The sequence below is a fragment of the Pezoporus flaviventris genome, unplaced genomic scaffold (assembly GCF_033815535.1).
Source record: "Pezoporus flaviventris isolate CSIRO_AGI_PZ_B2104156 unplaced genomic scaffold, CSIRO_AGI_Pfla_v1 ptg000023l, whole genome shotgun sequence".
Classification (NCBI taxonomy): domain Eukaryota; kingdom Metazoa; phylum Chordata; class Aves; order Psittaciformes; family Psittacidae; genus Pezoporus; species Pezoporus flaviventris.
In genome coordinates this window covers 15,567,644-15,854,676 of record NW_026892571.1, presented here as the reverse complement: position 1 = coordinate 15,854,676, position 287,033 = coordinate 15,567,644, and the positions used below count along the sequence as shown (strand labels likewise).

General features: G+C 45.1%; 7 protein-coding genes and 1 long non-coding RNA gene across 19 annotated transcripts; 3 read left to right on the top strand and 5 right to left on the bottom strand.

Annotated features, from left to right (window-relative positions):
• Nucleotides 1–1,076: 1,076 nt before the first annotated feature.
• On the bottom strand, nucleotides 1,077–4,621 carry LOC133271145 (uncharacterized). The gene is made up of 2 exons (XR_009744014.1): nucleotides 1,960–4,621; nucleotides 1,077–1,739 (listed from the first exon to the last, which is right to left on the bottom strand). It is a non-coding gene; the product is annotated as an uncharacterized LOC133271145 (long non-coding RNA).
• Nucleotides 4,622–9,770: 5,149 nt separating this feature from the next.
• LOC133271141 (thymosin beta-12-like) lies at nucleotides 9,771–12,301 on the top strand. 3 transcript variants are annotated; one of them, XM_061457016.1, is made up of 4 exons: nucleotides 9,818–9,969; nucleotides 10,270–10,391; nucleotides 10,873–10,980; nucleotides 11,960–12,301. In XM_061457016.1, the coding sequence occupies exons 3-4, from the start codon at nucleotides 10,881–10,883 to the stop codon at nucleotides 11,995–11,997; spliced, it is 138 nt and encodes a 45-aa protein (XP_061313000.1). In that variant the 5' UTR covers nucleotides 9,818–9,969; nucleotides 10,270–10,391; nucleotides 10,873–10,880; the 3' UTR covers nucleotides 11,998–12,301. The 3 variants fall into 3 exon arrangements, with proteins under 3 accessions (XP_061312998.1, XP_061312999.1, XP_061313000.1); XM_061457014.1 differs by lacking the exon at nucleotides 10,270–10,391 and having other exon boundaries at nucleotides 9,771–9,979; XM_061457015.1 differs by lacking the exon at nucleotides 10,270–10,391 and having other exon boundaries at nucleotides 9,805–9,969.
• An 11,632-nt stretch (nucleotides 12,302–23,933) lies between these two features.
• On the top strand, nucleotides 23,934–28,533 carry WNT8A (Wnt family member 8A). Its single transcript, XM_061457243.1, has 6 exons — nucleotides 23,934–24,580; nucleotides 24,673–24,706; nucleotides 24,905–25,043; nucleotides 25,955–26,080; nucleotides 26,188–26,330; nucleotides 27,501–28,533. Exons 1-6 carry the CDS (start codon nucleotides 24,510–24,512, stop codon nucleotides 28,059–28,061), a joined length of 1,074 nt encoding a protein of 357 aa, XP_061313227.1. The 5' UTR covers nucleotides 23,934–24,509; the 3' UTR covers nucleotides 28,062–28,533.
• A 19,747-nt stretch (nucleotides 28,534–48,280) lies between these two features.
• On the bottom strand, nucleotides 48,281–54,930 carry NME5 (NME/NM23 family member 5). The gene is made up of 6 exons (XM_061456998.1): nucleotides 54,908–54,930; nucleotides 54,038–54,204; nucleotides 52,169–52,374; nucleotides 51,741–51,841; nucleotides 50,618–50,736; nucleotides 48,281–48,519 (listed from the first exon to the last, which is right to left on the bottom strand). The coding sequence occupies exons 2-6, from the start codon at nucleotides 54,188–54,190 to the stop codon at nucleotides 48,433–48,435; spliced, it is 666 nt and encodes a 221-aa protein (XP_061312982.1). The 5' UTR covers nucleotides 54,191–54,204; nucleotides 54,908–54,930; the 3' UTR covers nucleotides 48,281–48,432.
• Nucleotides 54,931–63,360: 8,430 nt separating this feature from the next.
• Nucleotides 63,361–93,890, top strand: HNRNPAB (heterogeneous nuclear ribonucleoprotein A/B). 5 transcript variants are annotated; one of them, XM_061456993.1, is made up of 9 exons: nucleotides 63,361–63,552; nucleotides 63,666–63,957; nucleotides 66,963–67,131; nucleotides 67,646–67,804; nucleotides 68,193–68,324; nucleotides 70,216–70,324; nucleotides 70,417–70,569; nucleotides 70,648–70,732; nucleotides 70,988–71,312. In XM_061456993.1, exons 2-8 carry the CDS (start codon nucleotides 63,704–63,706, stop codon nucleotides 70,716–70,718), a joined length of 1,047 nt encoding a protein of 348 aa, XP_061312977.1. In that variant the 5' UTR covers nucleotides 63,361–63,552; nucleotides 63,666–63,703; the 3' UTR covers nucleotides 70,719–70,732; nucleotides 70,988–71,312. The 5 variants fall into 5 exon arrangements, with proteins under 5 accessions (XP_061312977.1, XP_061312976.1, XP_061312981.1 ...); XM_061456992.1 differs by lacking the exon at nucleotides 70,988–71,312 and adding an exon at nucleotides 89,066–93,890 and having other exon boundaries at nucleotides 63,362–63,552; XM_061456997.1 differs by lacking the exon at nucleotides 70,417–70,569 and having other exon boundaries at nucleotides 63,366–63,552.
• On the bottom strand, nucleotides 73,342–82,119 carry PHYKPL (5-phosphohydroxy-L-lysine phospho-lyase). Of its 2 annotated transcripts, XM_061456991.1 has the most exons (13): nucleotides 81,961–82,119; nucleotides 80,294–80,412; nucleotides 79,329–79,488; nucleotides 78,625–78,699; nucleotides 77,702–77,789; nucleotides 77,489–77,605; nucleotides 77,197–77,279; nucleotides 76,678–76,903; nucleotides 76,277–76,431; nucleotides 75,693–75,782; nucleotides 75,351–75,481; nucleotides 74,942–74,998; nucleotides 73,342–73,526 (listed from the first exon to the last, which is right to left on the bottom strand). In XM_061456991.1, exons 1-12 carry the CDS (start codon nucleotides 82,017–82,019, stop codon nucleotides 74,946–74,948), a joined length of 1,356 nt encoding a protein of 451 aa, XP_061312975.1. In that variant the 5' UTR covers nucleotides 82,020–82,119; the 3' UTR covers nucleotides 73,342–73,526; nucleotides 74,942–74,945. The 2 variants fall into 2 exon arrangements, with proteins under 2 accessions (XP_061312975.1, XP_061312974.1); XM_061456990.1 differs by lacking the exon at nucleotides 73,342–73,526 and having other exon boundaries at nucleotides 74,945–75,481.
• A 405-nt stretch (nucleotides 93,891–94,295) lies between the features above and the next one.
• On the bottom strand, nucleotides 94,296–265,813 carry LOC133271267 (collagen alpha-1(XXIII) chain-like; the record flags this gene model as incomplete). Its single annotated transcript, XM_061457214.1, has 28 exons — nucleotides 94,296–94,322; nucleotides 95,216–95,293; nucleotides 96,779–96,865; nucleotides 97,483–97,536; nucleotides 98,030–98,056; nucleotides 98,303–98,356; nucleotides 98,446–98,517; nucleotides 98,934–98,960; nucleotides 99,695–99,736; nucleotides 100,474–100,545; nucleotides 100,890–100,979; nucleotides 101,784–101,828; nucleotides 102,080–102,133; nucleotides 103,100–103,177; nucleotides 103,655–103,699; nucleotides 104,864–104,926; nucleotides 105,489–105,533; nucleotides 106,657–106,683; nucleotides 107,087–107,113; nucleotides 107,583–107,618; nucleotides 108,070–108,186; nucleotides 109,372–109,443; nucleotides 113,066–113,092; nucleotides 113,773–113,799; nucleotides 115,548–115,574; nucleotides 141,374–141,418; nucleotides 261,756–261,825; nucleotides 265,617–265,813. Coding segments are annotated over 28 exons (1,632 nt in total), but the record flags the coding sequence as incomplete, so codon positions are not given.
• Nucleotides 265,814–268,916: 3,103 nt separating this feature from the next.
• CLK4 (CDC like kinase 4) lies at nucleotides 268,917–279,795 on the bottom strand. 5 transcript variants are annotated; one of them, XM_061456984.1, is made up of 14 exons: nucleotides 279,661–279,795; nucleotides 277,542–277,601; nucleotides 276,728–276,885; nucleotides 275,514–275,739; nucleotides 274,258–274,348; nucleotides 273,796–273,862; nucleotides 272,404–272,520; nucleotides 272,145–272,311; nucleotides 271,938–272,032; nucleotides 270,859–270,988; nucleotides 270,451–270,533; nucleotides 269,879–269,958; nucleotides 269,346–269,433; nucleotides 268,917–269,262 (listed from the first exon to the last, which is right to left on the bottom strand). In XM_061456984.1, the coding sequence occupies exons 2-14, from the start codon at nucleotides 277,593–277,595 to the stop codon at nucleotides 269,125–269,127; spliced, it is 1,494 nt and encodes a 497-aa protein (XP_061312968.1). In that variant the 5' UTR covers nucleotides 277,596–277,601; nucleotides 279,661–279,795; the 3' UTR covers nucleotides 268,917–269,124. The 5 variants fall into 5 exon arrangements, with proteins under 5 accessions (XP_061312968.1, XP_061312970.1, XP_061312971.1 ...); XM_061456986.1 differs by having other exon boundaries at nucleotides 279,648–279,789; XM_061456987.1 differs by lacking the exon at nucleotides 277,542–277,601.
• Nucleotides 279,796–287,033: the final 7,238 nt, after the last annotated feature.

Genomic DNA, 287,033 nt, shown 5'->3' with positions numbered 1-287,033 from the left:
CTCCGCCTCGGGCGGTCGGCGGGGCCCCGGGCGGGAATGGCGCCTCAATAAGGGGAAACCGGCGGCCCCCAGGGTGGGGGGTGCTGTCCGTTACGGGCGGGAGCTGCCCGGCGCCTCAGGCACTGCAGCGCGGCACCCGGGAACCGCGCCCCGGGGATTGCCGTTTTTCTGTCGTTCATCGAGCTTGCAATGACTCAGGCATCCGCCTGCCGCGGGCTGTGAGGTGCCCAGAGAGCGACCGCAGTTGGTGTCACCACTACTTAGAATCACAGGATGGTCTGGGTTGAAAATGACCATAAGATCATACAGTTCTAACCCCTCCGCCACGGGCAGGGACACCTCGCACTAAGCCATGGCACCAAGGCTCTGTCCAACCCGGCCTTGAACAGTGCCAGAGATGGAGCATTGGCCTCTCTTTGGGTAACCTGTTCCAGTGCCTCACCACCCTCACGGTAAAGAACTTCTTTCTTATATCCAATCTAAGGTTTTTATTGGGAACAATTTCTTCACTGAGGAGTAGTCCGGCATTGGAACAGGCTGCACAGGGACGTGGTGGCATCACCATCCCTGGAAGTGTTCAAAGCCACGTAGACAAGGCCCTTAGAGACATGGGTTGGTGGTGGCCTTGGCAGTGCTGGGGAGCAGTTGGACCTGATGATCTTAAAAGTCTTTTCCAACCCAGCTTATTCTCTGATTCTCCATTTCTCATAACCATATTTAAGTATTTCCTGAATCAAAGCATCAAAAGTAATCGCTCCCAAACATTTCCAACGTGTAAGCACACCAGAAGTAATGAAGTGCCCTTTGACAAAGAGCTAATGTGTCTCAAAATACACAATTTAGCACCCTTAAACTAAGTCAGCATAAGTTAGTGAGGAGATAGGAGCTTGCAGTAGAAGTGTTAAAAGCCATGCCTTGCAGTCTGTGGTTCCCACATGCCATGTTGTAACTACAGCAGCTTTCTCTGTCATGTGGTGCCAGCAGCCATAGGAGCTGGGTTTAATAAAGCATTTAAGGGAGTTCAGATTTTAGTTCCTAAAAAATCCTTGCAGGAAAAGCTTCCCCCACCCCCCCACCCCCCCGTGGAAAACTGACAATATGTGACAGGAAAAAAAAACCAACAAGACGTAGGATGGGATTAATGGAAATGCAAGTAGTGCCAATAGCTGCAAGGGGTTCGCTTCAGGTTTCCCAGCATGGATTCTAAAATTTATCTAGACATACTTAACACTCATTAAGAGGTTTTACATTTAGAATCCAAAGAAGGGAGAATCAGAATCCCACAGTAGATTAGGTTTTAATCAGATCTAAACCTATATTTCCCTATTAGAAGATGTGGTATCATTAGGAGGTGCTGTACAAAGACAATAAAACGGGGAGGGTCAGGGGATACAGAGCTCTCGGGAGGTCTGTACTTGCAGCCAGTCTGCTCCCACAGCAGATTTCTCCACTTGAAGAGCTAATGACATTTCCTCGCATCAAGCTGAGGTTTCCGAATTTGTATTTTGTATACATAGCTGTGTTCTTTCTGATTCGTTTAGCCTCATCAACAGCAATAAAGATACTGAATCAGAACAAGCTGACAATCCTGTTGATGAAACACGGGAGAGCGCGGACTCCAGCTGGCTCTTCAGCAGATACGTTGGCCGGTTGACAGGAGTAAAACGGCAAGAAACCTGACATACAAAACACATGCAGCGGGAGGAGACAGACAGCAGAGGCAGGCAGGTAGGCAGGCACTGCACAGCACCTGCTCACTGGTTTGGAGTCCAAGGCAGCGTCTTCCCTCCTCTGAACTGGCTCCGAGTGCCCCGTTTCGTGCCAGCTTACCCTACCTCCCTTTCAAACGCTTCCAATGTTCCTTGCAGGGGGCAGACATACGCAGTCCCAGGCTGCCATTTTAGTCTTTTCTGCTCACTTTGTGTTCTCGCTGCCTGTTTCTGAAAGGTTGAGGAGAACCTGGGAGTCCTGATGCTTTAGACACCTTTTCTAAGACAGTAAATACAGAGAGAAGGGAGGCAATGACTTAATGAGTGGCTGTGTGGTTACACTCCCAAAATACAGCTAATCAAAGGTGTCTGCTTTTCAGATCACTGAGCAATGTGGGATCTGTCCTCTTGTGTTTATCAGGGCACAGGTCAAATTTTATGGTAGCATTTTGTAACTTCCTGCTTACACGACATGCAGGCAGACACCCAGCCCAGTTTCAGCAGGCTAGCCAAGACAGCATGGAGCTCACACAGGCTCATTTCCCCCTCTGAACACACAGGCACATGCAGAGCATCCACAGTACATGCAGTGCATGGCTGCAGTCCCACCACATGACATAGGACTGTCATCCACATGTCAGGACATATGGCAATGCACTGCCCTGCACAGTGACAAGGCCCCAGTGTGAGGCTGCTCACAAGTAGAGGGAACCATTCCCCAGCTGCTGCACAGCTGCAGGAGCTTGGCAGATGCCCCTGGCTCCTAGGACCAAGGAGCCAGAGTGCCATGGCCTCCCTGTCTCATCAGTAAATCCATATCCAGAGCCACACCATGAAGGGTGAGCCATTTCTATAGCTCTGTTTGTAATCTTACAAAGCCAAGTTGCTTAGCCTAAAAGTTTTACAGAGATTCTACAAAGCAACTTGGTAGATCTGAGATGATTACTAATAAAAAAATCCCTTGTTTTCAGGAAGAGCTATTCATGACCACAAGTGATGATTACCAGTATTTGTTGCAGAAGAACTGAAGACATATTTCCATCATGGATCCCCAGTATAAGTCCTGACTTAGTACAACCTTAGAATAAATATTCTCTGAACATTTGCATCTCCACTTAAGTCTAATTCCAGCAACAGCCCTCATCAGAAAATGAAGCCAATTAAAGTAAAATATCCCTATCCCAACTGTGCTCACTGCTGTACAAGGCTTAGTAGAAACTAAGCTAGAATACTCCAGAATTTGAATCAATTTTGCAATGCCTCCTGATCCTTTGAAAGCTGGTATCCTGCCATGCAATTCTTTGCCTTCATGCTGGGTCATTATCTTACTAGAAGGAAATGGAAATCAAAGCAAGACACCGTCTGCTGTAATACCTGTATATTGTGTGCCAGCAGCTTTTATTTTGTGGGAAAATTATCCCTATGTCAGCAAAGTATTTACTTTTGGGTTTAATTTTTCATTTACAAGCAAATTATTTGACATACTATCCTGGACTTGGAAGTGCTCAATTTGTGTCTTAAATGGATCCTATTGATACCTTGGAAAAGTATTGACAAGCATGAGTCCTTTCAATACCAAAGAACTAACAAAACAGTAACAATTTCCAGCTAGCTGCTCTGTAAAATGCTTTTCCTTCCTGCATATTTCATCCAGAAACAGGGATGAGCCCCAAACTGAGTCTTTTCCAGCATTATAAAGTTTTCTAACAAATACTTTATTTCAGGATGCCCAGCACAAGACCGTTGGCCACGTTGGACATCCATAACTCTTCATGGAGGCTCCTGAATCAGCAGGTATCTAATTCTTCTGACTCACAAAGTCCAGCAGAGCACTTAAGAATCAAAGTCCTTTCTAAAGCTTTGCCCTGCATTAACAAATGAAGCTTCACAATGCTCAAGCAGATACCTGAAAAAATCCATTTCATGGAAACAGAAACCAACACAGAGAAAACCATTCACCTTCTTGAGGATTGTCTGCCATTACTAAACACATACATAAGGATGTTTTGAAACTTCAATATCAAAGGCACATGTTCCATGTAAATGTCAGACATTTATACTCATTTTTCTACCAGAGTTCTGTGATTAAAATAGATGTTCAAAGGATAATAATTTTTTTCCCTGCCTCCTGTATCTGAACCTTTGTTTTGTAAGATCTGTCTTTAAACTAGAGATCTAGGAATATGGGGCAAATGTGGCTTTTAAGGCTTGTTCACATTTTAATTGCATGCTTGCAGACTTAAGAGGAGATAATTCTTCCTTTCTTGAAATTCAAGACATTGAAAGGTTAATTCAATCTTCTCAGTTCCATTTCCTTCCTTCTGTTCTTCTTCCCACACTCCCTCCCCCCATCTGTAGACAGCTGAGTTATTTGAATTTTATGCAAGCTAGTATTCATCCAAAGGAAAAAATCATTCAATGTATGCATCAGACAAGCAAAAATGACAGCATGGCACACTTTCGGTTTTTACTTCCTCTTTGCTTTTCTCTGCATTCACCAGTTTGGGCTGTGGATGTGAACTCATGCCCTAAAGCTAGTCTCTACTTAAAAGTTAACTTGAAATAAAGCGTGAATATCCCCACCCCTTCTGAATTCCCTTTCCTTGCACTCACAAGGATCTTAAGCTGCTGTAGTGCTTTAACCTTAGATAGGGAAAGCTCGAGTTCAAGTTAGTACAATTTGTCTGTTGCCAACACAATCACTCTCTGCTGCTCCCATATTATTTCATGGTGTGGTCACTCACACGCAGAGTATACTGACTCCAAAGGAGTCAGTTTGAGTGTACAGAGCTCCAGTTAACCCTCCTATGAAGACATAACCTTAAAAAGACTGCAACCCATTTCTGCACATTATATACATTTGTAAGGAAAAAGCTGTAAAAGTACTCACTGAAAACATTCTAGTTTGGTCAGGTTGTAACTGTTCATTTTGAATGCCCTGAGAAGAAAATAATCTCATCTTTCCTGTTTTGTTCTCTGTGTGTGTGTGTGGTTTCTTTTCACATTTTAGAAAAGAAAATTAGCGTTTAACATAGCATACTTGCAGCTTTCATTTGAACAAGCAGAAGGTAACCGATGTGGAACTTACTGATTACCCCTTCCTTACATAATTGTTGATGTTGTATGCAGTATGTAATACCTGTGTGTTTGGTTTACTCTGCATCATAAGATTATAAAATTGGAAAATTATTTGGGGGACAGGTAAAGTATGAATCCCTTCAAGTAGAAATACAGGTTTTGATTCTGGAAATTGCTCACAGAGATCAGCTAGAAAAGACACTCAGCTGCTTAGTCTTGTTCCTCTGCTTCAGCAGCCCTGTTTCCTAAAGCAGCTGAAAAACTTCAGGGTTTATCTTCTTTTCCCAAGAAGACAAAACCTACTTAAGCTGCCAGGAGGTGCCAGGGTGCTGAAACTGGAATGATTTGGCAATAAAAGAGAAGTGCTGGTTAGGCACCCATCAAAACTATATCTACAACCCTGTAGCCCAGAGGCTGAGGATACCTCCATATCTACCCCAGCAAAATGTGGTGTGTAATCAGACCCACTGTCTTTTTCCCCCAGACAAAATGATAATCTGAAGTTAATATAAAGTTATCAGATCTATGGATTGTATTATCTTATCTTGGATTAGGTTGTTTATCTATTTGTTGCACACTGGGTGCCACAATTTAATCTCCATAAGGAATGGTGATTTTCCTTTTGTTTAAAGCAAAAGGATTGAGAAATGCAACAGTGGATTCTTTAGTTCCAGAGCAGCTGCACTGAGAACCGTGATTGAGCACACTCCCCACACTCACCCAAGACTTCTCTGTCTTACCCTTTCACTAAGAGCTGCTGTTTGCAAGAGAGGCTTCTGTCCAGAGACAGAGAGACAAAAAAGACTGTTAGTAAAGACTGGAATTCACGCTGAACTAGCATTTCTAGACCATATTCATCACAAACTGTCATGTGCTCCACAGCATAGTAACTAATGTGACTAACACATCACATGCTTCTTTCCCCACCCTGTCTTTGGAAGAGAAGCATGTGCATGGACATTTTGTGTTCATTTTTCTCCCTTTAATAATGCACACATGGATCACCACATTTTGCTAGAAAAGGCCAGGCTGAAGCCAAGTACTTTCTGCTGAAGACACACTTTGGGTCAGCTCTCAAGAAAGTTCTGTTGCAAGAATCTCCATCTGTTTAAGCTTGTAAAAATTCACCCCCACGCTGAGTTTTATAAGACCATAAAAGAGGGGGAGAGGAAATTTCCACTCTCACTAGCTTATGTTTTCTCTTTCTGCTCTTTGCTGCAAGGGGACTCCTAGTAGAGACTGTCTAAACTCCAGAGCTATTTGAAAACATGGGGTTGGAAAAAATAACCCAAGCAGAAGGACTATCTACAACCATCCTCTCCCCTCATCCTTTATATGCACCTACCCTTAAGGTTCAGCAGTCTCGATAAGGAAAATGATGCACCTCATGATAAAGCATACAGTAGAAGACAGGAGTCGAGCATTTACCCAGCAGCAGCACAGCATTACGGCTGCCAAAGAGAGATCATTCCTTCCTTACACCCCCAGGATTCATTGTCTCTTAGCCTGGGAACCTGTCTCTGTTCCCAAACATGGATATTTTTTTTGGCAGCAAGACGGAACAAAAGGCACAAAGAGAACTAAGAAAACCCTTTCAGTGAAGCTGTAGCCTTTTTTTTCCCCTCCTGTTCCCCTAAGGACGGGAAACCTAAGGATAGTTTAGAACACGTGCAATCCTGCTACCTTTCTGGAAGGTGCTCAGTGCTCATAGGGACCTAAAGGAATGAGGGTGCTTGTAGATTCTAGCCCAGCCTTTGACCCTGAATAATTAATCCCCTACCTTTAGCACCAAAAATACCACCAGGTTTTGAAAATGAAATCACTGTTATATTTGAGTGGGTGTGGTATTTCGAGACAGCACTAATGTGATTATAAAATCAGTTGTGTCAGCTTATTGGCTCAGCTACAGACACTGATCTGCTTGAGCGTCTGTTCCTCGAACAGGCTGCTCGCGGTAGGGTGCTTTGTCCCTCCTTAGCTCCACATAGAAAGAGATGTGATCTGATTCCCACTGGTGCACCAAAGAGAATAAATCCCCTTCTTCTTGCAGTTGCCCACCTAATCTCCATGAAACTTGGCATTTTCAGGAGCACAGCATCCTCCCAGCCCATTGAAAGGCCATAGCCCTCATATATAGGTCCCTGCAGCCCCAGCCCTGCACAGGCTGGCCTCCCTGTTTCCAAATGACGGCAGCCAAGTGGCAAAGCCAAGTGGCAAAGCCAAGTGGCAGCAGGCTCCAAACCTCCCAGCTACACTCTTCAGACTCTCCTCTGAATATTCCTTTGCACTTGAGCTGCCTTTAAACATTTCCTCTCACCTATTACTGCATCCTGGTAGCAAATATTTGTTTTCCCCTGTTTCTCTGTGGGTGTCTGACAGACACTCAGTGGCTTGTGCTGCCAGGCACGCTTTAGTGCTGTCGGTGGCAGGTGACTCACTGGAATCAGAGGTGTCAGTCCTGGAAGGTTTGACTCAGCTCTCCATCCTTCGGCAGCAAATTGTAATTAAATGCAATTGCCATTGTATCCGAGGCAGCTTTTCAGACACAGCCACACCAGTGTGGCTTTACATGCAGTATGCGATGGGATCTGTAAAGTTCGTTGCTGAGGTTCATTGCTATCACAGTTGTCCCAAGGCCAGGTAAATGCCATGTTCCCCTTACAGAAGGTGGAGACTCTGAACTCCTGCCATTAAAAACCTTCCAAATAACTGCTCTGCTGCTCATACAGCAAGAATATTTCATTCTGCAGTGAAAGTAAAAGGCAGCTGAGTAAAATCTTATCTACCCATCTTCTGTGACCAGCCTTAATGCAGTACACAATGCCCTCAGGCCAAACTCCAGACCTACCTTATGAAAACCACGTAAGGCTCTCTGTCCAGCACAGTGTGTAAACATGAGGTTTAAACCCAGCATGAGCTGTGTTTGACCACAGTACTGAACTTGAAAGCTACAGAAACTTGACAGGACTTTATGCAATGGTCAAGATGTTTGTTATGGAGATGAGTATCTATTAATTTCCACTGAGGATGGGAACATGTAATTTCTCATCATTATGTCACATGGACTAACACTGTTGCACCTTCCTGAGAAACCCAACCTAATATCAATTAAAAACCTGCTCATCTGCAGCCTAAAAGCCCAAACAATAGATCTCAAACTGTTTTTAATACTAGGTCTGCTGATAAATCAGGCAATGAAAATGGTGGTGGTGGAAGAGCAAGCATGGCCACCTGGTCTTTGTGTGTTTAGAAAAGCCTGAGCTCTGCTGTGGATGTGAGGGGCCCAGCCTGTGACTGTCCATAGAAAGCCAGAAGTGAGTTTGTTCTGCTTCGCTGTCCTGAACACTTCATTTCTACATCTAAGAAAATTTGTGCCAGTCTAAAAGTTTAAGAGGTTTTGCCCTTGTAATCTCTTCATAATAAGAATTCTAATTGTTACTTGTAAAAATGGACAAATGTTTAGAAAACTGAAACTCATGAACTGCCTGAATTCATGAATCATTCAGATTGTGTTTTATAGTCTTTTCTGATCTCCTAAGTCTGGTGTCTACCCTAACAAGAAAAGGTTAATGCTCTCTTTTTAAACAGACACTAAGACTATTCAGTGCCAAATCTCAGCCATGGCTTACACTGAATATTCACCCAGTGGCTGCCTTCCTGCTTATTCCCAGGGGGTTTTGGTCAAGAACACAGCTTTCTATTTTTGGCAATTGGTTGGACTAATGGGATGGAAGCAGAGGAACCGAGTCCTGACCCTAAGTATGACTGGTACTCACACATTGATTTGCTGTGGACAGTCAGTGCAAGTGCAGAGGTAACTGAGCCAGCCTGCACAAGTCACCGGAGCTTTTAGGCTAGCAGAAATGTAGGTACGTTGCTGCCAGGACAATCTTAGGTCCAGAAGCAGCACAGCCAGCTTTGCAGAGGGCTGAGTTCAGTGGCAAGCTGTGCCAGTGCTTCACCACCCTCACAGGGAAGAGCTTCTTCCTAATGTCTAACCTAAATCTCCCCACTTTCAACTTAAAGCCATTACCCTTTTAAGAGACCTTTTAAAGAGACCTCTAAGTTCATCCAATCCAACCACAAACCTGTTAATTTTTTTAATGTAATCAAACACTGGAAGAAGAGGTCCTTAAAACCATGTTTAAACACATTAAAACCATTTTCTCCACACACACAAAGCAGTCTCAAACCCACTCCACCTAAGCATATTATGTCAACAGAAAGATCCACAGCACCTTTCTGGCACTCTCAGTCAGCCATGAGACATCTCTGTCTCCCCGAGTTCATTGTCCACACCCCCTTTATAGTCAGTAGAAAAACCTGGATACTCATAGGGCAAAATTAACGTCATCCTAAGTTAGTTGCCTCCCCACTGATTAGGGTCTAGGCACGTAATTCAGGTGGAGACATCTAAAGTTACACAAGGGGAAACCCCTGCTGGCATCTTCCAAACCCCAAAAACGATTCCCCAAGTTTTGTGCTGCATAGCTGGAGCAATGTCATGGTCACAGGGATATCCTCAGCCCTCAACAGCAGCAGCTCTAGCAGGTGGCTATTTGTGCATCTAATATAAAATGTGCCTTGCAAATACAAAGGCTGATAGCCATTTTAAAGGTTTATGTGGGTTATACCATACGGCACCACAGTGCATTCTCCCTTTGCTGCAACTGAAGACATTCCTACAAGCAATTCCAGTGTGGTCAATGCCACCAGTATGGGTGTAGAACAGGGAGCAAGCAGGTTGGGGATGATCCCCAGATATGATGCTGAATGCACTCAGAATCTCCCTACAAACTAATCCAGAAGCAGCAGCCCCTTAAATGATCTCACACCTCCCTTTAACTCCAAACCTCAGCACTGTAAAAGAAGAGCAGGAAGGGAAACTTCAATATGATCATCTTGGTAAAGGAGGAGAAAGGCAAAAAGAAAAACCAAGCTGTACTTTGGCAGTTTTCCACGTCCATTTTCCCATTTCCCTCCCTTGTGCACTTTCTGCAGCAGCAATCTGTCCTTTCCCTGAACACTGAGCAATCCCAGCACTAAACTAATCAATATTAATAGCGATGGGCTCGGGCGGGGGGAGGAGAGGAAAGGAGAGGAGAGGAGGGATTACCCTGACCTTTTTCAACTCACACTGCCTCAGACGGCCACCAAGCAGCTGAGGAGAGAGCAGCAGACGGTAATGCCATGTGGGTTTGGTAGCTTGTAATTGCTTTTATTTCCCTGTGAATATTTGCTTCTGTTGTCTCAGTGCAGATAGCAATGAAATCTGATTGTCTTCAGGAAGCTAAAAATACAATTAGATCAGCCATCTCTGGGCCGAACCTCGCCTTGATGGGAAACTCCATGGAAATAAGGGGAATAATGGCCAGGCTGGATTTTAACTTGAATTTCTGTTAAACCCAAGGATTGGATTAGGGAAGTTTTGACAGGTGAACTGCTGAATGCCGTTGTGCTTTGTGGATTTCTCTTCTGATAGAGCGTAATCAAACCCATTGAGCCTGCAACTGGGATATTGAGTGCGAGAGCAAACAAAGGGCTGGGTGAACCGGTCCTCTATTGTTAAGCACAAGTGTCCACAGCAGCTCATCCAGATACAGGGTATGTATGCACACAGGAGAGGGTGCTTGGACTAAAGACAAATCCTATGAATTAAAACCAAATCAGAATTGAAGCTCTTTGTTCAGATTGGATTTGAGGTTTATTGTAGACTTTCTGGTTAGCAGCATTGCTTAAAATAGAGGTTTACGTCAGGAGGCACCATGGGTTATTGGCAGTTAATGCATTGTCTTGTCTTTACTGAGATATGCTTGCTTCCATGTGTAAAATACATTTTTTCTTCGAAATTGCAGCTGAGAAATGTAGATAAAATCCTATTTATGCCTTTCTTCTTTAACTCTGTGAGAGCCAAGCCTCAGGGAGAGGTCCCAGACTGAGGTGTTAGACTTGGGGAGGGTTATTTGAATAAGCATTTTGATGGTATTCTCGTAGTCTTGCTTCCGAGCAGCAAATGCTTTGCAGATGGCTGAAAGCACAGCACTAGTTAATGAAGCCCCGGGTGTGTTTTTCCTTTCTTTGTCAGCACCCACCATGTCCGACAAACCTGATTTTGCAGAAATTGAAACATTTGACAAGACCAAGCTGAAGAAGACAGAAACCAGAGAGAAAAATCCACTGCCCACTAAAGAAAGTAAGTGCTTACGAGGCTCTTTGAACTACGAGCGGCAAGGACACAATCTGTAATGCAGTTCATATGCAAAATGAATACTAATCACAGGATTACAGGCTCAAACTCATCCCTGACTTTAACTGGGGATAATACTAAGACTTGTACTCTGTGTTGGGCTGCCAAGGATATGAGTAGTTGTAACCAATGGTGAATTTTGCCTGAAAAAGCCTTTCTGATGGGATTGCTCTTGCTTATGCTAAAAGCAAGACCAGTATTTCTGCTACTTGCATGTAACAGGATCAAACTGCTTGTAATTGCCATGTTACCAGCTTCTTTGGAGGCACAAACACACAGGGGAACCCTTCTGCATCCCTGGCAGCATCCCCAGAAGTGCCTGGGCTCTGGGTTTGATGCTACCAGGCAGATGAGCTGCTGCCCCCCACTGGTACCTGCTGTCAGCCCTGGCCATGAATGATCCAGGCACCTTCTCTGGGAGTAAGGCTGCAAGAGAAGCCCATCATAATCCTCATCTACCAGGCAATCTTCCTTAAGAAGGAAGCTTTCCTCATGCAGGATCGTCTGCCATACATGCACTGTGCACAGGCAGCCAGATGATGGTTGTAATTCCCATTCAACCTGCCATTTTACTGCATTTGGACCAGACTTTGTGAGCGGTTTCCTTCATAACACTATCACTAACCACTTAGGATGTGTTAACATTGATAGCCATGGAGACACACTGTCCCTCAACAACATAAGATACCTGCTTTTTCCTGGTTTATTATCCCTACCAATGCTCAAGCTGTAAATACAAGATGAGGTTTGCACATCATGAACTACGCCCTACATGGGAATGAGTTGGCATTTCCAGGGTGGCCAAAGAGAGCAAGTGGGGATTTACCATCCTCTGGCTTTAAAAATGGCCGCAGAAATATGTATCCTACAGAATCATTACAATGTTTATTGAATGATGGGTTTGTTTCCTCTGTTTTTCTGGCAGCTATTGAACAGGAAAAGCAAAGTGAAAGTACAGCCTGAGAGTAAAGCTGAAGATGTGACTGCTGCTTCTTCAGTGGGGTTTTGGCTTCCAAGTCGGGTTGTTTGTTTTGTCCCTCCCAACCCCCAAAATGGGTTTGTTGCCCATTTATTTTAGCAAGCATTTGCTCATTTAATGCTCCCTGGGGAATAAGTTTGTTTTGTGTTTGTTGAGCAAGAGACTGTGTATTTGTACTCTTAAAACTGTAATCCCAAGTTCTGTATCAACCCCATTACTTGCCAAAAAAAAGAGCAATTTGCATAAAAATTGTTGTCCTAAACCTCACAATAAACAGGTTTCTTCTGATCTTGAGCTGTCTTTGAGCCTTGTAGAAATAGGGTTTACACTGCAACTCCTACTAGCATCCTTCTTGCTCTGTTTGCACTGCCACGGCATCTAAAGAGCACACCCAGGTCAACCCAGCCTGGCAGCAGGTATGAATACGATGGGAAGTTGCTGGCTTGCTTCAGTCCTATCCAGCAGCAGGTTAGAGGTCTCAGAAACAAGAACCTGCTTATAAATTCCATGAAAAAATGATGGTTGGGCTGAGGAAATGCTCAGATTAACCTCCCAAATGGGAGCAGGGCTGCAGCACCCTCTCCACAACATCTTTTCTCTCTTCAGCCTGTCAAGATCCAGTCAACTTTGGGACAAGAGCAGCACATATAGCCTTTGGCCTATCTAATATCAAGCAATGCAGGAAGGTGGGAGAAGGAAAGAAAAGTTATTACTGCAATGATTTCTGGGATAAGAGGAAGATCTTCAGCAGCACAGGGGCATAAGACACACAACTTCAAAGGAAGCAGGGATGCCCTAAATCTCCATTACCGGTGGTGCTGTAACATCCCCACCTCACTACATCCTCACTATTGGCAAAACCAGACCCTGGTACCAGCTCAGGGGACTCTCAATTACAGGGTATCACATTATGCCTGGAATTAATTTGCAGTCATATTAGAAAAGCAAGTGCTTACCCTGGGAAGGTGAACTGCTGTGCCTGGAGCTTCAGTGTGGTACTACTTGTGCTGCGAAACGGGAATGATTCTGTGTACTTCCACAGGGTTCCTCTGGGTTTATACCTGCACAAAGGAGGCAGAAGCCAGAAGCAAATGGTCATGGTGATCTTTAGAAAGGTCTTGTTTACTTCAGGGTGGTTTGACACTTGACATTTAATGTGAAGAGTCACAGCTGCAATTAAACAATGGCAGCGTAGCCACAGAATGGGTGACTTCTGGTGCCAACAGAAAGCAAACAGAGGTGGCCAAGAGACCGCAGGGAGCACAGAGCACACAGGACTAGGGACTGGAGCTAGGGCTTTGTTAATGGCAGGGGAATTCAAAGGAGCAAAACGTCTGCTGCCTTGATCCCCACTCATCAGTTCAATGGTGCTGCTGCTTTCTTTTCATGACCAAGGTTTTCTGCACATGTCCTTTGAGGACCTAACTCCCCTTGGTGCCCGATTCTAAAGGTTGGGGTATTTTTAGGGTCTGCTGGGTTTACTCATACTCATTTTTATGTAGAAGGTGAATAATGTGAGCAACAAGGAACACGGTGCTATTTTCTTTGTGACTCACACCCTCCCCTCATGCTTATGGGTCAAAGAGCCTTTGACATTGTTTAAATATCTGCCTTGATGATGGCTCATTCTTGGAGAAGGAGCTCAGAGATGGCACTTGGAGCAACACCACCAGCTGGAAACCCGTGCAGGTAACACCATCCATCCAGGTTACTCACTGCTGTGCCACAGGGTGGTTTTTAAGCACCACATTGCGCTCAATGGGTACCCAAGCCCGCAGACCAGACTCCCTCCTTGGTTTTGCCAGGAGACAGAGCTTTGTTCCACACGACGACCTCCCTCCTTCTCTGCCAGCTCAGGCACCTGCCAACTCGCTCAGCACAAAGCGCTGTAAAGCCCTGAACCCCTCTTTGGCAGGGCTGAATCAGTGGCCAGTGTCTGTGCTCCCAGGTTCTCCCAGAGAATCAAGGTCCGGGCTGTGTCCTCAAGCCTGCAGTCTGTGGACAGAAGGGAAGGAAGGTGTAGGCAGAGCAAGGAAACAACAGAGATTGTCCTCTCATGTTTGCACAGGTACAAAAGGTCAGCAGTGTGGCTGTAAGGGGTGATACAGGAGACCAGAGCACTGCCAACAGCTCTGGAGATACCAGATTTATCCCAGCACTTGGCTCAGGGCTGCTCCTGGTGCCACTCATTCTGCCCCATGAAACCTCCTCCTGATTTAAGTGTTTGCATTTAAAGCCTGAATCATAAATCCAAAGTCTCAGTGCTTGTATTCACGTCTCACCTCATTGGGAAGGTGATGGAGATGAGACTCCAGCCAGGTTCCCCAGCCCTGGATCTGACTGTGGAAGCTGTAGGGCTCAGCAGAGAACACAGCAGCTGCACACCAGGATAAAGGCCACATCTTCCCACCTCTCACCCTCCTGCTCCAGGTGGAGCTCAGCTTTATGGAAGGATCTGGGGGCTTTCTTTCACCTTTAACAGATTAAGAGAGGCTTAAGGACACCCAGTTACAATACCCTGATTTGAGAAGCATCCCCCTTTGCTGCTCTGTGAAACCACTTCAGCCCAGAAACAGGAGCATTAAGATTAAGATCTGCCAGGAGCAGGGGCAGGCCTGTCTCCCTGTTATCTCAACCAAAGAGCAGCGCAGCCCTTATCTGCGGGGCAAGCTGGGGACACAGACCAGGAACCTGCTCATGTTTAAGGCTGAGACAGTGAATTTTCATCATTCCAGTCATTATAGTGAGGAAATGTTTGTTCCCACCGTTGGCAGGGAGCTACAAACCAAACCCAAGCCCTTATCCACACCTAGGGAACACGTTCTGGTGTTAACCTGCTCCTGACCTTCACTCCCTGGAAAAGCATCCTCCAGTGCTGAGGCTCTCCAATAATCCCACTCTCCAGCAGCTGTGATCCCTTCTCATACACCATGCTGGGGGCAGCCGAGCTGCAGACAGCTTCATCAGGAAGCTCAACCTGCTTCAGGTGGGAAGCTTAAATACTTTAGCCAATTAGCAGCAGCCCTTTGCTCTTTGGGTCCTTCACATAAGGAGACATCACCTTGCAACCCCTCTAAATGGAGAACCTTCCATGCTCCTCCAGTTACAACAAAGAAATCATTGTATGCTGATAAACACCTGCTTCCTTGGCACCACCATGAAGCCAGCCTTACCCCTGCATCCCAGGGACAGGGCCAGCCCTCTTGGGATCATGGCTGGGTCCACCTGCCCTGTGAGTCACCTCTAATTGCTCTGCACTGTCTCAGTGAGCAGAGGAAATCCACATTCCTGTCATTATTACACAGGAGCTGGTTGATTTAATAAATCCCATTAGGCAGGCATTGGATAACAGTGAAACCCTGGACCTAGCTCTCTTGAGAAGAGGGCACACATTTGTGTGTCTTGGAGCCCAGCTAAAACCCCTGGGGATCCTGCCAGCCCCAGCTCAAATACCACACACTGAGCCCAAAGCATCTGTGATGTTGTTTCCCAAATACATTTGGGTGTTCTCTCCTGTTTGGGTCATTGGCTCTGTGGCTGCTGAGGTATCCCACAGTACATCTTTAGGTCCTGCTCTGCAGTGATGAAGGCAATCCATCAGCTTTAAACTGAAAGAGGGTAGATTTAGGTTAGGTGTTACAAAGAAGCTCTTCCCTGTGAGGGTGCTGAGGCACTGGCACAGAGAAGCTGTGGCTGCCCCATCCCTGGCAGTGTTCAAGCCCAGGCTGGACACAGGGCTTGGAGCAAGCTGCTCTAGTGGAAGGTGTCCCTGTCCGTGGCAGGGGTTGGAGCTGGATGAGCTTTAAGGTCCCTTCCAACCCAGGCCATTCCGTGAAGATGTAGACTTCAATTTGCCGGTGAAGACAATCACCTCTGTGTCTGCTGTGCTGTCAGTGGTGCTCCTGACGCAGCACAGACCTTTTCTGCAAGGAGAACGGGGAGAGAAATGAGGGGAACGAGGACCCTGACCCAAGCTCAGTGGGATTGGGGCCTGAGCTGCAGCCACACAGGAAGGAGGATGCCATGGGAGCACAGCCAGGGAGGCACCCATGGCAGCAGGAACTGGAGCAGAAGCAGCCAGGGTGTCTCTGGTGCCTCTACCCAGCTCGCCCCTTGTTTTCCCCAAAACACAGAGTGGAAACTATCGTCCTATTGAAAGCAGCAACCTGGTGCCAAGCAGGGGCAGGCTCCCACACCGCACACAGCAGACAAAGCCGCTGTGTCCTGCTCCCACCCCACAGGCCCACGGGTGCCCGATGAGCTCCATCCATCCCAACCCGATCCTGGGCACCCAGATGTATCCCAGCACCAAAACCTGCTGAGCCTTGAGCATGAAACGCAGCATTGGGATGGTTGGGGTATGTAGGAGCCGGGGTGTGCGTGTGTGCGGGTGCTCCTGCAGCTCAAACCCACTGAGAGCAGGGTAAGCTCCGCTTCCATCTTCTGCAGCAGGAATCTGTGCTGGGAAAGGCTCCGTGTGCTTTCTGTCTTGTCAGAGGGGCTGGCTTGGGAAGGAACAGTTGCTGGGGGTGGCTCACACACATCTCGCACGCTGTGCTGACAACAGCTCTTGACAACTCCTACTATCGGCTGTGAATCTCCAGATACCTCTGTTTGCTTCAAGGCCTGGCTCCAGAATTCATTGGATGGATGGGGAAATCAGAGAAACAAGAGGTTGATAGGAGAGCAAAAGGGGGTTTCTAACTTCTGTGGTCAGACACACATGGAAACAGGGCCTTTTAGGGCTCCAACAACAGGCACTGAATGAAAAGACTGAGATTTTCCAGAATAAACCAACAATCTCGGGAGTTTTTGTGAATTTAGAGGCCAATTCAGTATCAATTTTTGGGCAATGTTGTAACAAGCAGGGAGGAAAAAACCTGATGTGTGACTCCGAGTGGGTGTTTTCAAACAGCATCTTGTGTGGGGAAAACAATCCCTCTTGGTCTGCTTTGTTTCCTTGTGGGGCTGGAAATAATCCTCCTCCTCAGAGAGGAGAATTGGGGGTTTCTTTTCCGTCTCATCATGGAAGCTACCCCAGGTCACGCCTGACCATGACTGGTTCCCCCATCCCTACCAGCACCAGGTCAGCACCTCACAGTGTTAAAGAAACACGTGTGGGTCCTACAGCATTCATTTAGCAACGGAGAAATCAGCTGTGAGGTGCTTTGGCTGAAGGCAGACCCTGTGGAGCGGAGCGCAAGGGCAGGGGATGGAGGCAGCAGTGATGCCCTGAGGCAGCAGCATCACACTTGGAACCCTTCCCTCCATGGAGCAGGAGCAGCAAGAGCTGACAGTGCTGTAACAGCTCCATAACGGCTTCAGAATAGCTCCAGCCTCCCCATCACTCCTCATGACTCCATTTCTGTCCTGTTTCAGTGGGAGCTGGGTAGCCCAAGCCCATGGCGATGCTTCACACCCGCTCCAGCATGGCCCTCACCTAATAACACCTTGCTTGGGTCTACACCGGCATCACCTCCTTTAACACACCCCAAACCACCACATCTCTGCTTTAACCTACTTCTGGCTCCATTTTATTACCAGGCTGCTTTAACATCCCAAGCACAATGTGCACGGCCAGGGCTCCAATTTAGTTTTACTTCCCTCTTAACGTGTTTCAGGAATACCCCGGGAATTAGAAGTGTCAGGACACCGGCATGGCCGTATCAGCTCCAGGAATCAGCCTCCCTGTTCACAAGAGATAATAGAAGCCCATTTCAAACAAGACCTGCCTGGACGGTGCTGGCTGCAGCTTCCTTTATTTTCTGGCTGCCCAGAGGACTAATGAAGCTTTACCTTAGCTGCTTTCATAAGCTTTCTGTCTGAAGCATTCAGTGGTGCATGGCCAAGGTGGAAATAAAAGGGCTTCACCTAAAATAGCACTCATTGCTCAGAATGGGCTGAAAAACATAACCCCCAGAGCAGTGCCCAAACGCCTCTCTGTGACACTGAAGTAAATGTGCCAACCACCAACACCCATGGGTGACCTTGGTCTCTGCATCAGTGCGCACCGAGGCCCTGCGGAGGGATTCTGCTTTGGGTCCCTTGCAAAGGCCACTTATCGGACCTTAAGATTACTCCCTGGGGCACTACTAACCCCTGCATAAGCCAAGGAGGAGCCAAAACACTGATGGGAGCAGGGCTGGGGTTCCCTGCAGGCACTGGGTGCCACCAGCAGCATCCAGCTTGCCCTGTGGTTAATGAATTGTGCCACTGGCACAAGGGGGATTTAAGTGAGGTGGGATGCCAGGGAGCTGAACCTGGCAGGGTTTAGGAAACCTGTGCTCCGGGGCTCTCCCCTCAAGCAAGCCTCATCATCTCGTTGCACTTTGGTTTCACCAACCTCCTTCACGCCTTCCTCCTGTTCACACCATCTCCGTTATTGCCCAACAGTTACATGCATACAAGTGTTCCTGTCTGGAAGAACACTTTGCTATGACACAGCTCCTCGTTGCTCTGAGCATGGCCAGGTGAACCACAGAGCCACAATACAGGCATTTCTTTTCCTCAGTATCACCTGAAAACCCAGGGATGGGATGGGATGGGATGGGATGGGATGGGATGGGATGGGATGGGGTGGGGTGGGATGGGATAGGATGGGATGGGTTGGCATTGAAACATCACTGGTGGTTGTTCCAGCAGGTGGGATCACTGGGTGTCTTAATCCCTGCTCCTGCTGGAGGTACTCAAGCCTGTCCCATCCATACATCCCCACCGGCCACCCGAGCCATACATGTCCCAGCCTGCTGCTGGACACGGACACGGGTGGGTGCTGGATGGGCTGGGATGCGTGTGTGGTGCAGGCACATCCCACAGGGGGGAGCCTTGTCACCAGCCTGCAGGGGACACTGCCCTGGGACATCATCCCTGTGGACATCATCCCGGGCATCCCCACCAACCACTGTGCCCTCTGCTCACACGGCTGTGCTTGATCCCAGCACTGGGAGTTTTGCTCCATTTCCTTCCCTCAATAACAGATGCAGAATGTGCTGTCAGCTTCCATCCTCAGTGGGGCTGGGCAAAGCTCCCTCCAAAACCACCAGGGTTCTGGTTTTCAGGTGCAGCATTTAAAGAGGGGATATGGGCAAAGAGATCTGTTTTCAAAGGGTGCCACTGGGAAAACTTCATCCCTCTTTGCTTTTCCTAGCACGACTCAAAGGGCTTCTAAAGTTCCTCTTCAGCACAGGATCCTCCAGAGGAATTGCCTTGGTCCAAAGAGATAAAGATGAGTTATAAGAAAATATCCATATCTCAAATCACTGCAAGTCTCAAATCCTCCCACACTCGTTGTGCCAGACACAGCCAGCACCAACACACACAGCCTCCAGCTCAGAAATCAGGACCTTTGGGCTTAATCTGATCCCTGTGGCACAGAGTGGATGGGGACAGGAGGGGAGACAGAGCCACAGCCACAAAGGGATAACACAGGGAACCACGCTGGGAAAGGCTGGGGAGCACCACATGAGCCAGGCTGCAATCAGTTAATTCAACTTGACTTCGGCAAGGAATGGTTAAGAAGGAGGTGATAACTCCCCTCTGTATCAGGTGCCCCATCTCTTCCTGCGCAGGCTTTTACCTGCTGAGGTGACACATCGCAGGACAGAGATCTGCTCCCCCATGCAGATGCCCAGGCTGTAACCTATCTGCTGCACTAACACCGTTTTGCATGACACTTCCTTTAAAGAAGGGGAGAAAACCAAAATACTTGTCCCTGCTTTATAGCGCTGCTGTGTCAACGGCCCTGTAGGCTTTGAAGGACACAGCTTGGGTGAGGTGATGCTGATCAGGTCGTGCCTTTTGGGGGCTGACCAGGCGGTTGAGTCCTCTTCAGAATCACTGAAGGTTGATCTAAACTCGGGTGGTTTACTCTGTCCTGCTTTTCAGGGTGGTTCAGGATGCAGCAGGACCAAGTTCAGGCATGTCTTTGTCCGAAAGCTTTGCATCGTTTGTGGAAACAGAGGCATGGAGTAGCCAATGGGATTTAGAAAGCCATCAGTCAGGGTGGACCAAAAGCCCCCCAACAGCCCTGGTTCAGGGATAATTGCTCAGCAAGGAAAAGCTTTGCTCCGGTGGAAGGCCTGGGATTGCTTGGGGTGGGAGATGTGACCTCGCTCCGCAGCACAGAGGGATGCTGCTGCCTGTACCTCTGCAGAGGGACGTGCCAGAGCGTTTAACCCTGCAGGCTCCTCTGCTCGTTGCCCCATGCTGGGAGAGCAAGGGAAGAGGTGAGGATGGGAGACAGAGGCTTAGGAGGGGAGTGGGGAAGTCACTGGAGTGAGAAGATAGCACAAAACTACAGCTTTAAAGCACACAATGCAAAACCAGGGGGAAAGAAATGCCCTTCATCTGCTTGCAAGTGAAACAGATGCTCAGCTCCGTGCCCTGGTGCCAGGAACAGCTTCCAAACCCTAAGTTTTTGCTTCCTGAAACCAAAAGGTATAAAACCCAAACTGTGCATCCTGATGGTTCTGTGTCCTATTCCAGATGTGCTTCCTTCAGTAGCAGAGCCTCTCACCTTGGACTTGCTTGCTCTTGGCCTCTCTGATGAAGTTCAGTGCTCACCCCATCAGTCTGCGCATGAGGCTGTGTTGGGAAGCAGACACAGTAAGACAGTAAAACTGGTTGCATTGGTACAAGGGAGGGGGGACAAAGTGCTGTGGGGAGGCAGGAGATAGCAACTCCTCAGGGTAAGTTCATCACTAGGAACCTAAGCTGGCCCTGTTGGATGCTTTAACCTTGCTTTCAGTGAGCATCGGACCACTTCTCTGTGCCAAAATAGGAATGAATTGAAGTAAGCCCGTGGCGTAGGTGTGGCGTAAAACCCACATTCAGTTTCACCTCCATCCTCAATTATCATTCATTAATTAAAACACATTCATTATACAGGCAAAACTCCCACCGTGGATCCAGGGATCAGATCCTGCAGGGGTTTGCTCCCACTGCAGCAGCCCACAGGGGGCTCTGCATTAGGCAGAGCAATGGGGACACATTTTCCTCAATACAGGAAAGTGGGGAATACTGAAATAACCCCAAAGCAATCCCTGCATGGAGCTGAGCATGCAGCAGGATTGCCCCATGGCTGCAGCTCTCTCTGATGCAGTACTCTGAAGGAAAGGATCACATCCCCTTTGCAGCTGCTGTGCACAGCGCAAGGACATGGCATCACTCCTGGGGGGCTTCCCATGGTGGGAGAGCACCATAAAACCTCCTCCACCTCACCATCAGGAGGGGGTTTCTAACGACCCAGGTGGGTTTTATTGTAACAGAGCAGGATTTGACGCTCGGGCTCTGAATGTGTCACCTGCAGAGGGCTATTTAGCAAGTGGGCTGTGCTTTATCTTCCTGCTGTCTGCAGCCATGGACAAGCCAAGAGCCCATCCCTGCAGGACCCGCCACCCAGCAGAGCTTGGGGCACCTATAAACTGATTTATCTCATGTCTGCCTTCCCTTAACACCCATAGTCTGATGGGAAGGGGGGTTTGTGGGTGCATGGGGCTGTTTATACCGTGGTTATCTCTTGGCTTGGGGCATAAAGTAAATCCTTAAGATGTTGATTGTCCTGTGGAAAGCACAGGCTGTTTGGTCACATGCAAGAAAATAAGAAACAAAGCATCAGTGTTTTATCTGTAAAGCCAAGGAGTTCCAGCTGACACTCAGGACACCCCTTTCCATTCAGCCTACCCTGTGGTGCCATCACACTAAATGACTGATGGTCACTTTGAGGTCCAAGGCTGCCCAGAACAACCGACACTTCATTTTCTGCATAACCAGGTCAATTCAACAGAATTTCCCTTTTAGATATTTCCCTCTCCATCCAAACCCAAACCAAAAGCCAGTTTCTTGTTGGGAAAACCCTATCTAAACTCCTTCGGCATCATTTTACACTGGACCTGCAGCTCAGGCAACCCAGGCAGGGCCCATGGGCTTTGCTTATGGGTGATGGGGGAGTCCCCATCCTGCAGCCCTCCAGAGCCCAGCCAGGCTTCACACACACACACACACACACACACAGTGATGGTCAGAGCAAAGCACTGAAATCAGCTCCCAAACAGCTACACCCAGCCCAGCTCCACCACTGAGTTACCCTGAGGCCACCCATCTCCGTGCCTCAGTTTACCCAACTGCAGCCACAGCTCTATTTAACCCTTTTTACTGCACGGGCATTGCACGTAGCACTCTGTAAGTGCAAAACACATTAACGCAGCAAGATCAAAGTCAGCTTTTGCCTAAGGTGGGAAAGTCCAGCAGCGAAAGGACCGGGACCATTGCATTCCCAGCGCACTGCTCTGTTTGCAGCCAGCCAGCCTAAGTGATAACGTTAGGAGGGACTTTCAAGATCCCCGTGACTTTAATAGGAAAGGGCACTTTTAAGGGCCCAGTAAAGAGCTGTGTGGTGCTGCCAGCTGCAGCCACTGTTCCCAGCAGAGCTTCATGCCTGGAATTGCTATTATTCCCCTGGTGTGTGATAGGGATATCATGTGTGAACTGACAGAGCAGACACGCCAATGGGTTTCAGCTGCACAAGCTCTCAGAGACAAGAAATAGCCCCTAAACATCAATACGCCCTCGGGGACGGCCAGACACAAACCCCAACATGACCTGCGTGCCTATAGGAAGGTTTCCAAACCCTCTGCATGTGCTTTAATCAGTGAACTTCACTGATACGTGGGAAAGGCTTTATTCCCAGTAATTGCCCTTTGACAGCTCTAACAAGTAGGATCCGTTGGGGATGGTAATGATTAAAATGCTGACTCACAGGGGTTTTGCCGTGCTGGCTTTGTGCTCACTTGGAAGGTATTTTGCATCCTTGCTTCCAACCAACCTGCAATTTCAGTCCTCCGGCTGCAAACAGTCTGTGGCTTTGCACAACTGACTCCAGGTTTCCCTTTGCTGGGTCTGGAGGGAGAGGGTTCCCCTCCCAGTGATACAGGACAGCGAGAGTCCCTGTCCTGCAGCCAGGAATGGCAAGGAGCTCCTGGGCAGCGACAGCTACCCCAGGGTGGGAGCTGAGCCCATAGACATACAGTGCTGAGATGTTAAAACCCCAGGGCAGGTGCTGGCTTTGCAATGCTCCTGTTCATTTCATGGCAAGGCAGCAAAGTACTTCACAAAGGTGTTTAAGGTGCAGCCTCCTGCCTGCCCATAGTGCTGCTGGCTGCTCATCCGGGTGCAAAGAAGGGGTTTATCCCCATGTGCCCCCTTTTGCTCATGGTGCAGTCCCATTCCCTTCAGCCTCCCATCTGCAGCCCCTTCAGGGTTGCAGCAGCAGTGATTTGTCACCAGGAGATGGGTGTCCCAGGGCTCAGGGTGGGGAGCTGAGAGGAAGAAGAGGGCAGCACCTTTGCCCTGACAGGGAGCCAGTACCAACAGATGCTGTGTGCCATGGGGCAGTGCCCGGCAGAGCAGCATGGCACTGCTTTAGGATAGCACCCAACAGGCAGGATCCCTGCCCAGGGTGAGAGACCGTTCGTCCACAGGATGGATGAAGCAGGATGGAGCAGTTTCCATGAGCACCAGCTCCGCACTGCTGCTCCTCACAGCCCTAAGTGACATGGGCTGTAACAACTAAGAGGCTTTTTGGGGTTTCCTCTGATAAGGATTTTCCTTCCCTGGTGGCTCAGCAGTGGTGGAGGCCCCTGGCCCCGCTCAGGGATGCGGGCAGCGCTCCTGCCTGCGGAGCCAGCGCGCAGCCTCCACCGTAGGGAAATTGCTAACCCCAGAAAACTGCTCCCCTAATTACAGCGTTGGAGCATGGAGCAAACCACATAAATGATTCACACAGCGTTCCCAAGCTGAAAATGAGAGAGATTCCCAAACACTGCCGAGCCCTGCACGCTGTTATCAGGATGGAAATGCAGCAACTTTCATCATAAAGAGGCGAGAAGGGTGGAGGTGCGGGGGGGGGGGGGGGGAGGCCCCGCCGTTAAATGCATCTCTTCCCATCCAGAAGACCTGGGAGGTCTATTCCCTATAGCTCTTTACAGAAGGGTTGTTAAAGCTCCTCGGGGAGTTCTCGGGCACTATAGAAATGCATCAGCTTGTTATTTCAGAGGGACAGGGATGAGCCTTGCCTGGCAAGCAGGGGATGAAAAGGAGAAGGGGAGCAGACCCGGGGCCAGCAGAAAGGGGTGGCTGGTGATGGGGAAAGAGGGTTAAAAGTGTCCCATTGTTAGGGAAGTTTGCTCTGCTTCAGACCATCCCGCTCCCAGGGCCACTGCGCTGCCTTTTGAAGTGCAACCTTAGGCGGTTCCTTGTCACCCATTGGAGAGGGAGCTTTTTTACCACATTAAGTCATTGGGTAGCAAATGAATGGGGGGGTTTTGACTATTCACAACTTCACCTTATAAATATCAGGGTTGGTGGCTCCTGCAGCTTCCCTCCACCCCGAAGCTCACCTTGGGAAGGAGCAGAGGGAGGCGGCCCTGCTCACTCGGGACCTGTGGTGCAGAGAGCTACAGACCAGCACAAGGGATCCAACCTTCTCCTTGTGACAGCCATGAAGAGAAGCACCTTCCTCATCCTCTCCATCGCAGGGCTCTTCGGTGCCATCCTCCACGCAGCAGCATGGTAGGGTTCAGTTCAGTGCAAAGGGCATTTCGTAGGGATGCTCTTCAGGCTGTGGCAAGCTCAGTGATTCATTTTCTTCTCTTATCTTTCAGGTCTGTGAATAACTTTCTGATGACAGGACCTAAGGTAATTAACACACGGACTAACCGGGATTTAAAGTACAGTGATTTTGGTTTGCAAATGGGAAATGGTGCTTTTCCAAGGAGCTGGAATTCCCAGAGTGTACCAGCTCCAGGTCCTGCCGAGGATGAGGGAAAGGACCACGACCCCTTTGTGTCTGTTATCCCTGCTGATGACGGTAACGTGTGGTATCTCCCGTGCCAGGCTTACCTGACGTACTCCAGCAGCGTGGCGGCCGGCGCGCACAGCGGGATGGAGGAGTGCAAGTTCCAGTTCGGATGGGAGCGCTGGAACTGCCCCGAGAGCGCCCTGCAGCTCTCCACACACAACCGGCTCCGCAGCGGTGAGTGTGCCTTTACCTGCATCCCGGGATGCCCTTGGGTACGGGCTGGGACGGTGCTGCCAGTTAAACTGATGGAGAAGGGCTTTGGTGTCCCAAGTGTGGCGGTGGTTTTCCCTCTGTCTGTATTAACGGGTATAATAAGTAGTGCTAACATTTTCTATGACTCCCAGGCTCTCTTTGGGTCACTATCCATGCTGGGTTAGAGATTAATCCTTCCTGCAGTGCTGCTCCATGGCCTTGCTCCTGCCACTCAGTGCATGGCATCCCAGGAGTGCAATGCTAGAGGCACCTGAGCTTGCAATGGGGAAAAGCACAGGAGAGAAACCAGGGACGTGCACTGCTAAAGTGTCTTCATAAGAAACTCGTGGATATATCTCAATGCTTTCTACTTCAACAAGCAGAAATCTCTTTTTTTTTCCCCAAAGCAGCATCTCTGAATGAGTTAGGAAAGCCAAAAAAGAAGCTAGATTGATTAGAAGTGTGGGTGCAGAGGGCCGTTAGCAGAGCTTCAACCACCCGGTGAAACAAGATCAGTGATGATTTTCCCCAGCAGGCAAGATCAAAGCACAAACGTGCCCCCTCTGAGCAGGAAAGGGCAGAGGAGAGCTGAGTGAGGGGAAGGCAGTGATAACTAACCTTGGCCAGAGAGGGGCTGGTGCATTGCCTTAGGGTCCTTCTCCATCCCATGCATGGACACCTGCATAATACTGTGCCAGATTACTGCAACCCTCGATGCTGAAGCCTGAAGACTCCACAAGTATTTAATTTCTGTAGCACTTTCATTACCTTTTGCTCAAACTTGTGGGTATTTTCCTTCCTGCACCTCTGCAGCGCAGATCCTCATCCCCAGTGCACCGGGACCGATGTCTCTGTGCGTGCATGGGGCAGCTTTTTGTTCCTCTCTCCTTCAGCCACCCGGGAAACGTCCTTCGTGCACGCCATCAGCTCTGCTGGTGTCATGTACACCCTCACCAGGAACTGCAGCATGGGGGACTTTGAGAGCTGCGGCTGCGATGACTCCAGGAACGGCCGCGTCGGTGAGCTGCGGCCTGAGGATGGGCTGACACCTCCTCTCCATCCCGATACCAGGGCAGGATTGGGTCCGGTGGGATGGTTCTGTGCTCAGTGTGCCTCTGTCCCGCAGGTGGCCGAGGCTGGGTCTGGGGAGGATGCAGCGACAACGTGGAGTTTGGGGAGAGGATTTCCAAGCTCTTTGTGGATGCTCTGGAAACAGGACACGATACCCGGGCACTGATCAACCTGCACAACAATGAAGTCGGGAGGCTTGTAAGTCAAATGCATTGTTGTACTAATATAGACATTATGAAATACTATTAAATACTCATATAGACATTATGAAATACTATTTATCAAATGCTAATATAGATATTATGAAATACTATTTATTAAATACTAATATAGACATTATGAAATACTATTTATTAAATACGAATACAGACATTAAATACTATTTATTAAATACTAATATAGACATTATGAAATACCATTAAATACTAATATAGACATTATAAAATGTCTATATTGAAAACAAAACCTGAGGCTCTGTGGCTGTTCAGGTCCCTGTCTGCAGCCCTCTGTGACAATTTAGGCCCTGTAGCATTTAATGGCTTAAAAAACACAGCCAGAATCTGGCCCTAAACCTGAATAAAGGAACTGCAGAGAGTTCTTCTCTCTTGCAGCTCTGCAGCTTTGTGTAATGCAGTTAACTATCAGCACACACCACTTATTCAGAAGTGCATGGGGTTTGTACTTGTCTGCTCTGTAAAACAAAGGAGGAACCACCTTGCCCCCTTGCAATATGCATTTCCAAGCTATTTGGTCGGGAAAGCCAGGTGGGAGCTGGCCCTGCTCACTGCCAGATTCACCCCCACACCCTGGGCCAGGCTCTCAGCATCTTGCCAAACCTCCTTGTCTGTAAAAACAAGGCCGGCAACACTTAACATACCTATCTGATAGGGTGTGTCGAGGCTTAATCTCACATAGATACCAGCGATTGGGACCTTATAAATACCAGAGGGAGATAGGTAGATAATATCTGTGAAGTGCTTGGCCTGGAGGAGATGCAGAGAGGTTGGGTATGATTATTCCAAAGCAGTTTCACACGTTTTGAATGAAACCACCGCTGTAAGGGCTGATGCTGCAATGAGCGAGGTGAGCCGCGTGAGAAGGGCATGACCTGGCCTCTTTCTTGGCCAGGAGAAACAGCTCCTGCCAGGGCTGGAGACAAAAGTTTGTGCCCATTTATCTCTGTCCTTTAAATCAGTGAAGAGGGACAGATGTTCTCCAGGAGCATCAGCTCACGTCTTGGAAGGAGCTGAAGTGATGCTGAGCACAAGCCCCTTTTGTCCCATTGCCACCTGAATTAGAAGTGCTGTGATTTTGGGATTGAAACGATGATGCTCTGCTGCTCCTAACTCCTCCACCTTTCCCATTAAGGCCGTGAAAGCCACGATGAAGCGAACGTGCAAGTGCCACGGCGTGTCCGGGAGCTGCAGCATCCAGACCTGCTGGCTCCAGCTCGCCGAGTTCCGCGAGATCGGGAACTACCTGAAGATAAAATACGACCAAGCCCACAAGCTGGAGATGGACAAGAGGCGGATGAGAGCCGGCAACAGCGCCGACAGCCGCGGGGCCACGGCAGAGACGTTCCACCACGTCCACGCCACGGAGCTGGTCTTCCTGGAGGACTCTCCCGACTACTGCACCAGGAACGCCAGCCTGGGCCACCACGGCACCGAGGGCCGCGAGTGCCTGCAGACGGGCAAGAACCTCTCGCAATGGGAGCGGAGGAGCTGCCGGCGGCTGTGCACTGAGTGCGGACTGAGGGTCGAGGAGAGGAGGACCGAGGTGGTGGCCAGTTGCAACTGCAAGTTCCACTGGTGCTGCACGGTGCGGTGCGAGCAGTGCCGGCAGCTGGTGGCCAAGCACTTCTGCACCCGGCGCGACACCGCGGCGCCCAACCACGTCAAGCAGAGGAACAAGGGTCATAAGAGATAAAGGGGCAGATGTGGTGCCCAAGGAGGACACCTTGGTGGTGTCCCTGTTGCTTGGCAGCCACTGGTGGAGCTGGGGTGGGAGGGAGCATCCCCAGGGTCCAGAGGGACCTGCTGAGGATGGATGCTGTGAGATTAGGAAGCACAAAGCGCAGGCGCTGAGGGACCACGGTCCTCCTTGCTTCCATGGTGGGTCTTCAGTGTTTACTAGTAGTAAATGTTTACTAATGGTACTTCTCTCTTGTTGGGAGTCACTTTATCTGTGTATTGGACAGAGGGAAGAGTTCACTTTTTAGATAGGATCAACCGCTTGTGCCACTGACAGTGGTTCCACCACGGCCAGTGGTGGGGCTCCAGCTGTGGCCAGAAGTGGGTCTCAGCAGCCCCGGGTACCACAGCTGGGGCAGCCCCAGCCCTTGATGCACAGCGGCTGCTCAGCAGCGTTCCCAGTGGGAAACTCATGCACTTTCTGATGTGAGGAGATGACTGCAGCCTGCGGAGGGCTTTGCTAAGTTTACAGTCAGTGTTTACAGATTCCTTCCCCCTCCTTTCCCTCTTATGTTTTGTATTTGGGTACCAGAACCCTGCCTCAACAGACAGTAGCTTCATGTGTTTATACTGGATGAAACTGAGCAGTTTGCAATTCCCATACTGTTGGTTTGGGTTTGGTTTTAACTATAAGAATTCAGAATTCTTTATGCCTGATGTTGTTATTAATAAGTTGTATTATTGCTTAGCACAATCTCTTTTCTCTATGTATTTTGAAGGTGTCCCTCAAGAGTTAGGTTTTTGGACTGTATTTTGCAATAAACACCACAATGGAAAGGACTGGCTTTTTCCTGTCTGCTTCCTGAGAGTAGGAATTTAGGTGCCAAATCGCCCCTTTCTGTATGAAACCCAGCACTTCCAAGCTTTCTCATCATTAACCCAAAAGCCACCGGGGTTGATCTCTTAGAGCTCAATAAACGTTGGCTCCAGCCCCCGGAGGGTTTGCTTTAACAGCTATCACCGCACATCCAACAAGCACCAAGCACGCAGGCACTGCCCTGCTCCAGCCCGGTTTGAAGCTTCCAATTCCTCCTTAATTTGCCTGGGCCCGACAACCCCCAGACAATGCCCGGCTTTGATGTGGAAACCATCGGCACCCAGGGCTGAATCCTCGGAGGCACGAGAGGAGCCTTTGAACTGGGGCAGGAGAGAAAGCTCGGGGCCAGCTGTGAATGTGCCTGCAGGGTCCCTGCTGCTCCGGGGGCAGCGGAGGGCAGGGCACAAAGCGGCCGCTGCCGTCCTGAGCGGGTCCTGCTCCTCTCCAGGTCTCCCCAGGGCTGTCCATCAGCACGGATCGCTCCTGGGAAGCACAGCACTGCCCTAGAGCTGTGCCATCGCCTGCACCCGCAACGCAGGGACAAAGGATGCTCTGCGGGGTTTGCGGTCCAGCCAGGCGAGGAGGACGAGACACAAGTGAGAAACCACACCACAGCTTTGCCATTCTGTTGTGCCCCCACTACAAATGCTTTGATGCTATTTTATCCAGGTATCTCTACGGCTCCTAGTGTAAACACAGCCTTGACACGCACTCGAGCCACAGCAGGGAGCTCAAGGTGTAAAACACACGCGCTGCGAAGCACAAACTGACTTCCATGCATTTACTTCTGCAAAGAGTGGTTCCATTAAAGCTGGAAGAGCTGCACCAGTGCCCATCCCACTGGAGGGCTTTTTCTGCTGCCTATCAACAGCTGTTGAGACAGTTTAAATAACAAGCAGAAAACCCAAGGGTTTTGCAGTGTCACCACGTTTGCAACCCATCAAAACTCAGGCTGAACTGGAACCGATCAAACCAGACAAAAGCCCTTCCCTGCGTCCTGTGCCCTGGCTGGTTTGTCTGCACGGAACTAAACCAGGCTCTACTTTTGCAGTGCCTGCTGTGGCTGCCCAGAGTGCTGCTGCCCCATCCGGTGCTCAGCAGCACCAGCACCGTGCCTGGAAGTGCCATAGAGCCACAGAATGAGGATACACACAGCACGGGGCAGTGGCTGCGTGCAGAGGAGGGATAGCTCCCAAACACACAAACCCCATCTTGCTGCATGCCAGCAGCAGGGTTAATAGAGCTGCAGGGGTAAATCCCGGGAGATGAGGGTCCCCATGAGCAGGGATGCTCAGGACATGCTGTGTGTCATCTCCCACCGCTCTCTGCAGCATCTCTCTAAAGTAACATTGCCACAGAAAGCAAGGGACAGGTTTGCACCATAGCATCAAACCGGGCCTGTCTCACACAGGCTCCATCCCAGGGAGCAGAGCTGCAAATACCACATCTGGGATGGATCCTTCTCCCACTGAACCCTCCCATTCCCACCGACCTGCAGCCAGGGGCTTGCCGAGTCAGCACTCATCCCCACTGCGTTGATTTAAATGTTGGATATGAGCTGTTCTTCCTTCTAATTGCTTTCTTAAATCCATTTACATTTCTGGCCCCCAGACTAAGGCAATGAGCGCATCTTATGCAAAAACCAGAGACCAAATGCAAATGGAAGCAAACTCAAGAGAAAATGATGTACCATCCCATGATACAGATCTCTGTTCCCTTTATACAGCACGCAGAGATAATACCAAGTCTGAACAAATACAAAGAACAACTCTAATGGCTTAGAGCTGCACCTTGCCAGAGATATCACAGTCCTGGAGAAGCTGAAGCTCTCTCATCCCCCCCCCCCCCCCCCCCCCTTGTTGCTTGGATACAACAGTCATCAATTCTCACTACATTCACTACAAAACAATAGAGATTGGGGATCATCTTAATCCATCACAGCACTGGCAGGAGCAGCCCTGCCCGCTGGTACCCAGCGCTTGTAATAACACACGCAGAGATGCCACTTGCCCGTGGTGACAAACCCAAGGCTGATGCAGGACACTCCATCAGGCTGATCTCCTCATTGCAGCAGTGATTTTACCTGGGCAACAAACTCCTGCAGAGCACTGCTCAGACTAAACACCATCACAGCAGGGCAAAGCCCTGTCACCTACAGGTTGTAAAGGTCCATTCTCTAACCACAGCCAAGGAGCATCTGAAGGGACTGATGATGTCTTCAAACCTGAACGTATTTACTCCTGATTACCCAAAGTCAACTCCACTTTGGGACACTGATCCCAACCACCTGTAGCTCACTGCATGCTTGGAGGAAGGGGGTAGATTGGCCCCAGAAAGCCTCGAGGAGGAGCCTGACCCGAATGACAATGAAACAGTCAAAATCTGAGCCAAATGCTGCATGAACTCAACCCAAAATCCTGCTGCCCACCCCCGAAGAGTTGTCAGCTCTGGTTCTTCCTTTGGGGATGGAGGCTGTTCACAGCACTGAGTCAGTGGAAGGGGTGCTGGGGATGCCCGGGAGCAGGGACACCCCACCAGGCACCCAAAAAGGGCACCCATGGAGCTTCTTGGACAGTCCTGGAGCAGCACCTTCATGTCAGAGCAGGCTTTGCAGAGCTGCTGTTTGGGGGCAGAGCTATTGCCATGGCCAGAGTAACCTGTGTGATAAGAAACCTGCAGGACAGCAGTTGAACTGGCCTGAAATCACTGTGCCAGCAGCATTTTTATATTATATAGAATATATAATATATACAATATATTATATATTATATATTATATAGCATATTTATGCTTTATTGTGGGAAAGGACTGATTTATATCGCATTTTCAATGAGAAAGGGAAACATGTTGTGAATGAAGAAATAGTATCATCCAGCTAGAGCATTGCCACAGACCGGGGCAGGTTTATGTCGGGCATCTATGCTCAGCTAATAGGGCTTTAGAAAATCAGTCCTGGGATATCTGTACCATGGTAACAGCCCAGGAAGCTTTCCCAGTGCTTCCCATCTAACCCAGGATCGTCGCTGTCACCACTTCACCTGGTGCCTCTTGGCTCTGCCATGCTGCCATCCAGGCAGCATCCCAGCACCCTCACCGGGAGCAACAGCCACCAGCTTCCCTTCTTGTTCCTTCTGCCCCATAGATGGGAATGCCCCCACAGCCTAAATCCCCATCGGGCGGGAACATGGCACGACTCCACACATGGTGTTGGCCAAAGGCACCTCCATCACTGTGTGGAGGACAGGTTCAGCTGTGTCCCATGCCAACCTACCAGTGCTGCTGATAGGGATGGATTGTGGGTCCTCGGAAGCCAGGCTGGTGCTGGCCTCAGGCTGTGCGTCAGCAGTGCAGACCCGCAGTGCACCCGTATGGGATGAGGATGTCAGGGATGGATCCATGCTGATGCGCCTCTCCCAAAACAGAGTGCCAAGGTGGCTCCAAAGGAGAATTCACACCGTCATGGCCATCCTCTCCCATAAGCTGGCAGGGATGCCTGTGCTGGAGGCAGGGTACCACAGTGAGCAATACCTGCCCTGGTCCCGCTTCCCCCTCAGGTCACATCGCTGCAGAGTCACCATCAGCAAGCTGAGAAAGGGGTTTACTTAGTTCACGCAGGGCAGGATCTGCAGATGGGCTCTGCAAAGCGGTTTGGGGGTGGCTGGGTTTTGACTGAGCCCATCTCCTTCCCACCCTGCTGCACCCCACCACCAGCCTTCCTTCGCCCCAGCAGTTAACTCCTTGCCTGGTGGGTTTATGCCTCCAGTGCCCTTTCGTGGATGATAATCCTGCATGAGATGCTCGTGCTGTATCCTCCCCCCGTATTAAAGTGTCAGGAGCACATCCCAGGGCCATCCATCTTCAACGCTTCCGCATGGGCTTGGCAATTCTCTGACATGAATATTATGGCTCTCAATGCAGAGTCTCCATCACTCAAGCTGACAAGTGTTAGCATCTCCTCTCTTGAACGGGATAAGTGACCTTTTCATATGCAGCGTAGATTCCCGGTCACGCTGCATCTGGTGCAGTGAAACCAGTGAGTGCCAGCAATTCCCTAAAGCCTTAAAAAACAACTCACAGGTCCTTTTCCACTTGCAAAACCGGCCCTTAGCATGACAAAGTTAAAGGGCTTTAATCAGCCCCTGTTTAGCCCCTGCTAGCACCAGCGCCATAGAGGAGGATGAGAAAACATCTGTGCGGGATTTATGGATGGGGATTTTCAGGGGCAGGTGGGAACTGGGGTTTCTGGTTTGCTGGGGTTTATAGGAAATGTTTCTGTGACCAGGCAGTGACTTTGAAACCTTAACTCAAACCCTAAACACTATTTAAGTGAGGTGCTTAAAGATAGACTCTAAACCCTACCAGCCTGGTGCCAAAGCTGCTAAAAGCACTGTGCAAACAGGAGCTCCCCTTTATCCATGCCTTCAGAGGAGCAGAGGGACAAAACCCTCCAAAGCTCAGACCTTCACCACCGCATCCTTGGGGACATTGTGAATCCCATGGAATCGAACTGTGCAGTGGGTCAGGTAAAACCCCTCCTGCAGAAGTGACACGTTAGCCCCAAGTCTTTGGCTGAATCAGTGCCTAATTCCTTTTCCCTTCCCTATAGAGCAAAGGGATTTCTATAGCAGCGTTGCCACCTTCCCCCTATGGAGCTCCTCGGTGGCTCATGGCCAGCGCTGAGCAACAGAAACTTGTTAACACCTTTTTGGCTCCCCCTTAATGAAGTCAAGGCAATTAACGCTATTTACAAACCAAATCCTCTTTGCAGCACCTGAGAAAAAGAGTTCCAGGCGTTTCCCAAACATCTCTCAGCTGGGGAGAACACCTACAATAACTGTCTATGGGGATGCCTTGCATCTGCTCTCCCTTTGGGACACTGGAGGCTGGAGAGGACATGTCCATACCCACCACAGAACACTGAATATGCATAAGCCGTATGAATTCACACAGTGCTTCTATCCCTGATCCACAAGCACAGGTCTACTGGGAAAGTGTCTTACCCATGGGTTACTCCAAGGAGGAAGAGGTGTGCAGGGAGCCACTGTATTGCCCATCCGCTGGTCCTTACTTCTGCTGCAGCCACGTGTGAGGGTGCATGGGGAATGTGGGGAGCAGGGAAAATCTTTACTAAAAATATTAGATATCAGGGAAAAACTCTTCCCTGTGAGGGTGCTGAGGCGCTGGCACAGGGTGCCCAGAGAAGCTGTGGCTGCCTCATCCCTGGCAGTGCTCAAGGCCAGGTTGGACACAGGGGCTTGGAGCAAGCTGCTCTAGTGGAAGGTGCCCTGCCCGTGGCAGGGGTTGGGACTGGATGAGCTTTGAGGTCCCTTGAACCCAAAGGTAGGTTGCTCCCCTCCAAAGATGCCCTCATGGGTGGCTTGGGGGGGTAATGGGCAACGTATGGCAGCTTTAAACCTCAGCATGGGGATTCACAAGCTCCCCCACCTCTTTTTCTGGTTCCCTGCTCTCTCCTAGGATACATTCCATGCCCCCCCCCACCTTTGCACATCACTGCCCTGGCTTACAGTGCAGTAAATCCTCCCTTTCCAGACAAGCCCCATGGAGATGAGCAATAGAACACAAGATTGATGGATCAGAGAAAATCAAATCAACGTGACTCACAATGTACTTCCCAAATTAATTCCTTCCTCTCCCAACCTCACTCCCCCTTCCTCCAGACACACAAGGAACACAAGGAAGATGATGTGTTCCTTAACTAAACTGTTACTTAGGCACAGAGGTGACTGCTGGAGCAACACCACAAGAGCACTCCCAGCCATCCTGTCCAAATGTTTCTGGAGTGTAGAAAAGCCCCTGTTTAGAGCCTGAATCGGGTCTTGGGCCCAGACTCATCCCTGAAGGAAATGAGAGGGAGTTGGTGGTATGGAGCAGAGATTGATGACCACAGATGGGAAACGTTCACCAAATGCAGTTGGGATGCAGAGAAGAGTAGCAATCATGTGGGACAGGGCCAGAAAATGAGAGAGAATAAGTCTAAATGGGTTGTAGAAAGGCAGGGTGGAGGTTTACAAGGAGAAGGATGTGATGGGAAATAGGGAGACCTTGAGCAGTGTTTAACTTTCCTTCTCTTTGTCTCTCTACTCTTTCTTCAGTATCCCACACAACGTTCATCGAAGGCACTTATGGGCACGGCCAGGAGAGAATAGCTCGTCAGGGGACATAGCACCACAGAGCCCGGACAGTATACGGCCCTTCATTTCCTCCTCTGATGCTTTCAGTAGCTCACAGGATGCCATAAAAGATGATAATGACGGGGTCAGTGGGATGACTGTAAAACAGTGGGGAGAGGGGCAAGCCTCATCTCTCGGGCTCAAACTCGGGCCATGCGTGGACTGAGACTGCTGGTTGCGAGCTGTGTGTGGGGCTGCACTGCGCGTCCCAGCACACAGCCTGGCTGCCAGGGCTCAGCTCTGCTGGGATGAGGGCTGTGGTCTGAAACGGGCTGAGAAGTAGGACTCTTGTTGTGGATTCAGATTGGATATAAGGAGGAAATTCTTTCCTGTTAGGGTGCTCAGGCACTGGAATGGGTTGCCCAGGGAGGTTGTGAATCCTCCATCCAACACCTGCAGTGTTCAAGGCCAGGTTGGACGAAGCCTTGGGTGAGATGGTTTAGTGTGAGGTGTCCCTGCCCATGGCAGGGGGGTTGGAACTGGATGATCTTAAGGTCCTTTCCAACCCTAACTATTCTATGATTCAGATCAAGCCTGACTGTTCAATTGGACACAGGCAAAGGCGAGATGGTTCCCATGTTTCTTCCCAATCCCAGTCTTTCCTCCCTCACAAGACCATGGCTCCTGGCCTGACACTTCCAGGGGATCACCCATCAAGACTACAGCTGGCAGCTTTAAACACAGGAATTCCTGTTTCCCTTATACCCAGTACCTGGAAGCTAAACCCACTCTGACCCAGCTCCCCATCCCCACTCCTGCCAGGCAGGACTTCTGTTTCACTGCCATCACCTACGACAGGGAGCAGGCACCTCCTCCCTATCACTGAGTGGATTTTGAAGGCAATAAGCAGGAGAATAAAGACATTAACCGAGCCCTGAACCCCTCCCGAGGTGCTGAGCATCCCAGCACCGCAGCAGCACTGCAGGTGCTTGAGAACAGGTAATTCTGGTCCATGGCAGGCTGCAAACGTGACTCCAGGGGACATCTCTGCTGGCAATGGAGCACCGGCATCAGCAGCACATCCTGGATGGGAGCACTGGGAAGAGACTCTCGGGATGGCTTTGCTCGAGCCAGCCTGGGTCCAGGAGAGCATCACTTTGATGTGCTAAAGTGAATAAGAGTCATACCTGGGCAAACAACAGTTGTAGCTCCCAGCTTGGACTGCTTCATCCTCCTTGTTCTTTCTTGTGCTATGGCCTTTCCCACTGTGCGCTGCCATCATCTCAGGTACCAGTCTCAGCATCTTCTTTACTGCTATTTAAATTCCCCATGAAACATCCATATGCTTTTGACAGCAGCAAATTTGTTCCCTCCCCCCCTTCCCTCAATTACTGCAGGCTGCAAGACTTGAATCTGGATTTGAGACATTCCAGGATTTGGGAGTGATCAGGCCACAACCTCCATGCAGCTCCAAGGTGTGCATGGGAGCCTGGGCTGGCTCTGACCAGCATCAGTGGCAGGGCAGAGGACATCCCCACTGCAGAGCTTTATCTCACTGATCACCAGAGAGGTCACAAATCACTGCCCCATCCCTTTCAAGCAGCTGGAAGCACTAAATTGTACCTCTTGTATCCAGACACCATCCAATCTCCCCAGGCCAGGCCAGGTACATTGATAAGGAGATAGTGTAAATGATCAAACAGATGGAGCCCAAACTTCACCGTTTCCTGCGCTTTAACCTAGCAAAGTGCCATAGCACTGGGGGAGTGTTATTTGGGTTATTTTAGATTATTTCCCTTTCCAAAGGGAGCTTTGGTGGCCATGGATTTGCCACCGTTCTGCTTCAGTGAAGAGGGCCTCAGGTTTCATGTGAAGCCAAGCACAGGGGCTTTGTGTGTTTTCAGCACAAATTCAGTTACAACTGTGATCAAACAAATGCTTGGGAAGAGTAACAGACACTGCTATGAGAGTGGCACTCAGCTCCTGCCCACTCCTTTGAGCTTTAAACCACAGCTGGTCTTGGGGTACTTCCACTCTCTCTGTCCTGTGAAGAAGGTGTAATTAATTTCCACATCACTGTGATTTGCTTGGTATCGTATGAACCACCCTGCCTGTAACCACTGATGAAATCCCTTCATCCCATTCCGGCTGTAAGCAGGCTCTGACCTCACCCCAGGGACTATTTTCCTGGAGGCTTTTTCTAGCACTAACCCCGTGGTTACATCTCAGTAAGCTATTAAATCCACATGTGAAAATAAACTCATCTGCCATCTCATGCCTGCAGTTCGGCTTCCTTTTAAGGAGCTATAAATGCAATGAAGCTTCCTATTAAAGCAATCTGAAGGGGGTCCCAGTATCTGAAGGGGGCCTATAGGGATGCTGGGGAGGGACTCTTCATTAGGGACTCTAGTGATAGGATAAGGGGTAACGGGTTCAAACTTAAACAGGGGAAGTTTAGATTGGATATAAGGAGGAAATTCTTTCCTGTTAGGGTGGTGAGGGTTGCCCAGGGAGGTTGTGAATGCTCCATCCCTGGCAGCGTTCAAGACCAGGTTGGATGAGGCCTTGGTGCCGTGGTTTAGTGTGAGGTGTCCCTGCCCATGGCAGGGGGGTTGGAACTTAATGATCTTAAGGTCCTTTCCAACCCTAACTATTCCATGATTCTATGAATTTACATGTCTTGCTTTATTTTCCCAGACAGGCCGTTTCTTCCTTGGAGATTACCGGCTTTTGGGAGTTATGGAATAAAAGCCTTGTCCTTCAGGTGCTACTCACCGGAACGGATGCCACCACGACCTATGTTTTGAATGATGGACAGCTCTTCACACAGACCTCTTCACCCCAAGACACTTATTTCACAGCTACATGGTGATGGAGAGAAAGAAATTAAGGCCAAAGGCTGAAAAAAATGGAAACAGAAAGTGGTGAAGCACTGCTGAGACAAGTGGGTCAGTGCTTATGTGGTACAAGGACAGATGTACCCCACGGGAGCAACGCTCAGCAGCAGTTTGTCACTAGGGATGGAGGAGGAAGAGCCGCAGCGGCAGGTCTGCATTATCCTCTGCTCTGTTGACTATAGGTTCATCCATCATCATTTGGCAGCTGTCTGATCACTGAGGGGCTTCTCCACAAGTACTGCACACGGCAGACAGTGAGCAATGGCACAGGAAGTCTCCAGCTCGCCCATCTCACCGGTGTGTTTCTGCGATGGGCCAAAAATATACCCTTATTTTCTGAGGTTCCAGGGCAGACACACACACACACTTCTCTGCTTGCTTGGAGACAGGGATTCTCAAGACAGCCAAATAAATGAAACCCGAAAAGGTCTAATGGTAAAAGACAACAAAAATGCTAATAAAAGGGTTTGGACGTGGTGGTTTTCCTTCTTAATTCCCACTATGTCCCTAACACACATTGGCTTTTGGCCTGTTCTGCAGAGGTTTGAGTGCTAATCCACGCACCAGTCCTTGAGGAAGAAACACAGGTGAGGTGCCCCTGCCTATGGCAGAGGGTGTGGAACTGGCTGATCTTAAGGTCCTTTCCAACCCTAATTATTCTATGATTTCACCTGGGTTGGAAACAGTCCTCACTTCCTAAGGACAGCCCAGCCAATGAGACAACACGTATTGTCCCGACTGCTGCTGCTATGGGCTTTCCATTGCAAGTCACTGTGACACCTTACAGTGTTCTTTCACTGGAATGCCCTCAGCGGTACCTATACATAAGAACAGCTCCAGGCTGCACGGATCAGGCAGCTGGTGATGCACAGCTTCTACATTTCATTTATTTTAATGTATTTTCCCCTAAATATCCAGAAGCTCCTGACACCTGTTCATATTTCCTTTAACTTTTTCTTATTGCAAAAGAAGTAACTGTCTCCAGCGAAAACCCATTCCTGACTCACTTCCCCACAGGCCTGCAGGGCACGACATGCAAATAACAGCACTGCAAACAGCTGGGGAAAGGGTGAGTAATGCAGTTGGCTTGGCAAAGCAGCACAGCAGCCCGTGTGCTCACTTATGCATTTCAGAACACACTCGCTGCAATGCAAGAAGAGATCACAGTGGGCTGAACGCCTGGAGCAACCCAACTGGCTTCTCACCCACTGCCCACCAGCTGTAGGCACTTGTTCAGGATCCTACACATACCCCATATACTTAAACCCGTTCCTTCCACTTCAGTCATGTAAGAGGAACAAAGTATTTTGTGCCAACACACTGATGCTTGCTCCAGAGAGCCTTTTCTTTCCTTAGAGGGCTGCATTCCACGACACAGGATGCCTGGACCAAGCCCATTGGTGTGCCAGATAATCAAGATCATTACAGCAGACTTGGACATCTTAGGGAATCATGGACCGGTTTGGGTTGGAAGGGACCTTAAAGCTTGTCCATTTCCAACCCCCTGCCACAGGCAGGGACACCTTCCACTAGAGCAGGTTGCTCCAAGCCCTGTCCAACCCGGCCTTGAGCACTGCCAGGGATGGGGAAGGGAGGGATGGATTAGAGAAGGTTGTAAGAAAGGGAGCAAAACTGTGCTTCTTGCAATGACAAATATAGGTGTATTGATGGAGCCTGAAGGGATGTAAGAAAAGAAAATACCTCTTTTCTGCAGGTTGAGTAGCAGAGCCTGTGAGTAACTGATGGCTCTGTGTAGTTCATAAACCAAGTTTAACTACTTGAGCAGGGAAAAAAAACAACACCACCAAAACAACCCTCCACCAAATAAAACCAGCCCAGGCTTGGAATCAGTTTACAAAGGGTTTCACCCAAGGAAAAATGCCCTATCCACTGCAGTGGAGTCAAGTAAACTTACAGTGTGGCTGGCGAGTGAGATAGCTGGTACAGGAGTCAGGAAGAGTCCAGCCTGGAATAAAATCTGCCACCAGCTATTCCCGTGGGCACAGTCCCCATCATGTGTGGTCTAGATACCTTCCCAGGATGTTGTCTCTGTACCTACAGTCATTCAAAAAAGCAACAGCTTCTTGAAACCAGAGAGTGAGGCCAAAGAGGTCTTGATTTCCACAAAGGAAAGCCAGGCAAAACAGCACTGATGGCAAGGACAGGACTGCCCAGTCTGTGTAGAGACTTAGGCTACCCCAGGGCAGCCTCTATCCACTGCAACCTCACTTAACAGACTCCCCATCTCTTCTCTCACCCACAGAGCCTTACTGATTTAGCTGAATGGGTTAATTGTGACTCATCTTAGTATTTCTTCAAAAGAAAAGATTCAGAAAGTTACTGCATTCCCCTTAGGTGTCTGCACCCCCTGCTGTGGCCTGAACTTAAGACACCAGAGGAGCTGCAATATTAGCTGCACTGGAATGTTTTGGTTTTCCCTTGCAAAACAGGCTCATCCCTCCAAGTGTGAATGTGATTCAGTTACCTAAACATACTTGAGAGGAGGGGAAGAAAGGGCATTCCCATGTTTTTGTATTTAAATAAAGAATTGCCATTTTATTGAAAGCAAACCCAAAAGGACATGCCCCAACATGTTCCCCTTGCAGGCTATAGCAGGGTGAGAAGAAACCTTAAGAAGACAACTTTTCCCTCTAAATATTAAACAAATTCCCATCAGCAACCTGTCAGCTCTTGACCAGTGTGCAAACCATACAACCTCTATAAGCAGAACTGACTTAATGTTACACATGTGTGCACGTAACAGGCACATTCTGCTGGGAAACCCAGGTACTGCCACTCCACACACACGTAACAGTGACTTGTGAAAGTTCTTCTGTGTGATGCTTTCTGACCTATAAGGAAGAAAACCTGCAGCAGAACTGCAGTTTAACGTTAGTGATAATGAAACAATTGATTTTCATTGGAACTGGGTAGATAAATAAAGATCCAATTTCTTGTCAGGACAAGGGAGTGAAAAAGTCAAAGCTGCCAGTTTATACTGTCAGGACATTATGTTCTCAGGTCATACCCAAACAGCATTCATCTTGGTAGAATTACACCAGATTATAGTATCTAAGGGCATGGCCCAACATCATCTTGTGAAGTAAATCTATAAAAGCACACATAAATCTGTTAATTTCAATTAAAAAATATCCTTTACCTTACATCTTTCCCCTCACAGCAGCTGGTGAAGGTCACATCAACAGTTTGTACACCCCAAAAAAGCAGCTAGAGGGGAAAATAGCTAGAAAATATAATTGTCCATCAGTCTTTGCTCTCTCTGTCCAGGTCAATCCATCCCACATACACCTGCAATCATCGCCGAGCTGAGCAGAGGACAGTAAGAATATGTGCAAGGTGGGGGCACAGGGAGATGTGTTATTTCAGTGTTATAGGAGCAGAGGAAGCCGAAAGGCAGCCAAAGCTGAGCATGCAGAGAAGATGCCTGTCCTCATTTGGCCTTTTCTCTAACTGTTCTCTTTGTTTCACAGCTCCAAAAGACGGTGTAAGTGAACACACTGTGTGGTTTCCTCTTGGATCATTGCCTTCAATGGCTGTGGATAGCAACACAGAACAGAAATCAGAACAGTGGGAGAGGCTGCTAGAGCAGAGACACGGATCCTCCTGGTCACAGACTCACCTGTGTGGCTGGAACTGAACTGCTGCCAGTTCCATACATAGAGACCCTCAGCAGAACTGTGCTGGCTGGGCTCGTTCTCACTTCCACAGATGAAGAACAACTTCTCACTCTCACTCTCCATTATAACTCCTCAGCTTCCTTCCCTCACAGCTGCATTACACAGAAGTTTCCTTATGGCTATATGCAGTTCAAGTGTTGTCTTGGCTTCATTTTATTGTCATTAAACTGAATTTACATGTAATTGTTACTGTGATACCTTAGCAGGAGGCATGCTAAAATATCACCTTTTCCTTTACTATAAGGCATTATTATAAGATGTTAAACAACCGAGTCTTCCAGGTTATTCTGCAATATATGCTATTTTTAAAAATAAGCCTCATCTGGAGTGAAAGAAAACTGTCCATGAATGTTACACATGTGTGCACATAACAGACACATTCTGCTGGGAAACCCAGGTACTTCATGAATTCGTTATCACTGACTTAGGAAGTCCAGAACTCATTCCCAGACCTGTAACAGGCACTACTGCAGCTTTCTTCATTAAAACATCATCCCACACAGACATTCTCTATACATACTCAGGTAACAGTCGCTATCTCCAAAGAACCATATCAAATATATATATATTTGATCTATAGCATATACATATATTTGGATATAGCAAATGATCCAAGCACCAAAGGACTGGCAAACCTGGAGAACACAAGTGTTCAACTCCCCATTCTTACCTATGAGTAGGTACTTCAATGTGCAGGTCCCAGCAGTGCACATGCAGTAATCATCTGCTTATGTAATCACCCATGTCTAGTGCAGGCAATAGGTGCACAAGCACTAATGCTTCGAGAAGAGGGCTGTTCAACCTTAGCAGTCTGTGAGGTGTTGGATGAAAGCTTGCCCATGTTCAGATGGGAAGTTGAGATGTCAGGCACACAGAATACTGGTGGACAAGCCTGAATTAAAGTCCAGGAACCTTAATTTGTGTCCTGCTCCAGAAAAGACAGAGAAGAGGCACACTGACTCAGAGGACATTAGATGAGGCTACAGACCCAGTACATGGTGCCAAATCTCCTTAACTACAAGCAGGCGCTTTTTTAATTGAAGAGATATACTGATATCCTGCTCAGCTGACATGACACAAAGCTGAAACTAAAGAGAGATGCATTTTATTCTTGACCCTCCTGCTGCTTCAAAGGATGACCCCAAGGGGAGTCATTTCATTCCTCTATCCCTGACCTTCACACTTGCCCCATTTGTGCACTGCCAGTTCCTTTGTACCACATTGCGTGATCTGCTGAGGAAAGATGTTCTAAAGGAACTTGGTATCCTTATTAAAACTATGTTTATGGATTACTTAACATTGCTCATTCCAGGAACCCCATGTACTCTTAAAAAGAAACACGCTGCAGAGAGAATGAGCAAATGGTAGAGATACATCAAGGCTGCTTTGTAGTATGGTGACATTCCTTGCTATAGGTAATGATGAATTAGTAGCAATTATAGCACTAAGTTTGGAGAATGCCTCGACACTGAGACAGCACTCAGGTGAGGCAAAGTTTTATTGCAGTTCATTAAAAATAGGCAATAAAAGGCTTCAGAGCAGTCACAGATCCTGACTACATGAAGCTAATAATCAGCACGATAAACTATCATTTAAATGAATAGGAAACCGAATGGACATTTCATTTCCTATGCCTTTGTTGCTCCCATTCAGTTGCACCGATGGTGCTATTCAGGGGAGCCAGTGTGGTGCCTGGTTACAAGAGAACTTTGCAAAACAAAGACAGTCACGGTCAAAACTTTGCTGGTCAATGCAGTATATTTACATGGAAGACCTCTGAAGAAATAGCAGGATTCTAAAACAGCCTCCCGGGATAGTTTAGTTGGAAGTAGAAAGCAGGAGGGAATGATCCCAGGGCTATCTGGATGGGTGGTGGCCACAGAATAAAACATCTGGTTTTCAAACAGAGGCTTGATCAAACTTTCCTTATCCAGGCAAAAAATACCATGGCAACTGCCTTAGCAAATGGCAAGTAACAAAGTGCCCTGCATGCAGAACACAGGACTGGCCCAGAGAAATCCGACACAAACTCTTTGCTTTCAACAGGAGCAGAGAATGTGCCATGCCAACATCCAACAATACCTATCAGACTATCTGTAACAGACCATGCGCGCAGCTCCCAGAAATGGTCTGGTTTTCCTCCTTTCTTTTAACCAGAGAATGAAATTGCTCTGAATTTACAATGAAGCAAACTGAAGGCCCAGTTGGAAGCACTGTTTCCAAGAAGACGCTGCTATGCCATAGCTCTCCATGGTTCAGCTGCTAAATTACACATTATAAAAACAAGTAAGTGCAATTGAGAGACTGTGTTAATCTCAGAAGTTTAAACATCGCCCTGTAATGACTGCTTTATACTGCCCATAGTAAAGTACTTTATGGGGCATGCAGGAGGTTTATCCGCACGCGTGCGTTAAATGCTGCTGGGAATTTTCTCACATGGAGGGATGTGGCCTGACACAAAACTAACTGGTAAAGACATTGCTGTCATTCACACTGCAGCAGGAATGCCACCCAGTAAGGAAAGACTTTACAACCCCTAAAACAGATAAGAACCGACAGCCAGCACGGCAATAAGATGTTGCGTTTGGAAGGGCAGAATTCCCTACCCTGACAATCAGCATGCATTCTGGGAGCGTAACAGAAAACCAGCTGTCCCATTGCAAGGAAATGAGAGCTTAGGTGTCAACTATAAATAGATGATAAAGAAGCATGGGTGGTTTCAGAGTAGTTTACTAACGCCAAGAGTATTTAGAGCCAAATTAGGCTCTTGCATATAAAAATTCCCTGGGATTTAGGGTGATTTCATGTGATTTCTGCACCCAACTGCCTCCTGCCACTCTGTCTAACAACACAGAAGATCCATCCAGGCTGGCTCAGAGATGCCAGGTGAGAAGACTTAAATAAAGTCTTAAATAAAGATGGCAAAGAAGTTACAGAGGTGGTACCAGTGTCTTACTTTTTAAACAATGATGCCTCAGAAGAATGAATCAGGTGTCTCAGGGGAAATATGATGCCACACAAGACAAATGCAAGCACCCAGCAAGGCACTACACGAAGTACTTTGTGTGAAAGCGTCGCCTCCCTTGGCTGTAAAACACATGCAGTAAACTGAAGAGAATTCTTAATCCTTCAGTGTTATCATTATTACAGTATCATTCACTCACTTGTCTGGGAGCTGCCTTCTCCCACCAACTGTTTTGCCTCACAACAACGCCTGGCTTCTGACTCAGAGGACCAACAATAGGCTCTCCCCTGAGTTTATGGCATCTCCTCCATGATGCCCTGGCAGGAGGCAGCATAACAATAATTTGACAGGCATCCTCCCATGGGGACTCAACACATCAGTCATGCTGCTGACACACTCCACACCCAGAGGAGCTCATCCAGACTGTGTGTGATTTCTAGGTACAGGCAGCTGCTCTTGATTTACCATCCAAAAGATACCAAGCTTTTCTATTTCACTAAAAGCAGAACAAGAAAGTACCTGTTTTCTGTGAAAGCCCTTGTGACATTGCCACGCTGGTCTGAGCTCACTCTCCTAGAGTAAAGCAAAGCAGAAGGTAATCAGCAGAGGACTGAAGTCCTATTTCTAATCCAGGAACAAATCCACTCACTGGCACCTATAAGGAAAGGGTAATGTAAAAGCAATTGCAAGTTACCTTTTTATGGTGTGTAAAGAGTCCCTTTCCAACACAGTAATTACTCTTCAGACTGTTTTTAGAAAGAAAATTGGAAAACCACAGCAGTTTCACAGGATCCCCTGCTGTTGGGTAGCACCAACACCAAGCAACATTCTGTTCAGAACAACACAAGTTATCTTAATCTGACTGCTCTGACTTGAATTCAAATTAATGATGACCCTTGTGTCTCTGTAGAATCTGTCACTACAATGCAGGACTGAAAAAGAAGAGTTTGAGTTACTCCTTCCCCTCACGTAGTGCCATGAGACAAACATCCATCAGTTTATCACCAATGGACCAATTTGGTTAGGTAACTGTTGTTTAAAGGATGGTCAAGATTAATAGCTTGAAGGAAGACAGACAAATCCTCTCTTTTCTTACATGAGAAAGATGAGGATTTGCAAATCCTCATGGAACACTTTTTCTACTTAAAGTTGCTGAATGGAAGTCCTAAGCTCTGAACAGCCACTCATTCCTGAAGCTTGGCAGGCTTGAATGCTCTGACTTATGTTAGCAATGGGGAAACTGGCTTTGTTTGAGCTTTCTGCCATCTTTATGTTCAAAGTTCCTGTCGGTTTAACCTCTCTTAAAGATAATAAATCCCTTATGAGACAGAAAGGCTGGACAATCATACTTCAGGCTAGCTCCGTCTGTGTAGCTCCAAGAGTTAACTCCCAGTGCAGGTGATAGCAAGCATACAACAAGCAAAGTTCCAGGAGAAAAACAGTATTATGGGAAACAGACCGAACCGCTGGTTTTATGGACATAGCTCTATCCCAGCACTCAGGCAGTAAAATCAAAATGAACTGCCTCCAAGTTAAAAATACCCAATAAAACTCAACAGCAAGGGAATTATTTTGACTCGACAGAGGGAGAAGACAGGTCACTCGTTCCCACAGGGAGCAGCTTACCTTGCTGACACACAATAGTAAGATGGCTCCGGGAAAACAGATGAACTGAAAGCTGTGTTTTCTGTGATACGGATTTATAACACCAGCAAAGTTCATACCACTCTGGGCCAAATAAAAACCTAAAGACCAAAAGGAGTGTAAGCAGCACATCCCTCACCAGCCTCTCCAGTGGTGCTACAGCTCCCCCAGGGGACCAGGCTGGTGTCCACTCCACATTCCCAGCACTGACCTGCCACATCCTACTTATTAATGCAGGTTCCTCAGATCTCAGTTGTGAGATTTGCTGGATCAATACTTGTCCAGTGTACAGAGACAGGGAGTCTGGATGGCACCCGAGGGATGAAGGGATCTTCTCTCTTTCTACCTTTCCCTTGGAAAAATGGAAGCGAACACCAGTCAGCAACTGAAGGCGTCACCTCTAATATTGATCAAATTGATGACAGACATACACTTGAATGACTGAAACTTTATATTGTGAGCATTATAAAGCTGCAACATCAGCTGCTTTTCCCTTTCTCCTACCCCTCCTGGTAAGGACACATACTCTCTGTGAAAGTTATGATCTTCTACCAATACAATACACCACAGAACTGTCACAAAAGCAAAACTGAAAACTCCAGCAGTAGCATGAAGGAGGTATTTACTGTTAAGCATTTATTGTTATTTATTGTTACCAGAATAAGAAAGCAAATGCCATAGTAACTACCAAGGTACAGGAGAGTGTCTTGTGAATTCAACAGATTTTAGTTTCTGGCATCTTCAAAAAAGAAATAAATGTCTGAATTCTGTTTGGCTGAAGAAAACCACAAAGTGCAACTGCCCTGGAACTGGGGCAATCAGATACATATAGAGGCAATAATTACAGGCAAATTACTTCTAAACAGATCTGTTCACTGTATTTCTAACCACCTCATATTTTTCTTTGTATCTGAGGGCTTGGGCTTCCTTTCTCCTTGTTAGGTCTCAGTACTGTAGGGACCAGTTTTCTGAGGTTCATTCTCTGGGCTGGCAATAGTGGTTTATTCCACTGAGAAGATAAGCAATTAAACACAGTTTAATATTACAAATGATTCATGTTTCTGGTAATTCCTTAAGCTGAGGGAGGAAGTTTTTGATGAAACAAATTATGGAAGTGCCTGTTTGTTTGGTATTAACCAAGCACACTGACGTTTCATGTTTCAGAGCTGTGAAAATGACATTCCCTCCCAGCCAAACCATAAGATATGAAGCTTGAAGTTAACAGTGAACAATAAAGCCCCACAAACCTTCCCCCAAAACACAGTCCGGTTACTTCAGAAAAGGTAATAGTGTGGGATTAACCCATTGCTGTTCAACAGCATGGCCCCTAACCCATTCCCTTGAAATTCTTAACACATTCAAGTTCAAGTGTGTGAAGAACACAAGGAACACAACAGGAATCAGCATACCTTTAAAGAGTGAAAAGCACCCTTCAGGTAAGATGTTCCAATTAAGCACCTTTCTTTCAAACAAATACTGGAAGACAGCATTAGTCCTTGACTAAAATACACCTTCTTGTGGCTTCAAATGGAAATCAAAGACTGATTTATAATCACCGTGCCTTTTGCCACCAAGATGGGAAAGGTACATTCACTGGACCTTCAAATTATATTCTGATAAAATACATGAGGCTCAGGTGAATCCCCTTCAAGAGCAACTTTAGCTGGGTGATGCAACCAGCAATTAAGATACTAAAGCTGCTAATACACCTCCAGTAATTGTTTTCCAAGTCACACCCAAGCACCTCACTTCATCATGGAATTGGTGTCTGCTAAAACAATGCCCAAACACAACTCCCAGTTTCCCAAAGCATGGGCCAGCTCTATGTAATTTGGGAATCTGCACTGGGGCAAGTGATTTTGCTCTCCCCAAACAGCCAAACCAGGATAAGTGGGGAGAACAGCAGCTAAATCACACCTATTGAGATACTTGTCTTGTTCTAATCACCTCACACCATAAATTTATCCTGTGATTCCACATTCACTTTGTCAATAGAAAAGAAACTACAACTGTTACACCCTGGTTAAGTGTAAGGTTATTTATTCCATGAAGACAGGAGTAGTTATGACAGTAACATTAACTTCAGATAATATTGATTACATAGCCAAGGGATACACTGAAAATTATAATGTAGATCTGGAACTTGGAATGCTTAAGGTGGTTTCCACTGAGCTCTCACCCCTGATGCTTCTTCTCAGTGCCATGATGCTGTACCCTGGGTTTGTTAGGATTGTGTTCAATCAGCCAGTCAGCAAGCCAGATCTGTGGAACAAACCCACAAACACTTTCAGTGTTCTGTTGTCTTCTGTTAAGTGTATGGGAGAATATTAAAAGCATTATTTGAAACTTGATCCAGAAACTCTCCTGCCATGCTGTGAAACAGATTTTTCAGGAAAAAATAACCTGTTTTCTCAAAGTGTTCTTTTAAATCCTCAATGCTTATATTGCTTTCAAACTATTCACACTGACCTTTAGAAAACTTCCCCTGGCAATGTCTAGCTTTGTGTATGTATGAAAACATGTGATCCATACTTCAAATAACCTGGTCAACTCTATTTTGGACTGAGGCTGTACAATATGCATGAAACTGCTAAATGAAATACTACTCATGACAACAGAGATACTTTAGCTAAGAATTAATTAATTAAAAGTGACAGTCTTTTGCACTGAAATCACCTTATAGTACCTAAAACATTAACCCCAAACATGGTTACTTCTCTAAATTCATCTTTTAAGTGTTCCAGCCCATTGTACTTACATAAGAATGTGCAAGGGAGGAATGGCGTAATTTCATCTGCCACTCCTGGCCTGGCCTTAGGCAAAATAACCCTTTACCTCCATTTCTCCACTTGTAAAGAGACTTTTTAACACATCCTTATTTACTTCACAAGGCTCTTGATGATTAGTTTCTGGAATGCTACTTCATAGCTTACTGTGAAGTGGAAGAACTGACAGGATAGTAGACCAGTAAGGTAAGCAACGCTCTCCTTTTATTACCAGGTACAAACACAAAAGCCCAAAGCCCTTAGAAAGACTATTTGGTGGTAAAAACAAAAAAAATCACCCCAAATTCAGCTACAATTGGTGTGGCCTTTGGGCAAAGGGATGGATGAAAAGACTTCTTCATCTCTGCTTTCTAGATTTCTATGGTAACAGTGCCAGACATCCAGATCAAGTGCACAGGTTATAAAGCTGGAACAATCAAAGCACATTTAATCTGACCTCGTGTATATCACATAGAGACACCCCTGAATTATTTTTCAGGCTTTTCTTCTGAAATGTATCTTGTAAAAAATGTGATGTTGATTAAAAACCTGATAATGAACTAGAATCCACCACAGCTGCCAGTAAGTTGTCACACTGATACGTTATCCACATTCTTAAAGAAGCATGAGTGTGAACGACTTGAACTTTAAGAATACAAAGAAACATTTACCGTATTTTTTCAGAGGAAAGTAAGCTAATTTTGTTTAGGGACTGAGGAAGACACCAAACACCACCAAAACAACAGGAAATTAACCTTAGGCTTTCCACTAAGAACTGTAATTTGAATGACATCCATGGTTAAAAGGAATAATATGTGAGAGAAGGGCAAGATGCATCAGCTTGATAACTGGAAAGGGGTCACAAGAAGTTTGTGCACATCAGGTGGGGTCACAAGAAGTTTGTGCACATCTGGAAAGGGGTCACAAGAAGTTTGTGCACATCAGTTTTCTGCACATCAGGTTAACTACATGAGATGGGTTTCACTTCAAAGAATCATAACATTTTCATGTGGAACTGTGGAGCAACTCAAGTGAATGCTAACCAATGCTGCATATAATAGTTATATATAAATAGTCAAAATAATAGGTTATTCAAATGAAGGATTAATATTAAATAAGCACAATGACACAATATAGACAGCCTTGCTAAGAACTCTATAGATTTTTACTCAAGTGTGTAACTACCACCAGTGTGACTAACATCTAATCTCACTTAGCATCTACTGTATGAGTTATTTCATCTCAAACTCATCTCAGAAACAGTAAATTAACTAAAAACTTCTACATGACATCATACACATGCTTACCTTTCCAGCCATCTGTAACAACCGCATGTTAGAAAGAGTTTTACAGAAACCACCCAAACCCCCTCTCCCCATCACTTCATAAGGCTGATTTCTTTTAGTGCTGGCCCTCATTTCATCTGTTAACAAACCAATCGGTGTCTTGAAAGGCAAATGTTATCTGATTAGCTCATTAGCAGGTAGCTAAAACAGCACAAAAGAGTAGCTTTCCTATATACAGGGACTTCCCTAACACAAAGTAGGTGTATCAAAAAGCATACAGCACAACACTGATTTACTGTACGTACGTACCATTGGGTCTGCTGGCTTCTCTTTACACAGTGCAGTGAGCCCAGCTAGTAATGTGGGCTTTACATAGAAGTTCAAGTAATCCCTGGCTCTCTGTCCAGTTGGAACCGGCTCCACAATCACTGTAAGGAGCAACCACAGGTGTTGGGAAGCAGCTTGTAGGGTGATTAAAAAAGGCATTCTTTCAAAGGTTGTTTCTATGCATGCTTCTATTTTCCTTAATAAGTTAATAATACATAATGGTTTTTATATGTTGTCTCCCACAACAAACTGCAAAGAAACTACCCAAACTCCTTTACGATGTCCCTGAGGTAATCTTACTAACTATAGCAAATTATGAAGGAGAAGGAAATCAGATCATCTTGAGAAAACCTATATCCTTGAAGATGCACTGGGGGCAGGAGAGAAACAGTACATCCCATGTTTAGTACAGTACATCCTTCTTGCAGCGTAAAGCTGGTTTCTGAAGACTCCTAAAAATCTCACCTGAAGTCCTGCTTTGTTATTAGGGTGAGGAGAAGAAACATGGTTTATAATGGGTAAGGTTTGCAGGGAAGTGCAACATCTTTTACTAAACTGATACACTTGACAAAACCACAAGTTTTTTCTGTCAAAGAGAAAAGGCATCATTCAACTCCTACATTACAAACAAGAGATCCTCTCCCAGCCCTTTAAGATTTCATGACACATTTCTCTGGCAATTCCACATTAACTTTGGAATTGTACTATGAGGGCATCCAGCTGCTGTTGAAGAGGAATTACTCAGCCTGAGCCCAAGAAGAGTCAGTCTTCTCAAGCCAACAGACATCCCTGGGGGCTGACAGTGCCAGAAGCACGTGCTGGAAAGAGCTTCCCCCTTTCTCTCATTTACCAGGTTTGCTCCACTTCCCAGACCACAGTTTAAAAAGTAGAAGCAATCCCTGTAACTATAATGGCTCTTCAGGTATGTTTTGGTATGCCTTTCCTTAGTAGAAAAGCTTGTGCATAAAGACTCACATTCTCATAAAGCAAACAAGCTCAACCTCTTCTAAATCCAATTGTATCTAGAGTCTGGGCAGAGACAAGTTTTAACAGGGAAGGACACTATCCTCCAAAGACTGGCAGTGTATTATTTGTACCATTTTACCTTCTGGAAACATGAATCTGATTTCTCTTTCTGCTGTGGAAATGCTGCGACTGCCATGAAGCCCATTCCTCAGGTCATCAGTCCCATAGATTGCTCTTAAGCTAAGAACAGGAAAAGTAACTGCTTGGTAAGCAACTGAAAACCCCTGCCAGGAGCATATAAAATCAATGTATATGGACTAATTAACAAGGCATTGGCTTGATCTTGGCTTTAAACAAAATAAGAAGCTATCTAAAATATATGTTTATGCACTCAGCATCCCCCATTAAATGAATTTTGCATACTAAAGAACAAAGGTGGAAAGTTTTGAGTCTAAAGTGACTCCAAATCTGTATCTCTAACATAAAACCAAAAAGGAGAGGAATTCTAGCCTCAATTGAGAGAATTACAAGACCCTGCTGGCTTCCCAAGGCCAATCCATGAGTTACCTGTAAGGGTGCGTTATCTTAGCTCTTATGCTGTTTGATGGTCCAAGCAGTTCTTTCCAGTATGAGACTGCACAATATCTGGCAAGAACCATAGCAACTATTGGTCCAGAACTCATATAGGCTGTTAAATTAGGAAAAAACATTTTTCCATATTGGTCTGCATAAAAGTTGCTACATTGCTCTGGGCTTAACTGCAGCTTTCGCTTCTAGAAAGTGGAAAAGAGAAACAAAGAATTAACAAAGGCTTGCTAAACGAAGAGAGTTTGCTACCTCAGATACAGTCCTGTACTGTGTCCCATCTTCAAATGCAGGAGAACAGACACAGAGCCATTCCCAGCCTAATTTGATTCTCCAAGATCTGATCCTCTTCAAGACACAGAGTAACAAAGAGCAAGAGTTTTCCAAGTTAATTAAGCGGACAAATAGGCTGTTTGAATAAGGTGCGCTTTTGGCCTACGCAAACTACAGCATTTTGTAACTGTTGGATGACTTAAAGCACAGTCAGAGCACCGCACAGAGAAAGTGAAGAGCATTACAAGGGCAGGATTTAATTATTCGCCTGCTCCAGCGTAATGTTCTACTTTTAAACCATTTTCTCCTCTGCCCACACTGGTACTTATGCAATTGTTCTATTTTTCAGGCTTTCTGAGTCTCACAATAGCTACCTACCCACATGTGGCCAGGATTAGGACCAGGACTAGGTTTGGGAGGTTATCAGTAGGCACAGGGCAGTCAAGAAGAGAGAATTTAGAGAATTACTGTGAAGTTCATTCTTTGAGCCTGAACTGGTGCAGCACAAGAGCACCATGAATTCTGATTCCTAATGACTTTGGTGCCAAAAGTCACTGCAGACGTCAGAAGATGCTATAAACACCTTGTCATTAAAAATAATAATAAAAAAAAATTTAAAAAATATTTTTTTTTCTTATATTTTGTATAAATAAAAAAGGGAAGAAATTAAAAAAGAAGAAATATGGAAAAAGCGGAATTTGAAGAATAAGAAAAAATACTGCATTTCCAGGGAAAAGAAAGAAAGGTGGAAAAGGAGGGGGGAAAAGGAAGGGGGGGGGGGGAGAGGGAGGGAAAAGGAGGGTGAAAAGGAAGGATAGGGAGGGGGAAAAAAGAAGAAAAATGGGAAAAAATGAAAGAAAAGGAAGTAATAGAAAAAATGGGGGAAAAATGGGGAAAAGGGGGACAAGAAAAGGAAAAAGAAAGGAAAAGGGAAGGGAAAAGGGAAGGGGAAAGGGAAGGGAAAGGGAAGGGGAAAAAGAAGGGGAAAAAGAAGGGGAAAAAAAAGAAGAGAAAAAAAGAAGGGGAAAAAAGAAGGGGAAAAAAGAAGGGGAAAAAAGGGGGAAAAAAAAGAAGGGGAAAAAAGAAGGGAAAAAAGAAGGGAAATGGGAAGGGAAAAAGACGGCGCTGCTTTGCGCAGTCACGGGCGAGGCCGGCGGCAGGAGCGGGGGCACAGCGCCCTCCAGCGGCCCGCCCGGCTGGGCAGTACCCGAGCTCGGCACTGGCGAGCCCCGCCGAGCGGCGGGGAGCGCGTCCTGGCTGGCACCGGGCAGCGCAGGCGGGGCTTGGCCGTACAGGCCATGACCACCGGCACAGTGACACAGCGGTGTACGCTCTACTTGGAAGAGTCTGCATCTCTGCGGCGTGTGTTTGCTAAAGCCGAGTCTGTTGACAAAGCCTGTGTTTTCTGTGTCAGCAAAAACATCGGTGCGGTCGGTCCGGTCCATGCGGCAGTAAAATGGAATCTGGCAGCAGTGGTTGATGATGTGAAAAATGTAAGTTCATTTTTAATCACTTGCTTAACTGCTGAAGTCTTGCTCTGACTTACAAAGTGCAGTTATTTCCTCTAGAGCCTGTTACCTGAAGGATCATGAATCCCGACCTGAGGATGACATCCTCTATTTCTTCTTCTTTACGAACAACATCTGGTTTGATGACGGCCAGAGTTCTTTCCACAAAAACCTGAGGTTCGGGCGTTAACATCTGCATCCTGGCTTCTAAACTGGACGTCATGTGCCCCTTTCCCACTGCAAGGACACCAGGGCAGGAGTTTCACTGTGTAAGAGCAGAGAGGGTCACCCCCATGCCACAAAAGCCATGTGAGGTTTACTCTGGGTTAGTTAGCTCTGTAGTTCCCACTCCCATTTTTCAGTGCAGAAGCACTTTGTGGAAAAGAAGCCAAAAGTCCAGTGTTATTATAGTTATATATTCAGCGTAAATAAGATGTAAACTGCTCTAACATTTCACTAGGACAATACATGAGATAGATAGTGTTACCACACACCTTGCTGCGCACATCCCCATCCTCCAACTGTGTGTTCCCACCCCAAATCTGTGTTCTCTTGCCTGCAGGTTGTGGTGTGGGATGTACTACCCAGAGCTAGTCCATCTGTAAGCCCCAGGGGACTTCTTGTTACTTAATTCCTGTATTTATGGACTCAAAATCCAGTTTTCTGAGGCCATTAGGAAGCTATCAGAACACAGAATTGTTCTGTGATCAGCAGAACTAGTGCAGATAGGCTCCCCATGGACCTGTGAGCGCTTGTGACCTCCTCTTCCCCCTCGCCCCTTCACCTCCGTGCTCCCAGCCCCACATCTCTCCCCACCTGCACCCCACAAGACACGGTACACAGCCAGCCGCCGGCTCCCTTCTGCAGAAACCGATGCAATTACTCAGCTAACCCTCTCTTTTAGATCTTTTAGAAAGATCTAAAGCGATCTTTCCTGTACCTGTACTTTGGAGGTTCCCCGTTCTCTTTCAAATCTGGTTGAACAGACTGCAGCCGCCATCAGGGAGGAAGGCGCACAGGACCGCGGGGCTGCCTTTACCTGCGCACCGGGCTGAAGGCACCCACGGCCCCCGGCGGCACAGACTGCACCAGAGACCCGAAGGAGCGGCTCTCCCTTCCCCTCAGACCCCTCCCCGCCTGCCCTGAGGGAGCTCCACCCGCCCGGTCCCCCCGCCGGGCCTAACCCGGGCCCACGCCACGCACCCTCTCGCTCCACCGCCGTTGCTAGGCGACGGCGAGGCCGGCGCCAGAGCGGCCACAAGATGGCCTCCGCGCCCCTCGGCTGTGCGCTGGGCAGGGGGAGGACCCAAGATGGCGGCTGGGGAGCTGACAGCAGGAGGCTGACAACCCCAGGGCGGATAACTGAGGGTCACATCTACGTGTTCATGAGCACCTTGTGGGACACGGAAATAAGGAAGGGAGCAGCGGGAGCGCTATAAAAGCCGTATTTCTCTATTTTTACAAAGGTTTATGTTGGTTTTACCTCACACACAGGGCTGCTGAGGGAGTCTCACAGCAAACGTTCATAAACTGAGGTAGCGCTTTGTGTTGAAGAAGATGCACAAAAGGCCTTCTTCGGGGTATTTAAATATTAATATTTATCGCAGGAGCGTGCCTGAGGTTTCCTGTTTACATGCCTGATTGACACCAGCGGGATCAGCGTACAGCACGCAGCCTTCTGGCACAGCAGACACACTAACCTGAATGTGTAGCTCTCCAATGTTGCAGTGTTTTTTGTTGATTTCTCTGTGCGGGTGTCTACTCAGAGCTACTTACCACAAAAACAAACACATAATAAGTAAGAAACAGTTGCTGTTTTCCAGGTTAAACCATAATGAGGTGAACCACGGAGCTGGGGAAGCTTGGTTCCTGTGGATCTCTACCAGCTCCACCACCACTGTGCCAGTGTTTGCTCCCAGAACACTCCCTATTTCCCCAGCTCTCCAGGGCTGCTCCTACTTGGAGCAATTACAGTGCAGTCCCTGCACACCCGATGTGCTCATCCATGCCATAGCTGAGCCCGTGGCCTGGAATCCCAAGGGCTGGGTGCTCAGGTATCTGCAGCCCTGCTGCCGTCCGCTCTGTTTGCTGGGGCTGAACGCAGGCCAGCTGGCCCTGCGCTATCGGGTGTGCAGCGGCACCGATAACTGCGCCACGCTCCTCCTCATCCCCTCTTAGTGCCCATTTATCACAAGTCGAAGGATCCGAGGTGCTCCCGACACCTCTGGCCTGCTCCTGAACTCAAGTTCACCAATGAACACAAGTATATCGGCTTCAATTTTTACTGAACTCAGACTGAAAGTAAAGGAGAAATCCCCCAAACCCCCTCACTTTAAGAGCCACAGATGCTGACATTGTACCCTGGTTAGCAGAGGAAAGAGCAAATGCTGTTTATAGTGTAAGAAGAATCCACTTTGCCTTTATCTTCTTCATGAGTAATGTAAATAATGTGAAAGTAGAAATGAGAAACAAAACTATTTCCTTGCAGCCACTTTGGAAAAAAATGGAAAAAACTATTTCCTTGCATATTCCAGTTTGGAATATGTTCGAAATGCAAAGGCTGAAGTCTTTATTCGCATACCTTAAAAACCAAATAAAGGTCCTGAGTGTACAAGATGGAGTAATTCAGATGCAGACTTTGTTCACTGATACAGGCACTTGGTATTTCTTCCATAGGGATACCTTGTACAGTATGGAATCTGAAGACATTATGAACACTGCAAGGACACAGAGATAATGGATAACATTTAAAAGTATTAAACAGAAAGGCTGATGGAAAGAGTTCACCGTTTTGTTTTAGTTCAGTTCAGAGTTCATTTAGGAAGATGATTTCATTTCAAAGTCAATGAGCACCAGTCTGACAGCTTGGATTTTAATTCAAAGGCTTCCTCAGCCTGGATGAACGCTTCAGAATTGTGATTACATAAGAAATGCTGAATTTAATATCTGTGTAAAACACTGCTTCATCTCCTGCAGTTTCTTTATTGTGGGCATGCTTTATTCAGCTAACCAAGCTAAGAAATCAATCTCTGTGTGCCTTTGGATGCTGCAGCTTAACCGGGACTAGGGTTCTGTGCGCTCTGCCCGCACCAAAGGCCCTCGCTCTGTGTCGGGGTTTGGGCTCCTCGCTGTTTCCAGAACCATTTCTGGAGGGCGGAGATTGTCTAATTTTAGTACCTCGGAGAATCCTCTGCTCTCCAATGAGCGGGCGGCTGCATCTGGAGCTGCAGCCAATGACACCGGGCTTCCTGCGGCTTCGCTTCCCACGATGGTTTAATAATGCAGCCTTGCGAATTTAAAGTGGCCCCGCATGTGAAGAGAAAATACCCTCGTGTGTTCCCTAACGACGACACTGTCTTTTTACAGTAGTAGGGTTCTTCTAAAGCCTCGGATTCCATAAACTTGACTTTGCAACCCTGTGTTAGCATCGTTATCTTGTTTTTATTATCTTTATAGTGCTTGAAAAAATGTCTGTGTAACTAAAATGCTGGCCTGAGGCACCTTCCCTAACATCTGCAGGCCAGAGGTGTGCTTTTAAGAAAGGAAACAATAAAAAAAAGGGTAAAATTACACTGACAATGAAATAAACCATGGCGGTTCTGAATACTTCTTAGGGCATAGCTTTGCTGCTGTATCTTATCTGTTAAGCTGTTTAATCAGCCTTGGTTCTCTCGCTTATTTTTAGCTGGCGTGGAATATAACAACACTGAAAGGCTGTGGCTGCAGGTGCATTTGCACAGTCAAGTAACAACAGAAAAATAACTTTTGAAGGAGAAATATTACTCCAGAGCTTTGTACTCCAACACTGCAACAAGGAGGATAAACTAATGGCTGGAAGACTGGTGAAAAAAGGACAGAAAAACAGAATGATGAAAATAACAGAGTGAAGAAAAGCTAAAGAAGCAATACAAACTAGTTGCATTGATTAAAAATGCAGCTTGCACATCCTTTAGCTTTACTTGCATTTTGACATTAAGCACAGAAGAACGTATGTGCTTTAGCAGCAATTTATTAGCTATACATTTACTACACACAATTTTAATCCACCACTGACTTCTTTGCTTCTGTCTCTCATGATAAACTGTCACACCCACAGCACCAGCTTACGTTCAGCTTGCTTCATCCATCCTTACTTTTGCAGTGTGAAGTGTCTCTGGCGGAAACCCTGTCATCAAGCAAACTTCCTCTCCTGCAAGCCAGCTCACTCTTCCATTTCTGCCTTCTTACAGCTAAGCATTTCTACTGCAGCTTATCTGCCCTCCTGTATTCCTAGCTAGCTTTGCATTGCTGCTGACTAACCCTTGGCAAGCCTCTCTTTCTGCTCTCCTCTGCTTGCTATTGCACCATTTTCTTTAAAGTTAAATTTAAAGTACTCTCCTGATGCTTTCCCTTTCTACAAATCTCTAAGCAGCAATAACAGTAATATTATCTACATATCTTCCGTAACTCCATCACTTGCCTTATTAACCTCACTCTGTTTCATTTCCTGATTTTCCTCACACCCACTCTTCCATTTGTTCGCAGCTTTAGTCATTGGGTCTGCTGTGACCCCCCAGCACCCACACAGATATGCTGGTCTCTTTTAAATACTAAGGAGAAAAAGCCAACATTTCTGTTGCAAGTCTTCGGTAAAAGTGCCTCCTGTCAGCTTACTTTTACAAGTCTTCCAATGGCATCTCGTCTGGTTCTACCCTAAATCCTCTTAAACTTGGTGTTCCTTCCTCCTGTCATCGGGAAGTTTCTCAACCCATCTTAAACCAATCTCTTCTTTGGCCTTCAGCCACGTGTAGCATAGCCAGCTCATCTCTGATCTTCGCTTGTACAGTTATTCTCACCTATTGCTTCTCCAGTGACAGTTTCAGCTTGGCTTGTCAGTACCTTCCCCTATATTTTCTCCTGTCTTCTGCAAGAGCAGTGGTGAGCGCTGACCCTGACTCTCCTCCCTTCCCTTCTAGCTCACAGCTCAACATCCTGATGCACAAATACAGGTGTTACTGCCTCCATTCAAACTTCAGGTGTCTCCATCGTAATTTAAAGTTCTGGCAGTGAGCATGTATAAAGCAAACCCTCTGTCTGTAAACCAACCACTATTCTACTGAGCTATTTTATGGCCCACTGGCAAAGGAGCAGGTAGAAACTGACAGCCAGGAACGTGGTGTTTGAGCTCAGATTGCTCTGAACTGCTGTGGGAATCTCAACCAGGGCACGATCTTTGTTATTTATTGACGTGACTGGGAATCTCACTCAAGCTCTCGTCTCAGTTATTGTTGACATCCTTTTCTCTGGCCTCAACAGATAGAGCATTTGCTTCTGCTCAGAAAGCTCTGCAACACCATTTTCTTATTTTTCCAATGTTAGTTCTCCACCCCTTTCCAGAGCCAGTCTTCTCTATCACACACAAAACTGTTGCTCTTCAATTGCAAGCCCTTTCACACGCTGTTCTGGTCCCAGGTACCTTTTGTTTCACACTGAAAGGCTATTTCCTGCCAGCCTGTACAACTGAATCCCACTACTGCACTTTCAAATAGGGTCTCCTGCTTTATCCCACCTCTTTGCACAGGCTCAGGTCCTGCTGAACACCTATAGAAGTTAGCATTTCCAACTGATTTTCTATAAAATTCCTCCTCATCTGTATATAGACATTCTGTATAGATACTGCATGTAGATATTAGAGGTTTACCTAACCTTTTGGAACAGCAACAATTGCATGCTTTGGCTCTTTCATTGTTCCACATAATGTTTAACATAATACTAGCTTGGATTATCCCTGAGGCCACTAAGCTCAGAGATAAGTATTCAGTGTGATACTACCCACAATGAATAAATGAGTGAATAAACCAATAACACCCTTTTATGTGGCAAATTGCAAGAGGCAATCAGTTAAATAAGGTTATTTGTTTTGTAAGTTATATTGTCAATGCTTCCTTAAATGCATCTTCTCACCATCTTAATTCCATGTAGCAAAAAGCATCCTTTTGCCATTCTTATTTTCTTACTTTCAACTGTACCATTAAAATCAATGGGCTTACTTGCATAGTTATCAATAACATTTATTTATACTGTGCATAAAGACTATCTCAGGCAGAAGCTTCCTATAGCATGGCATTTTGTATATGGTCAGCAGCCTGTGACCTGACCATACACAAGTAAAATTCAATTGAATTTCAGTCAACACCATGAATAATCATAGTAATTACAGGATTAAAAAAAAATGGCAGACAGAATGATAGCTTTTTTCTCAGCAGTAAATGTGTCATGTAAGGAGAATTACCACCCAAGCAGGTATGTGTGTATTTTGCTTTGATTAACCACAGGCTTTTAGTGGGGAGTGAAATGCAAGGCCAGAACCCAAGTCACAACCCAGAGGAATTCTTTAAAGTTACCAGTGGCATGATGGGGCCTGGAGAGACAAATACTAATCCTAACAACACATGTTCTCGAGTTTCTCAGTCTTCTGTGTCTACCTTGTCACTCACACCAGTCACAGTTTTCGAACCAGGGTGTTTAGCCAGTGTACAACTACTCTAATATACTGCTGTTGGCTATGGGACATAGAAGGCATCAAACAGCTATTATAATGGGGCTGCTGGGAATCACAGAGAACCCTAGGAACTGCTGTTTGGAATTGCCAAGATGAGAGATTGAGATGGACCTGACCAGGAGAAGTGGGCAGTTGGAAAGGAGTACATCGTTAAAGAAAGCAGGAAAAGATGTGCTGAAGTACCAGTGCAAGGGCTCTGAAAAGGGAGACAGGTTGAAGAAATACAAAGGAGCTGTTTGGGGCTGTGAATCTTGCAGGGGAATTAAGTAATAAAGAGATCATCAAAAGCACTCAGGTTACACCCATCAGCAGAGCCTAGTCTTACATGACAGACTCATACCAACTACCGCCAAGTTTACTCTCAGGTGCTGGTCTATAAGCTTGTAACTTCATTACAGATGTGTTTTGCAGCCAGGTGACTCTGCTGCATACATAAAAACCTGCAGAAAGAGGGTGGACAGAGCATAAGAGCAGTAGTAGCATTTACTGCTTCAGCCAGTCCAGTTAGAGCAACCTGCAAATATCAGTTTGACCTTAGATTCCCTGTGGCGACTTAAGCAAAAGCGTGGCATTTTCCAACTGAAGCAGCTAGCAGCACTGTGTAAATGAACACAGCCAGCTGACAGACAGTAGCTTAGTTGTTTTTCATCATAAACTTTACCTTTTTGGTACAGACCTGATAGGTTTACAGTTTCAGCAAAAGCTGCCTAAAATACCACAAGTTCTCTCACTGGATGTCAGGCAAGTTCCTCTGAGATGGTATAATTAGGCTAAAGACTACCTTAGAAAAATTTCTTTGCCTTTAATGTTTTATTTAAAGTTCAATGCAAGAAAAACGATTTAAAATACATCCTCATAAAGATGAGTATCTTTATCAGTAACATGTATACCTCATCCTGCAGGCATTACAATTATCAGGTGTACTGGTTAGGTATTCTTTGTACTCTCTTTACTAGACCTGAGCTCATATATTAGCCTGAAGAGCTGGTTGTAGAGCTTGTCCATAGCATACCCTGTCCCTGTCAGCAGATCTGGCTGAGATTAGCATCTCTGAAGATAAAATTCTGCACTATTGTAGCTTGGGCTGAAAATGTGCAGGATTATTTTCAAATGAATATCCATTATGCATAGAGCATCTGGTTGATACATCATATGTGTCACACCAGGCTTAGGTATTGTTGGACACTTAAACTGCTATAATAGTCTTTCACTTGTGAGCAGTAAACAGGTGCTGTGTGTGGGGGGAAGATTTACAGAAGCAAATAACTTTTATGGATGAGGATTTAAAATCCAGGTATTGTAAGAGAATCAGTTGTAATTCCAGTAACAAATACAATGCAAGTCTTGGTGCTCATGTGCACAGGTATCAAAGCAGAAAGCTCAGCTTGGACCAGAGATAAAGTGATGCTTGTGGCAAGCACTAAGTGAGAGTGGTTTGAAATTGGCTATTGTATTGAAGGCCTATTTTTTTATACTACCTCCCAATACTAAGAGCAATTTCTGGTTTTCTCCCCACTTCCCCTTCTGAGCTCTGGCTTAGGGTCTGAAGCAATTGAATGTTTTATTAAAGAAAGAAGGGAGGTTCAGACCCTTATCCTGTTGCTTTTAATGCTCATCTTTACTGCTCTGCTTATTGTAGTGCTACAAAGCTTACAAAACCAAACCTCATTTCCCCTGTTTGACCAAGTTCCTACTTCAGCAAATGAATCCTGGAGAGGATAGAGCGCTCTAAAGGCGGTTCACTGAAGGACAGCCTGGATCCTAGGCCTAGACTTACCAACAAAATGTATTGCCAGTTTATTTTTATTCACAAGTAGCTACGTGCCCCCTTTCTGACTTGTAATAGCAGATGAAATAGGGAAGTTGAGACAGAGGAGATATGTAACAGAAGGTGGAGCAAGAAAGTAATGATGCATAATGAAAGAATCAATGATGCATATACGCATCATTATCACATATATTCATTACCAGACAAAATCAGGTAATAATGGTTACTTTCTGCCCAAAAGCAAAGGGCTTAACTTTTTTTTAAGGCTGTGTCAGTGAGCTTTGGCTGTCTGTCTGTCCAAAAGCCAAACTCTGTGCCTTTGACATGGACAAATAGGGTATTAGGAACACATCTTGTATGAGAATTCAAAGTATGATTGCAAGCAGTCGCTTTCTGCACTCTTCACGGGCAACTTCGCCAACAAGGCTGATATATCTGTGGGCAAAAGGAATTTAAGGCCTCAGCACGCTCAGGGCACGAGCTCCGGAGTTATGTAATATCCAAACCCAAGTTTCCATTAAAAAAATAACAAAAATCTGGCCCTCTCGGTTGCAAAACCAGCAGAGCTGGAAACATGAGGTAAACCTCTCACACTGGGGTAACTGACTCAGTGTACACACCACACCTTGAGCTGAACCACTGTAAGTAAACACCGCGCTCAGCTCACAGCCGTCTTTCCACAGCTTCACCGCGCGGGACCCGGCGGGACTGAACCGCGGTAGCGCGGCAGCCTCCGGCTATAGCCCAGCCTCTGCACCTCACCGGTTGTGCTTCCCCCCTGCCACGGGTGTGGTGTTCGTGAAGCGCCTCATGGGGACGGTAACGTTCAGCACGGCGGTGCGACGCCCGCCACACAGGGACAAGGCACGGCGGTTGAGGCGCGGGGCTGCCCGGCTTCCCCAGAACGGCCGGTACCGCCGGTGAACGGTCTCCGAACTCCTCCCCTTCCCTCAGCCCAGTCCTGCGGGCCGCCATTCGCCTCACCCCGCCCGCCTCACCGCGGCACAACCAGTAGGAACCGCCGAACGACGTGACAGATAGGAGACGGTCACCAACGAGGAAGCGGCTTATTGCTGTGTGGCTGAGGCTCCGGCGGTATAAAGGCGGCCACGCGTTAAGGCTCCGGGCTGGAGAGTACGTGTCTGAGGGGAGGAGGCGGTGGCGCGGCCGGTGCGGAGCAGCCGAGCGCCGCGGGGGACGGGTGTCAGCCCCAGTGTGAGAAGGGGTTTTAAACCGATCCCGGCCGGACCGGATTTTACCGCGAGCGGGTTTTAAAGTGAGTACGGACGGGATGGCGGCGGAAAGGGGAGGGGCGGGACCCGACCGGATCAGACCGGCGCGGTGGGGGGAGCTCTTGGCTGACCCGCGGGCCGCGCTCGTCTCTTGCAGGCGCCTGTCGTCCCTCTCGCCTCTGCGGACGGGGCAGCATGTCCGAAGCGGAGCAGCAGTTGGCGGCCGGTGCCACCCAGAACGGGCACGAAGCGGCCGAGAACGCCGGAGAGCAGCAGGCCGAAACCGGCGGGGCTCCGGCGGCGGCGGCGGGCGCGACGGTGGCGGCAGCGACGGCAGGAACGGCGGCAGCGGGAGCCGGACCGGCAGCGGGAACAGCGGGGACGGCCGCCAGCCAGAACGGCGCGGAAGGCGACCAGATCAACGCCAGCAAGAACGAGGAGGATGCGGGGTAAGCGCCGCGCCGCCCTCGGCGCGCTGAGGCGGGAGCAGGCCGCGCCTCCCCGCTTCCCCCCCCGGGCGCCATGTGTGGCTGCGGAGCGCGGCCGCTAGGCCCCGGCGGGGCCCTTGGTTGGGAGCGGAAGCGAAGCGGGCGGCTCGCAGGGCCCCGCAGCCCTGGGCCCCGCTCCGCCCGGCGGGGGAGGGCGGCGGGCGGCCCCGCTGCGGAGGGATCGGCGGGCGGTGAGCCGGCGGCCCTGCAGCACCAGCGCTTCCTTTGTTCTGGAGCTGCCTTTTGTTGGCGCCATGTGGTGGCTGGGGGAGGGGCGGGGAGCGGGTTTGTTGCCGTCTCACGCTGTAAAATGGAAGAGGATTTACCTCCGTTCCAGTCACCTCCCGCGTTTTCCTCCGCCTTTCCCTTTTTAACGAAGCGAGCGGATGGAAGGAGTTGCTTTCTGTCCGGGGAGGGTGGTTCAAACTTTGTGGGGATTGCATGGCCGATCGCTACCGGCGTCGGTGTGAATGTTGTGTGTAATACGTATAAAACCCCCAATCCTGGCTTTGGAAGCCGGTCGGGATAAGCTGAGTATTTTTTGAGGAGCAAAGGGGAAAATTACAAGATTGAGACGACGCGCGGTGTATTTAAACCAGCAAGAGCTATTTTGGTGTACTTCTTTGCAGCGTTGTCAGAAAACGGCTTATCTCTTGCAAGCAATTCCTGGAGGAGTCAGTGTAGCTTTGCAGTGTTTTGGTAGAGGCATCTTTGTGTATTCTTTCCTGCTCTAGTTGGTTTGTTTGTGAGCGTATGTGCTTGGCTTGAAAATCACCTGCCTGTTTGTCAAGGGGGTCTTTGTTATTCAAGCTACCCCACTTATTTAGTTGGAACTGCCTTTGTTATCCCAGGGCTATGAACGAGCGGGTCAGATCCCTCAGGCTCAACAGAGCTGAAGCCACACTAGTGTAATAGATTTTGTCTGTAAGGGAAGGAATAAAACTTGCACAAGTTTCCTATAAGCTAGGGCCGGATGTACCTTTTGTAGACACTAGAAGGATTGAGAAACAAATCTTTAAACTCTGTGCCAATTTTGTTTACTTTTCGTGTTCTGCCCTGAAAAGTGAGCAGTACCGTTTCTTGCATAGGAGGCGACTATTTCAACCGCAGGTCTATGTGTTGAAACAAGAGCTGTCCAAGGCTAATGTCAGCACCCTGAACTCTGAGTATTTCGTTAAGAGCTGAAACGTGCGTTGATTTAGCTGCACTAATATGCTCTGGAAGAAGAGAAACTACACGTTAAGAGTGCAAATGCGTTTATGTGGCCCCTGAAGGCCAAACCAAATGCTAGGAATTTGGCCTTAATTTCTAAAGGTCTGTGTTGTGTTATTTAAGTATATGTAGGTGTCAGTCATTCCAATTACAAAACAAAGGACTGCAAATTATGAAGTGTAATATTTATCGCTGTGGTAAGAGGTGAATTTTGTATGTGGCAGTATCTGTGTGTGTACCACAAGCCCAACCTGATGGTGTAAAGTTGCTAAAGCTGCTTCCAGACAAATTCGTGTCACCCCACAACCATTGTATTTCTGTTGATAGTTCTGTAAGTGTAGTCAATAATGACAGGGGATGGAAAACCACTGTTGGGCTGTACAGATTATAGCAGCAGTGCTTGGTCAGAAAGCAAGCTGGTGTGATGAGATGGAATCTGTCAAGTTACCTTTCTTTCACCTGTTACGGAAAGGCTTAGTACACTTTGTATGGCCTTTCTCTGTTGTAACAGCTCATGAAGCACACAGACTTAACTTGCGCCTTGTGTTTCATGCTGCACTTGACAGTTAAGCGTGCCCAGTTTGATTAGCCTACAAAGTATGTGGTTATATGGTTTCATTCAGTTTGAGGGGGGGGGGGAAAGGCAAAGAAACCCCAAGCAACCATGTAGATGCTTTTCTGATGCTGCCTTTTGAACATAAATGGATACTGGTTCTAGGAAATCAGTTACACACAAACCCCAACGCCCCCCTCCCCCCCCCCCCCCTTTTAAACAGACTAGTTGCTAAAATGCTGCTGGCTTCTAATGCCAAATCTAGGTTGCTTCTAAGAGTAATGACAAACTGCTTTAATCTGTAAGTCTATAGTTAGGTAAAAAGGCTGGAATGCTTTTAAAAGCTTAGTTTGTTACCTTGGAAACTCTGAAAATAGAAAATACAGCTATGTTATTAATGTTTTAATTTGAAGTGAAGTGCCTTGCTGACTAAGTTTTGTTAACTTCACTTCTATATTGCACTTCACTAGTGTTCAGTTCGAGCTGCTTTAGAGGATATTTTGGGGGGAGGAAGTGGGCAGGGAAGTACTGTATTGTCTCCTCATGAGAGTAAAGACTAGTAATTGAGATACTTCTGTAGTACTGATGATGATAGAACTAGATTCATAACTAAGCAGGAAGAAGTGCACAGCATACTAGTTAAGGCAGGTCCAAAGTCCCATCTGTTGTGACTGTTCTTGGAGGCCATAGATACCTGGTTTAAATCTTGCAGGTGGTTGTTAGGACTAAAACGTTTACTTTGTCCAGACCTTTTGTCCAAATCCTAGAAGAGCTCAAGTATTTTGATGCCTTATTGTATCCTGAATGCTTTCAAAATAGTAGGAATGATCCTAGGTCTTTTCAGGCAGTTGGCAGTACTTGGTAATCAATACTGCTTTGATGCAAGTAACAGAATACTGGTGAAAGAATGTAGGTTATTGGCAAGGAATATTTTGAGCAAATTTTACTGTTCCTTGTAGCCTGCAACAAACCTCAGGGTGCATTGTGTTATTTTCTCCTAAAGGAGGACACCCACCCACCTACCTTTGTGTGCTCTCATAATATCACTAGTTTTTTGCAAGATGCAGAAGTATTTAACTTTCAACAGTTGGTCCTTTTCTGACAAGGCTGCTGAGGTGTGTACCGCTATGAGTGCCTTGCTGCGTGTGCTTTTTTGTAGTACTTCTGAATCTAAACAGCTTTTCTCTCTTTGAAATTTCAGGAAGATGTTTGTTGGTGGCCTCAGCTGGGATACAAGCAAAAAAGACTTGAAAGATTACTTCACCAAATTTGGTGAGGTGACTGACTGTACAATAAAGATGGACCCTAACACAGGAAGATCCAGAGGCTTTGGATTTATTCTCTTCAAAGAACCTGGGAGTGTCGAAAAGGTGAATTAAAGCTTCATATAGAATCATAGAATCGTTAGGGTTGGAAAGGACCTTAAGATCATCCAGTTCCAACCCCCCTGCCATGGGCAGGGACACCTTACACTAAATCATATCACCCAAGGCCTTGTCCAACCTGGCCTTGAACACTGCCAGGGATGGAGCATTCACAACCTCCCTGGGCAACCCATTCCAGTGCCTCATCACCCTCACAGGAAAGAATTTCCTCCTTATATCCAACCTAAACTTCCTCTGTTTAAGTTTTAACCCATTACGCCTTGTCCTGTCACTACAGTCTCTAATGAAGAGTCCCTCTCCAGCATCCCTGCAGGCCCCCTTCAGATACTGGAAGGCTGCTCTGAGGTCCCCACACAGCCTTCTCTTCTCCAGGCTGAACAGCCCCAACTTTCTCAGCCTGTCTTCATACAGGAGGTGCTCCAGTCCCCTGATGTTTCAGATTCTTAACTTTTAGAGGAAGCTTTTCAACTTGAGTTAATCATACCAAACTATTTTTCAGGTTCTGGAACAGAAAGAACACAGGCTAGATGGACGACTAATTGACCCCAAGAAGGCCATGGCAATGAAAAAGGATCCAGTGAAGAAAATATTTGTTGGTGGACTGAACCCAGAAGCCACAGAAGAAAAAATCAGGGAATACTTTGGAGAGTTTGGAGAGGTGTGTAAGATCACCTTACTAACACTGAAACATCCAGTCTCCAGTTGCTGTTTAGTTTACTAGTAATTTGCAAGTGGCAGATTAACTTCAACTGTATTAAGGCTTCTGTAAGTGATCCAGAGGTTTCCGATCTTGAGAGCAAGGAATCTGGATGCTTCCATTGCTCATTAGACACCCTTGTCTTAAAACATTGTATCAGAAGTTAAAATTGGTTTTAAGAGCTGCAAAATTGAAACCTCTGATCTGAAAACAAATGTTAGTATAGACTGAACATTGCAGCTTCGGTGTTGCATCATATGCATAGATACGAAGTTTTACTGTCCCAAATGCCATGTATGTAACTGTTGTGCTAAAATACAAGCCTGAAAACAGTATTTCATGTCTTCAGATTGAAGCGATTGAACTTCCAATGGATCCAAAGACCAACAAGAGGAGGGGGTTTGTCTTCATCACTTTCAAGGAAGAAGATCCAGTGAAGAAGGTTTTGGAGAAGAAATTCCATAACGTCAGTGGAAGCAAGGTAGAAACCTTGACTTGTACATTTTTGCCCAAGTATGAAGTGTAAATACCACTGCATCTGTAATCTGAAAAGGATTTTGTAGACCCCTGATCTCAAGGTACCAAAGTTATGATAAGGACCGTTTACCACAAACAGGAGTGTTTTGCCCTAAATTCAGTCACAGAGGCTATCAAGGTTCTTTGCCAATACTTGTGGCTTTAATACTTGCTATGTTCTAGGGGCTTTTGTATGTAAAGTATCTAATTGCATTCATTAAGTACATGTGGAAAAAGTGGCTTATTTATATGTCAGTGTAGCAATGTAAGCCATTTGAACAGATGTGTATCTGTGCATAAAGCACTTGCTTAAATTCAAGGCTTACAGACACTAACTTTGTAAGTAGCTGTCTGAAACTGGCTCTGTCTGACATGGGGGCATAGTCTGGTGTCTTTCAGAAGCCCCCCACTGCAACCAAAACCATGTCATGTAAACCAGGTACAAGGATGCAGAGTAAACATGTTTATGGCACTTTGTACCTGGTCAGCTGGTTATGTGAACTACAGTAAATGTGGTGTGAGATGCTCTGAACAGCTGACTTCTGTGGGACTAGCTAATAGAGACTCACGTGTCAAGCTAATAAGAGGACTAGAGGCAGATGATGCGTGCTGGCTGGAGGTGTCCCTTTTCCCTTGCTGCATGGTCAGTGACCATACATGAACTTGAAAGCCCTACTGGATCTGGTCATACTGAGGCAGTGACTTAGACTGCACTTAATGGTCTTGACACAGCACAGAATAAACTTTGGCAAACATAATGCGCTGGTAGCTGTCAAGACACACAAAAAAACCAGCTCGTTTTCAGGACAGAAGAATGCTCATGTGCCAAGAGAGGGGAAAACACATCTGTATCTCGTAACTGTGGCTTGTTTGTGTTGTAGTGATAATAGAAAGAGCAGGTTACCTTAAACTGGGGTGAAGAATTCCAAGCCAGGCATACTAGGGTGCTGCTATCACAGGGAGTTGTTTGTTTCACAGTGGCAGTAGCTTTCATCTCAGCTGGGGCAGATTCAGGAACTAGGAAGCTGGCTGACAGTTTGAACTGCAGCTTGGGAACCTGTCTTGGAAATGTCATCATAAATCACAGAATGAGTTGGGTTGGAAAGGACCTTAAAGCTTATGCAGTTCCAACCCCCTGTCACAGGCAGGGACGCCTTCCACTAGAGCAGTTTGCTCCAAGCCCTGTCCAACCTGGCCTTGAGCATTGCCAGGCATGGGGCAGCCACAGCTTCTCTGGGCAACCATTCTGTGTCAGTTCTGTTCTTAGTATTTGATAAGTAATGATTTCAAGTGTTTGGTAGATGTACTGTAGTCCAGCACAGATGCTCAGTACATATAAAGGCTGCCAGGAAAACTGTTCTTGTGCATTTCTCAGAGCCTGGTTTATTCAGTACAGCTCGGGTAGAGTGATCCAACAGTCTTAGATGCTGTGCCAGGATAGTGGGCTTCTACAGGAGCAGTAGTAATGCTGAGGTGGCCTTGGCACCTCTTCCATGGGGGACTTGATAGAAGAGAATAGGCAGTATTAAAATACTTCGAAAGCAATGGCCTGCTTTGTATGGCCAGTAGTGACTTACCTTTCTCTTCCATGGAGAAGTTGATGGTAGGAAATAGGTGGTATGAAATACTCTGAAAGTAGTGGCCTGCTTTGACTGGCTGACAGTGACTTACTTTTGCCCAGGTGGCACAATACATCAGATGCTTCTGGGTTTGTGTTAGTCCTGCTCATGTGATGAGAAGCACAGCAAGCATACCTCCTTTGCCTCCAGGGTAATCTCTACCTTTCCTAGCTTGTTAGGCTGGATGCTGCTGCTATAAGAACAGCATACACACTCATCCCTGTTTCTTCTTTTCAGTGCGAGATTAAGGTAGCACAGCCAAAAGAAGTTTACCAGCAGCAACAATTCAGTAGTGGTGGAGGAAGAGGTAGCTATGGAGGAAGAGGCAGAGGCGGAAGAGGCGGCGGTAAGTACCACACGCACTACTTTAGTATGGACACATTCTAATAAGTTGTGTGTACTAAAATGGGATTTTGTGGATGGTTTTCCCTTCTATAGCTCAAAGTCAAAATTGGAATCAAGGTTATGGCAATTACTGGAACCAGGGTTATGGGAATCAAGGATACGGCTATCAGCAAGGTTATGGTGGCTATGGAGGCTATGATTATTCAGGATATGGGTATTATGGATATGGACCAGGCTATGATTACAGTAAGTAAAGAGAACTGTATTGGGTATAAGCAAGCATAACTAATTAGCAGTTTAATGCATTTGTTCTCTTGTTCATAGGTCAAGGCAGTGCAAATTATGGGAAGACACCAAGACGTGGTGGTCATCAGAATAACTACAAGCCATATTGATCAAACTTATTCAGGTATGCAGTGGCATGGTCTCTTTTGGAAAATGACTGCATAGGTTTTGTATACAATGCTGTAGATGGATACTTCAGTTCTGTACCAAATTTAACTTTACAATAAATTTCTATGGCCTGTTAAATGTGCATCTTACTTGGAAGAGCTCCCTGGAAATGTTTTACATGTTTAATACTTAAAGATAACTAGTTGTCTAGACAGTGTGGTGTGTAAATTTCAGCCTTGCTGAAGATATTAATTAATGATTTTATTAATAGGTTAAACTGAAACTGATTTTGAGGGTCTGCTTAAAGCTGCAGCTCTGCATCTAGGGACTGCCTCTTGGAGTTAACTATGGACTCTGCATTACTCCAGTTGTACAGAATGAGATGCATCTTAGGGAACCAGTGTCACTTTCCACCTTTTTATTTTGTATTGTTTTTGTGTCATACATTTCCTGTAATGGAAGTGTTAATTTTACTGTACTTTTTGGTACCTTTTTGGAATCTAATGTATTGTAAGGTATTTTACATGTGTTCTGATTCACCATGACATGGATATTGAAGCTATCCTAGCTTTTGAAATAAAAAAGGCGTAATCTAGTGTCTTGTGCCATTCTTCAGCTTATGTATCAGTAAAATGCCAGCATCCTGTCCCCAGAACTTAGTTCATGGCAGTACCTTGATAGATGAAGAGTTGTGCCTAAATGCTTTTAATCTTAAAACTAGAAGGCTGTATTGGTAGTTGTGCTCACTTGCAGTTAAGTGGCAGCTAAAAACTGCAGTCCCTTCTGCCTGGAGGTTATAGAAGAGAGCTGAGGTGGAAAGCCCCAGCTTTTGTGGAGGCTGTGCTGGCAGTTCATGCTCTAGACAAGCACAGAGGCTCAGCATAACTGTGTTTACTGTCTGCATTGTAGGCCTCTATTCCAGAAGTGTAGGTTTCAGGTAGGGCTTGAGAGTCCAGACAGCACTGCAGGAGGAAGTTGAGCTGTGCCAGCAGCTGGCTGCACTTCCTTCGTGTTCACTGCCTTGAGTCTGAGACTCCTACAAGTTCTTAATTGTATGTTATACAATAACCTGCCTTGAAAGACGGGTTAGACATTAAATTACCAATGCAAAGTCTGAGTAGCTGCAGCCTTTTTCTGTATCATAAAATGCTAAAAGAACTTCCACTAAAGTTGTGGGTAGAAAAACAACAACACATCTCTTTCAGAAAGAGATGAGTGACCAGCTCTAAATACGCTCTCCTTTTTTGACTAGTTACCACTATTTTAAGGCAATAACTATGATATGATTTGCCTCTCTGGCTGCAGAATACTCCTAATCTCAGATTTATAAGTAAGTAGCAAGTGCTGCTGCACAAAGTAAACTGCTAATAGTTAAGTAATCAATTTGATCTTTCTTTTTAAAGCTAAAACTGACAACTTTTTTTTTCCGTATTTTCTATTTGAATAAATGGGAACCAGAAGTGGAATCAAACCAAGACACTAAGACAAGGCACAAACAGATGTTACCAGTGACTTTTTCAGGGTTTTTTTTTTTTTTTTTTAAACAGGGATGCAGCTATTCCTGCAGAGACTATAATATGCTGCTCCCTGCTGGCTGTCCTTAGTAAGAAAAACTTGCTGTATAATTAAAAGGTCCTTAAGACTCTTACAAGTCTGTAAGAGTTTCCTGGTGTTAAGTGGAAATCTGGAATATGAAACAGATGAATCAGATGTTAAATCTGATGGTATGACACCTTTACAGCTGGAGTATGCAACCTAATGCCCAACTAGCAAATAAAATTGCATACAACTGAGAAATGAGTACAGTATTTAAAAGTATTACTGTCTTAGGATGTAAAATTGAAATGCTTTACTGCATACTTCAACTTGTTTTCTTATGAAATAAGGGGTAGCAGAGTATTTTTCTAGCAAACAGTTTGCCCTCCAATGGGGAATGTGCATAGTATCAGGCCCATACTGCTGCAGTGTATTAGCAATAGTCTGTCAGCTGACTGTTACTGTGGTGTTGTTGGAAGTATGTATATTCTCAGGTGATGCTTCCTTGGCAGGTGATGTGGCCTTAAGCAGAAATTGAGGATACTGGTACTTAAATGCAGAGCTGGCTTTTCCTATATCCTTTGCCTGAAAAGTTTGTGACACAACATGTTAATTGCCCGGTGAAAGCAAGGGCTTGTACACAAGGTTGTTGCTTATGGCTGTAATGAGCTCTTAATTTACTAGTCTTGGAGATTTCTTGAGGACAGAGTATTTTGTAAGAACTGGTTTGGGAGCCATGGCCCTCACAGTCTGTTCCTCATGCATTTGATGTTGTGGATTTGAGTCTGAAGTTTGTGACTTAATCTGGTCACTGAGACTGTTGAATATAGTGTTGTTAGGGACCTTGTTCTGAAACTGGTTAGAGAAGCCTGGGCAGGACTGGGTGTACTGGGAGCAAGAATGGTGTTTGCGTAGGTAGCAGCAGATTTAAAGAGAGAACCCATTGGCTCATCTTCATTTGCAAAAGTCATAACCTGAAAGAGCATGAATTTAGAATATATAGTTTATAGCAGCTACTAGAAATACGTTCCTTTAGCATCACTTTTAGATACGCTGTTTTAAATAAAAGTCAATTCCACACTTCTGCCGGAGTTGAAACAAGCTCTTGCAAAATTTATTTCTCCTAAAGCTTTTACTAATAACAAGATAACTGAAAATAACAAAGTTAAAGGTAACTTATCTGGTTTAAGACATGCTAGGATGAAGGCTAAATGTGCATATAATTACAGTAGAACAGTGTTTCTTAGTAGATGATCTTGAACGTTGTTTGAAACCTATGGAAAGAAAATAAAGTTATGGGGTTTTGTTTTGGTAAAAGCATTAAATAACTTGGTCATTGCCTCATCTTGCTTACATTATATGTAAGTGTCCTGCTAGTACTGTACTTAAGAGGCTTTTTGTTTTCTTGACTTCCTGTAGAAAATAAAGGCATTTTTTTTGTGCTTAGTTTAGACTGCAGACAAGTACATAAAGTCACAGGTTTCTTAAGTTAAAACTGGCACTGTTAAGTAATCTTTCTGTTTTCGAGAATAAGTAGTACCATCAGCTGTATGTCTTTCCATTAACTTGCTAAATAAAATATTAACACATTTTTCTTGTGCCTGCTATACTAATGTTATATTGAACTAAAACCACGTTTCTCCATAGCTCAGGGTCATGGCACTGAGAATCTAGTGTGGTGGTTGAGGCCACCAATGATAACATTGATTACAATCATTACATGAGGGTACATTCTCATCTAGATACATAGAGTTTTGCTGGGCACTTGGTTTAAACACTGTTGGTTGCCTTTTAGTCAGAGTAGGTTGAAGTATTTCTACTACAATATGTTGCTATTGAGGTGTTAACTGTGCAAATGTGTACGCTGTGCTCATGAGTGCGTGGCAGAATGAATTGCAGATAGGTGTTCTCTGTAAGCAAGCTATAGAGGGACCTCAACAGATACTAAGACCTATGAGGCTTGGAAGATTTAACAGGACTCTTGTCTTGCTGATACCCACGGTATAGGTATATTGAATATAGGGGTAAATTGATGCTTAAGCATGAGGTAACAGCCATGTATGTGAAATGATCCTATGAAGTAGTCAGAAATGCTCAAGAAAACAGAAGGCAATACTATTTCAAGTCACAAGTAAAACAGGAGCTGTAGTATTAAAAGTACTGTTTATATTGCTCTTCATAAAGCTGTTAGCATAAGTGGAGGTTCCCAAATTGTGGCATGCAGAATGTACAGTGCTCCTGATGTCAAGGGCAGTTAAGGGGAGACTTGCTGAGAAGTAATTATGCAGCTGGAACAACTTCTGTCTAGAGACCTGAGGCACTGAGCAGCATAAAAGCTGTTTTTCATCTTGATGTGCGTGTCATTTGCATGCCAGGGGTTAAACCCAGTCACTCTTAAAGCTCCCCAGACAAGTACAGCATGCTCTGGTTGTAGGCTTTTCTGGGACATGGTGGACCTAGCTTACAAACAAGTGAGTATGAACTATGTGTGTAGAAGTGTCAGGCTGAGTTCCAGATGTGCGCAAGTCTGCTCTGTGCTTCTGGATTGCCAGAAGTACCTGCAAACTAACTTCAAGTAAAAGCATCTCCAAGGATGCTTGTTCTTGCTCTACTGCCAGTGACAATGCTTGTGAAGTTATATGTAGGAACCTTGGCCTTTAAATAGTGAAAGATGAATATAGGTAAATACCTGCTCAGGTAGCACCAGTGGATGTTTTCTGTTGGTTCAGATCTTCTTTTTCCATAGCTGGAGAGAGAAGAAGCAACAATTTAGCAAACTCGTGACAGTGCAAAAACTTGTTTCTAACTTAGTTAATACTGAGTGTGCAGAAGTTGTATAAAACCGCAAGTGTCAAATGCACAGAGGCAAAGCTATTTTAAAAGGCATGTGCATCTGTAGAGTGAATAATTTTGAATGAGAACTTTAAAACAGAATAATTCAGAAGTGAAGGCTACACTTGGATTGACCAAGATTAATTTTCCTGTGTGCTCGGTATCTACCATCTTGGCTATTTTAGCACCTCTGAAAAGCAGCCTCAGCATTGACTTCAAGGCAGTCCAACAGCAACACTCTGTAAGGCAGTTTTGATCTGTACTACCTGTTAGTAGCTTGTCAATTGTGTCCACAACAAATCTTGCATCCTCCTTATTGAAGCACATTGGGGGCTTGAATTTTAACACGTTTTTTCCTGGTCCATCTGTACTCAATAGAATATATTCTTCCTTAAGTCTGGAAAGAAAATAGCAAGGAATTATGTTTGCCTTTGCATGTAGTTCAGAAAAACTCAGCATCAGCATGTGGCTGTCCAAACAATGCCCTTCTGCACTGACTGGTTTCTTTTTCAGCCAGTTGGCTATATTTTAACTATTGAGTGGCAAGATTACTTTGTTATTGTGTGCTTGCCTTGCACATGGCAGAACTACACCATTGTCCTTTGTACCTTGTTATTAGATACTCTGCTTCAGCTGTGGCCGGGGTCCTTTCTGCTTGATCCTTGATTAAGTCCACTCCAATGAATAAGCCAGAACCCCTTTAAAGGAAATAAAAATAGTCAAATCTGTGCCAAAGGAAGGGAAGTGTATGTGAACTTAAAAAGGTTCTTGTGAGCCCAGACCTTTACTGCATGAGAATTACCTGATGTTTGGGCTAGTGATAGAAAGGATATTGCTGTTTTGAAGAAATGTAGTGATACAGCACAGACTTTTATCTGCTCAGAATGGCAGTGCAGGACTTGATGTGGAGCATATTTTCCATCCAGCTCATTAATTCTGTTCTTGGTGCACTTGGAGTTCAAACAGGAAAGTGAGTTCCTTTAGCACCTAATACATCAATAAAGCAGTACTGGCCCGGAGTGGCAAAGCAGACCAGGCTTTTGATAAGCTTCAAGCTGGTTTTAATCTGATGTACAGCAGGCTGTTGGATTTTTTCTGAAAACACTGATTTAATGAATATCTTAAAACCACATCAGTTTGAGTGTGAACCAAAGAAAAAAGCAGCTAAAAACTGTAAATAAGGTGCTGATACCTGACATCACCAATGATGGGATGCTTCATTTTCTGCTCCTTGAGTAGCTCTGTTAGGAAGTTGCCTACTTCTGTGGCATGAGCCTGAAGGTGTTCCTTCTCAATCACATCTAACACAGCTAATCCAATAGCACATGAAACAGGGTTTCCTCCAAACTGAGCTCAGGAAAGGATTGCACATAGCATGGAAAGGGAAAAAAGATGCAAGTGTCACTGAGAGTGTGGCCTCAGTGATGTATGAGCATACTGCCATTTTTAGCAGATGGAGCTAGTAAACAGAAGGCTATGTACTAGAAAGATGCAAATGATAGAAACTGAGTGATAAAGATTAATAAAAACTGCATGATTATCCCATTTTAATACTTAAGACTGCTTTAGCAAAGGAGAGTTTGGGCAACTTACTGTATTAAAATACTCAACTCCTGTGGCTGCAAATGCTTCTGCAATTTCTGTTGTTGTTGCTACGCAGGCAATAGGGTGCCCATTTCCTATTGGTTTCCCCATAGTGACAATATCAGGCACAAAGTCTTCTCCCTGCAGCTGGAATGCCCAAAAGTGCTTGCCAACCCTGCCAAAGCCAACTTGAATTTCGTCAGCAATAAATATACCTCCTGCCTTGCGTACATGCCTGTAACATAAGAGATTTTATTGTCTCTTACAGCAAACAGAACATAGTATTTGCTGTTTAAAAACATGCAGACAGCATTACTTTGCAAACTTATAAGGAAACAAACTTGTACAGGCCTGTAATCTGTATTATGTATTTAAAAGCAGATCGTTGCCATACAAAGTTTACTTTCTAACGTGAAGGCACAGACCATTTCCTGCCTATCAAGCTGTATGCTACAGCAGGCAGAGAAATTCTCTTATCTATAGTTCACAAGTACGTTAAATTTAAAAAGATAATGAATGACCACTTACTCTGCAGCCTTCTGAAAATACCCTGCTGGTGGAATGATTTGACCACCCACACTTGGCAGAGACTCGGCAAAAAATGCAGCAATCTGAAATGAGAAGTAGCATGGCTGCAATACAGAAAGTTGTGGAAACTGTTAACAGCAAGCTCTTTGGCATTCGATGGTTCTTGCATTATTACGTGATCTTTCCTCTTTGACAAGTCTGTGCCACTTGGCTCAATAATCCTGAATGGCATTGGCAGGCAGCTGTGCTCAGTTCTAAGGCAAGACAAATGGTTATGGAAATCACTTCTTACCTTTCTGCCTCTCTTCTGAGCTTGCTCAATAATATTTTTCACTTCATTAGCATAGGCTGTTACTGAATCTTCATGGTCTTCTCTGTAAAGTCCTCTATATGTGTCTGGAACAGGAGCCTGTGCAAAGGAACAGTATCCTATATTCAATATATTGTAAATAAGACTTCATTAAATTGACAAGTAGTTGGTAATTATATAGCGTGAAGTACATACCACGTGGACCCATTCCTTCTGTCCTTCTAGATTTCTGAATTTATATGGGCTTATGTCAATCAGGGATGTCAGATGTCCATGGTAAGCACTTAAAAAACAATTAGCAGAACTAAAGAGTAATTTCCTCAATATCAAAATGATTTTTAGGACTAGCATTCCTGATAGCTCAAGAGTAGCTAGGCCCTCAGCTGGTGGGAGTACAATCACTTAAGATCAGAACAGCTCTGCAGTTTCTATCAGTAAGCTTTAGTACGAGTTGGATTTCTTTGTGTACTGAATACAAGGGATGCAGAGGCACAGTACCCCTTAGCAGTGGTCTGCCTGGACCAGTGACTAGAATCACAGCAGTGTTATGTCATAAGCACGATTGCAGGACTGGAAGGGACATGTCTGTCCTACTTCTGAGTATCCTCCAAGGGTAGAGTTTCCAGTGTCCCTTTGCATTCTGTTCTCATGTTTGACTACCTTCATGGTAAAGGATTTTGTTCCACTGTCTCATCAGAGTGCCTTCAGATATCGACTTATATCAGTTGTTTGTTGTTTTTTTTTCCTGTCACCATGTGTCTTCAGGTCTGGCTCCATTTTTCCGCTCCTTCTCACTAGGGAGTTGTAGCAGCAGTAAGATTTCTCTCTAAACATCTCCTGCAGCTGCACAAACCCTATTTTCTTAACCTCTCAAGCCTATGGCTCCCTATCCATTGTGGCTGGCCACTGCTAGCCACCTTCCAGTATGTCAGTGTCTGTTGTGGACTGGAGAACCCAACCCCAGGGCTCGTCTTGCAGATACTGAACAGAGAGGAAAATTACATCCCTTAACTTCCTGGTGACAGTCTCCCTACTACAGGAGGTTTCAGAAATGCTGTGACCACAGAACAAAACCGAGCCTTGTACCCCGCAGTAGATAAAACTGTCAATATACTTACTGGTCTAAAACTATAACATCCTCATGTTTTGTGTACTGTCGTGCCAGTCTTAGGGCAAGATCATTGGCTTCAGATCTATAATTGAAAAAGTCAGTAAGTGTCTTACTGTGGATGTCTGAGTTTGGAAATTCTGCCCCCCCCCCCCCAGTGCTGTTTGTGTCTGCAAAGAACAGAACTCTATGCATGTTGCTCACAAATCCCCTAGTAGTCAGCACTAATTAGACAGGACTGTTCACCTGAACAGAATCCATCTTAAAAAGCTAGAGTACAGAAACTATGGAAAAAGAGTTGTTTTAGCTGTAGGTTGCTTGGGAATATCTGCCCCCCAGCAGAAATATGCATTGCTACTAGAAGTAATTTCCAGTTCAGAAGACAAGTCAGACCAGAAGGTAACATAGTAAACATTTACATTATAAGGCATTGGGATTATAAAACACTAAATAGAATAAAACCCTTCTGAAATGAAGCCCTAGTTTAGTTTCCTGATTGATAGAGAGCTTACTAAATGTAATCTTTAGAGTGACCAACATTCTAAAAAGGACCAACCACAGTTTTCTGCAGACACAAAACCCCCCAAAAATGGCTTTTGTCAGCATCTAGTCATCCATACCAGATAGTGCAATTGGCTGTTGATAAGTGAGTGTTGTACTTGTCTATATACACCTGGGGAGAACAAGGGACCAATTCTAACATAGCCAACTTACCCAGAATTCAGAAAATAGAAGGTGCATAACTTCCCAGGCAGTGTTTTTGAAAGCCTCTCTGCATAATTGACCAAGTTGTCATGAAGGTAACGGGAATTGGTATTTAACAGTTGACTTTGTTCATGGGCTGCTTTCACTACAGCAGGGTGACAATGTCCAACTGCAAGAGAGCGTGTTAGAATGGCTTGAGACTTATTCTGTGTCACCCATGATGTTCAGTCCCATGTTAACTTAATGCTTGTATTTCTCTAATAGTACAGAGGTATCAGTGAGGCATTAATAATGCTGTCAGCAGAAGCCAGTGTTAGCACACCTTGTAAGCTTCCTCTAAAAGGCTTTTTCCACCCCCTCGAAACGTTTGAAGTTGCTGGATACTGTACTTTAAGGGTTGTAGTTGATACTGGAAATTGATACACTGGAACAAATAGTGTCTAATTTTGATACTTGGATCTAGGCAGTTACATGATGTGTAGGGGTTTGGGAATGTGTAGTAGGTGAGCTTTACCATCAAAGGATTATTAGCCCTGCTATGGCAGTGACAACACTGACCCATTGGCTATTTCAAATACAATAGTGAAGTAGCAGCTACTTCCTAATGCATGGTTAAGGTACCGCACTGAGCAGTGGTCCTGTGACTGTTTGCTTAGCAGTAACTTAACCCAACAGAATGTCAAGCTGTTAGCTTTACTTTTGCTTTGCTTGCGCTTTCATGGAAAAACGCTGTAACTTTTGGCCAAGCACGTCTCTAGGAAGACAGAACAGGAAGTGAGTCTGGAAAGCACATTCACACACTCAGAAAGTCAAATGTGAGCTGTGATTTCCCAGACTATAGGCTCTGGAAAGGTTTCTCCCACGTTTCCTATTTAAACAAACCTTCCCCCAACACAGTGCTTGGTAAAAAGTACTGATTGTTCCTTGTTGTGCTTAGAAAAACGTGGCATTAAATAACATGACTTTGAACCTACCATGAGCAACGTTGTTGATGCAGTCAAGGTATTGTCTTCCATTCTCATCATACATATACTGGCCTTTTGCCTTGATGATCTTCACAGGATCGTTAGAGAAGAACAGCTTGCAGGAAGAGCTGTGGCATCAGAAAGGAAAATAAATCTTAGTGAAGTCCAGAAGTTGCATAGTTTATTCCACTGGTAATATCTGCAGTTCAGTCAGTTAATGAAGGGAGAGACGTTGCCCCAGTTTGCCATCCTGATTCTGGCTCCTGAAGTTACATTGTGTTAGAATCACAGGGAAAAACATGCTCCGGAACTGAAAAACCTTCACTAGGAATTTAGCTACAGCATTTGGCACCTACCTCTGTAGTTCTATCCAGTCTTAACTGTGGTTCCTTGTGGTCTGTGCTGTTTGCCCTTCATGTCTTGAAACCTTTGTTGGTGTCTCTTACCTTGTGATTGTTTATTATGTACTTGCCCAGGTCCTGATTTCTGGGTAGTGTGCTGCTGAGATTGTTGCATCTGTATAAAGCTTCACTAACCTTAGCTGAAACCTTGGGTGATTTTATAAGGTTGGGTCTGTTCAGTGTGTGTTTTGTTTCACTTAAATAAGTTGCCAAGCAAAATTGAACCAGGTATCTGCCTGAGTTGGAGAGATTTGACTCTTAAGGAGCAATGTCAAATGTTCGTGCTTTGTTTAGTAAAAGATTGCTTATACAAAAATACAATAATTTGACCATAAATACAAAATCATGTTCAAATGAACACCAAAAGACAAGAATAAAATGAGAAGCTGCTTTCCTGTCCCTCCTGTACAGGAATTCCTGTGCTTTCTGTGTGAGCTGGCAGTGGAATGGTGAAACAGTTGGGTTTCTGTGAGCTTGTCCTGACTGTTGAGCAGACACTAAGGAAGCACGTAGAGAGGCTGGGGCTTTGTTCCTGGTGTCGGGGCAAATCGGTGAGAAGATGAAATACACGGAGCAGTCTTCTTCAGGTTTGTGCAACTGGCACAATTCTAATTTAAGCATTAACTTGCAGCCCAACTCTTGGATTCATAAAATACATAGAGATTAAAATAGCCTCGGTTTGGAATGCGTAAAGCGCAATGTGAATGCATTCTCAGTTACATACAACAGTTTTACAGCCGCTCCTAGTAGCAACAACTAAATTCTTGAGGTCAGCTGAAGCAATATAAGCAATTAGAAGCTTGGAATAGAGTCTTAGTGCTTCATTCCATCACACTGGGCAGACACGTTGTTAATGTGTCACGGTTCTGGGGTAATAGAAAGTTTTCTGGAGTCCAGGGTGTAGCGCTGGGGAGGTTCAGCCCCATGTCTGCTCCCAGGAGCTGCTTTCTCAGCAGGTTAACGTTTAACCGGGCACGTTAGATACCCCACCAGTGCTCCCTTTCAGTTCTTAACCCCTCCTCCCTAAGAAGCGCTAATCGCTGTTAATCACACCAGTACCATCAGTCTTTGCACGCTAACAGCGCCGGCTGCCCCCGCCATGCTGCTGGGTTAACCCTAACCGGAGCTCGGTCGCTTCACCCGGGGCTCAGCCCCGGTGGGCTCGGAGCAGCCGTGCTCAGGGCCGGGAGCAGCGGACCGCGCCGAGCCCTGCAGCCCCGTCAGGCGGCGGAGCCGCGCACCCAGCGGTGCCGCGCTGCCCCCGGCAGCACTTACCCGATGAGCCGCCGCCGTAGGGCCAGGGTCTCGTCCCGGGAGCGCGGCTCCGGCCTCATGACCGCGATTGGGGCCTCGGCGGGGCCCGGCCCGGAGCGGAGCCGCCTTCCCCGGCGGGGTCCGGGCTGGGGCGGAGCTCGACCCGCCCCGCGGCGCCCCCTGCGGGCCGCGCCAAGCGCTGCCGCGGCAGGGCGTCAGTGCGGTGCCCTTATCGCAGCGGCCAGCCCAGCCGCGCCCCGGGGCAGGCTGATTGCACAGGGAGGAGAGCAGGGGCTCGGGAACTCACCAGGCGCTGAGGCTCCGCCGGCTGCACTGCTGTACGCTTATAGCATCCGGAGCGGTGACTTCGCCTCCGAGGTGCCGCAGCACAAACGGGAGAAGCTGCAACGGCTGCAGTCCTGCAAGGCGGCTTGTGTAGAAACTGGACCCACAGGGTGTTTGTTGCACCACCGGGTGGTGATTGTGCAGCCCCAGCTTCCAAGCACCTCAGAGGAAATAACATTTCTCTGGGCTCTTAAGGATCAGGATTACAGCTATATCATTATCATTCTGTATTTCTAGGTAGAGAATGTTAAGTTTCTTTTGAAGTTGAAAATAATTTGAGGCAGTAGCTGAGGTGTTACAGCTGTAGTACTTTTTCAACACCTACTTGTGTTGAAGTAAACTCGGTAAAAGTGAAACCAAATCATTGGCAGTGTTGTAGAATCATAGAATAGTTTGGGTTGGAAATGACCTTAAGATTATCGAGTTCCAACCCCTCTGCCATGGATAGGGACACCTTTACACACTAAACCATGCCACCCATGTACCCTGTGACATGCAGGTAAGACTTGACTGACTAAGAGCCAATCCTAGGACAGGCAGTAGTTAGGATTAAAAGAGGAAACGCTATCATAAGATTAATCATTTCCCTGATCCTGTTTGTTTGGGAAATAGGAATAAAGATAAAGAACCAGAAATGACATTCTGGGATGGGTTGAGTCCTCTGCCACTGAGGGTCTTGTATCCCATAACTGAGTTTATAAACTTAACAAGCTCCATTTTAAAAGATGCCGGATTTCTTTTTTCCTGCCAAGTACATGTTCACATTCTTTTGTTTTAAACTGACAACATCTGTTAACAAGAGTCCAGAAAATGGAGCAAACCCTTTAAAACTACACACTTGGCAGACTGTGTTGCTGACTAAGCATAGCCACCAGTAATTATCTCTAGTTGCAGCTATTTGATAAACACAGGAGCAATTTAGACTTAGTGTCATATGGAGAACCCAGACCCAAATTGCTGGGCATTTAAAGTTAGACTGAATTTAGGAAGTCAGACAGTCTGTGCTTAAAAGTCAGGTTGCAAGTCACAAAAGACAGTGGAGCAAGAGTTAAGAATGACTGTTAATCTTTATTTGAACTCTTGTCTGGTTAAGATATTTAGTAGCTATTTATAATAACAACCTGAACATTTACAGTTTGGGAAGTGTACTCTTGGTTACAAATGCAGAGTTCATTGTACATATTCACACAACTGGAAAAGCAATCTGTACAGAGAGACCATTCTTTAAAACCTAGTCTTTGCTTTTATTACAGAAAGCACAAGGAAAACATTTTTGGAGGTCTCAAGCTAATTCATGTACTGTCCATTACAGCTTTAAACTAGAAATACACAATGCAGTACTAATTAATACCATTTTAACATGTTAAAACAATGGCTAAGAAATACTGTTGCTAATGCCTTCATTTTTAAAGTAGTTGTTCCCCAAAGAAATGAGTAAATAGAATACTTCTCATGGCACATAACATGATAAAAGAATCACAGGAGAGTTTGCAAATAGAGATGTTAAGTACATTTTCTGTATTCTTAATATCTATATATATTTCTTCTTTTAAAGGTGATACGTTTTACAGAGATTTAGTCAGCTTTGTGTAAAATACCATGTAAATAACATTCAAAACAAAACCACACAAGGTGTCCAAACTGCACACACACAAATAGCCCTTTCTCCTCTGAACAGCCTTACTGGAGTGATGCAACCACTCCTATAAATAAGGGACACTTGCATAACATGGTAGAGGATTAAGCCCTATCAGCATCATTTCAAAACAAATATAGATAAAAGCACACATTGCATGTATTTCTCTAAGCTGTATACAAACAAGTAAGATTTTCATTTAGATTTTAGATACCAGCAGGTACAGTTTCATTATGTTGATACAGAAATGCTAGTTTTAAAACATCCAAAGGAATTTAATGCAGCAGAACAAATGATTGTCAGGTTTGACTGCAGTGTTTTGTGCTGACCATTCATCATACTGGGTGTTTTTTATAAGATACAAGAAAAGAACCCCAAACAGTAACACAAAAAGTTGCTAGGTTATTAAATGGTCCATAAAGCTTCACTCTCTCTATGGAACTAACCAGCAAGCACAAGAGGACTACAACCCTCATTCTAGCTGATGGCAGCTTACTACTGCTCCTGCCTAATTTGGCAGTTCAGTGGTAATGTGGGTGCTTTGCAAAAGCAGGTCCTAGTTAACGTAGATGCAGAAATGCAAGTTTGATGTGCCCTCCTCACCGATATGTAATGAATTCATGTAAAATGCACTTTCCGAAGTGAAGCATACAACACAGTGCTTAACAGCATATAAAAATCCAGCAAGTGGTATTAGTATCATTTACAGATACTTGGGACATCTCCATTGTAACTTTCTGTTCATTACTCTCTACATTCCATAAGGAATCCCACACTGACACACAAGTCAACTGCCTGTTCCACAAAGCCACACAACTATGAAGCAACTTCTACAGAATTCAGTGAACAGGGACAGATTGTTGTCCCGAGATGTAGGAAAACCACAAATGTTCATAATGCATTTCTTACTCCACTCTGTTGTCAGTAACACCACTTCTTATGCATTGAAAACTCATGTTTCCCAGCTTTCCTGTGGTTTTTCCCCCAGGCTCTCTATAGCACTATAGAGTCACACAATCTATTAAAGTCCTTCTTCCATTCTTTTCTAAGTGACAGGTTTTCAGCACTTACTTTAGCTGCAGATTACACAACAGACATGTCTTTTTGTTGTGTCTTCTAATGATAACGCAGCCATATGGAAAAGTTGCAGCAGTTCACCTGGGGACGTGACAGTAGTAGAAAGTAATTTTTAGCTGAAAAGGTGAGTATTAATAAAGGAAAATGAAGTTTAGGAAATGGATTTTTTGCTGATTTGCTTCAGCCTGCAATAGGTTCCTCAGAGTGAAGCTGTGAGGTATTTCAAACTGTGTTAATTACAGGATTACAGTGAGGGACACAGGTAAAAGGCAGGTAGATGACAGTGAGACTGGACTGTCCTGTAAGGTCAGTCAGTATAGAGATTGCCTTGGCAGGTTAAAGTGTCTCAGGCCTCTTGACATATATCCAGATACTTCACCCCTTGCTTGAAAAGCTTCCTGGTTCAACAACTGAAGGGTTGGCTGTGCTACTGAGTATGTCAGCAGATACTTAACAGGTGAAACTTTGGAGCTTCAAATGAACTGAAGCAGTACTGAGGTTTTTATGCCACCTTTGGACACCTATTGAGGATGCTCCTTGGTGCGTTAGTGCGAGCTGGAACCAAATTCACTGATTTGAATTCAGCCAGATGCCTACAGTGTTTGTTCAGGATAAGTGGTTTGGGGACACATCAATGTTTATGTTTTTATCATTTGTTATTATATTTTTGCATATCTTAAATATAAATCTGTTTTCTTTAAAGAACATAATTCAGAGCTTCCGTACTCTGAAATGTAAAAGTGGAAACTTGACAGGTAACCTACTACAGACAGCTTTTATTTGTATAACGCTTGTTACTGCAACAGTGGCGCTAAGAAAACCCCAAAGACACAAGAGTATGATGGTATTTCCCAAGAAAGAAATACCAGATTTAGAAAAATAGATTAAAGTTTCTATCTGTGCACTCCTGTTTTACAGATACCTTTTCAAACCATGTAGTTCTGCAAAAGGTGTGCCCACCCTTGTGTGTGCTTTCCATTAAGGGACAGTGTCTCAATATTAAATCTGCATTAAATTTGTCCTGTAGTGTAAAATGTGTTTGTCTCTTAAAAGAAGATCTCCTGCAGAGGGCAGCATTAAATCAGTATTCAGTGGCCAGGAAACCTAAGCTCTATAACACTCCTTTATAATTCATATTAAACGTACAGGCTAATAAGGCACAGTTACATTGGCCAAGGATGGTTATTTACCCTATGATAAAGCTGGAAATTTCTTACTATTATAATTAATATTATAATTATATCTTACTATTTTAATTAAGCTATGCATTACGGATGGGTGAGTTCCTTATTGTGGCCCAAGAGTCTGCTCTGTTTTGCTGACTGCAGAGCCGTATGCTACATATAAAAATTCATGGGTTCACTCTGAGCTGTGGGCTGGTGCGATAGTAAACACTGCAGACTGAAATCTCTGCTGGTGTAAATCTAGTTCACTGCTGCAGCCAACACATTTGTGCTTGGTTACAGCAGCTGAAACGGGACACTGAGCTTTGCACATGGGAGGAGGGAAGAAAGGAGGCAAACTAGAACACAGGCTTTCTGGTGTGAAAGCCTTGGTCATCACAAACAGGCTTCCTGGGTTGTGGGTTGTTCTGACAACCTCCAAACCACGGGTAATGAATGACCTGTGTCATTCTCCATGGATTGTTTTTTTGTCATGGGTTGATAGCATGTCTTCAACTGCTGAAACCTCAGATGTGTTTTCACTGCTTTGCTCAAGGATTTTATATGCTGAGTTACATAAAAATTGAAATTCTGTAATGATGAAATTACAGAAGACAAAAGCCCCCCATAATATTGGCTTCCTAAAAAGAAAACACATCAGGAAGTCTCTTATCATTAGAAGAAACAGTCTTATTTTTAAAAACACGAGAAAAATCCATTTGGAAATAAATTCATCACCATCATATATACAGCAGGTGTAGAAGCAGTGTGTGCAAAACAGGCAGCACCCCCAGAGAATAAAACAAAGCATATGCCAATGTCTTGTTTTTTAACTAAAATCCCTATACATTAAGGCTTGGAAACAGGTTCAGCTTGGAGTCAAGACTGTATTTTCTCTACCACCTGTTTCATAGCCCAGAGAAATATTCCTGAACTCCCTGGCCAAGTGCACCATTCAACTGCTGATCTCCCCAGGCCAGATCAAGCTGCCAGCACATTTTCAGCACTGAAGTTACAGACATGGGGGTTATTTTCCCATGTTCCCTTTCCCACAAAAGCTTTCGGGAGCATTCCCAAAGCTGACACTTGGGAGCAGCATCACCTCTCCCGCAGCACCTGGACCAGCCAGTAGCAGCTCTGGTGTTAAGTCACGTAATGCATTTGCCATGTACACAGAGCTTTGTAGATGAAAACCTTTTTGGAGGTTTCAAGTGAGTTCTTGTGCCCTCAGGATTCAGTTTGGGAACTCTGCTTCCAAAATTGATTAGACTACAGGATGTTAGAGAGAGAATGATGGTAGTAACTGGAATGATGGTTACAGTTTTAAATAGGACAAGGCTTAGAGAAAGCTGCTTGCCCTCTGTCCCTGGGCACAGGCAGACATGGTTATCCTTAACATAATAGCAACCACTGTGCTTTCATGGTCAGTTAAATTAGACTGAGGAATTTGGGTTTGTAAACTAGAAAACAAAGATAAAACATCGATTTGACTGGTCTTTAGATTCCCCCAGGATCATCAGGTGTGTTACCTAAAACGTCTGTTGTTATGAAGGTAACATATACTTTATCTTTGTCACTAAGTCAATTGCTCAGTCTCAGACTGACCTATATTTCACAAGCATTATTAGCAGCCTCCCTATCATCTTTACTGCTGCTGACATCTAGTGGCAACACTCAGCTCTATTTCTGAATTCCTGTAAAACAAGCTATTCTTTCAAACCAGAGCAGGGGAATAAAGGTTTCCTGGGGGGAAAAAAACACTTTTAAGAGGCTGAGATAATCACTGAGTGTGACTGAGCCTGCCAGTACTACCTACAAGTAAAATTTATCTTTGTGAGCTATTTGCAAACTCAAAAGTATTCAACAAGACCCACATAAACATTTTCATATGGAAGGAAAAAAAGCAATCAACTGATCTGGCGTGGATTTGCTGAGCAAAGCACATCTTTTTTTAACTCTTCCCAATAAGATCATGACTGAACAAACTGCTCTTCTAAATATGCGTGTGCAGAAGGCACATAAAGTCTACACAGATTTCGTCTTAGACTGTGCAATCCATACAGAAGGCAGCAGTGCCTCTAATGCAGTCTGTTGATGCACACGGTACAATTAGTAAGGAACACTCAGAAGAGTCAGAATATAAAGGCCGAACACACTGATCTTAGCTGAGAGATGGGAAGGACTTTGAGTGCAGATCACAGCAAAACCCCTTGTACCTTGTTCTGTTCCCAGGAGCTCTGCTTTCCACAGGTCTCACCTGCATTAGCAATGGAAGGGCTTGCTGGAGTAGAAATATCATCAGCAGATCCTCAGAGATCTTCTGGTTAGTCCCTCGTAGCTGGAGTGGCAATGGGTGCTGTGTACAGCAGGATCCATACCTGCCAGCATTTATGATGGAAATGACAGTGGCAGAAGTCCAGAGAAGCTACTGCATGCAGGCTGCAATGTGTATGCATGCAGTCAGACATCTTGAACACCAGAGTTGCTGCAGGTGTATAGGTGGGTCTCCTCTGTGCTGGACTCACCATGTTTGGGATGCAGAACAAACCAATGCAGAGAGGACATTTTCCTGGGAATTTTCTAGGATGATCACTAAAAGGTTTGGCAGCTGAGGTGATAGCACTGATGGGTATGGGCACCAGAAGCAGTCCTGTACTAGGAAGAGAATTCCAGCCTTCCTCCTTGACTGGCATGGAAACGCTGTGAGTGGTCAGGCTGCAACCCCTTAAACCCCCAGTTAGGTTCAGTTGATGAAAAACGTGTTCTCTTCCTCCATCACAAACAAATGTCTTGGGTTCTGTGGCTGCAGAGGAGGCTCTGTACTGGGAGGGGGACGGCTGCCACGCAGAGCAGTGACAGCAATAGGTAAAGCACTATTCTGGTATTCTGTATCAATGTTTTGCAGGCCTGGCAGTGGTCACAGTTGATGCCTACAAGCACTGGATATTCCACAAGTTGAAGACGGAATACTGACTTGTTTACCTGAAGATAATAGGACTTCGGGGTATTTCCTCAGAGAAAATATAAATTTTAATATAATTTCATAAGCTTTGGAGGTTAGCTTGTCTCGTAGCTTCAGTGATATCAAACTTCTTCAAGTAGGAGCTAGATAGAAAGCTGTTTAGTTTTTGCCAGCGTATGTAAAACAAGACTTTTCTATCTGCATTGTAGATTGTTTGTGGACACTTCCAGATTCTTGTGCTTTCTGCAGTCATTCTGGGGACTGAACTCTCATTGATACCTGTAGAGGTTCCATCAACAGGACACGTGCAGGAATTTGAGTATAGAAGCCCACAGCGTGGTTTGGAATAGTGAATTGCTTTTAGTTTGGAGATGACTGGGGAAAATGGGAAGAACAACTGTACATTAAGGGAAAAGTTACAGATCTTCTTCCCCATGACATCAATGAGAGATTTGCCTTCAACCTTCCAGAGACGAAGATTTTTAGCTTTAATTTGGGACAGTAAAGGGGTTTTTCAAAAGCACTAAAAGACAGTGGGAGCTCATTCAGCTGCTCCCAATGCCTTTAAAAACCCCGCCACCAAAAGTGATAGCTGACAACATGAAATGGAAGTAAATAAAATGCATTTTCATTGCTGTTTTGAGTTACATAATTCTTGTTTCTTGATTTGTTAGTTGATCTGAATTTACATGGATTTTTCATCTGTATGGTGGCCAAGAAAATGGTCAGTAACTGGTAAAGATGCAGAGTACAGCCGCAAAGCAAGCAATGTGTAGGTGTAGACCCTAAGAGGGTAACAAAACCAGGTAACAGAAGTTCACTGCCTACAGCCATAAGTCTTTTGTGTCCACATCTACCAATCTAGATGGCCTTTCCGGTACCGGCAGATAACAGATGTTCCCAGATGACTTAAAGGCATTCAAGGACACATAGGACCCAGGCACGGATAAGAACTCACAGACATCAGTCAAACGTCACTGCATGGAGCACTGACCATGTTCCTGCTGCTCTTCAGAACACAGAGCAAGAACTCCCTTAGCGCTAGGTCAGCTTGTGCAGACAGATTGCCCCTGGACGGGTGCATCCTTCAAGTCTTCTCTGGCAGCAGCTCCATAAGAGATGCAGCAGAACAAGGATCTAACAGAGGGTTCGGCTCTACTCAATGCACCAGAAATTGCTCCCTTCTGTATTCTCTAAAACCCAGGCCACAAAGAGCCCTGATATTGTGACTGAGCCCTTAATTTCACCCCAAAACGCCCACACAGAGCCTAGCAACTTGTATTGGGCTAAAGTATTTCCTCCAGAAATGAGCTATTAAATCAAAAAGGCATTAAAGTGATGGGGATTACATCACTGGTCTGGTGAGGATTAACCAGTCTCACCATTAAAAAGCCATGTCTGTCTGTATTTGATTTTTGTGTAGCTTTAGCTTCTATCCATTGGATGGATATTTGTACATCTTTCCCTGTTAAGTTTAAAACCTCATTAATAGAATGTGTCTCCTCCCTTTAAAGGAATCTGATTGCTTCTTGATCTTCACTGGAAGCTGAAAAGGGTCTGCTGTAAGCGATTTTCCTCCCTGAAATAACTTTTTATGGCTCTTCACTGCACAATCTCTATTTTTTACAACATCTTTAAAAATGAACAGTGGAATAGTTGGCACATTTTTAATTGGATCTCGTTTATGCCATATGCAGATACCAAAATCATAATCCTCTTTTCGTTCATTACCCTGCTCTGCATGGGATGTGCCCGAGACAAGGTAACCTAAAGAAAGAGACTGAAAAAGGGGAGAAGAAAGAGGACAAGGGGGATGTGCAGAGTTACTGAGTTTACAATTAAAACCATGTGAACCAAGAAAAATCCAATGCAGATGAACCCTACAAACCAAACCAGTTAAATACTCCAAATTCCCATGTTCTGGGAGCCCCAAAAGCAACATTATGTGCTCTGTTGTCTAAGAACAGAATAAAACAGAGCCCTCCCTGTCCTGCAGCTCCCTATGCTGAAAGTACCACTGGGGTTTTGTGGTTTGGAATCCTGCAGTGAAGGGTTCTTGAGGAATTCGGGTTCTGCAGTAACCAAGTGCTGGCACATCTTCAGCCACAGACCCAGGACAGGACTCAGAGGTGCTTCCTCTTCATAAAAGCAAGCTTTTCTTGATAGTAGTGGAAATAACCACAAGTAGTCGAGGTGGTTCCGTTTAGCCAAAGAATTGCTATTTCCATCCCACCAACAGCAGGTAGCAATGACTGGCTTTGTTTCCTCTGCAAGTTGCAAGTCCTTTTGGTTGACCAGATGATACACACAGCAGCTTCTCCTGCATTTTTAGGGCTGCAGCCTTTTCTTCTTTGTTTTCAGCCAGGTTTTTTCACCCTTTTAATGTGCATGTGCAATGCAAGTACAGAATTGAGAGGCGAAAGAGGACAGGGATCTCTCCCTCTTTCCATGCGATAAGGCACACGGGGCAACACACTGTCCAGTAGTATTAGTTCACACAGCAACACAGCAGTGAACACTGTTCATTCCCAGCTACTGTCAGTGGTACCTGTATCAAATCCTGATGTTATCATGTGTTATCTTATGGGCTTGGGAACTTTATAATATTTTCAGAGTCCAGCAATGACAGAATCCAGTATAAAAAAAGGTCAATATATTACTGTTGAAAGTTTTTTTTTTCCTTTTTTTATACAAAAATTAAAAAGATCCAAATATATCACATTATTTACATACTGTGCTTCATGCTTAGAGATCACTGAAAAAGAACACACAGATAAACATTGTAGTCAGAGGAACGCTCCATTCGTTACTCTTAGGGATCTCATCGTTAGTATTATGAGGATTGGCATTCAGATTTCTTTTCATATTAACTTTACATCCACATGGCTTACCACAGAATTAAAAACCTTTACATGCTAAGGGTGTGCGCAGTTCTAACCAAGGGTTTGCATCCAGTTAGTAACATGCTTGCTGTTATCTCAAACTCTGTCCATATACCGCACGTTTGAAACTGGGTTAGTGGTTCCACTCAGCTTCACTGCCTACTTTTCCTGGAGAATGAGGTTACAGCCTCCTACAAGTCTGGATCAAGCCCCAATCTTACAGGGGGACATGTCTCCTCATTCTGCCTTTATACTTGCAACCTCTGGCTGTTGTGGCTATGTGAAATGGTAGGAACTCCCTGACCATCCACACCCAGATTCACTGAAGCCATGTAGTGATGGTGGATTATAATTACAATGGCAGAAAAGTCTTTGTTTGGAAATAAATGTTTTGTAACTCTGCAACAAAGAGTGAATCCACTGTAAAAGTCTCAGCTAGAGGGTATGGGCTAAGTCACACCAGCACATTTTGCAGAGTGATGCAGTCTTTGTATAAGTGGTTCCTAAACTGGCTGGCCCATAATAAAAGCTTAGCCTGAGCAAGCCTGGAAAAAAGGCATTGCTACCCACAGTATCAACAAGAATGATACGTCATTTTTGGTTCCCTAACACCAGCCTATAGCTGTGGGGAACAAGACATGAAGCTAGATGGAACCTTGCCTCTTCTAATGCATGACATATGTCTGCCAAGCATGCAACATGGTGCTTAAAGGATGTACAACAGTGCAAACAATCGCCATGCAGCAAACAGAACTACTCAGGACCTGCTCAAGGCTTTACAATTATTAGTACTGTACCTTATGCCAACATCCTGCTACTGGCAGTCCATCTGGTCCCTGCAAAATTGAGAGCATAGACTGAGTTTCCATTGACACTGACTCAGGTGTCAGGACCCCAAAACCTGAAGCTCGGTCTTCACCACAAAAGGTTTAGCAGCACTATTAATTACCATGCAAAACCCCATTTACTTGTATGCACAGAAATAACTATGCAGGCAATGTAACCCGTATTTCACCACACAAAACTGAATACACCCCAGGGTAAGAAAAAAACCCAGCCTACACTTGCTTTTTCCTTCAAACAGAAAGGAATATGTGAACAAATACAGAACTTTGGAAGCACAGTAAATTACCTTCATAATCTGCTTTATAAAACAGTGGGTTTTGCAATCAGACATATATGGAAAGCATGATGTGGAAATGTGTTTTTTTTGTTAATATGAGCTTTTTAGTTTGGGGCAGTGATGTAATTTCTGTTCTGGATGATAGCCTTATTGTGTTAAATTCGATCCTGCAGTACTTAGTTTCTTTAAGAAATCTTGCTGAACTGATGGAAATGCCTATGGAAATGGTCATGACTATGACCATTGACTATGGAAGCTATTGAAATAAGTGGACTATGCAAAAGCAGCGAAACTATTCGTCTTGTTCTGATGGAGATAACAAGAAACAGAAATCAAAGCCAGAAGAGCTTACTTACCAGGAGGGAAACACTGAAAAGGAAGGAGCCCCTTAGAAGAGGAACAGGCTATGTGTGACCAACTCTTTCAAGATACTTTAGCTGACTTGCGCTGCCTTTTCTGATGCTGGATTTGTTTTAAGGCTCTTGGATCTCTGGTTGCATGAATTTCTGCATGTAGAGCTACAGAGAGCACACATGCACTGACCCTGCCCTCAGAGCCACCTCCACGTTACCCGGGGGTGGAAGCCACGAGGATGCGTGCGCAGCGGAGAGAACTGCCAGTGCAAACACAGGTCAAAACTGCATTTTTACATTTTTTACTGTAAATGTCAGTCATCACATTTTTTGTATTCTGTATTGATTTTATATGTAAAATAGCCTATGCCCAATAAAACAGATGCAGTGAGTAAGGTTACCCTCTCGATGCTCGGAGTGTAACAGGTTGAGTTATTTGCATGTGCTTTCCTGTAACATTAGTTAGAGCACACACACACATTTTTCTGCTGATACCAGTCATATTTTGGGTCGTAAGTAGTGCAATTTGTACATTTGCCACAGGTGTATGGGGTGAAGGGGACAAGGTACAGAGCAGTAATTTGACCTAGAAAGGTCCTGATCTGTTAAAGCACATCCTGATGCCAGTGGGCGCAGGGTTGATTTCTGCCCTGGGCTTTTTCTGCCTCCCTTGCACTCAAAATACTTGTGGCCATCACAGAAGTCCACACGTTTCTACCACGCTGCACTTGAGTGATCCCAGAATGACTTGTCAACTTCAAAAGAGCTTTGCAACCTGTGTGAGGCTCATGGTCATGCTCCTGGACTGAAAGCCATCACTGAGAACGCAGCAAGCCTCCACCCTACAGTGGGGTGGAGAATGAAGATGACACTCCCAGAGCCAACATGCAACTAACCCTCATGTGCGTAAGCAGGAAGACATGCAAGTGCTTTACTGACTAATCATATAGTAGGTTACATATTGGAGAAATCACCTCCTGCAGTTTACAGTGCCTTCAGTACAGATAGTTTTCTATATAGTGTTTTCTATATAGTTAAGATGGGAGATACTTGGTAAACAGAAGATCTCTGGGGTTGAAGCGGGCCTGCTGCTAGTAATTGGTTTCTTTGACACATATGAAAGTAATTTAACTTCTTGAAAGAGAGACAGCTTACTGCCCTTTTGTTTCTCTGAAGACAACTGCAAATCATCGAACATGCAGCATTTTCCATGGTCAATAAAATGAAACTAAAACAATGACCTCTTCTAACCCGTTGTGCAGAGCTCTCTTGGGGAGTAGAGCACGAACTTCACTGCGTAACCACTGCCCTTCAACCTGAGGTGCATGCTGACACCACAGATGCAGTGACCTGTTCTCTGCAGAGTTAGCCATTCATTTCAGGAAGGCTTTCCAAAACCTAGCTAGGAATCAGACTTCCAGCAGCACAGGCACAAGGCAACCAAACTGGGCCATAGGTGCTGAGGGAAAGCAGAACTAACTTATCATAAAGGGCGAACATCCCCTAACGTGATCTCCCATTGCTTATATTCCTTATCTAAAGCAATTTTAACTAGGAGGGAAAAGGCACAGCACATCGGCATCCTTCCCTGTGAATGCCTGAGTGAAACATCTTGTTCCAGCCCTGCTGCCTGATGTCCCTTCCTCTCCCTGGAGGGGTTCACTGGAACAGGGCTTGGCCACAGCAGAAACACACACAAGCCATGCAAGAAGAGGAAAGAGAGCAGATACTGTACCAAAGGGCAGGGCACGCTCACCCCGTCCAGGCCTGGTAAACCTGGGTCCCTTGTGCAGCCTGCAGTGCTGCGATCTGCCTGTTTGGAAACACAACTGCTTGTTGAGAGGGAGAAAGGGCATGGGAGTTACTCAGACTCCAGGACTTTGCACCTTTATTTCTGATGACACAGCAAGTCAGCAGAGGGGTTTATGGCAGGGAATTCACAGGCACACAGAGCCTGTCATCTGGGAAAGATCTTCTATACACTAACCAGAGATTCACATTTGTAACAGCGCAGTGAAAAGGATGAGGGTTAAATCATCCAACATGTTGAGGGAGGAAGGGTGATCCGTCAGGAGCAATCAGATTAATTGTAGTTCACATTCAATCTCAGAGCAAAATAAAGCGTAGTGGCTGGAAGAGCTTTTTGCAGGGATAGTGGAGCTGTACAACAGCTTTGATGGACAAAACTGTGCTGACAGGGGGAGAAAAAGTCACTTTTAGACAAGAAATGGGGGTTTGGAGCCTGTTGGAGCAGGTACCTGGCACTACAAATTACATGCCTCTGGACTAAGGTCCAACAGCCACATTTAAGGCCAGTTCGGATGAGGCTTGCAGCAACCTGCTCTAGTGGAAGGTGTCCCTGCCTGTGGCAGGGAGTTGGAACTGGATGAGCTTTAAGGTCCCTTCCAATCCAAACCATATGATTCTATGCTTTAAGAAGTTTCCAACTGATAAAAATGCCTCAAAGCATTTAAGGGAAAGGATCTCTCTGGTTTTAGTCATCATATGAAAAGCAGTGATGGAGGAGGTAGATTTTACCAGGCCAAGTAACTTATTATAAACCAGGACAGGTTTTTTTTTCTGGGCCCTGTCAAAGGAATGATTGGTTCTGGAAGTGGACGTGGGAGATCCACCTTCCTTAGGCTCAAACACACAGGAGTTACCTGGAAAGCCTCTCTGCGCACACACTGCTTGGTGATGGACCAGGCTGTGTTCAGGAAGGAACAGGTCTGAGCCAGTCTCTTCTCCCAGAGGTGCTTTTTGGCATCCTGAGGAGCTCCAGCTCCTCCATCACTTACCTTTGGCAGCACCAAGATGCCACCAGCTCTGAACCACATCCCCACACAGAGCAGCGAGAGCCAGGCTCACCCCTCGCTTGGTTTGCGGAGATGAAGGGATGGAGCTGACCTTGCTTTCTAACTCCATCCACTGCACTGAGTTATTCCCCGATTTCCAATGTACTCAAAAGCCAGGCCAGCAGCGTCACCAGGGCGCACTATCTCCCGAAGAGCGTTACTGAAGCCCATTGTTCCCGACTACAATAAGAAGGTCTTTATACAAAGATTCTTTCTTTTTACTGCTGTGGCTTGCTCCCATCTGGCCAGTGAGGAGCCCTTAGAGCGAGCAGGGAGCTTCCAGCAGTGCAGATAAACCATTAGGAAAAGTGAGAAAACAATAACCATCTGCTCTGATTTACTGCAGAATAAAGAACGAACCGAGCCCTCCCTCCCTTTGCCTGGCTGCAAACCCGCGTCTCCTTTCCCATCCCGGCTTAGGATGAGTGAAATAAAGGACGTACCACGGGGCAAGGCTGATCCAGTCCGGGGGGGCCTGGTTCCCCCTTCTGCCCTTTGGCTCCTTTTCTGCCCGGTATTCCTCGCTCACCCTGTTGGCACAGAAGGAAGGCATCAGAAACACCTTGGCTGCGAGTCACACAGCGCTTGCAGAACCCCACCCCTCACCCAGAGCAGGGGTGTTTGTACCAGTGTAACCACACCTGGGCAGTTAAAGCACTGTGAACACCTGCAGTTAAAGCTGTGTGGAGACATTTTAATAGATAATTTGGTAACAGAATGATTAAATGACTGGTTTCTACTGTGTGACAGTGGGAGCATCAGCTTCCAGCACTGCCCTGTGCTCAGATGAGTTCCTGTCTCTGGCTGGGCATCTCTTTATTTGAGGATCCCTGAACAAAGCCTTTGACTCTGGTCCATTTTCAAGGTCTATAAACCCAAACTAGCAATTCTTTATAACCTGGAGCTGTCAGGGTGCTCCATTTCCCCACAATGATTGTGCTGGAGGGGGGCAGGATTGCAGAAAGCATTTCCCAACGGGTGGGAATTAACTGGATGTCCTGCCCTATGCTGGGACCAAGCAAATACTTGTGCACAGAGAAGGCCTTACAGGGATGACCAAACACAGCCAGGCTGGATGGGGAACCAGCACCCAGGGCAAGAGCATCATCCTACCCCATGAGCATCTCTACAGCCAGAACCCACTCACCTTCTCGCCTCTTTCACTTCGCTCTCCTTTCTCTCCTCTGAGACCTGGGAAACCCTGTCACAACCAGTTTTAGGTGGAGAAGGGGAAGAAAAGAGGTTGGCGTGTTTAGTGTGTGAAACTAAACTTCCTCAGCTCAACGTAAGCAATCTCCAGCAACCAACCCATCCTCCCATGGTGAAGAATATGATACTTTCTTCCCGATGACTTGATATGCCATCAGTTTCTAATGAAAGCTGGTGCTTTACCGTACCCCAGTAACATTGCAGCTATTAGAGTCTTATTTCACTGAATCCAAGTATTCTCAATTGGAAAGGGAAACCCCCACAGCATCTTTAGCTGAGCAGTTTCTGCTGTGCAATGGAATAATCCATCAACTGGCCTCAATTAAGCCCTTTCCTACAGACATTGTTCCATAGGCATCATATTTAAGGGACAGCAGTCTATAAAGGGTTAGATACATACTTCTCTAATAATCTCAAGCAGTTTGATGGCCTTTACCCATGCGTTCATGTTTCTACATATCACAATGAATGTTTTCCATACTCACATCCAATCCTGGCTCCCCCGGCTTTCCCTGCAGTGGTAAAAATACAAGTTAAGACATGCTGTATCCAGTTTGTTTTTGCAGCAAGCTTATACCCAGTTAGTGAAATACAGTGCGCGCTCAACAGCCCTTGGGCTTGAAGGGGAGCCCCTCACCACACATTGGGGTAGTGCTGGTAATCCCAGCTCTGCTGGGACCCACTATGGAAGGAGTTTACAGCCCCTCTTTTAGGATTCCACCACAGCATCACTATTGCTTTCCCACACTGATAGTTACCTTCTCTCCTTTGGTACCGGGTAAACCGATGAGCCCTGGAGCGCCCGGGAGACCCTTGGAGAAAGGAGATAACACAGCATTGGGATAACTGCTTTACAGGGTTCTCTTGATGGCCAGAAATGAGACACAGGAAAACAACTCACAGCGGGTCCAGTGTGGCCGTGGTCGCCCTTCTCCCCACTGTCACCTTTTTCTCCCTTTGCACCGTCCAAGCCCTGCAGAAATGAATTGGCATCAGGCAAGATGACCTGGCAGCTCTGCCTCCTCATGCATCCACCACCTGCTGCCGCATCTCTGGGGGTGCTTATACCCCTGCTGCTGTTAATGCCTTCCTCTTGACTGCATCATATAAGGAAGCAGTTGTAAATACAGGTTTATGCTGTGGGTTTGGAAGCCCTGACTTGCATGTGCCAGTGGCTCCCAGGACTGTGCTGGAAGGAGATTTAGGATCGTAAATGTGTTTGGAAGGAGAAATAGCCTGTTTGCCGCAACGCCAAACTGCTCAACAGCATCACCAAGGGATGTGTTGTCACAGAAACATCAGTCCCCAGAGCTGACAGCCCTTTGTGAGCCTGTAAATAATGCACTGGCAGCTGGGGAGCAGTGGGTGACATTTCATTTATTGACTTACTTTAGGCCCCTGGATTCCTGGAGGACCCTGCAGGAAAGACAATGGTGCATTTGAGCTAAAGACAATTTCAGAACCGAGCCCCAAAGGTTGCTTCCCAAACCATTTCTTGCTCAAATCATGGGCTGACAATGGCCAAATATTTCTTTTCAAGACAGGTGGCAAAAGATTCTGACGTCAAATCAGGAGGGAAAAGGAACTGGAAAAGAGCACTTTGTGACAATAAAGCTCTGCAACACGAGCTGTGCTGAATGAAGTGACAGCAAGCTCTGGAGGGTGGCATCCTGCCACCGTGGCCCTCCAAGCCTGGCACATCCTGGCCTTTCTGATGCCCCTGACAGCTCCTCAGCCTTTTAGAGCATCGTAGGTACCAAACACCTTAGAGCTCTGCACCAAAACTGCTCATCACCACCCGCATCCTCGCCCACTGCAGTCGATGCCACAAAACTTAATGACTTGGGTAAATTGATGGAAATACAGACACTACTGTGGTAGGGAACAGGCTTTCCCATCACAACGTTTTCTCTTGTCCCCATTCCAAGGAACAACTTGGTTATTTGCAAAACGTGCCATAAACACGGATGTACTCTCCTAAATCAGGTGCTTCCAAAGACAGCTCATAATGCTGCAGCTGATTTTGATCCCAGATCCACAGCAGCCCACACGGATTAAACAGAGCAAAACGCCCTCCTCCTTAACTAATCACTTGTGATAACACCTCTGCAGCGATGCTCAATTGCACAAGCTGCTTCCCAGAGTCCTACCATAGGGCCAGGTAATCCAGGCGGTCCAGGCTCAGGTATGATCTGCAGAAGGGAATTAAACAGCATGTGAATGGGACACAGAGACAAGATAGTTTGGGAATGGAAACCTCACGTGGCCCAGCATCATGATTTAGTGCCCTCTGATTTAATAGCTTTAATCCAAAGTATCTGCTAATCGCGGTTGCTTGTAGCATGAATAAATAAAGGAATCTTAATAAGCACATGGATCAAGCTGGGCTCTGGAACGAGAAGTGTGAGCCATGATACTCCGTGTATCTGCCAGCCACAGAATGGATGCAATGGAAAATGATGCCACTTTGTGCACAGACCAGAGGGAAGCAGCCTTTTTGATTAAAACTCCCCGCAAAAGCAGAACAAAACTGGAGCTCTTATGTCACTAAGATCTATCAAACCCCACCACTTTGGCTTAAAAGAAGAAGGCATAAGGGAAAAAGGATGCTGAAATGCTATAAAACTGCAAGGAGCCCTGTTTGTTTTCAGAACAAAACACAGTTCCAACAGCAGCATCCAATATCTCAACCACTGATTCAAAACCTAAAGCATCTTTGCAGTGCCAAGCGTGCAGAGCGTTCTTCCCACACAGATAAACCCCATTTAGACACATCTGGAAGTTCTTGTAGCAAAGTACAAGCTCTTGCAGTTGGGTTTTGCTCCCCTTCGCTCTGGGGATGGATGTGGGACTGGCATCTCCAGCCTGCACCCCCCAACCTCCCCTCACCCCTCATTACGGAATAGGCTTTAAGTTGCCCAGATCTTACGTGGTTGTTCTGCAAACACGGTGACCCTGTGTCCCCTTTGTCTCCTTTGTCTCCTTTTGGTCCTTCTGCTCCCTAAAGGATAGAAATGGAACACTGATGTGGTGCATCCCCCAGGAGCACAAAAACAGGAGAGAAAAACACATTTGTCTTCCTCTAAACTCGAGCAAAGCTCATGTTCATCCCCAGGGGGCTTTAAGAAAGCATTTTCTTCTTACTACTGGCTTAGATCCCATTCTGAATAAGCTGTTATCATCATTAGCAAAGGAAATGCAAAGCTCCTGCATCCTCCAGTGCAGCTGTAACGTATGGACAGGCCACTGCTTAACCCAGCAACCCCTGCCTTACCCTGAGCACTTGCAGACATCAATACATAGAAGAACCAAGCAGCGGATGTAGAGAGACAGAGAGGGACGTACCGGTGGACCTGCTAAGCCCATTTCTCCTGTCTCTCCTTTCTGTCCCGTGATGCCCACGCTGCCCTGGTCACCCTTCGCTCCTTTGGGACCCTGGAAGTTTACAGAGAACAACTCACTTAAAGGAAAACCACTTAGAAACCGTTCAGAAACGGCCTTTCTGCTGCTTCTCCCCATACTGCAGCACCAGCTCACGAAAACATATTTCCACGTTAAAACTTACATATGCCATTTTTGCAGGCGCAGCAGAATTTGGCTGGGCCATAGCAGGGACTGCAGCTGCTTAGGGTTGGGAGGGTTTACAACAGAGTTTGATGTGTTTGATGAGCCACTCGTAACAGGAGCCCCTCTAGCTTGGCAGATGTGGTCACGAGCAGCATCTGCATGCCCATAGCTGAGCATGGGGCCATAGGCAAAAGGTGGTTAATGTAAGAAGATGCAGCTGAACACTGGAGCCCGTAGGGATGCTGGGGAGGGACTCTTCATTAGGGACTATAGTGACAGGACAAGGGGTAACGGGTTCAAACTTAAACAGGGGAAGTTTAGATTGGATCTAAGGAGGAAATTCTTTCCTGTGAGGGTGGTGAGGCACTGGAATGGGTTGCCCAGGGAGGTTGTGAATGCTCCATCCCTGGCAGTGCTCAAGGCCAGGTTGGACGAGGCCGCGGGTGAGATGGTTTAGTGTGAGGTGTCCCTGCCCTTGGCAGGGGGGTTGGAACTGGATGATCTTAAGGTCCTTTCCAACCCTAACGATTCTATGATTCTATGATTACGGGGCAGAGCTTGCTCTTGGCAGGCTGAGATTTGCTTTTCACAGCGACAGCTCTCACAGACACACAATAAACCCCTAGCTCGGGTCCTGCAAGGTCTCACTTGATGCAGCCATGCCCCACGCACCTTCTCACCATCCAGCCCAGGTGGACCCGGCAAGCCCAGCTCTCCCTGCAGAGACACAAAGAAAGGGGGGCCCATGGTAAATGGAATGAGGGAATCATCCCAGAGAAACATTCTGGAAGGAAACGAGCTGTTCACTTGTATCAGCAGTTGTGGGTTTGCCATTAGCAGGCTGCGGAGCAGAGGTAAGAATGCTTCCTAGAATGGTTTGGCTTGGGAGACACTCGCTACACGGAGAACCACTGATGACCACATCACCCTGTAGGAAACACTGTGTGCATGGCAGAGATTGGGCTCACCTTTGGACCCGGAGCGCCTTGGGGGCCCGGTGGCCCTGGGGGACCTGGCGAACCCTGAAATACAGCAAACAAAACGGGGATGAGCATGATGAACATGGCACATTATCCTTGGGTGAGCTGGGAGCATAACTCGGAACTTGTGAATTATCTCAAGCAGCAAAACCTCATGTTGTCGCTCAGCTGAAAACCAAACCAGCATCACCTCCTCAAGCACCTTTCCCATGACTGCACACTCCGATGCTGTGACATTCAATCACAGCAGAAGCCTTTGCAAAGCTCTGCCCATGAGACAGGTCAGTGCACAAACACTGCAAACAGCAGGGAAACGGGAACGTTAGTGAGGTTCAGTGGTGTGCCCTTTGGCAATCTCCGCATGCAGAACACGGGAGAGGGGCTGGGCCCAGCACATGAAGTCTCTCCCGACATTTGATGGAGCCTTTCCAACCACTGCAATTCACAAACCCCACTCGCAAAGCTGCATACAGACACCTGGCAAACGGTAGTTACCATCACTTTGTGTATCCCTGCAGCCTGTGGTGAAACAATGAGAACGGGTCTCTAACATATCTGCATTGATTCTATTCAGCTTCTTCCATCATAATGAAAATAGCAGGGTGCTGCTGGGTCGGGCAGGTTAGGGCTCAGGCATCATTTCCCTTCCTCCGGCATCCCAACCACTGCTCGCAAACAAAACCACTCCAGAGGATGCAGAGGGAAAACCACAGCTCCACAACGTGCCATGAGAATAACAGCCCAGGACCTGCAGCCTTTGAGCTGTAATCACTGCATCACTTGCTCTATGTCACAGGCTGTGTCAGGGGTTGCTTTGACCTGTAGAATATTAACTCACATCCCACAGATGGATCCCACCATCCTGGTACCCAGCCTGAGCTCCCAGCCTTGAGTTCCGCCACCGTTTTTCCTGGTACATCCTAAATATCCTCAGCCCCCAGATGAAACAAACTCCTGTCATTCCCCATTAACTCACAGGAATCAGCACAGCCTTGGAGCAGGGCTTACCTTAAGAGCATCCAGGATTCGGCCGTCATAGTCAATCACTACAGTGTCACCCTGCTCCCCTTTCAGACCGGGGGGACCCTGCAACCAGGACGAACCCAATTTAGTTTTGCAGCATCTGAGGAGCGGGTGGAATGAAAGCAGAGACCTGACCCCCCAGGGTTTGGGGATCACCTTAAAACACCATTGATTTAATCCATTCCCAGTCTGACAGCTCTAACTGGCATCCAACCAAACCTCACAAGGGCTTAATTCACTTAATGAAGACTTACACTTGAGCACTGCCAGGGATGGGGCAGCCACAGCCTCTCTGGGCACCCTGTGCCAGCGCCTCAGCACCCTCACAGGGAAAAACTACTTCCTAATGTCTCCCATGGCAGTGTTCAGTACCCACATACGGGTTGGTTTAAATAAGCACCATCTCTGTTTTCTAGCACTGAACTGATCCTGAAGCGATTCAGCCACAGACTAAGCAGAAAGTGGTGGTGGGGAACACAGCTCAGGTCGAGGGAAATACACAATTCCAGACTGAAAAAGCAAAACCCTGAACATCCATACCCGTGGTCCGATGGAGCCAACTCCTCCCTTCTCACCAGGCTCACCCTGGAAAGCAAAATCACATTTTCGGGTCAAAGAGACCAAGGAAAACAGAGGCTATTTATGTTTAAGACACTGCGGCCACACGAGATGCCAAGGTATGGTTTAGATTAGGAAACAGAATGGCACCAACAGGGAACTGCTTCTAGCAGCAAAACCTAGATCTGAATTCAGAGCAATTATATTTTTGCATAAAATAAAGGTTTGAGCTAGTTGACAGCAAGAAAACATCTCACTGCAGATGAGATGGAGAAGAGTGGCCTGCTCGGGGCTGAGCGCCCTGTATCCCCATAAGGGTGATGTGCGGTGCTGCTCCCTGGCTCCACTGTTTGCTCCGAGCGTGCCAAGCTCCAGCTCTTCGTGCTGAAGCTTCACACGGCTCCACCTTTGCTTCAGGCTGAATTCTGCACGTGTGGAAAGTTTTAGCTGACACATTTAAACCATTTCTGAGGGTGGGTTTAAGGAAAAGGCTCTGCCAGATTCCCTCCCCCCATTTGCTGATCAAATTAAAGCCCTCTTAAAAGTAGAAAATGGTATAAACAGAAAGAGTCTCCATAGGAAAACTCCATTCAGCAAGTACCATGGGGAACAAGCACTGCTAATGTGGTTATAGTGAAAACTCAATGGCTAAGGGTCACCTGAGCCCACGTTTCCTCCTCATACACAGTTTTTTTCCCAACAAGGAGCCTTGACTGATATGGAAACACATCCTGCTAAACAAGAAGCAGCTGAGGAGGGAATTAACAGCCCACAAATGCTGTCTAGGTCTCATCATCCCCACTTAACATACCAACATCTCCTATTGCATTGCTTGGCAGTAATGAAGATCAATAGAACAGGATGGCACGTAAGCGCGCTGGGCTTTGAAGTGATGCCGCAGCCCTCAATGCATCCCATCCACATGCGAGCAGAGATTTAGTTCCTTGGGGAAACCCAGGCAACTCAATGAAAAACAACTTAAAACCCCTGACACTGATCTCTGCTTGAACGCAGCTTTCATTGATTTGCCAGAAAAAGCTAAAATACTTCTTGACATCCTCCCAATTTGCTTCAGTTTGGGCACTTTATGAGCCTTTCAGAGGCAAAGGCCTAAAATACCCCCCCCTCATCTGAAACCCTGGGCCTCATCAGTGCTGTGCCCAGCTTCCCAGCTCATGGGCTTTTATTTACCTTGGGACCTGGCAAGCCATCTGTGCCATTCTCTCCCTTGGGACCCACGCTTCCTTTTTCTCCCTGAAAACAAGACAGTTTGGACAAATGTTATAATGGGTAGGATGGAGAACAGATTTATTCAGGCTACAATTGTCTTGCTTTACCTTTACTTTTACATACACGAGTGAGCAAAGCTCTCCTTTTAGCCTGAAATACATCACATTGCCTAAGTGCAAAAGGGGAGGTTTTGAGATATACATGAAGCTTTCAGCCTTAATGGCTATAGGTGGGATGTTCAGCCATAAAGTTAGCCCCAAAACCACACCCCCCTGCACACACATCCCAAACCCCAGCTCCGGGCCAGCCCCAGCAACAGTCCCCCATTTACTTCTGCAAGAGGAGCATCTAAATGGCAATTCTCTGCCATAGCCAACAAGTTGCATTTACAAACTCCTGCAGCGGCAGAGGGTGCGTTATGCTTCTCTTTCTCACTTTCTTTTGTTCTTTCTTCACGTTACAGAATGGGTTGGATTGGGAGAAATGTGCTCCTCAACCTGCCCCAGCTGTGATACTGTGCCAAGAAAACACACAGCAAAAGATGCTGTTGAGCACATACATTAGATGGGCACAGCGCAGAACATACCTTAGGGCCCGTAAGTCCTGGCTCCCCAGGGACCCCATCATCACCCTGATGAAACAAAAAGTGAAACACAAAGAGCTCGTACGCACTCGTCATAGGATCCAGCATCACTTGACCCCTCTCAGTGTTGCATGGACCTGAGACCCACTCAGGTTTGCAGGAGAAAGCTACAGGAAGGAGCCCAGGAAGCTCCAAGTGTGGTCCCCTGCTCCCGCCCATCTCTGCCTCCCCTGCTTCCATGGAGATGGGTGGGATCTCCCAGAATTTCCTTACAGCAGGCCCTGGGGAAGGTGCAATCCCATTTTTAAAAGAAATTGGATATTTAATCCATTTAGGCTTTTTTTTTTTTTTTTTTAGCTCAAAGACCTCCTGCAAGCTGCCACCCATCCTCATGGCCTTCATCAGCACGCCCATCTGCAGGTTTCCTTGTTCCACTCATCAATGCTCCATTGTTCTCTTGGAGTAAAACCACTCCATAGGTGCTGAAGAGGTTAATTTTACTGGCCAGTTATGAACTTTTTTAGGCCAAATTTTAGCCTGGAAATCACCCATGGCCATGTCTGTTTTGGGGCAAAGCAGTAAGAGGGAAAGGCTGGGCCCTGTCAGCGCTTTGCTTCAGTTAAAAGCAGTGATTTATCCATTGCTTGGTGGCACCACCAGAAGGAAACATGGAGAACTGGGGCATGCAAACCTCCTGCAGTCTTCAACACCCTACCCGAGCAGTGTGCCTGTCCTTAAGAGAGTGGCAATCCTCATAAGGCTGAGGTGCTGTGTGATGATGTCTGCCTCAGGAAGCTCAAACCCATCCAGGGAGCCCTGAGCAGAAAACAGTCCCCAGGCGCTTCTTGGTTCGGCTTGAGTTATTGGAGAGAAAGGGCTCAAGACCTACTGCTTTGTTTGGCATTTGTTGCTTCATTCTTTGTCTATTGGGCAGATGGGATTGCAGCTTCTGGCTGGCTTGGGGTAATGAAAACCAGGCTGCAGGCACAGCCATGCCCATGCTTTGGGGTTGCTCGGGAGAGAAATGTCAGGGAACGCAAGGAAAGGTTTGGTATGGACAGCTACAACCATGGACCCATTGGTCTCTGGCAGTGGTTTCCTTAGTTGAGCACAGAGCAGAGCAAAAGGAAATAACTATATGTATATATGTATAAATAAGTCACTATTTTACCTTTTTCCCTTGGACACCAGGCTCACCCTTCAACAGCAACACGCACAGAGGAGACAAGTTTAGGGACATAGCAGAAAATAAGCCCAATTGTATGGATAGTCAAAGTCAATTGTAACATTAAAATACTTGGCTTGTGTTGCTCATCTTGATCCCCCCCCAAAAAAATGCATTTCCCAGATTCCCGCAGCACACCAGGTTCCAGCCCCCTTGCCTCCCTCCACTCAAGGTTTTAGCACAGGCAATGGTTGTGACACTGGGTAGGTGACACATTAAGGCATTGGCAGCTCAAAGACAATGGCTGATGCAATACCTTAGAAGTGTTTGTGTCTGATATGAACTGATGAGTACAAGTCCAGTGCAAAATAGGTATGTTCAAGATGTCAAGAATTCCTGTTAAAATCAGGCAGATGAGAAATTACCCATCACCCACCTTTGGTCCTGGAGGTCCCCTGGCACCCTGTTGAAAAGAAGAGCAGTAGTTTGACAACACAGTATACAGGATAAAAACACTCCCACCAGATGCCAACTTCTCATCTTCCCTTACAAATCCAGCCATAAGGTCTCTGTCCTCCCAATAAATAACATATATTCTTTGTGCCTTGTGTATTTTATGTATAACGAGCACCTCTTTATCCAACCTGGACTGTAGTGGAGTCACAATGCCAAGATGCTGCAGAGGGGCAGAAGTGGGGATAGAGGAGCAGTACATCCCTCCAGAGGAACCAAGGGGTCAAAGACTGGTCTCTCTTTTCCCCAGGGCACAGGTACCCCTGGGCAAGCATCCATTTTAGCGCACCTATAATTCCCCATGGGGTTTTCTTTGCCCTCCATAAGCAATGACACAAACCCAGCACTGAGCTGAAGAGGGATGTAAAGTGAAGGGGACAAGGGACATGCACACGTGGATGCTCTTGGGCAATACTAACCACAAGGCCTTCCTCTCCTGGCTCGCCTTTGAGACCCTGCAAAATAGAAAGGCCGACATTGAAGTTATTGCCCCAGTTCTCCAGAATGCTCATCCACAATCTGAATGTTCAACAACCTTATGTTTCAGTCTATTTTCTTTGATTCAATTGATTGCCAGTGATCTGGAGACTGGAAACAGGTCATCCAATGGCTACAGATTGGGGAAAGAGATCTCTGGGCTCTCCCAGTTACAACCAGCACCTGCAAATACGTGCTCCAGGTCCAGCTCTTTGCTCCAAAACCAAAGATGGAATGATGGAATATCACCGCCTGCTCCCTTGGCCCCATGCCCCGAGGCTTTGCAGTATGAGCAGCATCATCATGGCTCAGACTGGGGACCCAGTGGCTGGGGGGCATCACTGGGATAGGGGACACCCTTCACCCTCCTCTTCCTCACTGGGGCGGGCGCTGCCTGGCGTGTGTTCACTGCGCATCTCCCATCCTTACAGGGGGGCCTGGAGGTCCTCTTGGGCCATCTTTTCCCGTGTCACCAGGAGGACCCCGGGCCCCTGGGGGTCCTGGTGGACCAGGGGGACCAGTGGCTCCATCTCGACCTTGATCACCCTGGAAGAAGTTCACACAGACACGGTGAGGTGAAGCTGTGCTGGGAAGCGATGGTGGCGACACATGCACAGCATCCCTGGGCCATCAGCACCCTGACTAACGCTGTCATGGAGTTACAGCTTCCAATTGGGAAGGCTGGAAGTGAGCTCACGGCCAATTCGCACCCTTTGGGTCTGGCTTCTTAACCAGGATTTTGCTCAGTGCCTTCCAATGAGGTTTTAGCTCGTTAAGTGCTTGCCCAGGGACTGTCTGCATGGGAACTACTAGAAATAACCAGACTCAACAACATGCTGGCATGGGGCATGCACACACTGCCATGGCTCAGTGCACCACACCAGAACACCCAACAAAACCAAGCAGCACTTCAGTTGCATCCTTTAAATACAGCCAAGGTCATTTACAAACACCCAGCGTAGGTCACACTCTGCATTGCCTGGGTGCAAAGGAAACAGCAGCGCATGTATCTACGTGTGATTGTGAAGGTTTAGTGGGTCTGGAGGGGTGCTCCCCATGGGGCTTCACCACCCAGTTATCAGTTCCCAACCCACCCAGAGCTCTGGCCGGTCACATCCCTGCGGATGCACAATGGAAAGCCTCATGGAAAGGCCACCTCATAAATCTTCTAGCAACATCTGGAAGAGTCACCGCTGAGGCAGTGAGAGGACTGGGTTTAATATGTGGTCTGCCCTCAAACCGGGGACAAGTGTGGGACTTTTCACAAGTCCTTAAGTGACTTAGCAGCACAGATCCCATGGCCTTTCAACAAGATCCATGCTCCTAAATCACTTGCATGCTAGGGGAAAAAAAGCCCATTGCAAATGCTGAACACTGCATCCAATTATGTCAAGAGTCACTGATTTTTGCCCGATTATAACGTCACATTTGGAGTAGGGAGATTCAGAGAACTCTAGTTTTAAGGCATTTTATTTTACCAGCACTGTTCATATCAACACCTACAGGACATCGCCGCTTGATTCCCAGTTCTCAAAGCACCGATACATCACTTTCATGTCTCCCTGCTTTGACAAAACTCCCCTTAAACTCCAATGGGGTTTCACTCGGGCACACTCCCAACAAGCGCTTCTGAACATCCTCGTAACAATAGTGCATTATCAGCCAGAAAGAAGTGACAAAAGCAACTCAAAGAATCACAGCAAACCAGAGGAGCACATTTGATAGGTCTACCTTGAGCACTCGCCGGCTAAAGACAAGTTGATCATTAGCCAGAAATCCATGATTGAGGTGAGGAAAAACCATCTAACCGGGTAAAGTGGGAGGCAGAGGAGGAAAGAGCAAGAGTTGAAGATGAAATCACAGCAGAAAAGTGAGTTTCAAAGGCTGTAATAATAATATCACATCTTTTCTCTGATAATTAATTGCTGCATGAGGAAAAATAGTGTAGGTAGCCAACAGTGGTTGTTTTAATGTTCTGGATACACTGAAGCTTAGTAGTTAGTAAACAGAGGGAAACAAGTATCTTTTCATTAGTTTACTGCACAATAGGACATTCAAAGCAGCTGGGGTACAGAGGATTCCCCTACTGCAGGGCTTTCTGCAGAATAAAGAGCATTATTCCAGTAGACCCCATAGGGATATATCCCAGCATTTCTCCTGACGCCAAATACTATCTCTTTTTCAGAGGCTAAAATGAATACTAATGTATTCCCCAGCCTGTAAAATGCAGATAAATCTCTCAGACTTAGACGATGCAAAAACCCAATGTATTCAGACCATGTCAGTAGTCATTGCTATTGTCTTTTAGCCTTTCCACTGATCTATCTAGGGAGGAGAGACATTTCCTTTCTCAGGACACTGCTTGCGCCTCCCTTTCCCCCCATCCATCCCTGCACACATCCACAGGAGGACCAAAGGGATGGTGCAAAGCCACAGGCAGCTCTGTGGGAACACAGAGCACACCCCCCATGAAGGTTTTGGAAGGTTTCTAAGGAACAAACCTCTTATCCATTCATCCAGGGACCTTTTGAAGCTTTTAAATACATTCCCCTAAACCTGAGTTTTGGGTCAATATTGCACAGGCAAACCCACCTCCTGCCCAGCTCCCAGGACAAGCTCAGCAGCAGGCGTGCGTAGCTGTATTGAGCATGGGTGTTCTAACACAGTCATCTCAGAAAGGGAGGGCAAAGGCAGTGGCATGTTAAAAACTGATGAGCCCTGGCAAATAAACCCCTCCCAGTGATTTCTTTCAAGCCATTCTGGGGAGGAACAATGCTGAAAAGCCCAAGTTGATGGCACGATAAATGAATGGGGACACAGAGTCCTGGTGCTCGGCCAGACCTTCCAGATACTACAGAAACCAAAAAGGCTCTACTGGGAGCAAAGGGTTTTGTGGTAGACTCAAAGCACCGAGTTTTATGGCTTCTTATGTGCACAAAGATACACAAGAGCATTAAGTGGGATTTGCAGAAAAGACCAAGAAGTAAGACGTGAGCTGAAGCCTTTTTCTTACCCCTCAGATTGCTGAGCACCATCCAAGTAAACACTTTCCAAGCTCAGGGAGCGAGTCTGGTTTATAAACCGGTCCTTTTCATTAGCATAGCAATGTATTTGATTTCAGGAGAGGAGTACAAGCACAAGTGTCAGGGCACAGGCCCAGCCTTGGCCGCATCCTGCTTCAACTCCCTCGTTCCAACCTGGAGCAGAGGGAATCTGTTCTTGCTGCCTCCTTTTGAATACACTCATATGCACTTTGTCTGGTTGTGTTTATTGCCCATCCTGCTGAGGTGAGGCTGCACAACAGCCCTGCTGATGCCATTTGCAAGAGCTAGCGCTTAGCGCCTAAGACAACCCAATGTGAACTCTTCATTCAGCTCCCCAAAACCACCCTCCGACAAGTGCCATCAGGCCCACTCAACACGTGCAATGACCTCTTTTTTGCCCACGCTGGTGGCAGGTCTTTATTAGAGACAGAAAGAGAAGCAGCGCAGACGTGAGCACGTTCAGTAGCCAGTCCCTGATTGCCTTCATCTTACTTCCACCATGAGAAATCTGCCTCAGGCATCATTCTCTTTTAATCTATCATTCCTAATGATAATATTTTTGTGCTCACTGACACACATCATCCCCACTCCACTGCCCATAGACACACATTTATGAGGGAGAGGGCGCTGGGTAAATCCCTGGTTATTTATCCTCCCATTGATGCGATGACTTGCTGCAACACATCTTTCAAAATCAGCTGAACAAAGCCAGCACTGAAACTGGAGGAGGAAGATAGATTACATTAAGAAATAAACCCCAATCTGTGCCAGATGGTATTAAGAAGTTTTGTATCCAACCCACAACCCTGTCTGCAGACATAAAGGGTGCTATTTTCAGAGCCAGGCAGCAGTTTTCACACCTACTTGTGCATGGCCCTGCCAGGCTTGTGTCTTTGCCTTTCCTCCCGGATTGGAAGCTTTTGTACTGCTCTTGTGCAAAATGACACAAATAAATCTAAAAGTAATAAAGATCAGGAGGAAAAAAATCCCCATACATTTTTGCTGGTAGGTTAACACATAGGGCGAGTGTTACCTTGGGAGCTGGCACTTGCCCCTGCGTGTCCAGATGGAACCTGTCCCCTGAGCATCTCCTCCATCAGGAGGTGGGTTCCCACATCATCCAGCAGCACAGAGCACAGCAGCCTTGAGCAGCATCTCCTTTGGCATCACCCCAGCCACCAGCCCCAAAGACATCCACAGCCCCAGCCAGGGAGTGAAAGCTCACACTCCTGTGCTGCTGAATCACCTCTTAAAGCCTCTTCTGAGTATGGGGTGGGCACTTGGGCGAGGTGGGGACCTTACACCAAGCCCCTCCTTAGCCATGCAGGGAATAAATCTATCGAGTTTTAGGGGCTCTCAGAGCCCAAGGGTGATGTTTCCAATTGTACCCAAGGCAGTTGGGAGCTGCTTCAGAAATGACACCAACTTCAAACACTGACTTAGGGGCCCCTAAGGGAGAAAAGGAAAAGGACTCCAAGGCATCTCTGCCCACATTAACCCCTGAGGTCCTGGCTGTGCTTCCAGCAAACGCATCCAAACCTTCCAACCGACCCTTGGCTGCCAGCTCCAAACCTGGGCTCTCCATGGGGACCACAGACCAGCATCTCAGCACATCCCCAGCAGGAGCCCACAACTCACCTCCGTTACTGTGACAGAGCCCACCTTGGAAATACCATATACCTCATAGCGAGCCTTCTGTTTCATCCCCAGCACGGGAGACTTTGTGCTACTGCTGCCATCACCAGCACCACAGTGGGACCACGGGATAGCCATGTTTCTGCTGAGCCCCATGGGGACCTATCCTGACACACTGCAGTAAATCTCAACTTCATGTAGCCCCAAGAGAGCCATTTCCACAAAACTCCATTAATTTCCATAGCCAAAACAGTTTTCCCTCATCGTATAGTTACTTTAAACCCTTTATTTTCCAAGGCAGCCTCTGGAGTGCCACCACACTTCCAGGTGGGTAACTCAGCAAGAGAGAAGGAGCTTTCCATCGTACACAACACCATGCCAGGCCTTTCCTTGGGACACCAGGTCTTACCACCACGTGCTGGTGCTCTAACACCAACAAATGAGGAGCACAGATTCAAGAGAAACATGGGGCTTGTCTCTGACACTGGAAGGGGTAATTGGGGATATAGGAAAGTCCAGTAAAAGCAAAAAACATCATGAAGCACCCAAAGGTCTTCAACTCTTGTTTCCCCCATGGTCAAAGATAGGAAAACCACCAGAAAGAGCTCCAATGGCAAAATTAAATGCTTCCAGAACTCTCACCCTACTTCATTTTGCAGTGACAAAGCTGCACAGAGCCTTGTTTTGTGCAGTGACCAAACCCAACCAGATCTTGGTACAAATCAATGTGCTGTGTCACTACTTACCCTCGGGCCGATGTCCCCTGCTTCACCCTGTGCATCAGGCAAAACAGCAAGGGTCAGCTATTAGAGTTCAGATTGCAACCACAAAGGACCAAGCTCAGGGTCAGCTGGATGCGGGAACAGCACGGAAAGGAAGTGGCAAGAGCCCTGTTGCTTAATGTATTCAAAACCAGGGAGGAGAAGGGCTCGAGACAACACAATAGGAACGATTCTGCCCTGGCAGGCGATGAAACAGATAATAAATCAGAAATAGCAGATTGTTTCCAACTCTAAGGCTCCCCTAGCAACTGCTTATGTCCTACACATGCGAGGACTAACTGCACTTGCAGTACAGAAACGACCTTCTTTGGCTGGTCTAATTTCATGGGAGGATGACATGCAAACACAGAGCGATGGAGCCCGCAGCCTTGCTCCTGGAGGAAGCTGTTTGCCACTCTCCTAACCCTTAAGGGGTTACCAGGAGCCCTACAGCATGGATGAGCTTTAAGGAGATATTGATTCCTCCCACGTTTTTGCAGTTCTTTCTGCCCTCCCCTTCCTGGGGTTTTTCCAAGAGCAACCTGAGAACCCACTGTTGTGGTTCCACATCCCAACAAACCCCAGGGGTAATGTCATGCTGGTTTATGGGGTAACCTGAACTGAAGGAATTAGAGCAGGAGGAGGATTATAGAGCTGCTTCCCCAAAAGCCACACGTTAATGCAGTCTTTACCTTTTCCCCTTTTGGTCCTGGAGGTCCCTGGAAATACATGAGAAGGATCCAAGTTAAGCAATGGCAGAATAATCAATGCACATAGCATCGCTGCACTTACCAATTCACAAACCTGAGCCATGTTCACTATCATTAGGTTATACACACTATGATTTTAAGCTACACAATGCTTCACATGAGTACCACACCACCAAAAAGCACCAATGTGGTCCTGCCTGCTTTTGCCAGGACAGGGGACCGGAGAAGGACCGGGGCAGGGCAGGCAGCGTGGCAGCCGCTCACAAACACATGACCCTAAATAGATGCAAGGGGTTTCTTGAAGTATTAAATCACTTCTAGAAAAACACATGCTCAGCATATCATTACAACGATTATACATCTGTTTGAAATAAACAAGGAGGATGGGCTGCTTTCCTTGGCCTGTTTGTTGAAGACATAAGTCATCTTCCCCCCAAGCAGCTTTCTGTAAGGCAGGCAGGCAGAGACACGCTGCAGCCCCAAAGAGAAGCCACAGAGCAACGCTTTGATGTGCCTGCTCTGCATCCTCCTTCCAGCACAGAAAAGCACTGAACCTTGGGGGTCAGCCTGATTCATGGTGTTTGCTGAAGCTGGACCTGGTGGGATGCAGTGGGGGGAAAGTCAGCAGAGAGGCCAGCAGTGGCAGCATCCGCAACCCTGTGTGGCATCCACAGCCCTGCGCAGCATCCCTCCTGCTGTTTGTTTGGCTCAGAGGCAAGGCTCCTGGCCCCTTACTGTCATGGAAGGGATCACAAACAGTCTCCTTTGAGTTTGCTTTCTCTATGAGATGTTCCCTGCCTCTCACTCAGAGTCCCAGTGTGCACACACAACTCACAGCAGTCCTCATCTATGTGCCTGCCATAGGGCAGTAGTGCAGGAGCCTGCTGCTGCTGTTGGGGTTTGTGCTGCTCTCCCATCATGGGGCTTTGTTAATTCAAAGCCAAACCCTGAGCACAGCAGTCTGAGCTGGTCTTTTTGCTTTTCTAATGCTTTATTCCCAGGGTTCTTCTCATTCACATTTGTCACCTTCCGAGACAGGATATAAAACCACCACTGCAGCGTACAGCTATAGCAAAACACTCAGGAACTGGCTAGAAATAAGCATCTGCAGTAACTTTTTGATGGCAAAGTCTGAATAGCTCCTGCCCCTTTGAAAATCACATTTGGTTTAGGACCAGAGCTTGAAAAGATTTCACGTGGGGCCCTCTAGTGAACGCGGTGGCACGGAGTGGGATTTTGGCACATGGGTAGCAGCCATCCAAGTAACTGAAGGGCTTCCAAGCAAAAACGAAGTCAAGAAAACAGCTCATAAAGCAAAGTCCAGGCTGTTCCGCAAAGGGTTGGATGGACACCGAGCATTCCCAAGCATTTCCCACCTGGGCTTCTCTGGGGGGAAATGGACCCAACTTGGGAAGGATTACCTTTATGATAGCCCTTTTTAGTGCCAATGCATGCAACCACAATCACTGCCTGCTTCTTCCAAGGTGCTACTGGAGGTGATTTCCCCAATTTGGCCTGCCTCCAAGCCTCCACTAGCCAAGATGAGCTGACAGGTAAAGCAAAGCTCACCTCGAGCTGTGCCAGCCCTGGCTCATGATACGAACTTGCATGTGTTACAGACCATAGAATAATCTTCCTAAACACAATCTAAACAGTTACATGTGTAGTAATGAACAAGCAATAGCTGAGATTCTGCCTATGAATTGCACAGCAGTGTGAATAAGGACATGTTACATTTGGCACTCGGTGCTACTTACTGGTTTGCCATCCAAACCAAGAGGCCCCTGGAAAAGGAAGCAAAAGACAGTGTTATTAAAAACCAGAAATAGCTAAAAACCCCACTATATTACAGACATAGCAATCAGTCATGCTCTGAAAGAGGCTCTACTTGCTTATAGCGCTATCTTTGGCTATGTTACTTGTTACCTAATCCTTCATCCATGCAATCCAGCAGGAAGGTTTCACAGAAGTACAGTAAGAGGCATCAATTTGCAGAGGATGAAGGAGCGTGAAAGGAAGCAACAGGATTAGTGACAGGGGCAAGGTGACACTGCTCTAGCAATGAAACACGCCTGATTTGGTTAAACTGAGCAGATCCTGGGACTGACTCACATCAACCTCACACCTGAACTGATCTGTTTTTTGCTAAAGGACCTGCCAAAACACTACCCTTTTACCCAAGATATAGGGATCAGCCATCTCCATCAGTCCATAAAGGTAAATCTCATCGATGGGTGTCCTGCTACAGAGGAAGGAAGGGTGCATCTGCCCCTTGGGATGATACCCGTGTGCTTGGCTCACCTGCAGGGATACAAAGCTAGAAGCACACTTGTATCTGCAGGACTAAGCACTTAGTTACTCAAGTTCTTACCCAGGGCTCCCTTCCTAGGGCTGCTGCAGGAGCGCATGGCAAATCAACATGAAAAATGGGTATTTCCCTACTATTTCTAGTAGGTAAGCCCTTACCTAACATAAAGTCACTGAACCTGTTTGGCCATAGGAAACTTTGCTTTTGAGAAAGGATGCATGTGAGGAGAGGAAGCACAAGTGCTCTAAGGCCCACGGATGAACCCAAAGCTACAGCTGACACACTTGGGGATGAAGAGGAGCACAAAACAGTGTAAATCCCAGAACTGCACTTCCACCAATCCAAAACTGCCACCAGGGAGCTTAAAACATTTCCTCATTTAAACCCGAAGGCTCAGCCCTGCAAGCTGCTCCTGAAGAGACACGGCACGAAGGTTGTGAGTCAGCAAAGCCCTCGGACAACTGCTTCCACCTCCACGTTTCCAACATATGCTCATGTACAGATGTGCTGGGCTGAGACATCTTCCAACGTTACAGTGCCATAAACCATGAGGACCCACCAAAACAAACGTAGTTTGGACCACGGGATAACACAATGATAAAGCATCAGTGTTCTGTATTTCTTAGGGAACTGACGAGGGTCAATCTTTTATAGTTTAGCTTAAATCTGCAATGGTAAAATTGATCAAAAAGAGAAAGATGAGTAAGAGAAGCCCAATGGCAGCATTAAAAATAGCATCCTTCCAGCTTACAGTTCTGCCCATTGATAAGGAATAAATCAGTCTGCAGGGACTGTGGGGACCAGGCTTAGGGTACAAAAACCTTGAGACACAGGGTTAGGAAAAACAGGTAAATCCAGGTGGCTGAATCCTGAGCAGGGCATCGGTACCGGTGTTACAGGGACTGGGGGACCTGCATAAGAGATGTTCACCTGAAAATAAACAGGGATTTCTTCACACAGCCCAGGTCTCTGAAGTGACAGACATCAGTTATGCTGTTCACATGGTGCACGTTGTTTCTCATAAGGGACTAGCAATACACAACTGCTACGGAGCAGTAATGAATAAATGAATGCAGGCACATCCGTTAATGAGAAGTGTTGCAGGTTGTAACCAACTACTTCTTCCCCTAACACCCCTCTGTGCTTTATCTCACCTGAATTCCTTATGCTGCAACACCTGGGAAATGCATCAGGCCCATAGAGCTTCTTCCTGAAACTACAATGGTTTGAGGCAATTCACCTGATGCAAGACTCTGACCTCCAGAGGACAAGATGTGGGCCCTGAGCACAGAAATGGAGCACATTGGGCTTCTCAAAGGAGTAGAATCCAGACTTTTTTTCCAATCTACAATGCCAGTTCATCAGCTTTTAGCTATTCTTGTATCGGTCCACAAAGGCGCATCCAGAAGGAAAAACAATGGCCTATTCAAAGGATGTTTATTTGAGGGAAAGCATTTAATGCTTGAGAGAAACAATACCCATTGGGCTTTCAAAGAGGCCCTTGGCTAGCTGTGCTGCTGAATGGACAAGACTAACTCAGACTTTTAAATGTCCTGTTAGTTTGGGCTGGAGATTTAATTGACTGAGCTCTACCTCCCCAGCCAAACATCTACATGAGCAAAGGGAGGGTTTCCAGGCAGAGGACTGCATGTGTAACATAGGAGAGAGCATCTGAAATCTGGGCTTCTGACTGCCTCCAACTTTCAGGAGCATGCATGTGTTGAGACTGTTATTGTCTTTTATGCGACTTCTGCTCCATGTCATTGTAATTAAAGATGAAGCAATCTTTAGTTTATTTGATAACTAAGAAACAGGAAAACAACGAGTAACCCCCTATTCCCCGAGTCAAAAACCTCCTCTAGAGAAGTTTGCATTTTGGGGGTGATTTGGAGACAAGGGGAGGACACAAAAATCACTAGCACAGAGTGTAAGATAAGGGTGATTTTTCTGGCCACCCCATTCCAGCATCACAGTGGCTTTACTCTGTGCTTTTTTTGGCCAGGGATGAACTTCACTCATGCCTTAACCCCGTCTCAGTTACAATCCTTTCACTCCAAATCACACACAGGGACCACACTTGACGTTATTAAATGCTCACTACCTTGAGAGGGGATAAACTTTCCATTTAGGACAAACTTGATGCTTGAAAGCAAGGCAGAGAGAAAATTCAATCAACTTCCCCCCAAACATGGCTCTGACTAAAGCCATCAGTGCACCCCAAGCAGGACAGAAACCCATCGATCCTGGGTGCTTTGAGGAAGGTGACACTGATGTGGTCCCAGCTGACATCCTTCAGTGGTCATCAGAGCCCATTCCTAACTGGTAATCAACTCGGATCTCATTTTCTGACCGTGTCAGAGCAGGAGGAACTGAGATGAGTGATAACTGCAATTGCTCGCCTTGGCTTTACCTCTCACAAGCTGTAACACAGGTAACATGGTGTTCCTGCAGGCAAAATGACCCAAACCATGGTGCGTCCCCACTGCCATCGCCTGGGTGAGGACGTTATTTATATAATGGTACATGTTTTGATATACATTAATGGCATATTATTTAACTTGATAGTTATATAATGTTGCTGAGAATACAGATGCATGTTGGATAAGGCACTGGGGCTACGTGATGCGCTCTTGCTGCACACCTTGGTTTGGCCATGCAACATTTCAGCTTCAGAGGAAGGGGGCACATTCAGGTATGTTTTAAAACAGATTCTGGTTTTCTTTCACAGTAGAAGCGCAGAAATCTTGGATCTAGCACCCAAACGTCACCTCTCATTCACCCACCACCAAGATCAGCTGAAGGCTTGCCAACAGTTCCGAGTTCACCAAGATGGGAAGGCAAGAAACTTGCAAGCTCCAATTCACGTGCAAAAGCTCTTCTAATAAGTAATAAGCATTTTCACCATACATCCCTCAGAGCAAGCCAGGGGCAAGCCCAGCTAACTGGCCCTCTGTCTTCCTCCTCCAGTGCCATTACTGCTGCTGGCAGGGAGGTTCTTGCTTTAGCAGCATTGCAGGAGTTTAAAGGGAGGAGAACAGGCATCATTAGGACAATCCCGAGTTGGGAAATCTTCCCTCATGGTTATTTTTAATGTTTCCTGCTCTGCTAAAAATTAGCGCAGGCGTCAGAAGGAGCCCTGCAGTCAAACTTGAACAGATTCAAAGGGCTGCCTTCAATCTCTGCCTCTGTGGTTTCAAGGGATGGTAAAATCTTACACTGGAGAAAGAGGAAAGTGTCAGAACAAAAGAGCACGGCAATATTCTATCATCATTGAGCGGCGTGGGTTGGAGGCAGGGAGCAGGGACCACTCTTTCCTATAGGCTATGCTGTAAATCATCGCCAGCAGAGCAGTGCCTGCTGGCCATGAGGCTCCTCAGCGCATTGTTATAGGAGAGAAAAGCTCTGGTGAAAGCTGTGGCCAAGCACGCGCTGCCAGAGCCGTCACAAGGGAAGTGCAGAGAGGCAGCCAGGTTGCTGTGGCTCCTCTGAGCTTCCAAGGGAAAGGAAAAGGAGAGAAGAGGGATTGAGAAATGAAATGTGAGTCCTCTGAACAGTAGCTGAGAGCCACTGGTGTGAACTGCAAGTGAATTGAGTTCAAGAGATGCTCTGGATGTCACCTTGTCCCCAGCTACTGCTATCCCTTCCTCAAGTCCTCGATGGAAAAGGACCAGAAACCCTCGTAAGTTTCCACTCCATCCAATAACACCTCTGCTACAGTCATCATCCACCCTCCCAAATAACAGCATTTAACTATCTGTGAAGAGACAGACTCCATGTATGAAATCAGTCACAGGAGGTATTATCCCGCACGCACACTGACTGCAATGGCTCGGAGCCTGGGCCAAGTCCTTCGTGCGAGGTTCCACCAGCATCTGCCCAGACCTCTGGGGTGCCCAAAGCGAGACCCCAAAATCATGCCAGCCTGTGGCACAACACAGCATTGGAAACATTCCTACCAGAATCTGTCTTATTTAAGCATTAAGATCACTATAATCATGATAGCTTCATGCTTAACTTTATATTGCGTGGATGGTTTCACTGGACTGGGATTGCTGCACAGGAGAACAGCCATGCACTTAAAAGTACACATTTGTTTTCCAGCATGAACATGATTAATAACAATTTTTGTTCAGCGTTTTCCTTTTCTTTGCTTGAAAAAAGCAATTCCAGTATTGTCCAACACAAATCCCCCTTCGGTCCATGACTGCATCCAAACCTGAAACCTCTTTCTCATTAATGGGTGATGGGCTTTCCTTCAGTAAAAAAAAAAATCAGATAGCTCTCCAGTCCTATTATAGGCACAAAGCAGCCATGACTTTTTTTTTTAATGTTTGTAAGACTAATGGTTTTAATTTCAAAAATAATTTACTTTTGCCATCAGTGTGTTCTGCTTCCATATGGAATTACAGAATATTTGATGAGGGAAGCTTGGCTAGCCTGGCTGTCGCACAAGGGATACAAGTCTTTTAAACCTATTTTCTGGGTAAATCAGTAAAATGCCTTTTATTCCTCTTATTATTTTTCTTCTTTTCAAAACCAATAAAGAGCATAGAGCTCCAAAGCAAGCCCTGGTAAATACCCCATGGCCAGATTTAACAAGAAACCATTGACACAACATTCACCAGTTTTCCATGAATTAAATACATCCAACCTTCGTGATTTCGCTCATACCAAGTCGCAATCACAAGCACCTCTGGCAGGTCAGGTCCCCCCCAGCCATGGTGGGAGGTAGCTCAGGGACTGCTGTCACCCTGCATCCTAACAGAGGCTGACAGCAATGCATTGAGGCAGCATCATTCTGCACACAAGGACCAACTGATCTATAGTCTTCTCTGAGACAGCAGCAAGACGTCATAGAAGTGAAGATAAGCCAGACATAGGTATTTATTTAGCCACTAAGTTGTATTCCTGGATCAAAAGCTACTTTAAATGCCAGTCATCACTAGCACATTTAGCATAAGGTAAGAGAAATGAGTACTACCAGTGGCAGCTCCTGCTCGGGACAGTTCTGGATTCACAGCACAGCAGGAGGCACTTGTGTGACAGAAGATGTTGCACATTGTTTTCATTCAGCTTCCTTCCATACACCAAACCCTACACATGGTATAGGCACAAGATGCAGGAGGGCTCTGAAACCCAGGCACAACCACTTCTGCCTCTACATGTGCATTACCCCATGGGCTGGCTGTACAACATGTTGGGGCACAGCTCACAGCCACTGAGTTTTGGGAGTTTAATGGGAAACCATCATCTGGTTTGGTTCTCTATCCCCTCTAATCCATTTGCTGCCTCCATCCTGCACAGCCTCAGAGCCAGGATCTCCTTGCTGGGGTAGAAAACCCCATTTCATTTTACAGGGGAGAACAGTTATGTGTTCCCCCAAATCCATCTCCCTGTAAATCATAGCTCCATGAGTAATATCCAACCCCAGCCTTGGGGGGCATCCTGATGGGGCTGCTCTGGGCAGTGGGGTGAGCTGAGCTCCCCTTGCCCATGGCTGTGGAAGCTCTAAGCCCTCTCCCATATTTCTTTCCAAAAAGGCCACCTAAGCACCCCCAAGGCATTGCCCACAGCATCCTGTGGGGCTCAGCATCATCAAACCCCTATAGGTTCCTCTGAAACATTTCCCTGGAGGAACCACGTCCCCCAGCCTAAGCTGACAGCACTAAACCCCCAAACAGAGGTGCCAGGTGAACAGCAGCAGCCTGATAAGAGCCAAGTGTTAATAAACCAACCCAAACCCACAAATCTGTGCTCTATTCAGGACAAAGAGCTGTGCTCATCCTGCTGGGCGGCCCTTGCCCATTCTCTGATGGAAACGGAGCAGAAAGGAGCGGTAGTTAGCTAAAAGCATCACCCATAATGCAAACCAGACTGTGGGGCTCTGCAAGGGAACAGCCACCTCAGAGGCTGGGCTGGTCCATGCCAGGCATCCGGTGGCCAAGCAGAGCCCATCTCCTTTCCACAGGGCACAAAAACTTGCAAGAATATCCAAAATCCTTGGGAAATAGAAACAAATAAAGGAAAAGAACCCCAAACCTTATCCTCAGGGAAGAGCACTGGGCCCTGCCTGCAGTTCATCCCCGCCTTTGCATCACCAGCATGGGCTTACCAAAGTGCTTCAGTTCTGAACCACCTTCCTAGCTGTATATATCCATCAGGGTTTCATTGTGGAGATAAGGGAGCTTTTCCACTGCAGGAGCTGCTCCTTAACCAGAAGATGTGCCTTCCTCCATCTGTTCGCAGAGCTCCCTCCTTGCTTTGCTGGATGACTTCCCAAAGATGCTCAAGGAAAGCACCTGGAAGCAAATCCAGCACCGACTGGTCCAAAGAAAACACTGGGCTGGAGCTGCACGGATGCTGCTCGAGTTTGCAAGCAGGTTGACTTGGATATGCCATAACAGAGATGATTTGTTCCCTCCTCCCGATGGAAACTGCTGAGATTCCTGGTCAGGCATGCCCAACCAGCTTATCTGCTGCTGAGCATCATTTCAGTAGCAACAGCCCGCTCATCTGTGCATCACACTGCTCCAGTTTTCTTCCAAAACAACAAACTGCTTTTATGGCAGAAAGAGTCCCCTGACTTGCCCCAAATTTCTGAGGTTTAAATGAGTTCCATGTGTTCTGAGCAATGACTTGTTTCAAGCATTTGGTGCCCAATTGGGTTTTGGACTCTTATTTTTGATGTCCATCTATGTGAGAGGAGATGGGCTCTGTGGTGGGGATGCAAGTTTGAAGTCAGTAAGCAATTGTTTTGGAAGAATATTGACATTTCAAGGAAAGACTTCAACCTTTTACTGCCTTTATATTCACTCCCCACCAGTGCCATCCGTGGCTGACGGCCGCTGTTCTGATTACCTCTCTTTTGTGGTCAATGAGCAAACTCCTTGGTTTTTCTCAGTTTTCCTCTGCCTACAAGCCAAGCCTCAGCACCACGTGGCTGTGCCCAAATGCACTGGAAAGACAGATGCAGATCCACCGGCACTTGCACTCCAAGTGGGGAACTAGAAGGAAAGCAGCCAAGAAGCCAGAAACTAAATCTCTGCTTCAGCCAGGCATTGGATGGTCAAGGAGTTTTCCCATATTCCGTCCTCATCACCAAGCCTCCCTCTGCATGAACCAGCTTGGGACAAGGTGGTAACCGAGTCCAAATCACCCCCTGAAAAGCCATACACAGCCCATAGCATAAATCTGACTGTGCAATATAGGCAGAGAAGTTCTCCTTGCTGGTGTCATCAGCACCTTCACCAGACCCCTCTGCTCTCCCTGGCCAGAGACGTTGGCACCGCAGCAGACACACGCATGCATCTGCAATTCCTCTACTGGGTGGGATAAAAGACAACTTTTTATTTTCCCTGTGGAAGAATTACCTCTGAATCAAGAGGAAAAAGTCAACTGCTGCCATGGAGAGCTGGTCTTTACAAAATCATTGTTGTCTCCACATCAGAGAGCCAGTAAAACGGATGCAGCAGGAAAAGATGCTGGATCTGCTTTCCCTGATTAAAAGAGGTTTTCCCCTCTAGGCAAATAATTACGTGGATTGGCCACAAAACTGATATTAAAATAAAAGGAAAAAAGACTGGAACTACAAAGTTGGCCTTGTAAAATGGATGTTTTACTTCTGCCTTTTGGGCTCTTACTGGGAGAAGTATGTGTGCAAATGACTTCATTCACAGGAGATGCTCCTTGAAGTCTGAGTGTTTATGAGTAAAGATACTCACAAGAACAAAGGACTGAGCCCTAAAGTACAGTTATGACCCTGATGAACACACCTAAGAAAGCTCAATAGCCAGCTTACAAACAGAAGCCTTCATTTTGAGGATGGATACCAATCACACGGCACAGCATCTGAAAAGATCCAAGTCTAGTGATGCCAGATGTTAAATACGAGATATTCTAATTCTGTGCATGCACAACCAGCCAAAACACCCATACAGCACACAAGCACTCCGTGTCCATGCATGAGCTACCACCCAGGGTCTGGAAAGCATCTGCCTGCTGTGAGAAAACAGGAGAAGTTTGAGACCCACACGCTCTTCTCTACAGCCCATGGGATCTGACTCCATAGCATGGTTTCCCATATCTCACATGGGATTTCTGGCAGCTATCCTGAAGAGCTAAACCACTGTCTGTTGCTCTGGTTTGGGCATGGAATGATCTTGAACTACCCATGGCTCCCTTCTGCATCCTTCCCAAGCTGCACTCAGTGTGCCCAAGCAGGACTCGGAGGTTATTGCATAGATGGAGGCATCATCAAGGCCAATTCCAAGCTACTTCTACAGTTCTCCTGTAAAAGCTGTTTATCATTAACATCACATCTGTTTTTCTGGTGCTGCTGTTTCTCAAATGCCCAAGTGCACTTCTTGGAGCTTTTTGGTAAACTCTGAAAGACTACAATGGGACGGAGAAACTGCCACCAGGAACAGCCCTGGACACGTGTTCCTTATTTCCCATACATCAGCCTGACTGCATTCAGAATACATTTATGGGTCACGCACAAAAAGCTTGCACAGGCTTTTCCTTGCTAAGTTACCTGCACTCACTGAGATTCTGAACTGCAGAGGGGAGAAAACCCCAAACTCTGTTAGTTATGGCCAAGCTCTGGTGCTCCAACCAAAGTCACTGTTACAGCACGACTGTGTTACAGCACAGGACTGTGAGTCGGGGAACCAACTTCCCTTCTGCATGTGGTCCTCCATCCCATCTCCAGACACCAGCTCAGAAAGAGACATTTGGCTTCACTTTACATCTTGAAAACTAATTAAAAGCAGAGTTTATGATCCTTACGAGTCAATTCCCAGCTATATGTATTACAGTGGATAACTCTGGATTTACAACACTGCAGCCAAAGGAAGATAGAAGTTCACTGTGCAGGGCTGCTAGAATAAAGCTTCTGAAGATGCTGAGGTGCTTCGATCCGACAGCTCCTTAGCGTGAGATGGACTCCATAACATAAGAACAGGCTGCACAAGAGTATTTCAATTTTGACTGAGCAATTATTCCCCCAAAGGCATGCCAGCATGAAGCAAAACCCGTGTTGTGCTTCTCCTTGACCATAATTCCATCAATTAAATTGGTGTAGCTACCTATCATTAGAAAAGGATGCTATTACTCACTATTGAAATGTCTCAGGTAACAAGCTGTATTACTTCTAAGCAGGCAGAACTTAGAGCCTTATATCCCCACCTTCCCTAAAGGTTCCCATCATTGCAAGCGACTGCCAGGACCATGCCTGGGCTCCTTCAGGCAACACACGAGTGATTTGCAGAATTCAGGAGGCAAACATTATACACCAGAGGAACAAAATGAACACCACTCTGCTCAGCTAAAAATAGATGCTAATATTCAAAGGAAAATGTATAAAATAGGAAACAACTCTGTTTCATATCATACTTCTTTTGCCTGCAAAGCCTCTTCCCTGCTCTGCTTTTTATTAATGAAGACATGCACATGAAGTAATTCTTCTCATTAATCAACTTCATTCCTTAGGTTTCTTCCCACTTGAAGTGACAGCCCTAGCATCCAGGATGTCACGTAGCGGAGTAGCAGAGTTTTAGGGAAGGATGAGTGGCAGAGGCAGATGAAACTCTCAAGAAACAGAGACTTTGGCTTCAAAAGACCTCTCCAAGTAGATGGGAAGAGGGAAGAGAATGGGTTCTGGTGAACCACAAATGCAGCATCTCAATGGGAAAGAGAAGAAATACGATGTAGGACAGCTGAGGAGTTGGAAGGCAAGGATAAACCATCCCCACATGGGGCAGAGGAAGGGACAGGGGCAAGGCTGCTACAAGCACCATCCAACCTTTGCTTCTGCTCTCCATGGAACAGCCACATAATGTGAAGATCCTCCTGCACTCAAAGGTCAGCTGCAAAGCTTGGCTCTTCCATCTGCTCCTCATTTGCTCTTTTCCCCTCCAGTCCTGCTAACGTAAGCAGCCGAAAGCCGCGCTGCATCAGCCCTGTGCACAGCCAATGCCTCTGCTTCCCTCCTGGCTTTACAGGACAAATGCCCCCCGACACGCTGACGCACTGACAGCACATCAAGTCGATGTGCTGCTGGTGCTGCCTGCCTCAGAAAGCACGGCTCGGGATCAGTCCCAGGGGATCCTGGCCCCAGCGCGTGGCTCTGCCCAATGACAAACACATTTCCATTATTGCAGCGGCCACACATCTGCTTCTCCTCTGCTCCAAAGCAGAGCTCAAGCTTTAGGGCTTTGGTTTAGGGATGGGTCGGGTGGTCTTTTGGCACAGGTTAAAGGTGTCGTCCGGATTTTCCTCGTCAATCCCATCTAAAGGCTGCTGTCATCTCTTTGGGAAAGCTGGTGATGGGAAGCCACCAGCAGGTCACCGAGCAGGGCACTGCAGACACAGCAGCACCGCCAGGCAGAGTGAGCCAAAGGCAGATCAATTGCTCAGGACCTTGTCTAGAAACTGTCATTTTCTCTCCTGAACTGCTCATTTTGCAGCATTTTTAACCACCGTTTTTTCCTTAGAGACCACTGCATCTCTAAAGGATCAGTAGAACCCTGTAATCAACCTGCAATTACCAATTATTCTGGGGTGTCTGTATAAAGGAATCACACTGTGTTTTTCACTCACCAATGCTGCTGGTTCATCCCAGAACCCTACACACCTATGTGTTACTCCAGCCCATCACTGCCAGCACAAAGAGCCAGAGGAGCATCTGATATGGCAAAGGCTTGTATATGGCAGCATGAGCTTAGGACTCATCATGGACATGAAAAAGCTTTTTCCCTTAAGCTGCCCTTGCTATCAAAGAGGTCACACTAAACTGTGTATCTGCAGTCTTTCTCCATCTATCAAATCTGCCTGAAACGGGCCAGGTTCAAAAGTTACTGGAAAGGAGGAGAGAAGACAGACCCACGCAGCCCTTAGCCCATAGCAACCTAAACTGAAACTCCAGAAGAGGTATACGCTATGATCTGTGCTCAATGGGATGTCAAAACCAAGTCAAACAAGGCTGGAAAAGCAACAAACCCCAATATTCTTTATAGCTGTTATGATAATGTTCATAGGATATGCCATAGGCCTAAAAATAGAAACTAAATCCTCTCTGGGGTTTAAAAGATAGTAATAAACCTGCAGAACTTCATAAAGAAGAAACTGTTTCTGCTGTAAAGTTTTATTGTAGGGCACAACCCCCTCCTCTTAAGAAAGAGGTATCAAAGTATTGAAAGCATCTTATAAAAGCCCTTTTCTCTTTGGGCCCCATCTCCATAACTCTGGTTCACTTCATCCCTTTAAAGCTCCCACTGCTTGCAGCTCGGTTATACACCAGCAGCTCACAAATAAACTCAAAGCACTGTTACCCAAGGGATGTCCATCTATCCCTGACACCAAACACCACTTAATATCCCCTTGCTGCTTCTGCGTTTGCACCGCATCCACCTTCTGAAACAGCTCAGAGCTTATCTGATCACCCTGAAGGGATCTAAGTAATTAAATTGAATACAGAACTGGATGTAATAAAGCCTGTCCATATATATATATGTATGCGTCTATATATATAAATTAAAGCCTGTCCACATACTCCTGTTCAGTAGGACTCTCAAGCCTGCTTTATGTTCAGTTTCCTCCTTCTTCAGGTACACATATTGCTTAGGAACGCAATTATCACCCTCTTGATTAGATAAAGCTAATTACAGTAGCCACAGCCATGTAGATGCAGTAACTCAGTGTTTGCTGCATTTGGCTTAGCCAGTTTTGCTCAGTCAGTAGTAGACCACAGGTCCTGGGGGAAGGAGAGAGGAGGTGACATTAAAGTCATCATCCCAGTGCGGATGCGGCAGCATCACTGCGAGTCCCTGACAGCATCCAGAAGAGCTGGAGCAGCACCAGAATCCTTCACCAGGAGCTGGGCACGGTGCTGGTGGGTGATGCTCCATCCTAAGGGAAGAGTCACCGTTTCCTCCCAGCCGAGCTCCGACAGCCAGAAATGCAGCTAAACCACATGCACAAGCTTTGCCAGAGACCCAGAAAAGAAGGGGACAAACCTGCCACGGGCACTGCTAACCCAGCAGTGGTTAGCCACATCCTGCAGAAGTGGAAAGCTGCCCTAAAACTGCTATTAAAGAGCCCAATTGGAGCAAAGCCTTCCGTCTTAATTCCCAATAAATCAAGCTCCTAATCTCCAACAGACCACTCGAGCAGGTACCGCCTGAGGGAGACAAACCCCCTGGAAACCAGCAGCCCTGCTCCCTCTCAGGCTGAATCTATTCGCATCAACTGATGGAGATCCAAGTACTTTTGTGTTACAGATGCAGCAGCAGCAGCAGCTTGTTGTGCAAAACTAACCCCCTTCTGGGACTAGGGAAATGCTGCTGTCCTCCCCAGGGAGGCTCACAGGGATCCAGGGGAAAGGAAAACCAAGAACAGCTCTATTTCCCTTCCAATCCTCATCCCTTGACCTCTATCACACACAAAACCTCAAGTGATGATTCTCTGGTTTATGGGTATTCAGGGGGACCCGGAGCAGGGCATGAGGTGGCAGAGACAAGGAGCGAGTTTTCCTAACACCTCCTTTGGGGAAAAAGAAGAAAAAAAAAAGGGGGGGGGGGGGGGGAAGGCCTTAACCACAAGAAGGAGGTGGCTTACCACTTCACCTTATAAATGGAACAAATACCCAAGCAGCCCCTTCCAGAGCATCAGGCAGCACAGGACTCACTGCACCCATCCAAAAAAAAAACAGGAGGAGAGCTCAAAATGTCCTGTGAACACGGAGAATCTGCACAGTGATTTTTTACCAACTCATTACACCAAGTTCATGCACAGGAGTTGCTCCTTGACAAGCCACTGAGCCCCTCAGAGCTGGAGCATCACGGCCATCCAAGGGCGTTCATGGGGACTATGGGAGTTGCCCATAGTTGCCCAATTGGAATATGGCCAGAACAAGGTCTCCCTCCTCCTCAGAGCCTTTAACAGCCCCAGGTTACCAGCTTTATTTGCCTCCCTCTAACACAGTAACATCCCAGTGGTGCCCATGGGCATGGGAAGGGCAGCGACTCCTGAATTACCCTTCCTCCTAGCCTCTGCAAAACTTCTCCTTGCCAAAGGGCTCAGCAGGACACCTCTGCTCCCAGGGAAACATCTTTGGAGATGGGCAAAACAGCAGCTCTCTCAACACCTGAAGCCCTTTCACCAGTGTCCCCAAATCTGACCACCTACAGCTATGAGTGCGACAAACACCAAAGCCTTCGCTAACCTTGCAGTCAAGTGAACTCTTAGGCAAGAGTGTGAATAGCACCATGAAAAGGCTCACGTATTTCATCCCATAAACATTAATGGAGAATATCGCACAGGCTCCTATGTTTAAGGCCAAATCGCTCAAAGGCTATCACTAACGAAGAGGCAGGGGAAAAAAAGAATCAAGAAAGGCAAAGAAAATCAAGTGTCATGGAAAAGATGGAGAGGACTGCAGAGTGCAGAGTGGGAGAGCATTAACATAAAAGGAATGGCAGAGTTACCGGGTAACCATCACGTCCTGACTGCCCCTGTGGTGGGGGAACAAGGGAGATAACAAGTCAGTCAATGCACCCATAGCAGCATGACAACACATAGCAGGCAGGAGATGGGGCCATTGGCCATCTCTCCAGGGAGACCTCTTGGGGCAAATTTCCTACCAGGAAGGTCATGCCTATGGCACATTCCCCTCAGATTTCCATCAGTTACTTACCGAGGCTTCTGCCAGCTCACCCCATCCCTGCTGCCTGTGCTCAGCCCCTGAAGCCATGGATGTGCACGGTATGCACTAGATCCCGGTCACAAACCTGCCCTGGGATGCGGTACCAAGAGGTATGGGAACATCCAGGAGCTGGGAAGAGGCCGGGGAGGTGATGGTGCTGCTGAGCCAGCAGCCAGGGCAGCCCTTCTGCCCAGGAGCAATCACTGAGCTTCAAACTCCTATCCCAGCACTTGACTCGGTGAAGGCTTCCCCCACTCAGATCCATTAATTTCCTCACGGATGCAGTTCTCCCAGCTCACCTCTAAGCTTCGCTTTACTTTGCAATGAAAAGCTGATGCTACGGGGAAAGACCCGACTTAAGCTGCTACTAACGCCTGCAAGACCAATGGAATAAAACACGACCCATTCGGGATATTTCACCTTTTCTGCTCTCCTCGGGGGGGGGTCCCAAAGGCGTTTACAGCTCGAGCTGCCATTAAACATTCCGTGAGCTACAGCAGAGGAGCCTGCTGCAAGCCAGATTCCCGGGAAGGAGCTGTTAAGTATTAGCTGGTACACAAGTAGGCAGTAAGGCATGTATCTGGTACAGCAATGTCATCTGCTACCATAAACATAGGTTATGTCAGCATGCTGTGGATATACAGTCAGATTCATGCATCTCTTACGGCATGAAATAGCTCTGGCAACCCCCTTCCTACCACGCACAGGGGTTCTCCCTCTTACTAAGCGCCCCTGCAGCTTTTAATGCCTCCTGCAGCACTACTGATTCAGCCAGAAACAACATTGCCTTCAACAACCACCTATTTAACAAATTACAGTCTCGGGATAAAGTGTACAGTGAGGTTTTTATGGAGACGTATGGCACTGGAGCACACACAGATAAATAGGAAACACTTGTAACTCCCAGCCCTCGCTCGCTGGTGAGCTCCCCAGCCAGCATGCTAATACATAAAGTGTTTGTTAATATCTGGGACTGCAAATGTTTAATTACAGTCTGTGGCAAGTCTATCCTCCAATTGTAGAAATTTCCTACCCAGCATGTGATTTTAATACCCTCCAAAACAGAGGGTTTATAGCACATCTGAGCAGAATACCCCTTCCTCACAGACAGGACCATCAATCATCCAACAGCCACAAATCCTGTCCCACAAATTCCAATAATTTCATACACACAACCAGCTTATGACAGCCAAAAAACAAAATACCAGAACAACTGCTACTAGGGAACAAGGGAACGGAGGATAGAGTTTTAGCAGTGTGCAATGCTATACATGTAAGATGTAATCGATTCCTTATGGCCAAAAATCAAGGCACAGAAGAAACTAATAGAGTCCTGTTGAAATAAAATAATATTGTGGTTCTGTGGGCTCTAGGACTTGTATTAATATATATTATGTTAAAAGAGGTCTCTGGCAAACGCTGCTTGTGCTAAAAATGCAGGGCTTAAATTAGGCTAAACCAGGAGTTGTCTTTTAAAGATGGGCAAAGGGGGAGGAGGCAAATCAGAAAGGTCTTGGTTGTGTTAAACCTCCCCTGTGCTCCTGTTGCAGTGCAACAGTGCCGTGGGAACCAGGAAATGAAACCAACCGGCGACAAAGAAAAACGAACAGTGTGCCATATGCTGCCGATGTCAAATCGCATCCAATAAAAGTGAGCAGGGAGCACACGTGAGGAAGCAGAACCCAGCCGGCTGCGGGTGGGCTGGAAACAGCCTCTGAGCATGAGCAGAACCGCAACGGTGAAATAAAGCCATTTTAAATAAGCCAAAGGGCTGCAATCAAGAGGAAAACATCCCTTAAATGATGCATATTTGGGGTTTCAAATAGGCAGTGTTGTCTTCACTTGTAACGTGCCACGGGCAATGGGAAGTCACCTCCCAGTGGTGCTCCCGCGGTAATTCCCAAGTCGATCACTGTTTGAAACCCCATGGAGTCACTTTTTCTCTGGGCTGGAGAGGCTGCGCTGCAGTTTTTAATTACAGAATATTTACAGGAAAAAGAATTTTTTGACGGGCACCGTTTCTGAACAGTGACGAACAAGAAAAATCCATTTGTCTGCATTTCTTGAGCCAGGGTCTTGGATTTATTGCTAACGCTGGGCACAACTTTTAGAGCAAATTCATTCAAATCTCCTCAAAGGATGGTTGAGCCAAAGCTGTTAAATCTCAAATTTTCCCCATTTGCTCCTTCAAAACCTGGCAAAATAATTATTCTGCTTAAAACTCCTCTTAGGTCTTTACATTAAAAAATGAACTTGCAATAGAAGCAAAAATTCAAAGGGCTGAAAGCCATTGACTAAACCCACAGGCAGAGCTACCAACCCAAAAGAATCAAAGCCACAGCACTGCGAGAGCCCCTGTGCTTCACGTGCCTTTCCTTGTCCCCCTTTGGATTTTAAGGTGATTTCAGAACTGGAAATGAATTAGCCCAGGCATAGTTAAGAAATTTATGTTTCCTGAAACGATCCCTTTTCAACCCAGGAAGAGAATGACATGAAGAAACATCTTAGTGCAATGATGGAGAAGGACGCATGTGGCTGCAAACAGCCTGCACCTCTCCTCGTCCTCTGTGGGAAGGAAGGTAGAAAACCAGAAGCACATAATGCCCATAACTTCATCTTTAACAACCTCTCAGCAGCTCAGAGGGCACAAATGAATCTCTGCATTCTCGCTCCAAAACCAGCAGGAGAACATCAGGCTGGGATGTGGTGATGGCACAGCCAAAGGCACGGCTGAACATTTGGAAGGAGGAGTTGACACATTTTCAACTGTTACCCTTTCAAACAACAAATTCCCCATAAACTGTCTCATTGCATTGGTTGGAATGCTCGTTATTCTCCCCAAGACTTCAAAGAGAAGTAAGCAAGCTATGACTTTCCCTCTAGCCCCCTTTGTGAGCCTACTGAATCCGAACTGAGTGATGGAAACACAACAGACAAGAAAAGCAAGAGAGAGCTTTAGAACCAATAAACCCACTAACATGTTAAAGTATTAGTACAGCACTTTCTGCTAACTGGAAGCAAGCTAAAGAACTCTTTAAAGGGAAAAATCTTTTAACTGAGTATTTTCTGGGTTTAAGATTACTGGAAGTCCCTCGGGGCAGCAAGTGAAACATTTTAAACCTTTTTTTTACCCCCTTTATTTGTCTACAAACATGAAAAGACAGCAACAAAAAGCCCAGCAGCATCTGGTACCAATTTTGCTTCCTGACACACCTCTACCAAATTATGCTGTGCTTTTGCAACGACACCGAAAGGCTGGGAAGGGGTGGAAGGGGAAGCCTTAACTTTGTTGATCCAACAGTAAAATCCACGATACTTACTGCAGGTCCTGGAAAACAAAAGAAGAAACAAAGAAAACAAAAGTCACTTCATTACAAAGAAAAAGTATAACTAGATAACACAGCGCAAAGCAGGAACCAAAATCAGAACAATTCAATACGTTTCAGTTCAATTCCAATGGGATGACTTCCCAGATAGACTTAACACCATCTGCACCCACCCATTATGGGACCATCCCATCCGTGCTGCTAGCACAGCAGTACATACAAGGGGTATAAAACACTCTTTTCCCTTTCCCTACATGAAACCCTGGGCATGTCACAAGGCATCACCCATGTTCAGGGCCCGAGGCTTCATGCACAGCCACAGAGCAGTGCCAGCAAGAAGCAGACACAGCTGGAATTTTACAAGCAAAAAGTGCATTTTCACCATGGAACTTCTTCAGTCTATGCAAGGGAAGCTGGAAACACACTTGCAAAAGCCAAAGGAGCGGAGCAGTGCAGTGCCAGGGGCACCCAGCAAGGATGTTGCTACAGCTGCCACAGATCCCAGATATCACTGTCATTTGGTCCCCATCCCTCCCTGACCTCAGAAGAAGTCACACAACCCCACAGTCCTGCTTCACCTCCATGTGGCCCCTGCTCAAGTGCTCTGCTGTGCTCAGAGAAGCACGTTGCCAGGGGGAAAAACCCATCACATCTACAATAGGCTTTGGGTACTGCTGCCACAGCCTGAAACCATGATTAATAGTAATAGTAAAAATAATAAATCCCCCTGTATTCCCCTGTGGTGCAGGGATCTTCATTGCCTGCCACACTGATTTCTGTAATGTTCCCACCACTCACCCAGGCTGGTGCTACACAGAGGTGAACACTGAGCCCCTAATCTAATGCAATCCACATTTCACTCCCGTTTGCAAGGCAGCCTATAGCCCTCTGTTTAGGGCTTCTTCATGCTCCATTTCCTGCCTGATCAAAACCAGAAACTAATCACAATTAGAAAAGAAAAAATGTGGGAAAAATTAAAATGGGGAAGGGGGAATAAATATCAGCTTGGTTCATCTTGTATTATTCAAGAATATAAACCAAGAAGCATATTTCAAGCTAATGTCTTTTTGAGGTTTTCAAGATTTGTTTAAAAATTAAGACATTGAAAAATTGAATAACAAAACCCAAGAAAAGCCTAAGAATAAGGACTGAAAGCAAGAAGCAAGTAACAACAGGCTGCGCCTGCAGCCAAGAATTAGCCCATTAACCTGCCTCCATCAGCTTAATGTGGTCAGCTCTGCACACAACCATGGCCAAGCACCCAGCCAGCGTGCAGGGGAGGAGACAACCTCCAAATCTCCCTCCATGCCCAGAAGCCTGTTTTCTTTAGCACTAGAATTCACAGGGGCTCTTAGCTCGCTTTCCTTGGTTTAATTTCTTACGAATACAGAAGTCGGTGGCTCTACGCCAATTTATTAACTGAGAATCATAAACCTGATTTATTAACTCACTTATGCCAAGCCACCAACAAAACCCCTTTCGTACAAAAGTCAGAACTAAGTCTTAAATAAGAAGTGGTCAGGAAATTATTTTCTTATGGGATTTCAATCATATACCAATAATAATCTCCTTGGAATTCGATGCCTTTTCTTTTTCTCAGCTACTGCTGTCTCCCAGCACGTGCAGGCAAGCGCTCTTTTAAAACGCTTTCCTCTCAAATACAGGAATCAAAGTTGGATGAAGGGGTTCTATGTATATGCAACATAGGATGTTCTCCATTCACATCAGTGGAGTTATGCTCATCTTTAGCTGCGCTGCTGGCCAAATGGGGCTAAAGATGTCTTCATCAAGACAAAGTTAAACCTATTGAACTGATGTTTTCTCCTCCTGAGCACAACATGACTTTCTGGCTTGCTGAACATGTTTTTTTCACAAGCCAAGCCAGAGACACTTGTTTCCTGTGGAAGAAAGTCGAAGATTTTGCAAGCCAATGATAAATCCCAAAGTTAACCACATATCAGAGGCTGCCCCTACGTGGCCATCTCCTTGATGTGGGCACATTGCACAAAGAGACGTGCTCTTCATAGAGAAATCTGCCAGAATTTATTGCTAATAATTCTGACCAGTGACAATCAGTTTGAGAGCTTGAAAAGAACAATGAAACCCCTTGGAAATTCTTATGGCAATGAGTAAAAGTTGGAAACAGCCTGTGTGCATTTAAATCTCCATCACGAATTAACTTGGGGGCTTACTTCAGAAGGGAGAGGACAAAGGCAAAATAAACTGCAAATACAGAGGTTTTGGTCTATTACTGATTTGCTCTAAACAAGGGAAACGTGCTGTGCTTTTCCATGACCTGCAGCCCAAGTCACTGCTCTACTGCTATGAGTGAACCTCGCACCTGAACCGTCAAGGGCATAGAGGTATTTGAAACACCAAGAGATTCCTTAAGAACATGAACAGTTGTGCTAGCAGGAGATGAAAACCAAAGCTCATTAAAAACAAATGACCCATGTTTCCTCATTGACTAGCTGATGTTATTTCATACATCCAAAGACCTAGCAGGTCACAGCAGCATCATCCCCAGCAGCACACAAACATATGGGAAATGACAGGTCACAGTCATCTATTTCCAGTACTTTTGCAGCTTGGGAATTTTGGAATAAGCTACCATTCCTCTTTAACCTGCAAATCGTTTATCATGCAAGCTTGCTGTGACAGGAGAGATCATGGCCAGGCAGGAGAAACAAAATCAGCCTTTCCAACAGCTCAGGAGGAGTCAAAGGGGACTTGGCTGCTGTCCTTAATGGGCAAAGGATCCATCCCTAAGGTAGCTACACACATATGTGGCCAGCTGAAGACTTCAGAAAATGATGATTTAAAAGCCATATGTATATATACACATATACAATACGTACATATATACAGAGTTGTTAATCCAGGATGCTATAAGGGGAATAACATGGGCAATAAGGAAGGAGGACAACTGTTACCATCATAAGAAGTCACAGAGATCAGTTCCGTGTTGGTCTGAGTATTTGTCACTGGGGGCTGACCTTAATAATTCCTATCTGTGCCTCACCCCTGGTGTGCACAGGGAACCCTCTCTCCTAGCAGAGAGGCTCATTATTGAGAGCAAATATGGGACAGATTAGCTCTTTCCCCCCCCTAAAGTTCAGTAGAGGCCAAAGCAGTTTTGGGTACAAGGGTATAGATGTACAATTAGCCATGAGAAATACAGGAAACAATGAAAATCCCCAAATAAATACAAAGTTCTGCCTGATTTACCCACATATACACACACTTACTGAATAACTACAACTGTATATTTACACAGTCTCATGGCTAAGGGGTTTGAAAGGGTCTTCATGTGTAAAATACAGGGTTTAAGTACATGCAGGGCTGGAAGAGAAATAACATTTCTCTGCATAGAAATTGCTTTGCTTTTTTTTTCCTTAAAAAGAGTTTTAAGCTCTTCCCTGTTCCAAACTGGGGCATTTCTATAAACAGAATAGCTATATGAAAAAACAAAAATCCCACAAACAAACAAAGCAAACCCAAACCCAACCAAACCCCAAACACACCCCCAACAAAGCCTTCTTTGAATCCAAACTCTTAGAAGTTCAAACTAAAGGAACAGTTGTAGCTTAATGTAAGTTTGGAAACCAGTATCAGGGGTACGGAGCAGATGACTTTAATCCCATTTCTACCACCTCAAAACCTTTCCTGTCCAAGCATTTTTGAGATGGAAAAGATTTGTAAACAATTTTTTTTCTGCCAGAAAGAGTAATTTTGCCAAGTCAACATTTCCCAGTGAAAATGTCATCAAAATAAGCCCTTCTGGGACCAGCTGTAAGGGTCGTTTTGCGCTTATTCCCTTCTGCTGATGCAGACAAGTGCTACCCAACACTGCAGCGATCTGCTGTGGGTGTCTGTGTCTAGAACCAGCTCTGGTTTCACGTGAGGGGAGCAGGGACATACTCAGAGACTTCCCAGATTTAACATTTCAGGTGTATTTACTCCTGGTTGTTCTTTTTCCTTGAGGGATTTTGAAGTTCAGATCATTTTTTGAATCAATCTTCACGCCAGGAGAAGAAAGCAGCACGCCCTTCTAAGAGACATGAGCATCATCTCCCACCGCCTAGTTGTGCAGAGACTTTAAACCAATACTTTAACTAAACACCCAAATCCTGGATCCCATTCATCCAGCCTTCAGGAACACCCCGGTATGAATGGATCTTGGAAAACAAACAAATAGAAAGCCCTGGGCGGGCTGCATGGCCATACCCTATCCTGCTCACCCAGCACCAGCTGGCAGCAAGAAGGGAAGCAAAACCTCCCAGGTTCCTTGCTAAAATCAGTGTTATTTCACAGACGCTCACTCCAGCAGTTGAACTATGTCCTCACTGGGACACATCACGTTGAATAAATAAGCTAACATGACATCACACATGATTTTGCCTTTGGCATGGGGCGAGAACTGTATCTGAGATGTGCAGGCTGGCTGTCGGGACCAACCACAACTGCTAGTGTTGCAAAACCTCCCAACTTCACGCTCAGAGAAGGCTGCAAACCCCACATAAGCTTGTATTAATATGTAGTTTTCATATCCCAGCTGCTTACATAGGTGAGTCTGAGTGGGTCTTCAAGACTGTGCTTGCTTTCCAGCTGTGCAAGAAACCACTGCTCTTGTGAGACCTCACCTGGAACATTGTGTGCAGTTCTGGTGTCCTCAACATAAAAGGACATGGAACTGTTGGAACAAGTCCAGAAGAGACCACGAGGATGCTCAGGGGACTGGAGCACCTCCTGTATGAAGACAGGCTGAGAAAGTTGGGGCTGTTCAGCCTGGAGAAGAGAAGGCTGCGTGGAGACCTCATAGCAGCCTTCCAGTATCTGAAGGGGGCCTATAGGGATGCTGGGGAGGGACTCTTCATTAGGGACTGTAGTGACAGGACAAGGGGTAACGGGTTCAAACTTAAACAGGGGAAGTTTAGATTGGATATAAGGAGGAAATTCTTTCCTGTGAGGGTGGTGAGGCACTGGAATGGGTTGCCCAGGGAGGTTGTGAATGCTCCATCCCTGGCAGTGTTCAAGGCCAGGTTGGACAAGGCCTTGGGTGATATGGTTTAGTGTGAGGTGTCCCTGCCCGTGGCAGGGGGGTTGGAACTGGATGATCTTAAGGTCCTTTCCAACCCTAACTATTCTATGATTCTATGATGCTCAAGCAGGAATAAGAATGATGCGACTTGTGCATTGGTCCTGGCAGGAAGGGGTGGAGCTTGGACTGAACTGAAGCGAGTCCAGTGAGTGACAGCTCTCCAAGGATGCTGCTGGTGTGAGTTCCCTCACCTCATGGTAGCAACAGCAGAATAAATCAGTTCTTAAAAGCAATTTCTTCCACACTGGCAGCACTCACCGACTGAATCCCTGTGACCAGCTCTAGGACACATGTGCTGTTGTTTCCCTGACAGAGGAGACAATTTCCATGGGACCAGATGATGACAAGAGCAAATAAAATGGGTCAGACGGAGCCTTTTGACTCAAATGACTCCCTGGTTTGTTTAGCTGGGCTGACAGCAGCAGAAATGCTCTCAGGGTACCTGACCTAAGATCAAGGAAGAGATGATGGTGACATCCATGCCACCATATTAAGCTTGAGCTGCTACCAGAGCTATGAAGCCCAAGCAAAGACTGGGGTTTGAGCCAGCCCCCCTCTGCCCACAGGCTCCCTGGGGAGGGTGAAAAGTTGCTGTATTTATCCTCTACAACAACATAAACCAAGCCAAACCCAGAGGCAGGGCCTCAATGGGACTCGCTGCTTGCCTTGGGGGGAATCAGGAGGCAGCAATGGTGGTTCACCCCCATGTTTTAGCAAGTGCTTTTTGAAGCACATAGAGCCAGGCTTTCCCCATTTCCAAACAGCCCGAATAGCTGTTTTTTCCCTAAGAAAAAGTATAAAAACAAATCTTTTTTGGTATGGTGTCTTTCTACAGTAAAGAGCTGTTGTCTCAGCAGGCTTTCAGGATGATGAATTCTTAGTTTAGAGAAACAGAGCTGTTGGATTCATCTTTTCTTTATCCGAATCCATCACAGCAAAAGAAAAAACAGTAAAATTCAGCCTTGCTTTCAATCAAGAGGAGGGTGTGATTTAAAAGGATCTCTTAAAAGCTTCTCTGCTTGTTTCCAAGAGCTCGCTATTGGAAGTCCCAATCTGAATCAGAACAAAAGTTTTTCAACATGACCATTTCAACCACTGCCAGAGAAAACGCTCCCTTTGGCAGGGCTGAGAGCAGCCCTGAGCCTCTGGCTCTACAACAGCACTTGTCTGGAGGCTGTAAAGCAATAACCACGCAGAGTCCCTGGGGATGGCCACTATGGTGCTATGCAAGCAAGGTTTTATTCACGTTTATCAGCTGTAGCGAAGGAACAAGGACCTGGTTTATGTGTGGTCAGGTTCTCAAACAGATACAGGAATACATATTCAAGCTATCTGAGAAAACAAACATCTGGCAGCTTGGCCAAAACCAATATACAGAGGGACGCCTGCTCTCCCCATTCCTATCTGCAGTGCAGCAGAGGAATCCATAGGGCTGCATTGCACTAGATGGATTTAACTGATGTGCCCCACTGAGAGTGCCTGTGTGTGCTCTTTGTATCTGCTGCAGTGTCCTTGATTTTCCTCTCCACAATCACAGGAGAGTTCAAAAAGATCATCAGTTGTTATTAATGATTGAGTTTTTTCTTCTTATTTTATAATGCTTGTTTTCCTGCTGGGCCTGCATTGATTCCCTGGCAGCTTCCCTCTTTGTCAGAGGGATGCTCAGCTCAAGTGGTACTTGGTCACAGAAAACACTGCTTTGCAGAAGCTCTTGTGTGAAATAGGGAGAAGGGAACAAAGGGCAAGGGCATACCCAAGCTCAGTGCTACCTCCCAAAGTTTTGTATGGACCAGAGGCACATCTTGGACAATGTTTACATAAATGCCTGCATATAAACCCCAAATTCCTTGGCTGACCTCACCAGCTGCCCTTGATTGAATGCTGATCTTCACTGTGCTCCTTAAAGCCCTCAGACACTTGAAAGACAACAAACAAAAGAGAATCAAAGCTACCTGAGGGCTATTCCTACAGCCCAGCTGCCAGGGAAAGGGGTTTAATGAAGCTGGCTGGGAAGCCATTAGCATCCCAAGTGCAATACTCATCCCTTGGCCATGAGTAATCCCTGATGCTTCAGGAGAGAAAGTATCTCAGAGAACGCATAATGCACTGTGAAATACCATCAGTGGAAGAGAGGAGGGAAAGGCCTCCCTTGTACAGGAAGCAGCCTGTGGTCCACAGCACAAACCCCCTGATGTCCCCAGAGCTAAAAGGAGTGTTTAAAATCCTGGGGATGAGAAAGTTATGGAGTTCTTTCGGAAAACCCAGCCCTGTATTTGCTATAGTGACAGGCGGCAGAGAACAGCCTCCTCGCTAAATAAAGATCCACACGGTCCCCATTCATTCTTCCAACATTCAAGAACCAAAGATCCAAGAGTGTAAAATCCCATCTGCTGCTTTGCAACATGCAAGAGGCAATTGCAAAATCCATGTGGCTTTCTAGGTACATTCCTGCCTGTTTTCCTTAGAAAGAGCAATGCCGACCGCATCTCTCCCCTCTCCAACAGCACTTCAGCCCTAACAGCAGAACGTAAACAGCACTTCTGCCCAGCTGAAATGGGATCGGTGCTTTCCCATTTCACAAGGCAGGGAAAACAACAAAACCACCAGATACCAAAATGAGAGAGGCATGAAATTAAACAGCTCAAATAAAGATTCCCAGTGAGGTCTGCCCGTGGTTTCACCCAGTTTGAAGGCACACTGAGCGCTCATGGGATGTGCCCAGGCCTGGTGATCCCCAGCTCTTAAACACCATCCATCACACGCATGGGACTATCAGGAAATACATGGGCGCATCCCACATGCAGACCTAGCATGGCTGGGGGTTTTCTATGTTTGTGTGCTAATTCATAGTCGTACTTCACTGTTGGATGGATAACATGGGTCTGAATGCTAAGAGGGAGCAATAGCATGGATAAAATACGAAGCATCAGTGAATGCCTTGAGTTGGATTCAATTTGTTTTTTTTTTGCTATAAAAACTTCTGCATGCATATTTTATATATAAAATATAAAAATCCAGCATGCAGGGCTATGGGAGGCCCCCATCCCATGACCCGTCAGATGAAGGTGACCAGCATCATTACCAAAAGGTTCCCACTGACACCCATGCGGTACCCAGTGCCATCGTTGGTGCATGGTGATGCTTACCTGGTTCTCCGCGCCGGCCGGGCTTCCCTCGCCTCCCCGGAGGGCCTGTGGAAAGCAGAGAGAAGAGGGTCAGTGATGCTCCACGGCAAGGGACCTGCCACGTGTCCTTCCCTTAGGATTCAGGCTGCTTCCTGTCTTCCAGCCTTTCCCAACTCTCCCAAAATAGTAGCCTGTGCATTTAAATACCACTGCTTTTTCCCCACAAAATAGATCATTTTGGTGAGAAAGCTGAGGCCAAGCTCCGAAACAGGTTTTGAAGTTATTGGTGTTGCCCACATAGTAAAGGAAACCAGGTCTTAAATCCTCCAAAAGTCCAGGAAAACCTATGCAGAGTGGCTGGCAGTGCATGTATGCTGCAAACAGCAGTTACAGTCTTGCAAACCACAATATTTAAAGTATTAAAATGAGGAACAGAATCATTTTGCTACCACTCATTGGGTCAAGAAAAGTTTCTGTGCAGACTGCTAACACAGCAGAGATCTGATCATACAGTTTTAGACCTGGATTTTGGATATAAAACCTACTTGTATTCCTACCTTTCTGGATAGCAATGGCTAAGCCTGGAGTTCTCCTCTGTCCAGTTACTGTACAGCACTGCCTCTCACTAGCACACCCATAGATCTCAAGCTCCAAGTCTCACTTGCTGCTCTTGCTATGGGGTTAGCAGCATTTACTCCCTCCAATCTCAGTTCAAGCTACTCGGGATAGAAACCACAGCACTGATGAAGCACCTTGGAAACCAGACTGAGCAATTAAAGCTAATCTACGTGTGCCACCCTCTTGGCTAATTGTAGTGGTCTGACCCCCAGGCAGAGCCTGAGCCTCAGCAGTTTTCAGGCTCAGAGTGCAGGGGGCTGATTTAAACACCAGCCTTGCCTAATCCTCTGGTGTCTCCTGATGGACTCCTCCTGGATGTATTTAAGATAGAGTGATGGTTTTGCTTTACCTCTCCTGCTAGCAGCAGTGAGAAAGCAAAGGGTTTCTTAGGGAGGAGGAAATGTCCTAATGAAGGCGTAGGAGAGGGAGGCCAAGTTTTTAACTGAGTGACTAATGAGTTGGTAGCGATGCTTTTAGGCAGTCTAGAGGAGGGCTGATATTGAAGGGCAAATGCACAGAGCTCCCACATAAAGCTCAGGTTGGAGCCTTTCAAGTAAGAACGTGAGAAAGTAAAGATTCTGTATAAAAAGGAATTAGAAACTGATTTATTATTTTTTAATATTTAAGGGATTTCTTCATATTTCATACCAGAAAGGAAAAAAATGACTATTGCCTACACTGGAACAAGCTGCCCGGAGCAATTGTGTATGTTTCATCCCTGGAAACATTCAAGATCAGGTTGGATGGGGCTTTGAGCAACGTGATCTAATTGAAGACGTCCCTGCTCATGGGAGGGGGTCTGGACTAGATGAGCTTTAGAGGTCCCTTCCAACACATTCTATGATTCTATTTTAATTCTTTCCCTACAGTTTTCAAGGAAATTTGCAAGATCGATGCAGCACATGGTTTACAAGCATAGCACTCCTGTGGCAAGTGTGAGATAAACCTAAGTTGAGAGAGGGAAATAACTAAAATCCCTTTCTCATCTGTTTTATTTGTTGTTTTTCTCTGAAAGCAACAGTATTTTGGGAACAGCATCTCAAATCCTGCTGCCATTCAGCAGCTGAAAATGGAAATGTCTCCGAGGAGAGAAAATTCCAGTGGGTGGGGATTCAAAGGAAGAACGTCACACCCAGTATCCACTTCGGGCAGGACTTGCACATCACAGTCCTGTGATGAATATGCGAGTGAGTAGGACAGAGACCTCCTGGCTCCTCACAGCAAGAGGACAGCATGCAGGAGTAACCTAGGAGCTGTTAACACCATCTGCAACCTTGTCCTGTGCAGATGTGGTGAAGTCCATCGTCTGCACAATAGGAAATTGTTATTGCAGCAATTTCTAGCCCATGTTAACTTTGGATACTGCTAAAAGAGCCAGGCATAAAGTGAATCCATATTACACCTCTTGTTTCCAACCCCTTTCCAACTACAAAGGAAATTAAGGAGGGCTGAGAATTCGTTTGAAGATAAATGTTCACTGTACTCTGTTATCTAATGACTCCATCTCCTAAAAACCTTGCAGTTTGATGCTTGTTCAATATAATTAAGATTTATGTTGCATTAATGTCAATTGAGTAATAGCTGAGCCTTTCCTTCTAACCATGCCAGCTCTGCTGTATCAGTTCTGGGAGTTCTTTATTTACATTGTTATGGAAGACAGTTTTGGAGGGGGGAATTAATACAAAGCATAAACCAGTCTGTCTTTAAACAACTTGTCACGTTCAAGCTAAACAGCCTTAATCCAGGGCATAATGTGCAATCTGTGACAGCACCGTAAACTTTCCAGTAAGATGATAGATTTACTAACCTGAAGACAAAGGAAGAGAATGAAATATATTGCTGTTTGGAAACATTATGAGGAAGAGCTGATGGGTGCATCTAAAGAATAGCTACTTAGAAACAAGGTAAAAAGTTCACAGTAAATAGACTCATTTGACTTCAGTGGCTGCTACCCAGAACAGCTATGTCACCTACTGTGGGCAAATAAATGAAACACTAAAAATCAGCATCACTTTATAGTTCACATTAAATATTGTCAAAACCCAACCCATGTACTTGTCTACAGTACAGTAAGTTGCCCTTGTTTCAATTAATTTACCCCTTGCAAATTGAGTCACTGCAAAGCAGGTTGCTTAGTGAGCACCATAATCCATCAATACCAAGAAAATACGTCTATAGCACTATGTGTTATGTGCTTAGCATCTTCCTACCCCTTGTAATTAGATCAAATCTGGTCCTTGACTCATGGTCCGCAGCCCTGGGAGGCTATATTGCTGCCTCCTGTCCCTTCAGCTTGATGGGCATATTGCTGCCTGCCTTACTATTGGGCATAAGAATCAATGATCACCAAGGTTAAAATGAGTTTAAAATGCCAATAAGAAGGAGTTCCTGGTACCACAGCCCAGCAAAACCTCACTGAAGTCAGCCAATGCTTTTTAAATGTTGAGCTAGTGAAGCACATTTTTAACCCAAGAACTCATGGTACCAGGCTTGTGTTATCTTTTCACTTGCACTTCTCCTACACATCACCCTTTCCCACCAAGAGCACATATCCAGACATACTAACCATAAACCTCTTTCTTCACGCCATGTGCTGCCGAGGTTCTCAAGGACTCTTTTTTAGGTACATTGATACAAAAAAGTAGTTGGGAACACCATTCCAGTAAAAGCCCTCTGCAAAGCGAGATGAAGACCTATCTTACCAGATATCTTTAAGGATTTCTTTCCCTTGCAAGCACGGCACATTGAGCTGATCACGTTGTGACCTCAGTCATAACTGTTGAGCTTAATTTTAGGGCCTTGTTTTCTGGATGAACTCATATCTAACTCATCGTGGGATTAAGTGTTACACCATTATGGAGGGTCTCTCTGCTCGCATGCTTGCACTCTTTTTTTTGGTGAGCTTGAAATGGTTTAGATACTGTTTCCCCTTCTTCCCTTTTGGTGTTTTTCAAGTTGCCTTCAACGCATCGGTGTTCCTTCAGTTAAAAGCGAACCAACCAGAAGAATAGCTTGAACAAATTGGTTAGTTCAGGCACTCTCAGAAAAGGGGAATTGTTTTGTTTCATATGGCTTCACTTAGAAGGCAGAGAACTTTGCAGCAGTGTACCACAGGGTCTGGTATTGAGCACGAAGAAACCACGGCCCCGGTCTAGCCGGCTGTTCCTGCACAAAGGCCAATTTACTTTCTTGTTCCCTAGGGAAAAGGTTTATGGTTCACGGGCAGAAGTCAGTTTCTGCGATGCTTGCTCAGCTGATACTCATCAGGTATTCAAGTTGGGCTGCAGGCTCCGAGACCACAGATCCAAGATTAAACAGTTTTGGGTCACAACACTTTGCGTGAACCTTTTTGGCTTTGGATTCCAACGGACCCAAAGATTCAAAGCAAATACCAGATGCAGATTGGAAACACGCAGCACCTACAGCCTACAGAAGTTTTCCAAATAAAACAAAGAAAACCCCCACCATTATCTAGATTCATTTCAAATTTGGCCCAAGTGCCCCAACAGCTCTCTGAAATCCTGGGCTATGTTTTATGTTAGTAAAAAAGCCACCCAGAATGCAACCCTCTGGTTGTTAGCTGGGAAAAGCTCTTTGCAGTTCAATACGTGATCCAGTTGCTTTCAAGTTACAGAACAAGCAATAAACTGTTTTCCTTATACCACACAGCCTTTCCAAGCAGGGATGCACACAAGCATCCTCCTCGCCATGTGTTGGGGAGATGTGCTCAACTGTGGGGAAGAAAACTCCTGCTGCAGGAACCAAACTGGTATATTATTATTGGAATAATGAAGGGTGGTATTCAAGTTATCTTTTGCTTAAAGAGCCTCAGGACCTCAGCACTAAAGGTCTACAGCCTCAAACTCTCCTTTACCTACAGCTGAGCTAAAATGAGGGGATCCAGTGAGAGGATGGGTTGGAGTGCACAGTCTTAAACTGTCCTAACAGGATGCAGCAGAGCAAATCAGGTCCCATATCTTAACATCCACCAGCAACAATGAAGCCTGCACACAAAGTCTATTGGCTTGAGATGACACAACATTTCAAGACCAGAGACAAATTTTGGGTGTTTTAAGTGATTTTTTTAGCAGTAATAAACCAAGGCCCCTTTTCCCTAGGGTGGATGCTTGTTGCAAAGGAAAAACTAAATATTCAAGCTCATTCAGAGGGTGAAATGATACATACACACATGCTGAACCCAAAGCGCAGATTACCTCCCATTTAAAACAACTGAGATGGTGCTGCTCACTCGATGCTCTGGATTTCCCTCCCACATCCCTAAATCATTTTTCCTCTCGTTTCCCACACCCAGAGACAGTTTGTTCAAACAGTCAAGTGCATACAGCTCTTTTGTTTAGTCACCAGGGCACAAAGATAAACTGAATTTGAGATATAAATTAAGAAGTGACTGGAATAAAGCCACAATTGCACTTACATCAAACATAGGATTCCCCCCCCCCCCGTTATGGCTGGTCTTAGTCAAGCCATTTCCAGATAATACACTGGCACAGCTGCAGCACAGTGCAGGGCAGGAGCAGATGGATGCAGTATACCCCCCTTTGTGTTTAAAACAAGAGGATGCATATTTTGGCTGCTGTGGGGCTGCTATATGCAAGGTAGAAAGGCTTTCACGGCAGATTTCAGTTTCCCACATCTGCATTGAAGCAGCTGCTTCAGTTTGAGCCCTAGATAGAGATAGTGAAGTGCCTGTGCACAGACACGCATGTGTATTTGGCTCTGTGTTTCTTTATGAGAACAGTGACCATAGCTCTGCGTTCTACCCATATGTTCCTACACACTTAAAACACCCAGGAAGGTTAAAAACACAGAAGCAAGTCACAGTCTCTTCCTTTCGGACTTACTGCTTAGGTAAATCAGGCGCAGTTTCATCAGTGTGAATCTGGAAGATGAACAGAGACTCCTTTTTCTGCTATGGATACAAGGCAGAAAACAAGGTAGTGCTAGAGCTGAGGAACAGAAGTGATGCCAAACTCACACCAGAGACCTCTGATAGCAACTGACTGCAAATTCATCACCATTATAGTACCTTCAGCACTAGATAACTTAAAGCATCACTGCCTGGACCAGACAAGTAAAAGGATACCCTCAAGGTCAAAGCATTTGCAAATGAGGCTTTTCCTGCTTAAATAATTGTTAACACAAAACCAGCTCCAGGAAGAAGTCACCAGTGATCAAGTTGCACAGTTATTCAGCAGAGGGAGAGGAGCATTGCTCTACTTGAGTCACTACATTTGCCCCTATGAAACACCAGCCTTTTTATAAGCACATGGAGCGCATGCACGCATTGGGAGTGCCTCTACAGCAGGAGATAGTTCTGCATTCCTTGCAGAAGTAAGACAATTTTCATTATTCCAAGAACTGCAGGACACTTCCATAAGGTAAGCAAGATAATGAAGCACTTACTGCTTCCTTTAGCTTTCATTTACAGTCTCGCATTTAAACAAGTTTGACATGCTGGATTACAAAATCTCTCGTGAAGCATTCAGATCTGACACAAAGCACTTGGGTTTTGATGAACTGCAATTCTGGAGCACGGAAGTACTCAAAGCTAATGGGTATTATCTACTATTAGAATTAGCCATTCCCGAGCCAGGATCCCACAGCAAAACCATAAACTGTTCCTTGTCATTTTCAATATTTAATATGCATAAAAAGAGAGGAGAAACCAGCAAGTCAAGGCACTGAGAGCAGCTAAATAGCATGGTTTCTTGTATAACCAGAGATGATCTCGGTAACTGTAGAGATGCGTATACATTAGAGACTTGAAGCAAAGAACCACAGACTTTGTATTTATACGTTATTCTTACACACAAAAGACATTTGTGGACATAGTCTACAGTTAATGCCCATTTCGGCAGGATTTTCCACGCTCATTGTTTCTCAGCTTCCTAAAAAGGCGCACGCAAGCATGTGCAAACCATAAAGCATAAGAGGGACGGGGCCAAGCCCATCCTAAGAGCAAGCCCACAGCCATCACGCTAATATCACCAACAGATTTCGCTTCCATGTTACAAATGCAGTTTAAACACAGAAATCAAAGTTTTCCTGTTTCAAAACTCATCCAACACGGCACTATTACATGTCACAATTTCAGCAGCTTAAAAGCTGTTGAATTCTTCCTCCTGTGGTCTTCAAAAGAAACATTTTTCTCCTGTTTCATCCTCTCTCCTCCCCAAGTTTTCTGCATACAACAGGCATTTCCTCCATCTCTTTTAGAGCTACCTTGCTTTCCATACATTGCCCCAGAAGCAATATCATCGATATAAAGACAGAAGACCAGGAATAGTCTGTCAAATAAATACAAGCTTCTAGAGCTCTTCTTATTTCCATTACCTGCCTTAAAGCTCAGAGCCATAGGCTTCAAAGCACAGCAAAAGCACATCATAGTGACAAAACTCAAGCAAAACCCAAAATGCAAAATCCCTTCCATATGGGTTGTATATGGGGACAAAGTGCCATATCTAGGGATATTCTGTTCTACACAATGGTACCAGCAAACTATCAGCAACACACATACGTCCCAGCAGATGCTGGTGATGGAAGGGAAACTGGAGAATACAGCATCAGGGATTTCAGTTTTGCTCCAAACCAAGCACAGCACCATTTGGTGTCTGTGTGCTCCTGGCCAAGTTCCACATAAACAAACAACAACTGATTTTGAAAACCTAGTGGTATTATGTCAGTTTAGCTTCCAAAAAGCTGCAGCCTCCAGTAATCCAGTTGGTGAGTGACAAACGAGCACTGATGAAGCCTTGCAAAACAGAAGTAAAAGCTGTATAAATGAAGGAAGAATAAATCATATTTTATCACAATGACAGCAGTGCCATGCAAATAAACTGAAAGGGTAGATTTAGATTAGGTATAAGGAAGAAGCTCTTCCCTGTGAGGGTGCTGAGGCGCTGGCACGGGGTGCCCAGAGAAGCTGTGGCTGCCCCATCCCTGGCAGTGCTCAAGGCCAGGTTGGACACAGGGGCTTGGAGCACCCTGCTCTAGTGGAAGCACCATCTGCAAGCCTCCAGTTACTGACACAAGAGAAAATAAAGTCCTTTCTTGCACATGGAGTGTCCCTCCTCTTGTCATAGCTGTTTAATGAGCTCCTTGAGCAGGGATGGGGCATATGGCTTCAGGACACCACATCTTACCTAATCACTCAGCCCCACATAGGACCTGGGAGCATGAACACACACAGTTATCTCTGAAGTCAAGCAAGCCCAGCTGGTGGCTTTGGGAGAAGACTTTGCAAGATGAGCTATGCTACAGCACACACTAGTGCATGAGGTGATTACTGATTATGCGTTATCCAACGTAATGTTTGTGCCATTCACAACACCAGATACATGATCTTTCCGACAACATATTTTAAAGGGGACACAATTCAGCCATCAGGAGCTTCATCCATTCTCCCACTAAATATGTCAGTGGAACAACACCAAGAGAGGGGCTCTGAGCAGTGCTGTTAAAATGCCGCTCAGCACATGGGAAAGGGCTATTATTAACGTCACTGTGACCTTGCAGAGATTGGGATTTGTCCCAGGATGGTGGCAACAGCTGCAAGATGATGCTTTTCGCTGCCGGGAATATATCTTCCAACTGGCCATCAGTGGGATGTACGAGCAACCAGCAGAAACACAGGTAAAAGCACTTTGTGAATTGAGTGGATGACTAAAGAGATTCAGGAGACAGACCAGGTAACTGCAGGGGCGTTCCAGTTTTCTTTGCACACAGATTTTCATGCTGCGCTTATCCCACCAGTGCACCACCAACACTCAGCTCTGGAGGAGGGTCTCCTGTTCAGGCCATGGTGGTCTCACAGTCAGCCCTTGGGAAGGAGGTTTCACACGGCAGGAGGATATCCAAGGGAAAGCCTAGAGATCAGCTGGGGAAGAGTGCAGTAGGAGGAGGAGAAAAAGAATGAGAATGGAAGATTTAAGGAAAAAAAGCAAGATCAATGAAAAGCCAATTGCACTAATGGCAAAGAAGAGTTTTCAGGTATAACAGAATACACAAATATAGCCATATATCATGCTAGACTAGCCTTGGAAGGGGGTATTTTCCTGCTTGAGATATAACCTGGAGGACTGGAGGTGAGAAACAGAGTCACAACCTCATGGAGGCTTCCCATATCAGGATTGAAATTATAATGGAAAAAAAAAAGTCAAATAAAATGATTTCACTCCCAGAGCAGCAGAAACAATGTACTTTGTTCTCACAAATTGGGACCAGGTAGGTTGGCACAAGGTCTTTGGCAAAGGAACAATTTAGCCTCAAATTTGAGACCAAAGCAATAGCATTAGATCACTTACTCAGACTTAAGTTGTGAGCAGCTGTTTGGCTTTTATTTCACACAAAAGCTTATACAGTAAAAGGAATTCCTGGCCCACATTCAAATGCTATATTTGCTCGTAGGCAGTGTTTCTCATTTTAGCCCTGATAATGCAATGAAATCAGTGATGAAAAATTTTTTGCAGGAGAGATGCAGAGGAGAATAAAAAGTATTCCTTTTTTGAAGACTGAGGCTTTGTTGTTTCTCGAAATGTAATATTTAGACCTCGACTTTTCACCATGCTGAAGATTTAATCGCTGAGCTTCACCTCATTTTAACTGAGCATATAATTATAGGTACAATCATCCTCTTTCCCTGACGACCTGGGGCAAACACCAGATTTGCTGTGTGTAACACCAGTCTGTTTTCCCACCCATCAAGATCCTTCCAACAAAGGAACATACGAACCTTTATGAAAAATACAGTTTCCATTATATAGACAGAACCAGTATGTGCTACGCTCATATTCACTCCTTAGAAAGAATATGGTTTTTCCTGTACCAAGTGTGAATGATCAGAACAATCCTTTTTTACTGCCGTGCATCTGAGCTACATCACACAGCTTCCAGCAGGAATACGCTGAGGCAGGCGCAGTTATAATTGCTAGCTGAGGTTTAAATGGTCACACTTAAGAGGTCTGATAAATAAAAGCAATTAAATGACTAACTTAAGAGCAGCAATTGTGGGTCTAGTTAAAGAATTAGGCTCCCAAGCATAATGTTAATCCATGTCAGGTCTGAATCCAATTAAGAAGCAGAAACACAACAGCTAATGCGAAGCCTTGATAAAAAAGAAATTAAAAACAAAATAAAATCAAAGAATACCAGCACTTTCTGCCTGAACCCCATGAAACATAAAAGGCTGCCCCAAAGATTAATTACAACTGCCATCAGAAGGCAAGACAAATCTAAGATACCCAGTCAAAACATCCCTTTGGTCATGCCCACAGCCCTAGGTGACCAGACTGCAGAGATCACTGTCAGGGTAAAGGAGAGTTTGCTCTAGGCTTGGAATGTGGATGCGAAGTATATGGTTAGCAATGAGACTCACTGTAAAACAGCTGTAGGAAAACCAGGGGGGAAAAAAGCCCTGAACAGGTATATTGGCATATATAGAAACACAGTTGAGATACCAGAAAGCATGCTGACATTTCTTTGGCATGCCATGCCTCAGGGGTGGTTGGCACAAGGTAGGGAACAAGTGCAATTAATGCAATAGCACAAGCCAATACTCAGAAAAGTTGCAAAGAAAACCCTTTGTACCATGTTTTGGGCCTGTTCTGGCCCAGAATTCAGTGGCAATGGTTGATTTTTATTCAAGTGAGAAGAGGGGATGATATACTGCTCACACATCTGGAGAACGCTTCGGTAACAACTTCATTTTAGACCAAAGTCTCCTCCTAGGCCAACGTGTTGCACCAAGCTGCTTACAAGCACATGGCTTTCCAAGATGTGAGGTATACTGCAGAGCTCTGCAAGTGGACATTCAACTCGCCAATTACCAAAATGACACCAAAATTTGTTTAACAGTGTTCATTTGCTTACTCGATGCATCTTATTTGATGAATAGTTTGTTTTATTTGGCTGCCTCAGGATCACCAGTCTTGCAAACAACTCAAAGCTGTAATAACGCGAGTGACTTTGCTCAGCTGCTTCTTCCAGATGCTCAATTAGTTACCAAACAGCCAAATGCATCTTTCAGAGGTACTTAGAGCCTTTTCAGCTCTGAAGTTTCAGTCGTGTATAAAGCAGTAGGTCTATAAATCTTCAGATGTGACAGCTAAACACATTCATTCCCATTTTAAAGTAGAAAAAGGCAGGATAGCTAGGACAGCAGTCAGAGATGCACAGTGGTTGATCTTCTCTAATTAGTGAAAAGCATCTCAAAGATCAAACAGGAAATTGAAATTATTTCTGACAATCCTAAAGGTGCAACTTTTTACCTCCAGATTTGTGAATTCCCATCATCTGTGCATCGCAGAGACCAGGTACACAACTGCTGCATTGCCAGTTTAACTTACCAAACAATATCCAGGAAAGGTTCAAAGGTTTAGCGGAGATGAGATATTGTTGGTCTTTAAACATTGAGATGAGATGAAAAGAAGGAGGCAATTACTCTGAGCAAAGCTATCCAATATGTTCCCAAGTTTGGATACTCGCATAGGTTTCCACTTGTATTTTAAAGTGTTCAAGTTTGAGAAAAACAATGCAAAAGATGGTGGAAGGAAGGAACAGGCCAGAGAAATACAAAAGGGAAACACAAAGAGCATCCAGCTTTCTTCTTGTTTGGTGTTAAGGGCAAGAACAATGGTGGGATTGCATGGACTGAAGCTGCAGGTATGCGGGCATGGGAAAGACGGTGCATCTTTTTGTCACAGTGAGGGACGAAACGTTTGCAGGACAGAATTAACACACAAGATTTCACTTCACAAATACATCAGTTTGGGACTTTATTGAACCATTTTATGAGCTATTTTGTCCACGCACCACTATTTTCCCAATTGTATGCTCCAGGTACTGCATGAAGACTTTTTGCTAACTCTCCAAGTCTACCTTGGTCTTGAAAGAGTAAAAAAAGACAGGTCTCTCCCCAGAGCAGGGCAGCAGGGTTGGCCTTCATCTTTCATTGATTAATATACGATGCCTATTGCTGTATCTTGCCAAGTTTCTAACTAAAATCAGACCTGGATTTAAGATGCAACACAATGAGATGAATTCTGCTTTCAATTTTGCTTTCTGGATTCCAGGATACACTTTTAAACTATTGATATACTGGATGTAATTTCACCTGAAGATCTAAGAGTACTTCAAGTAGAAACCTTGAGAGTCCTGTGTGATTACAGATAGATTGCCACTGATTTCTGAAATGGAGATAAATGAAGCCTTTGGAAGGGCACTTAGCCACATACCGAAGTGTAATGGATAGAAATTAACACTGAAAGCAGAGGAGGAATTTGATTATTAATTAATATCCATAATCAGCGTTTTATCATTTAATGCATCCACAGCTAAATAATGCACAGGCAGGTTGCGTTACAGGGTGGGACTCTGAGGGATTTGGCGAGTACCAAGCAATGAAGCCCTGTCTGAAAGCAAACCCAGATCCCAACATTTCTACTCATTGTATGTTTTAGAACACATTTAAAGATTTCCCATTCTTGGAGCACAAACACTTATAGCTCAAATAGGGTTTTATAGACACTAAATATGAGTCCATAGAACTAAACTAAGAACTTGGACAAAGTAACATAAAAGGGTATTTTTTCCGCCCCCCTCCGAATTTTTCAGCAGCCTCAGAATTCAGGAAGATCAGTTCTAGGTATAGATTCTCCAGATAATTGATGAGACCACAAAGCCAATGTAAATCCCAAACTAGATTTTGCTTTGCAATCACCTTGTCTCTACAATCCAGGGATACTACTGCCCACTGCGGAGGCCTGTGAAATATCTCCTCCCATAGGAGATCCTCACAGGAGCCTTCAGGCATGTTTATACATCACTGCTGCATGCTCACGAGTGGTTGTACAGACCCATAACACCAGGGAACCCACTACAGCCATGGCTAAAATTTGTCCTAAAACCAGGCTTCTGGCCAGGAGGGAGATGTTCCCTTGCCCTGAGGCACAGAAGGGCAATAACCCACGTTACCCAGGTGAAAGCAAGCTATGAAGAATGACATCTGGTTTCTGCACAACTTGGCTGTTAAACCTCTCTCTTGCTGATGTTTCTGTTTCTTATCTTTTTTGCTTGCATTTGGAGCTAAAACAAGTTCCAGCTGAGTGAAGGAGCTGGCTGCTGCAGGGGTCAGCCCCAATGGGCCCCCTGTGCCCCAGGTCCCAAGCAGGGAGAGGAACCCACCAAGCACCTTCCCCATGGGCCAGCCTGGTGCCGGTACCCGTTTCATGTCATATGAGATTCCACTAACACTTTACATCGCTTCATCTCCGTTTTCCTCAAAAGTGACCCATAGTTTTCCTCTTGGAGATGAAAATGTCTGATTATCGATCACGACTCTGTCTCTTCTCTGCTTCCCACAGCTCCATCAACCCCTTCTGCTGCTGACAAAGGCCATTTCCCACCTTCATTTTCTTCTGGGCCTGTTGAATTATACATGTTTATGTTTGCTGCAAATTCCATGGGGTAAATTTTGCAAGCACTCTGCCTGAATCCACATAATAATAATTCAGATCCTCCAAGAAACTATGTGTCACTTGTATAAAATTGGAAAGGCTAAAAAGCCCTCAAATTATTACAGCTGCTCCCCCGCCCAGCAACTCTTCAGGCACCTTGGAAAGCTGCTATTGCTCTGATTGACAGGGATACATTAACAGCCCAATGCAAGCCAGCTGATTGACAAGCCCCTTTCCTTTTGTGTCCGATTGTGCTTGGTAAACCATTTAAAACATGTCAAACAAATACCGCAGTTCAACAGTTCCTTATGAAACTCCTGCCAGCTCCGATCCCTCCGGAGGAGGCAATTACCTTATTCATAGGGGCTGGGGAACAAATGCCAAATTTCTTCTCCATAATCATTTATTAATTGTTCTCATATTGAAAAATTGACTTTGGTAAAAGAAATAAGATCCAGCCCTTGCTTGGATGGCTGCAAGAAAAAGTCATTTTGCAAAAGCAGGGCATCCCAGCCCAGGCGTGAGCCAGCTTTTACTGAGCCTGTGCCCACTTGCCCAGGATCTGATGGGGAAACATTGAGGAAGAGAACCTTTACATTGGAGAAAAAAAAGGAAAATGAAGTTCTGGGTCATGGCTATTCAGCATGATTTGACTCTGAGCATTTATTGTGCTATTACTGTTATAGCAACCAGGAGACTTATATGCTTTGCGAAGCGCATGCATAGAAGACTCGCATTCCAAAGGCACTACTATTCCATATACATACAACAAAAATGAGCTTGAATAGGAAACGGATGGGATAAAGAAGAGGATAAACACAAATGAGGGTATGACCATAAATTCCACTCAACTCCAGCAGCAGTGACTCACTGGGGTTTAATTGTACCATTTTACAGCTATGGAGGAGAACTCATTCCAGTCGTGCATATGCCACCTCTTCAGTTTTCAAATCACAAAAAGCACCTTAAACATTTCAGAGGTGGGAGTTTTGCCTGAAAAAGCCCATTTTGATGCTTACAGGAATGGTGATTTTCTGCCTTTTTTAATTATTTTTTTTTTTAAACTACAGCAGGAAATAGTAAGTAAACTGGACACTTGACAATCCCTAGAAAATATTTACACTAATAAAACTGCCCAAAGCAAACAAACAGTTGCCAGAAACACAACTTAAGTTGATGGAATAAGAAATAAACACAAGCATAATGGATGGGTTCAGCCTAGAACCTTTGTGCACATAGATCAAGCAGTCCCTTCCCCTCCAGCATCACTCCCTGGTCCTGCCTGATGGGCTCCACTGCAGATATGGCCCAGGACCTGTGTCAGTGCCTTCATTTAAAACCTCAATGTCTTAAAGCATTTACTTCTTCTTCCGCTGGTTAGAGAAAGCAGTGATGGAGCACAGGAGAGCGAAGCTGCTCATGGGGACACCGTAGGAGATTTGGTGCCCTGGGCAACATTATGGAAGTTATAAGCATTTCTAACTCCACAAAACTTTTTAATGGTTGGACTTGATGATCTTAAAGGTCTTTCAAACCTAGCTGATCCTATGGAAAATCTCAATTTTGAGCAGCTGCAAAACCTTTGTTAAGTCATTTCCATGCAGCTGCACCAATGGCACTGGGAAAGTTGCATCTTTTATAGCGCCATGATGACCTGCAGCACATGCCACCACTGAAGTGACCTGCACAAAATCCAATAGCACACAAACCCGAACCCATTTTAATGGATGCAGAACCACCGTGACAACCTGATAAATGGCCGAGACACACTTTAGTCATGAAGAAGCACCACTGGCAGCAGCTCTTGCCCAGCAGCTAGAGGGCAATTAACACCCACACTGAGTGTGGCACAGACCAGCATCATCTCCGGTTTTAGCTCTTGTTGACAGTGGATGAGATCCAAATTTGTAGCTATGCATCCAGAACTTGAAGTTTGCATTTAGAGCCTGGGTGACTGCTCCCTGCATTTAGGTTTAAACCCTACGATTGGCACGTAGAGCAGCATGGCAAGAAGGACAAGACCACCGAGCCACCACTCCGGATCCATCCCACATCCCAGCACTGAGCCTCCTGGCACAGTACATCCAACAAACCAGAGAAACCCAAACACGAGACCAAGGCCAGCTTTGTTTTGCTTGTGGTAGCTTCGTACCACAAACTGTTTAATTCCACTTTCTGGTTTTGGTTTGCTGTCTTGTTCTGGAAGCTTTGCAGAAGCGGTGACGTCTCAGATACGTGCTCTGCAAAACAGAGGAATTTCCACCTTGCTCAGGGTAAAAGCAGAGCCTTTTCAGCAAATCACCGATTCTGTTGCCATGTGGAAGGAGCAAGAGCCGGCAGAAGAAATTAATTCAGCACATAAGGAACAAAGGATATCAGAACTGCCAAGAGAAACATAAACTTTGCTCAAATGTAAGCCTGTTTGACATTGGCTTAACCATACTCATTTGCATACAATGCACATATTGCACAAAACCAGGCAAATTCATGACACACGGGATAATTTGACAACGCAAACAACATCAGGGCACGAAAGTCAAGATTTTCATCGTTGGACTTCAGGTATTTGGGTACCCCCTCAAGCAAACACAACAGGATCAGGCAAGCCTGGAGCACTCTTGCCTTCCCACCCAGCCTCAGTCAGAACCCCGTGCTGAGCACAGACAGTAGCTTTGCCATTTATCTCTCCCCAGCTCCACAGGCTCCAAGCTCCTGAAAAATACCACAGCCCATTTGGGAGTGCCTAGGATGAAAGATACTTGACATATTTCCACTTGCATCCTTGTTTACAACAGCTCCAGACTCTCCATTGTGCCGCATGAACCCCTGGTTCAGCCATCCCCAACCTCTGCCTTTGTGGACTACCCCAACCCTGACCTGCTGAGCAGAGAGGTTTAATCCTCCTCTGAAACACTTCCAAGCCAGATTGGAGCTGCCAAGAAAGCATCCACATTCCTTAGTTTCTATCACCCTTGGCTATACACTTTGTTGGCTGAATTACCTTCATAGAAACGTGGAAGTGTTCAAATACAACTGCATGTTCATCCCCACCTCCAGAGAGAAACCTGCTTTACCCTACAGCCATCACCCCGGGGAGCCCTTTTCTCACCATGCATCAGAGATTTGCATGTTAATCACACTAAACCAGCTCTTTTTAACCAGACTAGAAGCAGACCACCCAAAACAAGTTTTCCTGCATAAAAACAAAGACCTGTTTCTGTGCATGGTCTACCACTTCCATACAGCTCACTCCACATTTGCTCTAGATTTTTCTAGAGGGGAGGAAAGCTTTTTTCAGCCCAATTGGAATTTGAACACATTGCGCATCCCATTTCATGCCCAGAAAAGAATTTTTGGTAGCTCAAGGCCAAATGAGTCCCCATTTTGACCAAACGTTGGCAATAGTCCTCTATCCCTCTTCTTTTAAACTCCTTAGACAAAGATGCTGAAGGAAAAGAGCCTGAATCTTCAAGGGTTGCACAGGAGCCCTCCGTGCCTCCAAACAAGGATGGCTTCCAAGAAAGTCATGTACAAACAGCATCTGCAAAACTACCATGAGATTTAGACTTCCACAGCATCCTAAACAGCTCTCTGCAGCAGAGTAAACAACTATTCTGCTTGTTTGATGTCTAGCAACACATTTTATCCAAGAGATCCACAGTGGTGCCCTGTGAGAGGGAGGAGTAGTAGTGGGGAAGATGGGGAGAGGGCTGGGACCATGTTCTGCTAGAAAAAGCAGGACCCCCTCTGTGTCCCAAATTGTGTATTTGGGTCTAAATGAAACTTAGCTTTTAAAAGGTGGAAAAAGCTGGTTATTATTTGATACAAAAAAAAGGCCGGTGATCATCACAGAGGTTTAAAATAACTTGGGAGTCTTAGGGCTGCCTAGGGAAGAATGATGCCATTTCCAAAGATCTCGCTCCAAAAGAAAATACCTATTTCTTTCCCTCAAACATCCAAGCTCTCCACATAAGGATCCCAATTTCACTAACTTGAGGGAGCACAGGTTGCTGCAGCTGTGGGGTGCTGAGCACAACAGGAATTTCTTCATGGCTCCAACAAGGGGTTCATCCCAACTGAACTGTCAGCGTCTCCACTCACCATTAAAATGAAATGTGCTCCTTCCTTTCTTGTGCCACACGCAACCTCTCCCACTAAGTTTCAAATTGCTTTTTAATCTAGTTATTAAATGAAGTGTCTTTTTTTTATCTTCGAAGTTTTATTTGTTTATTTGTTTATGATTTCTTTTAGAGCCAATGTAAGAGGTCAAATACGTTCCAGATGACATCCAGACTGTTCTGTATTTGAATTCCTGAAGTCTTTTCTTTAGGAATTAACTGAAAGGAGCACAGGATCATGGGAAAAAAAAGATTTTAAAGCCCTGGAAGAAGTGGCATTAGTTTCAGCTTCCACTTCCAGCAGCAGCACTGTCATGGCAGGATCTGGGCTGCACAATACCAATTTCTGTTGCTCAGCTTCATAAGCATCTTAAGTACAAGATTTAACGTTGGCTTTACCTTTATTTTTCAACATGTTTCATAATACTCCCTTGTTCTTACAATGCCACAGACTAGAAATCATATGGGAACAATAATTATATCCATCGCATCCAAAGGTATTTCCTGTTCAGCAGTGTGGACACGAGGCTGAGCACTCAAACACTAACAAGCTACACCACCACAAATAGCAACCACAAATAGTACACATTTTATTGCTTAGCTTTAATGCTTACAATTCCTAATTTTTAAACTCCAACTTAGTCCCTGGAAGTGATGCTTATGCTAATCAAGGCTAGATTTCCTGCTATTAGTCCTAATTAACCAATGTAACTGCCCAGAAGAGGCAAGATGCTGCATCTTGAAGCCAGTCAAGTTTCAGCCCATGACTTGCTACCCTTAACCTAAACCATTTGGCAATACAGGAGCATGGAGAGAAACACTCTCACCATCAGGTCTCCTTGACCAGGAAGCTCAGTGGCCAACTGACCTTTAAGATTGCACCATGCATTTCAATACAACCAGGCTGAAGCTGAGGGCCAAATGCTGGAGGCTTGGAAATAAACTATTAATTAAGAAAATGCCTTTTGCCTGCTCTGCCTGTGAACAGAGTACAAAGGTTTTTCCTTGCTCAGAACTGCTGGTTTCCCAGCATTCACAAATCCTGGCCTCAGCTGTAGCTACTTCAAAGGCAATAGATATGGCTCAGAGAGAAAACAAACTTGGAACGAAAGAAGATGCTGGCATTTCAGCAAAACACTGGTCACTGAGTGGGTTCTCTGAATTAATTGTAATGGCTTCAAATTTATCTCCTTGCATCTTTTTGATGCATCCCATTATCTGCCGTGAATCTCTCCACATGATAGCTGTCTCCACAGTCCTTGAAAATACAAAAACCAAATCAAACTGCTTTTTCCCTAGTCATGCAAATTATAAGACAAACAACTTAGATTTACAAGCTTTCGTTTTAAGCAAAGAGTCATCATAAAATTAACACTGGCCCAAATTGGGTCTCAGAGATTCAAGGTGAACTCTTTCCAGTACAAGGACACAGGTTGATACTGGAAAACTGCAATGAGAGTCCCAGTGAGGCTTTGGCAGCGCAGCGCTTCCTGACCCCACCAGGCTGCACAAATGCTTGAGCTTACCTTTATGGTGAAAATGTGGTTTTTTTTTTTTACCTAAACAGAGCTTGGGCTCATGCCTGGGTTTGTATTAGTGAACTCTTTATTAAAGGCAATTTGTACTGAATTTCCTTTCCAGCTCCTATTTGCTTTTTGATCCCTCAGGAGTGACAATTGTAATAGTAGAGCACAGTCACCACATGAGCTTTGGACTTGTCTTTTTGTAAAGCATCCGCATGAACACATGGGTAAAAGTAGATGTTTTGGGTAATGCCTCCTCCTCTCTTGACTCTGCTGAAGTTTCAGCCTAATTGCATCAGTATTGTATTAGGGACATAACCAAGCAGCTCAGCTGGTACCCTCCAAGTCTTTCATATCTCCAATAGGCCTACGTTACTAAAGCCAACATTACAAGATTTAAGATAAGTCTTCAGATCACCCCAGCCAAGTATTTACAGTCTACTCATGAGTTCCAGCAATCTCAAATACTCCCTCCTGGGTTGTACAAATGACACAGCCAAACCCTCCCTCCTGGGCTTTGGGTGGTCTGGTTCCATCCATCTGGGTGGGAGAAGAGATGATGCCCTGCAGGCCATGGTTCAGGAAAGGAAGAGGAGGATTACTGAGTGCTATAACACCATCTGAGGATGTAGCTCTCACAGAAACTTTGCCAAATTGCTCCGCAATTGCATGTGGCAGATAGGAAAGCTGATGGAGTCAAATATCTGCAAAGATTCATTTCCTGCTCTGTGGCACAGACGGTGCTGACTGGCCAGGTTCAGTGAAACAATGAGCACGTCAGCTAGATCATAAATTGCTTTAAATGCAAGAAAAATCATCTGTTGGCTGGCAGGGCTTAATGCACGATGAGCTGTCTGGTGTGGAAACAGATTAATCACACACAGAAACAGATAGAGAGCTCAGAGCTTCGCGACGTGCCTGTATACACGCAGGCGCGAGGCGAACGGGATGAATAGCCTGGAGCACGAGGCATCATTCTTGAGCATTTCCCTGCTGAGCATTTATATAGGTAAATGGTATTCTCATTGCTGTCATGATGGAAGCCATTAACTTCAGCTTGCAGTTCCTAAGACTAAGACTGATGGTGGGGAATCAAGATGCTATTACACATAAGTTGAAGCGAGACGATTTAGGGGTCAAAGCCTCAATTGCAGTATCCTCCTTGACTCATTTTATTCCTGTCAAACCAGCAATAACCACTCAATTCCCCGTTTGACTTGGAGAAGTGCTATTTCAACTCATTTCACGTCATGACAACTACCTCTCTTCAAGCACTATGCAGTCACAGCCACAACTCTTGCCTCAGTTACCTCGATAATTCACAAAGCCCATATTAGTGCATTATTCATTGCTTTGTGGCACTTTTAATCTGCCTCTGAACATACCTTAGGTGCAGATATTAAACTGTTGCTTAATCACTGCTATTAAAAACTTATAGCTGTCAGCCAACTATAGAATAGTTGTAATAATATATAGAATAATATGCAATATAATATAGAATAAGTTTAAGCTGACTTATTCTATGGTTGTCAGTCACTTGTATTTGACTGCAGTAAAAAGCATTACCTGTGCCAAATGAATATTTTACTTTAAAAATAAATATTTATAAATAACAGTCTAAATTTTCTAGAAAGATTAAATCCAGCAGTTAATGTTGAATTCTTGGAATTTCCATAGAGGTTTTCATGGAAAGAGATCAAAGAACATTTATGCAATATTGTTATTCTTATTTTACAGGTGGGGAACGCAACTCCTCAACATTTAAAATGCCAACCCAATAATAGCAGTTATGGCCAGAAATAAAGTTTTCTGGTTTCCAGGTCAAAAGGCAACGCTCACCCTGGGTCCAGCTGGAGTCTGAATACAGCTGGAGTGCTTGTACTGCTGTGTTCACACATGTATTGTGTGCTCTACTGCTGGTTAACTTTAAGAATCACTTGGATATTCCCTAACAATTAAATTCCAGATACAACACATCTTTAAAGCAAGCAGATTACTCCTGTGGGTCCTATTTTCTGCAACTACCTTTGCTTTTTATACTCTGATTGCTGAAAGCTAAGAGCAATAGTTTACAGGGTGAAAAAAGGTGTAATCTTCTTATATTTCATTCCCATCTATGTGAATGAACTCCCTATCATTCTGCTGATTTGCCAGTGTCATGATGCCACTTCTGAAATTCAGAGCATCTATAAAAGGCCAGTGTTGGTTTAGGTTGCACTTCTGCCATAAGAAGCTGAGACCAGATAACCATAGTCTTGTCCAAAATACCAAGACCCAGATTCTGGAGGAGAAAAGTGAGGATGTTTTCCAGTGAATATTTTGACTTAAGAAGTAAAAAGCCAGGAATTCAACACAACTATTTACTTTATGATTGAAAACAATACTAAACCAGTATTATTATGATAAAAACAGCTGAAAATATTCTGAATTAAGAAATTAGTTTTCCCTTTTTTTTCCTTTCAAAATACAAAGTGTCCAAGGCAGAGAACATTTTTATGCAGACATCCTGCCCTAGTGGCTTCACTAGGTGGATATTAAAGATTACAGCAATTACCAACAACATTCCAGGTGTCCTAGAGAGGTGAGAGTCAAAAGGAGCCACTGTTCAACGTCCTATCAGCAGAGACCCAGCCAGGTCCTTGCACTTGACCATGCATCATGACAGACAGCACAGATCCCTGTTCCTACCATCATACGTCTTCCTTCCTCCAGCAAATCTAAGTTACTTTACCGAGCCATTTCCCAGGCCCACTGAACACCCCTAAAAGAAGCAGTCTTCAGTTAGAAAACTGAATTTGCTCTATCTCATCTTTGAGTACTACTTATGAAGGAAATTCATCCTTTCAACTAAAAACCAGAGCAGCACATGGGCTCTTTAGAGCTTTTTCATAAGATGACCACATTGAATTGATTTCAAGTATTAAGGCCCCAAATGCTTGAGCAGCAATATGCTTCCACATTTTTTCCTCCCTGGTAACAAAGATGGACGGTGACAAACATCCATTCTGCATGAGGTGCACGTTAAAAGAAAGAATATATCTGGAGTTAATCGAAACTTGTCTTCATACCAACGTGAAGCGATGCCTTGAGAACAGGACTCTTTACTAAGAACAGTCTTTTTACTTTCAACCGATTATGGGTCCTTTGCTTTTTAAACACTAGCTTCAAGCCATATGTCTCCACATCAGCTTATCTGCTGCTTTCAACTTCTATCAGCCCCTGTTTTTACTCAAATGGGAAAGAACACAGAATGTTCTAGTTAAAGTCTATGTTTGACTATAATAAAGCTATGCAAGCTCATTTCCATTTTCTGGTGTCTCCAACAAAAAGACCATCCGAGTTCATTAGAATGACAGTTTCTTGGCAATCAAGTCATTTTTCATTGTGTCTATAGAAACTTATTTCATCAATCCTTTGGCTCACTTACAGAGCCCTGCACTTAGCACCAAACAAAAGGACACACGTTCTGTCATCAGGTCCACACCTTGGGCATCTTATTTTTACTTGTGTTGCTAGGGATGGTGGAGGAAGGGGACAAAAGCAAGGGAAGATCTAGAAGCCAGCCTAAACAGGTCTTCAGCCTCACCTTCCCCTCTGCTTTCAAACTGTTGACCCTACAAGGGCTGGATTTCCCCTCTGCTTTGGGTTTGGGTATTTTGGGGGGATTTGGGAATTACACATATTTTCACATTTACTCCTTTCTACAATCATCCATCTTAGGCTTATTTCAGAAAATGAAGTTGTAATCTTCTGGTAAGTAATAAGGAAAATTTTCTGGAGCCATCTCAAACAATTTACTTGATGAGCAGCTCTGTGATTGCACAACTGCACATTTTGCTGCTACTGTACATCCCTACCTATGTGATGGGTCTATCTTGGTGCAGTTTGGGAAAGGCTCAGTGCAGATATTAATGCATACATGTGCTCACCATACAACCAAGCCTTGCGGAAGGGAGCACTCCCTTCCCAGCACCTAATTTGGACACTGAGGTAGCTCAAGGGCTCACACCGCCTCCAGCATCCTCATCCAGAGATTTCCACTCAGCAGGATTTTGTAAACAGCACCCCTCTGCTTTTCCTGAGGCTCTAAACTGACGTTAACTTATACTTAAAACTGGAAAATCAAACACTCTGGATCCCTCCATCCTTTGGAAGCACACCCTGTCCTTGCCTTCGCATCCTGGCCAGCAGCACAGCTCTGCCCCCCAGCAAGACTCACCACCCCAGCCCACCCTGCTCGCCTTGCTGGAGTCACCTCTATTATTGTTCAGAGCTAATTAATTCATTTCCAGCCACAAAGAGGATAAAACCCAATAAATGTGTTCAACTTCTGGTTTCTTTGGGTACCCTTTGAGAACCCCCCTGGCCGTTTTGCCAGCCCTGAGGACAGATCTGAACAGAGCAGGTCTGGGCTGCGGGCTTGGTGACTCTGTTTTGCTGTGGCCCCTGGCTCAACCTCATTACTCCTTACCACCAAGTAAGCACTAAACCAGTAGGATGCCTTTGGAAACACATTTCAGCAGAACATCTAACTTTAGCATGAGATCTAAATAACTTCACAGCCTAACCTCCAGACTCTTCTTATATATGTGGAAATTCCTCCTTTCAGAAGAAAGGAAGAAAATAATGGCTAAAACATTAAAAACTGGTCATGCTTTCACATCGGTGCCCATTCCCATCTGAACAGGGAATGCTACACATAGGAAAACCTGGTCTTAATGGCAACTGTCAACCCCCTGTCTCTGACACACCAAGCCAGGAATGAACTAATCCAACACAGAAGGACAGCAACAAAACAAGGTCCTGCTACACGTTTGCTCAACAGAACATATGCCAGGAGCAACTTCAAAGTAAAACTCTCCTTGCACAACACAGGCAGAGCCCAACCAACATTGTGATGACACAAAACCCCAAGTGGCACCATCTGAGTGCTCTCCCCAGGCTGGGAGGCTGGAAAGCCCTGCCCAGGACATGGTGCCAGGCACACATCATACAAGACAGGCACAGCAAGGCTGGCCATGGCAATACAAGACTGTGTGTATGACCCCATCATCAATACAGAGCAGCAAAGCTCAGTGATTTTTCCATCAGCTGGTATAAATTCATCTCTAATTTATAATTTCATAAGCCAGAGAATCTCCTGGAAAAATGGAACTGATTTTTTGCATTATGAACACATTACCTGCTGCTCCTTGCTAGAGGGTACATCAGCACAGAACCAGGCAGCACAAGCCTCCTAAGATTTATTGGAAGAAAGCCTTTATATTGATAACTAATCTTGCACATTGAGAAAAATATACTCATAAAACTGCTCTTTGCAAAGGATATCTGCTGAGACAGACATGTCCTGCCTGCTTCCTGACCACTAGACATACGGGCACGGGCAAGGAACCCTCTTCGGATGAGGTCTGAGCACATCACTTTTAGTCCCATGGCCATGAGACAACAGAAAGGGGATTCAATTTTCATCCCTTGAGCTGGGAGGGAAACATCCCTTTCAAATTGTTATTGAAATAATAAAACATTTCAATAACGGTGCAGCTGCAGAGCAGCGCTGCTACAAGTACGCGCCACGTTAAAAACCCCGGTAGAATTTTATGAGTCTGCTAAGAAACAGAACCCCAAATCCTCTGCAATTCCAAAACACGCAGACACGCACGCAGAGCGACCCCCCCCAGCAGCTGGCTTTAAAGAAGGAAAATCATGTGGGTGGAAAAACTCCAGTCAATACCACCAGGACAGCTGAACACCCCTTTGCGCTGACGTGCAACAGGCAGCAGTGAACAGGGATGCCCGCAGCCGCTTTCAGTGTAAGAGGCACAAAAATCTCTCAATTCCAGGTGCAGAGGGATGGCTTTTTTGGTTTTCTATAGGTGCATCCTAAAAGCAACAGCCCCAGCTTTGAGCATCAGGATATCCGGTGCTGCAGGAACCCAGCAGTTCCAGACAGTCTTTGCCCCGAAGCCTTATAGCTCCTTGTTTCATGAGACCTGTACAAAGACGGCGGGGGAAGCAGCCCTTCCTCCTCTATTTTAAAGCCACACAAAATGAAATTCTCATTAGGACCAAGTGAGAATGGATTATTTATGCAGGGAACTGCCAGTGCCTCGGGACTCCTGCTGCAGGGAAGAGCTTTTCCAGCAGCTTTGCTTGGCCGTGATTTTGGATGCAGTTACTGTGGCAGGTCCCGACATCTGCTGTGCCTCCCTAGGGGAGCCTGCCCAGGAGGCGAGGAGCTGCAGATGCCACAGCATCCATCTACCAACTGGAAGATTTGAAACAAAAGAGAAAGGGTGGTCTCACCCTAGGGATTAACTGCAGCAGGGAGGTTTCCCCTGCCCTGGCGTCAGAGGAGGGTGAAAGCAGAGGAGGGTAGATAACATTAACTCAATTGCTGTGATTTCTCAAATCATTACAGCCAATTGCAAAATAAGAGTTGAATCACCCTGGGGGAAAGCAGGAAGGTGGCCAGGGCCAAACACTAAGTTTTTGCACTGTACCTATGTGGAGAAATCCCTCTCCTTATATACAGTTAGCAGAGAAGTTCTGTCTGTAACTTCATTACTTTAGGGAGCAAAGAGAAACTGAGCAGACAAGAGAAGAAGTGGGCCACAGGCCAGCACCAGGAGTTAATGAAGTTGTTTTCATCACTTCCAGCCTAGAATCAGGAATTCTGCTTTTTGTAAGTACATGGAGATGCCCCGACGGAGGAGGTGGTGTGGGAGCAGGCTCGGGAATTGCTGGTACCTCCTGAACAAGGACATCCACACCGCCCTGTTTGATCTGGAAATCCTCTGGCTTTGCAGTTGCCACATGTATTTTAGCAAAGCAACAGGAGTCTGTTTCCAGTTGCACTGCAAAGAGAGCCCTTCAGTGCTGGTTTCATAGAAACATGCCTGATACCTCCTCCACCATGTCTTGTACTGATCCAGCACAGCTGAGGTGCAGGCAGGACTGCAGAGACCTGGTGTGCTGGGAAGGAAATGAAAGAAACCCAGAAAAAACAGATTGTGCTTTTATTTAAAAAGAAAAAAGTTCTGTACACAAACACACCACACACACACATTTTGCTGCAAGAAGTTATACCCTTGATCCAGTCAGAGTCTGTAGCTGCAACAGTTTGGTCCACGGGACTAAGACTTTCATCTCACTGTTTTAAACAGGGTTTTCAATCTGTTAGGCACACAGTGATTACTGAACAGCATTGCCTAGATGATGAGCAGAATCTCACCATACACTAAAATTCTCACAGGTTTGGGTAGTGCAGATCTGCTGCACAGACGCACACAGAAGTGGTACCCACTCACCTGCATGCACACAGCTTTACACATCGCACCTAGAAAACACAGTCATAGCCTAAGTAAATGTGCCAGTCTCTGCCTTTTCCTATAGTCATCCATGTCATCAAACCCCATAGAGCAATAGATGAGCCACAGCATCTTTCCTGCTTTGCCTAAAGGAACAAAGGCCAATGTGAGACCTGAAGGCAGAGATGAGGACCACGGCACTCTTTTGGACTTGGAGTCCTACTTCCAAACTCCAAGCAACTCCCAGGGACTCATATTCCCTACCTGGAGCCACGTGCAGGATGATATTGAGAATACTGAGAACTTTCAATGAGATCTCTGACTACCTCTTCCAAGATGAAACCAAATCACAGCAAATTCATTTCCTGGCACTACTTTGTGGGAAAATAATAGCATTTCCTTTCCAGTTTTATTGAAAAGTTCAAATTCAATAGCTACAAATAAACTAAAAACATTCATGGCTCTGGAAGAACCTGCATCTCCTCTGTCTTTATTAACCTTGAAGCTGTTTGTCTGCTTTGACAGTGATATGTATTTATAAAAACAAAAACACAACAAAAGAAGAAGAAACCCAGTGAAATGCAGTGATTTATGGTCCAAGTGAAGGTTCCACTTCAAATCCGTAAAACCTTTGCAGAAAGGTTCCTGCTCTGTCTCGTTATTAAAACCCCACCAATGATCTGCAGTTTATGTGAAATTATTGTTTCAGGTGCTTTTCTCAGCAATCCATTCAGCATTAAATGCAATTTTAGTTAGTTCTTTAGAAAGTCAACATAATTTTCTTGTTCATCCCAATCTTCTCCCATTTTGCATGTCAATCATCTATGTCTAATTCTTTTCAGCTGGAATATAAAAATGTAATCTATTCTAGCATAATGACTGTAAGAAAACAGAACACAGCTCTGTTTTCTATTAGCTGACATTATAATTTATAATAGGGTGATAGAGTTCACTCCCCTACAGACACATCTGAACAACTGTATGGGTTGAAGGAGGTACCACTTTTAAAATGTGCAGGGCAAATAAATGAGGCAGAGCAACAGGCTCTTTTGGCATCCAAAGGTGCCTCTCCCTTGTTTCTGAAAGCTTTAGAAACCTCTGGGACACTCATTTCCACCCCAAGCAACTCACCCTCTCCTGCTCTTGGGGCTGGGGCTGTGGGTGCAGACACAGCACCTTCCCCCACCCCAGCTTTGCAGCATGTTTTGATGGTCACATTGTTCCACCACATAATTTCCCCATGCCACCAGCTTACCCATCACAGAACTACCCTGTGCTGCTCACTGCAGTGTATTGTTCTGTGTTGCCTCCTCATAGCAAGAACCAGCATTTGTTCATTGCTGTACTTAAGCAGACTTCAAGGGAAATGGCCAAATACATCCCACCTCTAATCCGACAAGCACTTCTGCAAAGCCAGCTTTGACCGTCACTGCTATCTTTCAAAGGCTTGCTTACTTTGTGGTTAAGACTTTGATAACCAGCTTCAAAGAGTTTAGAGCCTGAACCAATAGCAGCATCTGTGGCCACACTATCCAAACCATACTTAAAAAAACAACCCCAAACACCACCAAAACACACAAGCTGCTGTTTCTGAAGTCTCAAACTGGCTCTTGGGACATGCCCCAGGAGTATTTCACTGCCCCTGAGCTTGGCCAATCCTGCACCTCATGAGCTTTTCCAAGAGGGTTGGAGAAGCCACCAGTGGAAGCAAAGCTTACAGTCACAAAAGCACCAAAAGAGCTTGCCGATTTTACTAGCAGCGGGGAATAACTTCCCTCCCTCCCCCTTTTAAACCCTTTACTCATCACTGGCTATGTGCAGGTGAAGGTAGTTCTAGTTTTTTCCACTTCAGAAGACATTGTTTCTGATTTCCTGCATTAGCCTTCATGCCAGCAGCTTAAAAAATGTAAGAAACAGACCGCATGTGTGTATATATATAGCATCCGGGGAGCAACATCTTGGACAAAGTCATTGAAATAACATTAACATGCCTCCATTTTTATAGCCTTTGAAGATGTTTAGACACTAACAGCAATCCAAGAAAGAAAGCTGCCAAGAAATAAAGTAATTCTTATCTGGAAGAGATGATCCTTTGCGTTTGACTTGCCCAGGAAACCACTCTCGTGGTATTCAACCTACTTCACAGAACCACCCTAGAGTACAGAGAAAGAGTAAACCAAGAACACTTGGAAAAGTTTCTGGTTTTAAAACAGAAGTAGAGTACTTCAATCAGAGCTTATCACAAGACAAAGTCATGTTCCACTAACGCTGCATGGGGTTGCAGCCCATCGTCACTGCATAGACTGGGTTATGCTCCCAGGACCACCCTCCACTGTGGGTGGTGAGACAACAGCCCTCACTGCACAAGCAGAAAAAGCATGCTGTTGGAAAGGCCATCAGCAAAACTGCAAATAGGGTGTGTATCAACCAATACAACTTGATACAGGAAAAAGGTGTTCTATCAACAGCAGGGTTTGGGGACAAGGCTTCGGACTGAGAAGCATCAGACATTCACACCAGGGTGGCTGAATGGGAGGTGAATGGAAGCGACAGAAGCAGCACTGTGATAATCTGATAAAACCTTGCCAGGAACCTCTGTGTTCACTGGTTTTAGGTAACACCAGCCCCAAGAGAGACCAGCTCTGAAAGCCAACCCTCTGGCTGGAGCTAGCCTTTATAAAGGTCCCTGTATTGCTGTCAATCCAGAGATATCACGGAATGGTTTGGGTTGGAAGGGGCCTTAAAGCTCATCTAGTTCCAACCCCCTGCCACAGGCACCCTCCACTAGATGAGGCTGCTCAAAGCTCCATCCAACCTGCCCTTTTTACTAGGTAAAAACATTAAAGCCAAGAAGCCACCCTGGGGGAGTGAAGGTGAGGAGCAGAGCCACTGGACGGGGTGCGATCCCACGCTGCCGCATCGCTTTCAAAGGGAATTCTATGGTTTTTATTGGGACATTCCAGTGGGGAAGGAGGCTGCTGCGAGAGCTGGGGCTGGCTCCTCGCCAGCCACATCAGCTGTAATCAGATTATACAGTAGTGGCTTCACAAAGCAGAAGCATGTTTATTATCAAGCCACTAACCAGACTGACATTAATTTGGGTGAAGCTAAGCTAAAACAGTCTTTCGGAATCATTTTCTGATTCAGATCACATTTACTTAGTCGATGTAAGTATTTTTTGCAAATTACACTTAGGGAAATGATGGTGGTTACAGCCTATTTTTCATGTGTGATTATACAAGTCAGTGCCTTTCTGACAAAGTTTCCACTTACTTAAGTTCCACTCTATTCAATTACGACTAAGAAAAATAAATCCAAGGGAATACTGTCCCTCAATGGGGGCACAGCACTGAGTTCCAATTTAAATGCAGGCTTGAAATCTCTGTAAACCAGAGCAGCTTTTGGTTCTTATCAAGTGTGAATGTGTCCGGCCCTTATTTGTAGGCAGAACCTGAACAATATGTGAGCATTTCTGGCACCATCTGCTTAGTTTTAACCTCCTGAAGAAAAGCTCCTAAACCCCAACAATCACTAAAATACAGATGCAAGTATAAATGTCCCAGACCACTATTGATGAAAGAATACCAGCCTTGTTCCCAAATGATACCCCGGATTTACCATCCATAGCAATTTGTGCCATGCAGGTGAGCGTATGCGCAGTAGCTCAGATCCTGCAAATCCATAAGCACGAGGAATGGGCAATAAAGAGCATAAAAACATCTAAATCTCCCCCAGAGCAGTGTGCAGAGCACACAGATCCTATGTTTGGACACAGGCCTGAAGGCTCATTTCCCTCCTGTCTTCGTGATGGATATGAAAAGCTAGTGGAAAAGACAGAAAAAGCCAAATTTGAAACATGGGGAGTCCAAACCCTCTACTATTATACCTCCAATGATCCCGCTGGATACGATTTGCCTCACTTCAGCTCCACGCATCTCTAGCCAATGCCATGCAATGGGTCTTCAACCCATTCCCCACCATGGTAACTTGATTTTTTTCATTTAAAAAAGGTATTTTATTGGCTATCTTGTGTAGAATAATGAATGTGCAAGTGATACATGGGAGCAGCAGATGGGAAACCCCGCAGGTGTGGCTGGGAATAGCTGCACTAAACTCCAGCCAGAGGAATTTCCTTCAGCTCTGTTAAAGAGTCCCCTGCAACCTCAGCTGGACACCCTTATGCTTTTATTTTCTATTCCAAGTTAACACAGACTTAAAGGAGTCCCGAGCTGCATTTCAGTAGCAAACCAATGACTCTCATACTGCTCATTCACAGGCTGTGAAGTGTGTTAGGGTGGAGAACAATGCTGCAGGCAAGCATGTTACCGGCTCTAATGTTTCCAGGCTTTCCCAACTCCACAGATCTCATTTCTCAAGCTCACACACACACACTGAGGTTTAGAAAAAGCACACGTTGAACAAGAACATCTACAACTCACGTTAGACTCGCACTTTATCCTCACGTCCAGGTGGTTTCTATGCAGTAGCTCCCCACAAATACCCTGATCCAGATGCAAACAGCTGGCATTTGCCCAGCCTGGCACTGGGGTTTCCCACTAAAGGTTCTGCTTTTGAGATCTGACATGTAAATTGAGTGGATGGTGCTTTCAGGGAGACATGAATGTAATGCTTTTGTCCATCTCCTGCAATAGGTTCTGTTTAATTTCAGAACACTAAGCCATATATTAGAGACACTACACATTCTTTAGGGCACTGCATACGAAGAGGCTGTTTGGGTATGGATTTATCCATTTAGGATATAGTTACATGAAACCATTTTGTTACAAGGCTATCAGTGTCCAGTTCTTGCAGGCTTTGCAATTCCCAGTTTAATAGAGAGCAAAACACGTAGTCCACAGGGTTCATCATTAACGGAGCTCTGATGACATCCTAGAAATTGGAATATTGCAACAGGAAACTACAAGCCCCAAAAACACCCCCAAAACCCCTCATTGGCATATATCAGGTGTCAATGAAGGGAAAACAGGAGCTGGAGTTTGTAACAAGAAGGAGAATGGAGATCCCAGTGCTAGCAAGGGAGGAGGGCTGCTTACTACCTGACAGCTCCATCACCCCTGTCACCCACCCCAGTATCCTCAAAGTAGATGTGAGCAAGCACTGCTCCAGCTGCAAGTGAGGTGAAGGAGCAGGGTGGCAGAAACCTCAGGTACTACATGCAGTAGTACTATTTCAGGCTCACCAAGCACCTGAAGCATTGCTCCGTGCACCACAAGAACCTGTGCTGGGCTGCAGGAGTCCCACAGCAAAGTGGGAATCAAAGTACCCTGGTGAGCAGCACATCCTCCAGCTCTGAAGATTACACATGAATCAGCCAACCCACACTGGTCCATGCTAAGAAACAAAACCAAACCAACAAAACCACCAATACATCTTTCATCCTTTTGAAGGATGTAAGTAAACCATCTGCAATGGACCAGACTTATCTCCAGAGCAGCTCCTCAGGAGCATCATCAGCCACAGGCTACGGTTCCATTAATAATCAAACTCTGCCTGGGTAATTTGGTCTGTTTTGGAAGAACAGCTCCATGTCTGGAGCATGCTTTGACATGGACCCTTCTCTCTTTGCCCATTAAGATAGTAACTGAAGTGGAATGAATATTTACAGACTAGAGTTAATTACAAGCTTAAAAAAACCCAACTGGATGTTTCAGCCTGCAGAACTAAAGTCCTTGGGAAAGCAGAAAAGCAAATTCTTTCTGCTTATCTTGGTTTAAAGAAAGTCACACTGATTTCCTGCAAATTATTCCAGCAGATCAAAAAACAGATAACAAAGCAGCTAATAACAAAATAGATTTAGATAATAAACCAGTTTAGACTAAAACAAAACCCTAAGTCCGCACAATTTGCAATACCTACAGTAAAAGTCCCATGTTCATTACTGAAAATGGGAATGATAGAGTCAGAGATTAGGGCAGTCAGGTGCCGGACCTGCCCCTAACATCCTTGTTGCTGGGTGTGACATCTGGTCATCCAGCGAGGAAATACCAGGGACCATTTAGTTTTAATTCTGACCAACAGGACAGTGAGGGCTTGACAAGCTGCTGCAAAGGAGAGTGAAGTTCCCCCCAGGAGTTTGATGCCAGGAAACTTCAAACTGCAAGGATCCCTTTTTGGAGGGAGAGTGAATAATCTGCTATCGCAAAGGGGGCTGGGGGTAGGGGAAGAATAACAAATCAGGAGGGAAAAATGTACTGAGATATTTACACAGCTGGTTTTGCAGGACACAGCTTTTAAGACTGGCTGTTTTTCAACCACCCAGTTCACAAAACAGCCCTAATCCGTAAGCGGCATTTCCACTGCTGTGACAGAAATCAGCACAGTAAATCTGCACGGGCCGTACGTGACTTTGCTTTGTAATTCCCATTTCCAACCCAGGTGTGTCTTCAGAAGGATGTGACATTACCATCATCAAGCTAATGTTCGTAGATGCTTTCTGGAAATAGAGTGTTTACAGCTCACTCCAAATTATTTTTGCACATCCTCCTCCCCAAAAAAACCCAAATTTCAAATTAATTATTCCTCTTCAAAAGCTCAGTGGGATTTCCCGAGTGTTCATTTGCTAAATGGCTCATTTAGAACGTTCTAAAAGGATTTAAAAGTTACCGAGTTATTCAAACACCAGATTACACTGAAAATGCAGAACTAAAGCAATAAACTCGCATCTGAACTTACTTTTGTTCCCTGCAAATTAACACCAGCACAATCACTGCCTTAGGGACATGGAAGCACAACAGCACTGCAGCGCTTTTCACCCATGCCTGAACTTGGTGAATGCACACCAGCTTCATTTCAAAGGAGAGCTCTTTGGATCCACAACAGTGTTCCCTAACCTGTCACACACCTTTCCTCAGTTGCCACAGGGAAATACAACAAAACCAAAGCAATTAAGGTCCAGAGAGAAGCCTGGCTCGGTGCTGCTTTACAAAGGTGGCTTTTAGCCTAAACACATTCTTAACCAGTGGGAGCGAAAGAGGAGCCAGACACTGGAGGTCCAGCTTTGGCCATGGGGCCAAAGGAGCCTGCCACGCTTAGCCTAGGAAACCGAAGACAGATGGGACAGATCGCTGTCTACAGACACGACAAGAGGGAGGTACACCCAGGTTTGTTCTCAAGAAGCCGTATAAAGCAAGGACAGTGAACTGTGAATAAACTGATGTTAACAATTAGAAGTTTTGTGACCATAGAAGATCTGAAATAGGTTTTGGACAGATGAGTACAGACAGAAAAAAAAATGGTTTCAAGACAGAGCTTCACCAATATATAACCAGGATTAAACAAATATGATTACCCTGGGAAGTGCACTCAGGAGATTGATAATCCCCATGCTGTTTCCACCTTCCTGTAGCATCCTCTGAATGACACAAAGGGATTTGAATCAAGACATTCCCTGCATGAAGTCTGTTGGGACAAACTTGATAGCCCACAGTCACCAGAGCTGAGCTGCATCAGCAGCTATAAAACCCCCAACTCCTCTTGGTAATTACACTCCGCATGTGTTACCGCTTCAGCGCAGGAACTGCCTGTCTGATCAATGACAGCTTTTGCTGGATATCTTATTTAAACGACAGGCAGCGTCAGCTATTTGAGTACTCTCCAAATCTACTTGCAATCAGACTGCTGAAGGCAACCAGAACACATCAACACATTGCTATTGCACCAGGAGAAGGATGCTGGCAGCATCGTCAGAGCACAAGGCAGGTAAAGCAGGAGCTCTATGGGAGAGATACTACCCAATGGATGTTCTCTTACTATAGAGATACCTCTCTGAGAGCTTCTCGTTCTCTTTCCTGCACATCAAGCCAAACAGGGCTTTTTGTACCAACAGCCCTTTCCATTTAGTGCGTGCACGCATAAAGAGTTTCTTATGCGGTCAGTGCTCCTCTCTCTGCATTATAATTTAACATCAGAGATGCATACCAAACCAGAAGACCAGCCACCATTTGAAAGAGGTGCTTACAATAACACGACTGATTTCTTTCCAAGATATTACGGTTGCATGTCTCAAAAAGAAACCGCAAGGGGAAGCAAATGAAGTGTAACACAGAAGGATTACTCAGGCATTCCATATCCTAGGTCTCCTCACTAAATTCAGTTGTCATTTCATAAAATATTATGTTTAAAATAAACTTGCTAAAGATAAAACCAGCAATCTGTTCCAATTTCTTTATCGTATTTCATGACTTCAACTGCTTTAGGGTAATAGAATGGGAAACACTCTGCTTTTAAAGCAAGTTTCCTTCTCCCCAGGCCTCTTCACATACTTTCAGGCTTGGATCACAAACACAATATAAATCAGCTGAAAAAAAGTCACAGACATTTTAAACCAACATGAAACATTAATGTATTTGTGTTTTTAAACACGCGTTATCATCTGGAGCTGAAGTACCTGACAGTAGCGATTTAAACAACGTATGAGGAACAGACACTTCCATTTCATGCATGTCTGTTCAAACTCATTAGTATAAGATGAATAGATTTTTAACGTATGGCGTAATGGGATCGTTTATTAGGGGTTTTGGAACCCTGCTGAAAAGTTTATCGAAGCAGCTATGGAAAGTTCAAGTTCTTGTAAATGGAAGGCACAGTCCTCCGAAGTGCAAGATAATGTATCAGAGCTTCAATATGCTTTCCTCCTAAAACGTTGATTAGAGCAGACCATAATTTCTCTCACAGTTTAAAACCGTCACATTGCTACATAAACGTTGATACAGTGCCAAGAGCAGAATGGAAAGTCATTTTTGCTATATTCATTGGAAAAGATCACATTTAGCTTCCACAGACCAAATCCAATAAGTAAAATAATTGTCTACATTGTCCTAAATTCAGCTTAAAACCAGTATGAGAGGAAGAAGGCTTGGGTTTTAAGCTTGACTTAGATTTGCCTACGTTTCCTTGTCATACACAGGGGAAAAGTCATCCCCATCACCTTCCCAGAGCCACAAGCTTTACTCAAACAAGTACTTTACAAAGCCAGCAAAGGCAGACGCATACTGGGAAAGCTGGGACTTCATGGAAAAACATGCAGAACTGGATCTATCTCCCCAGTTGGAAGGTTTTGGTGGGGAAAGAGAGCATTTGTGGGCAAGGCTTACTAAGTAACTTCAAGGCCTCAGAAAGGCCATTAGAGTTAAGTACAGAATGGAATGTTTATCTTTTGGACACGTACAAGTTTAAATGCCCTAAATATACAGCTGAAAGTAAAGAACTCTCCACAGATAGATTTCAGAGGTACAAGTCAAGTCCTACAGCTGGGATGGTTATATCAATATATGCATTTTCTTTTGTCCCAAGTTGAGGTAGGGAAGAGACAGGGGGAAGAGACAGGGAATAAGATCTTTGGGATTTTGTGCTGGTTTAGCCGTAGGGATTCTGCTACTCCTAAACCAGATAAAGCTCATTTCCATTGAAACCAGGCAACAGCTCTGTGGGAAGCCAGAAAGAAGAGGAGCTGCTGACCCCGTCATCACCACAGCCACCCACAATGGGGCACGGAGAAACCCCCCATCTACAATACACATGGGCAAAAAACAGTGAGAGAAACAGACTCAGTCATATTGTAGAAGTCAATGGAGCTATGCTGATACACACCAGCACAGGATCTGGACCTTATCTGGAGAGAAGTGCTAACCATCACAACTAGCCTGCAGTTATTTCTACATCATGCAAAACAGAGAGGAAAGGATGGGAAACAAAATCATCTCCCAAGGACAAAATGCAGCTGGATAAATGTACATGATACTGATGCTAATGCATGGAAACATCCAGGCAAAATGGGAAGGAGGCAAGTTTTCTCCCTGAACATTAATGGGAACACACTGAAACCTGACAATGACTCTGTCCTATGGAAATACCACTACTCTCATCATTCAGGCTTGAAATCCTGACATCAGCAGAGGGTGGAAAAATGACTCCACCACTTCTGCTTTCCATTGAAATAAACCAGTTTACAACAAAAGGCAAGCACATGCAGTTGTTTTCCTCGGTGTGTTTCCAATCACGGCAGTGTGTTTAAGTAGTCAGGCTGCATCCAAGCCTTAAAGCTCAACAGTGCAGAGAGGGCAGATGACATCCTGATGGCAAAAGCAGCCTGTATAAATCATCCCCAAATGACAGTGTCATACACTGAGAGCTGCTTAATTTGGAATGTGCCAAACGGTGCTTTTCCTCATCTGGCATCATCTATACATCAGCCAACAATTCCTTTGGGGATTGTAATTCTTGCCATAGACAAATGTACAACAGATGCCGAAACAAACAATAAAATCTCCGTAGAGGTAGCACAGCAGCCACTCCTGAAGTGAAAAGCAAACTTGCAAACAGCCACAAGCCCCTCTCAGTCATCTGGCCACTAACATCCAACGCTGGCCAGCAGCGGCTGGGCAAAGGCAACAAGGAAGGACGAGTAAATGACTGAGAATTCAGACTCTGTAGAGCTCAAAGCTCCTGTTTCTGATTAGGACAGTTCCAGAATGACACCTATTAGAAGTGTAGAAATGCTAGGCAATTCTTTGTCCATTTATCCAAATGATACAGGACCATTTTCTGCCCACACTCACTCATCAGATGCTTTGCCCAGTTTAAAGTTATAAGCAGCAGGACCAACAGGGTTAAATAAAAGAAAGCTTTATCCTTTATGCTACTGCGTTATCATTATGTTTTAGCACAGTTGTAAAGCAAAGCAGCATCTATCACAAGGCATCTACATGATTTCAATCTGATCATCACCATCTTAAGCCAGTTCATGCATTTTGCCTGCGTTGTAGAAGTGGCTCTGCTTTACAGCCTCTGCACCTACTAACAGGGAGACCAGCACTGAGAAACTGCTTATTTCCATATTTACACATACCCATGTGCTCAGTCCTTTGAGGACACGTGTACTTTCATTTAAACCATCTCAGTATCCCATAACCATACAGGAAACAACCTCCATATGCTAAAACAAACAGAGGGAACAGTAGTACCAAGGGACTATAGTTCCATATTCTGTTTTCTGGTTTTCTTCAGAGAAATTAACCCATTTTATTATCCACCAGGAAGAGAATTTTCCTGCCTCTTACATATACAATTTAACTTATAGGAGAGGGACTCAAAAAGCTGAGCAAGGGGTGAGGTACAGGCACAGGCAAGGGAAAACAATGCCCAAACCCACCAGTCCCATGCAGCAGTCACCTAGACAGTCCAAGGTCAAGCACGTGCCTTATCCATGCATAGCCGTGACGGCAGGAGAAGAGTGATGGCAGAAAACCACAAGCTGCCCAGGGACAAGGGACACCATTACTGTCCCCGAATCCTGCCCGGCATTCTTGGATGTTTGAGTGCCAGACTGAACTTCTGATCTCAGATGAGCCACAAGAACTATGATGACAGCAGACTGCCCCATGGACCACTGCAGTAGGAAGCTGCATTTCAGCATTTTTTTGTGAATGGTTTTGAAAGAAATTAATGTCCATCCATCTGTAGATCAAATGAATTACCTGATCCAGCGTGCTGTGTCAATAGTTGTAAGAAGCTGTAAAAGCCTTATGGATACAAAGTAGACTTGCACAACATGCTCAGGAGCTAGTGACCTGTTGAGGAACTTCAGAGAGAAGTTCTCTACAGCTGTTTCAAGATCTCCAGGCACTTCAAATCTTGGCCCAAGATGTGCTGCCCACTCAGAAGCCTGCTATCTTTGGCATCCCCCAAGACTGAAGAAACATCAGAATTGGGCTATTTTTGCTGCTGGCTTTCCAATCTAACGTTAACAGCCAGTGTCCACAAACTGCATCCTGAAGCTCTTACTCAATCCCATGGAAAGTTTGTTGGAAGACTGAGTAAAGGTTACAGCATTATTGTCTTCTTATTCTTAGGGAACACACAACAGCTGTACATCCAAACTAGATATTTTTACAAGCCAAAGAGCACTCACTGTTCTCTAAACCTTGGCATGTCTTTAGCTGGCTGTGCAAAAGTTCCAGGGGGCATGAGTCAGCTTACAAACCCATAAAAACCCAGTTAGGGCTAATGATCATCCTTTTGTTTGCACTGCACGTAAAACCTGAACTGCTTCTGATACTCACCACAGGAGAAAGATTTGCCATCAATCTTGGAACTTTCTACCACACCAACAACACTCAGAATGGCCTATTTTGGATAGGATAGAACCCCCATCACACACAAAAGCTTTTGCCTTCTTTTCCAGAATCTTGATTTCTTTTGCACAGTGACATTGGATGCTCTGGAGTTATTCTTGAGGTTAGAACGGAGCTCAAAACCCCACAGAGTACAACTAAGTACCAGTTTAAAGAAAGCAACATGCAGCAGATCCTCTCATGGACTGCAGAGCAACCAACCTACTTCAGGCCATGCATCGAACTGGTTTTCTGATCTTACACATCCCCAAGCAGTGATGCAAATAGCATCTGGGCCTCAGGCAGAGGACAGAGAACAAAGGTTTAGGCAATCGGGGTTATAGCCATCACACCACCTTTTGAAGGAAAAGCGACCAGGGCTGATGGATCCCACGGAGCTTGTCACATGGACCCGTTGCAATGGGGAAAGGAAAAGCAGCCAGTTTTCCTTCTCACAGGACCTCGTTGCAGCTCTTTGATGTGCTTCAGTAGCTGCATCATGGTGCAGCAAATGCATGCAAAACACCTAACCAAAATCACATCAGGATCTATTTGCCCCATAAAGAATCTATTTGCTGGTCCAAATTGGGCTGCAGCAAAGCAGAAAACACCAATAAAGCAGCTACTGGCAGGGGTTTGTATTCTTCCCCTTTCCAGAAACAGGATGGATTACTTTTCCTATTAAGAACTAATTCCAAACCTGCTTGCACAAGTCTTGAAGGTAAAACCCTTCTCCGGTGAGCATGGTCTAGCTTGAATCTGGATGACTCTCGGCAAGTCTGCCAGTGTAATAGTTCTTGGAAACCAGCACAAGCGCAGTCCAAAGTGAAATTGCTAAAAGGAATTCCATCAGATTTACGTACTGCAGCTGGCAAAGGCAGGAAGCTTTCAAGGTTAGCCCAATTCCTCCCATCCCATTCTTCCACACTTCCTAAGTACAGGTGCCATGGTAAAAGCAGATGCGAGTGCTCTCATACAGCTGCTCAAACCAATGCAAAATAAGCTCATGCTTTTGCTGCTCACACTCCCAAGCCTTGCCATGGCATCCCAACTATTGAAATCCCAACTATTGAAATCCCAGGCCCAGCGGGGGCAGACAAGACAAAGACAATTTAACCCCTCAAAAATGTTAGTCTAAAATAAGCATCCTCAACAAGCAACCCTGTTGTCCATCGGTAACAGTTGTGCTAAGTCAAGCCCATAAACAACAGACCTGGCTTTATTGCTCCTAACACCCACGTTTTTCTCAGTAAGTGCTGGTTGTGTTTTCTCCAGTGCTAGGCTAGGAATTCCAATAGCTGCTGCTGTTGAAATGAGAATAAAACATGGAATATCTTCTGCAGAAACAGTCCTTCAGGACCATCATAAAAGCTGGCAGAGAAACATCTACCCACTCTCTGCCCTCCCTTCTCTCCTCCCAGTTTGCTGCTCCCATTCACACATGCCTATGCACAGACACCAGGCTAAGCAGTGAGCCAAGAAACAAATGCACAGGATCTAGTTACAAACAGGGAATAAAATGCTTCAATGAGACGTGATAATAAAACAAACAAACCTAACATTATCTCTGCATGAAAGAATAAAGAATTGCAAGGTATTACCAAGGGTTGCAACAATTCAAGTACAATTGAGAGCCTGAAAAGCAGCATTTCTCTTCCCAAAATATTTTTATAAGGAGAAAAGAGGAGGAAAAAACCCCCAAAAGAAACAAACAACAAAGATGACCCCCATGAGTATTAAATTTCTGGCACTGTACCACAGATTTGTAAGCCATGGATTTCTCTAAAGGGTTTCTTAGTGCATCTTAGCAATTCATAGAGGAAGTGACCCTCTGGCACAAACACCCAGTTGTCTGGCTTTGAAGTTGTGGGGGCTTCTTAAAAATGTCTGTATGACACTCACTGTGACATCCTGCCTCTGAACACCAACTTTTGACCTTTCATCCCTAGAAAAAGCTTTCCAACTCCCAACCCTGTTTTACAAGAGATTATTTTCTGTGCATTCACAGCAATATTCCAGTTTCTAAGGCTTGAAAAGGAGAGGGAAGTGCTAGCTCATCAGCTTTCTGCCACTCTCCAGTGTTACACGTTCACTGTGGTTGATATCCAGTTGCCTTTAAAATGAAAATAGACTGTGTAGGTCAGACATTAAATACCCAAGTACCCTGATGGGAATAAATCACTGTAGAATTGTTTTCCTTTGGGCTTCCAACTGCTGGTTTTGAAGAGTCTTTTGGTCCAAAAAGAAAACACATTGGTAAAGTTCAAATGACACCATAAAGACAAACTGCCTTTACAGGACATTTTGCTTAACCTAATTACTAACCCTTAATTGTTTCATTTGTTTCTACATAAAAGTAAATGAGGAACTTGGTCTTGTAACTACATTAACATCCAGTTATTACCCAAGTAACCCAAGACGTTGTTATTCAAAGTAACCACCATAGCAAGAGTAAGCTCATGAGCAAACTGGTGCTGCTTGAAAAATACCAGGACACAAGGGGAAAAAAAGTTGCTGCAATATTAGTGGTATCTGAACCTCTGCTAAGCACCTAGGAGAAGGAAAATAAGCGTTTGCCTACCAAGAAATGACTAAAGTAGTAGATGATTCAATAAGTAGAACGGTAGGTTGTGTAATGCGAGATTTAACACGCTCTCCTTCCTTTGCCAAATCGCCACAATTACTTGAAGACTCATTTCCAGCAAAGGTTGTCTTGCCCTAGGTTAGGATTAAGAACAGATTGTGAATTCTCTCTACTTTAGTGTATTCTGGTTTCGACTTTACGGCACAGCTTGCTCAAAAGCAGAGCAACTCACTTGCACCGTTAGTAGCTGATTGCAGCTGTTGTGAGGGATTAATTTAAGTGTTAATTACCACTTGTAACACAAGCTAGGATCTTCACACACCTCTGTGGAACTGGAAGCCTCACAATGGAGCATTTGTGTGAGTTTTTTCACCCTCGGACAGCAACGAATTTGCAGAGATACTATAATTCATAGTGATGTGCGTGATCACACAGTGAACCTGAACCCAGTTCTTCAAATTTCCAGCTCCATGGCACAGCCATGGACCTTACTGTTGCCCCCAGGGCGCCGTGATGCCACATTCCCCAAATCCATTTCTGGAGGAATGGGAAGCTGACTAATTGCTGTTAAAAGGAAACATCGGAAATTCCCCATTGGTAACGTCAATAAGAGACATCATGCCCAAAAGCATTTCTGAATGCACACGTGTGGGAATGACCTGCCTGGCTTCCCAGCCGGACCATAAATTACTTCTGTCCCAAGCCAAGAGAGCTGAGAAGCAGCAAGTTACTGGCAACAAACCCTTATTATCAGGGGATCCAGCAAAGCCCTTTCTTCTCAAATTCCTATCGCTTTTGACTACTGAGCTTAAAGAGAAAAACTTTCCAAGCCCAAGGAAATGGCACATTGGAGTGAAAAATCCTATCAAAGCCCAACAGTTTGGAGCTGGTACCATCTCTTCTCACTTTGAGAAGATCACTGAAGTAATCAGAAGAGTAGGCTAGAGAGCAATCTTAAGAGATATTTCTATTAGCTGTCAGCACAGCACCTCCACATTGCAATGAACTTCTGCCATGCAGATGGGAAGTCTCTCTCCTTCTCATAGTGACTAATAGTTGAAAAATCAACACAAGCATCCCTCGGGTATTTTCCTTTCAGAGGCTGCTCTTTGGTGTTTAGCACAGAGACAAGAAGCTGCATAAACTGCGCTGCCTAGATCCCCATGGCCTCAGAGCATCACTGCTGGAGGTCCAGTTTCTGATTTTTCAAGTCTCTGAATGCTTTTCAAAACTCGGGTCTCATTTCACACACTGCTGTTCAGCTGCAGCATATAGTGGCCCTCACACTCTTACTAACTTGAGGTTAGGGAATGTGTACGTGTATTTTAGTAGTACAGATGATTTGCACCATCAGGGACCGGTCACAAATATCAACGATAAACCCCGTTTTAAACAAGTAACACCTTTTCCCTCTAACACGAGTTTTGGTTGTTCCTTGTTAAGTAGCCTTATCTTCCTCTTCTAAATAACTTGGGCTCATAGGTTTAAACCTCATTCCAAAGCAAAAGTCATTCCACATTTCCCCCAAAGCCACCATTAACGCTTTTAAGCGGAACTAGACAAACCAGAGTGGAGTGCAGAGATATCTGTGATAACATGGGAAGGACAACAACACAACAGCCCAGGGTTTTATGGTGGAGACCTAAATATGGTCTTTATTAACGTGTTTATGTAGCAGAAGCAATACCCCAGTGTCATTTTCAAAGAAGGCAGGTTTTAGTTCTTCTTGGAAGGGGTATATTAAAAGCAGTATCAAAACTAGCTTCTTGTTTCTTTTTAGAGTTCAAATCTCAGCTGAGGGGAGCTGTTAAGCCTTATTTCCCTCACCAGCAAAACTACAGCGGCTCAAAGCAGAGTGGAAATGCCCCCCACAGTACTCCCGAGCTGCAGGACTGTGGATTTACTGCTTTGCAGAGCTGATTCCTACAGCTGCTTCCCAACACTCCAACTCCTCATTTCCGCTACACTGAAAACACCTGGTTGAGAAAGGACAACCCTGGGAGACCTGCTTGTAGATGCTGGTCTGGATTTACTCTGCTCAGCCCGAGAGGAAGGAGCACAGCATTTCATATTAAAACAAGAGACACACTGCTCAAGCTCTGGTTTTGCTCTGACCAAAACCCAAACCAAGCTTTTTTTTTTGTTTAATCTGCAAGAGGGGAAAGTAGACTTTATATTTCCCTATTGCAACATGCCTACAGATCATTTTATATGGCCAGGAACTGGTGTTAAGACCCACAGGAAAGGTCCTACCAGACCAATATGAATAGCCACTAACCCCCTTGGGGTGCACCCAATGCAAGAAGATGCAGCAGGAAGCATGCACTTACACCAAGTTCTTTTCTCCCTCCTCCTTTCTGATACAGCACTACATATCTAGGGCACAGCTCCTGTGCTTTGAACAGCAAAGTTCTTACAACACCCTTAACAGTGGGGCAAACACCCCAATGAAAAGAGCAAGTTCATGAAAACCAAGGAAAATTCCCAGCCTGGAGTCGCCATGCTGTCGCATCTCATCTCTCCCCCAGCCCTGCCTCCTCTTGCATGATAAATGACTGTATTTGTCCTAGACTAGATTAACGTATTTAGATTTAGCTGTGCAGTTGTCATAAATCAAAATGAAAGAAAAATATCTTAGGCTTAATCTGTGTTTATCTGTTTCTGCCCATGTCTCTGATTTCTTCTTAGCTCCACACTGGAGCCCTCACAGGGTTTCCCATCGGCTGTGGCTGGTCCGTCTGCCAGCCGTGGCCCTATCCGACCGCACTGCCCACAGAGGGAATACTGCAACCCACGAGTGACTTTATTGCAGAGGTCTGAGTGAGCACGCTTGTCATCAGCCTCCTCAGACATCTGAAGGCTCCTTGCGGCTGCCTTTCATTGCACGTTAGCACATCAGGGCTAACATGAATCCACCCCGGCGTACCAGACGCTAACACACAATGGTTCTTGTATGCACCCAGTGTGTTTTATCAAACGACCTAACCTAATCCTCATGAAAACATTGGCTGATGAAGTATATTGGCGTCTACAAGATTTTTGTGGGCTGTTAAGCTGTGTTGTTCTGCATAGTTCTGCTTCCCCTCGCACACGAGCACTGCCAGCACTGGCTCTCCATGGCGCTGTGGGCAGACAGAGCAGTTATTATGTACTTTGCGAGGGCTCGTGTTGAGCCTTGGAGCTCATGGCATGTTGTGTGGGGGCCTCCCAGTGTGAAAACAGGATGGAGAGGTGCTCCGCTGTCTTTTGCAAGTACACCACAACAATGTTTATTTTCTCTGGGAAAACCACTCAACATGGGCTTAATGGTTTATGCGAATGTTGAAAGTCTCACAGTCAGACTCTCCCAGTGCTTTGGTGCTAGAGTGGTGCCAAGCCTAAGTCTAGAACCAATAATAAACCCCTAAAGAGCATCGTATCAGATCTATGAAACCCACAAATACCTGCCAAGATTCACATTATCACACTGACAGTGAACCTCATAGCTACATATGGTTTGCTTATCCTAGAACCACAGGATGATTTGGGTTGGAAGGAACCTCCATGCAGTTCAAACCCTCTGCCACGGGCAGAGGCACCTTCCACTAGGCCAGGTTGCTCCAAATCCTATCCAAACTGGCCTTGAACACTGACAGGGATGAGGCAGCAGCAGCTTCCCTGGGTGAGCTTGCACCAGAGAACTTTTACTTGCACCTCCAAAGCAATTTTAACATTCCCTGGAACAGAGTTTCTGGATGACAAATTCACTGAAAGCATATCACATTGTTGTAATATTTAGCCTGGACATGATTATATTCCTACATCAACTGCTCTAGACAAAATCCAAAGTATCTTCTTCAGAAAAAAAAGCTCACATTCTGCTTGCTCGTTCCCTCACCCCAGTTACTCACAGCACACTTGGACATTACAACATTTTGGATTCGGAGGTACATAAAAGCACTAAACAAGCTGTCCGGTCCATCACAGACCTGTTCTACGTCTCTCAAGTCATAAAACTGCCATCCAGAAGTGGGTGGGAGAGAAAAAAATAATTCACTTCTTAATGCAGAATTTACTTCAGGTGGTTTCAGGTAAATTATACCAAGCAAGCGCACAGCTGGGATGTTCACACACACCCATCCTCTTTGCCTTTGGGGAGGTGACATGCGGTTCCCTAACTTGGCCAGTGCTTTCAGGCTGAACCCAAACCTATCTAGAGCTGTTACTGTTGGGCTTCTGAGCCTGGAGGCAATGCTAACAAACACCACCACTTCCAACTTGCTAGAGGTAAAATGCTCAACTTCTCTATCTTGCCTTTGCCACTTATCTAGAACCAGCAAGGGTGAGGATGAATCAATTTCTCTCTATATAAAGGCACTTTGCCCAGAGGTCCTTCCCCTGCTTTTGGGAAGACCACATGCTGGTGTCAGACCAGAGCCATGAACAGCCTCTATGCATTTCAGTAATTATCCTGAGGCAATAAAGCAATATCTGTGCTTTATAGATAGTAGACAAAGCGACAACAGTTTGCCAAGCTTTGTTCACGCTGTCCTTGAGGTAGAAACCTCTGTCAGGTAGCACGACTCTGCCACCATTTGTGCTTATATTTACTACTGACCAACAGCAGGACATGAGCAGTAAAAACAAACCCACAGGTTACTCATGTGTATGTAATAGCAAGAGCAGGAGAGATGTGGGGAGCCCACAAAAGCCACAATCAAAGCTGGAGTGTTAACTGAGAGTTCATCACCTCCTTTCCCATCCCAAGCTGCATGAATTCCACTTGCAAATTACATCCATCCTGCAGGCTTCTCCCCTACGGTAATAGGTGTATAACTGTCAATTAACCAGGCTTTGAAATCTTGGGGTTTTGACAAAGGGGTCTGGTTTTCCACACTGTGTGTGCAAGTATGCACAATAAGAACCAGACCCATCCTGGGTGGTATGGAGACAGCTCATCAGGCACAGTGTACTCTACCATATGAGACACCATTTTATTTGATGCCAAAGAGGAAAGAGGGGTGGGAGGAAGGAGGAGATGTAGTGCGTTTTCTCCCTCCTCTCTCTGCCCAGGCACGATCCATTTCTGCAAGCTCACAGTGGAGCCTGTTTCCACCCAAAGCAGCTCTTAGACATATGTTCTACAACAAAACATCATCAGAAGCAACTTACAGCAAATGCAACAGCCTGTTCTCCTGAAATCACTATTAGGAACATTATTGAAGGGGTTAAAAGTGATTGGTAAGGATCTTCTGATGCTCTACAGAGCACATCTAAAAAAAGAAATCTATAAAAATATGCACAATCCCTGTATAATAAAGTTGTGTTCACAGTGAAGAACTAAATCACCAGAGCCAAAAAGTAGTGAGCAATTTTCTTCTCCGCATACTTTGACTGTAACATGTTTTACAACTGTTTGACCAACATCAAAATCAACAGCACATCATTAATAGGATTTCTGTTCAGTTTCTACTCTGATGTTTTTCCTGTTTCAAATCTCTCCTTATAAATCTCAAATCAGATTTTATACAAGTGGATTTATCAACATTTAAAAGAAAATATGAACATAGCTGATGCTTGAATTGATACACCATAAAAGCGCACCAGGATGTGTTTTTACCACTAACAGGATGCAAGTTAATGCATCCTAGCCCTATGCTACAGTTATTGCCAGGTGAGGCCAATGCCATTGTTCCTAGCAACTTCTTCAAAAGGAGAAAGAAAACAGAGAAGCAGGAAATAGAAAATGTGAATAGAAAATACCTATACATTAGACAAAAGGTTGCAGTCTAACAAGGCTCTGAACAAGGAAGAAAGTTCTCATTTTTGCTGTGCTCCCACCAGAAACCAGGGTGGCAACGGGTCACTCTTCAGTTCTGCAACCACAGTATTACCTTCTTACAGAGAAAAAGAGGTCAGGAGGAGGCTGAAGGAAACCTAAAAGGGACCTTGTAGTTAACTGGCCAAGCAGAGGCAGCATAGACACAAAGAGGACAGCCATGACTCTGCATGCTTCTACCTGACCCCCAGGAAAATGGAAAAGATAAAGTTTAGCCTGGCAGCCAGGAGAAACATCCCATCAGAAAGATGAATGAGCTCAGGACCAAGACCCAGCTTTCTGAAAGCTCTCAAGCTGACGTATCGCCCAGCAGGAAACACAGACAGCCCAGCACCATGCAGGGATGATGGATGGATCCTGTCCCTACACAGGGACTGTGAGAGGATCAGCAGGGACGACATTGAATTAAGGAACAGCAACAGGCACTATGTGTTGTACCTGCAGGAGATTGGTAGGGGGCCAGCACACACTGGAAACAACTTTTTCTTACTATTCAACAGGGATCTCAGCACATGTTAATGAGTACCTGGCCCTGAGCCCACTGCCAGGGAGGAACTGTAGATCAGTACAGCTAACTCCCCAACAGTAGGAAAGCCATAGGAAAAGCCAGACACTGGGGGAAAGCCAGTTTATCATTGCAGAGAAAAACTGGGGAAAAAAAGAAGTCCCTATACTGAGTATCCTGAAAGACACAATTTGGTCATAGAACCACAGAACCAGCTAGGTTGGAAAAGACTTTTAAGATCAAGTCAAATTATAAGACAAAGGAATCGTAACTAATGAGGAAGTATCAGAAATAGCCACCAAAACACACCAGCTGAGGAAGACAATAGGGGTAACACCTGGAATACATCCGACCTGTGCTAACTTTTTCACTTAGAGCCTGCCCCACCAGTTAACTCCAGGATAAAGCAATGATGGGGCAGCAGGAGCCCTACAAGAAGACCAGCCACCCCAGCACTGAGCAGCAAGGTTCTTGTGAGTGCTGATGAGGGTGGCTTGGCCATAACTTGTCCCAACCACATAAATGCCACAAGTGAGAAGAGCCAGGGGAGGAAAACCCTAATAAAATATCAAGACCTTGGTGTTAAACTAGCATAGGTGTAATTGCAAAAGGGCTATGTGAGTATTGAGGGAGAAGAAGAGATGGCAACGCCTCAGCCCAACAACTCCTCTTTGTGGTCCACTCCCCTCACAAACCTCTCCCAACAGAAACCCATGCTAGCAGCAAACAAATGAAAACCAAACTTGGACTCTCAAATGACTAATTTTAGTTTTGGATTTGTTCCTCTTTCTATTCCCTCCCCTAAAAAGAAAAAAAAAACCCTAAAGGAATAAGGCTGTAAGGTTAATGAAAGCAGCATGTGGATGCAATAAACCAACTGCAGAGCAACCTAAACACCCATGTGTAGCTGATCTGAATTATGTAAGGTTGGGGGTGATTCACAGCGTGGCTCAGCTCCGGCTTTGCCACGCAGCTGCAACCACAGCCCACACGAGAAAGGGGCACACAGCTGCACCCGCAAGACCTTAGACTGCGGTGTAGTAACAAAGAGCAAAACACACCAATACTCAGTGTTTTTTTTTCCCCTTGTTACTACTTACTCCCTTTCTGGACACTGCTTTTGGGATGTGCTTCCCATCCCTGATGACACCCTTTGGCGAGCCAAGAGCCCCAAGTCCAGCTGAGGAGCAGATATGCAGCTTCCCTTGGCAAAACTCCTTTTCCCCTGTAAGATCCGACAGAGACCAGACAGCCCCGCTTGCCGTGTCACACTAAAGCAAAGGTATTTGCATGTCTTGGGTCTTTGGATCATTTTTCAGAGCCGCAACAAGAAAGCTGGCAGCGTGGTGGCACAGCCTCCTGCTCCACGAGTTGGGAGAGGCTCAACGAGACGGCTGCACGTCTGCGCTTCCAGGCGATGTGGGAGCATTTCCAATAGGAAAACCACAAAAAGAGTGCCTCTTACCACAGGATGCCCCAGTGCTAACAGTAATCTTTTACCAATTAAAAGCAAGCAGCTCCCAAATTGCCCCATACATGAGCCAGCTCTGCATTGGGCTGGTGTTTCTTAGATAAACTTGCTGTAGGTACAGCAGGTAAAGAACACTTCATCCCTTGGCGCTTCAGGTTTCGCAGTCCAGGCAGTGTTTCACATCCCACATGAAGCACAAACACATTGTGCTTTAAGGAGATCAAATTTAGTAATTATAAACGCAGTATTCCAGCAACATTGAGATTCAGCTGGATTCCTCTCTCTGCATTTCTAAACAAGATGGGAATTATTGGCTTATTAATGCGACGGACATCTGTGTATTTTAACAAAGCTAATGCAGCTCCAGCAATGACGACCATGACCACATCCCAGAAGGACTTGTGCTCATTTCATAACTAAAATAAGCCAATGATTCACCACATGGCCCAGGGCAGATTGCTGTGGGCTTCCCTGGGCCTTTTATCAACCCAGACAAAAATCTAGATAAAAGCAAGTTGAAAACCAGATGCTACTTCTCAGCTGGGTAAATCAAGTATGAGAACCTCAGTCACATCAGCACAGCTGAAGTTACATCCATGATCAGGACTGGACAGAGTCCACCTCAACAAGCCCTCTTTCACCTATGGCTCCCTACCTCTCAAATGTATTCCCCTTTCCCATTTTCTTCACAGCAACAGGTTTGACATTTTCAGATGGTTTTTGTTTAGTCTACAAGCAGCTGGTTGCATACAGCCATGGTTACTCCAAGCAGCAATGACATAAGCATGCAACAAGAGAACCATTTTCTTAGGGGGCAGTGCTGATGGTAACTGGACCAGACTAAGAGCACCCATTTCCACATTATTTTTGATAACCAAATCAGTTCCCAGCCCATTTCACCTTAAGCAGACACTACTTATGCTGGCATTGCTGCTGCAAGAAGCACTGGTCAGACAACAGCCTGAAACAACTCCCTAATTCAGTAGGGTAACCAAGAGCAGACCTTGGCTCCTACTCCTTCCAGCTTCTTTGTAGCACTGGATCCTAAAAGGGAGCTAGGGGTATGTTTCGAAGTTCTGAGGTTTTCATTGTCGTCGTCTTTTAAGCTCCAGTCTTGGAGTCTATTTGCAAAACCACAGACCAAATACAAGCCATTCCGCAGTCATGATACTCTGTGGCAAGATTAAAAAGTTTGGAAGGGCCTCTTGGTAAACTACGCACATAATATTTCAAAGCCACGTATAACTTCATTATGTAGTAAATCAAAATGACTTCAGCGTTCAAGCAGCACAATATTCCGTGGAAGAGGAGCATTTTTTTCTGAACATTTGTCATATTACAGAATTTACAGTCATCCCAAACATGAAACACAGGCTGTAAGCACGCAAGTGGATCTGCAGCCCCAGTGTTTGCACAGAGCATCACCAGATGCAGAGATGTTCACGAGGACAGCGGGGTTTCCTCCCATGATGGATCATGCGGAGCTGGGGCCATGGCCAGCACCCCCCCTGCATACACCTGTGCTCCACCTCTCAAATGTTTTGCACTAAATTAAGATGTTTTGCCACTAAATACGTCAGGAAATTCACAGGTTTAGTTTCTGGAAAGAGGGTCATTACAACATCCATGTATTTAAAAAAAAGATACATTATATATATGGAAGCAACACATTTGCACACACACACAAATAAACTGCATCCATTTTATATATATACACACACATATATAAAATCACATATGTATACCCAAGAGAGGCACTGCAGTGATATCCCATCACCTTTGCAATATACTGCACAGTGCAGATCTACTCAGGATGGAGGGTGGTAGTGAGTTAAAAGCCTTCCCAACTGACTTTTGGCTGACAAAGATGGTGATACAACTCTTTGCCCATGAATTCCAAGTTCTTCCCTGTGACACAGGGTGCCCAGAGAAGCTGTGGGTGCTCCATACCTAGCAGCATTCAAGGCCAGGCTAGACAGGGCTTGGAGCAAGCTGCTCTAGTGGAAGGTGTCCCTGCCCATGGCAGGGGTTGGAACTGAATGAGCTTTAAGGTCCCTTCCAACCCAAGTCATTCACATGCAGTATCAGTTTCTTCTTTAAAGGTAGATGTGTCAAGGACTTCTGTTGTGTCCTTTTCCACCAGCCCACACAAGCACTATCTCGCTCACGCAGGTGCCTGGATGCTGTTAACAGAGCTCGACACACAGAGGGAGATTAGCATGCTAAAACAGGCGTGGTTTAAGATATGAAATGGCCTTTGTATCCTGCCTTACTGGGTCATTTCAACCCTGACCTTGGTTTGCTAGGACTTCTTAGAAACAGGACCTTCAAAACTAACTCAGAATTATTCCCTGTCTGGCTGCCAAAGCAACACCATCAAGGTACATTTATTGGCACAGCTTCTAGGAAGACCCTTGTAATTCCCTATATTGTAAATTCCCTATGGATGAAAAGGAAAACAAGTAGTAAACCCATGCTTTATTCCTGAAAAAGTCCTCCTTGGACAGCTATTGTGCTTGGAGCTACGCCACTCAAATTCATTGCAGAGGAGAATCTGTTTATTTGCACATCTTATTGTTTCTGGATGTCAGTATGTAAATTGTCAAGTACAAATTTGTTTTTCCACTAGCTGAAGTTTTTCTCTGCTCTATAATTACCATAATCCAAGGAACGGCATGCGTTTCAAAGAGCTCCATTTTAGCATGCTACAGTCACATCTGATCAACAAATCTGATTAGAAGAGTCTCCTACTGGTATTTAGTATCTTACTTTTCAGTTGCCTCATAACAAACCTCTCCTTGGCTCCAAAAGGCATCTGACATCTCTTAAAATCTTTATTGGAAGAGGGCAGCAATTAATGACTTCTAGCCTTTCTATACTGATCAAAACAGAGAAACAGGCACACATTTTGTGGATGGCACCACTCCAATGCTCAGATTAATCAGTTCCTGTAAAGTTTAAAAATGTCTCAGCAGGGCACAGTTACCAGCTTAAAACAGCTTACATGAAGAGAAACTCGATAAAATAAGATCTCCAAAGAGAAGCAAGAAAAGAAAGCTATCAAGAGGTGTCCAAACCAAAGAGCAATCCCTCAGCTCCTTCAGGTAAGAGACTCTAGTGTTGGGAACAGCCCTGGCTGCCCAAAATATGGCTGCAACCAGAGCTGCTATGCAGGGCATCATTAGGAGAAAGGTGGGCAGCGACCGTGGAGGCAGAGATGAAGCCACATTAGCAGCATGTACCAAAAAGCCATCAGGAAAGGGCAGTAAATGGAAACCCTCTGCAGTGACTCCCAGCAGGAGTGCCAAAGTGACTTGGGTAAGGAAGAACAGTCAGAACAGCCTGATTCCGTGAGGCATAAGACCTGGGTTTACCCACTGCTGCCTTTCAGTAGCAATTTACTCACAGTTATGATGGTGTAGCCTTGAGTAAGACATTTCTTTCTGTGCCCGTGCTTCTTAGAAGTGGTTTTGATTAGTTTAAATACTCATTTGTTCAGGACAAGGCGTACCTTCCTACAGTTTGGGTTAGTATTTCAGGCTCTGTGGCTCTTAATGAAATGCTGATGCTAATAATGAAAGGGTACTGGCATAAGGGATGGAGTCAATTTACTCCTCAGATGTCCTATTAGCTGCTTTCAGTAATCAAATAAAAGCTCGAGGCTGTACGTGTAACTGAGGAAGACCCAGTTATCCCCGGACAGGGCACAAGTTTCTTTCAAGCTGTCATGTTTTACTATAAAAACAGTAAATAATTCATTCTGAAAATAATCACAACAAATGACTCCATGCCCTTCTAATACTCCAAAGATGCGGGTCTTAAATTCTCACAGAAAGAATACTGAAGAACTCAAATGTGATACCAGGTTTCAATACCAAAAATAGATAAAAAGAAGAAAAGCACACAGCCTGGATTGACAGCTGTTTATCATTTAAAGCCCAGATGATATTCTGCTTTCCTGCCCGTGAAACCAGACACTACAGCTGGACTCAGCACTGGGAACAGCCAAGAAGTCTTAGATGCAGTTTGCCTTGGGTCTGACGGGATTTCTACTGGCCTACATAGGGAAGGATAGCGGAGTATCTGTTTCAAAATCAAAACCTGCTTTCCAGCAACAAAACCTCCACACTAATAGCAGCTAATAAGACCCCCTACAATATTAAATCTGGTGGGGAATCTGCTGTCGCATTTCATTTCAGGCTTTAGCTGTACCTGCAGCAGTGATCCATCAGATTTTTTCATGACCTTCAACTTCATAATCATAATGCTTTGTAAAAAATTGCCCCAACACTCGCATTCAAAAATGAACTACGAGATGCATCTGCATACAAAAACACTTTCAAAGACTCCCTTTCGGTAACGAGAAGCAGAACTCTCATTTCACAGAACAGACTCAAGGATACATTTAGGAAAGGTTTCCTTTTTGTTCACAAGTTTAAAACTAACTGACAGAAATCACTGCATGCTTTGGAATAACTAATGTCCCCGAGTCTCAGCACTTGCAGGCTGAGGTATTCCTTCTGTAAGTACTTATGCCAAGTCAATTTTGTACGTTATAAAGTTGTTATGAAGTGTAACTACTATGCAATATAAGCAAGACCTGAAGCTATGACAAAAGAAATCAGGGCAAGGTTTTGCCATCAAAACCAAGGAACAAATAATTTACTTTCCAGAGTTTTCCCTATATAGTCCCTGCAACCAGAGGCAAGGCTGAATAAGCTGAATGAATGCATTAAAAGTAACTAGATCCGACTTCAGATCCAAGTTTAACAAGTCCTCACTCTAAGTTTTTCACCATCTGAAGCAAAATGAGGACAATTTCTTGAGTATTTTAGGCTGCTGCCTGACATAATTTGTTAAGAATGCTGTTGCAGAGGTAGAATTTCCCATAAAACCCTAAGCCCGAGTGCTACAACTCAGACTACATATATGGGTTTGTGATGTTTTCTGCAACTTATGTCATACATTAGGGTTTGGCAGTAGCGTTACTTCCTTCTCATTTTCTGTTGTTCATTAAAACATGTTGGGAACAGGGTTTAGGTTGTTCATGTCCCTGTGGCATAATTCTTTGCTTTAAATGCTTATCAGAAGGTGGGAAGTCAAGGGAATTAAAGCAAAGCAAAGCTCTGCTGATGAGAACAATGTCGTGTTTGGGGAAAGCCATCCATAAAAAAATTAAGCCAGCAGATGTGTCAGGTGTGCTGGAGACAGAAGGCCAGACTGCTCCTCTCAGCCCCCAAGCATGTTTGCTCCTCGGGGGAATAGAACTGCAGTAAAGAGAGGCAAAGCAGCAGATCTGGAGCCAATTCTTTGGGAGTTTCTGTCGACAACATCTGTGCTCATGTCAAGTGCTCAGATGATATCAAGATAAACTGGGCTCTCCCACAAACAGCAGTCTGTGAAATATAGAAAGGAAGCCTTTCTAGATTTTCTAAGTTTTCTAGATTTCCTACATTTTCTAGATTTTCTAAACCTTTCTCAGCCTTTTCAGGGTTGAGAATTAGTATTAGAACTGCTTTAATCATCTCCGCTACTGCACTATGTTTGCCTGTTCCTGAGCTTCCATGGTACAAAAAGCAGCTCATCACTGCATCCTGGGCTGCCAGCACCAACACCGAGATGGATCTGCATTGTATTTCTGTCCTCAGCTACCCATTGATGGTAGCTCAAGACCATGTGTTAGATCTTACTAGACTCTTTCTTGAGGCTCAAAGTCATCACACCATGGTTACTGCATGGAGACTGCACAGCAGCCTTCAAAGTGTCTGAAGGGGGCCTACAAGGGTGCTGGGGAGGGACTCTTCATTAGGGACAGTAGTGACAGGACAAGGGGTGATGGGTTTAAACTTAAACAGGGGAAGTTCAGGTTAGATATAAGGAAGAAGTTATTTACTGCGAGGGTGGTGAGGCACTGGAATGGGTTGCCCAGGGAAGTTGTGAATGCTCCATCCCTGGCAGTGCTCGAGGTCAGGTTGGACAGAGCCTTGGGTGCCATGGTTTAGTGTGAGGTGTCCCTGCCCATGGCAGGGGGGTTGGAACTGGATGATCTTAAGGTCCTTTCCAACCCTAACTATTGTCTTTCAGGCTTCAGTCGCCTCTCCAGCCCCTGGTGCCTCCAGACTCCTCTCCAAGCCTTTTCCATGAGGTAAAGGCCATTCTCAAGCACAGTTGCAACAGTTCAAATGGATCACATCACCCTCAGCCAGCCAAATGCCCATCACTCCCATGTAAAATAGGTAAGAATTCAGCTCTGTTTATTTACAGACTTTATACCAATGTGGTATGAATCAGCAAGGGGAAGGGGCACGCATCCCTAATTGCTCTGGGAATACACTGGTTTGCTTACTCCAAAGGGAAGCAGAGAATTTATTTAATGCACTAGGTCAGTTGTGCAGCACTATGTCCCTAGGGAAAAATTCTCTATCAAGCAGTAACAAAAATAAATAGATCATTCTGTCCACCAGTCACTTAAAAGTGCTACAGCCCATCTGTACATGAAAGTAGATTTTAAGAGTTACCCATAGTAAATTAAACTCCAGTTCCTCATTTAATAAGTTATAGTCCCTATACCACAATGAGATAATGGGAAATGAGACTACAAGAATGCCCTATAAACCTAGACAGACTTTTATCGAATCCTAAATTATAGGGAATATCTGCAAACTGTATCTCACTACATCATTAAAGCAAGCATTTGCTACTTTAATCTCTTCCTATCACAGCATGCCATCCATCAAAACTATGTCCCTACTTCGGAAACACAAGCAGTTTCAATTTGATTATTTAAATTAAGGATACTAGGAAAACATCCACACTGAAAGCAAAAATAGCCCCAGACTACTTACCCAAAGGGCTTGTTATGCTTTACAGCACTGGACAGAGATCCGAACATTAAAGCCAACCCTGACTAGCAGCTTAGAGTTTATGGATGTATTTCAATGTATTCATAGGAGAATGCATTATTGAATGTCACCAGAGAAAACATTTATTAGAATGTTTGTTTTATGGATGAAATATGAGTAGAAATGCACTAAGGGAATTAATATGCAGCCCTACAAAGACCCGTACTGTTCCTTTTTGAATGAAGGAAGCTCTTCACTGCTCCGAGCTTCAGGAATAACCCAAATGCAAAAAGAAATAATCCCCTGATTCTTGTATCTTTACCATCAAAGCCCAAATACAGCTCCCGTGCTTCGCCATTGAGGACTCGAAGTTTCCAAAAGCAGATGAAGCCCAAGAGATGGGGTTTAGGGAGCATGCAAACAAGCTCCCAATAATCCACAGGAAAGAAGATAACAGGGTTCAACCTAGACACCCTGGAGAAGGAAAGAAGAGGAAGGTCTCTTTCACCACCACTCCCCAAATCACACATTGCTCCATTTACCAGCTCAGTGTCCTGGTGACAAAAGGTTTCAGCAAAACAACCAACCTCAGAAGCAGTTCTTAAGGCAGTTTCTTCCTGAGGCTGGAGAGGCAGGAAGGGGAGATGCAGACAGAGCATGCCAAAAGGTGCCTGGAGTCCCATTGTGTGTTACGAGACTTGGCACCAGGGAAGACTTCACTTCAACCAGGTGAAAAGAGCAGGGAACTCACCATTGACTTCTCTTATCATGGAAATAGAAAAAGTCATCACCCCCCTGCTTTGGCTGGGGAGATCGTAGGCAAGTCTGGTGAGCTCAGATAGCCATAAACTTCTCTGCTCAAGCAAGAAGTAGTGAGAATGGTTTCTATCGCTATTTAACTTCACTTCAAAACCCAAAAATCCAGTGCTCTCACTATGCATTTTTCTTTAAACTTCACTGCAAGTCTCACCTAGCAAAATGCTCCAAGACAGCCTTTACTTGCCAAGATTGGGAAGTCCCTACACCTCAAGCTGTCATTGCTTGGGAAAGTACAACCAAAGTCATCTTCAGCTACATCTGGTCTCATATCAGCACAAGAAAGAACTTTCCTCCTTAGAAAACAGCCCCCAGAAGAGGCTTGTGTTTGGTACAAAAGGCTGGTGGTTTTCATTCCTGCAGGGAATCCTCAGTGGAGTGGAGATGCTCCTGGGAGGGAGCCAGGGTCAGTGCTGCATCTCCCCTGCCCAGGGCAGACCTCAATTAGTCATAATAAAAATCAGTGGGTTTTACAACCAAGGTGCCAGTGCTACTACCATCATTTAAAACAATGATAACTCAAAGCTGCAGAACAGTATCTCTTTGGTGGCATTCAAATGATGTACCTGCTTTCAGACCCTTTCATTTTTACGTGCTCATGTTGAAAACGTGCCTCCTCCGTCCTCAGAGCTGGAGGTGCTCAGAAGCAGCCACAGGGAAACGCATCCAAGCAGAAGGCAAAAAGATTCCACATGGGGAACAACCCCTCACTGAGACCCTGACCCCACAGGGATCTCCCTAAATCTCCACCCTGACAGTAACAGCCACTTAGCAATCAACAAAGCTTTCAGCAAGAGTCAGACAAGCCCATGGAGTGACATATGATGGAAGGCTTACAGGAATGATTAATACAGCTTTTTGGTTGTAGCGTTTTCATGTTTCAAGATAAGAGCAGGGAAAGAGGGCTGGAGATGACAGTGCATCCCAAAGGGGAAACTAAGGCAGAGAGATTTATCCAGCTCAATCATGAACTCATAATCAGTGGGCAGGAACCCAGGAATTCTCAGTCATGTTTATTATTCTCTGAATACTTTCTAATAAATTCCCTCTTTACTACAAAGCCTGCCTGATCCAACTCTACACATTTACTCAGTATTCTCTCAAGCAGCTTACACACTGGCTCAGAAGAAGAAACAAGAACCCCACAGTGCTTTTTCAAGCAAAGTTGGATTCCCTGGTTGGATGCAATGGCAGATTTCTTTTCATTGCGCTCCAGATGGTCCTGATCCTGAAACCCACATCTATCAGACAGGCTCTCAGGTTTGTGGAGGGTCCATCCACCCAGCCAAACCACAGCGCAGTTGAGGGGCTGTTTGGCAGAGGAAAATCCTGATACCTTAGGGCAGAGATTGCCAAACAGAAGAGGAAAAAAAAATGACTTTGCATAGTGTGAAAAGAAAAAAGCAGCAGCAAAACCCACGTTCTCAGACCCATCAGTTCTAGAGCAAGTATATTCTCCTGTAAGCCAGCACTGCTGCTTCTCCTCCAGGATGAATTCGTTCTTAGCTTCACATAGCATGACTTATACCCCCTCAAAGACATCTGCTGAACAGCAAATTGAAGAAGAAACTCAAACCTGAATACATAGAGAAGTCTGACAGACAGCTGGCTTATACTAGTACCTTATGCGTGAGAAATATCACATAGATAACTACATGGCTGCAGTCTGCGAGGGTGTTTTGAGCTCCCTGGGCTGACACAGAGCCTGTTGCTGCAGGAAAATCCCTCAGGATGTCCCAGCCCCTGCAAGGCTGCCCTGCCACAGAGGAGTAGGGCAAGGGGAATGAGTGATGGAAGACATCCATCAGAGCAGCACAGTGGTGGGGTGGGAAATAGCCTGTAAGGGGATGCTCTCAGGAACCGGGGATAAACACTATTAATACACAAATGGGTACCTAAACATGAAAACAAACAGGCTTAAATTGCCTCCCCCCACCCTTAAAATAGTGTTTTGATTTAGTTCTTTCTTCCTAGATAACACACTCCAGCAATTGTACCTGGAGTGACTCAAATCAACAGTCACTTACTGATTAAAATCAATCATCTCCTTGAGAACATCAGATATGTTTTAGCACCCTTCACAAAACCATCACCATTTGTGCATCACAGTAACAGCATTTGTGCTATGCTTCATGGCCAGTAGGACAAGATAGTCCAACATAGCCCCACCAACGCCTAGGTAGTGTCTGTGGGGTTTATCTTTAGCAACTCCTATCAACGGAAAGATATTTGTGGGACTTTCACAGGCTTTAGAAAAGCCTGTAGAAATGCACAATGCAGTTTCCCAGCAAAGGTCTGCCCCCGTTCACGGTGTTTGGTGCTCAGGAATGGGTGTCATTGGGAGGCAGAGGAATATCTCAGGGCTGTCCCTTGCCAATCACCACTTCGCAGCACTGCTGGCAGATGAATAAAACCCCTCAAACCAACCTCCCCCTCACATCTCAGTTCAGCTGCACTCCTAGAAGAGCAAGACCATGCGTTGCTCACCTCAGGATGAAGACGAGAAGAAGCCTCAGCTATTTAAGAGGCTCAAAAACGTGGATGACAATCCTCAGTGCCACGTATGGCAGCAGAGGTCACTTCCTCCAAGCTGAAACAACATGTTAGTAGCTCTCCCTCCCCCTTCACCCCACAACACTACTTAATGGATGAATCAAGGAGAGCAACCCTGAAGGGCAAACTTCTCTTAACCCTGCAAAAGGCATGTGAACTAAGTAGTACAACACTTCTGGGATGCATTCAGCATGTCCTGGCCTTGGGCCCAGGAACATAAATCTATTCCCTCTGCCGGGTTGAGTTTGCTTCAGTCTTTCCATTGGATGCAGTCCAAAGCCCTGTCCATCCCTATGGCAGTGCCTCCACACCCCTCTGTCCACCCTCACGTTATTCACAGGTCTGGTCAGCTACAGCTTCTTGATTACCCTAGAATAAAGCTGAGGCCTCGGAGCTTGTCATGCCCAGTTAGTAACCCATGAGGCATTGCCACCACTGGGCCAGAGAGCCTCTCACATATAGGGACTTCTCAGAACATCTTTAGCAAGGAGACCTCTTCAGCCCACGGCACCATCAATTACACTCACAACAGCACTGGTGGCAGCAGCGGGGGGAAAAAGGATTTCTCAGGCAAGAGGAGCCTGAACTCACGTTCGTGCAGACAGACTCATCATCCCCTTTTCTTGGGTTTCTTATAATAAGAGAAAATGTAAGCAAGACCCCAGAGGATCAAAAGACAAAGTGTCAGTGTCAGATGATTCATGACCGCCCAGTTCCTCTTCATTTCAAGAGTGACAAAGTAAAATAAATGAAATCCAGCTGACTAAAACAAGCCAACCTAATTCATGGATGAACCAGGAGAATCAAAAGCGTATGACAGTGTTAGCAGGAAAGCCTTCTTTTACATGCAACAGCCCTCACTGTGTAAATGGCCAATTAATTTATGGGAGCCAGATGTCCCTGTTTACAGCTGTTGTTTACCTTACTGCTCTGCCCTTTGATGGATTGATAGATGTCATCATTTTTCAGCAGCAGGGCCACTGCCTCCCAAGCAGAAAGCCTTTGCTATCCCAACCCTGGTAATTTTCCTTGTTCCCAAACTACATTCTCCTATTTCCAGACTTGGTTTGTAGTGAAACATGCTTCCCTTAGTAAATGAAACAAAAGATGATCCTCCTGCTTTTAACAGATTCTTGTATAGAAACCAAAACCAGACTCTCCCCCTATCAAACCGGGCAGAGGCACTGGGTCCTGACACGCACACTACAGAGCTCCAGCACTGCTAATGCAAAATAGAATTCAATGTAGAAAAAAAAGCTTCCCCCAAGCATACTATTAATATTTAATAGCCAAAAAAGAGATGAACAGAACAAAGAAGTTGGATATAGCCACATCACAGCATCAAGACAATAAACAGAGCAAAATGTTTTTAAAGACGAAACGCCAAATTTCTGCAGAATCAGAAACCAGTTTTGTATTTGCAGTATGCTACGAAGCAAAATTGAGGTCTGAAAACAGCTGGAAAGTTACAGGAGGTTGATAGAGATCAAACTGTTCTAACCTGCTTGGTTCACGATTTAAATCCATAGATAAATGATGAATAAAACCAACTTAAACAGTGCTGGAAATTAACACTGATACAATGAGAATGACCATATTCTGTGCTAACCACTTTTAGCAGCTACTCAGCCGTCCAATATACAAAGTGAACTTCCTTGTGAGAGAAGCTGCCACAAATAGATATCAACGTCCTTGTGCTCTATCCAAGCACGCTGCCAGCTGCTCTGTGCATGCTCTCACACAGCAATGCAAAAAGGAGCTCAAGGTAAGGAACACATTATCTTGCACCCATCAGAACAGACAGGACTTCTCACATCAGTGGTGATATCCATTGACACCTGAATGCTCATCTGCCGGGGATTCCCAAATCAAGATGCTGCTCCAGACTACACTTTTGATAATGCCAGCACACAGCCAGGCACACACAGCTCCCAGCTGGGCAGCCCCATCGGTGTCCCATTTAGTTAATGTCCATCTTTGACAAGGAGCAAGATGTGGATTGAAGCTGGAATCCCACAGTCCTGGACCAGTAAACTATACTAAATTCTCACTCCAAGAGGCTGTGCGTGTCCCCTTTCTGTTTTGGAGGAAAAAGAGAAAGAAGGGAGCACCCAGCACTGATGCTCACATGTTCTCTAATTTTGTGGGGTTTCTTTTTTCTTCCCTCACATGTGGTTATTCTGTTTGTTTACTGATGTTATCTATAGTGGTGCTACAACAGATTTTTATCTCAGATTCCTTTGCAATTGTCAAAACACCCACTTTGATGCAAGCACAGCTAGGGAGGCTCTTTGGCACCTTCGCATCATGCTTGGAAACTTAAACACTTTAGGACACTGACGTCCTGGATTTGAAGCACCCCCATCTCCCTACCCCCAAATCGCTACAAAATGATTTACTGCAACACATGCTATTCAATAGCAAAGGTAATCCCTTTTCAAAAAGCCAATATTCTAAGTGTCTATGGCATTTCATTAATTCATGTTTTCCAGTGCTCTTTGTAACAAAAGAACATTATGTATGACCAAATCTTCAGCCTTTCAGCTAATTTTTTGTCAAGATAAGTGTTCTATCACTTCTAATCTGTTTGTAGTAACAGCTGATAAATTGAACAGAAACAAGAACTGAGCCTAATACTAATAAAAGATCACTTGATAACAAGACCTCCATCAAGCTGAGCAATGTTTCCACTTAAGACGGAGCAGTTCAGATAAGTCAGAGACCTGAGCCTTAGTATAATTTTACAAACCTGCTCACTTAGGTGATGTTCACTGGGATTAACACAACCAGCCTAATTTCTCTGTATGATCAGAGTATTATTTAATACTCAAACCAGTTCTCCCATTTCTTTTCTTTCCTTTGCTATTGCTGTACATGGTGTTCTACAACTCCACAATCAGTACAAAGCACCAACTGCTAGGAGAAGGAAATCTATGCTCCTTATTTCCCACAGTCTTCCAAGTTTAAAGATCAATATTCTATTTTCCTCTATAGATTTTCATCTGTTCTGTCTTCAGTTTGACATGTTCGCAGTGGTGAACATCTGTTAGAAAATCTCTTACAAAACCCCGCTTAGTCTATGGCCCTTTAATCAAAGAAGGGTGAGGGTATTAAGAATTTAAAATAATATATCCAAGTTTGAAAACAAATACATGTGTTTTCCATTTGAGAATGTGTGTTATTACTTTCACATTCTGACCTGTTAAGTACACATGCTCTACCACAAGTCTCTCTGGAATTTTGGCAAGGACCAGCACTTATTTAATAAAAGGCCTTATTAATCGTAGGACTGTATCGTTGATACTTTGCATTTACACAGCACATTACGTTTTCAAAGCCCTCCAACATTAAGTAATTCAAACAGCCTGTGTATTTGCATAGATGGATGCACACAATTGTAAAGGAAATTATGAAACGTGTTCGCATGTTTCTATCTGAAAGATGTTATAAAAACTAAATTCTTGAGTAAATTGAAGATCGCTCACTATTCTTGGCACTACGCTACGAGAGAAAGCCTCAAACCACAGCAAAGTTACTCCAGCATGTCTGATAAGGATTTGAGAGTAGGATTTCTCTCACCTGCCATGACTTGCCTTTGAAGTAGAGTTTTCCATTAGACCTGGTCATCCCAAGCCCTTTAACAGTCAAAGGAAAGGATTGGTGACAACTCGTTTCCTCTTGATGCCAGCCTCAAGAGAGGTCTTCTGTTGGAAGAAAAGCTAGCTTCTCCCCATGGACTCTTAATTAAGTCTATCTGGTGGACTCATACACAGACAACAGGTACATTTTGGCATTTAACAGTGCAGATGGATTCAGCTTAGTGTCTGCTCACCTCTGGCATGGTTAACTGGGTATCATTAACTAGAAAGATTAATGTAGCACATAAAAGGACTGAAGGCATTTTCATGTTTACCATTAGTAAAACCACACACAGCAAATTATTCTGACCTATCATTGACATATGGCTACTTATAAACAAGGGGTTTTTTTTGTCCCCTTCTGATATTCACGTGAGTTTTTAGAGGTCCAAAGACTAAATTGTCTGCAGGTATCTATACCACTGATTCCACATTTGGAAATTCTTCCCTCGCTTTGATATGACAAGTCTCTCCTTCACAAAGAGACAAGCAAGACCAATTCCTCGGTCAACATAAGAGCATTTGTCCAGCTACGTGATGTTTTATTAAGATCAAGAAATCTCATCTGCAGCTGCCTGAATTTGAGAAATGGTTCCTTTTTACTCTACAAAGAATAAGACAATCAACCTCCCAAAAAAAGCTTCCATGCAACTTCAGCCCAATATTTAGTTGGTCTGGGTTGCACAGCCTCCCAAAAACCAGCACCTACAGAACTCAGCCTATGGATATGCTTCAGAGAAAAAAAAAAATGAAGACTTATTTCTAATCAGAAAATCACTATTGGATTATTCTTCATGAAATGAGAAGGGACAGTGAATACCCAAAACAACCACCTCAAAAGTTTGCTGACAAAACGATTTTACTGAAGGACAGCTACTATTTCAGTGCTGCCTACCTGGGTAGGCTGTGTAGCAGGAGCAAGGCGCTTGCTCTAAGCTCTTCCACAACTGTGCAGTGATTTGCCTGAGGTTTGGGGCTCACATGTCATCGTAACAGCTGGTCTGCCAAACCCACAAATCCAGCTTTCGCTATGATGGGTTGAGATTGCATGCCATGAGTGAGAACAGGATTTAGACCAAAAAAAAGCAGCACTAGGAATGAGACATCCAACTCTAGTGCTGAGTATACAGCCATAGCGGGAAAAGAAAGCATTACATGGTACTGCTGTTGTCAGTTTTGCTGATGAACATGACAACATTAGTAAGAAGTTAAAACACAAACGTGTGTGCAATGACTCTTATTACTAACCCACGGCCAGTGGTGGGGATCAAGAGGATGGATTTTCCTGGCTGAGGATCATCTCCTGCTCTGTGCACTTGCGCCAACTCCTGTTTCTTGTTCCCATGGAAATCAGAACTGTAGGATTTGTGCTGGGGGGAACTTCATTTGTACTCTTTCCTGGCTAAAAACCCAAATCATGCCAACCAAACCAGCCAAGGGGTTCTCCTTGCTCTTGGACAGGTACACTTGAAAACATTCAAGAACCATCCGTTTAACCGTTCCTTTCTGTCCCATAAATTACATCACCCTTTTCACCCTCCTCTGCACACTTTGGAGGTCCTCTATCTCCTTTTAGAGGAGGCAGAAGACACATACTGCTTCAAGATGTAGGTGAGGCCTAAATTTCTCCCGTCTTTCCCAGTAATTACCCACTCCTCTCCCACATGCACCACTATTTATCCACACCACATTTCGTCTGTCATTTTATCGCCTGGCATTCAAGCAGCTGTTGGGAAATTACAACATGGACACACCACATGTATCTTGTCGTTATAAAACGACCCCCCAAACCCCACGTAGTGGGGCAAAACCCCAACTCAACCACACCCAAGCTCTTCACAACACATGTTCGGCTTTGACCTCAAGGAAAGCTCCCTGGAGAGCTCATAACAGATACGTCCCACAGGCTTGTCCTGCTTCTATAGGAACTGCTTAGTTAAACATCCCTCTGCACCTTTTAAGCTACTATGACAGATTTATCTTAAGTTTGAGGGAGGCTGGTTAGGAAGAGACAAAGGAGGGGCAAAGATTGATCAGAACCGTGCATTTCAAAGAGATACTTTAAATAAGCACAAGTGAGATGATCATTTGGGAATGCTCTTAAGAGCTGTCACTACAAAAAGCACCTCCTGGGTGCATAAACGTCATGCATCCAGGAGAATTTGTATATGTGCCTGGCCAGATCGCATCTGCATTAGAAAATGTGCATTTATAAGTGTTTAAAAAAGCCCTGAGAAAATTCCAACCTAAGAACACAATTTGTGAGCAGTGATTTCTCAATATGATAAACCAAGTTATTCACACATCTCACTTTCTTTAAAGTCCACAGCTGGATTATGCCCAACCAATACATTCTCCAAGAAGTCTGACTCTCTTTTCCCATCTTATTTCCAAGAAAAGCATGCTCATCTTTCACCCACACCACACAGTTCCCCTACTTCACACCACAAGATTACAGTGGTTTACACTAAACGGGGATCTCTAACCTCCACTTTTCAGTTTATCATCACAGGAACAGAAAGCAGCTTGCTTTCTACGTGAGCCCACAGACCTCATCTCTCAGTGTGGACATGAAAGTGCACTTCGGAGCAACAATATTCCTGCTGCAAACCCCAATACATGAACATTTGCAAAAGACTTTAAACCATATAATTGAATCGTGTTCTCAATTAGAAACAGAGCCCTAAGAAAATAAATACACATCTCTGTTGCTGGTTTTTTCTCTTTAAAAGTGTTTTCACAGACTCTGTAGCCTTCAGAGAATCAACAGTACCCTGATGTCCTGATGATATTCATCATGGAGACGCAAGTCTGAGAGCTTCACCGCAGCAACATCCCAGTGTGCTACTTGGATACTGCCATGAAGAACACAGCTCCAAGGGAGGGACTGTCAGGCAGAGGTTTACAACGAGATTTGACCCCAAGTCCCCAGGTCATATCATCATCATTTTCTCTTATATGGAGACATGCTAGGATGTTAGTATATACCAAAACCTCCCTAATTACTGTGGTTTCCCTTTGGATAGTAATCAGGAAAATATACGAGTCCATGAAAACTAAATGGTAAACAACATGCAAGGGAAAAACAAAAAAACCTGGGAAAAGCACTGATATCCTCGCTCTTATTTGTATATATAAGAGCCTCCCTCTGGGACTAGAGCCTGGTAAAATTCCATGTTTACACTGCTTATGAAATTCAAGTCTAGAGAGAACACATAATGGCACAGATTCCTTTAAAGATTTTATTGCTTTGAGTTCAGGTCTTGCAGAATTATGAATGTCTTCCCAAGCAAAAGCTATAAAGGCTTTACAGCATCCTGGCTAGTCAGCATGTTTAGGTTTTATCTTCTTTCTAGCCTTGTTCTTCTGCTTCTCCGGCTTTGAAGTTTGTACAGAAGAGAAATGTTTTGGTGTTTGATGGTGCTGGTCAAGTACAATTACTGCTGCAAGTTGGTAATAAAACTCATTAACCCTTATTAAAGGGAACTGTATGTAAACCTAAGGATAACTATTACCTAAGGTAACTATTAGAGCGGAATCATCCATCCCTCTATCTTGTCTGCAGAAGAAAATAGCTACTACTGACAACCTGCACCAAAATAAGATCTGTTTGGACTATGAAAGGAAATCTGCCAATACAGCTGCAGGAGCAGAATTATCCTGCTTTTACAGCACCAGCTCCTTTCCCTGTACAAACAAGCACGGCCATCAAAGGCAGCCAACAGCTGAACATGAAGCTTCACCCTATACAAAACATACAACGCAGGAGATTTGGAGCCCCCAAATAATACGTGACCACCTGTTTCTTGGGCAGACGTATCCCACATGGCACTCATAGCAGAGCACTCACATTGGGAATACTGTTTCATCGTCATGTGTACCAGCCATAAATCAAAGCCAGTGCCTTTTAGTTAGTGGCATTTGCACTGAGCGCTGCATTTACATCTGCAAACCACAAGAAAGTTGCAGTTCTACCAGCACAGGAAAAAGAGAAGAGAGATTAAAACACGTAACATAACCTAATGGGCAAGTGTCAAGCCCTAAGATTGGATTACTCCTCTTGCTTTTGATCTGCTGCTTGTACTCACAGACCTCCCAGGTTATGGAGCTGTCACATCAAGAGGATCAAGAATGACAGCTGCAAACCTCATGCTGCCCGTCAAACTCAGCCCAGAGTCCAAGAGCCCATGAGAAGGACTTTCCTTATGTTTATTGCAACATACATTATTCTTCTCCAGAGTTTATTCTCCCGGCTCCATGCATGTGTAGTTGACCCCTCCACTGACTCTTAGCTACTCTGGAAAACTACAGCTGAGACCACGAACCGCACAGATTGTATTACAAACACTTAAAATATCTTCTAAAGTAAAGAGCAGTCCTGACTGCTTGTTTCATTCTTGAAGTTCAGTACTGGGAGATCAATTAATGACAAGGAAGTATCACTGGACTCCAAGACAACAAACTGTTTCCTCTCGGATCCATCAGGAATGACTGCTCACTCCTCAGCTATGAATGTCCTCAGGAGACAGGAGCTTCAGTAACAGGGAGGTCTATAGAGTCTTCCCTGGCATTATGGAGCAGCAACGACAGCCATCACACAGTTGTGGCAATGGCTTTCTCTCCAGCTAAACACATGGAGCCATTCCCTATGGCTCAGAACCAAGCAACAGAGGGAGAAGAAAAGTACATATCTGCTTTGGTGGTTTTCCTAGTACAAAACTATGCTTTCAGAGAAGAAAAAGCTATTCAATAGCTTTGGGAAGTGAGCACACAAGTGCCATCCATAAAGGAAATACATTCCTCTCTTTGGAAGTAAGGAGCTTATAGGCCTGGCCAGGCACATTTTATCCCTATTAGCAGCAGTTGTATTTTTTGGCATTACTATGTTATCCCACCCCAGTCATGCACAAGAACCATGGCAAGTACAGCACAAACACCATGCAAAGGTAAAATCCCTTACGCAAAAAGCCTTCAATTTATAAAGGCAACAGCCCAACCAAACCAAGACAGAAGACAAAACCCCCTAATGATCAACGTACTATCAATGGCCCTAGCAGCAAAGCCCCTTAATTCTAAAACCCTTGATAACTAAGGAGAGATTTACGGGTGGGAATGTGGATGGGAATGATGAGATGGATTTGCAGATTCCCATGTGCAGCTCCCTCCAAAGCATGAAGGTGCTTGTTTGAGAAAATGTGAGAATTGAGCAACAGAAGAACTGGCACCAGCTCTGTGTTATTTTTGATGAAGATCAGTTGTTTTTCTGCGACGTTGCAACACTGAGGTAATGCAGAATGTGCTTGCTCCGAGATGATTTTAGAACTCGGCATCTGAAAGCTAACCATATATTTCTTTCCAAATACAAACAGAAATAAGCTTTTGCAGATGCTGACAATCTATTATAGCTCACTGTGTGAGTCTGTGTTCAAATGACCTATAGGATCCAGAAAAGCAGTAGCCCCATTAAAGGAAGAAAGGAAGAGCCAAGAGACCCCTCTGCAAGGGTCCAAACCCAAACACCAACAGGGCAAAAAGCAATAGAACAAGTGTGAAGTGAGCTGAGAAAGTACAGGAAAAATACAAAGCCATCATAAGCATTTCATCTGGGTTTTTTTCCCCATGAGCTATAGAAATCACCATGCAAATGGAAGAGAACACCTTTCCCACTCCTTTTAAGGCCACGGAGCAGTTTAAACACATAATCTACTTTAAGAAGCATTCAGTATGAGGCCACAGGAATACTGGAGGAACATCAGCAATTTTTACCCACCCCTTTGGAACTTCATAATTAAGCAATAAAAATCCTATACAATTATTGTTGTATCCTGCATAAACTTTGGAGGTCAAAAAGTTACATCCCATTAAGGGAATGCTGCATAAGGCAGAAATGCATCTTGCGTCTTCCAAAAAGCCAATGGGAGTTGGTCTGCTTGGGACTTGGAAAGTCTTCCTCTAAGATAAAGGAATGTCTGATCTGACAGAAATGCCAAAACTGGTCTTATTAATTCTTAGGCTAATGGTTTACAAATGTCTATTTGCGATGTCAAAGAGGCACACTGCACATGTGCAGCTTTTTGGGTTTTGAAGCCACACAACACAAACCTAATGGATAAAGAAGGAACAAACTTCTGATAAAGAACCCCAAGATGCTTCAGGCAAAAAAGTACATGGGACTAAGTTAAGTAATTCAAGCCAGGAGAAAGACCTGCACAACAGATACCTGATCTATTACTCATAAAGGAATACTGAACAGAATTCTAACTGAAATACCCAAGAATTAACTTCCTTATTATTTAAACTCATGGGGAGACAATGCAATAAAGGAAAGAAAACTTAATTCTCCAATGTTTTTTTTTTCCTCAAGTAGTTCACTGGAGTTCTCCCAACATCATCAAGCATGCGGTAAGAGAGCTTTGTTATCACCCAGGGAAAAACATCTTCCTTAGGTAAAACACTCCAGGCCTCCATCTGTCAGCACCCACCACGCACCAAGACTTGGGAGCAGGGGTGCAAAATAAACAAGCAGTTCCTATTTGCTGTTACTTATACTAAAGCAAAGCAAAAGCCCTGGACACCATTCCTCGGAGCATCTTTCCACTTGCATCCCTGCAAGGTAAGGATGGCTGAGCAGCCCTAGCTATCTCCTGGGAGCAAAACAGCTGCAGTACATCAAGAAGGTCACCTCTGGCCATGGCATCAGCTCATCCCTTTTCTCAGTCCGCTCTAAAACTGAACATGCAGAGATGCCAAATAACCAAATAACAGCCAGACATCTCACAAGGCACAGGCATTTAATCTGGACATGCTCTTTTGGGAACCCAAAAGGGGTTGAGCCCACATGGAAACGACAAACATCTGGTTGCAAATACTACGTGCAGCAGCTGGGACATTGGATGGGACCAACCAGGAGCAGGGAGCCGTTAAAAACCAGCCATTCCTGTTCTCCAATTCCCCATTCCCAACCATGCGCTGCACATCCTTCCCGTTTCCCTTGCCCACAACCTCGTTTAACTGGTTTAAACTTGGACAGGAGATCACATTCTGGCACAGCACAGTGTGTAAATAAGGCTTAGCTTAAACTATGGCTCAGACTGAGAAAAAAACACTTCCATTTCCCTTCCATCATGCCCTGATGAACTGGGAATCCTTTGAGAAGCAGCTCAGAAGCCATCTCTGGTGATGCTGTGGGCTGTGTTGCTCAACTCCGGAAAGCTTGCACAGAAAGTTTTGGGAAAGTGCTTATAAATAGCCTCTCATGCACTGAATACCACCAGGAAGCTACAAGAGGACACTTGTAGTTTGAGGCTCAAATTCTGGAGAGCATCTTGCAGCTTTTGATGACAGCTGATGGGCAAAGTAATTAAGACAGCAACAAGGACACAGCTCCAAAGGTAATCCCTGTGGAGTTTTAACGAGCGATGCATTGTGTTTCCTGTAGCATCCGCACACCTCCTACCCAAAACACAGCACTGCACTCCATCCAGTTCAACACAAAGTTATATTCCCCTTTTGGAAGGGCCACAGGCTTATGTTTTTGGCTTGGCAATGAGCAGCACCAACCTAAAAACCCTTCTAAATGTAGGCAAAGTCATCTGCTTTTGTGCAGAATCCTGGAGAGTCACCGCAGGCTTTCAGCAGGCTGGTCCTTAGCACTCCCCAGGCACCCCTGACCTCTCAGCCCCTTCATTTCCTGCCCTGACTTCAGAGATAGCTGGATTGAGAAAGCAGCAGGATGGGGAAGGAGGATAAAATAAGATTCCCAAAGCTGTGCTCCCTGGGAACCCCCAGCACGTGGCTCCGGCTCCCTGGGAAGCAGATTAACAAAGAAGTGCTGAGGGTCTTTGAGCTGATGGCTGTCAGTTCTTACACAAAAACTGAACAGGGAAACAACAAAACCCCGAGAGGCAGCACGAGCAGGGGCTGGCAGAGAGCAAGCAGCTTCCTTCCCTCAAAGCAAGGCCATGTGCTAATGAAGAAAGTGTAGTGCTATGAAAAGTCCCCATCTAAAAAGGGCATGGGGTGTCCATGCAGCTTTGTTTCCCCTCATTCATTTAGAGGGCACTCAAATACTCCAGCTAACACACCACAGCAAGTGAAAATCCCATAAACACAAGAGCCAGTTTTAGAGAGCAGGATTCCTGTGGAACAGGGTAAGGCACAAGCACGCTGCGGTTGAGAAACAGAAACACACATCCCTATTATCTCCGGTATTTGCTATGAGGCATCCCAGCTAGCACGGCTCCAGTTCTTTAAGCACTGCAGACGTGTGCTACAAAGGGGTTTTCATGTTTTTTCCCATGAGTACAAAGCATGGGGAAAGTCACCCCACGTGCTTGCCCCACTGATGCCATGCCACCGCCGATGTCCTGTTGGCTCAGTGCTAGCTGCACCAGGGGACCAACTCGAAGGCGTTCACCACTAGCAAGCAGCTGTGCAGCCCCAGTCAAACATTAAGTGTTTTAGTTTTATCAACATTAGTAATCACTATTGTTCTTCAACATCTCATGCTAGAACGGGAATTTTCTCCCCAAAGAGCGGTTCCTGGAAACTGGGCATTGCATAAAAATCCAATTTTCCACCAAAGAAGATTGAAGATTCCCATCCCCACACCCAAAAAAAGCTGGGAAAAAGAAGAACCTGAACACAACAGGGGACTGAACAACTTGAAAGCATTTCAAAGATACACTTGAACCGTGAAGAAAGGCCACAATTTTAAGGTTTTGTGCTTATAAATTCCATTGTTAAAAAACAAAGTCCTTCTTTGACATGCTAAAATTCAATTACAAGTATACAAATACTCATTTGATACATGAAAAATACTAATTCTGCTCTGCAACCCTTGTGCATTTTTTCCAGTGTGGTGGGTTGACCCTGGCTGGACACCCACCAAAGCTGCTCTATCACTATCCCCAACTGGACAGGGAAGAAAGACATATGAAAGGCTTATGGGTTGAGATAAGGACAGGGAGAGATCATTCACCAGTTACTGTCATGGGCAAAACAGACTTGACTTGGGAAAATTAGTGTAAGTTATTACCAAACAAATCAGAGAAGGATAATGATAAGTAAACCCCATTTTAAAACACCCCACCCTTCCCTTATTCCTTTAATAATTAAAGCTATTGTTAGCTTTAATCCCAATTTTTCTACCTTCCGCCTCCAGCGGCACAAGAGGATGGGGAATGGGAATGTGGTCAGTTCATCACACATTGTATCTGCCCTCCTTCCTCCTTAAGGGAGGACTCATTATACTCATTCCCTGCTCCAGCATGGGGTCCCTCCCATCGGAGACACGCTTCCATGGAGTCCTCCGATGTGAGCCCTTGCCACAGGCTGCAGTTCTTCATGAACTGCTCCAGTGGGGGTCCCTTCCATTGGGTGTAGTCCTTCCAGTTAAATAGGAGGCATTAGGAATACAGAACCCATTTCATTATTTCCCTGCCTTCATTTCAGCTGAAAATGTGTAGTTTTTGTTTTTCCTTTTTTAAGCCTTTTCTTCAGGAAAAGGCAAGCAGAGTGTGCTTCCTTAGCGCTGCAGCATCATGAAACACAGGATGCCATCAGTGCATCACTTCATCCAGCACTGCTGCCAAGCAATGGAGCGAAACCACTGGGCAATGAGATTAAACTTAACAATTCCCTTTGGGAGCTGGAGCCTGAACGTCCAACTTCATATACGTGCCCTAAACCACCAGCCTCCTCCAGGATCAAGACAGTCACCATTAAGGGCTGTAAAGAGCTTCCTTTGCAGCAGAGCATTCTTGCACACTGTGCAGATCAAACCATTTTTATGCAGGCCACATCAAAATTATAACATAGAACATTCCATCTTTTAGCCCAAAACACAGGGAAGGACAGGAAATGCCGTATGAACTCCAAACTCACCCTAGTTTAAGAAGGGACAGGAATCCTGACTCAAAGGCAAAAGGAAAAACAATTTTGCCATCCCTGGTATAGAGATTAAAACCAGGACAAGAACCACTTGTGCTGTTCCTCTGCCCCACAGCACCCAACCCGCCCCAAGCACTCCTTGTGCAAAGGGCTAGCTGGTCTGATGCCTGACAAGCCTTTAGAGGAAGACAGGGCCAAGGGAGGAAGAACTGGTGACTGCAGGGCTCTGCCCTTCACCAGGAAGGGCAGAGGAGCAAAGGGATGGGATCCTCCTACAAGATGGGGAGGAAGGAAAGGTGCAATATGGGAAGGGACCGCAGTGAAGAAGGGTAGCAAAGAGCTCCCTAGGACAACTGCATGGTGCTACGCACATGGACAGTGCCACCCTTGGGGACACTGACCCTCTTCCAGCTGCAGAGACAGACCTGACAACTGCAGCCTCCCAACCCACTCGAGACACATCAACAGACACATGGGTGTATTAAGCCCCATAAGCTTCTTTGCCACTATTTTACCCTAGACATTTCCTTCATTTAAAGCTTATAACTTTCCCCTCAGCACAGCTTGGAATTGGGGAGTTTAGGAAGAAAATGCAAGTGAGTTACATTCAGTGGGTGAAACAAAGGCAAAGCTCCAACCTGCTTCAGCTTCTACCATGCAAGTGTTAAAAGCATGAAAGTCCCTACAGCTCCTGGCACCATGGTTTAGGGTTTTGGGTTTTGTTTTGTAATAAAAAGTGTTAATTATTTGAATTGCTAGAAACAGTTCTGGGGTGCCATACAAGCCCGGGGCTGCTAAGCAGCTACTATGTAGGTTGTAGTCAGCTTAATAACCAGCAGCCAACCCAAGACACATTGCCTCGCTGATGCTGATGACATGAGAAGAGACACTTCCAGTTCTGACGCTCTGTGGGACTTCATCTTGTCTAATCCTTCCCAAATAAACTGCTTGTTTGTACCCTCTGCTGAGGTAAGGCAGCAAGGGTCAATAAGGAAGAGTTTGGGAATCCACCAGAGCTGATGACACTGAACGAGATCTTTACCTTGTGTGATGCTTGTCGGAGTTTTACCGAGTTTGCCGCCACCGATACACCCAGAAGAAGTCATGCTATCCCAGTGCTGTACAGTAACTACAGTAGAACACCTACTGTAAACACACTTGCTATGCAGAATCATTGCTTGCTGTGTTTTGAGAACACAGCTTACCTTTGGGTAACTCCAAGCATAGGCTATGCACAAGGTCAGATCATTGCTAGCGGATCAAATACAACTTGCTTCTTCCAAACTCTAAAATCCTGTTTCTTCTCAGAGTAGAGCCAAGTTAACTGGAGAACAAAGACTGCCCTGAGTTCAGCTGGCATTCCTGCTCCAGGAATGTCTGGGGGCAGCAAACACAATCCTTCCAAATGTCAAAAGCAAACACAACAGTGAGGCAGTCCCCAGCCCTGCCATGTAATCGCTGCCAGGAGGGTGCTCTCTCAGACACAGCCCCACCAGCCATGGGACATGACCAGCACAAGGCTGTGCCGCAGCGAGCTGCCTGGGCTCACGCCACCAATGCTCCCATCCCAGAGATGATCCCATCAAATCCCAAATGGTGACTTGTACCTCGGGTCATCCTTTGTGGAGCAACACACTTTCCCATGCGGGGGGGGGGGGGGGGGTGTGGAATTTGATGATCTTAAGGTCCTTTCCAACCCTAACTATTCTATGATTCTATGATTTCTCTTTCCTTTCCAACCCTAACTGTCCCGATTCTACAACTCCATGGCAAGGGCATGAAGCAGCTGCTCAAGTCTTTAATCTCCTTCTCCCACCACAATACTGCTTAGTCAAGATTTCAGTATTTTTGACAATCCAACCACTTTCCATGCCAATGCCTGAAACAAAATAATCAGAAACCTAAACAAGTGACCGAGACACAGGGCTGCTGTCAGCCAAGAAAAGCCTCTAAAGCCCACTGCAGCAAAGATTTATTTGAAACAAAGCAAAGCAAAGCAGAAGAAGAAAAATCATTAGTAGTCACTCACAAAAGGTTCAGAGAACTTTACACAAAAGCCAAACTCAACCCGAAGCCGGCTCCTAATGACAGAAATTCCTATAAAGAAAAGTTCTTTGTGCAAAGAGCAGAGAAGAAAGATTCCCGTGTCACTAAACCTCTTTCTGCAGCTTTTCACCAGTCAGAAAACACCTCATTAACAGTTAATGTCTACATAATGGCTCTATTTTACCACCACCTGATTTTTTTTAAGCTTACCCGGCCTTGTCAGTAGACACTGCAAGTTAGAGCACAGCACTGACTATATAACCTGCCAGTCAATATTCCCAGCTCAGAACCATTTAAACCCCACCTCAGCCCTCAATTAACAGCCACTCGTGTCCCACTTAAGGCTGAAGTTTACAATTTATGATCAGATGTGTTTTATTGGGATTTAAAACACATTTAAAAAATAGGAGATAACAGATGCAGTTTATCTGTCAATAAACAACAATACAGCCTTTCCCCTTTGAACCGCTCCTCTTTCTGCAAGGGTAGAATCGACTTTCATTGAATAACATGAAGTCTGTTGATTTTGTGCTTTCTCTACCCATTTAAATCTTCCTTGCCACGCTCCTCTCCCGTAGGTACCGTGACATTCACCGGTGGTGACACGTTGTTATGTCACTGCAGCATCTCACTTTTCACTCATGAAGTTCAACAGCAGCAGCTGACACAAGCGGGGACGCTAGTACACTTCCCTCAGCTCAGTACAAGCTGCTTGTCCAACAAATCCCCCCCAGGGTGATGTTGTTTAGGCTAAAGGACCAAACAGATTAATGAAGGAAGTGAGAAAGGTTAAAACCACGTGCATAGATTAAACCAAAAGCAATGGACAGAGATGTTTCCACAGCATTCTGTTCCTAGCCAAACTTTCGCAGTGATTTGGGTCTACACAGGACATGTGCATGGGAAAGGGACGGATCAAGCAGAGCTTTGACACCAGTACCTGCATTTGATCTTTCCCTAAAGCCCAGGCATATATTGTTCTACTCCACACCCAAAATACATATGAAAAACAAGGCAGCTTCCGTGCAGCCATGCAAGGAGCCTGTTCACATTAGCTCTCACGCTCAATCCACCAGGCTCCAGCGGTCTGAGTTTGCCAGATAAGCTTTGAGCAAGAATGTGAAGCCTGGGTGCTGCTCCAAACCCAAACCCAAGATCTCTGCTGCTGGCCCATTGCTACTTGACTCACACAGTTCATGATGGATGACTTGCCACTGCTTGGAGTCTTAGAGAGGAGATTAGATACCTCCCTAAAATGAGAGGGCTTAATCTGGTTTCTGAAAGAAATCCTGCAGTGGGGGGTATCAAACACAGATTTAACAACCCTCGTAATTCTTTCTGGCCTTAAAAAGGTCTAATCTGTAATTTGGGGGTGTCAGGCTTCTGCTATCTAGAGCAGAGATCACAACCCTATGCAAGAACATAAACCTACATCAAATCTCACAGGATTTAAAGGAAAAGGTTAGGATAAACATGAACCCTTACACCCACCTCTTCTTCTGCTCAACTCAGACAACACATTCCCCTATCCAACATCCCAAGGACACATTGACCTTTATTTGAAGATGACCATGTTCTCAGAGGTTGCATATTATTCCCTAGTGCCAGATAAGAAACATTAAAAATCAAATATACACATTACAGCTTGGCCTATTGTTTCCCTAAAGTCACCTCTGCACCAACACAAATGATGCGACTGGATCATAAAGTTCCTCTCAGAACAAATCAAACTCAGCAAAGCCTGCATGATGTTGCAGAACATCTCCTCTTAACTGGTTAAAGATCTTCCAATTTGAGGGCTGACTTTGTTCATCCCAATACTAATTTGAAACGAAATCTTTCATTGAGACTGACGCTTTGATACAAACTGCTGTCATAACAGTGTTGTAAACTGGTTGTCATCATAAAATAAAAGCTTCCCTTTGAGTTAATGTTTCCTTAGGATAGCTTGAAGTGCTCAGTCTTAATTAGATGAGTCAATGCTTTTCATTATGTGCATTTCTAAATTACCCCCCACCCAACCCCTCTCAATTTACCATCTTTTGTAGGTCTTGATAATAGAAACATTTTAACCTGCCACATAAAACTCAAATACCATTTATATTCCGATAACTGCTTCCTGAAGGGCACCTTTGGTGCCTCCACCTCTATGCCAGTACAAAATCCCATTTGCTTTCCCCAGCCATTTCATCCCCACAATCACACCCACAGCCAGTCCAGGTCTAACAACCTTGACCCGTTATCAGAAATGGGCCCATCACGCACATTCCTCCTCACACTGCAAGCAGGCACCCAGCTGCAGATGAACTGCATCATGCCTTCCTCAACCCCTAGGGAAGAGGAAAAAGGCTTTGGGATGCTGAAACCCGCTTGCCCTGTTATTTCAGCATAAGTCTGACCTAACAAAGTGTAGCCTTAGTACTGAAGGTTTAATTATGTTAGTGCTTTTACAGCCTTGGAGAAGGCATTTATCTATCTAAATCTAAAAGTCTTAACACTACATAAAGGAAAAAGAAAGGCAGAAGACCACATCAAAGGAACTGTTAAGGGCTTCATTTTACATTCATAACCAGGAGAGCTAACACCACACATGCAAACAGCACCAAAGAAATTCATTGTGGAGATAAGGGTCCACACAAGGTGTTGGGGCACAAACACTGCTGCCTTTCCTCTCTTTCTAGGGGAAATCCCTCTTTTACAGCAAACAATGGCTCTGGGACTCAGTGTGACCAGAGGAGCCAAATTTGCTGGGAGCACCCAGCAGGGCAGGATATCAGCAACCCCATCCTCTATTTGCCAAGGTGCTCAAGAACACTCCTCAGGGATTCCTGCTTATCCTGATAAGTGTGGATAGTGTGGCTTGCAAATGTGCTAAAGGCCTGTAACCCCTGCCGAGTTCAGCCAAGATCTGAGGTTCAGTACCTCTGGGACAAGAAAAGCCACCAAAGCATTATGTATTTTAAAGCAGGCCTTCCACATATCACACACATTGCATTCAGACCAAACCCTGTTCTCCAGTGTGCACAATCATCTCTTCTAGAGAAGATGAGAATTTGCGAACAGTCAGTCTTTTAAAGATGAGGCTTTGATCTTGTTCCCAGTTATTTATGGAGATTCACCCCAGAGAGCAGTAAAATGTATGGACTAGTGGGAGAAGGCAGATTTTACATTCTACCAGGCTTAACAGAGCAGAGAAAGCCATGTGCATTCTAAACGTGACAATTCGCGCCAGCTCTGTCAAAATACAGTCATGCACATATCTCTGCATACTTCTCATCCCCTCTGCTCTCCTCTTTTCACCTCCAACCCGCAGCAATATTAAATGCTAAGGGAAAGCATAGACATGTATTATACATAAATCCAAGCTGCTTAACAAAACCTGCTCTGTAACACAATTACACATGCTCTGCTTCTGCAAGCCCAGAGACCCAAGCAGGGTATTACCTCTTCATTTACATTCAGCCCTAATCTAACATGTCATGCAAATGGCACAGGAGGGAAAACAAAACCAAAAAGCCTCCCAGCCCTTCTCTTACCCCTGAACTACCAGACCATCTGCAGTTTCAAAGAAATTCTAGCAAGCACAGCTCAACATCTGCACCCCATTAGGATCTAATTCAAAACAATTGCTATTCGCTATCTCCCTTGTTTTTCCTGGGTAGAGCAGCTTTGATGTCTCCCAGTTCACAAAAATACGTAAGAAATAAGCATTAAAAACTATCAAGTGGAAGGTAGGAATTCATTCACATGAACAACAGGTATCAGTGTTCAGCAATGAGAAACCAGACCCCCGAGCACTCACACCTCACCCAGACACAACTACTGTACAGGGCAGGCAGATGTTGCCTCAGTTCTTCATAACTATTATGATATGAGCAACCGTAGCTCGTTTGAAGGGCACAGCCTTTTCCAGCCTGGAACTGGGAAAAGAGGATTCCCTGTTATCCCCGGGATCAACATCATCATGATTTATTTTGCAAAACTTGGTGACAGTTACAGGTTTGATTTGCTATAAGCAACCCCCTGCCATGGGCAGGGACCCCTTCCACTAGAGCAGCTTGCTCCAAGCCCCTGTGTCCAACCTGCCCTTGAGCACTGCCAGGGATGGGGCAGCCACAGCTTCTCTGGGCACCCTGTGCCAGCGCCTCAGCACCCTCACAGGGAAGAGCTTCTGCCTAAGAGCTCATCTCAGTCTCCTCTCTGTCAGCTTAAAGCCATTCCCCCTTTTCCTATCACTACATCACACCTCAACTCCAACTTTGGATCTCTTATGAGGAGAGTTCTTTTATGAATATACATTTTGCATAAGTTGCTCACTGACATTAAAATTATTAGATCAATATTAATTAATTTCAAGTTCAGTAGATGTCTGTTTTAATCAACAGGGTGATAGCTTTCCACTTCTTTACCCTACGAGAGAATATGTGTTATGAAAAACCATCCATCAGCTTCCAAAGAATCCATGCTGTCTAAAAGCCGACATTCTCCCCATGTGTTTAATCCTACTCTGTGACTCATACATTTATTTTTGTTCTTATAATGAAATTATTATTACTGGAAAACTTCTCTTTGCTAAGTCAGTCTCTGTAGGTGCCACACATGAGTTAGAAAGCTTATGAAGTCAAAGAGGGCCTTTGGTTTGCAAGCTAAGTCAGCTGGTGACCAAATGGCACATGGAGTCTTTAAATGCAGATTTCATAAAACAAAGCAGTTGCTTGCCTCTGAAAAATGCTGCCCAAGCACAGGCTTCCTTAGATAACCCAGAGATGGCTGAAAGTGTATTTAGCAGATGGGAATCCTCTGGTTTTTCATCAGAATATGAAAAAGACAGACCAATCCTCATAAAACTGGGGAGAGAAAGAAATAGAACTAAAGAGAAAAGTTCTAAGGCTCTGAGGACCCAGAACAGATCTGCAAGGAAGCACCAGCCATAAACAAAGGGTGATGGTGCAGCAGCATCATGAGATACAAACCAATCTGTGCTTGGCTCTGACCATACCCATCCCAAAGTCCCCCCCCCCAGCACAGCCGCTTCTCCACATCTCCCGTTAGAACAATTTGCAGGTGAAGGGCTGGATGGGGAAACACCAATACACACCAGGGGAAACCAGCATCCTGCAATCCTGCTGCTCCCCATAGACCATAGCAAATCCTCTTTCCCTTATGCAAGCAGCCGTGGGAAGGCTTGAGGTCCACCAAGCCACAGCATTACCCTGGAGCCCCTCGTTACACTCTAACCTTCCCCAGCATTGAAAAAAGGAAATGACCCTCTTGCTTTGCAGGCAAATCCATAAGGACAAAAGAAGTCCCTTTCTTATCAGATCAGAGAGGGGGGCAAGTGGGCACCCAGCTAGGGGGTCCCCCAAAAGGGGCTGAGCTCTTTGTGTAGCAGCTCCTGTAGCCTCAACCCACTCAAACATCCTTAGTGGTCACAGAGATGTGGGATGCATCCCATGCTTGCCCTAGCTGGGTTTGGCAGAGACCCAGAAAACGTAAAGAGAGGAAGAAAAGCAACGTAAGGAGATAAGTTTTGCAAGTAATTGGGAGATTTTCCACCAGTTTGACAGACGGAGCACCAGGTCACAAGCAGATGTGACTTGCCAGTATTTTTCTAGCCTCCTGTCACCCTCACTGTGCACAGAGGCCCGTTTCCCAGAATTTTAGGCTAAAGTACACAAACTAAAGGAGAAAAACCCCCAGTAACAGCACTTTGGATTAAACCCATCCCAGTCAGATTAATCCAGTGTTCAGCTGCACATTGTGCTAGCAAATAAGTTTTCCCCGAGTTGTAGGTTATAAATATTTACAATGTCTGCAGTAACAAAATGAGCTGTACACAGCTTTTCTGTTCAAATCAGCAACTGCACCAAGTGCCAGGCACTAGAGCTTGGACTTTCAGTAGTTTCAGCTTTTCCCCCCGCCCGTGGATGTTTCAACATGTTGTTTAACCTATGGGTTTCATCCCACACTGTCCCTGGAAGAGGCTCTGCTGCTTGCTCCCAACTCCAGCCCCATCCAACCCTGTGCTGGCCTATTGCCGTGTGTCTGCGCACTGAACCAGAACCGAGACAGAACAGAGGTTACTGGGGACAGAGAGAACAGGATTGAGTTGAATCCACAAAGGTTTATGCCAGCAAAGGTGAGGAGATTGTAGAGGGATAAGAGCCAGCACAGGGTAGAAGAAGCTCTTTTTTTGGCAGCATGGGTAGATGTGGTTCATGTTGCCTGGGAACATGTGTTTTATGGAGAGGTCTCATGCTGTCTCTCAATGGATCCAAGAGCAGGATTTCTCCAACAGACACCAAATGCACTGCCAGGGACAGATGGAAACTGTGCCTTTTGGTGGCAGCTTCACTTTTGGTGGAGTTCATCAATTCGTTGCAGTGTGAATCCAGACTGGAGGCGCTCTCTTGCACTCATGGCCAACGCGCCTTTGTGCGCGACACCGTAACATCTGTACACACACATCTGCATGTGTAAACACATCTGCAGGAAAATAAACAGACAAAGCTCCAATCTGGCAGTTGCCTCACAGTTGGTCTCCTTGGAAGGCTTCTTTCACACCAACATCTGAGCGGGATGCTCTGCCTTGTCTTTCCTCCCCATAAACACTTGGAACATGCAGAGGTCTAGGAGAACTCTCCAACCATGCTTTAAAATACATTTCTGAACTGCAGCCAGGATGAGGACAGACAGCCCACGATACAACCACCACCACTGGTGCATGCCTAGAAGCAGGCAACTCAGCCCTGCCCTGCCCAAATCCGGGGAGCTGGCATCTGGTACATCTCCAGCTTGAACAAGCATCAAGACTAACAGCACATGCTCTTCCTGCCTCATATTCCCATGGTGAAAAGGCCTGCGACACTTATCAATGAGAGCTGCAAACTTCCAGGAAAGCCTGAGTGTTTCATGTGGTATTTCAGAGCAGGGACATTTTCGGTTTACATAAATAAAGCTGACAAATGACTGGATGGACTTCTGAAATCCCCCTGTAAACTAAATGAGGCAACTCAGCTTGGAAGTATCCCATAATTAAAAGCACTAGCAAACCAAGTCTCACGCACAGCTATAAACAAGCCTGAAGAACCAGCAGCTGCCAAGGAAAGACAAATAGTAAACTCCCACACGCACACCTTAACCATCCTTGCTTAGCATCTGCTCATCTTCCCTCTACTCCTCTTACAAAAGATACTCGAGGGCAAGAATGGATCATTTTAGGACTCCTGTCGCTTGGAGGCATTTTTCCAGTCATCGAGGGCACAAGGGAAGCCTTTCCCCATCACATTTTCATCTCTTATAGCATGTGAACAGCAAACTTCTCCCATATCTCCCTGCTGCTCAAGGAACCAACCTGCATCAAAGCCTGCAAAAGGGGCTGACAGTGCCTTGGATGGACCCAGCTACTCGTCATGCTCAAGCGTAAGGATAAAGGCAAGTCCATGTCTTCCTCTTTGAGCTGCGCCCAGGCATTGCATCAGCCTGCATAAGCATGAAATTACATCCCCAGCAAGGGGAGTAGGTGCTCACAGAAGGCCAGAAGGAGTTTAAAAGGCACGCTCTGTTACAAGCAGTGATATTTATTCTTATTAAAATACTCAGAGAGGTTCATCAGTTATTCAAATAACACTTCTCATTTCCTCTCTAGAACATGGAAGCCAGATACTGGGACAGCTTCCTCTGAAAGACTGGTAGCCCTGTGCTTGTCCCAGCCTGCTGATAGAGTGCAGTAGAGCTCACTCCCAAATTAACTACCTTCAATGGTTCCAATTATCATATTTCAAACAGCAGCAAAGCCACCGTGCATGGTGCTATTGTCAGGAATCTATCAAATACAGGAGGAGCTTCCACAGAGACCAGACAGCACAAAGCCAAGGGTTTTTTTTTATCAGGAGTGCGTTTCCAAGGTCCTGGAAATACAGACGTTTTACTGATGTTTATGAGCCCTCTGTGCACTGAGAAAGCTCTTGTAGTACAAGGTTTACAACGAATGCTACTCTCTTCAGCAATGTCTTAAGTTATGCCCTTTGGGAACAGTGTGTGCCACTGGATTTATCCTTTCATTTCTTAGATGGTTTACTCTAAATCACAAGTCTGCTTGCAGCTGTCCTGAACCATGCAGCCTAACTCTGAGGAAGCCAAGTGCCATATGAAGGCAGCTATACCAGGGCCACCAACTGCCTCCTGTTACCCACCTACACTCAGTTAAAAATAATAATGGTAAAAGCCACCTAAACATCTCTTTGTCCTCAGGCCTGAAATGGGATGCCAGCCACAAGCATCACCTTCCTCCAAGGAAAGCTGATCTTTACAGCTTCAGACTGACTAAGATACAAGCTGCAAACAACTGCAATTTATTCTTCCCCCGTAGCCATTTGTTCTCTCCATCTCACACAGCTATGCAGAGTTCAGCCACTCTCCTGGTCAACTGATGCTAGCTTTTGTGGGGTTGTTGCAGGAGAGGAATCCCTTAGCTTGAAACTACATCTATTACTGCAGCAGTTTTATCTATGCTCAAAACACTGCACAGAGATATTGAGTGACATCTTTGAACCCACACTTTTGTTTTATCATCTTTGAAAATAAGTCCATCAGCAAGGTGAGGTCTCTGCAGGACGGAAGCACTTGTGTTCAAAAGCATGTCTGTCTTCTATAAGACTATCTGCTAAAGTAATGGAAAGGTATTGCCTCTTCCCTGCAAAACAAACCTGCACAACACATTACTGGTATATGATGAATGAGCCTGTGTTGTGAATCACACAGAGCCCACATTATCCCAGTGAGAAATTCTCCACTCAATGAAGCCTGTGCAAACACAGCCTTAATTAACTCTGTTTAATTTGTTATTAAAAAGCCCTGATCAGTGCTGTCAAGGCACAGGTTAGATTCTCAACATCATGGTCTCTAATAACAGACCTACAGGGCTTTTGCCATATGGTTTCATCTGTTCTGGCAGAGTCACTTTGGTGAGGGTGAGTGAGCCAGCCTCAGCCCAGAGGCTCTGGATGGACTGGGCATCTGCTGCTTTGCTCAGCAGACTTTAGGTGTCACAAATGTAGTGATTGCAGGTTGGACTGTAGTGATAGGAGAAGGGGTAATGGGTTAAAACTTAAACAGGGGAAGTTTAGATTCGATATAAGGAAGAAATTATTTACTGTAAGGGCGGCGAGGCACTGGAATCGATTGCCCAGGGAAGTTGTGAATGCTCCATCCCTGGTGGTGTTCAAGGCCTTGGGTGATATGGTTTAGTGTGAGGTGTCCCTGCCCATGGCAGGCAGGTTGGAACTGAATGATCTTAAGGTCCTTTCCAACCCTAACTATTCTATGGTTCTATGGATGGGGCTTTGAGCATCCTGGTGTAGTGGAAGTTGTCCCTGCCCATAGCAGGCGGTTGGAACTGGATGAGCTTTAAGGTTCTTTCCAACCCAAACCATCCCATTATTTTATGGATTATAGGGTCTTGGTAATGACAAACACAAAGTACAATATACTTAAGCTGACCAAGCTGTCCAGGAGGAACTCTCTTAGGGACCCCTATTGGGAACTTGAGCTCTTCTGGTCATCCAGAGCAGTTTTACAGCTCTGAACCCAAGTAAAGAGATGTAGATGCGGCTCCTGAGCAAGCCAGAGCCTCCAGAACTGATGGCACCAGTGTCACTGCCCACATCTCCATGCAGCACTTACTACATCAAAATATTTTTAATGGCAAGCATCCATCTAAGTGGGTAAGAAAACTTTTATGGTCTTCATTACAGCACAAGTCTCCCCCCCAAGCAACAAGCTAGACCTTCACTCCCCTTTTAAGTCATGCCAAATCATAAAGTTTTTTGCCTGTCATAGAAGTCTGATTCAGCCCCAGTAGCCACCGGGCAGAGGAGTTGGGGTGCAGTGCCATTTGTTGGCTGGTTTGGAAAGTGCCTGCAATCAAATAAAAAACCTCAGGCTTATTTTAACATCAAAGCAGCAGCAGCCAGTATCTACGTCAAGCCATGCACCACAGTGGTGATCAACAAATTGAATGGTACAAAAGTTTCTTTAATTTTCTTTTATAAATTAGGTTGATGGAAAGCAGAAGGAAGCAATGACTAATCCCCAAAATAAAAGTTGGGTCAAAGTGACATTGGCAGAAGAAAAGTTCTTGAGGGACACAGTGATTTCAGCTCAGCAGCACTTGTGCTTATCAAGTTGTAAACCATCATTTCAGATTTGGACAAACCCACAACTGTCCAGTTGAAAATATTTTGCTCCCATATGCTATTGACATTTAAGTTCCTCAACCAGAGACACTTCTTTGTGAAAACAGAGTAGCAATGCAGGAACAATATTATCTAAAGCCATATACTTTTAAATCGCCTGTTAACCCAACAGGGCAAGAGACATGAATCCAAACAGACCTTAAGGAAGTAAACTCAATTAAGTATTAATTCATGCACTAGAACACAAGAAACTTTTCTGTATTTGGTGGTTTTTCAAGTTATGAATGCAATTCCTCTCTCTCAGTACATAAAATGAGAGCCCAGCCTCAGGTTTTTATTGCAATCCTCCACCTGCCTCAAAAGGCATCACGGAAACTGCACTGATGGTGCCAGTTCAGAGATGAAAGGCGACGAGTTACTTGCTCAGGATCCAATTCTTCCACATTCACTCCGAGCTCTCAATAGCCTAGCTGTCTTTTTACTGCCAAAATAAAGGGTTAAAAGACTGAGAGAACAAGCTTCGCACATGGCTCTGTCCTCATGATCAGCAACTACTTTTGTTTAAGAAGAAAACTTTCTATTTTTATTTGCCTGCATGTTTATGGTCAGCTCTCACAGCCATGGATTAAAACCAAATCATTTACAGAAGCCCAATGAGGGCAGTCCATTCAGCAGTGCGAGTACCTTAAATTCCATGATTTCATGCCCTGATCAGAGTAATTGTGCAAGATTCTTCACTATTTCTATGGGAATAGTTTAGTTGTACATCTTCCTAGCTTTGGTTACTTGTGCCACTCCTGCCTTCAGGCTCAAAAAGTGTCATATACTCGATAGCCAAACCCACGTTTTGAAGCCAGGCACGACGGACTTTGTACTTCATCAAGCATCAGTACGTTTTCTGCGTCAACAGCAAAACATTCAGAGCAACGAGTTCCTCCTTTCTGATGTCTCCATTTCCAATGGAACACAGAAATAGCAACATTTTAAAGTATGAGTCCAAGCAATGCATGTGAATGTAATTGCCGGGGCATTTTATGTGCTGCAAGGCTATATTGCATGATGATTGATTTCTTATGGCTAAAACTGTCATGTTCAGGCAACATTAAGCTTTGAGTCATGGTATTTAATCTGCAGTGTGTCACAAGATCTAGATTGAAGCAGACAATTGCATATTCTTTTCCAATCCTCCAAAAAGTCAATGAAAGTATACCAATGGCATCAAATTAGGGAACCTGTGCATTCTCTTCCCTTACTTGGCTACAAAATACAACTAAACACATAACTCATTCTGTTTTGGGAGCCAGAGGAGATGAAATGCATAAGTCCCTATGGGAATGCATTACTCAAAAGCAATAAGGGGAGGATAACTTTTTCCTCTCAGACCCCTGCAGAAGTCTGGGGCTGTGACACACAGCTTAGGCTCCATGCCCCAAACTCCCATGGAGAGCTAAATATCACAACCAAAATCAGCTGAACAGGTTCAAAATAGCAAATTATCTACCTAACCATCAAATAAGCTTCCAGTGAAAGCACTGCCCAGCACAGCACAGGAAACCAGTCTCCATCCCATCCTAAACCAGGGATTGGAGTCACCAGAGCTAGGTTTGATGGTATGTTTCCAAGACCAACTTTGGCTCACAGCACACTTGGTAACATAATATGAGGGTTTTCTTTAGGGAAAATGAAGGTTTTCTTTAGAGAACAGCTACTTTCCTCAGATTTCCAGGCTGTTTATGAACCTGAAAGACCAGGTTAACGCATCAATTGGCTCATACAAGATTGAAACTGAAAACACTAAAGACATAATCTAAAACCAGCAACAAGTCAGAGATGGAACACACAGCCTGCACCAGCACTGATGTAAAGCTGGAGGAGAGACTGGAAAAAGAACTGAATAACTGGCATTACCCAACCCTGAGAAACCCTTTCCTAGTGGGTGTCAGTGGCTCTTGATGCCAAACAAGATGCCTCCTGTGTCTCAGTCCTCTGTAGAAATGCCAACCTTGAGGCCAAGACGGCAACCACGGGCTCAGCAAGGTCTCAGAGATGCTTCAAGGGGCAGATCCACATCACTTAATGCAGCATCTATCAGTGCCCACCAGACCCCAAAACCTGGCTTTATTAAAATGCTCCTATTTCACTCAAATAAAGCATATACTAACTTTCTCCTCAGGTTACCAATTTAAAGCATGAGAACAAAAAGCCTCATTAAAAAAGCCAAAACTCTGCAATGTCTAAAGTGCCCAATGCTATAAGGAGCAAGGGAAAGCAATTATCCATCAGTTTATTTAAACTTGTTCAGGGAAAATATTTAAGCAGGAATTTCACACAGAGATAAGTCACTCCGTAAGGCAAGAGGTTATAGCAAAGATATGAGCTATTGCATGTTTGCAGGCATAGGTTACAGCAGAGAGCAATAGGACTGGATGGCATTTCTGATTTAATCCCCTTTTTCAGTTGCAAATAGCTTTATTAAACAAATCTTGCAGAGGACTAAAGTTTTTCACGTGTTATCTGAGCCTAATGCAGTTTTCCTTGTAAAACTTGAAGCAAAGTCAGGGTTACAAGTGCTAGAAAATAAGGAAACATAACCTAGGTTTTAGACAACCCATTGGTTAAAGGAAGGAAAAAAAACCCCAAACTGATGGGAAAAGTTATTCACAATTATTTTTACTTAAAAAGCAGGCTACTTCTGAACATATGGGCATCAGCATTTCCAACTGGGAGAGGGGGAACTCTGAGCTAGATAGTCCACACATAATGAAATACGATCCTTAACTCATAGGCCTGGCAATCCAAGGGTTAAGTCCAGAAATTCCAATAGGAAAACCCCATATTTTGTTTTGTTTTTCCAGCCTATATATTGAAATATAGACAGAAAATAAAACCTTAAGATACCTAACACACACTGCACCAAGTAAGGACAAAGTCTGAAATGCTTGTTAAAACAGAAAGGCAGTATCGCAGCAACCAAAGCATTAAAGAAACCAGTGTTTCAGGATAACAGCTCTTAATTCCCCCCCGGTTTTATCTTCCCAATTAATATTTCACAACTTCCTTCCACAATGACAAGCAGGAACTTGCCCTTCCCCACAGCTCCCGAGCCCCTTTCAGGAGATCTGTGAGAAAAATGTGATGTGGAAAGAAAAAGTTCCTAAGGAAAGCAAAGCAAAGCTTTCACATGCGTTTCTCTGCAGTTATTCCTCTTCTCCCAGCATTACAATGTAATTTCCTCTCCAAGGTATTCTTTATCGCTGGAGATTAAAGGCACATTCTGCGGCTGTTTGACTTGGCCTGCGCTCAGATAAACAAGTAAACTGCAGGAACGCAGGAGTCGACCATCAAGATGGGTTGGGTTGACGGCAACCAGATAAAAAGCAGCAGGTCAGGGCCTGGTTTACTTCATTTTCTTACACATCCATTTGCCCAGCTACAGACAGGGCTCTGGGAGGAACTATTGCTCACTTACACAAAACTACCTTTTTGTAATAAGGGAGTAATTAATTTTGGGGAGAAAAAGTAAAAAAAAAAAAATCACAGCTGAAGTAGCATTCAACAGCACCATCTTTTGTAGCTGCTTTGTTGCTGGAAATAGCCAGAAAAAAGGAGGCTTTTCCACCACCAAGTTCACATGGCACAAAGTGATGATTTTTCTACCACCCTTTGCCTTCCTCAGCTGCTCTAAAGAGGCACATCAGTGTACTTGCCATCTTTCCTGCCCTGAAATGACAGAATCAACTAGGTTGGAAAAGACCTTTAAGATCAAAGTCCAACAACAGAAGATGCAGTGGGAAAGATTGTGGAGAGCCAGCACTGGGAATAGCTGAGGTGCTGTATTTTGATGGATTTATACACACATAAATAAGTAAAGATATATATATTCAAGTATCCACAAATTTTGTTTTCAAGTGAAAGTCACCACTCCTGTGTGCAGGAACAAATCTGGAACAAGCCCCACTGCACTGGGCTCAACCTTGACCCCTTATCTGATCCCTTAGCCCCCCAAAACCCCATCTCTGTACCAGCTCAGCCTGCACAGTGGAGGTTTTGGGGGAAAAAGATAACCAAACACAACCACCATCTCCACCAGCCCTCAAGTCCCCTGCACAAGAGCTGATCCTGATGCAATGTACATCTATGCCCGCTGCCTCCATCTCTCCATCGCACCCACAGCACCTGGCTTGACTTCCACTACCTGCTATGTCAAACTAAACCAGACATCCTCACACATTACAAATTCAAGAAGTAGGTGTTAAAACAACCCCAAACCTCAAGAAAACAACTTTACAACAGAGCTGGGGAGCCAAGAACAGAAGCACTTGTTCTGCACTGGATAAGTTTTCTTCCTTATACACCTAAACCAGCCAAAGGTGACACACAGGCTGTTTCAACCCAGTTGCTCAGCCCAAAACCAAGCTCCTAGAAGCTCAAAGCTTTGCAAATTTGATCAGCTCTAGAGGATTAAACTTCCTGCGTCTCCAAAGACAAGCATGGCAAGCTGCCCATACCAGGAGAAGTCTGCCAAAAGGTATTTTAGGGCCATTTCCTAAATTAACTCCTTCATAGTTTTTTCTTTTGGTTTTATTTGGGGGGTTTTGTTGGTTTTCTCCCCCTGGTTTTTAATTAACCATTCAAGACAGAGCTAGCAAAAACCTTAATTTTAGGCTAGAAAAAGCAATAAAGGAAGCTCCTCCAGCAAGAAGTTAAAGCGAGGCATTCATAGAGCTTTATTGACGGTTAAAGATGTTCAGCTCAGCAGAGCTGAGGAAACATGTAATAGTGCTCTTAAAAGAGAACAGATTCAAGCTGAGCAAATAAAGCCTATGAATTTGCACTTCCCCTCATAAATAGTTTAACTGAGGTAGGAATAAGCACAGAAAGGGAAGGGAGATTTTTTAAAAGGGATAATAAACAAGAAAACTTTTTTATTCCTAGTGGATTTATTCGGTCTGTTGCTTAGTTGGAGCTTATCACAGCAGAATACAAGGACTTTGGGAAAGCAGAAAGAAACCGAGCTCTAAGAAACAGATTTTGGGTTTATTATGGGGGTATTTGTGTGGAGGACTGGGCCAAGGGTAATAGAAGTTCAGAAGCAAGTCTTGGAGAGCAGGAGCTTATAGTTTTCCCTGCTGTACCATGAAACATTTACATAGAGTACAGCGCTGAGTTCTCAGCTCGTGGCAGATCTTAACACGCTCCAAAAGGGAAGTTCTGCAACAAACTGCTCACCGGTGTTATAGAAACCCCATTGCACAGAGCAGCTCCCGTGGTCTGCAGATGTGCTGCTGGTGGATGCAGCAAATGGGGGGGATTTGGTGCTAAATACACTCAGAAACATCAGAACAACTTCTTCAGCCTGATCACAAGAATCGATACAGCTAGTAAATGTCATTTTAAACACACTGGTGCTATCAGTATTGGTGTGAGATGCAATAATAAACTCAAATCCTACTTGTCCTGCCACCACCATCTACCCACAATAGAAGGAAACACAAGGCTAGGGACCAGCAGCGTGCAGGCTCTCACTGCTGGCATCCCATGGGGCAGGGTTTTCACTGTCCTCTGTAACCAGTGTGATTTGCTCCCTTCTGCGCACCAAAACAAATCCTCATCACTTCTGGCACAGCAACGCTTCCCATCTTGCTTGGGACTGTTAATTGTGATAAGCAACCATCCATCTCTGGCACAAATGACTTGTAAGCACATTAAAACCATGCTCAATGTGTCACATCAGCAGCAAGGTTGCAGAGAAGGAAGGCAAGATGCCATCAAGTCACGCACCCATTAGAAGATGAGTGCAGAGCTGGAAGCACAGGCTGAAGAAGAAACTTCTTGTGCAGAAGGAATAGAATCAAGCCAGAGAGAATTTAAGAGAAAAGATAATTATAGGAGCATATGGGTAGGTCTTCATTCACTCTTTAAAACGGCTTCCATGGGTTGTACCTTGAACACAAGTCAGGGAATGATGAGTCACTGGGTTTTAACACCTCCATCAGAACACCCAAATGGTTCTACTGGAAACCCAGCATTGCCCAATATCCAAACCTACCCCTGACCATACGCTCTCCACTACATCTGAATGTGCGTTATTTTGGCAAAAGAGCATATTTCATTTCACAAGTTAAAGGAAAAAAAAAAGTCACTTCTTTTGAAACCAGACCATAATAAAGTGAACGAGAAATACACAAGCAGCATGATGCTCATTTATTTCTTATATAGCCCAGAAGGAATGCAATTTAAAATGTGAACTTTGGCAATTCATCACACGGTCTTTCAGACTTCAGAATTTTCAAAGAAGAAACTAAAATGAGCAAGATGCTTAATGTTGAGAAATGCCTACCACAAACACCAGAGCTATCAGACATAAGGATACTTGCCTTAAATGCACCAAGTTCAAGTGATCTCTGCTGAAGCTCTCCTGTCTTTGAGACGAGGAAGTCTGGCACGCTGTTCTGAACGCATCCATGAAATACTATTTATATCATCACATGTGATGTTTCAACATAATTATGCGGAAGAGGCTTTTTTAATTAAAATATTTATAGACTGCAGGTGACAGCAGTCAAACTTGTTGGGTAGATTACAGCTATGCAAGACTTAAGAGTTAATGTGAACGCTTGTGTTTGTCGCTACTCTGTTGGATAACACTGGAGATCTGTGCTAAATATATAAGCATATGACTTACTTCTGAACCTGGAATTGTTAACACAGCAGTTTGATGCATAGAGCTTTTCATATCAGTGTCTTTGCCTGGGTTCATCCTGGACAAGGTGCCCCCTGGACCGGGAGGGCATCAGGAGCATCCATCCCAAGGCAGAGCTCCTCCATTCAGGAAGAGATGCGACAAACCACTGCACAGATTTGTTTTGATGCTACCACTGATGGAGGAAGAGGGGCTTTGACATGGGATATGCTGAAGTAACCAACAGGCCTGTTCACTGCTTATAGTTGAAATTAAGAGGCAACCTTGCCCTTCCTTATCTAGGCAGCAATTATTCCCTAATACAGGCAGCAGAGTCATGCCAATTTTGCCCTGTGGGCCTCACGAAGCACACAGCCTAATTCACATTATCCAGGAGCAGCCAAGCCAAAAATGTTTTAGAGGCAGAGATATTCTTATATCTGCTGTCATTAAGCAATTTCCTGTGGTATTTACAGAGTGGCTGCAGCCTGCCAGCACAGCCATACCCCTCCCAGCCCCAAAGCTTTTCAAGGTGTCTTTTTTTCCTTCTTTAATGTTTTTTTTTTAGGAACTAACAGTGATGCCCAAAGAGCTGAGAAACGTGGCCAAGAAAGCACAACCCAAATCTGTCGCCAAAGGTATTTGTGCTGCTGGCTCTGCAGGAGTCCAACACCACGTTACACTCCTCTGCCCCAACAGGAGAAAGAAATGAATAGGGATTTCTTATTTTACCCTTAAAAGTAACCCTCTTAAAACCAGATAATTAGTGCTAGACTTATGTCAAACAAGCAACTGAACTCCTGTTTCTCCTGCGATTTCCCCTAGCATCCCAATCCCAACTAAGCCTTCAGGATTCCTGCAAGTCACCAGCCTATCTTACTTCACACCTTATCCATCACTTCTCTGCAGCTCTTGAATACAGCTACACTGTTGTTTGCTTGCTGGGGATGGCAATATTTGACTCCAATATCACTGTCTGGGGAAAAAAAGGGAAGTCAGAAGTGACTTGAAAACTGCATAGAATCACGGAATGGTTTGGGATGGAAGTGACCTTAAAGGTCACTTTCCACAAGTCTTGTGACTTTTTGGGTTCCCATTTATGTTCAAAATTGGCAATATTGGTTTTGCTATTATAAGGCACCCACATGTATCTCTAGCGAGGACCAAACTTCTCAAACAACTAAACAAGGCAGCTGAGAGGGTTAATTAACCATTACACCACCATCATAAATTCCCAAGCATGCACTGACTTATTGTTTTACAAGTTAAAAGAGATAGATATTATAAGGTAGGAAACAAACAGAAACCCCAAGCTAAGCATGAGTTGAATTAAAGTCATCCTGGACTTACTGGTGACAACCTCTGTGCTGGGACTGAATTCATAAATGCCTCATGAAAATGGTAGCATTTGTGCCAAGCTTGTAAGAGTATTGCTCCACAATGGAGCATTTTTACCACTACAAACAAGCATAATTCCTCTACAAACCATCTATTTTCTTTTGCTTTAAGAGACTAACAACCGTAGCTGGCACCATTATGTTCTCCACTTCGTTTTGCTGCCAGAAGTGGTACTGAGGAAAGACCTCCAGATAAGGGCTTATTTTTATATCTTAAAAGAAGAAAGCCAAAGCATTTTCTCCCCATTAAGTGGTCTTAAAGAGGGGATTTGAACTGCTCTGGAAGCATTTATATAATTGAATTATAATTTGCTTCATTTAGGCTTGTGGTCTCTTGTGCACCGTCCAGTGCGCAAATCAGGCATTTTGTACAATTCAATTATGAATATACTCAGGAACCTTTTAATCTCATATTAGGTTTCAGAATTGATTCCTGCTGTCAGCATCAAGTCTGTGTGTTTGGCGAGTTCTCTCAAATCCTCTGCAAGGTCTAATGGCGAGTTCTGTCAGATGTTTAGGCAAAAAACAGAGGTACCATTAACTAACACAGAGGTTAAGCCAGATTTAGGAACCAGATCATCATTACAACCATGGGCATAAACCCACCTATGTGCACAGGGTGGGAATATTCAGGCAGCAACAACTGGTACTCGTGTCTCAATCCCTGCCACTTTTAAGGCTTTCCTTGGAAAAAGGATATATACACACCATTGAACTGTAAGGCATAGTGTAGAGTGTAATGAGTTTGTGCTTGGAAACACATCCTGTCCTACTAGAAAATGGAATATTTGTATTTTTAGACACTGGACAAAATCCATAGTAGTACATCTGTTAAACAAAGATCTTAAACTCTTGCCTAAAGTAATGGAAAATGTCATGCTCTGCTGATGGAGTAGTGTAGGCAACAAGCTCCTTTAAAAACTAAAACCAGGTGTTACCACTCCAGAGTGTAGCGAGAATAAACCCCGCGCCCATCAGTTTACAGAATCCGAGTGACTCACAGGGGTCCCTTTCCAGAGAATCGCTGTTTCTCCTGTTCTTTGCTCTGCCCAGGAGAGCTCCCTTCCGCAGAAGCCCTCTCCTTCCCAAAACTATCTAAAGATCAGATGATGCGTTAATCAAAGTGTTTTTATACAAGGAAAACATCTTGAGGACCAAAAGCATCGCCAGTGTTTTGAATTACCCACCAACTTTTCCATGGAATTCACCTATGCGTTGGGTTTTGCAGAAATGTTACATTCTTAGGGAAGGTCTATTTTCAAGTGATAAAACATCCTAAGTGCAGAGCAGAACATGGAACTAGCTTGGCAGTACCAAAGCTTCACAGGACTATTCTCCTACCCTTCAGGCACGTATTAGAGATTAAGCAGAGCAGATAGAAACCTGCTAGCAACCATACCCACACAAACTCACTGGTCTTGAAGGTGTCACATTGGATTTACTCTCCTGTAAATCACAGCAATATTATTCTCAGAATTCCCTCTTCCCAATCTCTTGCAAAAATGCATACTTTTGGATAATACATCTCATAATACGTAGAAAGTGGTTACAATTACACACTGCCCAATGCAAGTTACACAGGCGCAACTTGCTTTGTGCAAGTGGACCAGCAAACTGAGATGGATGCTATGAGGAAAAGGCGGACACACAGAACATTTGGTTTAACAAAAGCAGAGGCTTGTATGCAGCAAATATCCACTTTAAATCCCAGATTTAGTAGAAAGACTGGTGCTCCATTTCCCTTTTGTTTTGATGGCTCATGTGTGTGCTTTTAAGAAGCAGCATTCAGTTCTTAGAATCATAGAATAGTTATGGCTGGAAAGGACCTTAAGATCATCCAGTTCCAACCCGCCTGCCGTGGGCAGGGACACCTCACACTAAACCATCTCACCCAAGGCTCTGTCCAACCTGGCCTTGAACACCACCAGGGATGGAGCATTCACAACCTCCCTGGCCAACCCATTCCAGTGCCTCAGCACCCTAACAGGAAAGAATTTCCTCCTTATATCCAATCTAAACTTCCCCTGTTTAAGTTTTAAGCCGTTACCCCTTGTCCTATCACTGCAGTCCCTAAAGAACAGTCCCTCCTCAGCATCCCTGCAGGCCCCCTTCTTCCCTGAAGGCTCTTTTAAAAACAAGCCAGTGAGAAGGAAACTTCCAAACAGCTACCTAAAGTGAACTTCCAGAGTCATAACAACCATCAGACCAAGTTTTTCCTTGGGTGGGACCAGACAAGAAAAAGCTTTCCACCTTCCACACCATGTGTTGCGTGTTTCAAAAACAAGTAGTCATCTATGTTTTCAACACATGATATTCATAATCAGACTACATCAGTTATAAATGCTCCTTCAGCCTAAACACATTTAAACAATGCTTTCACAAGAGGCTTAAACTGCTGCGGCTTATCACAGTACAAAACACAGTAGCTGTATGGGGGTCTACAGAGCTGTAACAGTTCGTGATGCCCAAAAGGGGGGGAAAACAAAACCAAAGCTCCTCCAGCATGTGCAGGCACAAGTGGGAGCCTAATGGGTGACCTTGTGTTCTCCCGCTGGCATTTGAGCATGTCCAAACACAGATGATGGATTTTACAATGCAGACTGCTAAATGTCACATCCTTCGACAGCGAGGCTTAGTCTTACAAAGTAATACCATGACCCAGGGTGGTATGGGGTGGAGTGGCTAGAGGAGGACACCATATCCACTGTGGATTTATTGGTTTGCATTACTCAATAGTACAGCTTGGGCAGCTGATCGAGTGCAGCACTACTCCCCTCCGATGGGGCTGGCATGGTTGCAGATAGGGGCTGGACCCAGCTTTGAGCCCTCCAAATCAAAGGGGATGTTGACCAAACCCTTCTGCACAGGCAGCTGGACAACAGCCCTGCAGCAAGTCAATCCCAGCAATGTTTTTGTGATTCAAGGCTCTCTTATGAAGAAAGAATAGCAGCTCCAAGAGTTTAGACAAAGACTTTTCCTGGGGTAACAAACTGTTTTGCAGCCTTCTTAACAGACTGATTTAATGTGCCTCAAAGGCGCCTGTCCTTTAGCAAGCGTGCAGCCTCTGTCCTTGCACAGGGGCAGGCCTGCTTAGAGATTTTATTGCCATAAAGCAACTGTTCACTTTTGAAGTGTTTTTGCCACTCTATTACAGCCACAAGAGCTTCAACCAAACCAATAAAACATTTAACAGCACTTCTGGAATGCTCATCGCTCTGCCCAAGTGAGAGAAACTGGATGGCACAGCTGTTACTACAACACAACAGCTCATACTGCTGTAACCCCATTAAGGATTGTCTTGTGCTGCTCACCTTGTAGACCTTATTCTCTCTGCTGACCTTACCAAGCCAAAACATGATGATTTCTATGCCTGCATCTCTTGCTTAGAGCTGGCCTAAATGAATTCTTCACATCAGCAAGGCTTTAAGAGCTTCTTCATATCCCATTATCATCAATTATGATTTATTATTACCAAAGTGCATGAAAATCAGCTACATAAAAGCTTACCTGGGGGTTCCAACTCAGTTTCATAGAATCATGTGTTGAAAATATAGATTACTTTTAAAGCAAGAAACTATATATATAGAATAGAATATAAAAATTTATGAGCAACAGACCTAAAAGCAAATGTTTTGTGCATTTCCCATTGACTTCTAAACGTTGCATTCATTACAGCACAGCTTCCTCTGTGGTTCACAACTTCTCACGTGTAGGATGACAGACAGTGACCAAGACTGAAATAACACCAGAATTCACAGTGCTTTAAAGACCCATTTTCCACTTAGTGCCACTTGTGGCACCTTTATTTTTGCCTAGATGCTGGGTTAAACCTGAGCTTTTAAAAACGGGTTTGATATTACAAACCTGATGTGCACAGCAAGGGACAAAGCAAAAGCAAAGAGGCCGGACAGGGCAGCTGGAGACGCTGCGTAGTCCGCACTGTGAAGAGGCAGCCAAGTGCTGCAGCACGCACCTTCCAAATGAGACCCAGATGAATTTCCTCCCTGAATGAACTCACCCAGCCCAAGGGGAGGTGCCAGCTCAAAGCACAAGTACACTAAAGCACGTTGCTTTTAAATATCATTACACTGTGAATTAAAATGTACAAACAGAACCGAGACATCCACATGTGCATCTGACAGATTTTGGTACCCTTTCTGGCAGCTTATGATGAAAGCTGATTCGTCAGTAGTTTCTATATTGCTGTATCAGGCAACCAAATACCACAAGAAAGAGTCAGAAACATTTAATTAGTCACATTTCTTCTTAAACCTGCCTCAGCAACAGTCAGGTGAATTGTACACCCCCAGGTCCCTTTATTTCCAGGGTGCAATGGTCCTTAATAGAGGAGTCTGGGTGCTGCACATAAAACCCACATGTGCAAGACTGCTGCAAAAGGAAGAAGAAATAACAATGCACACCTTGCCTCTCCCTAAACACCCCCACACTCTGCCAACAGATTCCAGAGCCTGAAGATGATTCACTTTAATTACACCACAGGCTTTAGTGACAATTAAAATGATTCTATTGTCTTTTGCCTCAGGTTCAGAAACATCCTGGTGAGCTTTGAGTGCATCTGCATTTCTGTGTTCATGCACAGCAGCCCAGTCCATCAAGCCAAGACCAAGAAGTTAGCAGAGAAGTTATCCCACAGGATTTACATGGATTTACCCTTTCCTCCTTCCCTCCATCCCAGGTGAGATTCCAGGGCCTCATGTGTGATGCTGGGATATCCCCTGTGCCTCCTAACTTCACAAAGACCATGGCCAGGGGCTACTGAGCACTCCCATGTTAACATTATCAAATAGCCAAGAGGAAAAAAAAAAAGGAGAAAGCATCTGGAAAGTCTCTCACTGAAGGACAACCATGCCCAGGCAATGGATGCTCCCTGCAAATGGGATCCCGTTGGTATCATACTGCAAATGCATTCAGCGCTCATCATAAAAGTGGGTCATTCCAGAGGACATGGACCTGTGATTTCATCCATGTTTTGCAGTTGATCTGGATCTTTTCCTACTAGGAAAACAAAAACTTCTCAGGAAACATCTCCCCTTGCTAAGGATTCTGACTGCTTTCTGTTCAACAGTATTAGAGAGATGGGAGAAAAAGAGTTCAGCCATGAAGATTTAATTCAAATCTTTATTTTATTCAAAAAAACATACTTGGAATTACCTGGAACTGAGTAAATTTCACAAGCAATTCAATACAAAGTCTAGCAACTGATTCAGAGAAATCATGGTGAAATTTGAAACGTCCATTTCTTTTCTGGTTTGAGACAGAACTCCATGGGGGACAGAAAGAAAAGCCAACGCAGCCTGCCAGCAACTCGGTTACCTGCTGTTTGAGTGCAATATATCAAGAGATCTCACTCATACATGAAGAGCCCAGTGTGGTTTCTACTGATTGCAAGCAAAACAAAGGCTCCCAAAGTGCTCTGCCTTACCCCAGTCTCCGAAACACAAGGTATTTATGCACCAAGTGGGAGGATTTTGAGATGCCTGCTCACCGATTATCTACATTCAAGCATGTTTTAGCAAGGCACATTAACCCAACTCAAGCATCACAACTCTATTTCTGCTACAGGTGATGATGATACTGGACTCCAGAACAGCCAAACTGGCATCACTCGTTAGGGGCATCAAAAACCCCCTGAAGAATAACCACATAAATCAGAGTCAAATACTTTTGATTTTTAGGGTTTAATGTACATAAAGATCTGATCTCTCCATTCACATGGATGCCTGCTAAATGCACTGCCAAAAAGGCTATGAAGCTTACAGCTTTATGAGCAGACAGCCAACTACATGAAGTAGTAAGACATAAAGCCTTCCCATCCTCTAAATTAACTAAATTCTAATTGAGCTCCCAAAACGAACCACAGAGATAACTTCTGGTCAAGTTTTTTTCCTACAGTTGCTCTACAAAAATGAAGCCGATTTTGTATCATGCTGGTTTTTTTTTTTCCATGTATAACTCAATTAGCATGAAAACCTGTAGGAAAACCACATCCTGATGTTTGCTGGCTGCAAGGGTATGAAATCACTTCTGTAGATCCCAAGTTGCTCTGGCCAGCAGAGCTGCCTGTCAGTTATTTCATAAGTGTACAGCATTCTGGCATCTCACAGGTTAGGGTTTGTAAAGACATCTGATTTACTTCAAGGTACCCTGAAGAGTCAGCCTAGCATGACAACACATACACATTTCATGAAGGTCATTCAAAAGTAACATCTGGTATTGATTCAATCTGAAAACTCATCACTAATCACTATAAACAGTTACATAAACAATCTTCTCCTCACTAAGAGGTTACTCAAAAGGAGTAGACCCTTCTCATGCATAAAATAACCTTGCTATTCATCTCTTGATTACAGAAATAGGGAGGAAAAGGACTCTGCTTGGAGAATTACACTGGTCCTGTCAGTACAGTCATGACCGGGTCCTTCAAGTAGAGCTATCACTTAGCACTTGAACTTCCCCACCCAAACTGAAGCTATGCAAGGCATTCAAGAGTGCATTGGTGAGCATCCCCCTACCTCCTTTTTCAGCTCACTCTTCATAGGACAATAAAAGCACAGCAGACACCAGCATTCAGAGGGAGCAGCTCCAAGGAGGCAGGATTTTGAGGATAGATAAGTCGCTTGCTTTGCAAATCGGCAACTGACCATTGAGGGAAGGGAGAACAGTTGCTGCAGTGAGACCTTCCTGGAGATCAAAGGCTCTTCCCCACTAACAGCTCCACCTGCTTTGCAGCTGAACATGTGAAACCTCCTCAGCAATTATAGGAGCAAGGTGTTAACTTCTTCACAGCAGCTCTGCTGTGTTATGGTAGCTCTCAGTTTGACTCACAAGTCCTAAGCAGCACTGTGCACCGGCCATACAACTGTACCAGAACAGATGGATGAACATCTGACCTTCTGATTCAGCCTCATCATCCTCCTCCTCCTTTCTATCAAATAGAGGGCTGTGTTTTGTCTCAATGGGTAAAGTACCTGCACTGTCACCCATTTCACTTCCAAGTTATCATATTCCCTCTCTAGTACTGCACTTACTAAAGGAAAGCAACAGGGGGCTGGGGAAATAAGAGCTGTGCTAATGTAAACAGGAATGTTTTCAGGCTGAAACTATTCAGGCCATTTAGAGTTTTCCAAACAATCCCAAACCTTTTTCCAAGTGATTTTCCTCATGGTTAAGCAACAGATACACACATTAATTAAAGCATTCATTTAACTCAGGTCAGAATTAGTTGGAGGCCTTTTGATGCTCAGAGGAGAAAGAAAACTGGAAATCATTCCAAGCAGAGAAAATTATTCACTCACTGGATTTCTTGCTACCTGTTGCTTCCTGCACATAACTGCTTATAAACTGTCTTGAGATTTACACGTCCCAGTGCATTTCTGCAGCCCTTATAACAAGCCAGATGACTGCTTTTTCCTTCAGAAGATTATCATACGCACAGAGAGCCCGACTCCTGGTTGTAGACCTTGCTGTGCCTTCCCAAAGCCCAGCATAGAGACAGCCCAGGACTTTATTACGTGGCTATTTAAGAACATATGATCCCATCCCCCCAGTTACAAACCCCAATACACCCAAGTTCATAAAACACAGCCCAGTCAAACAGACTGATAACACAAAGTGGACTTGATGCCTGCCTGTCACATTTACAGGTTATTACACCTCTGATACTGAGCTTCCTTTGAAAAGAGGGCAGTAAGGAAGCAAGAGCTTCTTGAGGAGTTTATGCCACTATTGAAACACTTTCTATGCACCTACCCAGCAGTTGATCCTCTCCCATTATTGAAAACAGCCTGCCTCAAGTATCTCTCCAGAGGGAAAAGCATGTATTCTTCATGTCTTAATATGGATATGGACATATATATGTTCATTATATACACCCACTCAAAGGCAACTCCATGTAAGGGGTGTGAGAATAACTGACTGCTTTTAAAGGCAGCAAAATCACTCCAGGCTAAGGAGTGCTATAACAAACTACTTAGGGCAGAAATGCCTATGGTGTTTCTAAGCATCAGTGTGAAAACAGAGCCTGGCACAATTCTTTATGGTTAAGTGCACAGTAAACAACCGAGTTTAAAGGTTTCAGGTATGTGAAAACACATTAATATGTCTGCCTGAAGGGTTCCAGGGACAGCCATAAACACAGTGGACATGATAAACTCAATTAGCTCAGTAAACAAACAAGGCACTGATAGATGTACTTAAACATTTCAGGGGCATGTTATCAGGTTTGGAGTCATACATCCTCCATTAACAAACAAAAAGATGGTTTTGCATGGAAAGATTCATACTCTCGTCTCTAAAGACAGTGACTGCAATTCCTCTGCAGAAAAATCCCATGCTCTTGGGAAAATCTCTTAATTATGCTTATGGAACAGAGAGCCCAAAGCCAGCTCTGCCCACAGGCTCACGCACCAGTAAACTGAACTTCACAGGAACCTTTGCTAAAATGGTTATTTCCAATCTCTGCTCCCAGTGGGGATCTTGCCTCTGGCTTCCCATAGCAAGCATCAGCTGCCCGTCATGCTGTTAGGGCTTCTGGCTGCAGGCAATCGCTGCTGCTGTGCCCGTAGCTCCCACTTAGCCAGGGCATATTCAACTCCATCAAACTTGTTGCGTTGGGGAAAAGACCCCATCATGCTCAACTGTACCAGTTTAGCTGCCTTTTTCCATGCGTCACACTCCAGGCACTGCCATTAAATAGAAGATGCAGCACAATCACTATTGCTTCTTTCAATAACCACAACACAAACTGCATTAGCACAAAGCTTTGCCAAATACATCCTCCCCCTAATTCTGCCAATTCATTCATGTCAGTGAGCTTGATTTAGTTATTACTGCTTATATAACATTGCTGATGCATCTTACAGCAGAGCATCTTCTATGGAGGCCAAAGCAAGAGCTCCATGAGAGGCTTCTTATGCTATAGTGCTATAGATTAAGCATCCCTGCTCCTGTGAAACACAATCTGAGTGACTGAAGCCAAAGTACACACTCTTCAAGCCACAAGTCAGAGCCAATATAAAAATCTCTCGTTTCTCAACCCCCCAAACAGAATTTTATTAGGTCTAAACTACCTGTGTGAAATCCAACCACCATCCCTTCACGAAACAGGATTTAATCCTCTCTTCCCAGCAAGTGGAAGACTTGATGTTTCCCTTGGCAGTCAGATCTGTTCCAGAAACACATCTTAGGAAAAGCACAGCTGGACAGAGGTGAAAAGGTGCGTTTTCAGTGCAGAGCCTACTTGGTGCGTGCAGCAAGGACAAAGTTCATTTCATCAACACAGCAACCCCAGGCAACCTTCCAGCTTTGAAGAAATTGAAGGCTTGAAACAACAGCAATTTTAGATCTAGCCACCCAGGAAATAGCACATGGATGCACAAGTGGCCTGGGAAACTCAGGGAAACTTGGAAACTAGGGAAGCAATGTTCTCCTGCTCCCAAACATGGGTCCATCAATAGTCACCAGCGCACACTGGTGCCCTGCACATCTCCAACTCCAAACTCCTGATTGGCAGAGGATGACCAGTCAAGTTCATCAATTCCAGCCACATTTCCACACAAGGAACAACCCACACGTATCTTTCCAGCTGAAGCCAACACTAAGTTCGGTTCAAACAGCTTCCAGCACCTCACCCCACTTGGAGGCATTGCTTCCCAAGGATGTTTGCGTCCATTCCCGCAGCCACATGCTTCAGCTGGGGGAAAGGGGAAGGTGTGATATTGTGCCCACAGGGGAAATCGCATCAGAGCTGGCAAAGACATCGCTCCTTCCATGAGGGAATAAACCCACACAGTCCCACGTAGGCAGACATTAAGCTATCTGTGTTCCACAGCAAGACAGAAAGGGGTTTGTGTGTGCACAGCCAGAGCCCGATGCCACCCAGGGCAGCTTCTGAGCTGCTTCTTTCTGTCCTTGCTCAAGGCACACACTCAAACATAATAACTAAAGAAAGAGAGCAGAAAGATTCTTACTCGCTGGGTTAGGCACTGACTGCCGAAACGCATGTTTGTCTCAGTTCAGGGCATGGAAAGTTTCTGATTTTGAAAGGAATTAATCTGTTTAGCACAGACTGTATTAATCAGGGTTTACTGAAGAGCTGTATTCTGTGCTAGCAAAACACCACCACATATTTATCAAATTTTAACCCTGATTATTGTGTTTTACTGTTTCATAAACTCTCAAAACGTCATGTCACGATCTATTTCATCTCAGACTTCCCTTGCCATCTAGAAACCATTACATATGCTCCGCGGAGAAGCCAGCCCAGCTGCACATGTATGTACTACAGGATCCTGTTTGCAATGAAGATTGTCTGCAATTGATTCTCATGGAGCACAATCTTCATAGGCATTCTGTGAAGCCAGAGCTAAATAACAAACAGTGTTTGTAAAAACCCATACGTTCTCCTGCAGGCAAAAATAAGGGTGGGGGGAATACAATTAGTGTCCTAACAGCAATTCCAAGCCAATGGAAATCTGAGCCATCAGCGCAGTGCCAGGGATGCTTCGCTGCAGTTTCAGCTGTTGGAGCTCTGTGGAGAGTCCAGCAATCCACAAAACCACCCCAAATTTAACTGGCACCAAAGGAAAGCTGCATGCTATAGAGCAGAGGCAAGCCCTGCAGTGGTGCTAGCGCTTCTGCCTCCCTAAATAGCAATCAGTGCTGGTCCAAGTGCGCCCAAAGGGCTATAATGAACTCCCTATATGCCAGAATGAGGGTGGAGAACCCTCACGAGAGGCTAGCCATGCCAACAGAGGTCTGGAAACTCAATTTTATCCCCGTTTCCTAAGTCCTGCTACAGCAGCACCAAACTCCAGTGATGTTTCTTTGCTTCAGTACTTGAGCCCTCATGAACCCCAGATCTTCTCATTGTCACATAAAGTCACAGAATCTGGTCCAACCTTTCTAAGCAAAGCACGACCTAGACTAGATGTCCTAGCATCTGCATCCACCACTTCCCTGGGGTGATTATTCCAGTGGACCACTGTTCTCATGGTGGAAAGTTTCCCTTGTGTCCAGTTAGGATCTCCCCAAGGATTAACTTGTGCCCATCATCCCTTGTCTTTCCCATGGGACTCCTTGTAAAAGGGAGTCTCCATCCTTTTCGTAGCCACCCTTTAAATACTGGAATACGGTGATAACATCTCCCTAAGCTTTCTTTTCCCTAGTCTTCAATGCCAAAAGCATCCAGGACAGAAACTGGTAAAACCAACCCATGAACATTAAACTCCATTTCCATCTCCCAGAGCAGAGGCTTCTACCAAGGGAGAGCCCCCTCATGCACACACAGAGCCAGGGCACTGCCACAGGGGAAGAAACAGCCACACAAGCTGCCTCCAACCTCCCCAAACAGGCTCCAGCCAGAGCAGATAGCTCCAGGGCTGGGCTGGCTCCTTTCAAGGAGCTTGGCCATTAGAGCAGACAGGCTCCGAAGAGCACCCAAACCTTACAAAATTGATTTTATGCATATTCTGAAGATTTTTGTGCATATTTTCTATCCTTCCTGGCAGCAGAGCTGATACAAAAGGAATCAAGTCCAGTAAGAGTTGCTAAACAGATGGGAAAAAGAAGTCTGTCCCCTTGCAAGAAAGCACCACTGACTGAAATTCAAAGCAGCAGTGCTAAAACTGTAACATCCAGGCCAGTTTTGAGCACCAGTGACGAGATCTCTGCCTCTCTGACCTTTCGGAAACCAAGTGTCAAAAGCTCCCTACCTCTTCACTACCAAATACACAGGCTCCCGTTCAAGAAGTGCTTCCATCCCATCTCCTCCACACTATTGCTTGCAACACTTTCCAGGCTTTATAAAAAGCAGGATAAGAGCTCAATATTAGCTGATAAATTCTCGAACAATAGGGTTTACAAGTGCAAGAAACACTTCTCCCCCCCCCTTCCTTTTAAACTTCTCTATTTGAAACAGTTTGCTGGGATTTCTGCCAGGATCTGGTGGAAAGTTTTCACATCTGGGCTGTACAATTAAAATGTCAAAGCCAGAGATTATTTAGTGTATTAAGAGGAAATCTAAAGAAAAGCCACACATTTTTAAGAGTCAGATTCTTTGCTGAACTATGCCAAGACTATTTCCTCATTCAGTGTGAGCCAGTATTTCAGATACTATTACAACTACTGCAAGGATCTTGCCAGCTTTTAAGCTTTTTGCCACTTTTCCCCCTTTGCATCTTAGATTTCTCCTTCCAGCCCCACCAACAGCAACGCCTCGAGCATCCTTCAGCACCACGTGCACCAGGGATGCACCAAACCTGCCTCAAGCGCGTCCTTTGCTCTGCTGGGGTAGGGATTAGGATTCAGTAGGTGAATATCTGCATCAGATGGCAAAACCTATCCGTGTTATTCAGCCACACTTCAATCACTAAGGCTGTGTTTCTTGAACTCTCAGTAACAATTTAGGATCCGAGTTATTGCCATGCAAAAGAAACAAGTTAAAGCTGATCCGTACAGCAGGTTCCCTTCCAAACCAAACCATTCTGTGTTTCTACGATTTATGGATTTGGGAAGAGGGGGAAATAAGGACTAATCAATCCCGTCTCTCATTTTTCCCTAAACTTCACCCATCTTACAGATGATCTGTCCAAAAAGGGACATTGCAACAACTGGACAAACCAATGCATACACAAGCCTAATAATCTCTACATCCCAATAAAAACCTTCCAATCCTAATAAAGAACAAATAAATCTGTTAACAATAATCAGACCCAACACTGACCAACTAAAGCTAGAGCCAGGACTGACTGTAACCCATTAGAAGCTACCTTAAAATCATAGATGACTTGTTGCATACAGCAGCAAGACCTGGGATTAACTCAGTGTAAAGTGAGGCAAGGGTGAGTGTGGGCTCTGATGGAGGTTTCTGGAGGACAGGTTTGCTGACTAAATTAGTGTCCTTAAGCAGCTTGCTGCAAAAATACATATTCATACCTAGTTTAATCACCTCTTTTAAGAGGTAATTCAACAGGTACAGCAGGGCATTTAGCAAGAGAACATGAGATGGGAGAAAGGCTGGAACCGAGAAGCAAGTTCCCTTTCATGCCCAGGTAGTTTGCCTATGTTTGAATTACAGACTACATCAGTTGCCTTCCCCCTGCCCCAGATTGTGTCTTACCTAATGTGAAAGGCATTTATGATGGAGATGCGTCTCCTCTTGGTTTTAATTATTCATACACAAATCCATTTTGGGAGAGCGGGAAGACCACGAAGGAAATGACATGTCAAGATACATAAATGGGTAAGGAAGACAAGTGAAGCAAAGAGGGCTCCTCCAACCAAAAGTATCTGCAAACAACTAACTTCGGTTTGCTATTCACAGCTGAAGATGGATTATTTATAGATGAGAGCAGAAGAGTTGCATGTGAACAGAAATTACAGACTTAAATGATAACACACTAGTGATGCTCATACATCTAGGCCGATCCCTAAAAGAAGATGCAGACGTGGGACGTGCTCATCCTCAATGTATTTTTACCTAGAGGAGCTGGGAGAAGTACTCTTTTGGCTGCAACTCTGCAGCTGATGAGAGCTGTGTGTGATGCTTGGCACTGGAAAGCTTCAGCTCAGCCCCATTTTGTATCACTTATGGGTCCAACAAGCAGATCAGTTCCTACTGCTCAAAAACACACACAAAAGAGCTTTTCTAGAGGAAAAAGAACATCCAGCAACATTTAACTCTCTTGAAACTACCGGGAAGGACCCTTTCCCTGCACCAGTCTCACAGAGGTGTTCAGAACACAGACCTCCCATTCTCCCTCTCTGGAAATGACAGCCCCGATTAGGACTTGGCTGCACAAACCCGATGAAGCGAAACAAAAACATTTCACAGCCCACAGCATTCCTGGCTCCCCCTCAAAACGCTGGCAGCCGGGAGAGGTGCTGGGCCGAGCCTCCATCCCTTCATCTTCCTTCTTCCAGCTTTTACGCTTCAAGCTATCAGATAAGTACAAATTGCCTTTCACAGGCGTTATTACTCAACTCCTCAGGTGCTAACGGCTGTGTCATCCACACACCCTGTCAGGGTGCCCTAATTTGAGTGGAAACAGCTTCAGTAAGTGGCCTTGATCAGAGGGGTCCCCATCAGTCTCCCAGCCGAGAGCTGTGTTTCAGCTGGCCCCGTTCATTAGGCTGCTCATTATTCCTTGGCAAGGGTACAGCCCCAAAACAGAAGAGATTAATGGCTTAATCCCAGGGCCCCATTTTACATTAAGCCAGGCTTTTGCTCTTAAACCTTAGTAGAGGATAGCAGAGGGTTTGGCACCAACTGCACAAAAGCTGGTACCCATCAACATCAATCTCTGTGTCCACCAGCCCCATCAACAGCCACAAGCTTGTGCTTTATCAGCATGGATGAGCAGCAGCAAGGCAAGATGCCTTTCCAGACTGGGGCATGGTTTGGGGTTTTGGGGGGGTTCCTTTTCCCCTTTGCATTCCATAACACCCACCCCAGACAGGGTTTCCTTCAGCCATACAGGTTTTTCAAACTCCACCCTGCTCCAATATAAGCATCCCACAATAAATAGAAAGAAAAACCCAAAGACAATAATGCAATCACATAAACAAGTTGGAAAGGCTGCTAGAGACAGAAGCCAGTGAGTGTTATTACTAACTTTCTCCCATTGCCTGGCAAGCCTCCTCATTGCTAGGAGTCATCTTTTTGGGATTACAACCCACTATTTTATCTGCCATCCTCACACAAACCCCGTGTTCAGCTGCACCAGCTCAGCCCCTACTCTCCAGTGAGCACAATGGAAGCCTAGGATGAAGGATTCAAGGAGCAGCTGTCTCCGCAAGGTTTCTTGAGTATTCAGACTCCTTTTACAACAAACCAGCTGGGTTACAAGCGGTGGCTCGCAGGGGTCTCCAGTGAAACCCCTTGCTCAGGACTTGGGGGGGACACACTCGGGCTCTGCAGCTATTGCACAGTAAAAGGAATACTTTGCACAAGTAAAACACTGAAAAACCCAACCAAATAAACCAGCCAGGAAGGTGAAGACCCTTCAGAAGCATCCTGTGATTTAATACCTTGAAATTGAGCCACTTGATGCTTCTATCAAGGATTTCTCCTTAAGGTGCACATTTATTAGACATTCATTATGTTCACCAGTTGCAGCATGGCCTGCCACAAACAGACATCCAGCTCCAGAGGCAATGAGTGCAAACAGACTTCCAAATAACACGCTTGTGCCCCCAGTCAGACCAAAAGCCCCCCTGGGGCAGGGTACCACCTCCTGCAACAGAGAGGGCACAGAGAGCCTTACTACAGCCTCACCCCTCCAACATAAAAAGCACAAAGGACTCCTCAAGACAGCCCCCATGCTGCTTCAACAGCTACCCACATGAGCTCCTCCACAAGAGACATATATATACACCCATAGACATACATAGACATAAATATACACCCACTTATGCTTTCCTGCCTGCTTGCTATGAGTTTCACTCCAGAACATCTCAATCTCTCCCCTGTGCTTTAAAAAGCAAGGGAATTCAGGTATCTTAAAGCTACCCATACATCTTCCCAGAAAGAAAAGCAACCCCAACACCAGCGCTCACAAACCATCCCTTTGCTGCACCTTCCTGAGAACTGAGAATCAGCAAATGCCACCAGACTCACCTAAGCCACAGAGAGCTCAGAGCCGTGTCCCACCATCCTGGAGCCCCATCCCTGCTGCTGGAGTTCCCCACACAGGCTCAACAGATGCTCCCAGGAGCCCACCAAGCCCATGCTCTGCCGAGGGGCAAGAAGAAGCCTGCAGACACAGCTGGAGTGAGGGTGGTACATCAGGAGCAGCAGCTGTGCAGTTACCAGCAGAGCCAGGTGACAGCACTTGTCCTAAACAAGCTGTATGCACCGAGCAATGCTCCTCTTTGCAAGAAAAGCAGGAGCAGCCCCATTGCCTTTCCTGTTCTCCTCCCTGAGATACTCAGAGGGAGAGATGCTCCTGATGTCCCTCCTGGCTCCTCAGGAAAGGAGGCAGTAGCCAGTTTTGGGGTCAATCCCCCAGGGATGAGCTCTTGGCACAGAGTCATCAGTCAGGGGTGGTTTGGAGCAAAGAGGAGCTAAAACCAGCAATAAGCAAAGCCTGGAATAAAACCCACTAAAAGAGGATGGTCACTTAGCCACCAAGGACAAGGAATGTGTTTGTTACTCCCTGCTCCTCTGTTTTCATTGTATTTTGCTTTGCTTTTAACAAGCACTAAAGAGTATATACACGTATATATGGGATTATGTATGGGATGGGAGATACATACATATGTATATAAAACTCCTTCCTTATAAACACCACTATGGGGCTAAAGAGGAGGGGGGCTGTTCCTGGGGAGTTAGGGGGGTGGAAATTTCCACTGACTTGATGGGGTGCGAGGGATGGAGAAGGGGTCCCCTTGTTAAGTCAAAGAAGGGAGGTTTGGGGGTTTTCCTTGCTAAATCCCAAGTCCCTGCTTTAACACAACACAGCCTCCCCTTCCCTGCTTTTGTGGGTTTTTTGTTTGTGTGTGTGTGTAAAAGCAGAGAAGCCTGGCTTTTATCAAAGGCTTGAATGTGTCTTTGTGCCGCTATAACCAAGGGGAACCAAACCGAGGGGGGTGGCTGTGCTGCTGCTCCTCCAGATACTCCAGACCTCCTCTCTCTGCCTGATCATCCCCAGCACGGCCGCCTGTCCTCAGCACCGAGTGCCCAGGGATGCTGCCAGGCACTGATGCTCTCTGACCTTATGTCTGTGAGAAGAAACAGTGTAAAGATGTGACTCTTTTCACTCTGAAAATGAAATGGAATTCCTTAAAGTCTGGCTTAATGCACAGTAAAGCAAACCCCAAGGAGATAAAATACAGTGCTTTTATCCTTCAAGTCAAAGTGGTATAAAACCCTAAGTCAGTGTTGAACACCCTTTCCTGGGGAGTTTAATCATATATTTTGAATTTAAAAAAGACTTTTCTACAGTCCTCCTCTACAAAATGGATAGATGCAAATAAAATTATTAAAACAGAAGAAAATACAGCAAAAAAACAAAGCACATGCAACTTCTGGCCAGTATCAGGGCATCTCTGCCTTTGCGCCACACTCCAACATGCCAAGGATGAGGGCAAGGGCAGACCCACACACAGCAGTCACCCTAAGAGGGAGGATGACCCCAGATTCAAGCCCTCCAGCACTGAGCTGGAAAAGCTGTGGTTGAGGATGCAAGGTTTAGGAAAAAACTTTAAAGAAGCAAATGCACACAAGAAGTCCTTGCATCCATGGCACAGACAAGCGTCATCTGCACCAACAGCACACAACCCACTTCCAACAGCATGCTTCCCATCTCATCCCTCTCCAATAAATAGCCAGACAAGCCAAAAGCAGCTGCCAGTAGCCCAGAAGCCAGGCTTTCTCTTCTGAAAGGGGACATGCATTCCTTACAGTTCCCTATCAGGACCCATTTTTGCAATTAAAATGGTCCTGATTGCGCAGAGAGCCTCTGTGCAACACAGTCGAACATATTTGAATGTTTGCACAATAGGGACTCAAAAGCATCATTATTTGCTAGTAGTTACTGCCAAAGCTTCCCAAAATATGCAGCAGATCAGATCAATACCAACTGTTCCCATCTTCCAGACAGATCTACTGGGGAAGAGAAAAATCTGTTCAACATCTCATCCAAGCTCCTCAGCCTCTCTCAGCAGCGAAGCAGCACAAACCCGCTCGATCCTCCTGCACCAAGCGCACCGCACGCTGGAGCAGCATGAACGGGGATGGCTCAGAGACAGCACAAAACGGGGAGAAAACCCAGACAAACTCGAGCCAGAAGGAAGCACTTCCAGATGGCCTGCACTGATAGACCTCATCTCTAGTAGTGGGTTCTTTTAGAAGCCTGACCACAAGCACGCAGATGGTTGGGAACTCCGTCGAACCCATTTAATGTTCTTTGTAAATGCTTCCCTCCCCATGTCATACTTCCTGGGAAGATGCCCAAGAGACTGGAGCACGAGGGGTGTCATTTCTATGTGGTGCATAGAGATTGAGTTGAAGAGGTCCACCCATGTGCTGCTTGTACAGCCAATGGCCATGGTCGTGCTACAAAGAGCCAGAACCCAAGGGAGAAACACAGGGTTTCTTAAACTACATAGGAAACATCAACTGTGGGCTGGAGCCCAGTCCACCACTTGAGTTGTCTTGATATAACTGGTCCCAGTCAACCGGCACCAAAGGGACTTTCTGATGAATGAAGTCCTGCGTCATCAGGGGTCAGTGGCTCTTGCCATGGGGTCACTCAAGGGGATTACAAAGTAGTTTGTGTCACACAGCCCAGGTAAAAACTGGCTTTTCTTGGCCTCAATCTCGCCATGATTGCAGTCAGTTTGCAAAAATAAACCATAAAGGCAGACGCAGCTCAGTAGGAGCCAAGTTCTCTTAATGTCTTCAATAAATAATTACATAAATAGACCCAATTTAAAGGAGTGCCAGAAACATGAACAACAGCTTCAAATGCAATCAACGCAGCCTCAAATCCCTGCTCCAACCATACAACATGGATGCGAGGCCTCTCACAAACACATGCCCAACTCCAATGTGTAGGAAAAGGTGGATTTCTGGCTCCAATTAGCACTTAACCCATGGAGTCCGCTCCAGGAGTCCCCTGGCTACACTCAATTCATCCTGATTACGCAGTTTTCTCTATAGGTCACATCAAACACAGCAAACGAGCGGATGATGGGTAGGCAGGGGGACATTCAGGACCAGCCATCCCCTGCATTTCCAGCAGCTCTTTGCTCGCACAAAAGGCCATGAGCTCAATCTATCTGCCGCAGGGATGAAACCCAAGAAGCACGATGGTTTTGCAGAGGCTGCCAAGCCCGAGCGTTCAGGACTGCCTTGGCACCGGCGTATCTTCTGCCACGTGATAAAACAAAGCCCGATGGTGACAAACGAAGAGCAGGTGGAGGTTTAATTATGTCCCTAACCCATGTGAGCACAACCTGCAAGGCTGCATAGCACAAAGGCTTGCGCCCACCACTCTCGTGCTTGGGGTGCTGCACGATCTCCTCCCCGCAGGGCTGGATGCTGCCTGATGGGATTACCATGGGCTCATAGCTGGGAAATGATGACAATTGCTGTCCCCTGGGTCTGATTTAGACAAGCAGAGAGAATTCCAGCCTTTTCACTGCCTGATTGACCATGGCAGGACAGGTGCAATTAAAATAAGATCAGCAATTGAATCTGTCTCCTCGCGCTGCTTCTCCTTGCAGCGTGTCGCCACGAGGACCTGTCACTCACACACTGGTGTACCTTGTCCATGCGCATGGCATGGTCAGTTCAATGGTCGGCTCCTGAACATCCAGCACCCCAAGGACACCACTGCAGCAACGCTGCCTCCAGCCTCCTCACAACCACAGATGGACAAACCCATGGCCAAGTCCTCCATCCTGGCTGCTTTTAAAATAGGTCGTCAGTGATTTCCTACAGCCAGACTGGCATTATGAAGAATGCAGGTGCAGAAGTACTCGGTCACACAGCTGAAGGAGAACTGCCACCCCTTTAACACATAAAATCACAAACTGGTTTGGGTTGGAAGGGACCTTAAAATCCAATTCCAGTCCCCTGCCGTGGCCAGGTTCACCTTCCAACCTCCTAGGAGCGGGCTGCTCCTAGCCCCTAGTTTCTGATCTAGTCCTAGTTTCTGGCCTTTGAATGGCAAAACAGGTGATAATGGATAGTCCAGGACTTCTCAAGTGGGAAGCCAAGGGCAGAGGTTGGTAGGGATGGTTTTCCAGCCTTTCCCTGGGCTGGTTCTCCCTGAAAGAGGCCATGGGGTGGTTATTTAACAGTACCTGTTGAGGAATGAAGCAACACCCGCCCAGTGCAGCAAGAGCAGAGGCTTAGCAGTGATATGGGCCCTCTGCTCTGGCTGGATTTTGCCTGCTGCTACCTACACGCTCCCAGCCATGTGTGTAGATGATCATGCTTACTACGCAGCATGTATCCATACAATGCAAGCCACGAAACACCAGCCTGGAGCTTCTTGGTGGCAGAGAAACAAGGCAGCTCTTGCTTCAGGAATACATCAGCCCAAAAATCATTTCTGTGCTATAACCTGCTTCTATCAACGCTACATGAATGATAACATCAACTTAAAGCATGCTGGGTTTGAAGCACATTCCCATCCTGTTACACGCGGGATGGACAGGAGATGACAGCACCATCAGCTCGATGGGATGGAGACACAGCAGGCACCATGCCAAGCACAGTCTATTCTCAATAATCAGAGCCAAGTCGCTGCTTATGTGGGTGACATTAATCCATTAATGAACAAGAAAGGGGAGGAAACCAACCTGAAGCTGATGGGAAACTCCCAGGTGAGTCAGTCCCTGAGCATTGAACCAACCTGCTCCAGAGCCTCCTTTCTGGAAAGGCAGTGCTGAAGGGGCTGGCAGCAGCGAATATCTGTGCCTCGATAAATAACTTCATGTGTTGAGGCGCAGATAAGGTTGCACAGAGCCTCTCGCAGGGGACGTGGCCATCAGGTTTATTTTTGTAGTTTTCATTACGCGCGAAATAACTTGGACGGACTCAGAAAAAATAAATTTTCATCGATGTCACCAGTTTTAATTAATTTTTGCTGAAGTGGCCTCAAGATGAACGCTGCTGGGAAAGGGCTGGTTCCTGATGCACTGCTCTGGGCCTCCGTGTTCAAACACAGGAGCTGCACCAAATGCCACCAGGATAAATCCCGCCACAGGCTCCCTGGGAGATGGCTCCAGCCCATCTTCCTGTGCCGGTGGTTTTGAGGCCAGACTGCCTTTTAGCTCACATCTCTGACTCCGTGTCAGAGGCGCTGCCAGCTCTGGGAATAACACTGGTACCACGCTATTTCCTGCCTCAGAAAGTCCTGGCCACATCCAGCATCTAATGTCACATTGGTAGGACGTTAAATGTCACTGGTGGCTGACACAGCAGCTGATCTGGTAGGGTGTTGTCTGGATGGGTGCTGAGCAGAGGATGTGCCTTCCCTCGGACACCAGCGTGCTGGAGAGCTCGGTTTGAGGGCAATCCCCAAATTCCCAGCCTCAGACCTCCCCTTTGCTTCACACCTGGTTGTCTCCCTCCACCACCATGAGCTCCTTGGCTGGGGTAAGAAGCAGTGCCAACAGTGTCTTTGCAATAGAGAAAAGCAAACCAGTGTGAGCAGAAGCCCCTCTGGCACCGCCACCACATACCTGGCTGCTGCCACCAACCCTCCCTGGACACACAGCAACCCATCAGGAAATCCTTCCTCTGCTTTCCAGAGGGACTCTGGGCTCCTTCCCCCTCGCTGGCTGGCACCCTGCAGTGCACAACACACACATGAGCCAAACCAAGCCCTCTTCTCTGTTTATTTCCATCTATTGCAACCACTCAAGAAAACAACCCCCTAACCCTTAATTTTCTACCAATGGAGAGTCCTGAAGCCATGAAACAACTCCCTGAGCAGAGCTTCGAGGTTCCTAAGGATGAGATGGGGGCCCAGCACTCTGCGGCAGCAGCTTTCCAGGACCTTCCATGTGAGAAGATGAAGGGTATCCATGCCCATCCCAGGTAGCTCCCGGGAGAAGGCGGCTGTCGGCTCCTGCACATGTGGTGTGCAGACACGGCTCCAGATGTCCTCGGGGCCTTCCACAAACATCCAAAAGGGACTGGGAAATGGTCGCCAGGAAGGAGCTGATGGACAGGAGCCAGCAGTGATTTCTGTGCTCAAAGGGCACTTTCCCAATAGCTGCTAGGACCTGCCATCAGATTGGGTTTCTGACGGGGTAAGACTCGAAAACACATTGAACACAAAGTAAGCGCCTGCATTTAAATGGCACCATTTGTCTAAAGTCCATCCCAGCCAGTTGTTCTTCGTTATTTAGATGCTTTAGTGCTTGGCTTCTGGCTCACTTCTTACAATCCTGGCACAGGTTTTTCCGTGCAGGAGAGAATTCCGATTGCGTTTGTAACTTCAGTGCAAGAAAAATCCCTGTTTATACTAAGGCTGTAATTCTAATATCTGAGCCCCCTGCGGGCGAAGTCAGACTCAGACAGTAAACCCTGCTGAAGCAGAGTGACTGGTGGGGTATGGGAAACTGAGGCAAGGAGGGTTTAGGAAACATTTGATGTTGTAAAGCTCTTTGTCTCATCCTAAATCATAGCGATTACAGAGAAATACTGAGTTTTAATGGGTTTAGTAGGCAGAATAATGTCTCTTTGAGGTGACAGGAATGCTTCAGACGTTTAATGTCTATGAATGCAAAGCAACCCAGAAAAGCAGAGATCATCACTAATTTATAAAAGAAACACTTGCTTTCATTTGATGTTTTTCCACGTCTGTTTTACTATCCTGAAGGCCTCATGGCTCACAAACACAGCACTACAGACCCAGGTAGTGAAGATGTAAGGAGAGAGCAATAATGGAGAGCTGCTATCACACAAGGGTGGGAAACAAAGAGCCGGTGCTACCAGAGCTCAGCGCATCCCATTTGGCTGCTGGAAAACATCTGCCATTTGTCAGGACTACAAAGCAAGCAGAGCCCTCTCCTCCTTGATCTCCAGCAATTAGGGGAATTCTGCTGTGCTAATTACCTGGGGGGACAACCCAGGGAGAAGGCAGATAGCAAACGGCACTTGGAGACAACATTTACACCAGCAAAACTGAGGCAGACATTTCAAGGCGCTGGGAACCGCAGAGAGTACGGAGCCAAACTTCAGCGAGCTGGAGAGGGCTGATCCCTGTGCATGGAGTTTGGCTAAAAACGATAAATAAACACTTAAAATAACAATATTGTTTTAAAATATAAATCAAAATAAGCGCAGCAAGAGAGCCTCTGCTGTGGCTGAGTCTGCAGGCACGGGGAGGGTCTGAAATGCTCGCCTTCCCCCAGTACACATGGTTTGAATTGCCGAGCCATGGAGCAATCGGCCGCCCTGCAGTACCGCTCCTCTCTCCCCGCTGCCAAGCCATTATTGGGAAATACTTGTCACATATGAACTGGAACATCAGGTTACACTGAACGTTTTCACACCGCTTTGTAGTACATACATACGTTCAAAAGCATATGACACCGTCTCAGCGCGAGATCGAGATGGAGAGAGGAAGACGTGTAATCCCGCAGCCGGGAAATTCAGAGTTAAGGCTCCAGAGCGCAAAGCCTGCAGAGGTACTGGACAATAAAGAGGCACCGGGGAACACAACACACACATAGAATAGAATAGAGTTGAATAGAATAGAATTGGAAAGGACCTTAAGATCATCCAGTTCCACCCCCCCTGCCATGGGCAGGGACACCTCACACTAAACCATCTCACCCAAGGCTTTGTCCAACCTGGCCTTGAGCACTGCCAGGGATGGAGCATTCACAACCTCCCTGGGCAACCCATTCCAGTGCCTCACCACCCTCACAGGAAAGAATTTCCTCCTTATATCCAATCTAAACTTCCCCTGTTTAAGTTTTAACCCGTTACCCCTTGTCCTGTCACTACAGTCCCTAATGAAGAGTCCCTCCCCAGCATCCCTATAGGCCCCCTTCAGATACTGGAAGGCTGCTCTGAGGTCTCCACGCAGCCTTCTCTTCTCCAGGCGTGTATTGAAATACACAGTGTGAGAGCTGGAGATTTTCACACCCTCAGTCTGCAACGCAGCAAGGACCAGCTGCTGGGCAGGGTGTTTTCTATGGACCAGGTTTGTTTTAAGCCTTCCTTAACTGGATTTAAGAAGATTTGCTCTCAGGCATCCAGCACCATGAGCTCTTGATGGACCTTCTCACAGACCCTATGGCAAATCCTGTTTTTAACAGGAACCTTTCGCACCAGCTTTTGAAAGACTGAGCTTAGAAACACAAGGGGGGAAAATAAAAGACTCCTTAAAAATTAGATATAAAAAGGCAGCCAGAACACAGCCACACAACTGAAAAACAAAGTGTTTGGAAGCATGGAGATTTAGTCCTGCTTTCAACCCACCTCCAAGGGCTGCCCTAAATGCCACATAAACACGTGTTCCTGCACCTGCTGCATTTTATCTTGCAGCAAAGCCCATGAGGATCCCACCAGAGAAAGAGGCTGAAGCGATGGGGATGAGGGGCCTCCCTGCAGAACATTACAGGCCTGGGATTGACAATAATAAAAGTATTGAGCTGCTGTTTCACAGCGAGCCAACATATGGGGACAGCCTGTCTTGGGCCTGCCTGGTGCCAGCAGCACGCAACCACTGTTGCCCCGTCCCACATAGCTGGAGGGACCAAAAGGCCACATTCATCACCAGAATGGGGTCACCAGCCTGCCCATCACAGCATCACCAACCCACCCATCACGGCATCACCAAGCCACCCATCACAGCATCACCAACCCACCTATCATGGCATCACCAACCCACCCATCACAGAATCACCAACCCATCCATCACGGAATCACCAACCCACCCATCACAGCATCACCAAGCCACCCATCACGGCATCACCAAGCCACCCATCAGAGCATCACCAACCCACCCATCACAGCATCACCAACCCACCCATCATGGCATCACCAACCCACCCATCACAGCATCACCAACCCACCCATCACAGCATCACCAAGCCACCCATCACGGCATCACCAACCCACCCATGACAGCGTCACCAAACTGCCCATCACAGCATCACCAACCCACCCATTATGGCATCACCAACTCACCCATCACAGCATCATCAACCCACCCATCACGGCATCACCAACCCACCCATCACAGGATCACCAACCCGCCCATCACAGCATCACCAACCCACCCATTATGGCATCACCAACTCACCCATCACAGCATCATCAACCCACCTATCATGGCGTCACCAACCCACCCATCACAGCATCACCAAACTGCCCATCACAGCATCACCAAACTGCCCATCACAGCATCACCAACCCTCCCATCACAGCATCACCAACCCACCCATCACAGCATCACCAAACTGCCCATTACAGCATTTAGGAACCCAAACTACACTGGTCCAGCTGCCCAACCCCCCCCCCCCCCGAGGATGCTTCCCTTTTCTTCAGACACAGAAATGTCCAAACCACAAAGGAATCAAAGTGATGCCAACTTGTTGTCATCATCCCCCCATTGCTTTGGTTGGATGTATAAAGCAAAACAAGTCAACTCAAGGCAGCACACAGATGCTGAGAACAGCTGCAGAGACACCTTCCTGCAGCTTGTCCAGTGTCAGAGCCAGAGGAGTAATTTTGTTCAGGTTTTTTACCAGTGATGGTCATTTTCCACGAGGATCAGCATGTCTCCATGGCCTTGGTACAACAGCCGGGCCCCCTCTGCTGGCCACCAACCCCTGTGGTGCCACCAGCCCTGGACCCCCCAGCTTAGCCCCAAAAAGCCCTCTGGGTCCCATTTTCAAAGCCAAGCTACTTTATAAGAACCCAGCTGAGCCCTGTAGCCAAATAGGTGACTGACTACAGAACACAAAGCACAAAAGGGGTCAGTTTTGTTTTTGTTTTTCTAGGGAAAGAGTTTATTTTGTTTGTGTGTTTTACAAACACTGATTTAGGGCTTTGCTGTAGTTGAAATAATTTAAGCCTTATTTAACTTAAGTGGACCTTAGTCATCTGGTCCCAAACTGCTTTTAACACGTTACAGGTCAATTTTATCAAGGCAGGTCCCCTAACAACAGCCCTCAGCCCCTCAAACCCCAACAAACCTCCACATTGACTCGCTTCAAGGAAAAATACTGGGTCTTCTTTAAAACAAGGCCAGCCCTGAGCACACAGTTTGCTCCTGCCACTGCTATGGGTTTGCAGGGCACCAAGTTCCCCTCTTCCCAAAGAGGTACCAAGGGAGGGACCACTGGCATGATGCTGCAGACAGCATCACCATCAACAGCTCTTTGGTTGGCTTGCTTTAAATCCAGTAATAGAAAAGAACTCTTAAGCTTAGCAGGGTTTCTGGAGGAGGAAAGCCCCCCAGCCCAGGTGTTTAGGATACCCACCAGCTTCCAGCTGCCCATGCATGCTCCCTGCTTCCCCCTGCCCATGGGTAAAGCTTGCAGGATCTCCCTATCTCCCAGTCCCCTCAAGGGGAGAAATTTCCTTCACCAGGGCCTGCTTTTTTAGTGCATGGAAGCAAATTGAAGCTTAGCTCTTAGTTTTCATCCTGTTGTAGCTCTGCAGCAGAAGCCAGTGAGGACCACAAGCTCTCAGGATGTTTCTGGACCAAGCTCTTTAACTGCAGACCAGAAAGGCAATTCAGCCTTCTTCAAGAGAAAGAGGAAAAGAAACATGGGTAAAGATTCCTTTGATTTGCTCAGAAACAGCCAAAAGGCTTCACAACAGCTCAGCAGCACACCCTCACCTTAGCACAGCACTTGGCTCCCCAGTAGTGGTAGCCAGAAGCAGTCACCGATGCCATGTTTCTTACCCAGGGGAAATCACTTCTCCTTCCAATTACTTTGACATTCGTTCCTAATGACTGTAATGAGTATTTCAGCAGCACATGGGAAAACCTTCCCCCTCCTCTCTTCTCCCCATCTCTCAAACACAACAACCATCAAACCCAGTGACCCGGAACAGAACTGGGACTTTCCTGGCCACAAAGGAGCCTCTTCAATCCCAATTGCTTTCTGCAGAGCAAAGGAAAAGCCTCTTGACCGCTTAAGCACACCAGTAGCACCCTGGCTGCACTGACCAGAGCAAGATGCAGCAGCAGAGCCCTGTGAGGCTGACAACAGACTTGGCTGGGTCTGTGCATCAGAAGGAAGAAAACTGATTTGACCACTGCTGTTGGAAGAGCTGAAAACAAGCATGGTTTGCGTCTCAGCTGATGGGTTTGGATACAGGCACACAGGACACCCATAGGAGCCTTTCACTAGAAAATGAAAGCAGCACATTGAAGAGCATCAATACTGAACTGTTTCCAAGGTTATTATGGCAAAAAATGTCCATTTTTTTGTCTTGTGTGTACAAACTAACGCTGTGTGTTCTGGTAGGATCCATACCCAGAGTGGCAGGAAAAACTGAGACTGCCCATTTGCCTATTATGCTTTTACATGTAGCATTTATGATTTGTTTCTTCCTTTAAAACCAGAACTGAACTATGGCGCTCGCAAGGCTCTGTAACAGGCCTGTGCACTCTCCCCCATCAAAGCACTGCACATCTTTCACCCATCTTTCGCTGTGTCAGTGGAAAGAAAGGGCTTGAAGTGCCTCAGCCTGAAGCCATTCATGCCCTTGGGTATGACCGCACAGCACTTAACACAGCATTTCTGTAGATGAGATTCCTTTACAAACTAATCTAAGCTGTTTATTGTTTCCAAGGAGCATGCACTTCCACAGCAGAACAGGAAGTTTTGACAGTTTAAGAAGTTCATTAAACTCTGGGAGGAAATTTAAACAATCAGTGACAGCTTTCCTGCAGCAAGGCAGCGCCGGAGCAAGGCTGAGGCTGCAGCTTTTAATTATCACACTTGCATGAAGCCCCAGTGATTTTGTTACTGCTTCTAAATTGTCTTGGCCCAACACTCAGGGCTCACGAGCTATTTGCTCTTTGATTCTTATAGCCAAATGTTGCTTTGGTCCAAACCTCAAACTCCTTTATCTGTAAACAGGCCAAAGGAAGGCAATGGAAGATGTTAACAGTCCCAAGCTAAAGAGAGTGCTTCAGCTTGAAAAGAAACACTTCTTAATGCATTTTGCTTAATAGGGAGGATTATAGAAAACGGGAGAGGAGGAACTCAGTGCATTGATCCAGTGAGCAGGCAGCTCTTGGGCAGTCTGGTGCTGGCTGTGCTGGTGTGTTTTCACCTACCTGGGGGGCACATGCAGTCTGATGGAGCCTCTCTCGCCGTCCGCAGCTTTGCCAGTCCTTCACCCAGTTTCTGTTTGGAGAAGGAATGAAAAGAGCCATTTAGAGAATATATTATATCTAAATGTGGATTGTGCTTGCATGCCAACATCCAGCACGCTTCCTTCCACTGAGGGGTAATGGTTTCATCCTGTTACGTTCAGCCTCTGTGGATAATGCCCTATGCTATGGCAGTACACGAGAGACTAAATGTTTCTAAGCAAGTGATCAGTCTACAGCCCTTGCACGGGGCGGGCAGATACTGCACAGCCCAAAAGTCCCTTGAGCTGAGCACCATGGGCTGGATTCATCCTGACATACGTCCCATGTTCAGATGTCAGCATCGTCTCAGTGTGTTTGGTGGCAGGGTCAGGCAAAGGCCCCAGGGAAAGCCTCACTGCAACCAACAGTGAAGCTGGTTCCAGGCAGCCAGGAGTTTACGTACCAGGGTGATATTTGCACAGCAGACGTGGCCGGATTCAGCTGATTTTATACTCAAAATTCAAGCCTTGTGCAGTGTAACAGGTTTCTTTAGGGGAGGGATGAGGAGGTGAAGGCCAGTGCCAGTGACTCTGGGGTGCTCTCACACCCCCAGGTCAACCCAAAGCCCAGTGTTTCCATCGCCAGGGTGAAGAACCCATCAGTGAGACAACCAGAAAACATTAAATTCACACACCTAAAGCACCATCTATGTGGCATGCTGCAGACAGATGTGAGCGCTCTGCCTGCTCTCTAAGCCAACCAAAATGTTCATGCCTGCATTTAGGACACTGCCAAGCCCGAGGTAATGAGCCCTGATGACAGGTAGGTTGTATTAGCTCAGGCTTGGTGCTTCGTGGCTGGGGTGGGCCAGCAAGGGTGGGAACATCTCATCTTCACCCGCAATCTCTCTCTATCCTCCAGGAATCCCCTGTCTCATCAATTTACTAAGAGAGAAACCAATAACCGATAACTGGAGTCCCTGAGTGTCCAAGAGAGAAAGCTCCAAGTACTTACTGAATTCAGGGTATTCAGACTTGACTTTTATACAGTTGACAACCCACTCTATGTTTGAACACTGTGGACTGTTCTGGAATTAGACTATGTGTGAGTTAGGTTCTTTTCCTTTTATTCTGGGGATTTAGAGGTTTTATCTGTTGTTGAAATCCTAGGCATTCCTCTCTAGCTGCTCAGATGCGATGCTAAGAGGTCCTGAAAGTATCGACACCGTTTCATAGCACCTGATGAAGGTGTTGCCCTATGATAATACCAAAATGATCTGGCTGCCTCCTGTGAAACATAGGCTTTCCTTGAGGAAAAGTGTCAAGGAAGCATCTGCAGAGACTTTTCTGACAGCCACCTGCAGTCTGAATGTTAGAAAGATGCTCAGTTTTGATCTGTTTAAAGTAATTTGGATGATGAGGGTGCTCGAGGAAATTAAAACGAGCTCTTCCATCCTTTGGGTTCAGCAGGCATCCCTGGGAATAGGAGATCTGAATCTGGGGGTGAGTCCTCTGTTCTCCCAGTGAATTGTTCTTGTCATGAAATTGATTAATCTGGACACTGTCCGCCTATTGCGGACAATAAATCCCTTGGGAACGGAACTGTCCAGCTTTGTTTACAACAACTGGATGCTTCTATAATCCTCCCATTAACATCCTCCCTCCAGTATGAAAACGACACACTGCAAACTGGGGCTTGGATGTAGAGCAAGTGGCGATGCTACCACGTTCAGACCACGCTGTTGGAAACGTTTCAGAGGGCATCAGAGCAGGACCCTGCAGCATGTCCCAGCCAAGGGAAGGGCAAAGCCCCACCACATTATAATCAGCAATTTCTCAGGTGCCTTTCACAGGGCCAGAAATGAAATCCTAGCTGTCCAAATTGCCTTTCATTGCCTTAACTACACACTCACGCTTTATTATTTCCTATCCTCCTTTACTTGCCACACATTTAAACAACACTAAAAGAAACAGAGCCAGCATGTTGGTGTTGTATTTGCTGCTCTTCATACACAGCTCTGCCATAAATTACTCCAGCAAACCCTTAGACTGGTAGATGGGGTAATGCTTTTGGTGCAGTGACAGAGAACAAAGTACGCTGGGTCATGCACAGAGAGCGTATGGGGCTTTGGTTTCACTTCTGAAATGTTGTGGCAAACTTCAAAGGAGGCCCAACACAGAACTGAACAGAAAAGCTGACCCCAGGCACCAGTTGATGTTCATGATGATGGAAGTACTCCCTCGCTCCCCAGAAACTCTCCAGCACAGAAAGAAGTCGCCTGATGAGCGAGGAGTCTTATGAAACAGAGACGGGTTTGGTCAAGAGACAGGAGCTTTCTGAAACATTACCATACATGAAGAGGTTCATTTAAAAGAACTATTAATAGACAGCCCAATCGCTACCACTCATTCCTTGAATCTGTTACTCGTTTCAAGGTTTGCTTTCAGTATTGACAAAACATTGGTCATACAAAGCGTTTCAACAAGCTCCCTCTTGCATTAGAAGCCCAATTATGCGGTTTTGCTCTGTTTTCCCCTGTATAATCTCCATCTGAGCGTTCCCAGTACAAAACAAGCTTTCTACACTTAACTAAATCTCAGCAAGAGGTTGCACATGATCTGAGGCAGTGCCACAGAAACCATTCCCATTGCTGAGCACATTTATTGGAGTAATTGGAACAGAACAACTGCCACGACTGGCAGGCTAATTCCTGCCCGGAGAGAAGACGTTAACTGGGCTCTGTGATCACACCCGGCGGTCTCCCCCCTAGTCTGGTATTCAGGGGGGGTCACAAAAACACTTCTTAACATTCCCCTTTTACCCAGGCACAGCAATGGAACCGGGCTTCCAGGTGAGTGAATGCTCCCACCGTCACTCCGACAGCAACAGGCAGGATGAGGGCTTGTCCCACCCGCGCTGCCTCCATCCATCCCCCGCGCAGCCCCAGAGGTGCTCACAGCTGGAAGGCGCTGCTGACAAACACATTTCTGCTCGGTGGGGGCTCCCTGGCTGTAATGCAGCTCCGTGCTCTGCACCCCAGCCAGGCCGTTAACTAATCCCGGTGTAAAACCTTCGCCAGATGTCAGGAGCGATCGCAGCGGAGCGTCCCGCGGCAGCCCCGTAGCGGTGCTGTGCTTTATGAACTACGGTTTACCCAAGTCCACCAAAACAACTGTGGGATCTTCCAGCATTTCCTATGGGAGCCCTCCCCACACTCATTGTCTGTGGAAAGCCCCAAACCTAAACACCAGAGTCTGGGGAAAAATACAAGCCTGGGATCAAGTGTAACTCCTCCCAAAGATACGGTTTAGTTATGGAGAAGGGCACCAGTGTGGATAATCGTTCTCCAGATGGGAGAAATCTTCCAGCACAGAAATCTTTATTGGATAATCTCTGAAAACCCTGGGGCTGAAAGTGAATTAACTAGTTGCTCATCTTCTCTACCTGCCAAAACGCAGTTCAGCACTGCTGGACCACACGATACTCTGCGAGAGGCTGTCCCGATAACAGGGATCGTGTTTGCAAAATTTCTATCTAGGAAATCATAGTCCATCGCATTAGAAGGTAAATAGCATTTAGGTACTCGCGTTATCTTTGCCAGTGAATAGAACGAGGGACAAAGTCGCGTGTCCTCGAACATAAATAGCAGCCTTTCCATCTGGGCCATTTTCGCTCTTAAATCCTAAGGGCTCTGCAACGCCTCGTCCGTAACGGGCGAAGTTTGGCTGAAAGGAGCAAGTTTTCCCCAGGGGAAACAGCCGCCGGGACCCACAGGGCGCGCGGGGGGTTCCCCGCAGCTCCCTGCCCAAGCGCCCGTCCCCGGTCCTGTGCGGCGGGACTCACCTCTCGGAAGAGCTGCTCCACGCGGGGCTGCAGCGCGTCCAGCAGCGGCCCGGGTCCGCGCTCCTCCAGGGCTGCCAGCCGGCCCTGCAGCTCCGCCGTCTTGGCGCCCAGCAGCAGGCACACGGCCACGGCGGTGAGCGAGAGGAGCAGGCAGAGGGCGGAGGTGGCGGTGCCCGCCGCGGCTCCGCTGCCCGCGCTCATCGCGCCGCTGCGCGGGGTCCCGCTCGGCTGCCGCCCGCCTGCCCCCGCCGGCGCATCCAGCGCCCGCCCTGCGCGCTGCGCGCCGCGGAAGTGGGGCCGGCAGCTGCGGAGACACCGCTCTCCTCCGCCAGCCCCGCCAGCCCCGGGTCTTAAACGGAGGAAGCGGGGGGTGGCGGCTCCCCCGCCGCCTCCCCCCCGCGCTGGGGAAGGGGGGATGCTCCGAGCGCTGCCCGCCGCCCTCCATCGGGGATTGCGCGGAGCAGATCCCACCCCTCTGCCCGCCCCCCCCGGCGGGGACCGCTCCTTCCCCCTTGCTCCCCGCCCTCCCTTCCCCGGGGGTCCCGGCCGTGCCCTGCGGGCGGCCCCGGGACCGAGGGGCTCGGCTCCAGCCGCAGAGCCACAGGAGGCAGCCGCGCAAGCGGCCGCGGAGCGGGCGCCCTCCAGCGGGGCCGCAGCGGATACCCCCGGGCAGAGCCGCTCACCGGACGGGACCCTCGCTCCCCACGAGCGCGACCCGCAAGAGGCGTCAAGCGAAGGGGAGCTTTGTGCTGCCTGAGCCCAGCCCTGACCCGGCCCGGGGAAGGGACTTCATGGCCAATCCCAGCAGGTCTTCACCGGGGTTAGCAGATCCAAGAGCCACATCTGCCTTAGGGAGCCTCTGAACAAGAGAAACGATGCTCACATACGAGCATGAAGCACCCCAGACTTAGCCAACCACCACAGCCTTTTTCTCACTGTTACAGATCTCATCACGTCAGCTCTGAACTTGCCTATAAAACATCCCCGGATAACTTACTGCCTGTCTAGACTCTAAGCACATGGTATACAAACCCAGTCTTTGCCTCCTAGCCCAACACCCTGCTCTTCTTCTAGGAGTAATTCTTTGAGAACAGATGAGCGAAGCCTAGGCCAGCTAGAAAATGGTACTAGCGCATGGTCTAGTAAGTGCATTAACAACACGTACCCTTGTACCTGGACTGCCAGGGTGTGCACTGCAAGCTGCTTTTTGACAGCCACTATTACCAAAGCAGTGAGCCAGGCATATCTGTATCCTTCAGTAACAACCATTTCCTGCTCTCCATGGGCCCAAGGATCAAAGAAAACCCCAGGTTTTCAAAAGCAGCCTCTTCCTTACCTCTCCCCCACCCCCTGCCATGAGCCTGCTGAGACTTCACTTACAAGCCCTGTGAGTTTGATTGCACGCACACAGTAGCAGCGGTTCGGGAGGTTCTGTGGAGTAAAGCCTGGTCTGCTCACTCACAACAGCTTTATTTTGTCCTGTCGCCTGTGTTTAGTGAAATGCGTACCTGATATGTGAGGGAGGTGGGTGGTGGTGGTGTGGCTGAACTGTTCATGGATTTACAGACCATGTTTGCAATGTACAACAGCTAAAAATCTGAAGTGTAGAGAAAGACGCAAAAGGATCCTGTAATTATTTACCAGCAGCTATAAGGAGTTAGAACTAGCTTCATGCAAACACGAAAGATTACAAACTACCCCCATTATACTTACATGTTAAGACAATGGGAGGCGCAGGGGTTAAGATTCCTTCTAAGAGAAGGAAAGAATTTAAACAGGTTTCTATAATGTGTGATTGTAGTAGCACGTATCTCCTTTAGCAAGTGCAATGCATTTTAATACCTACACTACCCAAGGCTACAAGTACTCTTGAAGCACGAGTATGCAGTCCTACCCTTACTAATTTTGACAAACTCTTTTATAGTTACAGTTTAATAGTTATAGCAGCTTATAAACTTCCCCCCCCCATCTGCCTTTGATTTGCGTTGCTTAACTGATAGGCTCAGCCAAGCCTTTGCTTTACCTCTGAAGGTGTGGGATGGGAAATAATGAGGGCAGAAGCAAGGGAAAGAATTCACTTCTGCCCTCACTCTCCTCACTGAGCTGGATAGTACCAACCGTTACGTTTTCTGTCATGCAGAGTAGAAACAATGATGTGAACATCATCTATTATGAGATAATCAAGCACAGGAGGGGGCAGCGCCTACAGAAGATAAGCTTTCAAAGCTTGCCCCAGCTCTACACAACCCCCAATATGTATGTCTGGAGCCTCTTGCAAATTAAGCCGCCTCCACATCAGTGAAACAAGGACATCGGCTTAAAATCTTACCCCACATCAAGACTTAGCAAGCACAAAACCTGAAGCCAAGACTCCTGCGGAGCTGAAACAATTTAGTGTTTCCTCCCTTAAGAAAGACTTACACGGTGAAGTCAGGACTGAAAATAAATTGCCAAAACTTACTGCACCTACAGCCAGCCTAAACGAACCCTAGAAGCTTCCCTCCTGCCCAGCAAGCCAACCCTACATGTCAAATGGATTACAAGTGCTGAACAAGACTAGGAAAGCATCAATTTGAACACTGAAAAGCAAAAACTACCAAAGTGCGTCAACTGGGCTTAGAAAGCAGTACCCTTCTCCTCTCGACACCTGAGTTCAGGAGTCACAGCTGAACCTGTCCCCCTCCTTCCCATTTCCAGTCCAATGACAGTGTCTCTCCGTTGCCAAGATTACTCAATTTATCGGTAATAAGAAATCAAGCGTCACAGAGATAGGTATTTGAAGACTTTGGAATGATCTTGTTACTACTGCAGGAGGAAAGCCTAGATATGTGACAATCTGTAGCACACAGTTATTTCTCTGCATTTTTCTCCAGGGGCAGTACAACTCCTCTAAAACTCTTCATTAAATTGCTCACCTTTAATGAATTAAAACAATACTGAAAATACGAAATGTTAATTTTCAGGCCTTGACAAAAAAACCTGCCTATAAATACTTAATACTGAAAGCATCAACAAGCTTCCAGAGACAAATTAGCCAGAGCAACACACGCTCTTTGACAGGTGACCCACAGAAGAGATCTCTACTGAGAATACACACAACCGGTATTTCAGAATGCTATCACAACATACTATACAGCATGATTAGATAGCCTCAGCCCTTCAAATCTTTTCTCTGTGATTACATGGAAGACTGTTTAAATTACTGAATGTTTCAGAACTAGCACAGACTCCTCACCTGAAGTCAGATGTTTAACAAACCCCATCCACAGAGGGAGAGGGGTTACAGCTTCAGAGAGAAAATTAAAAAGGAAAATTACTTTTATTTTTCACTTACCCATAAGACTACAACTGCTCAACAAGGTAAACATAACAGTCATACAAAACATATGGCATTATTTACAGACTTAACTGTACAAAATAATTTAACGCTTACAAAAGTTTCATGCAACCTCTGTTGACTGACACAGTCTAGGAAATCTCCTTGAAGAAGCATAAAAGATCTTTGAATTTACTTATTTAATGGTTCAAAAAAAGGATGCTGCAAAGCTTCATCAAGAGTAATTCGTTTGGCTGGATCGTATTCCAGCATCCTGCGAACAAGGTCGAAGAGTCTTTGATGATCTGTGTCTTGGCAATGCATGAATTCCTGAAAGAAAATAAAAGGAAGTATTTTAAAGAGATCTTTCACAACCATGAATCTAACAAAGTAACAAAAGTGTTGTCTCCTACCTTTAAAGGCTTACAGCGTCTCCTAACGTAGCGTCCTGCAGAGCTGTGTTCATCCCAGTCCAACTGGTCATGGTGGAAATAATGCTTCCTGCAGAACAAGGGAAGTAATGTTAAGATAACGTGAGTGCACCAAGTGAAGGCAGATGCTTTTCTCAGAAGTTCTGAAACACCACGGAAGTTTTCCTGCACACCCCTTCGCATTTGGTACCTAACATTTCTTTATTTATTCGGAGCTGTTGTTTTTGTTACCATTGTCAGATTATTTAGAAAACAAGAGATGGATGCTTTCAGGTGTTCTACTGAACATTCCCAAATGTCTTTAAAGAGCAGCACTTAAGACTAAAACCAGGACTACTGTCAACTATTTAATTCACCTAAATCTGACCAATTTCTTGCAATAGACTAAGAGGTAAAAAGAAGCCTGGAAGTCTCTTTGTTGATCTTTAGAATCACATAGCTAACAATGAGAACTTTTAAGATTTCTCTTTGAATAATAAAGTATTAGGAAACCTACTTCTTCTGTAATAACTTACCTGGATTTCTTGATCATGTGAGCTGGCAGAGGCCCTAGTATTCTTTCCATCATAGCCAAGTGTTCTTTACTATCATGTGTCTGTGTGGAAAAAGCAATAAATGCACTTAACACGTTTCTACTCTCAGGTAACACGTCATCTAAAAGCAAGTCGTTTGCCAGAATACTGTTACGGTATCTTTACACATTAACGCCTTAAATTATTACAAATAGATTATGCAATGCAGCTTGTTATACAGCACGTTCTACAGCTAAGATGTCCCCTGAACAACAGAGTTCATAAACCAAGTTTTGTAGGAGTAGGTTTTCTTTACTCTTAATTCCAGCATTATCTTCAGACTCTATACAGACTTTGTCATCCAGAAAGCCAGAACAAAGCACCTTAAATAGTCTGAAGGATATATTCCAGACATCACATCTTCATATATGCCTGCCGTCTTTACAAACTTATCTATATAATCCTTAAAAAGCCTGTAAGGTTATGCCTTTTACAGTAACAGTTAAGTACATGTCATTAAACAATCAAAAATCAGCAGTCGAACAAAAACATTCAGTTTAACTCTATTCACATACCTGGAACACTGTAAATCCCAGGTAATACTCAATTAGAATGCAACCAATACTCCAAACATCACAAGGCTGTGACCATCCCAGTGCTGCAAAAGAGGTAAAGTGTATGTTTTACTGTTTAAAATATTCTCAAAACCTGTAATCCACAAAGCATATGCCCTGATTCCATGCATTTACTGATGCCTATTTCCCCCCTCCATACCTCTCCCCAAACCTTGGTGGGAGAAAGTGGGTAAAGGAACATGTCTGGACTTCTGTTTTGAGTTTTTACTGTCTACTCTCAAGAATTCCAACACCACCATCCATGAGAGATGACTGAATTACCAGAACCATGAGCAACTACTCCAGTTTACAGAGTAAACACAGCTGAAGAAACTGTAACTGTGAGAAGATTAAAAAGTCTCTACTGACCTAAAATAACCTCCGGAGCTCTGTAATGTCTTGTAGACACTAAGGTACTGTGATGTTCATCATCAAAAGTTGCACTTCCAAAATCAACGACTTTGATGTCTGTGTTTTTCAAAGTGCGTTCATCTCGCTTCTGCAAGAAAATCAAAATGCTGTTAGTATTTAAAAGCATGCTTAGCCAAAAGCTGTTAACGTTAAATGCTAAAAATTAAACCTATGTAGTAAAACACTCCTTCAAAATACATCAGTTCCTATTCAGCTCAAGCTGCAAGGAGGAGGAGGAGCTGGTAACAAAGTGATGTAATCTGAATACTTCAAACAGGCGAGTAAAAACCTTTCCCCAGGTAACTCCTTTCCTCTGTTGTTAACCTTCAAGTTAACTTCAGTTAGCTGTTCTCTCTTGTCCTGCCTTTTTCTGTCCATTGGTGCATACCCTCATTTATGTAACTTTAGCTCTAAAATAATAAAATCAAGCCTTATGCATAGACTAGAGGCAATGAAGTCCACACTGCTTTTTTGTCTTTGAGTTTTTATATTTCAAAACAAGAGCAAGATGAACTTTAATTCCTGCCAGTGCTCAAAACGATTCGTGCAGACAAGTTCTCACCCTAATGCTGTGTCTTCCTGTTTTCTTAGACTTACAAGACACTGGTCAGAGCAGTCCTATTTGGGGCCTGTGCCAACTGTAACGCTACCCAACAGTATCACATGTTGATGACAAACAGAAAATTCATCTCAGCTGTTAAGTCAAGGACTGCAAAACTGATAGGAACTTCAGCCTCCAGGGTAATCACATAGAAAGGAAGATCTGACATCAAATGGCTTAAGAAATATGAAGGAAATAAACCTGGCTAAATTCAAATCCATTAACACAATGCTCCCTATGAATGCCAGACCTTCATTAAACAGCCAAGAACTTAACTATAGTGACCAGACAGTACATCTCAAAGAGCACAAAACCCCCCAAACAGTAGGAAAACAAACTCTTATCACTTAACGTTTCTACACATATATTTTAGAGAAGTTCAGATGAAGACAGAAGTAGCCCAATTCAAGCTGGGGGAAACAAAGAACAAACTTACCATTTTGGCATTGTACTTCACTATGTAATCAGACTCCACAAACAAGATGTTCTCAGGTTTTAAATCTGTATGAGTTAGTTTATTATGGTGTAAAACTACAAGGAAAAAAGAACAGTATTCCAAAATTAATACATCATTTCCTAAAGGAAAACAAACAAACAAACAAAACCCCAAATATATTTGATAAGAGTTTTGAGTTTTACTTACAGTTAATAGACTGGCAAATCTGATAAGCCATATTTCTGATGTCATTAATGTGAAATGGCAGAAAGCTGTTTTCCTTAATAAAGTCATAAGTACTAAGTCCCAGTAGCTCAAACACAATACAAACATGGCCATGGTGATCAAACCATTCCAACATTTGGACGCAGCGGCTTAAAAAGAAGAATAAAAAGAAAACTCAATTTATGAAGTAATTATCTTCTACAAATCCTCAGTATGCTAAGTATTCTAATTTCATACTTACAAAGTGCTGCTTGGATCCATGGTGTTCAAGTGTTCCAACACCTGTATTTCTGAACGGGCTGCCTCTCGGTATCTACCGACATTTTTCACAATTTTAACTGCTACGTGCATTCCTCTCCTTCAAAAGAAAGGAAAGCATCACAAGTAAATTAGTAAATGCCACATTAACTACACAGTCCTCATATCTAAGGTAGAATAAACGTGAGGAATCCAGCTACAAGATTACTTATGAATGTATCAAAGTTCTCATTCGAGGTAAGCTCTGAAAAAATGTGAGATTTTTTTCCTCCAACTTGCACAACTTGTTCCGGCTCTTCTCCAGTGCTCCTATGGAACCAGGGGACCTGAATCAATTCTGAAGTTGAGATTCTGAGTATTTCGTACCAGTGAAAACTAACCTGCACTCAGTGTAACATGCAAACAATAAGGCTATTACGTAAATGGAACACAGATATAGTTAATTCTATTCAATTCACTCTCAATCTTTAAATATCTCTGTAGAGCTATTTAGATTCTAACGACTTGAGAGCACCGTCTGTCCTTACAACAGGATCCCAAGCTCCTAAACACTTAACTTGTGAAATGACAGACCAACCAACCAAAGGCAGAGGGGAAAAGAACACTAGAACCATGTCACAGAACTGCAGATATGTAACACATGGCTAAACCAATGAGTTTTACTATTTAATACTTCTAGCACATACAGAAGTGGAAATAAAGTCATTTTCTTCTCCTCCACCACACATGCCATCAGATGGAAATAACCACTCCATCAACAAATGACTGGATACTGCAGTACTGTGCATTCGCAAAAAATTCAAAGGATAATTCTGACTACGGGGACTGAGGAAAGAAATTTACAGCTCAACCAATTCCAAGCAACTACTTCCAAGAAACTGCTGTCACTAAGAACCAAAAATACTTTCGCAGCATCTCGCTGCAAAATTTTCTAAAGGTCAGTCTCCCAAATCAATTCTAAACTCTTTATATACCCTCACATTCTCTAGTTATGGCAACTGCACTTGTAGAAGTAACAGAAAAACATGATGAAGCAAAACATAGTTCTCCCTCTTCAAAAAGAGGAGATGACATCTTAGTAATTAGCAGTTTGCATCACATGTTTACACAGTTTGGGGGGAAGTATTGTTATAAGCCTTACAAAGAGCAATATAAGAAACAAAAAACATTTATAGTATTGGAAGAGATGACTGAAGAAACTTAAAAAAGCTTACAAGGTGGCTCTCAGAAACAGAATAATTTTCTTCTTAAATATACTGCAACACTTCATTTGAATTGCAACTTCCCTTCAAAGAAAACATCTCTGAGCCTTAATTTCTGAGCTAAGAAGCATCTTTTGTTATGAGATCCCCTTACAGAGATAACAAACACTTACATATCATGATCTATACACTCCACTACTTTTCCAAAAGCTCCTTCTCCTAAAGTCGCAACAATTTCATCTACAAAGAACAAACACAAGTTAGAATTATAAAATTACTTCAACAACAATGAACATTATTAATGTAGATTTAAAAATGTGCCATTACAAAAACATAATTACTTTAAATCTCAGCATCTGAATGCATTATCTTAGTGGAACAGGTGTCATGAAAACAGTTAGCAAAAAAAAATACCTATCTCTTGTTCTAATCTCAAGATTCATTTACTAATTGGAACTTTTTGAACACAGTATTTAAATTCTATAGAAAAGAAGATATGCAAAAAAACAAAAAAGCACAAAAAAAACAGAACAAAAGAGCAATGAAGATTTTTTTAGCCCCCCTCCTCTGACATACTATACTATACAGATTTTTTGCTGAAAAGTTTTTTAGAAGTGTTGAAAAATGTTCTATACATCTTGCTCTTAGAACGTCTCCACTTTCACAGATCAGGTGACCCTCCTCATCATCCTCTACACTCCTGGATCTTTTCCTTCGGTGACTCTTCTGGAAACGGCACCAAGATCGTCCAGCCAATCAATATATCAGAGTGAATTCAGGTCAGAATACGCAATTCATTCAGCGGGGAGATATTCAGGCATTCAGTTACACACCAGGCCACGAACAGTTGGCAGGAGCAATTTCAAATTCAGTCCCCAGAAATTCACAGGGCACAGTTTATGTTACAGAAGAAAAACATGGCAAGGAACAGATTTTCAGATAAATACTTAAAGTGATAAAAGCAACAGAAAAAAACAACACAATTTTGTTTTTCAAACAGTGGCTTAATTGAAGACAGATTAAGAGTGCAACATCGCTATTACTAATACTCTGCTAGCAAACAGCAAAAAACAGCATTTATTTACATATCTAAACTTACAGTCAGGTGAAATGTTTCTATTATTAGAACATACACTTCATGTACTCTAAATATAAAAAACTACCAAGTAATTTTACTTCCCTCATGTTTAGAGAGAAGAAAAATTACTCTGAAATCCTTAATTTGCATTGTATAATCCAACACAATTTGCTGTTTGTACTGCAGAAATGGGACAGAAACCACCTGGAGCTGAAGATGTATCCCTGGGCAACACGTCAGTAACAACAAATTCAGAGAGCATGCCTTGAAAGAAGGCAAGCAGCAAACTTATCCCATCTTCAGAAAGACATTAGAGGCCATCGGCCAGGAACATGGCTTATCAAAGTTAGCTGGAATCAGGCGTAGAATTGTTCTTACCAATTTACCAGACATGCACCTTTCATACTTCCAATTAAGCTAACATTAAAAAGGCATGTCACTTCAATTACTTTTAGTAATAGGATGGATGGCACCTCACTCTACCAGAAATAACATAGTTTACTATGCTCTAAAACTCGAAAGTTGACAACTGTACTTTGAAATAGGATAGTTACCTGTCTTCAACTTTGAAACAGCATTTTTCAGATTAATCCCAATGTATAACTAGTACCGATGATAATCCCACCCCCCAACCCAACACCGATTCAAAACTCAACTAAGGACATACTCATGTGCTCACAAATGGACTCAACTACACATTCCTTTTAAATAATAATTCTTAAAACACTGTGATCAGGAACTGTAGTTCTAGCACTCACTTAAGAAGTCTATTACCGCTAATTCATTAATAATAAAGTTAAAAATTACTCATACCGAATGCGATTGGTGACTGGAGCAATGATGTCTCTTATGCTTCCTTTTATGACTACTTTTCCTGCTCCGACCAGAGGATTTGCTATAGTGATGATGGTGACTCTTTTCATAGTCTCTGTGATAATGCCTGTGGTCATACACTTCACAGAAGTCATTTCTGTATTCCTCAACATATCTCCGGTCATGATGGTCTCTTTCATTTATGGCTCTATCGTCCAAATAATGACTGAAAATATATTTTAAGTGAATGTTCTCCACTTTCAAAACTTGAGGTTCCAACAAGATAAGTGACTTGAGCCGAGTTACAGAGTTAAATAGCATCTGTCTTTACACCAAAAATGTTTTCTAATTGACTCCCTCCCCAAAAATCGTGAAGCTTTTGATGTTACTTTATTAGGAGTCTAGCAACATTGTCAGTCTCAAATACACAGCAGCAATCCACATGAACAATATATCATGTCCACAGTATAGAATGTTTGCACAGTAAGCAAGGAACTTGGACTGAAAAAGAAGCAACACTTTCTAAAATATACTAAGGAACTCGGTTACAATCTCCAAAGTCATAGGATAAAACACTCTTTGTACAGCAGTAATCTCCTTCTATGCTTTCAAAGTGTTAAAAATAAAACCTGGAGACTGGAAGAAGTAGAACTGTTCTTAGTGCTCTGGAGTAAACATTAAAACCCTGAGTACCTGGAACAAGGATATTCTGCACAGAAAAATAACCTTTAAGAAAGCCACTAAGGCAAAGAGTTCTTAAAAGAATTCCATGGAATCTTATCGATGAAAAAACCACAACAGGAAAACGCATCTTTCCAGTGAAAGCAGTAAGGGAGAAAAAGCAAACCACCTCCAAATTAGTAAGCGAAACTTGTACTTACCATTGCATTAAATGGTTAAACAAACCTTATCTCCCTTTTGTTCACATTAAGTAAATGAACAGGCACAGTTTTTACTTGAAATTTAACACTGGATATATTCAATATCGATACCTAACTGACAACAGTTAAACAAACTAGGAACATTTACTTGTTTTCTTAAAGAATATCTATTCAATGGTTCAGGTACTGTGGTAACAAAACCAAATATCTCTTAAGTGAACCAAACATTAAGGAACTGCCAACTCTGGGCACTCAAAAAACTCTTATCTTGGAAATGTATTTATTTTAGGCACAGTAAGAAACATTAGTGCTACTCAATCCAGAGTCTTATACCTTTCTGAAATGTGATTTGGTTTGTAGTGCTTGCTTTCTCGTCCACTGCTCTGGGACCTTTTCCTGCGCTTCCGGCTGCTGCTGTGCTTCCTTTGATCCCAGCTCTTTCTGTCCTCCCATTCGGGACAATGGGATTGTTTTGAATGCCGCATCTGCCACTGGAAAAAAACATACCAAGAAAACCACACAAAAACCAAAACATTAAACTGGTATCTGTAAATGCAAGTAGAGTACATCAACTGTACTATACAGTACATAAACTATAGTAGTTGGATTAAATATGATGGACCTATAAAGAACCATTTCCTCAAATGAGTCTTTTTCCTCAGCTTCCCCCATGTATGATTTTGGTTTGGTGAGTAGACGTAGTATTCCTAACACTGACACACTGTTACGAAACTCAAAGCAAGATTAAAAAGGCCAACTCATCTTCACTTAATAGCTTCAAACATGTCATTAAAGCCTGTTTTAAATAAACTCTGAAGTGACTAAAAATCATTTCCTTCACCTTCTGCCAGAGAGAGACCTTACTCTTCAAACATCCTCTCCAACAACACCTGGATCCATATGATGCTGTATCTAAGTTACCACCTGGAAGTATGTACAATCAGTCTAAAAACTTCTCTCAGAAATCTGTTTACAGATCACTGTTAAACAGACACTTTTTAAAGTTCTAGCAACAATCACAGTAACTCTGTTATATAAACACAGAACTTTGAGTACTGTGAGCTAAGCCATGATTTTTGAACTCTGCTAACACACAAGTACGTGGGTGTTTTACAGTTCAGCTGATTCACTAAAGACAAAAACCCACCAGCTTCTGTTGCTGGATGCTATATGCAGGAATTCTCTGTTCAAACAGGTACATGCACAACTGAAAAGAAAAAAAAGAAGTAAGTAAATACAGAGCTTTAAAATTAAGAGTATAACAAAACCAACCATTATTTGTTACTCTTCTTTGGCAGGAGTTTTTGAAAGTAAGAATAAGCTTACATATCTGTTTCAGTATATTCTGAAGAATAAACTGACACAAGTAAAGGTTTCCACAGTCACTGGACACTGTAACTAGGGATTTTTTAGTGCTACCTTTGTTTCTAAATTACTTTTCTTATTGTGTAAATTTACGCAGAACTACTGGTTTCCTCTATTACCAACTGAAGGTATTACAACAGAAACCTTCAGAACATGTTAACGGCAAGGCTGTTCTGAAAGAGAGGGAGGAAACTTACTTATACTTCTGTAATACCTGTGACAGGCTGGTAGTTAAAAAAAAAGACCATGAGACACCTGCACCAATGTTTCTCACATAAATCTGTTTTTAAAATAGAAATATAATGCAAACAAAGTGGCAAACTGCTAAAACAGGTGACTGGTACACCCCTCAGGTGAGTCACAATGTAGGTCTTAAAAAAATTTACTCCCTTATGATACATTAAGAAGAAATACAAATCATAAATTTAATAAAAGGAAATAAAAATCAAATGCCAGACAAAAATGCCTGAAGGAGGAAGACAAAACTAAAACCCATTAGTGTTTCACTTATATCCCTAAATTTCTTCTTTTCTTATACAGCTCCAAAGCCATTTTCCTCTGTTTTCAACCTACATAACTCAAATTATGCAGCATACCCAGGTTTCAGTTATTCTACTTTTGAGGTGAAGAGCTCCTCACACGCACTCAGCTCCCCACATGCACTCAGTTACAGGTCAGTTGAGGATTTTACTTATGATTGCCTTTTTTCCTTCATGATTTGGCTGAAGGCAGGCTGCACTAAGGCCCTAAAATGGACAAATACCTAAATTACATCATCAAAGTGTTCTGCAGAAGAGAGCTTGGGGGTGGAAAGATGGATATCTGACACAGAAAACTAGAACTAGGTTTAGTTGAAGACTAACCTCACGACACTCAAGTGTACAGAGAATTACTGGAATAAAGATGGAAGTTGCAAATTCTGTCCCTAAAGGAGCCAATTAAATGTAAATGAGGGCGAAACTGTTAAATTGGTCTGTGCAAAACCAAAGTCGTCACATTTTAAAGTAGGAGCCACCTTAACGTTTTTTGACTATTATGCACTCCCTGTAAATTTATGCACCGAAGCCTTATGTAATACTGGCAGCGAACCTAGACATATGCATCCCTATAGCATGCGGTCCTAATCAATATCACAAGCCGTTTTCTCTCCCACATTTTGCCACGAGGCTTCTCAGTTAAGAGCCGCGGACCCTCTGGAAAAGATCCATACGTAAAGCCCCTCAGGAAGGCCACAAAAGCCCTACCATAATCTGCTTCCACAGCAATTTCTAGATACCTCTCGTAGAAAACCTGGCAGGCTGTACGAATCGGAGGAACTCAAAGGTTTTATTCCTCCGAGATGACCAAAGTCCACCCGGCCAGGCCGCTCTAAGCGTCTGGGGTACAGACGCGCAAGCCCAACACAAGACATAAAGCACCCCAACCCACGGCCGTTGGTGTGGAAGTGGACTTCGTGGCAGTGGATTGGGGTAATGGGCGTCTTCTACCGGCCTCGAGAGGCCCTTGGTGCCGAGGGGGGGGGGGGGGGGAAGGCCTCGTCTCCGCCGCCATCTAGGCAGGCACTAGACGTCTCTGTGTAGGCCGCGCTGCATAACTGACCCGCACAGCCCCCACCCCGACCGTGCCCAACGCAGCTCTGCCCCCTCCACGCCTCCCCAGAGGCCACCTCCGCCACAGGAGACCTTACCCCACCTTAACATCTCCTCCATCGACCCCTCACTCAGGGCTCTACGCTTATAGCCCCCAGGCCGCACAGACAACGCAAGCGGCCTCCCCTCACCAACCCTCTAGGCCCCCTCCGCTTTGCCGCTGCTTAGCCCCCCCCCCGGAAACGGAAAAAAAAGAGAGGAAAACGTTAGATGCAGAGAGCCATAGGGAGAAGATTCACCTCCACCACTTACAGCTGACACAAACGCGAGGGACCGAGCCCCGTGTCCGCCCTGCGCGCACAAACAAAATGGCGGCCGCGCCCGACCGCCGAGAAACTGCTTCCTCCTCGTCTCCTTCTCTCTGGCGGCTGCGCTGCGACGTGCTGCCGGACGTCAGGGAACGTCGGGATGACGTAGAACAAAGGCCGCCCCCTAGCGGGGCTGGGCGGGAGGAGGCTCCGCCCTTGCGGTTGCTATGGCGGCCGTTATGAGGGAAGCAGAGCAGAGGCCTGGGCCTGGGCTTGGGCTTTGGGTTTCGCCGCGCCCCTCTGCGAGGCAGCCCCAAATGAACTGTGGCCGTGTAGGGCGAGGAGCCAAATTCATGTAGGGGATCGGGTTCCGAGGCTACAACAGACTTGCAGGGCAGCCCTCCTGTGGTGGTGAGCAACACCAAGTGTGTGGAGCGGCCCGGAAATCACACCTCCAATTAATTCCTCTTCATAAACTCACCAGGCGTTTTGTTTAAGCAGGTTGGTGCCCAGGTTGGTTCCACTGTTAGGCCTTGCTTTGTGCTTACAATGTTAAAAACAGCTCACAGGTTAAGGCCCCAGTGAGCCAGTCCTGAGTGATGCTAACAGGCTGTAGGGTATAAACCGTGTCAGATCGATTATCTGTGCAAGTCAGCGACTTGCACCTGCCCCCACTGCCGTGAGTAATTGCTCTGAGCACTAAAAAGAGAGGCTGTGCATTACAGAGTGCAAATAAAGCCATGTTTTCTAGTCCTGGGACAGGCCCAGAGACACCACAGCGGTGCTTGGCCTGACTGCCTGCAGCTTATGCTGCTGGTGCTATTCCTGATTCATACCCTTAGAAATGTACTGTGGTGAATCAAGCTTAGCCATGTGCTTCCAGCACAGACAAGTAACTTCCTTGATCCAAGAAAACCAAACTCCTGGTGTCACAGGTCTTAATTAATGTAGTACTATACAGTGGAATTGATGCAGTCCTCTACAGTGGAATAATATTATTACTCTGGCAATCATTCAGACAGAGAATTTTATAAGCCCAAAGAGATTAAAGTAAATTTAAAGATCTTGGTAAAGAAAAGCAAACCCAAAATGAGGGGAAGGTGGAACTGACACACATGCTTCGAATGTGTTAACTCACAATGTTTTACCCCGGGGAAAATTGCAAATCTCTCAAGGCTGGTAGATAAATTGAAGCATTCCCAAACTCAGTGACTCCCAGAATAATTTTAGCAAGTTTTACTTCGAGTACAGCAGAACTGAGGCAAAACCCAGAATATCTATGGGATAGTGTCCTTTTTTATCTAACAGTGCCAGTGTCTTTTTAATGTCAGTCCCGCAAAGTTTTTAGAAGACAGTGCTAAGATGAAGACATATTTGTTTTTATGGGTTTAAAATTTTAATTAAAATTTGTTCGCCAGTGAGCTTAAGAATTTAAACATTGTTTGCACTAGAGTGAAAATCCTGTTTCTCTTGTTGGGTTCATTTGTTTGGGTGTCTTTTAGAAGAGAAACTAATAGGGAGCATTAACAGCTCTTTATATCCACATGGTTTTAGAAAACCTCTTTCCTCAGAGTCCTTATCATGTACTAAATCTGACAATGCCCAGTGCAGCTTTGGTGCCAGTGATTTACTATTTCTCATTTAGCATGTAAACGATTGGTTATTATTCATATAATAGTAATAACATCTGCAAAGAATGAAGAGTTTTCCCAGTATTCACTGATATAACCCCTGCCTGAGGAATTCTCTGCAAGCAGCAAAGATAGACAAAACTATATCCACAGACAGTGAGCATGTACATGTGAATATGTATGCAGAAGTGTTGTGAACATACACAAATAACCTGTTGACCTGACCATTTGGGGAAGTCCCATTTAATGGGACTACATAAGCTAGTGCTGAAAAGGCTCACCAGAACTGACTACCTTGAAGCAGGAATATTCTAATTCTAGGATGTTTTGATTCTCTCCTGTCAGGAAGAAGGATCTTCAGCCTGGAATAAAAGGCTGGTGGAAATAACTACTGTCAACTATGAAAATACAATGAATGGGAGCTAGTAAAAAACTGTTGTTTTCAGCCAGAGGTTTTCAGCTGACAGTTGATAGAGAAACAAATCTGTCACAAGTTAAGAACAATTAGTTTCTCATTTTGAACCTTCCTGAAGAAGTATATAAAGGTTGTACCACTTTCACATCAAGCATACATAAAGTGAACAAAAGAAATTCACTCTGAAGCAAAAGCCTTACAACAGATTTGATAGAAAGTAGCCTCTATGGACAGACTGAAAAGTGTTTTCAGCTATTGCTCTTCGTGCTGAACAAAGTGCTTTCAAAAATACTTTAGTATATAACATTGAAAGGAAAACATTGAAAAGGAAAAGACATTGAAAGGAAGAGCAGCATTGAAAGAAGTTAATTTTCCTTCCTGTTCAGGAGGTGGCAGTGGAGACCCAGCAGTAGAGAAATGTCAGCTGGAATTTAAATGGTGTCTTAGAGAAGGATAAAATCAGGAGAAATCCACTGGCCATGACCGGGTTATGTAGTGGAAACAAAGCAACAGCCCCTCTAGAAATGGTGATTCTTAAGATAGGAATATGCTAATGGTAAAGAATCAAATTAGACAAATTTACAAAACTGGGAAGGAAACTCATTTGAGTGTAGTTACAGCTACTTCTGCTGTCAACCCTTATGGTATTTACTTTTGTTTATATGAGGCATTTCCTTGTTTAATTAGACTTTACAACACCAAATGTATGCGCAACTTGAGAGAGTAACACATAACGCAGCTATGGGTTAGATTGCTTTGTACAGCAGAATATGCTACAATTCAGTGTAATTATCCTGGTGGGACACATTTGTGCATGTATGAAAAGCTACATTCAAAACATTTGCTTCCAAATGCAATTTTTGGATGGTCCCTCTTTCAAATGCTTTACAACAGGAGGTGATCCATCCTCAGAGCAGCTATTCAGGAGATGTAAATCTCATTTGGTTTCCTCATTGTTCAGATACAAAATTTTAAAGCAGGGGTTGTCTGCCTTGCCCAAAGCCTCAGAAAGACTCAAAGGCAGAGCCAAAAATTCCTGGCTTCCAGTACTTCTAGTGCTGTGCTTGCTTTCTCTTAATTAAAACTGTATTGGTTTTGTTTTCCCTCCGTCTGGTTAGCATCAGAGAGCAGTTGATGAGCAGTTGTGCTTTGCCTTTAGCTGTTTATGGATTTCTACAGTTCCATGGCTTGGGTTTTGTACTGATGGAGACAATTTCATAGATTCCCCTCAATTGGGTGGTACCAGCTATAGCTTTGCTTGGGAACTCAGGGACAGAGTAATGACAGTACTCTATTCGTAAGGGACTGAATGGGATGGAAAAAACACCAAGAGGATTTCTGAGATGTATCAGGGAAAATATAAACTATAACTACTGATCAAGGGAGCCAGTGTCCTACATTTTTGTGGCATATGTAAATTCAGCACGGTAACAGGAGCTCGGATGAATGGATCAGGAGAAAAGCAAAGCGAGAATCCACTGACGCTATTTCCACTCCATGAAAGTTTATTCTTGAAAAGGATTAATTTTAAAACAGGTTGGGTTTTTGTTTCTTTTTTTTCAGGTTATGCACTAGAATAGAAACATGCAAATATGCAGCCAGGTCAGAAAGAACAAAATACAGTTATGGCTCAGGGACACATTTTCCATATTAGTGACTTATTGGACTATTTGTTAGAAAAGGAGTGACCCAGAAAAACCTTGAATGAGCATGGGCACCTGTGTTCATCCACACGTGCATTGGTGAGAAGTTGTGGCCAAACACAATGGATCTCTGTGGGGTATGAGCTGTACCAGGCTGGAACAGTCCTCGCTGCCCTTGGCATGTTTGTACGCTGTATTATAAAGGGCAATCAGAACACTGTGCCTTAAAGGACTGGCAGAGTGTCACTCAGGCAAGGTAAAGTTTTCTCTCCAGTGTTTTCATACATGGTGTGATTGTCCAGCTGGGATCACCTCAGGCTGAACTGACCTGATCCATTCCATTCTACTGCAAGGCTCACAGGGACTGTTCAAACTTGGATTTTTCTCACTGCCTGTTTGTGGCACAGCTGAGCCTTGTGAGGATTGAAATGTTTTGGCCTAATAAAATCTTGGGGGCTTGACACAGGGAAGCCTGAATAAGCCACAGTTTACAGGAAATTCAGCCAGATGGCTTAACAGTCCATTTTGGCAAGAGCTCTGATGCCGTGAGTAGGAACACTGTGCTGAGAAAGGAAGTTGCACATCACAGTTCTGCAAGCTTTGGAGTCAGTGTTGTTACTTACGTAGAGCGGAAAGTCCACGCTGGGTAACAGCAGGCAGGGCCAGGCTGTGCTAAACAGGAGTACCATACTCACAAGAAGCAATGTGGTGCAGACACCTAATGTTATATCGAGGAAACTCCAACACTTACACCCACATGAGTTTCACCTCTGAGCCTCTTTCTTCTTTATTAAAACAAAATTAGAGTACTTGAAGCAAGCACGTACATTATGTCTGGATTGGATCCCTCATCTCTGTAGAAGCTCTCAGTTTACTGCAATACAAATAATAAACACTAAATAAACATCAGTTCTACCATGGAGTTTTATAGGAACAGACTAAAAATACTCAGGCTCAGTCTCAGCCTCAGCTTTTTCCTCTTACTATGAAGTCTTGAGTCTATAACTCCTATTTGTGAAAATACTGTGGGAACTAAGAGAATTTGTCTCCTCCTTGCAGTGAAGTACAACGTTTAGAATGTGTAAGGATGAGGAGAGAAGTACTGAAGTGGACACAAGAGGAAGAACAGGAACCACAAGTACTTTTGTACCTACACACATAGTCATGAATTGCTGTGCAGAGTCTGTCTGGGACAGCTTTGTGTCTTTGGAGTTTCAAAGGAACCTGAGTTTCTTTACAGCCTATTCTGTAAGTGTGTAGTTGTTGAAATCTCTACTGCAAATAAAACTGAAGAACAAAATCCACACAAATGAGCCTTTTTCTTTTTTTTTTTAATTATTGTTCTTATTTGACACTCACATTACAAAATTTAGAAACCATAGACAGTTCAGGCAAACTGTTAAAACACAGTATAAATTAGGGGGGTTTAATATATAAATTCTATACATAGGTAAGTTAGCTTGAACATGACTGACAAAAGGATTTCATAACAACCTTACCACAACTGTATAAAAAGGCATGGGAATAGGATGGGCACTATAACCATGAATGCAGGTTAAGACATTTTCCACAACAGCTATAAAGCGTAACAATGACCATGCTATTCTCGCAGTGTTTATGTGGGGTACAGTATGCATATAACCATTAACATCTTGCAAGATCTATGTACAGTCACAAAATCATAACAGCCACTTTCAAGTAACTTTACTGTTTCCTGCCTGTGCAATTAATAAAGTGTCAGTATTCATTCTGAGCACTTCTAACAAAGCTACATGGTTTGAGTATTATGGATGGTAGAGGGATTTCAATTTAACCTGAAAATGCTGATCATAACATGAAATTGCTTAAGTTAAAGAAAAAGACACAGGAAAAATACAGCTCCTCATTACTTTCTCTCAGATAATCAGTATATACCAGTCTTTCAATCCATATTTATTTCCTAGCTTGATTCTTTTAAAGAAACTACAATGATAATTTAGTTGCCCTTTTTCTAAGCACAGTTGTAAAAAGGAATTACACCAAAAGGAATGTAAAACTAAGACCTGGATAGCTTTATAGGATAATGTTTAGAAAGGACGTGCTTCCCAGGCAAGCCTGGGCATTTCATTCAACCTTTGAATTTCTCAATCCGCAAACAAGGGCAGTTCTGCTTACCCCTTTTTACGCTGCCTTCAGGTCTGTGGCTAAATGCTTTAGAATAGAATGTTCTTGGAGTTTAGGTTGAAGACAGCTGGTACTGTCACTGAAAGTGAAAAAAATCAGCTATCTGATTTCTCATCTTTATAAGCTGATGAACACTCGCTAAGAGTTCTGAAACCCAGGGGATCATTTATTTCCCATCTGTGATGCTTACTAGCAATGGTCTTTTTACAGACAGACTCCTAAGGGAACTACTTGAATTGTTATTTTCAAACAGTCGAATTTAATAGCTCTGTGAGTGCATCTTTCACTGCGTTTTAATAATTAGGAGGATTCTGTTGGAACAACTCCTAGGTCAAGGCAAAGACAGACTGTAAGTGATAACCCAACTTGGGCTGTTATGGAAATACATATGATGTCAACAGTCCCAACTACAACCCCTGTTTCCTCAACTCTGTTTACCCATGGGCCAGACATCAAGAAAGCACCATATGTTCTGTTGTTTCTAAAAAACTGGCATTTTATAAGCAGAATTAAATAGCGAAAGCAGTGATGTAGTACTGACCATTAACAGTTCACTGAGGAAGTCACATTTCTCTCAAAGGTAGTTGGACTATGAAATTTTCTGATCAGAAGTCCATTAAGTGGGCTTGCACATTTTAGAAGGAAGTTTCCTGTACAGGTATTAATTACAGGACTCATGAGCTCTGAATTATAAACCTTCTGCATCCAGGGAAGCCTGGGAGCAGTGCGGTATTTGTCCAGATTAGCAGTTTCAGGGCCACAGGAATGAAGGGAGAAGGACTCCTGTTCTATTGTGACAGCTCTGGAGTATGAATACAGAGCCCTTGTATGGGAAAGAACTAGAAAAATGTTCTCATGGCATTTTGCAAGAGCTGTTTATGGAGCAAAATACCTCTTCTCTGGGGGGAAAGTCATCAAGGGGAGAAGAGCAGCCTAAGCCACTCTGAATTTATAGCACTGCAGCCTGCATCTGGCCACAGTACAAGGCAGGGGATCTAGACAGGGGTTACTCATACTTAGCATTTTTTTCTGTAGCTGAGCTTATAGCATGAGTTTCAGTGTCTTGCACCTGCACAGAGTATATGAAATACCACCCATATGAGCTATTATCTTCTTATCTGCATCTTGCATAATGCAAAAATGCAGGATGGGATGCCTGGTATGAGCATTAGCTTAATGGATTTAGTATTTTCTGCATATCTGAAAATATGCAAAAAGAATTGTAAAAGAAATGAATACAGAACAGAACAGACCAACCTCCAGACCTGTTTCATTAAAAATGGAACATGTTCCTGCCTCCTCTGCTCAGCTCAAGAGCAAAGCTGCTCCACAGAGCAGCTCACAGAGGTTGCAGGGAAGGGAACACATTCCAGGGTAGTGTGCCCTCTTTCCAACATACGCAACACTAAAACAAAAGCATTGGTACACCTTTGTGTATCAGCATTTCACTGTATTCTCTCTTGCCTTAGCCTGCCCAGCAGCCATTGATATCAACAGGAAGATATGCACAGGTATCTTGTTCCAC

Bases quoted from the DNA above. Each gene is read 5' to 3' on its own strand.
- HNRNPAB (XM_061456992.1), top strand. From the start codon at position 63,704: ATGTCCGAAGCGGAGCAGCAGTTGGCGGCCGGTGCCACCCAGAACGGG. The intron at 63,958-66,962 runs GTAAGCGCCGCG...TTGAAATTTCAG, and splicing joins AAGAACGAGGAGGATGCGGG to GAAGATGTTTGTTGGTGGCC. The intron at 70,570-70,647 runs GTAAGTAAAGAG...TCTTGTTCATAG, and splicing joins TGGACCAGGCTATGATTACA to GTCAAGGCAGTGCAAATTAT.
- NME5 (XM_061456998.1), bottom strand. From the start codon at position 54,190: ATGACGTCCAGTTTAGAAGCCAGGATGCAGATGTTAACGCCCGAACCT. The intron at 50,737-51,740 runs GTAAAATGGTAC...TGCTCCTTACAG, and splicing joins CAGATTCATGTTTCCAGAAG to TGATTGTGGAGCCGGTTCCA. The intron at 48,520-50,617 runs GTACGTACGTAC...TTTGTTCCACAG, and splicing joins AGAAGCCAGCAGACCCAATG to ATCTGGCTTGCTGACTGGCT.
- LOC133271141 (XM_061457014.1), top strand. The intron at 10,981-11,959 runs GTAAGTGCTTAC...TTTTTCTGGCAG, and splicing joins TCCACTGCCCACTAAAGAAA to CTATTGAACAGGAAAAGCAA.
- PHYKPL (XM_061456990.1), bottom strand. From the start codon at position 82,019: ATGAGGCCGGAGCCGCGCTCCCGGGACGAGACCCTGGCCCTACGGCGG. The intron at 77,606-77,701 runs GTATGTACTTCA...TCCTTTGCACAG, and splicing joins AGAAGGAATGGGTCCACGTG to GCTCCTGTTCCAGACACATA. The intron at 77,280-77,488 runs GTAAGAAGTGAT...TTCTCATTTCAG, and splicing joins CTCAGAAGAGAGGCAGAAAG to ATTGCTGCATTTTTTGCCGA.
- CLK4 (XM_061456984.1), bottom strand. From the start codon at position 277,595: ATGTACCTGTTTGAACAGAGAATTCCTGCATATAGCATCCAGCAACAG. The intron at 270,534-270,858 runs GTCAGTAGAGAC...CCTCTTTTGCAG, and splicing joins AGCTCCGGAGGTTATTTTAG to CACTGGGATGGTCACAGCCT. The intron at 269,263-269,345 runs GTAGGAGACAAC...ATTTTCTTTCAG, and splicing joins GACGCTGTAAGCCTTTAAAG to GAATTCATGCATTGCCAAGA.
- WNT8A (XM_061457243.1), top strand. From the start codon at position 24,510: ATGAAGAGAAGCACCTTCCTCATCCTCTCCATCGCAGGGCTCTTCGGT. The intron at 25,044-25,954 runs GTGAGTGTGCCT...TCTCTCCTTCAG, and splicing joins ACACAACCGGCTCCGCAGCG to CCACCCGGGAAACGTCCTTC. The intron at 26,331-27,500 runs GTAAGTCAAATG...TTTCCCATTAAG, and splicing joins ACAATGAAGTCGGGAGGCTT to GCCGTGAAAGCCACGATGAA.